Source organism: Chiloscyllium plagiosum, unplaced genomic scaffold (genome assembly GCF_037043375.1).
Source record: "Chiloscyllium plagiosum isolate Xiang-an unplaced genomic scaffold, Cpla_swu_hap1 HiC_scaffold_9, whole genome shotgun sequence".
Lineage (NCBI taxonomy): Eukaryota > Metazoa > Chordata > Chondrichthyes > Orectolobiformes > Hemiscylliidae > Chiloscyllium > Chiloscyllium plagiosum.
In genome coordinates, this window is record NW_028270147.1 from 60,026,100 (window position 1) to 60,314,457 (window position 288,358).

The 288,358-nt window shown below is 40.8% G+C and overlaps 2 protein-coding genes across 6 annotated transcripts in view; both read right to left on the minus strand.

Annotated features, from left to right (window-relative positions):
- The window catches only part of il12rb2 (interleukin 12 receptor, beta 2a), a 38,412-nt gene extending 19,461 nt beyond the window's left edge, over nt 1–18,951 (minus strand). For both annotated transcript variants that reach the window (XM_043699390.2, XM_043699387.2), the window contains exons 1-7: nt 18,753–18,951; nt 10,800–11,213; nt 8,876–9,160; nt 4,208–4,322; nt 2,881–3,107; nt 1,013–1,152; nt 1–125 (exon numbers count right to left, since the gene is read on the minus strand). The exon at nt 1–125 is cut by the window's left edge and continues 23 nt beyond it. In XM_043699390.2, coding sequence (XP_043555325.2) covers nt 1–125; nt 1,013–1,152; nt 2,881–3,107; nt 4,208–4,322; nt 8,876–9,160; nt 10,800–10,869 — 962 coding nt within the window. In that variant the 5' untranslated portion in view covers nt 10,870–11,213; nt 18,753–18,951. The remainder of the gene's footprint in view (nt 126–1,012; nt 1,153–2,880; nt 3,108–4,207; nt 4,323–8,875; nt 9,161–10,799; nt 11,214–18,752) is intronic.
- A 33,901-nt stretch (nt 18,952–52,852) lies between these two features.
- Nucleotides 52,853–193,375, minus strand: LOC122554410 (interleukin-12 receptor subunit beta-2-like). Of its 4 annotated transcripts, none has more exons than XM_087990670.1 (16): nt 193,232–193,375; nt 182,777–182,866; nt 179,610–179,897; nt 176,071–176,188; nt 152,023–152,192; nt 146,505–146,605; nt 142,086–142,245; nt 140,589–140,671; nt 126,420–126,627; nt 123,569–123,799; nt 122,948–123,049; nt 115,208–115,363; nt 85,254–85,385; nt 68,337–68,436; nt 57,709–57,799; nt 52,853–54,593 (listed from the first exon to the last, which is right to left on the minus strand). In XM_087990670.1, exons 2-16 carry the CDS (start codon nt 182,844–182,846, stop codon nt 53,958–53,960), a joined length of 2,646 nt encoding a protein of 881 aa, XP_087846796.1. In that variant the 5' UTR covers nt 182,847–182,866; nt 193,232–193,375; the 3' UTR covers nt 52,853–53,957. The 4 variants fall into 4 exon arrangements, with proteins under 4 accessions (XP_087846796.1, XP_087846795.1, XP_087846797.1 ...); XM_087990669.1 differs by having other exon boundaries at nt 146,505–146,656; XM_087990671.1 differs by lacking the exon at nt 85,254–85,385 and having other exon boundaries at nt 146,505–146,656.
- Between the last annotated feature and the right edge of the window lie 94,983 nt (nt 193,376–288,358).

The window sequence follows — 288,358 nt, forward strand, 5'->3', positions numbered from 1 at the left end:
AAGGTAGGACTCCACTCACTCCATTGTCCTTGGAACTGATCAAACTTTGAGCGAACCTGGAACTCATATTCTGTGTAATGCTCCAAATCAAACACATCACAGTGTGTAAAATTGATTAACAATTTCTGAAATCAAAACAGAAAGGAGTATGATCTGGCAATTAAAACTGGAACCTGGACGAAGGGTTGTTGAGTCTCAAACAGACCTGCACATTTTGGCTTAAGTGTAACATACTTTGGTAAATTCTTTGCAATGCTTAGCAGTTGCTTTCACCTGGTGGAATAAATGGCAGCAATGCAAGAGAGGACATAGTGGATTCTGTAGACTATGGCATGCTAGTGGTGGAATTAGTTCTGGTCCAGGAGTGGCCTTAATTACCAATCATGAAAAGGTCACCTATATTACTATGACCTGAATTGGCTTTTCAGCCTACAGAAAAGTATCCTCTTCGTGGGATTGGTCAGCCGATATAGGTAAAACACATCAAGCCTCAATTTCTGCTTCTAGCCTTTGTTGAAGGACGAATGGTGCGTAGTGCGACTCAATGGTAAAGCCTATACAGTGTGGCTACGTTCAGTTATTTCTATGATAATCCCAGTGCATCCTATTTGAAGGAAGGGAGTTGTGGAAATAGCATTCCACAAAGAGAAAGGCAAATTAAAACAAAAAAGTGTTATTGGCAGAAGAGCAATGTTAAAAACTGTTTTAGCAACAAAGACTACAGAAATCCTCAAAATGCATAACTTGCCAGGCAATCTAGAATGCCCTTTTTTTGTGGGAATAATGGAAAGAAGGACAATATATAACTAACTATCTCGTTGAATTAAAAGATAATGGAGAAGAGAGGTACAATGAAGTGGTGAGAATCTGGTACAGCTAATCTATAAGATGCACGTGCTCAAATAATTCTGGAAATTCAAAATGAATACTTTGTGGGAAATTCAAACTTTTCTAAGTTATCAATTAGAAATATCGCAAGGAAAATAACCACAAATAAGTTTTAAAAAGTTACCTTTTTCGATTGACTGTTGGCACTTTGATATCGGATTTCAAACAACTTTGTGTTTTGGTGGTCTTGCCAATATATTGTACTAATTAGCGGTGAGCTGCTGCTAAATTCTACCTTTCTGATACAGGGAGGACTGGGTGTCACTAAAAAAAAAAATTCTGTAGTTACTTTGCTGATGTCAATATATTTGTTTTATAGATAAGATCAGGTATGATTAACTGTAGAAATAAGAATATTCAGATGAACAGCATCATGTAAAAACCCAAACCATATTCTGTGGGATGTTGGAATACAAATGCACTGGTAATAGTTAATTGATTTTCAGGAAGCTAATAACCATCTTTATAGGAATAAGTCTATCACATTGGAGGTGTAGTTGTATTGATGCTGGATTCATAACCCAGAGACGAACATAATGTTCTGGAGGCCCAGGCTCAAATCACACCATAGTAGATGGTTAATAAAAACAAAGATCTAGAATTAAAGTCTAGTGATAATGGTGAAAAAATGCTGTCATAATAATCCACCTTGTCCACTAATGTCACTTGGGGAAGGAAATCAGCCATCCTCACCTGGTCGGGTCTGCGTGACTGTAGATCCACAGCTATGTGGCTGACTCTTAACCGCTCTTTGTAATGGCCTAGTAAGGCACCCAGTTCATGGGCAACAAATGCAATCCCCACATCTCAAACAATTAAAAAAAATTTAAAAATCACTGTCAGAAGGTGCAAGCTTTGTACTGCATTTCAGAGAAGATTTGGAATTCTGGGTTGCCATTTATCTGTGGGTTGAGAAACCACAAAATCATCATCTTTAAGAGAAAGAGCAGGAAAAAATGTTGTACTTGAGAGTCCACAGTATAAACTGAGCATTAACAATATTCAGTCTTACCTTAAATAGTAGAGGCAAACCACATAAAGTGACTATTTCCTGCATAAAATTCTGCGGTTATTTGAAAGTCATGTAATCACAAAGATCAATAATAATGAAAGTTAAAATCAGGAATCTTAGCCTAATCATCCAGTAAGACCCAGCATAGAATGGTCCTTGTGCACATTGGTATTGTCTCTAATATCCCAAGAGGCCCAGGTTCAAGACCCACTTGCTCTAGAAATGTGTAACATCACTTGACAGATTAATAAGAAAATATCTATGGACCACCACAGCATCCAGCTACTTCTCAGACTATTTCATTTCCTGATCCACCTGGAAACCTCATGTAATTGTTAATCATTCTTTATGCTAAAAAGTTGTCAACACAGATTCAAATCATTGAGAGAAAAACTGAGATACCTTTCTTTATGGATATTATTTTTAGATATCCTGCTGCTATCTATGCCTGCAATCTGGTTGAGGTGGAAGTGAGGGACAGCAGCAGTTTGTGTACAGGTAGGATGGGGAGAGCAGGCAGTGTGGTGGCTGGAATGGCAAGGTGAGCATAGCAGGTGAGGAAACTCACTTGGCAGACACCACAAGAATGGAAGCTTCGTCAGCTTTAGCCTTCACCTCCAAGTATTGGATCATAGGACAATTGGCACCAGAACGAATTTCCTCAGAACTTCCAGTAGTGTTATCTTTTGAAATTGGTTGCTGCTTTTAGTCATTTAAGAATGACAGAGGGGCCCTACATACATGTGCTCTTTTAAGCCAGCGACAGATGGTGTTTGCTACACATGTGGAGCCATCTACTCACCAAAAGGCAAAATGTGATGAAATATTAGCTTCAGGCCTATATTATGTAGCTATTTACATAAACATTATTGGCAGAATGCTAGGATTTAAGGAAGAAAGACATGCATCCTTTTTTTGCATCAGATTGATCTATGGGACAGTGCACATTTAATATAGATTTTAAAAAAACTTACACACACCTATCTCATCTAAGGTGAAGTTTATGACTGCTGAAGTTTGATTCCCCAGTTGGTTTGAAGCAGTTACCCAAGCTGAATAAACAGAGGATGGGTTGAAAACATGTCCAGATTCACTTGCAAAGTGCAGCCTTTGGTCCAGTAGAGTCTTCCTCTGCTTTGTGCAATTTCCAGTTGACAACGCGGCAGAGGTTTTTGATGCAAAAAAACTGTGTGACTCATTTCGGAACCTGAAAAATGTATTACATGATTTTTAAACCCATCTTTGCATTTGAAATGAAAGGTGCAATGTTTTATTCTGTGCACCAAGAGAACAGGAATAGCAATAACCAAGGTGCAATGTTAAGTTCAAAATACTCTACAAACTACATCTAAATTACTTAACATTCACAAGTGGTATCTGCTAGCTAATATTATTAGGCAGGTGAAGATTTTTTTTGCCAGATATCCTAAATTCTGTACAATAGCATTATACAAATGATCCATATTTATGTAACACACATGTTCTTAGCTGTAGAGACATGTCTACTCTTGACCAGGCAAATATATTTGTATGGCGAAAGTGAACATTGCAGATGCTGGAGATCAGAGTCTAGGTTAGAGTGGTGCTGGAAAAGCACAACAGATCAGGCAGCATCCGAGGAGCAGGAAAATCAACGTTTCAGGCAAAAGCCCTTCATCAGGAAATATATTTGTATGTTGAGTGAAGTCAATGTGATAAAGACATTGGTCTCTCAAGTGACTGATGGGTGCATTACCATATACATTTTTCCTAGCGTAAAGAGATCAACTATTTAAAAGCAGAGAGAAGAGGAGTGGATAGGTTTACAGGAGTTTGTTCAGAGAATTTGTCAAAGCAGAATGTTTTACCAATTGGCATGGTTAAGACAGAGCCATTGAAGGGGAAAAGATCTGCATATGTATTTGAAATAAATCAACACTTGGAGTTACAGAAAAGAAAGAAAAAACAATGAACAGGGGTATTATTGGAGTTGCTTTTGCAAAGTAGCTGCTTCCTTTTGTGCTATAAATACATTGTGTTCTACAGGAAGTGCTAGTTGCTGTATGAAGGGGATAAAGAGGTTGTTGAAGAATGGAAGACAAGGAGTTAATGATAGTCATAGATGCCCATGCAGGGGTTCAATCATAAAGTAGTCAGGGTTTGGAAATCAGAAAGCATTTATGAAATAGATGCAGGAATTTTCAGAGTCATATGTGTTTTTTGAAGGTACAAATTTCAAGGCAGAGTGGCCTTACATTCTGATGCATTTCCATCATTCAGTTCATGTTTAAAGGCAACATCAGTTTTCAAACTGGAAAACTATCTCACCGCAATATATGATTTGTTCTGATATGCGTGATGCGTCCTATAAACCAGCTGCAAGATACATCACCTTCTCTTCCATTTTGAATGCATTTCAAGTTTTGGGGCTGATCTGGAGGGTCTGAAACAGCAAAATGTGAAATTTTTGATATAGAATTATTTCCTAGACATTCTTAACATTTGTTACCATAAAGCATATAGTGCAACGAATGAGTGAATGGTACCAGAGATATTTTGCACCAGCAATGTTACATGCACTGCAAAGGTAACAATTAATCTTAAACAAAGATAGAAAATGCTACAAAAATACATCATATCAATTAGCATTTGTAAATAAAAAGGACAGTTTAAGGTTTTGGTGCAAGATCCTTCCTCAACTCAAATCTCTAAAGTAATTAAGCTCTTAAGTAAGATGGCACATTCTGTACTATTAGTTGAGGAAGTAATGTTGGTGAGAGAAAATATAAGAACTTCCAACTTTTCTCCAAGTTGTGAATGGAGTCCTTTGCAACCATCTTAATCACCATTATGACAGAGAGTCTTGGTTTAATGTCTTTGAACTTCCAACAATGCAGCAATCTATCAGAATCTGATAATAGGAGGTTAATTTGACAAATGCATTGTTCCAAGGAGTCAATGGAGAACCAATCCCACATTAAGTGCTGCCACCCCATTGCACAAGTGAGAGAGGCAATCTGTGTAACATGTGCCTCTATTGGCTGTTGGTTGGTGAGGGACGAGTAAGTTGCATGCTACCACAGATTTACAAGCTTGCAACAGTTTAAAAATGGGGTGCACTTTTGAATGACTTAACTGTAGAGCATGCAGTAGATATCAGAATTTCAGTAGAATTGAGGTTCTCAGAAAGAGTTATGAAGAGGAACGATGCTCATTTCTATGAAACTTTGGGGATGCCAGCATTAGTTGGTAATGGGGCTCAAGTACATGCAAACAGCATTAGTTTTAGAATGTGACTGCATTTCAGAAAGAAACTTAGTGAACTTACCAGGAATGCCAAAATTTTCATTAAACTATTTTATTACATTTTTGCAAAACCCTGTAAGATTCCACCTTTTCTTCAAGACCAGTAATCCTTCATTCACCACCTCCCATAACTGTTCATAAAACCAAGGTAAACTTTACTGCATCTTCTTTCTGTTTGTATTCAAAACCTTCAAAAATCTTCACAACTAACTTCATTGAATTTTTTTGAAGAAGCAACGAAGAGGATTGATACCAGAATTAGCCATTTGGATGCAGAACTGGCTTGAAGGTAGAAGACAGAGGTGGTGGTGGTGGAGGGCTGCTTTTCAGACTGGAAGCCAGTGACCAGAGTTGTGCCACAAGGATTGGTGCTGGGTCCACTACATTTCATAATTTATATAAATGATTTGGATGAGAACATAGGAGGTATAGTTAGTAAGTTTGCAGATGGCATCAAATTTGGAGGTGTAGTGTACAGCAAAGGTTATCTCAGAGTACAACGGGCTGAGGTGTGGCAGATGGAGTTTAATTTAAGGTAATTTGAGGTGCTGCATTTTGGAAAGACAAGTCAGGGCAGGATTTACACACTTAATAGTAAGATCCTGGGTAGTTTTGCTGAACAAAGAGACCTTGGAGTGCAGGTTCATAGCTCCTCGAAAGTGCAGTTGCCAGTAAATAGGATAGTGAAGAAGGCGTTTGGTTGCTTGCTTTTATTGAGTTCAGGAGCTGGGAGGTCATGTTGAGGCTGTACAGGACATTGGTTAGGCCACTTTTGGAATATTGTGTGCAATTCTGGTCTCCCTACTATAGGATGTGCTGAAACTTGAAAGGGTTCAGAAAAGCTGAAACTTTATTGCTGGAACAGCACAGCAGGTCAGGCAGCATCCAGGGAACAGAAGATTCGACGTTTCGGGCACATGCCCTTCTTCAGGAATGAGCAGAGAGTGTTCAGCAGGAGAAGATAAAAGGTAGGGAGGAGGGACTTGGAGGAGGGGCGTTGGAAATGTGATAGTTGGAAAGAGGTCAAGGTGAGGGTGATAGGTCGGAGTAGGGTGGAGGCGGAGAGGTCAAGAAGAAGACTGCAGGTCAGGAAGGCGGTGCCGGGCTGGAGGGATTCGGCTGAGACAAGGTGGGGGGAGGGGGGATGAAGAAACTGGTGAAGTCCAAGTTCATCCCCTGTGGTTGGAGGGTTCCCAGTCGGAAGATAAGACGCTCCTCCTCCGACCGTCGCGTTGTTGTGGTTTGGCGGTGGATGAGTCCAATGACCTGCATATCCTCGGTGGAGTGGGAGGGGGAGTTGAAATGCTGTGCTACAGGGTGATTGGGTTGGTTCGTCCGGGTGGCCCAGAGGTGCTCTCTGAATCGCTCCGCAAGTAGGCGGCCTGTCTCCCCAATATACTCTGAATCGATATGCAGGTCATTGGACTCATCCACCGCCAAACCACAACAACGCGACGGTCGGAGGAGGAGCGGCTTATCTTCCGACTGGGAACCCTCCAACCACAGGGGATGAACTTGGACTTCACCAGTTTCTTCATCCCCCCTCCCCCCACCTTGTCTCAGCCGAATCCCTCCAGCCCGGCACCGCCTTCCTGACCTGCAGTCTTCTTCTTGACCTCTCCGCCTCCACCCTACTCCGACCTATCACCCTCACCTTGACCTCTTTCCACCTATCACATTTCCAACGCCCCTCCTCCAAGTCCCTCCTCCCTACCTTTTATCTTCTCCTGCTGAACACTCTCTGCTCATTCCTGAAGAAGGGCATGTGCCCGAAACGTCGAATCTTCTGTTCCCTAGATGCTGCCTGACCTGCTGTGCTGTTCCAGCAATAAAGTTTCAGCTTTGATCTCCAGCGTCTGCAGACCTCACTTTCTCCTCGAAGGGTTCAGAAAAGACTTACAAAGGATGTTGCCAGGGTTGGAGCATTTGATCTCAAGGGAGAGGCTGAATAGGCTGGGACTACTTTCCCTGGAGCAGAGCCTGAGGGGTGACCTTATAGACACTTATAAACATGAGGGGCATAGACAGAGTAAACTAAATTAGTTTATTTTGTCCAGGGTAGGGGAGTCCAAAACTAGACTGCATATGTTTAAGGTGAGAGGGGAAACATTTAAAAGGGACTTAAGGGACAATGCTTTCATGTAGAGGGTGGTTCTTGTATGGAATGAGCTGCCACAGGAAGTGGTAGGGGCCGGTACAATTACAACATTTAAAGGAATATGAATAGGAAGAGTTGCGAGGGATATGGGCCAAATACCTGCAAATGGGACTATATTAATTTAGTCAGCATGGATAAGTTGGACTGAAGGGTCTGTTTCAATGCTGTATAGCTTTATGACTATATTTTTTCCCCTTGCTCAAACTTGCTTTGGTTTCTGTCATCATCATGCACACTACAATAAAGTTGGCTAACACATGAGAGTTGAAGCTCTTGCTTGGGACGGATATTTAAACATATCTAATTTTCTTGCAGGAATGACATAGGAGTGAGGGGATCAGGATCTGCTAGAGAAACTTCAAAATTTACTACCTGTGACATAATCTGAAGATGCAATTCATTCAATGATGATCAATGGTGGTTCTATGCATTTGCCACCATTACATAGCACAAGGAAAACCATGATCAAACAGGATACTGTGGGCTATACTGAAGGAAACCACAAGAGTGCTCTTGAAATCTGAACCATTGTTCAAGGATTCCAAAGATCTACTCAATGAAGTTTCTAGAGGACTTTTGGATCAACTGTAGCAGACTTCAATTGCTGTTATTGCCACCCTTTCATTTAGCCTCAAATCAGACAGGAGATATAATAATTAACTGACTTGAATCAGACAAGATAATTCTACATCTCTTTACACTCTACAAAAGTGAAAATTTTATTCAATTTGGATTCATTGGTTGCTATCAGAAAAGTTACGTAGGACTTTAGGAAGAGATACTTTTCTTGCACTATTATAATTAGTTTTTTTTTGTGTTATGAGCATATAATAGGTCTCTCATCCAATATTCTCAAAGTTGAAGGATGTGACAGGGTTTGGAGCCTGTGACTGATGGTGGAAATAGCAAGTTGGGATAGTCAGGCAGTGAGGCTACAAAATGGTAGTGACACCTTAACGGAAATTGTTTTAAAGGTTCCTGCCTGGTTCACATGTTCCCTGGAATTAACTTAATTTACGCCCCATTTCCTTTAAACCCAGGTGAGTAATAAAAAAAATTGAACTATAAAATTTGTGGGAGATAGTATTTCATTTCCATCTGGTATCATTCCATTTTTCATGGCAAATGGCGAGTTATAGAAAACAAAAATAATCCCTCTTAATTTCATAATCCATTATAACAATCAGCAAATGGTCCTTGGACTTTGAATCAAGGAGCAAAGGAAGGTGAGGTGAAGTGAGATCAGACAAATAAAAGGAGAGTAAAGCAGAAACTCCACTCGGCTTCAATACTGTGCCCTGTGATTTCCATGAGTACCATTCTGCAGTAAGGTCTATATTGGGAATTGAACTCTTCAGCCACTCAGGGTATTGAAGCATGACTAAGTGACTGAACTGTTTCGCCATTCACACCATCTCCTTTTAAGATGTTTAGCTGTTATACATGTAACAAACCAAAAATAAAATAGCTAACAAAACTTGTTAGCATACAGTATATTCATTTCAATCAATAAAATTAAAAATACCACTTACAGCCAGCTTTAATATCAATTCCACAAATCAAGTATTCCATGTTGCAGTGTAGCTTACAAGCAAAACTGGACTCATCGTTTGTAAACTTTGGAATGTGTGCAATGACTGCATTGGTGGGGATCTGTACCGTATGTAGCAGCATGGTGTTGTCTTGTATAATACGTAGCTGTTGAGCTGTACATTCATTGTAGAATGACCCCTTTAATATACACGATATGTTAATGCTTGATCCAAATCTTATTACGGATGCAGGGCTGACTTGCATTTCTCCATTAGTACAGGATTCTGGAAGAAGATGACAACATTTTCAAAATCATTTTAGAAGCTAGAAAAGCTTCAGCATTAAGACAGAGTACTTGGTTGCCAATGATAACCTGCTCATTTGAATTGTGTACACTGTATTAGTCTGCTAATATTTCTAACTGCAACTTTAATTTTTATGTTCTTACAATGTAGATCTTCTTTCTACATTAGTAGAGTTCAAAAACATCTCAGTGTTTTTGGAATGTTCTCACATTTTGAACAATGCTATCTCAAAAGCTGTGCATGTATGTAGCTGCTGAGAGGGTCCATGCATGCCAATCAGCATGCTGATGCCATTTTAGCATAGCCTTCCAGATCTAGACCTTGGATGTCCATACAGAACAGAAATAATTATTGGGACAGATGCACCATGAATTATTATTATTTTCATTTCTTCCTTCTGTGTGATGGAGGCCAATGTGTATTCAAATATTCATTCAGCAGTGCAGAACGTGAGTATTACTGAAAAGCCAATAGTTTGTTGAAACTTTTTGTCTTACATTCATCAGGACACACACACACACACACACACACACACACACACACACACACACACACACACACACACACACACACACACACACACACACACACACACACACACACACACACACACCACACACCTCTGAACATGCGGTTAAATCGAAACAAGACAGGTTGTCTCTTTATGGTCAAAGCGTTGTCCTGAAAAATAAACCTGAACATAACTGCTTTGTTGCTTTGAAATCAATGCAGCAAAAGTACATGTCCTTTCTGTGTGTGAAGAACAGGGCCCTGTGTATTAATATGTACCTTCCATTATGCACAAATATATCATACTGCAAACACAAGTGATAAATCTAAATTGGTAATCTGAAAGAATGACAATAAATTTGAAATTTAAAATTGCCATTTGAACTTATAGATGTGTTAACTATCCATTATATCTTAAAATTTCTCACTAAAAATATTGTTTTATAGCATTGCTAGATAACAAATTAAATTTAATAGTCTCTGTATAACTTGGGGCTAAAATGAACCATGGTGTTACCAGCACATACGGATTAGGAAGCCTTTATGTAAGTGCTGAACTGGTTGATGAAAGGAGAGGCTATGTGAGACCACATGAAATCAGCCAAAGAATCTTTCTGAAAGATAGTCAATCAGTCATCGGTAACTGCTGTATCGAAGTGGAATATGATTTGGCACTGCAGTGATGGGTCCTGAGAATAAGTATTGAATGGCTAGTCAATGTCAAGGCCAATAGCTAATGTCAAAAACCAAAACCAAAATTGAGAAACTCAGCAGCGCTGGTGGCTACTATAGAGAAACAAAGTTAATATTTTGAGTTCAGTAACCATTCATCAGAATACTGCATCTGAAACTTTTACTGTTTTTCTCTACCAATGCTGCCAGATTGGCTGAGCTTCTCCAGCAACTTCTGTTTCTCTTTCAGATCTCCAATGTCTGTAGTCTTTTGCTTTTATCCAACCTGAGATCGTCAAATATGGTTTAGCACTTAAAGACAGCAAATATAAACAAAAACAAAACTTAAATCCTTGAGCATTACTCTAAACTCAAACATGATTTAAACCACATATATATATATACGTATTAATTATAATTGTTTAATGCAACTTACCAGCTGCCTTGTTCTTGCACAATAAGATGGCAACTAGTTTGATTAACAAACATACTCCAACAAGCTCCATCAAACAAAAGAAGGGAAGCTTGGGAACCAGAAACCCCAGATTGTAGCTGTTCCTGTAAAGTGATTATTCAATAGTCTTACTTCCAGATTTCAGGTCTGCTGTACATTTGCCAGCTGCACACATTTCTACCTTGTTGTTAAATTCTTTCCTTTTGTTCCACCAACAGTCAATCTCAGTTCCTCGTGCCCACAGTATAAGTTGATCTTCAGCTGCCTCAGAGAAGATGCAAGGATGTAAACAGAAATAGCAGACTTGTATTGTGTTTTCCAATTGTTGGGCAAAGGAACGTTGCCATTCTTCCCTGTTCCTGGGTCCAAAATTCTGGAACAGTCTTCCTAACAGCACTGAAACCAAAATATTGATCTAATTAGGAAGTTGGTGGTGTGGTAGAAGATAGCAATTAAGTATAATATGCAAGGACACGATTCAGAAGAAAGTAGTTAATGATATTTGCATGGGCATCTGAACTTACACCTCAACTATTTATCATAAATAATTACTTAGTATTTAATTATAAATAGTTAATGGGTGGCATTACAAGCATAAAGGGACAGTAATTTTGATTTAGGGATTTGTAAAATTATGCAGAGGGATTTCTGCAAATAGTTAAGTGTGATGACATTCACTCTGGACCAATAAAGGATACAAAATACATTTTAAAAGAATATACATCTACGAACAATAGAAAACCAAAGAAACTGATGAGTCCATTTACGCACTCAAATGTCGTTGCCACATAAATATATATGCAGAAGATTAGCAAATGTTGTCCATTACAACTACGGGGTTAGAACATAGGAGGAAAAGGGGACATCGACCTTTAAAACAAGATCAGGCCATTTAGAAAACTTCAAGTAGTATTTTATTGGCTGTAAAGCACCAGAGACAACCACATTGCTGTGGGTCTGGAATCACATGTAGGCCAGATCAGATAAAGTTGGCAGTTTCCTTCTCTAAAAGGACATTAGTGAGCGAGATGGGTTTCCCTCAGTAATGACAATAGATTCATGGTCATAGAGTCATACAGTATGGAAACAGACCTTTCAATCCAACCAATCTATGCCAAACACAATCCCAAACACAACTAGTCCCACCTGCCTGCCCCTGGCCCACATCCTTTCAAGCTTTTCCTATTCATGTACTTACCTTAATGCCTTTTAAACATTGTAACTGTGCCCACATCCACTACTTCCTCAGGAAGTTCATTCCACATGCAAATCAGCCCCTCATGTCTTTCCAAAATCTCTCTCCTCTCACCTCAAAAATATGCCCTTTAATCTTGAAATTTTTAGCTCATCCAGAGTCTCTGTGACTGAGACAGTCACTGCAACCTTGGCAACATCATCCTTGAAAGAACAGATGTAAAGTCCACATTTAGTACATCAACCATACTACCACCACGTGCATATCTCTTCATAGAGCATAGAACAGTACAGTACAGTACAAGCCCTTCAGCTCTTAATGTTGTGCTGGCCTTTTCTGAGATCAGATTAACCTACATACCCTACATTGTTCTATCTTCCATGTGCCTATCCAAGAGTTACTTAAATGTCCCTAATGACTCTGCTACCACTGCAGGAATGCATTCTATGCACCCACCACTCTGTGTAAAGAACCTACCTCTAACATCTCCCCTAAACTTCCTCCAATCACTTTAAAATTATGCCCGCAGCTCTTAAACTCAACCCCTTGTGAATGAAAGCCAACGCACCATACTCCTTAACAAACCTATCAACTTGAGTGATGTATGGACGTGGACCTCAAGATCCCCATGTTCCTCCACATGGTCAAGAACCCTGCCTTTAACCCTTTATTGTGCATTCAAATTCAACCTTCCAAAGTGAATCACTTCACATTTTTCCAGGTTGAACTCCATTTGCCACTTCTCAGCCCAGTTTACATCTTATCAATGTCCTGTTGCAACCTACAACAGCCCTCAAAACTATCCACAACTCCACCAACCTTTGTGTCATCGGCAACTTATTAACCCATCCTTCCACTTCCTCATCCAAGTCATTTATAAAAATCACTAAGAGCAGAGGTCCCAGAATCGATCCCTGCAGAATACCGAACTCCAGCTGAGCTGAACTGACTTTTCTTGAACCTTTGTTACCATCTTTTTACTGGTTGTACATCTACAGAAGACTTTTGGATTTCCTTTCATGTTAGCTGCAAGTCTTTTCTCATACTCTCTTTTTGCTTCTCATTTGTGTTTTTGACCTCCCCTCTGAGTATTTAATATCCAGTTTGGTTCATATATATAGAGCAACACAACAAGCAAGCTCCCCTCCAAGTTGCACACCATCCTAATTTGGAATTGTAGCATCATTCCTTCACTCCAGTAGGTCAAAATTTTGGAACTCTAACACCACTGCAGGTTTATTTATACCACATGAGTGCAGTCATTCAAAATGATGACACAACATCACCTAGTCAAGGGCAGCTGTGTTATCAACTTGACATCTGTAATAAGAAGCCTTTTTCTGATTTCTTTGCTTTCTCTCTTTCGTCATTAGGATTAGATTTGTCCTACTTCTATACCATCCGAGAATGTACTTCAACTAAAAAAAATTGCCTTAAAGATCAATTATAGCTCTGCTTGATTCAAATCCATCTGGACCGCATCAGTTCTCAACACAGAAACTGGACTTCCTTAGTGTATTACTTATACTCAGGAATTTTCCCTGGAATTCTTTACATATCTTCTGATACTCATTTTGCTGGACCTTGCATGTTTTTCTGGATTAAAAAAAATTAACTTGCACCGATCCGCCATCTTCTGAAGCAGGTGGGACTTAAACCCAGGTCTCCTATTAACTCTTGATCCACTTGTTTCAGCTCATTCCCCAAAGACAGATTCAATGCCTCTTTAATGTACTAATGTAGACAATTAAACCTAAACATACTTCGGTTAATTAAAGGCTAATTAAAGACCCCCGTCTGAAGTCATCTAATCTGAACTCTTTTCTGCATCGGTCTGTCATTTCCTTGCAAATTTGTTGCACTGCCCTTCTCACTGGTTGGCGTCCTTTGAAATACACAAAAATGTAATGGTATCTCTATTAATTCTGTTTTCAGCAATGGAAATTTTGTCCTTGAACCTTCAAGGTCATCCTCACTCTGCAGCACTGTAATGTTATCCTAAATCAATATAGCCATCCCATCTCCTTCCTTTCCTAAACACATTGCATCCAATTATTTTTTGAGCCAAACATCCATTATTGCTGCATCATACTTTCACTTGGCTACCAGCATCAGCAACTCACCAACATTATTGTATACACAGAATGTTATTACATACGTGCATTGTGAACCCAAGTCAGGCTATTTTCCTCTTACTCTAAAACTCACCCATGTCTTTTCTTGTGCCAGCTGCTTCACCCAATTCTTTGTGAATCTTGTATTCCCTTTCAAATGATTCCCAAACCCTTCCAAATTAATTCATTCTTTCCACAGCTTTCTTGAAATAGCCAATGGTCACTAGTCCCAGTTCTATTCAGGTGCAACCCATCCAGCCTCTTAGAGGTCCCAGTACCCTGAGAACTAGCCCCAGGAATCTAAGTCCTTCCATCAAGAACTCTCCAGCCATGCATTTGCGAGATTTTGACTTCTTTATTCACTAATGCATGACACAGGGCAGAGTCTGGAAAACGCTATCTTTGAGGTCTTCCTTGCTAGCTACCTACACATTCCTCTTTTTACCTATGTTCTGGTAGAAATTGTGGCTGTTATTCATTCATGTTCCTCTTCAGGATACTCTACAACCACTTCATATTGACACTCGGACCAGGAAGGGACAAATTCAAAGTCTCATTATTGCAATGTAAATATTGCAACAATTGATTTAGAGCATTCAAGTTTACCTAAGGATTACTTGAAGTGCCAGTATTCTGTTCACAGGATTAACAAAACACAAGTTTCCTGTCGTGTGAGAAACTTGCAATTTTCCATTCAAATTGAGCTGTCCCAGAAACTAGGAAATTTTGGATAATTAAAATCAATGCATCAACTCTCACCAGTTACTTCTTTTAAAACTTAAAAATGAAGTCCCAGAACCTAGCGGCTTACCAAGCTTGCAACTCCCAACAATTTACTCAGTGCTATTTCCCTGTGATTGTAATTTTCTTGGAGTTCCACCCTTCCTTCCCTCTCCCGATTTAACGCTATTCCTAGATGTTATTTGCAGCATTTCTCGTGTTACAGGATACAAAAAGAACTGTTCATCTACCAATTCCTTACCTTCCCCCGACTCACTTTCTCTACTTCTAACACTTATCTTATTATTCTTGATGTGAATGAGCCAATATTGGACTGGGGTGGACATAGTTAAAAATCACACAACACCAGGTTATAGTTCAACAGGTTTATTTGGAAGCACTAGCTTCCAAATAAATCTGTTCGACTATAACTTGGTGATGTGTGATTTTTAACCTTATCCTTTTTAAGTATCTATAGAAACTCTTCTTACATTTCCAGCTAGCTTTCTCTCAAACCAACTTTCCCCTCCTTCTTTAAATCTTTTTGTAAATCTTTGCAAGTTTACTTACATATTATCATAACTGCAAATCACCTCTTTGCAATTATTAGCTTTGTTTAGTTTGATACTCTCAACTTTTTAGTTAAGTATGGACAGTGGGTCCTCCCAATGGATTTTTTATCTCATTGAAAATATCTATCCTGTATATTCTGAGATATCCTTTTAAAATATCTGCTACTGCATCTCTTTGGACCTATCAATCAATCTAATTTGCCACCTCATGTCAGCTAGCTCCACTCTGACACGACCATAACCTAAGGAAAGACATACTAGCATTGGAGATAGTCTAGAGAAGGTTTGCTTGATTCATTCAGAGTATGGAGTGAATCTGTTATGAGAAGACATTGTGTAGGTTGGGTCTGTTATTGGAGTGAATGGAGATCTTTTGATCATAAGATTATTAGGAAGCTTGACAGGGAGGATACAGAAGGTTCTTTCCCCCTAGTGGCAGAGTCGAGGACCAGAGGGTATCATCTGAGGAAGAGATTGCCCATTTAAGACAGATGAGGCGGATCTTTTTCTTTTAGAGGGTAGTCAATCCGTAGAACATTGAAAAGAAACAAAAGGGCCATCAGGACTGGGCCATTAATTATATTCAAGGCTGCTATGGACAAGTTTATTAAATGGAATCAAGGGTAATGGGGAAAATGGCAATTAGTTACAGTTCAGGATGATCAGATCAACCATGAACCCATCCAATGATGGAACAGACCCAATGTGCAGAATTTGCACTTTATGGTCTTATTTAATCAAGCTTTAATACTATTCCTGAATACACTACATACTCCCTTAAAATTATGATGTAGAGGGTCCTTTACTAGGTAATTAATCCTGTCTCATTGCACACTGTCAAGTCGAGTAAAACCTACTCTTAGGCTGGCCTCAGATCATGCTGTTCTAAGAAACAATTCTGAACATATTCTATGACCCCCTCATGTGACTACCATTTACCATCTGATTTTTTGCAGATCTAGATACCTAATCCATATGTAGATTAAATTCCACCATGATTACCACCATACATTTCTGGTAAACTCCCATATAGTTAATTAGGGGGCCTACGCAACATTCCTGAAAGTGACTTTATGCTTTTATTTCTCATTGTTAATCGAACTATTTCTACATCCTGGTTTTCTGAATTTAGGTAATCCCTCTTTATTTTGCTAATACCATCATGAAGTAAGAGACACCACTGCAATTTATCTAGTTTCTTAATGTTCCTAAGTGTCTTGCACCCTTCAATATTCATGTCCTAATCTGTGATATTCTGCAGCCTGTCTCTAATGATAACTACCATCTGGTTATTTATTTCTGTGTGCTCAGTTCATCTGTTTAGTTCAAACTGCTGCATGCATTCAGGTACAGCCTCCAGCTTTGGACTTACATTTTCACCTCAAATTGATTTACACTTACAAATGTACTCTGCACTTTTCTGTAATAAAACATTTCTCTTTGTCTTGTTGCTACTCAGATTGATCACACCTTCCCAAATTTTATCCGTTGGCGCCATCGTTTAGTTTGAAGTCCTCTCCACTTTTGAGTTAAATGTCTCATAAGAACACTGCCCCAAATAGTAATTGTATTATCCCCAGAAAACAGGCAATGCCGAAAAAAAACTGAACACAATTTGCCACACAATCAAGGGGATTGGGAAAAAGCAGTTAAGCAAAGCTAAGGATTATCAGATCAACCATGATCCCACTGAATAGCGAAACAGTCTTAAGTGTCATGCAATTATTCATCTAATCTTATTTGCCATATGCCAAATTTGTTTGAACTATACTTGGACTGTCAAGATACCATTCAATAATCCCAAACTTTGGTTTATTTTCTTTTCTATTTCTAATCTTATTCCCAACCAGATGTTCACCATATCAAAAGATATCGGAACCCACAAAGTTATACAGTTTAACTACTTAACAGCCAACACACTACATACCTGTTTCCATTCACTATCCCCAGTCTTGGGTCTGAGCTTGCAATGAATAACCTCCTCATTGCTGATGGTGCCTGTGCCATGTAGGATTAGTATGTCAACAAAGTTAAAGGTAGCCATTCCACCCCTACTCATCAGTCATGATATCATTGAATGATAATGTGACCTAACTCAATAATATCTGCTTTTGGCCCATATCCCTTAATATACTTGCTTTGAAAATTCTCTCTCTCAGATTTAGAACTGTACTGATCTAGCATGTACTGCTACTTGTGGGAGAGTTCCAAATATCTACCATTCTTTGTATGTAGAAGCACTTCCTAACATCTCTCTGGAATGGTTTGGCCCTAATTCTTTGACTATGGCCAGAGCTCTAGAATCCCCAACAAGTGGCAAAAGTTTATCATTCACCCTATCTTTCCTTGTTAATATCTGGAAGACTTCAATCAGATCATCCCTTAATCTTCCAAATTCTAGAGAAAACAGATCTAATTTGTGTAATCTCTCCAAATAACTTAACCACTAAAGTCCAGGCATCATTCTTGCAAACCTGTATTGTACTCGCTCTGAAGATGTGGTGACCAGACCTACTCTCAGTACTGCAAGTAGAGTCTAATCAGGGTTTTGTATAACTGCAGTACAAATTCTGAATTCTTATACTCCAGCCCTTTCGATTTAAAGACCAGCAATCCATTAGTCACCTTAATTATTTTTTCCATCTGTTCATGACACCTTAAAATATCTGTGCACTTGAATCCCCAAAACTCTTTGGCCACCTACTGTACTTAACTTCATGCCAACCAGAAAATACCCTGACCTATCGGTTTTTTCCCCAGTTGGCACAAATGACCAGACGAACATATTGATACTACACTGCCTTCTCCACTAGCTCATCTCGACAGCACATTTTGAAAATAATTGAGCCGGCAGCGAGGTCACAGCAGGGTCTCTACTCCCTGCAGGTTGTCCAGAAATCCTGTTTTATTATCACAGTGTACGTGAGTACATGAAAAACAAACAAACATGGTTTACCCACCCGTAGTTCAATTTCAACTAAGATTCGCCAACCCTCGCGCTTTTTCCATCCCTTTCGTTGTGAATACATCACTGGGGTATTTATTTGATTAAAAACTGACATCGCAACGTGTCGGCAATAAAATGACAAACTCTCGGAACTTTGGCTATCACCAATGTAAAAAGTCCTCCAAATCGAAATTTGGAAATCCTGGTGCTGTATCATCGAGCCTGTTTTCCGCTAATAAACACTCTCCAACTTTCTCCTGTGCTTTCCGCTAATGCACCTAAAGTATATTCTGACCACGTTGTTCCGAGACCCACCACCTTCACCCCGAAGAAACCATTACATTGACAAAACAAAACGAGAATGTCAGATAAAATAAGTTCGCTCACCGGTCACATCAATCCCGGATTGTAACGCATTCTCCACGTGTCCAGCAGTAAACTTTCCCGGGATTCACTGATGGGTACCAGCCAACCACAGGTACACCAAAAAGGCGGTGTTAACAAGACAAAGACCGTCGTTTAAATCATCTGTTTAAAGTCTGGGGAAATAAATCGTCCTGATAAAATTTAAACTATTACGTGGCCGACCTTTAAACCACAGCTAAGTGTTACTTGCCCAGAGTCGTGCTCCAGTGATTCTATTTAGAAGCCAAGATGTAACCACACGCTTTCGCACCTCTGAAATGTGTGATCCTTCTCACACGCAGTCATCAAAAAAAGTTTGAATGCAGTGGGCTGCATGCATTTTAATTTGTCTAGACGTTTTGTATTGTGTTTGAAATGGAAACTTGCTTTCCGAGAAACTTCTGAGCTTGGAAGAAGTGCCTTAGAGCACGTTAAAATTCACTGTAATGGATTTCATTCAATTGTAAAGGGTTGAGCACATTCGACCTCCCTGGTCATTTTTTTCTCTCCGTCTGTTGGCCAGTCCATTATGATCTGGGTCAATTTTTATGCTCCATTAAAAAATCCTTCCCACCCTCTACTCCATCTCGACCTTTCTACCTTTTGAGCTGACCCAGCCTTCCCCTAAATTCAGCGTATTTTAATATTTGCAGTACATTTTAAAAGAATTTTAAAACTTTAATGTAAGTGCATAGGAAGGAATCAAACCAAATATTTCAAGTGTTGCAGTTTTCAGGGACTTTGCAATCCAGCCCATTAATCTTTCCTTTAAATGTTCTTTGATCAACTATAGGTCCCAGATAGGTACAGATGATGATATGCGGTGGGATACTTAATTCAGATATTTGAGCTTGCTTCAATCCAAAGGAGAACCCGGACGTCAAGAAGTATCACACAGGAGGTGACTGCATAAGATAAAGGCCTATAGTGTTAGAGGCAAGGAGTTATCATGGGTAGAGGGTTGGCTGTTTGACAGAGAGCAGAACATGGGGACATAAGGGTCTTTCTCAGGATGGTGACTGGTGACAAGCAGTGTTCTGCAAAGCTCAGTATTGGGTCTACAATTTTTCACTTTATACATTAATGATCTAGATGAAGGAACTGAGGGCATTCTGGCAAAGTTTGCAGACAATACAAAGATAGATAAAGGGACAGGTAGTATTGAGGAGGCAGGGAGGCAGCAGAAGGATTTGGACAGGGTAAGAGAGTGGGCTAAGAAGTGGCAGATGGAGTACAATGTGTGAAAGTGCCTCTAACACCATGGACATTTATCTTATTCCGTCACCTGTGTGTACTTTGTCAAAGGCCTTCTTGAAGTCAGGGTTCTCCTTGGTCTAACCTGCTTGTTACTTCCTTAAAGAATTCTAGCAGATTTGTCAGGCATGACCTCTCTTAGATGAAACCATGCTGACTTTGTCCTACTTTACCACACATGTCCAAGTATTCAGAAATCTTATCCTTCACAATGGGCTCCAAAATCTTTGGTAGGAAGAATAGAAGCATGGACTATTTTCTAAATATGGAGCAAATTCAGAAGTCTGTAGTGCAAAGAGACTTGGGAGTTCTAGTCTAGGATTCTCTCAAGGGAAACTTGCAGGTTGAGTCAGTAGTTAGGAAGGCAAATGCAATTTTGGCATTTATTTTGAGAGGACTTGAAAATAAAAGCAGGGGTGCTTTACAATGTTCTAGTCAGACCACATTTAGAGTATTGTGCACAGGGTTGGGCCCCATATCTCAGGAAGGATGTACTGGCCCTGGAGCATGTCAGAGGAGATCCACAAGAATGGTTTCAGGAATAAAAAGCTGAACATATGAGGAACGTTTGAGGACTCTGGGTCTATACTCAATCGAGTTTAGAATGATGATGGGGGAATCTAATTCAAACTTACAGAATACTTAATGACCTGGACAGAGTGGATGTTGGGAAGATGTTTCCATTGGAAGGAGAGACTAGGACCTAAGGGCACTGCCTTAAGAGTAAAGGGAAGACATTTTAGAATGGAGATACGGAGAAACCTCTTCAGCCAGGGAATGGTGAGTCTAAGGAATTCACTCCACAGACGGCTTTGGAGGCCAGATCATTGAATATATTTAAGTTGGCAATAGATAAGTTCTTGATTATCAAGGGGGATCAAGGGTTACAGGAAGAAAGGGGGAGAATGGGGTTGCGAAACTTATCAGCATGATTGAATAGTGGAGCAGACTCGATGGGCTGAATGGCCTAATTTCTGCTCCTATGTCCTCTGGTCTTATGATAAAAATAGAAAAATGGGGAAACGTTATTTTCATTTGGATTAAGATTCCTTTGGTTTTGCACAAATTTGGAATATTGTAGGGAAAGTGAATGGAAATAGCTTGTTTTTACTGTAACCCCCTAGATGAGACATCAAGACCCTGGGTATAGACCTTCATGAAGGTTGGAAGAATGTGTAATAAAGTAGCATGAGATGAGATGACTTTACTTTGGATTTTAAAAGCTGGTAGGTTTAGAGGGAAGACCAGGGAAGGGAAGACGTTTTGTGCGTTTGAGGTTCTATGATGCTCTGAAATTTTGGGCCTGCAGAACACTACAATCTTTTTAAATTAAAAATACGAGAATAATGACTTGCTGTTCAGTAACAAATTAGTTATATACTTATCAGTGTGCATTTTATTCTTTACACAAAGGTATGATATTCTTAAAAAGTGTGATTGACAATTTAAAGTAAATCTTACTAAGACATTAAGAAAAGACATGAGGCCGAAATGTATTTAATCACGAGACAGGTAAAACTCGCATTATATCAAATCTGTTTAGAGATTTTCCATTTGAATATGAACAAGTCAACATTTCAGTTCTTACATAGTTAGCAATAGAACACCATGTGATATGCACATCCAGTTAAATGTAACTCTTAAAATTTCATTCTGCTTTCAATAACAACTTGTAATTTGCAAATGAGGTAGCTCCCCTTCAACCTACCCCTTTTTCTTTTATTTTCTTTATGTGGTTTATTCTTGATCTTTCTCATATTTTTACTTTTAGACAGCTGCTACTCATTGTTTTGATGTGGAGGAGCCGATGTTGGACTGGGGTGGACAAAGTTAAAAATCACACAACACCAGGTTATAGTCTAACAGGTTTATTTGGAAACACTAGCTTTTGGAACACCACTCCTTCATCAAGTTGCTGTGGAGTAGGACCATAAGACACAAAATTTATAGCAAAAGATTACAGTGTCATGCAACTGAAATGATTTATTGAACAAACCTAGATTGCTGTTAAGTCTTTCATCTTTTAGAATGGGTTGCAGGTTTTGAAGAAGGAGCAGCACTCTGAAAGCTAATGCTTCCAAATAAATCTGTTGGGGTTCAGAAAAGATTTACAAGGATGTTGCCAGGGTTGGAGGATTTGAGCTATAGGGAGAGGTAAAATAGGCTGGGGCTGTTTTCCCTGGAGCGTCGGAGGCTGAGGGGTGACCTTATAGAGGTTTATAAAATCATGAGGGGCATGGATCGGATAAATAGTCAAAGTCTTTTCCCTGGGGTGGGAGGTTTAGGTTGAGAGGGGAAAGATATAAAAGAGACCTAAGGGACAACTTTTTCACACAGAGGATAGTACAGGTATGGAATGAGCTGCCAGAGGAAGTGGTAGAGGCAAGTACAATTGCAACATTTAAAAGGCATCTGGACGGGTATATGAATAGGAAGGGTTTAGAGGGATATGGGCCGGATGCTGGTAGGTGGGACTTGATTGGCATGGGATATCTGGTCGGCATGGACTAGTTGGACTGAAGGGTCTATTTCTGTGCTGCACATCTCTATGACTCTGTGACTATAACCTGGTGTTGTGTGCTTTTTAACTCATTATTCTGTCAGACCTCCTGTCGAGATGTTTCTTTGCTTGTTCGATTATTTGCTCCCTTTGGCTTTTCCCAAACCAACTCATATATCATTCATGTCATCGGTCATTCCTATCTATTAAAGATCTTTTTGATATTTTTCCAACTTCTTGTATTTTACATGTATAAATTTGATTATTTTTCCCAGTTTTCTAACATTTCTGAAAGATGGTTATTCACCTGAAAAATTAACTCTGTTGCTCTCCCTGCAGTTGATGCCAACTCAACAGAGTATTTCTGCAATTTTCCATGTTAATTCCATCTTTTTGGCCTCTGCAGGATTTTTGTATTCTTGTAAAAATCTCTTTTGCTTGTTAAGATGATGATACATGCCACAACATTAAATTGAAACTCACAATAGATCCCAGTTTGACCCCTATTCAGTGACTCCAGCTAGAAAGTCTTTGTAAGGCCTTCAGACAAGGAGATGCCCAAGGTGCAGTTTCATATACCCCAAGCACTCTGACCCCAGATAAACAAATTGTCTAATTGGCTTTCTCTGTTTGTATTTGCAGCAGGAATCTATTTCTTCAGCAGCGAGCAGAAAGAAAATGAGAGACTTTCGCATCAGTCAGTCTGCTTCTTGTTACTTCTAATTAATGGTTCAGAATATTTTATATAAAGTTACCATTCTTCAGAGAATGAACAGTATTTAAGAACTAAAATGAGTAATGTCTGACAAATTTTTGCATCAGTAATTCTTATTCATTTCAATTAATGACTGGCATAGTATCTCCCATAATTTACAAAATACAATTTTTGTCAAAATATATAACAAACACGTATGAATGCGGCAAATGTATATTTCTTAATCCATTATGTTTGAATATATCCCAAAAGATTCAGAGCATGGTTAAACTGCGGGGAACCCAATCTTCTAATGAAAATTGATATTTATAATATGTTTGTATAAATTTTCATGTTAGTTTCACAGAGACATAGAGATGTACAACACGGAAATAGACCCTTCGGTCTATTACATTCATGCTGACCAGATATCCTAAATTAATCTAGTTCCATTTGCCAGTACTTGGCCCATATCATTCTAAACCCTTGCTATTCACAAAAATATCTGGATGCCTTTTAAATATTGTAATTGTACCAGCCTCTACCACTTCCTCTGGCAGTTCATTCCAGATATGCACCACTCTCTGAGTGAAAAAGTTGCCCCTTAGGTCCCTTCTAAATCTTTCCCCTCTCACCGTAAACCTATGCCCTCTAGTTCTGGACTCCCTACCCCAGGGGAAAAAAACTTGTCTATTTACCCTATTGATGCCTCTTATGATTTTATAAACATCTATTAGGTCACCCCTTAGCCTCCGATGTTCCAGGGAAAACAGCACCAGCCTATTCAACCTTTCCCTTCGGCTCAAACTCACTTCAACATCTTTGTAAATCTTTTCTGAACCCTTACAAGTTGCACAACATCCTTCATATAGGACGGAGACTAGAATTGCACACAATATTCCAAAACTGGTAATGTCTTAATTACCTTTTAACCTTCTTGAGCCTCTGTACATACCAACTTGCAGTCCTTGTTTCTGCCTGGTTTTCAACTATGTTCTGTAGCTGCAACTTACCATAGATTTCCTGTTTATTTTTATTCATTTTATTACGGCTATATGTTTTAAAAGCAAGACATCTGACATTCATGGCAAGTACTGTTTAAATAGTTGCTTGAACAATCAATAATTGAAGTTTTAGTTTTAGATGAACTGAAGCTGAGAGGTTATGTATTCACATGGAGCTTTGGTTGGTAATAAGTAGCAGATTGGGCTATGAATTAGTGACTAGTTATCAATGGTAAAAGCTTTTTGCCTTTGGTTCTCAGGTAACTGAAAAGCTTAAGCTGGGAACAAGATACAGGGAGAAGTATTCAGATCTCCACCAGATCAGGTGGTCTCTTTCCATTCTCTGTAGTAATCCACATTAAACCTGATAAAAAACAGTTTATCTTTCCTTCAGCCGTTGCTGTAAGCTGTGATTTTTATAGGTGAACCAGCCACCCTGTGCCTTTTGCAAACCATTGGAAGAATTTGGAAAAATAAATCTGAGAAGAAATTTTCTGATCAGCAAGAATGAATAGATTTTGTGAGCAAAGACTATGGAGTGGCAATCCCAGATTTTCCTCAATTGTATGATTTCTTCCCCTTTCTCTGTATGTGTGTCCGTGTGTGTATTTGTGTGTATGAGATAAATAATTTAGAACAGATTATAGTTTTAATTTGTAGTGTTATATGCAACAGTTTATAACTGTTTACCTTTAGCTAGTCTAACTACTTGTATTAATAATAGTTCTCGTTCAGAAACTGGTCTGTACTCTCTAACAACCTGTGTCTGAAAATCAAGTAAATTAGGGACATTTAAAGCCTCTTAAAAGCCTTAAACCTTTGTGATAACTGTGGGAACAGCAGCACTTGATTTCCAGCTTGCTGTCCCAATGAGCCATGATACTAGCATCAATTGCTAGAAAGTTCCAAACTTGCACCATGCTTTGAGTGATAGTTCCTTGTACCTCGCAGCAAACATCATCAGACAGACCAGACCCAGAAGACTACCTTGGATGAGACAACCCAAAGTCTAGAACTAGCCCTAGATAAGAGAGGGAAAGCCCAAATTGAGCTGAAAATGTGTTGCTGGAAAAGCGCAGCAGGTCAGGCAGCATCCAGGGAACAGGAGAATCGACGTTTCGGGCATAAGCCCTTCTTCAGGAATCTTATGCCCGAAACGTCGATTCTCCTGTCCCCTGGATGCTGCCTGACCTGCTGCGCTTTTCCAGCAACACATTTTCAGCTCTGATCTCCAGCATCTGCAGACCTCACTTTCTCCTCAAAGCCCAAATTGAGCACTGCAGATCCTAAAACATCAGCCCAACTCTCAGAGAGTGAGAAACAGCCTGACCCAGGCTTATTGAATGGGTATTAATACTCCTTTCAGACAACAGTTGAAATACAGTTGTAGAGACCTGTGGAAGGGTGTAGTGCGTGTCAGAAGTTTATAGCTAGTGTATATTTTAAACTACTGAAGACTCCTATGAAGATTTGATTGAAAAATAGAAATAGCTGAAGAAATTTAGCAGGTTTGGTATTATCTGTGGAGAGAAAGCACGGTTAACCTTTCAGACAAGTGACCCTTTTGTTTCAGATTTTGAACAGTTACAGTTTTTATTTGTTGAGAAATTGATAGAGCTTTGTAGGTTTAATTAAAGTACAATAGTAGAGTCTGATAAACATTGTTTCTCCTTGATGCAGTCTTCAATAAAATTGTATTGGACCTTCTCCTGATTCTTGTTCCCTGTATTTATCTTGCAACATAATGCACCTGAGTTAAAAAGGGTTACTGCAAACAGCTCAAGGTTAGTCAGGATACATTTACCCACCCTTCAGTTTGCAACAGTGGGGATATGGAACTCACTGCCTGTAAAGGTGGTTGAGGCAGAAACCCTCATCGTATTTATTTAGTGATATGAAGATCAGAAAGATGTTTGGCAACTTCTTCTTGCCACCTCTTCTAAATGACCTTCATCTTGGCCATGGCCAAATTGCACACTAGGGCACGATCAACGAGCACCAGCCATATGCACCCTTACCCCAGATGAACAATGGCACCCAACTTCCAGGGAGCCCTTTCAACCATCCAGGTACCCCTTCTAATGCATTGGCACTGTGCCCCGTAAGGTCAGATTGGTCTACAGGTTGGCAGATATGGGTTCACGCACAGACCTCAAGTGATGACCTGTGTAAAGCCTGGTAGGTTCACGGAATGGGCACCTAAAGAAGGATACAGTGGTGTCTTACGTCTTTCTTCTGCATTTCTTGCCATAGCCCACGTAGTTCAGGGCTTGGGAAGATTCTGCTCATTGATTATGAAAGGATCTTGCTCAAATCTAGCAAATAACTCAACCAGATACAACTCTCCAAGTGCTGCAGGAAGTAGTGATGAATGGATAACCTTTTTTCTATAAGAGAATATTGGACATACATTGATAAAATGATAACCCAAGATGAAATGTTGCACAAAGGAAATACAGTTATCTAAGAAAATGAGAAAAGAAATGTTACAGCACATTCATATAGCCATCAAGGAATCGAGCCTCATCTATGGAACATAACTGAAGTGCTCCATGAGCCAAACATGAGCAATAGAATTAAAGACTGCATCAGCACTGCAGTGCCTATAATGAAACCAAGCTAAGCAGTTAAAGAACTGCTTATGACCTCAGATATCTTGGGTATACCATGGGTAAAGCTTGGAGTAGAACTCACTCCCACAGAATTTAATTATCTTAACATTGTTGACGACTATTCTAACTACTAGAGTTACAGTAGCTGACACTAACAGTTACCAGTGAGATAGCAGAATGCCTAAAAGCACACTACAGTTGATACAGCATTCTAGACATCGTAATAAATGACAATGGCCCTCAATTAATGAGTGATAAAATTAGCTACATCCTAAAGGTTTGTGAAATTCACATTATACATAATCTCCACCGTACTTCCAATCAAATGGAAAAATTGAGGTTGAAGTAAAAATCACCAAACAGATCATAAATAAATTGCACATATATGTCACAGACTTGAAGAAGGCAATCCTTGAATGAAGAAGCAGACCTATTGAAGGCATAGAAAGTAGTCCAGTCCAAAGGCTAATGTGATGCTGTACATAATCCATTCTTCCAATAGTGAAAATCTACTGATGCAAGAAGTAGTAACCAGCATAAATAATAAAATCAAGGTAAAACATCAGCCAAATTTTACTTTGATAAAACTGGAAAGTCATTGCTAGAAACGAGCATTGGAGAGCTAGTCAGAGTACAAATATTCAACACCTCCAACAAACTTAGTCTACATAGCCACTTGGGACTTCTGTAAAGTAGTTGTCAACTTGATCGTATGCAGTGAATGATCAGGTATATAGCTGCAACACAGACATTTAAATACAACTAGTTTTCTGAGATATGCCCATGGCAGATACTAGATGAATGGCAATGGAGGGGGCACAGGATAAGAGCTGGCAAGAAAGGGACATGAATTCACTTAGAGAAAGTGTTGAGAGTGAATGAAGGTTTGAGAAGGAAGTGAGTGATGAGGTTCAGAGAGATTATAGCTTCTAAAACCTGAGCTTTGTTGTGCAAGGTTTGCCCAATTAGGAAGCATTCTGATCTGAGCTATGATAAAATAATGGTGAAATAGTAAAATATTAAGTCTCAATTCAGTGAACATCCCACATGAACTGAGGAGCAGCAAAAACATCGAGAAACACCGGTCACTAACAGGTTCAGATGACTTGATTTGATTTGATTTACTGTAGTCACATGTGTCTAAGTACAGTGAAAAGTTTTATTTTGTGAGCAGTACAGGCAGATCAAAGCATTTAAAGGACGCACAGAATATAAGGTGCTTAGACAGCGAGGCATCCAAAGTTACAGCTGCACAAGGGGTTCACAAAGCAAGATCAACATTATGTGAAGTTAGAGGTCCATTTGTTAGTCTAATAACAGCAGAGGAGAAGGTGTTTTTGAACCCATTAATGCATGTTTTCAAACTTCTGTATCTTCTGCCTTCAATGATCACCTAGTAATGATAGGGAGTAAGGAAAAGATTAATGAAAATCCCTTTGGGAGTCCAACATTTTTGATGCAAACTTTAAGCTATGGAAAGGAATTGTAAAACATTGAGGATGACTAAGGGTTCCATGTAGATTCTGACTTTAAGTGCTAGAAGCTGGCCTTCCAAAATTGTCTGCTGCAGATATTGTCTACAGCATCTGATTATCTAATACCCTACTAGACAACTTGTGAGGAAACATACTGAGCCAAATTTCTACAGTTGATAAATACGGTGGCACAGTGGTTAGCACTGCTGCCTCACAGCGCCAGAGACCCGGGTTCAATTCACTGCCTCAGGTGACTCTCTGTGTAGAGTTCACATTCTCCCCGTGTCTGCGTGGGTTTCCTCCAGGTGCTCTGGTTTCCTACCACGATCCAAAAATGTGCAGGTCAGGTGAATTGGCCACGCTAAATTGCCCATAGTGTTAGGTGAAGGGGTAAATGTAGGGGAATGGGTGAATGGGTCTGGGTGAGTTGCGCATCGGCAGGTCGGTGTGGACTTGTTGGGCCGAAGGGCCTGTTTCCACACTGTAAGTAATCTAATCTAAAATATATATGTACCAATGTTTATGACATTGAGTAATAAAGTTGCATAAAATTCTGAATAAAAGGGATTTGCTGGTATATGAACTAGCCATTGTTTCCACCTCCATGAAGAGGTTCAAATTTAGCTCAGATTGATGGGTGAAGGGGTTTCAGGTGCTGGTTAAAGAATGGTGTGGAAGATCTTTGGGCAGTCTCAGATCATACCTATGTGACCAGAATTGACACGAATGGACACTTTCACTCAGAAAGAACATCACAAATGGAGAAGGAAACTTTTCATACCAGTAAAGTGTGGGTATAAATCAAAGGGTGGGTTTCAAGCACACTTTAAACACAAGAATGTCATTCTTCTTTTCAAATTTCCTCATTACCTCACAGCTTGCTATGTATGTAATCTTAATTGGGGTCCTAAACTTCTTCAACATAGGATCAGAGTTTTCCAACATGGAAAAATACCCTTCGACCCAACCAGTCCATGCCGACCATAATCCCAAACAAACTGGTCCTACCTGCCTGCGCTTGGCCCATATCCCTCCTAACATTTCTTACTCATGTACTTATCCAGTCGTCTTTTAACTGTTGTAACTGTACTCGCATCCACCACTTCCTCTGAAAGATCATTCCATACACTGACCAGGCTCTGTTTGAAAAAGTTGCCCTCATGTATTTTTTTTAATCTTTCTCCTCTCACCTTAAAAACATGCCCCCAGTCTTGAAATCATCCACCCTAGGGAAAGGACACCTGCCATTCACCTTGTCAATACCCCTCATGGTTTTATAAGGTCAACTCTCAACCTCCTGTGCTTCAGTGAAAAATGTCCCAGCCTATCCCACCTCTCCACATAATTCAACATCCTGGTAAATTATTTCTAAACTCTCTCCAGCTTAATAACATCCTTCCTATGACAGGATGACCAGAAATTGAAACAGGGTTCAATAGGTTTGTATTTACCAAAATACAACACTTCATATTTACCCAAATTAAACTCTATCTGCCACTCCTCAGCTCATTGACCCAATTGATCAAGATCTCTTTGTAATCTTAGATAACCTTCTTCATTGTCCATTATACCAACAATATCAGTGTCACCCGTGAACTTACTATGTCTTTCTATATTCTTATCTAAATGATTTATATAAATAACAAACAAAAGTGATTGCATCATTGATCCCAGTCGAATACCATTGGTCATCAGTCTCCAGTCCAAATAACAGCCCTCAGCTACCATTCTCTAAATCCTGCTGTTAAGCCAATTTTGTATTCACTTGGCAAGCTCTCCCTGAATCCCATATGATCTAACATTACTAATTAGTCTACCATGCAGAACATTGTCAAAGGCTTTACTAAAGTCCAAATAAATAACATCTACCACTCTGCCTCATCAACCTTCTTTGTTACTGCCTCAAAACACACAATCAAGTTTCTGAGACACGTTTTCCCTTGCACAAAACCATGCTGACTATCCCTAATCATTCCTTGCTTCCCCAAATGCATATACATCCTACATTTCTGAACTACCTCCCAACAACTTGCCCACCACCAAAGTCAGACTTACAGATTTATACTTCCCAGGCTTTTCCTTACATCCCTTCTTAAAAATTACACAACATTAGCCATTGTCCAGTCATCTGGCACCTCACCTGTTGTTATAGATTATATCAATATTTCTGCAAATGACCCTGCAATTTCCTCCCTAACTTCCCATAATGTCCTGGGATAAACTAGTCATGGAGTCATAGAGGTGTACAGCGCAGAAACAGATCCTTCAGTCCAACTCGTCTATGCCGACCAGATATCCCAACCCAATCTAGCTCCACTTGGCAGCACCCAGCCCATATCTCTCCAACCCATTCCTATTCATATACCTATCCAGATGCCTTTTAATTGCTGCAATTGTACTAGCCTCTGCCACTTCCTCTGGCAGCCCATTCCACACATGCACCACCCTCTGTATGAAAACGTTGCCCCTTAGGTCTCTTTCATATCTTTCCCCTCTCATCCTAAACCTATGCTCTCTAGCTCTGGTCTCCCCCACCCCAGGCAAAAGGCCTTGTCTATTTACCCTGTCCATGCCCCTCATGATTTTATAAATCTCTATAAGGTCACCCCTCAGCCTCCAACTCTCCAGGGAAAACAGCCCCAGCCTATTCAACCTCTCCCAATAGCTCAAATCCTCCAACGCTGGCAACATCCTTGCAAATCATTTCTGAACCCTTTCAAGTTTCACAACATCCTTCTGATAGGAAGGAGACCAGAATTGCACGCAATATTCCGAAAGTGGCCTAACCTTGTCCTGTACAGCCGCAACATGACCTCCCAACTCATGTACTCAAAACTTTGACCAATAAAAGAAAACATACCGAACGCCTTCTTCACTATTGTATATTCCTGGAACTCTACTTTCAAGGAGTTATGAACCTGCACTCCAAGGTCTCTTTGTTCAGCAACACTCCCTAGGACATTACCATTAAGTGTATAAGTCCTGCTAAAATTTGCTTTCCCAAAATGCAGCACCTCGCATTTATCTGAATTAAACTCCATCTACCACTCCTCAGCCCATTAGCCCATCTGATCAAGATCCCGTTGTAATCTGAGATAACCTTCTTCGCTGACCACTACATCTCCAATTTTGGTGTCGTCTGCAAACTTACTAACTATACCTCTTATGCTCACATCCAAATCATTTATACAAATGATGAAAAGTAGTGGACCCAGCATCGATCCTATATCAGGTCCCAGAGATTTATCCACCTTTATATTTTCTAAGACCTCCAACATTTCCTCTTCTGAAATGTGAACTGTTTTCAAAACTTCAATATTTATTTCCTTGAGTTCTCTAGCGTCCATTTGTTTCTTCATAGGAGAAACTGACATGAAATATTCATTTAATATCTCTCCCATGTCCTGAAGTTCAACACAAAGATGACCTCTTTGTTTTTCAAGAGGCTCTATTCTCTCTCTCGTTGCTCTCTTGCTTTTAATGTCCTTGTAGAATCTTCTTGGATTATCATTAATTGTCAAGGTTATCTCATATCCCTACTTTATCTCCCTCTTAAAAATGCCCCTACACTCTTTATACTGGGAAAGAGATGCATTTGATCCCGGTTGCCTATATCTTTTTTTTATTATTGACTAGAACCTCAATATCTTTATTCCTTCACTGTTTCCTTATCCTATCAGGTTTACCTTTTACTCTAACAGGAACATAATGACACTGACCTCCTGTTATCACACTTTTGAAGGCCTCCCACTTTTCAGATGTCTCTTTAACTGCGTACAGTCTACTCCAATCAACATAGCAAAATACCTCAATGACTTGCCTCTAGAGAATCTCCAATTTGAATTACGTCACTAGATAGATGTGTACAGACACCAAAGACCTTGGACCTCCTTTGGAAGCTCTTTCCTGAATGATCTGCCTGTGTACATTTCTCTTCTCCTTTAAGACACTCCTAAAATAACCTATCTCTTTGATTGAACTTTTGTCCATTTGCCCTAATACCTCCTTTTTTCGGTTTCGTGTCAAATTTTACTTGATACTGCTTTGGTGAAACACCTTTGGAGATTTTACTATGTTAAAGATGCTATCAGAAATGCAGTTGATGATTTTGTATGGAAGAATATGCAGGTTGGGTAAAATGATGTACAGGGGGAAAAGGTTCATGTGGAGCATAACCACAAATCTACAAGTCTGTTGATGTATTGTGCATTTATGTCCCCAGCAGGGACTTGATGGTGTCACTAAAGTCAGATCTTCATATTTAAAATAGGACCACGCAAACTTCAAACAGATGCCCATGTATGCAGATCAAAACTACATCGTGTGGAAGGCAGCAAGGCAGAATGTGGTATGTTATTTCTTTGATTTGAATAATCCATTCACTTGATTTTCTGACAAGGAATGCTAACATTGCTCTATTAGTGTAAACGTTGGTTATAATATCCATCATATATTCATATTGATTAAACCGAGTGCCATATATGTTGATCAACTCAAACAGTCACATTTTTTGTCAAGCAGCCTAAGTCATGAGTAGAGATTGAAGAATGCATGTTTCGTGAACCTTGGTCATGAACAGTATGTTACTTAGGTGACAACCTTATCACATTGATTTTACTCCCTCCTCTGAATCAGAAGGTTTGGAGTGAAGTTCCAGTACAGAGAAGAGTACATAGTCCTGCCTGACACTCTAGTGTACAACTGAGGGGTAACTACAATGCCAAACATGTTGTCTTTTGGATTAGACATTAAACCAAATTATTAGGGAGTCACTTGGCTGGTTTGCAGTGCAGAATGATATCAACAGCATGGGTTCAATTCCCACACTGAGATTACTATGAAGGGTTCTCCTTGTAAACCTTTCCCCTCACCTGAGCATAGTGACCTTCGGATTAAACCACCACCAGTTGTTGTTCTCTAATGAAAGTGTAGCTCTATGGTCCAGTGGGACTATGGTGTCTTCACCTGTAAACCAAAGTCTTCTTGATTGTGAAAGACAACATGTACATTCAAATTATTTTCTGTTCTATCTATTGCCTTTGTTTCAAGACAGAATGGGAATCGTATACTGCAACTTGCTCACAATTACAGTATAGACACTATCTAGAACAGTGAGTTCCATTCAAAGCTAGCTGGAGTCCTTCAAAAATAGTCCTTTGTTTCACTCATCCTTCTGATTGACAGAACAGGGACTTAGTCTCATTTAATTACAAAGAATTGCTCATATCAAAAGCTGACTAACATCTAATTTCGGTGAGGATCTTTGTTATAATATTTCATGTCAGTTTACTTGAATAAATTTGGCTAGTTTGAGATTGTAGTAAGGAAGCATTGAGAATGTGGGGGTGAAATTCATCTTTAGCAAGAGGCCAAAACTGACAATAATCAATGGCTTATCAGCACTCTTGCTCCATATAGCACAAGGAAAAAGAAAGTTTTGAAAAAACAGTGATGCTTTGAAATGAACATATTGGTCACACTGGACTCCACTTTAGAGTATATGAAATGCATCAGACCCAGTATATTTTGTTTGCTACTTTTACTGATTTTTCCTTCTGGGACTCCATGCTCAGATCTACTAGGCAAAACCTATTTAGTATTTAGCAGAGCATTATTGTCTGTAGATCTTGGTACGTTCCCAACTGTATCTGACTAGATTATTGCTAGCCTGTATCCTCAGATATTCTGTGGAATGGATATCATTTGGAACAGGTACATTGTGATTTTTTGCTCCACTCACCCAAAACCAGGCAAGAAAATTGTCCCCATTACGTTGTATCTCTATAGAGCCTTAAATCAAATGAATGTTAAAAAGAACACTTCAGAGCCATTGGAGGAAAATAAGCACTGGGGTAGAAGAGTGTAGTGGAGATGGATACACATTTTTGGATCATTAGAATCTCTTGCAGGGTAGAAGTGACCTGTATAAGAAGGACAGATTGCACCTGAATCAGAAGGGAACGAACATATTGGGAGGGAAATTTGCTAGAGCTGCAGGGGAGGATTTAAAATAGTAACTGAGTGTGTGGGTGGGAGTGGCAAAGGGAGATAGTGAGAAAAGAGACTGGTACAGATGGGATAAACAGCAAGTCAAACAGTCAGAGCAATTTGATCTGATAAATTAAACTGCATTATTTTAATGTGAGTTTGGGACATGGGATTGGGTTATCATAGTGATTACAGAAATGTGGCTCAGGGAGGGGACTGACAACTTAATGTTCCAGAGTATAGATGCTATAGGAAGAATAGAAAGGGGGGGGGGCAAGAGAGAAAGGGGTAAGGGATAGCATTACTGCTCTACTTAGGAAGGGTATTCCTGGGAGTACACCCAGGGAAGTTATTGGGGTGGAACTGAGAAATAAGAAAGGGATGAACACCTTATTGGGATTGTACAATATACCACCCCGCCCCCCCCCCCCCCAATAGTCAATGGGAAATTGATAAGCAAATTTGTAAGGAGATCTCAATTATTTGCAAGAAATATAGGGTGATAATGGTAGGGGATTTTAACTTTCTAAACATAGAGTGGGATTGCCACAGATTTAAGGGCTTTGATGGAGAGAAATTTGTTAAGTGTGTACAAGAAAACTTTCTGATTCAGTATTTGGATGTACCTACTAGAAAAGGAGCAAAGCTTGCCTAACACTTGGGAAATAAGACAGGGCAGGTGACTGAGGTGTCAATGGGTGAACACTTTGGGGCCAGTGATCATAATTCTATTAGTTTCAAAATAGTGATGGAAAAGCAGAGACTGGATCTAAAAGTTGAAATTCTAAATTGGAGAAAGGCCAATGTTGATGGCATTAGGCAAGAACGTTCAAAGGTTGAGTGGGGGCGGATATTTGCAGGTAAAGGATTGGCTGGGAAGTGGGAAGCCTTCAAAAATGAGATGACGCGAAACCAGAGACAGTATGTTCCTGTTATGATGAAGAGCAAGGCTGATATCTGAGGGAATGTTGGATGACTAGAGAAATTGAAGTTAAGATAAAGAAGGAAGCATATGTCAGATATACACACCAGGGATTGAGTGAATCCTTCAAAGAATATAAAGGCTGGAGAAGTGTACTTAAGAGGGAAATCAAGAGGACAAAAAAAGGACACGAGATAGCTTTGGCAAATAGGGCTACGGAGAAATCCAAAGGGAGTCTACAAATACATTAAGTACAAAAGGGTACTGGGGAGAGAATAGGGCCCCTTAAAGATCAGCAAGGCTCCCTATGTGTGGAACCGCAGCAGATGGGGAAATATTAAATAAGTATTTTGCATCAGTGTTTACTGTGGAGGAGGATATTGAAGGGAGAGAACTCAGAAAATAAATAGCAACATCTTGATAAATATCCCCATTACAGAGGTGGTGCTGCTGGATGTCTTATAGAGTCACAGAGTCAGAGACATGCAGCATGGAAACAGACCCTTCGGCCGAACCTGTCCATGCCGACTAGATATCCCAACCCAATCTAGTCCCACCTGTCAGCACCCGGCCCATATCCCTCCAAACCCTTCCTATTCATATATCCATCCAAATGCCTCTTAAAAGTTGCAATTGTACCAGCCTGCACCACTTCCTCTGGCAGCTCATTCCATACACGTACCACCCTCTGTGTGAAAAAGTTGCCCCATAGGTCTCTTTTACATCTTTACCTCTCACCCTAAACCTATGCCCTCTAATTCTGGACTCCCCGATCCCAGGGAAAAGACTTTGTCTATTTACCCTATCCATGCCCCTCATAATTTTGTAAACCTCTATAATTTTGTAAACCTCAGCCTCTCCCGCTCGAGAGAAAACAGCCCCAACCTGTTCAGCCTCTCTCTATAACTCAAATCCTCCAACCCTGGCAACATCCTTGGAAATATTTTCGGAACCCTTTCAAGTTTCACAACATCTTTCCAATAGGAAGGAGACCAGAATTGCACGCAATATTCTAACAGTGGCCTAACCAATGTCCTGTACGGCCACAACATGAATTCCCAACTCCTGTACTCAATACTCTGACCAATAAAGAAAAACATACCAAACGCTTTCTTCAGTATCCTATCCACCTGCGGCTCCACTTGCAAGGAGCTATGAACCTGCACTCCAAGGTCTCTTTGTTCAGCAACACTTCCTTGGAGCTTACCATTAAGTGTATAAATCCTGCTAAGATTTGCTTTCCCAAAATGCAGCACCTCGCATTTATCTGAATTAAACTCCATCTGCCACTTCTCAGTCCATTGGCCCATCTGGTCAAGATCCTGTTGTAATCTGAGGTAACCTTCTTCGCTGTCCACTACACCTCCAATTTTGGTGTCATTTGCAAACTTACTAACTGTACCTCTTATGCTTGCATCTAAATAATTTATGTAAATGACAAAAAGTAGAGGACCCAGCACCGATCCTTGTGGCACTCCACTGGTCACAGGCCTCCAGTCTGAAAAACAACTCTCCACCACCACCCTCTGTCTTTTACCTTTGAGCCAGTTCTGTATCCAAATAGCCAGTTCTCCCTGTATTCCGTGAGATCTAACCTTGCTAATCAGATTTCCATGGGGAACCTTGTTAAACGCTTTACTGAAGTCCATATATATCACATCTACACCTCTGCCCTTATCAATCCTCTTTGTTATTCCTCAAAAAACTCAATCAAGTTTGTGAGACATGATTTCCCACGCACAAAGCCATGTTGACTATCCTTAATCAGTCCCTGCCTTTCCAAATACATGTACATCCTATCCCTCAGGATTCCCTCCAACAACTTGGTCTATAGTTCCCTGGCTTGTCCTTACCACCCTTCTTAAACCATTTCACCACGTTAGCCAACCTCCAGTCTTCCAGCACCTCACCTGTGACTATTGATTACACAAATATCTCAGCAAAGGGCCCAGCAATCACTTCTCTAGTTTCCCACAGAGTTCTACGGTACATCTGATCAGGTCCTGGGGATTTATCCACTTTTACGTGTTTAAGACATCTAGCACTTCCTCCTCTGTAATATGGACATTTTTCAAAATGTCACCATCTATTTCCCTACAGTTTATATCTTCCATATCCTTTTCCACAGTAATACTGATGCAAAATACTCATTTAGTATCTTCCCCATTTTCTGCGTCTCCATTCAAAGGCTGCCTTGCTGATCTTTGAGGGGCCCTATTCTCTCCCTTGTTACCCTTTTGTCCTTAATGTATTTGTAAAAACCCTTTGTATTCTCCTTAATTCTATTTGCCAAAGCTATCTCATGTCCCCTTTTTGCCCGCCTGATTCCCCCTTAAGTATACTCCTACTGCCTTTATACTCTAAGGATTCACTCAATCTATCCTGTCTATACCTGACATATGCTTCCTCCTTTTTCTTAACCAAACCCTCAATTTTTTTAGTCATCCAGCATTCCCTATACCTACCAGCCTTCCCTTTCACCCTGACAGGAATATACTTTCGCTGGATTCTTGTTATCTCATTTCTGAAGGCTTCCCATTTTCCAGCCGTCCCTTTACCTGCGAACATCTGCCTCCAATCAGCTTTCCAAAGTTTTGCTTAATACCGTCGAAATTGGCCTTTCTCCAATTTAGAACTTCAACTTTTAGATCTGGTCTATCCATTTCCATCATTATTTTAAATCTAATAAAATTATGGTCGCTGGCCCCAAAGTACTCCCCCACTGACATCTCAGTCACCTGCCCTGCCTTATTTCCCAAAAGTATGTCAAGTTTTGCACCTTCTCTAGTAAGTACATCCACATACTGAATCAGAAAATTGTCTTCACAAATTCCTCTCCATCTAAACCTTTAACACTATGGCAGTCCCAGTCTATGTTTGGAAAGTTAAAATCCCCTACCATAACCACCCTATTATTCTTACAGATAGCTGAGATCTCCTTTTACAAGTTTGTTTCTCAATTTCCCTCTGACTATTAGGGGGTCTATAATACAATCCCAACAAGGTGATCATCCCTTTCTTATTTCTCAGTTCCACCCAAATAACTGGGTGGGCGGCACGGTGGCACAGTGGTTAGCACTGCTGCCTCGCAGCGCCAGAGACCCAGGTTCAATTCCCGCCTCAGGCGATTGACTGTGTGGAGTTTGCACATTCTCCCCGTGTCTGTGTGGGTTTCCTCCGGGTGCTCCGGTTTCCTCCCACAGTCCAAAGATGTGCAGGTTAGGTGAATTGGCCATGTTAAATTGTCCGTAGTGTTAGGTAAGGGGTAAATGTAGGGGTATGGGTGGTTTGCGCTTCGGCGGGTCGGTGTGGACTTGTTGGGCCGAAGGGCCTGTTTCCACACTGTAAAGTAATCTAATCTAATCTAAACTTCCCTGGATATATTTCCGGGAATATCCTTCCTCAGCACAGCTGTAATGCTATCGATTATCAGAAATGCCACCCCCCTCCTCTTTTGCCTCCCTTTCTATCCTTCCTGTAGCATTTGTATCCTGGAACATTAAGCTGCCAGTCCTGCCCACCTCTGAGCCATGTTTCTGTAATTGCTATGATATCCCAGTCCCATGTTCCTAACCATGCCCTGAGTTCATCTGCCTTCCCTTTTAGGCCCCTTGCATTGAAATAAATGCAGTTTAATTTATCAATCCTACCTTGTCCCTGCTTGCCCTGAGTATTTGACTTGCCCCCACCACCCCCCACCTTACAAGTTTAAATCCTCCCGAGCAGCTCTCGCAGATTTCCCTGCCAGTATATCTGTCCCCTTCCAATTTAGGTGCAATCCGTCCTTCTTGTACAGGTCACGTCTACCCCAAAAGAGATTCCAAAAATCCAAAAATGTGAATCCTTCTCTCATACACCAGGTCCTCAGCCACACATTCATCTGCTCTATCATCCTACTCCTACCCTCACTAGCTCATAGCACCAGGAGTAATCCAGAAATTACTACTCTCGAGGAACTTCTTTTTAAATTTCTGCCTAACTCTCTGTAATCTCCTTTCAGAATCTCAACCTTTTCCCTTCCTATGTTGTTGGCTCCAATGAGGGCAATGACCTCTTGCTGGGCCCTCTCCCCCTTGAGAACATCCTGCACCCTCTCTGAGACCTCCTTGATCCTGGCATCAGGGAAGCAACACACCCTTCTACTTTTTTGTTGTTGGCCACACAAACGTCTGTCTGTACTTTGGACTAGAGAATCCCCTAACACAATTGATCTCTTGGAACCCGACGTACCCCTCATTGCATTAGAACCAGTCTCAATACTAGAAACTTGGCTGTTCGTGCTATGTTCCCCTGAGAATCCATCACTCCCTACATTTCCAAAACAGCATACCTGTTTGAAATGGGGATAGCCACAGCAGGCTCCTGCACTAGCTGCCTACCTCTCTTACCTTTCCTGGAGTTTACCCATCTATGTGACTGTATCTGAGACTTTCCCCCTCTTCCTATAACTGACATCCATCACATGCTGTTGCTGTTGCAAATTCCTCATTGCTTTTAACTATCTCTTCAACCGATCCATTCGATCTGATAAGATTCGCAGCCAACAGCATTTATGGCAGATATAATCCACAGTAACCCTTAAACTCTCTTTAAACTCCCACATCTGACAAGAAGTACATATCACTGCAAAGGCCATTTTTGCTCCTTCACAAACTACAGAGCCAGAAATTAACACCGTCTTATTCCTCTACAAACACTGCCCCAGGTTAAATTAATAGTTATAGTTTATATTTTAAGATTAGTCAAGAGACATATCTCCAAAAACATATAATCATGAAAAAACCCACTCTACTCACTACTGCAGATTCTCTGGAGGCCCCACTATAAACAACGACGAACTTGTCTGCTTCTGTGCTGTGAACTTCACCCACCAGTTCCTCCAAGATCAGTTGTGAATTTCACTGTTTATAAATTTTCACAGTTGCACTCCGATGTCCACTAAGCATAATGGTGGATAAATCCTGGGCTCTGATCAGGTATTCCCTAGAACTCTGTGGGAAGCTAGGAAAGTGATTGCTGGGTCCCTTGCTGAGATATTTGAATCGACAGCCACAGGTGAGGTGCCTGAAGACTGGAGGTTGGCTAAGGTGGTGCCACTATTTCAGAAAGGTTGCAAGGAAAAGCCAGGGAACTATGGACTTGTGAGCCTGACATCAGTGGTGGGTAACTTATTGGAGGGGATCCTGAGGACAGGATTTACATGTATTTGGAAAGGTAAAAACTGATTAGGGATAGTCAAATGGCTTTGTGCATGGGCAATCATGTCTTACTAACTTGATTGTGTGTTTTGAAGCAGTAATGAAGAGTTTGATGAAGGTAGAATGGTGAATGTGATCTTTATAGTCTTCAGTAAGATGTTCAACAAGTTTCTGCATGGTAGAGTGGTTCGCAAGGTTAGATCATGTGGAATACAGGGAGAACTAGCCATTTGGATAGAGAACTGGCTCAAACGTTGGAGAGAGAGAAGGTGGTGATGGAGAATTGCTTTTTAGACTTCAGGCCTGTGACCAGAGGTGTGCCACAAGGATTAGTGCGGGTTCCACAGCTTTTTGTCATTTACATAAATGATTTGGATGTGAGCATAGCTTAGTAAGCTTGCAGATGACACTAAAGTTGGTGGTGTCGTGAACAGACAACAAGGTTACCCCAAGAGTACAACAGAATCTTGATTGGATGGGCTGGTTGGCTGAGGAGTAGCAATGGAATTTAGTTTAGATAAATGTGAGATGCTGCATTTTGGAAAGGCAAATCAGTGTAGGACTTATACAATTAATGATAAGGTCCTGGACAACATTGTTGAACAGAGACCTTGGAGGGCAGTTTCATAGCTCCTTGAAAGTAGAGTCGCAGGTAGACAGGATAGTGAAGAAGGCATTTGGTATGTTTTCCTTTCTTGGATAATGTGTTGAGTACAGGAGTTGGGAAGTCATGTTGCAGCTGTACATGATGTTGGTTATGCCACTTTTGGAATATTGCATTTCAGTTCTGGTCTTTCTGCTATTGGAAAGATCTTGTGAAACTTGAAAGGGTTCAGAAAAAGATTTACAAGGATGTTGCAAGGGTTAGAGGGTTTGAGCTGTAGGGAGAGGCTGAATAGGCTGGGCTATTTTCCCTAGGGCATTGGAGGCTGAGGAATGACTCTAAAAAGTTTATAAAATCATGAGGGACATAGATAGTGTGAATAGCCATGGTCTTTTCCCATGGTAGCAGTGTCCAAAACTAGAGGACATAGATATGAGGTGAAGAGGTAAGATTTAAAAGAGACCTCATGGGCAACCTTTTCACGCAGACGGTGGTGCTTACATGGAATGAGCTGCTAGAGGAAGTGGTGAAGGCGGGTACAATTACAACATTTAAAAGTTATCTGGGTGGGTATACGAATAGGAAGGGTTCAGAGGAACATGGGTCAAATGCTGGCACATGGGACAAGCTTAATTTAGGATATTTGGTCAGCACAGATAAGTTGGACTGAAGGGTCTGTTTTCATGCTGTACTGCTCTATGACTCCATGACTCTATTATGAGGGGTGATCAAAAGATAGTCAAAGTTTTGAGTCTTACAAAAAACTTTGCTTTTAAATCACCCTTGCGTCTCCATCATGTGAAACCTTTGCTGAAGAGTAACAACCCGAGTATGTTAAATGAATGTCCTGCCCACTTGGAGAATCTTTGAGATGTAAACTGAATAGTTTAGTCCTGGAATTTTTTTGTGATAGTATCTCAATGACTTTTGTGGTTGTGATGCAATTCCTGCTTTGCACAGTAAATATCACGTGTGCTTTTATCTTACATTTTAATCTTTTCTACTGCAAAACATTAGCCTTATCAAGGGGAATAGAATTCATCAGAAAATGTTAATAAATGTTTTTTGGATTTTTTGTAAAATCGAGGAAACTGGAAAATTGTTCTCATGTTTAAAACAATAAAACATGATTAACCGACTTTTTGAAAGCATATGCAAGATACAATCAGCAGGTGTAATGATCAGTTTCGGGCCATGTTGTTTAAACTTTCCAACATTCGAAGTAAGTGTAAAAAATAACAATTAAATTCTTGACAAATCCCCAGGACTCTATGATTCTCGTACCTTTCTTTTAAATTCTATTCAGGAGATCCACGCGTTCCCCGCCCCAACAACCAAAGACTATCACCCACACAAATTCCTCACAGAAAGACGGGAAAGTTAGGAGCAGGAGTAGGCCATTCAGTCCTTCAAGCCTAGTCTGCCACTCAATATGAATCTTGGCTGATCAAATTCACTCCCTGTTCTTGCTTTCTCCCCATGTCCTTTGACCCCTTTAGCCCTAAACATTCAATATTCTGGCCTCAATCACTCTCTATGGCAGTGAACTCCAATCTCCGGGTGAAGAAATTTCTCCTCATCTTAACCTTGAACGGCCTACTCCGTATCCTTGAACTGGGCTCCCTAGTCATCAGGAGCATCCTTGCTGTGTTTACCCTGTCTAATGCTGTTAGAATTTTATAGGTTTCTATGAGATCCCACTTATTTTTCTAAACTCCAGTGAATATAATCCTAACCAACCTAGTCTCTCTTCGTCCTCCCACCCCAGGATTCAGTGCCATTAAATCCCTAGCTCTCTGTATCAGGACCTCCAGATTCAGCATCTTCACTCTCCAATTCTAACAGATTTCGGGGCCCTTCTCAATGTCACCAGATTATATGATGTTATTTTTCTAATGCAGTTGTAAATCAGCCATATCCTACCATAACAAAAATCTGGTTACTCCCTTGATCTGCTAAACCCAAATTTGGGGTCCCAAGTTTCAAAGCAGCAGGCATACCTTACCTACTGTTATTATCTAGATTCCAGATCAGACAGGCAGTGTATTTTTTAAGACAGTACATGACATTGTAACATACGATGTTCCAGTATAAAGGTACTCACCTCACCTTTAGCCATTCTCTCAGTGTAATGGAGTCAATGCAGTATCTTCAGTTAGTCAATTATGTGTATGTATCATTAGTAAGCATAAAACCCTAACTATGTATCAGTCTGATATTACAGCAAAGACCATAATTAGCATTGTTAATTAACTGAAAGACATCTGTCTCAAAAATAACTTGATTTTTGCTATGTGCTACATAAGCTTACTTTTAGGGCAGCATTCAGACATAGACTGGGTACTTGAGCCAAGAAACCATTCATTGTGGCACATAACATACTACCTTCCTTGACAACATCACTTCACAATGAGGCAACAAACAAAAATTTGTACACATTCAAAAGACCGTGGCAATTATACTCAAGTTCACTGAATGAGAGAACTCTGGTGTGGTATAATATTGCCTGCTTGATTCCTAATTGCAAATCAGAAGTAAAAATGCAGGCTTTAGATCTTCCAGAGTGTGGGTACAGTTCCAGCGGCCATGTGGAATTTAGATGAGTTGTTCATAAGATTGTGAGATATTGTCTTCCTTATCATTTCCTCAATCTCTGCCTGTGGAGGTTTGAAAAGGTGCATGTATTAAATACACAGAGGTTTGATAAATAAAAGATTTTCAAGTGCAGCACAGAATCTTGGTGGGAAAGGTCACTTAGCTGCTCATTTTGAACATGAGGGAGAAAGTTCAGAAGCCAGCAATCATCATGCCGATGGTTCAATTGGCATTCCTGATCTGCAAAAGACGTAGATGTGCCTGTCTGCCACTTTGGGGTGTAAAACTAGGGGATTGGGATGATTATTTCAAAAACATTCACTGTAAGTCATGCCTCTTGTAATTGTATGCAATAATACTTCTAAAGTAATAAAATGTGAATTATAAGACTAACATATGAATAAATTAATGATGACAAATAGGAAAGTCTGTTTAACACAAGCCTTGAGCATTACAATCATATATAGTCTGCACCCAAACTAAAATCATGTGATCTGCTGGGAGAGGCATAAAAACACATAGAAAGAGTTAATTTTAAGGAAAAAAATCTGGAAGTACCTTTCTAATGAAAGCCAGGCAAGCAAGTAATGTGGCCTTGATTTTTCTTTGAAGTACTTACTATTTTGAAAGAGGAAATCATTTGGCTTGTCAGAAATAGGTCAAACTCTTGTTTGGAGCAGTTCAGTGAATCCACATCCATCACAAAAAATAAGTAGCATGTTCCAAAGATGCACTATTCCTTTAAAAAAATCATCACCTCACCTTTAACATTGATCCAGCTGAATACAAATTTTAACTCCCACTGTATTTGGCATGATTTGTGTATTAGGAATAAGAACCTTATGTCAATGATCAATGTAGAGACATTCCATGACCCTCCTTGACAAAGTCCTCTATGTCCCTTTGTATGAAGGACTACACAACCATTTTGTCTTGTGAATGCTCACACCACAAAGGACTAGTTCTGTTTCTGATCTTCTCCAGATACGTTGATTAAAAACATGACCAATGGATGCAGCCACGACAAGGATGATTACCACTGTTGCTGTGATGAAATGAAGGCACCGAGAAATGGATGAGGAACAGATATACCAGCAAGCACAGCAGCAACCTCCAGCATCTGCCAAACAGCCACCACATGAAGAAGTCACAGCTCAAGGTCCCTTCATGGGGGAGAGGAGGTACAGGAAGCCCAGAATCTATTGTTTTCAATGCTATTCCCTCCTGATGAGCGAGGTGCAGTGCTACCACAGACTGGAGATGTCCTGGGACAATGTTATAGGACTTTGCCAAGGGCTGGAGTAGTACCTGTGACCTGAAGGGGTGATTAAACATCCTATCCCAGAGGCTATCAAGGTGACAGCTGGGCTAAACATTCATGGTGTGGAGATGCCAGTGTTGGACTGGGTTGGAAAAAGTCAGAATTCACATGATGCCAAGTTATAGTCCAACAAGTGGTTTGAAAATCACAATCTTTGATTGCAGCTCCTTCATCAGGTGAAGTGGACCTGATGAAGGAGCAGTGGTGTGAAAGCTTGTGATTTCAAATAAACCTGTTGGATTATAACCTTGGGTCTTATGACTTATGATTAAATTTTCATGCCTCTCATTGCTTCCAAGGATTCACAGAGGGTTCAGTGAGGGATCTCACTGCACTTGATTCACAGATGTATCAAGACAGTGCAGTTTGTGCTTGATCATATCATTTAATCTCACTTCCCCATGACAAGATTAGTGCCCCAGGCCAGCAGTAAGCTTTGCCAACATACCTTACTTTCCCAGGTACAGGGCACAATAGACTATATGCAAGTCATGTTGACAGCACCGTATGATAATGTAGCTGAATTCATCAATGGAAATGGCTTCTCTTCCATCATTGTACACATCTTCTGTTATCATTGGTACCTCGCCTCACAGGTCTGCACCAGTTACTCTGGGAGTTGCCATCGTGCATCTATCCTTGAGAATTCTCATGTTCCTGCTTTATTTCAAGGAATAGATGCTTTACAGAGATGGTTAGAAGAAACCATGGGAGATGAGGGCCAGCATCTGCAACCACGGCTGATGCCTCCGTTGTGTAAGCCCCTGAGTGAGGCTGAGTGGAGATACACTACAGCCCACTCTTCAATCTGTGCTAACATGAAGCAGGTTTGCTGACGTTGAGGTTCTGAAACCTGAACTGGTCTGGAAGGACCTTCAGACAGATTGTGGCATATAATCCTAACAAACCGTTCTCTGCACAACTGAGGGCAGCACGGTGGCTCAGTGGTTAGCACTGCAGCCTCACAGCGCCAGGGACCAAGGTTTGATTCCAGCCTTGGGCAACTGTCTGTGTGGAGTTTGCACATTCTCCCTGTGTCTGCGTGGGTTTCCTCCGGGTGCTCCGGTTTCCTCCCACAATCCAAACATGTGCAGATCAGGTGGATTGGCCATGCTAAATTGCCCATAGTGTTCGGTGCATTAGTCAGAGGGAAATGGGTTTGAGTGTGTTGCTCTTTGGAGGGTCGGTGTGGATTTGTTTGGCTGAAAGGCCTGTTTCCACACAGTAGAGAATCTAATCTCGAAACAGGCAAAGAAGGGAGGTCCCAGGAATGGACTCTGAAATCCCAGGAGCGTGGCATCTGAGAGGAAGATGAGGACATTGTGTAGGACGAACAGCATTTTCTGCATGATGCAATGCTGCAGTGCCTGAGGCAACAAGCTTGCCTGACAAATCTGCTATAATTCTTTGAGGAAATAATAAGCAGGTTAGGCCAAGGAGAGCCAATGGATGTTATCTACCTGGACTTCAAGAAGGCCTTTGACAAGGTGCTGCACAGGAGACTACTGAGTAAGATAAGACCATAAGACCATAAGATATAGGAGCGGAAGTAAGGCCATTTGGCCCATCGAGTCCACTCCGCCATTCAATCATGGCTGATGGGCATTTCAACTCCACTTACCCGCATTCTCCCCGTAGCCCTTAATTCCTTGTGATATCAAGAATTTCTGCCTTGAAGACATTTAGCGTCCCAGCCTCCACTGCACTCTGTGGCAATGAATTCCACAGGCCAACCACTCTCTGGCTGAAGAAATGTCTCCGCATTTCTGTTCTGAATTTACCCCCTCTAATTCTAAGGCTGTGTCCACGGGTCCTAGTCTCCTCGCCAAACGGAAACAATTTCCTAGCGTCCACCCTCTCCAAGGGCCCATTGTGTTCGAGGCAAGGTGCTAGCATGGATTGATGCTTGTCTGTCTGACAGAAAGCAGAGAGTGGGGATAAAAGGGTCCTTCTCAGGGTGGCAGCTAGTGATAAGTGATGTTCTGCAAGGCTCAATATTGGGACCACAACTTTTCACTTTATATGTTAATGATCGAGATGAAGGAACTGAGGGCATTCTGGCTATGTTTGCAGATGTTACAAAGATAGGTAGAGGGACAGGGAGCATTTAGGGGGTGGGGAAACTGCAGAAGGATTTAGGAGAGTGGGCAAATAGTTTAGGAGATGTGGCAGATGGAGTACAAATGGAAAAGTGTGATGTCATGCAATTTGGTAGGAAGAATAGAGGCATGGATTATTTTCTAAATGTGGAAAAAAATCAGAAGTTTGAACTGCAAAGAGACTTGTGAGTTCTAGTCCTAGGATTTTGTCAAAGTAAACTTGCAGGTTGAGTCAGTAGTCAGGAAGGCAAATGCAACGATGGCATTTATTTTGAGAGGATTTGAACATAAAGGCAGGGATGTACTCCAGAAGCTCTGTAATACTCTGGTCAGACCACATTTGGGGTATTGTGTACAGTCTTGGGCCCCATATCTCAGGAAGGCTGTACTGGCCCTGAAATGTGTTCAGAGGAGGTTCGCAAGAATGGTCCCACGAATGAAAAGTTTAACATATGAGGAACATTTGAGGACTCTGGGTCTACACTCGATGGAGTTTAGAAGGATGAGAGGGGATCTAATAGAAACATACAGAATACTGAATGGCCTGGACAGAGTAGATGTTCGGAAGATGTTTCCATTGGTAGGAGAGACTAAGACCTGAAGGTACAGCCTTAGAGTAAAGGGAAAACCTTTTAGAATGGCAATACGGAAAAACTTCTTCAGCCAGAGAATCGTGAATCTATGGAATTCATAGCCATTGAAGGTTGTGGAACCTAGGTTGTTGAGTATATTTAAAACTGAGATAGATAGGTTTTTGAGTATCAAGGGGGTCAAGGGTTCCAGAAAGCAGGAGAATGGGGTTGAGAAACTTATCAGCCATGATTGAATGGCGGAGCAGACTCAATGGGCTGAATGACCTAATTTCAGCTCATATGTCTTACGGTTTTGGACAGATGTAAAAGGTTTTGTGATACTATTTTAAAGATTTGGGAAGTTATCACTTGTCCTCTGGCCAATATTAATTCATCATGCAACATCAGAAAATACAGATTAAGTGGTCGATTACACTTGCAGGAAGTGCACCCATCTCCAGCTCCTCCAAGACCGTGTTAGGGAACTGGAGCTGGAGTTGGATGAACTTCAGATCATTCGGGAGGCAGAGGGGGTCATAGATCAGAGTTATAGGGAAGTAGTAACTCCAAAGATGGCAGATAGATGGGTTACAGTGAGGGGGACTGGGAGGAAGCAGCCAGTGCAGGGACCTCCTGCGGCCATTCCCCTCAAGAACAAGTATACCGTTTTGGATACTTGTGGGGGGGATGACTTACCAGGGGTAAGTAACGGGGCTCAGGTCTCTGGCACGGAGCCTGTCCCCGTTACTCAGAAGGGAAGGGTGAAGAAGAGCAGAGCAGTAGTAATTGGGGACTCGATAGTTCGTGGCACAGATAGGCGGTTTTGTGGGAACGAGAGAGACTCACGTTTGGTATGTTGCCTCCCAGGTGCAAGGGTACGTGATGTCTCTGATCGTGTTTTCCGGGTCCTGGAGGGGGAGGGGGAGCAACCCGAAGTCGTGGTCCACATTGGCACCAACGACATAGGTAGGAGGAGTGCTGAGGATGTTAGACAGGCTTTCAGGGAGCTAGGTTGGAAGCTTGGAGTTAGAACAAACAGAGTTGTTGTCTCTGGTTTGTTACCCGTGCCACGTGATAGAGATTCGAGGAATAGGGAGAGAGAACAATTAAATGCGTGGCTTCAGGGATGGTGCAGGAGGGAGGGGTTCCAGTTTTTGGATAACTGGGGTTCTTTCTGGGGACGGTGGGACCTCTATAAACAGGATGGTCTACACCTGAACCTGAGGGGAACCAGTATCCTTGGGGGGAGGTTTGCTAGTGCTCTTGGGGGGGGTTTAAACTAACTCGGCAGGGGCATGGGAACCCAGATTGTAGCTTCAGGGTGCAGGGCCTGGAGTGTAGGGAGGTGAGGAACATGGCATCAATTTCCAAGGAGGGTGCCTGTAAACAGGGAAGTGGCTTGAAGTGTGTATACTTCAATGCAAGAAGTATACGAAACAAGGTAGGTGAACTTGCAGCGTTGGTTGGTACCTGGGACTTCGATGTTGTGGCTATTACGGAGACATGGCTAGAACAGGGACAGGATTGGCTGTTGCAGGTTCCGGGATTTAAATGTTTTAGTAGGGTCAGAGGTGGGGGTAAAAGAGGGGGAGGTGTGGCATTGCTTGTCAAAGATAGTATTACAGCGGTGGAAAGGACGATGGATGAGGACTTGCCATCTGAGGTAGTTTGGGCTGAGGTTAGGAATAGGAAAGGTGAGGTCACCCTGTTAGGAGTCTTTTACAGGCCTCCTAATAGTCCTAGAATCATTGAAGAAAGGATTGGGAAGGTGATTCAGGAGATGAGTGACAGTAATAGGGTGGTTGTTATGGGCGACTTTAACTTTCCTGATATTGATTGGGAAAGCTATAGCTCAAGTTCGTTAGATGGGTCAGTGTTTGTTCAATGTGTGCAGGAGAGTTTCCTGACACAATATGTAGACAGGCCAACAAGAGGTGAGGCCATACTGGATTTGGTTCTGGGTAACGAACCAGGCCAGGTGTTAGAATTAGAGGTAGGTGAGCACTTTGGGGATAGTGACCATAATTCGGTGATTTTTACACTCGTGATGGAGAGGGATAAGTGTGTACTACAGGGCAAGAATTATAGCTGGGGTAAGGGAAATTATGATGCGGTGAGGCATGACTTAGGATGTGTGGCTTGGAAAAGTAGACTCCAAGGCAAGAGTGTAAATGATATGTGGAACTTGTTCAAGGGGCAACTATTGAGTGTCCTTGATAATTATGTACCTGTCAGGCAGGAAGGAAAGGGTCGTGCGAGGGAGCCGTGGTTTAATAAGGAATTGGAATCCCTTGTTAAATGGAAGAGGGCGGCCTATCTCAAGATGAGACGTGAAGGTTCAATTGGGGCGATTGAGAGTTATAGGGTAGCCAGGAAGGACCTGAAGAGAGAGCTAAAAGCAGCAAGGAGGGGACATGAAAGGTCCTTAGTAGATAGGATTAGGGAAAACCCTAAGGCTTTCTATAGGTATGTTAGGAATAAAAGAATGACTAGGGTAGGAATAGGTCCAGTCAAGGATAGTAGGGGGAAGTTGCGTGTGGAGGCGGAAGAGATTGGGGAGACACTGAATGAATACTTTTCTTCAGTATTCACTCAGGAACAGGGCATTGTTGTCGATGAGAATACTGAGGCACAAATAAGTAGAATGGATGGCTTTGAGGTATGTAGAGAAGAGGTGTTGGAAATCCTGGAAAAGGTGAAAATAGATAAGTCCCCTGGGCCTGATGGCATTTATCCTAGGATTCTCTGGGAAGCAAGGGAGGAGATTGCAGAGCCATTGGCCTTGATTTTTATGTCCTCTTTGTCTACAGGAGTAGTCCCAGAAGACTGGAGGATAGCAAATGTGGTTCCCTTGTTCAAAAAGGGGAGTAGGGATAGCCCTAGTAACTATAGGCCGGTGAGTCTCACTTCTGTTGTGGGCAAAGTCTTAGAGAGAATTGTAAGGGATAGGATTTATGCACATCTGGATAGGAATAATGTGATCAAGGATAGTCAGCATGGTTTTGTGAAGGGCAAGTCGTGCCTCACAAACCTTATTGAATTCTTTGAAAAGGTGACGAAGGAGGTTGATGAGGGGAAAGCGGTAGATGTGGTATATATGGATTTTAGTAAGGCGTTTGATAAGGTTCCCCATGGTAGGCTACTGCAGAAAATACGGAGATATGGCATTGAGGGTGAGTTGGAGGTTTGGATTAGAAATTGGCTGGATGGAAGAAGACAGAGGGTAGTAGTTGATGGCAAAGTTTCTTCATGGAGTGCCGTCACTAGCGGTGTTCCGCAAGGATCTGTTTTGGGACCATTGCTGTTTGTCATTTTTATAAATGACCTGGAAGAGGGGTTAGAAGGTTGGGTGAGCAAGTTTGCGGATGATACGAAAGTCGGAGGAGTTGTTGACAGTGAGGAAGGATGTGGCAGGTTACAGCAGGATATAGAGAAGCTGCAGAGCTGGGCAGAAAGGTGGCAGATGGAATTCAATGTAGCTAAGTGCGAGGTGATTCACTTTGGGAAGAATAACAAAAAGATGGGGTACTGGGCTAATGGTCGGATACTTGGTAGTGTGGATGAGCAGAGGGATCTTGGTGTCCATGTACACAGATCTCTGAAAGTTGCCACCCAGGTAAATAGTGCGGTGAGGAAGGCATATGGCGTACTGGCTTTTATTGGTAGAGGAATTGAGTTCCGGAGTCCTGAGGTCATGATGCAGTTGTATAAGACTCTGGTACGGCCGCATCTGGAATATTGTGTGCAGTTTTGGTCGCCATACTATAGGAAGGATGTGGAGGCATTGGAACGGGTGCAGAGGAGGTTTACCAGGATGTTGCCTGGTATGGAAGGAAAATCGTATGAGGAAAGACTGAGGCACTTGGGGCTGTTTTCACTAGAGAAAAGAAGGTTTAGGGGTGACTTGATTGAGGTGTACAAGATGATTAGGGGGTTAGATAGGGTCGACAGTATGAACCTTTTCCCGCGTATTGAGTCGGGTATTACAAGGGGGCATAGCTTTAAATTAAGGGGGGGTAGATATAGGACTGATGTTAGGGGTAGGTTCTTCACTCAGCGAGTCGTTAGTTCATGGAATGCCCTGCCAGTAACAGTGGTGGACTCTCCCTCTTTATGGGCATTTAAGAGGGCATTGGATAGGTATATGGAGGATAGTGGGTTAGTGTAGTTTAGGTGGGCTTGGATCGGTGCAACATCGAGGGCCCAAGGGCCTGTACTGCGCTGTATTCTTCTATGTTCTATGTTCTATGTTCTATGTTCTATTTTCACATCCATTTTTTGGGGAGTTTGCTGTGCCTAAACTGGTGTCATCAATCCTTTACTACTACAGTGACTACACTTCACATATACCTAATTGGATGTGAAGACTTGGAGATTTCCAGTGATCATTAAAGCTTGATATAAGTGGAAATCTTTTCACACTAGAATAGAATTACATAGGCCAGACCAACAAGGGTAGTAGATTATCTTCTCTGAAGGAGATTAATGAGTCAGTTAAATGGTCACAAGATGAAAGTAAGTTGTTCAGCCCATCAAGTCTATTCTGCCATTCAATGAGATCTTGGCTGATCTGATATTCCTCAACTTCTTTTTCCTGCCTTTTTTTCCAAAAATTTTGATTCTTTTACATTTTCTTAATGACAACCCAGTTGCTCTTGTGATAGACATTAAGAATCACCAAGTTTTTAAAAATAACCACAAATGACCAAATTTATTAACTACAGTAGCACCTCGACATACGAATGACCCCGTTCATGAACAAATCAGTTTATGAACAGGATTGTATGTAAAATTTTGCTTCAACGTACGTACGAAATTCAAGGTACGAACAAAGGTACGAACACAAAAAGCCCATGTGCGACCACGTGGTTTCATTGTTCTGCTTTGCTATGCGCTTGTTGAACGCAAAAGCTCTCGGGCCCCGCGTGATCTCATTCAGTTCGTCTTTGGCGCGTGCGCTGTGAATAGCGTTCATTGCTACGGTCCAAGCATTCTTACACTATCCGAACAATTGGAAAAATTGATTCAGTTCGCGAACTTTTCGGTTCACGAACCGGGTCCCGGTGCGGATTAAGTTCGTAAATCGAGGCGCTATTGTATAATGTTACAACTTACCTGAGCATGATCAGAATAGACTACCGTAACCATGAGGCTATCCTAACCTCTCAAAGAGACTTCCCTTTAAAAGCAGTCGGATAGTTTCCATTATGATCTTGTCCTTTAAGGCAGAAAGCCATAGTTAAATCAATTTAACAGATATTTATTAAACTGCTGGATAGAATTTGTCATAATCAAATAAACATCCCCATTAAAACTTGTATAATATTACACATCTTTAAATCTTAAAGATCCTAACTATGATTATATAGCATTGGTAGTTGAAACAGCAAAATGTGAAAAACATTCAATTATTGGCAGTCTGTATATAAACTATTACTTTAAAGTTTTCAAAACTTAACTTTTGATAAAGGAACAAGAATCAGACATATGTTTTTGAACTGTTACCGTAATGATATTTATCCTCCACTTGGCATCTCTAAAGATGGCAGATTGGGACTATAGATACAGTAGTTTGGTGTGAAAGAGCCCAATTTTCCTGAAACAACTATTTTCAGTTGTGAATAATGTATGATTTATGTCTAATTATTTGGAAGTGGGCATATTAATGAGTAATTCCATTGAAGCCCTATAAATTGTGGTTGTGAGGTGAGGACATTTATACTTGTCACATGAAACTCTAAATAAATATAAAGGTATGCGAAGATTAGCTTGAGTTCTATCTCATACCAAATAGCTTTCTAGACTCTACCAATTGTAGCATAAAATAACATTATTGGCTGACAATCTTCAGATTAACAATCTAGACTTTGGCATTGCTTTTTCAGATACAGAGGCATGATTGGATTTAAAGGCATACTTTGTTTGAGATTAATTATATTAATGTTAAATTTCAGGGATCTTAATCCAACTTTACAACCAACAATATTTAACTGGTTGCATTCACAGTCAGCTCAGTCATGGGTTCAGAAGCAAAGTATCACATTTTTGGGGATCCTGACCATCTATTTCTTTCCTTAAATCCTTAAATTCTGGTCTGTTCCAGACATTTTTTTCTTTTTAGGATTAAAGCTAGATATAAGTGGAAATTAATTGCTTTTGTTAGCAGCTCATTCCATATATTGATTCTGTAAGGAAAACATGAATTTCAGTTTGCAATTTATGATCTTTTGATGTTTTATACTCAAGTTCTTTACTTCTGTGAGCAGAGCCTGAGTGACTCTCACAAACACATGGAAAATACAACTTCTGAAGACTTGAAAACAAGAAATTAGTTTTGTGTCAGCTAATGTCATTGAATGGCCACGATCTGAGGGAAATAAGATTTGATATCTGTAGAATCATCTTCTTTGTGTAGTAAACAATCAACAAATTCATCTGGTAGTAGAGTTTGCTCTTGAAGTAGTCCCTCTGTTATGTATGTTCTGTGATGCTCATTGGCTGGGAACTGTTCCTCTTCCTCCTTAAGGATGTAATTTTGATCATCTTGAATCCCATTATGGTTGGATGTCAAATCTGTGTTCATATCTAGGATTCCATCAATACTAAAAATATCTGGAAACCTGTCAAAACCTGGAGTGTTGAGTTCTTTGTATACTTTAACTTGATTACTTCCAATGTTTGGAATTGATTCATCATCATTATGTGATAAAACTATTGGTTGGCATCTGCTGGATGTTTGAGGCTTGTAGCCCATGGTTTCTGTGTCTTCATTTGGTTGAGACAGATGAGAATTATGAGCTTCTGAAATATCTGAAATTGGGTTCTCAAAAGCTGCTTCTTCTATTTGTTGTTTAGAATTTCTATGTACAGTTTGGATTAAGCTTTTGTTGATTCTTGGTAGTAAAGTTTCTTCTACTTCTGTTATTGGTGGATCGTTATATACTAATAGTGCTGCAGTATGTAGAAAGGGAATTGCATCATTTTTCTATAATGGAATTCAATGAAACATTAGATTAATATCTTGAAAGTATCCTGGCCTTTCAGAAGACTTGATGATTGAGACATAGAAAAACACCATCTTATAGCTTAAAGGTGGATTTGCTTCATTTAGTGAATACTTGACAACAATTTTCCACTCATAAATTCGTTAGTTTCATTTTCATTTCACTTTAAACAAAATCAAAAGTTGTATAACAGGAAGCCTGCTCAAGGTTGCTACTCTCAGCATTTTTTATTTTTTTACTTTAATTCAATTGAAATCTGTAACATGCTAGCTAGGATCAAAATCTCCTGAGGTGAGATGGAATAACATTTGGAAAAGTTCAGCATATTTGGCAGGATCTGTGGAGACAAATCAGAGTTAACGTTTCGGGGTCCATCAACTCTTCCTCAGAACTCTGAGGAAGGATCACCGGACCCAAAATGTTAACTCTGATTTCTCTCCACAGGTGCTGCCAGACCTGCTGAGCTTTGCCAGCAATTTCTTTTTTTGTTTCAGATTTACAGCATCTGCAGTTCTTTCAGTTTTTATGGAATAATAATTCACTGGGTAGTGCAGTGGATTTGCAACTGCTGTTTTGATTTCTAGAATGTGGATTAAATCTAGTTAAGAACGATGGACTAAAATTTTCCCCTATTTTACCATTCCTGTACCAACATGCTACACCACAATTAAACTATAGTTTATCCTTACAGCATTTTATGTATTCCCATTATTAACTCAATCTACCTATGAAACATACTGAACATCTAAGCATCTAGGTTTCTGGAAATTGTCCTTAAGAACAAAACAGATTTCTTTTGAACTTTAAGCAGAAAGAATTATTGGGCAGATCAAATATCATAATGAATAGTCTGCTTGGATTTCAAAAGGAAACGTCTTACTTGATTGACTTCATTCTTCATTCATTTAATTATTTGAAGATGTAACAGAATAGACAAAAATAATATAGTAGATATAATATATCCAGATTTTTAAAAGGCCTTTGATAATGGAATATATAACAGATTAATGAATAAGGTCAGAGCAAATGCAGTCAGGGATGAATAGCAGAAAGGATAACCACTTCGACTGGGACAACACATCCATCCTAGAACAAGCCAAACAGAGAAACCCACGAGAATTCCTAGAAGCATGGCATTCTAACCGGAACTCTATCAACAAAGATATTGACTTGGATCCCATTTACCACCCCCAGAAAGAAAGAACCGGAAATTACATCACCATAGGAAATGGTGTCACCACAGGAAATGACATCACCAACCCAAGGAAACCCAAACATATAAATAGAAAGCAGGCTACACCACCAGTGCTTCATTCGGAGGCTCACTGAAGACGTTACCTAGTATGGTGACGAAATGTCTAAAAACGAATCTTCCAGCTCAGCGAGCAAACCTACATCCAAAACCTCGACCCGAGCTACAAATCTTCTCAAAACAGAATAACTTACTGACTGCAAGATAGACAAGATCAGGGTAAAAGGTTGCTATTCCCAGTGGAGTTTGGAAGGCAAGGCCCCAGAAGAATCAGTGGTGAAAGTATGGTAATGCACTATTTATATTAATGATTTAGATTTTGGAATCAAAAACATAACTTCTAAATTTCAGAAGACACCAAATTGAGTGGTTAGTGGAATAGTCATTAAAGAGAACTGCAACAAATTAAAAAAAGACATTTATGCATTTGTGAAATAGCATAAAACTGGCAAATTAATTTCAATATATATGTGAAAGATATTTTCATAATGCATAAATATCATCAAATATACTTGGAAACTAAGAGTTTAAAGTGGAGAAGAAAAAGGATCTGATACAGTTAAACAAATCATTAAAGGCTGAATTTTCTGTGAAACTAGAAGAAGTGTACTGCACTCCTTCGTCAAAAGGGTTTAAGACCACCAATTCCAGATGTCCCACCCTTAAACCTGCACCCAATCCCCTCCATTTTCATTGGTGCAATGGAGGGGGGGTTAAATAGGAAGGGTTAAATTGACAGCCCATCTAGATTTAAATGCATCAGTAAGTACAAAAGGGTCATTAGCTATTACTTAATTGATTATGTAACATGGTGCCTTTTAATACTCAATTGGAAAGACCATCAGCATATATACTGTGAAGTATCAAAAGTACAGGCTTGTCCAAAGTGAAAAAAATTATTTTGTATTATGTTTCTTTCCCTAATTTAGTTAGAAGATATAGTTTGATACAGTGCAAAACAAATTCTTGCAACTTGCAATTGCTGATTAAGAAACACCAAGTGTTCATTTGCTCCTAAATAAACATTGACAGCTCACTATTTCCTCATTTTGCTCACAAGGTTCTGTATTAAAGTGTCACACTGAGGCTTGACTGCAAAATCAAGGTCAATATTCCAGGCAGTATTGAATTTTGCAGCGTTGAAGGTGTTACATTTTCGGTGAAACATTAATAGACAACTCATGACACTATTTCAAAGATGGGCACTGGAATTCTGCCAAGTCTTCTGGTCAATATTTATCCCTCAATCAACATCACTAAAACAGGAAGTGGAGCAATTTTGATGAGGCAACTGAAGGGGTTTGTTATACAAGTTTGCAAAGCAATGTGGGTGACATTTCTTGTCCCCTAGACTGGATGACTCTCTTTTGCTGCTGTCTTTCAGTGATAACCAAGGTGTTACCTTTTTCATGTTACCTATATATGTCATGGAGGTCAGCCACCTGATGAATACACATCTATATTTACAGCTTCCCCAGTGGCTGCCTGGAATGCACTTCTTTCAGTTGATCCAGACAACAGCTTTACCTGTTCTCAATCTATTGTAAATGAGATCACAAGAGATGTGAAATGTTTCCTCATTACAATTTGTTTCAAATTGTGCCTCTTTTCATAAAACATGAAGAATGATTTTGCAGTGGAGCTTTCTCTGAAAATGTCTACCTTTATCCTGATTATATGCAGAAACTATCCTAGAAACAGCAAAGAAATTTGTATTTTGTAATATATTTCATTGCTGACAGTTTAACTTCTCTGGGAATGTACTGGTTATTTGCATAAAATTGGTCAGAAAGCTCCCATATTAAAATAATGAACAGGGGAAATTTAGCCCCTTGATATTTTACCTGTAGTCCTTTCACCACATTGCTGTTTTCCACATTGGGGAATTTTTCCTGAGCCCAGCCAGGTAAAAACACCTTGCACATTGATTTAATTCTAAAACGAAAAGTAAATAATTCACATAGAACAATTAATAAGAAGATAGATTTGTATCAGTGGTCATTAAGTGACCCAAACTGTGGTCTGTGATATGAACAATAAAAAACATCTATTTAACTTATCCTACTCACTTATAAATCAAATTTTCTATCTGAAAACTCAAATATCTTTTATAAATTTAGTTGGTGATCATCGATGTACAACAAGAAATTTTAAAAAGTTGAATTGTAGTTTCTTTGGCTCACCTATGTTTTACATTTCTATATAGTTATTGATGATAATTAAAGCTTGAATTACATCCCTTTTACATTCCTTTTCTTCAATGAAAATGTACTTGTCTTCCTTTGTCTACTTATGCTTTATCATGACCTTCACTTTGACAAACATTGCTCAACTAACCCGCATCAGAATGTCCTATGCAATAACTGGAGGATCTTTAACTATGTATTTCCACATTTTGTCTCCTAACTCACAATGTATTGATGCATGCTAGGATATGGTCATGGATCTGTTCTCTGTAGAATAGCTTCAACTTATACTGATGAATTGAAGAGCTTCTTGCCTGTTCTGTATAATCTTGCATCTTCTTTGAAGTGATAGCCAAAATAAATGCAAAATAAAACAGAATTGCTAAACACCTTAAACAAAATATTGGGTATGTCAATGTTCAGAGAGAAAGAAAGGTTAATGATGCAGAAGTTAACTGTCATCAGACATGTTCCCACATCTAATGGGCAATCTTGATCAGACATGTGTACAGAATTTGCCTGGCCATAACCAGAGGGCTTGGAGGTGGGAAAATAATGGAATCCATATTGAGATTTCTCCCTGATGCACTCTTGCAGTTGCGGAAATGCATGGGTGGGCTGGAATGAGAATTTAAATGCAACAAATGTCTTTAAGGCCAAAGCTAGAGGTGATTTAGAGGACTTGACATATACTAGTGGCAGACCCCATCCCGGTCATTTTCAGCAGTTGCCAGTTTAATGGAGGCTGCCTCTCAGTGACAGACTGTAGAGAAATGGAGCCAGCAAACAAATCCATCTCCAAAGAAACGTTTACTGGCATCAAATGTCACCTCAGCGTTCGCTCCCCATTTCTCTCTAGTGATTAAAGTGGAGGGTTTTCCACTCCATTTGTACAGCTTTGCTGCTTTCTTCTCTCTTTAACAGTGATTTATCTATCAGCTCTGACTGTAGTGGTTGGAATGATGTCAGCCAGGTTAATCTCATAGAATATGAGTTCCCTGATTGGGCTGTTAACCTGGTCCAATCAAGGACCCCTGGCTGACAGATATAAACAGGAGTGTCAGGGATTCTGTTCACTCTAGGAGCCAGCTCTGTGTTAGCTGGGCCAGTGTCATGTATTATGCACATGTAAATAATGGATGACTTGGTGATGGGATACTGGCCCTTATGGAGTTATTTCAGTGGCAGTGTCAGTAAAACATGCCCCTGAAGAGATTCACTCTCATCAATTGTCTTTGAGTCATGGTGAAAAAACACAGAGTAATTCTCCTGACAGCATCCGGACTGCAGCTATTTTTGGCTATTAGGAGTCTGACCTTCCCAGAGCACCAGATATTAAAACCTTTCAAGAGTTGATAGATGTAGCTAAGGAATATTACAACCCTAAGCCTCGTCTAACTTTGAGATGCTATCGGTTTTACTTGAAAGTTCAAGAACCAGGGGAATCCTTTTCGGGATTTTTGACAAGGTTAACATGAATGGCAGAGGCATGTAAGTTTGGTTTAACTTTAAGTGAGACGCTGAGACACCATTTGGTGTGTGAGATTAATGATGAGACCATGAAAAGGCGCTTACTGGCTGAAGCCCAACTGGACTTCAAACAGGAACTACAACTGGCTTTGCAGTTAGAAGATGCGGCTAATGGAGCTTGAATTACAGGGAATGCCAATGGAAATGGATACCCTCATCAGGATGACTGACCTTGGGGAACACCCCTTGAGTGAAGGCAATTGCACGGGCTCACTCAGCACATGTCCTGAATGGAGGGACTGTAGGTCAGCCCACACCAATACCCCAAGCCAAGCCTTGGCCAAACGGTTAACATTTTCTCCAGGATCTAGGCCGGCAGATCATTGTAGTTGCTACCGGTATGAAGATTTGAGACAACAAAAGAATTCCTCTAGGCATGAATTGAGTAAGAGAACTATTATAAGTAAGAGTAAGAGGCTAGTATCCAGGAGAGTACACATACTGGAAAGTTCACTTACAGCTGGTTTAGAACAGTTAAATTGATCAGCAACATCCAAATCAGAGCCAATCAAAATAAAAGTCCAGTTAAATGATCTCTCAGTCTAATGGAGGTCAATACTGGCACAGCTGTGTCAGTGATTGCAGAACCAGTCTTTACCAAAATTCCTGAAGAAGGGCTTAAGCCCGAAACGTCGATTCTCCTGCTCCTCGGTTGCTGCCTGGCCTGCTGCGCTTTTCCAGCACCACACTTTTCAACTTTACCTAAATTCACTCTGGACTCCAATCCTTAAGTTTGCGTAAGACCTCGGTCAGGTTGAGAACATGTACTGGGAAATCCCTACAGATTTCGAATACAACTTCGGTTCTGGGTTTTTATGAGAAGCAGCTGGTTCAGTTACCACTGATTGTAGTGAAAAACTTGGGCCCAAGCTTGATGTGGAGAAATTGATTGAGAAATGTTCAACTTGATTGACTCAATATTTTTCAATCAGAAAATGGCTGCCTGAGTGAAGTCCTAATTAAAAACCTGGAAGGTTTACAGAGGTCTATGGTCTATCAAAGGGGAAAAGGCCACCTTACATATAGTCCTTACAGTGCAGAAGCAGGCCATTCATCCCATCGAGTCCACACTGAACCTCTGAAGACCATCCCAGATCTACCCCCTCCCTAATCCCTGTAAATCTGCATTTCCCATAGCCAATCCACCTAGTCTGCATATCCAAGGATACCATGGGAAATTTAGCATGGCCAGTCTACCTAACCTGCATATCTTTGGACACTGAGAGGAAACAGGAGCTCCCAGAGGAAACCCACTGGGGATAATGTGTAAACTCCACCCAAAGCTGGAATTGACCCCAAGTCCCCGGCATTCTAATATGACATAAGTAGACAAGAAGCAATTCCACAATCCTACAAGTGCTATTTGCCTTATATGCAAAAGCAGAGGCAGAAATCAGGAGGCTGGAAAGCAAAGGAATCATCAAATCAGTCCAGTTTGCAGAATGGGCAGCACTAGTCATACCAATTGTGAAGCCTAATGGGCCAATTTGTCTTTGTAGGGATTTAGAACAAACGTTGAAATGCTTTTCACAGCTGGAGAAATATCCAGTTCCTTGCATGGACGACTTATAGGCTGTCCTTTACAAAACTGCACAAGCCACACGAATATGCAATTGCGATTAGATGAGGATTCCCATAGGTTTGCCACAATTAATACCCATAAGGGTTTTACAAGGTCTACCCCAAGTTGCCATTTATCTGGATAACATGCTAATAACCTGGAAGACAAATAAAGATCATTTAGAGAACTTGGACATAGTGTTTAAATGTTTCTCCAAGGCAGGGGTACACGTTAGGAGGGAAAAATGTGTTCCATTCACCCCAAGTGATCGACTTAGGCTGCAGAGTCAACAAGGCTGGGTTACACCTGTTGGAAGATAAAGTGAGGGTGATCAAAGATGCCCTGGCTCCCACCACCATACTAGAACTTTTCTTGGGTTGGTGAATTATTATGGAAATTTCATACGTAACTTGGCCTCCATCCTGGCACCCTTACATTTGCTCTTGAATAAGGGTCAATCTTGGAAATGGTCTCGTAGCCAAGATATAGCCCTTAGGGAAATGAAGAAGCAGCTATTATCATCTAAGGTGTTGGCACACTACAATCTCAAGTGAGATGTGGCACTGACATGCGATGCTTCCCTGTGTGGTATCAGGGTAGTGTTGACTCACTGGAGGCCTAGTATAGAGGAAGGGCCAATACCATACACTTCCCAGACTTTGGCTGACACCGAATGAAAATTGAGAAGGAAGATTTGGTGGTCATCTTTGATGTGAGAAAGTTTCACCAATACCTTAACGAATGTGAATTTGTAATTGTAACAGACCACAAATCCCTGCTAGGGCTATTTCTTGAGGACTGGCCATGCTGCCCATAGCTTCAGGTCAAAATCAGCAGCGGTATTCTGAGTGCATACAACACCATCCGGGGGGCCAAGTGGCAAATGCGGATGTCTTGAGCCATCTCCCACTGGCAGATACACTACTGATGGTGCTGTCACTGGAAGAGTCCATTCTGGTTTTAAACCTTCTGGATACCCTTCTAGTCACCACTGACAATATCAGACTGGGACATAAAAAGACCACATCCTGACAAAACTTAGAGAGCTAGTGGTGATGGGGGAAACAAAAGGGCCATCACAACCAGAACTGAAACCAGCAATACCAGATCACCATACAGGATGGTATATTATTATGAGGAGCAAGAGTGATTATCCCGAGCAAGGTTCACTGCGAGATACTGGCTGAACTCCACCAGTGTCTTCCAGGAGTGTCCAAAATGAAGATGTTGGCAAGACGTTATGTCTGGTGACCAGGATTGGATGCTGACATAACCACATTGATGGGGCAGATCCCAGAATGCCAACAAAGACAAAAATTACTGCCAGTAGCTCAGTACTGTCTTGTAAATAGCCAGGTAAAACCTAGACTTGGTTACATGTTGACTATACCAGTCCTTTCATGGGCTGAACATTCTTAGTCATTGCAAACTCCCATTTAAAGTGGTTGGACATGCATAGAGTTCATTCATTAAACATGGGGATGATGATTTAAAGGTTGCCTGCATCCTTTGTAATACACGGACTCCCAGAGGTGTTGTCACAACAGGCCATCATTTACCAACAGGAAATTCGAGTTTTTCCTAAAGTCGAATGGCATTTGGCATGTAAGGACAGCTCCATACCATCCATTATCCAATGGTCTGGCAAAAAGAACAGTCCACACTTTGAAGGCAGGCTGAAAGAAACAGCCTAAAGCTTCACTCAATACCAAATAGTCTTGGTCCCTGTTTGTTTGTAGGACCAGGAATGCCAATGCCAGACACAAGACTCCTTTAGGCGAGAGAGGCAGTTTACTTCTGGGGCCAAAGTTTGATGTCATAACCATGGGAATGGCCCTGCATGGGTAAAAGGCATGGTTGATGTGAGGTCAGGTCCAGTGACACTGTCCTGAACAAGCATGTGGACCACTTGAAAGCTCAACTTTGCAAACAGGGCCTCTCAATACAGCCGGCAAGGCTGTGAGAACCCGTGGGTTCTCTCCCTCCTCCTAACATCGAAGGAACTTCTGAGGATGGGATGGACATGGTAGATGTTGCAGCCCTTTGCCTGAAGAAGAGGAGTTTTGGCTGAGATGTTCCAGGTGCAAGTGTTGGGCTACAGTCTGATACGTGCAGCCAACATCCGAGGCAGAGTCAGAGCAATTGGACCTGGTGCAAAAATGCCCCATGAGGCGATACAGGGAAAAGAACCAGCCTATGTTCCAGGATTTAGAGGGGAAGGGATGTAATGATTGGAACAATGTCAGCCAGGTGGATCTCGTAGGATATGAATTCCCTGGTCCAATCAGGTTGCCCTATTTGACAGATAGAAACAGGAGTTTCAGGAGTTCTGTTCAGTCTCAGAGTCAGCTCTGTGCTAGCTGGGTCAGTGTCATGTACTGTGCACATGTAAATAAGGGGTGACTTGGTGACGGGATGGAGTTATTTCACAGACATTATCTTTAGGTTAAGGCATCTTTTATTTTCCTACCAGTTCCACCAATGCCAAACTCTGACAGTAAGGCTGCTGAGGATCTAGAATTTCCAGCCCTGTGAATTGGTAACAGGCCTTTTCTGGATTAGAATGGTGCTGGAAAAGCATAGCAGTTCAGGCAGCAGCCGAGGAGCAGGAAAATCGATCTTTCAGGCAAAAACCCTTCATCAGGAATACAGGCAGAGTGCCTGAAGGGTGGAGAGATAAATGAGAGGAGAGTGAGGGGGGGGCGGTGGGGAGAAAGTAGCATAGAGTACAATAGGTGAGTGGGGGTGGGGTGAAGGCGATAGGTCAGGGAGGAGGGTGGGGGAAGGTAGCAAAGAGTACAATGGGTGAATGGAGGTGGGATGAAGGTGATAGGTCAGAGAGGAGGGTGGAGTGGATAGGTGGAAAGGAAGATAGGGAGGTAGGACAAGTCATGGGGACAGTGCTGAGCTGGAAGTTTGGAACTGGGGTGAGGTGGGGGAAGGGGAAATGAGGAAACTGTTGAAGTCCACATTAATGCCCTGGAGTTGAAGTGTTCCGAGGCAGAAGATGAGGCGTTCTTCCTCCAGGCGTCGGGTGTGAGGGAGCGGCGGTGAAGGAGGGCCAGGACCTTCATATTCTCAGCTGAGTGGGAGGGGGAGTTGAAATGTTGGGCCACAGGGCGGTGTGGTTGATTGGTGCGGGTGTCCCAGAGATGTTCCCTAAAGCGCTCTGTTAGGAGGCGCCCAGTCTCCCCAATGTAGAGGAGACCGCATTGGGAGCAACGGATACAATAAATGATATTGGTGGATGTGCAGGTAAAACTAAAACGTATGTGGAAGGTTCCTTTGGGGCCTTGGATGGAGGTGAGGGAGGAGGTGTGGGCGCAGGTTTTGCAATTCCTGCGGTGGCAGGGGAAGGTGCCAGGACGGGAGGGTGGGTTGTTGGGGGGCGTGGACCTGACCAGGTGGTCACGGAGGGAACGGTCTTTGCGGAAGGCGGAAAGGGGTGGGGAGGGAAATATATCCCTGGTGGGGCGTCCGTTTGGAGGTGGTGGAAATGTTGGCGGATGATGCGGTTAATGCGAAGGTTGGTAGGGCGAAAGGTGAGTACCAGGGGGTTCTGTCCTTGTTACGGTTGGAGGTGTGGGGTCTGAGGGCGGAGGTGCGGGATGTGGACGAGATGCGTTGGAGGGCATCTTTAACCATGTTAAACAGGCCTTTTCTCTCTATGAGTGCTTGATGTAATCAGGGTGTGGCTGACGAAGGGCAAGTTTCCATTTCTATTAATATCTCTCACGTTTTTGAAAAAAAGATAAGTCTTCTTGGTGCTGTATCTCCTCTTTAATTTCCTGTTTCCAGAAAAGCTTTATGCTTACCAATAAGTGAAGCCACAATATGCAAATAAAAACATTTACAATGGCACATTTCATTGTTCTGAATTTTAACAATTTGTAATGGTTTTTGGAAAACTATAGCATTTATAGCCAGAGCTACATACAGGTACATGGAATCATCATCCACTGACTTACTTTGTTACTGTTGTAACCACAGGCAACAGTGCACATGCTGACTTTTTTGGAGGTAAACTTTCTTTCTATCTTATACAGTAAAGTTTATTTTTAAGTTATTTCAGTTACATATTAAAAGTGCATACTGTTCAATATGCTCCAATTACTAATAATTCATCTCTGAATTGTTTATAATATTATACATAACCCTACTGCCTTTGGAGCTTATCATAAGCAATTACAAACTTGCAAAAATAAATTCTTGTGAGACATTTTTGCTTAATTAAATAATACTTAATTCAAATTTTTTGTCTCCCCTAATTTCCATCCTCTTTTATCCTTGATGACTGTAGCTCTATAGGTGTGGACTGTACTCTGATCCCTTGGCAAACTTTGGTATTAAGTGTTAGCCATTTTACCAAGGACCATGAAGAGAAACCCATTATTCCTTTCGTCACTCATATCAAACTTAAAAGACTTACAAATAAAGTATATAGCATTTACTGTGGTTCTGTTCGCCGAGCTGGAAGATTTTGTTGCAAACATTTCGTCCCCTGTCTAGGTGACATCCTCAGTGCTTGGGAGCCTCCTGTGAAGCGCTTCTGTGGTGTTTCCTCCGGCATTTATAGTGGCCTGTCCCTGCCGCTTCCGGTTGTCAGTTTCAGCTGTCCGCTGTAGTGGCCGGTATATTGGGTCCAGGTCAATGTGTTTGTTGATGGAGTTTGTGGATGAGTGCCATGCTTCTAGGAATTCCCTGGCTGTTCTTTGTTTGGCTTGCCCTATAATGGTAGTGTTGTCCCAGTCAAATTCATGTTGCTTGTCTTCTGCGTGTGTGGCTACTAGGGATAGCTGGTCGTGTCGTTTCGTGGCTAGTTGATGTTCGTGGATGCGGATCGTTAGCTGTCTTCCTGTTTGTCCTATATAGTGTTTTGTGCAGTCCTTGCATGGGATTTTGTACACTACATTAGTTTTGCTCATGCTGGGTATCGGGTCCTTCGTTCTGGTGAGTTGTTGTCTGAGGGTGGCTGTTGGTTTGTGTGCTGTTATAAGTCCTAGTGGTCGCAGTAGTCTGGCTGTCATTTCAGAGATGTTCTTGATGTATGGTAGTGAGGCTAGTCCTTTGGGTTGCTGCATGTCCTCGTTCTGTTGTCTTTCCCTTAGGCATCTGTTGATGAAATTGCGAGGATATCCGTATTTGGCGAATACCTTGTATAGGTGTTCCTCTTCCTCTTTTTGCAGTTCTGGTGTGCTGCAGTGTGTTGTGGCCCTTTTGAATAGTGTCTTGATGCAACTTCGTTTGTGTGTATTGGGGTGGTTGCTTTCATAGTTCAGGACTTGGTCTGTGTGTGTGGCTTTCCTGTATACCTTTGTGGTGAATTCTCCATTTGGTGTTCTCTGTATCCTCACGTCTAGGAATGGGAGTTGGTTGTCCTTTTCTTCCTCTCTCGTGAATCGGATTCCTGTGAGTGTGGAGTTGATGATCCGGTGTGTTTTCTCTATTTCCGTGTTTTTAATGATTACAAAGGTGTCATCAACAGCCAGGGAATTCCTAGAAGCATGGCACTCATCCACAAACTCCATCAATAAACACATCGACCTGGACCCAATATACTGGCCACTACAGCGGACAGCTGAAACTGACAACCGGAAGCGGCAGGGACAGGCCACTATAAATGCCGGAGGAAACACCACAGAAGCACTTCACAGGAGGCTCCCAAGCACTGAGGATGTCACCTAGACAGGGGACGAAACGTTTGCAACAAAAACTTCCAGCTCGGCGAACAGAACCACAGCAACGAGCACCCGAGCTACAAATCTTCTCACAAACTTTATATGGCATTTAATTTTGTAGGCAAAGAGAGAAGGGGACCTTAAGTTTCTCCACTTAAATGGAAATACTTGGAATTGGATGACAGCCAATGAAAATTATAGTTCAAGCAGTGTATAAAAGACCCAGTAGAGCCCGGGTGTCCTTGGATAAGGAGCACGCAGTGTCCACCAACATCCTGGAGTTGTTCAGGGAGAGGTGGGCGCCGCAGGGAGTGGAGTGCATCATTTCTCCCTCCAACTCCATTTTGATTTAGTCCCTACCCTCTCCTTCACTGTTTTGATCATACAGCACTGCCCTTTGATGTGAAGGGCAGTGTTTGTCACTGGCCACCCGGGTGTTTTCCTATCTTCCTGGTGGTGGAATTTGAATAAAGATTCGTGCACTTTGTGTCTTTCACTGTGTCTCACACCTGCACACACACACACCATGGGTGCTGGGGAAAAAATAATCACTACCACACTTAGGGGGTTAATAAATTAAAAAAAAATAATAAAAAAAAATAAACAGAAGTTAAAAAAAAACAGAAGTGTTCAGCACTGCCCTTTGATGTGAAGGGCAGTGCTTGTCACTGGCCACCCGGGTGTTTTCCTATCTTCCTGGTGGTGGAACTTGAATAAAAATTCGTGCACTTTGTGTCTTTCACTGTGTCTCACACCTGCACACACACAAAAAAATAAAAGACCCAGTAGAGCCCGGGTGTCCTTGGAGAAGGAGCACGCAGTGTCCACCAACACCCTGGAGTTGTTCAGGGAGAGGTAGGCACCGCAAGGAGTGGAGTGCATTATTTCCCCCTCCAACTCTATTTTGATTTAATCCCTGCCCTCTCCTTCATTGTTTGATCACACAGCATTGCCCTTTTGTGAAGGGCACTGCTTGTCACTGGCCACTCGGGTGTTTTCCTATTTTCCTGGTGGTGGAAATCGAATAAAGATTCGTACACTTTGTGTCTCTCACTGTACCTCACACCTGCACACACACAAGATGGGTGCCGGGGAAAAAATAAACACAGTTAGGCGGTAGTGTGGGGGTTTAAAAGAGAAAAAAAAGAAAAAAAAAGAAAAAATATAAAAGACCCAGTCAATCCAATCCCATTAATTTCAGGTTGAAATCCCCCATTGTACCTCACATTTCAGTGGCAATAGGAACAGCTTATGGATGAAAGAAGGCAATTTTGCAGAGTGGGTGTATGATTTCGGGATTGTAGTTAGGATGTTGGATTTTTAGCTGAACGGAATACTCGTACCACCACCCCAGCTGAGTTCAACTAATTCAACCCTGACTAAGAATTGTGCCGTAAGACTTGGTACATATGGCTCAAAATTAATTGAATTAGAAGAAAATTTTTCTAACAGAAATAATTTTCTTTTAATACTTTGTGCAATTTAAATATTCTGTTAAATCAAAGCGAGTAACCTACCTTTGTCTGACTGATTTTGCAAATGCGAGAGTTAACAGAAAAGCCGCTGGAATGGTTATCGCCACACTTAGTTGCAGTGGAAGAGCAATGCTGTAATAGTCTAAAATTTCCAACAATGAAGAAATCAATTCAAAATAAATAATAATTATCATCTTTCATAAATATTAATTTAAAAAATGCAATATAGTAGAATAAAAACCAACGACTATTGCAAATTGGCAACTAAAAAGGCAATGAAGAAAACAGGGTGGTGCTGTAAATCTGAAACGACAGAAGGTCAATATTTTGGCTTGGAGTTGGGACCCCTGCTCTTTATTTTATACATAATGATTTGGACCTGAACATGGAGGGCACAACTGGGAAATTCACAAACAATACAAAAATACCAGTGTTGTGGATAATGCACAGGATTAAGCTCCAAAATGAACACAAGAACTAGGAGCAGGGGTAGGCCATCTGGCCCTTCGAGCCTGCTCCACCATTCAATAAGATAATGGCTGATCTTTTTGTGGACTCAGATCCACCTACCTGCGCTCTCACCTTATCCCTTAATTCCTTTTTTAAAAAAATAATCTATCTTATCTTTAAAAACATTTACTGAAGTAGCGTCAACTACTTCCACAAAAAGGCCCCTCAAATATCAGCAAGGCGGCCTGTGTGTGGTGTTGCAGGAGATGGGGGAGATACTAAATGAGTATGTTGCATCAGTGTTTACTGTGGAAAAGGACATGGAAGATGTAGAATGCAGAGAAATAGATAGTGACATCTTGAAACACGTCCATATTACAGAGGAGGAAGTGCTGGATGTCTTGAAACACATAAAAGTGGATAAATCCCCAGGACCTGGTCAGGTGTACCCTAGAATTCTGTGGGTGGCTAGGGAAGTGATTGCTGGGCCCTTTGCTGAGATATTTGTATCATCAATAGTCACAGGTGAGGTGCTGGAAGACTGGAGGTTGGCTAATGTGGTTCCACTATTTAAGAAGAGTGGTAAGGACAAGCCAGGGAACTATAGACCAGTGAACCTGATGTCAGTGTGGGCAAGTTATTGGAGGGAATCCTGAGGGACAGGGTTTACATGTATTTGGAAAGGCAAGGACTGATTAGGGATAGTCAACATGGCTTTTTGTGTAGGAAATCATGTCTCACAAACTTGATTGAGTTTTTTGAAGAAGTAACAAAGAGGATTGATGAGGGCAGAGCGGTGTACGTGATCTATATGGACTTCAGTAAGGCGTTTGACAAGGTTCCCTGTAGAAGACTGGTTAGCAAGGTTAGATCTCATGGAATACGGGGAGAGCTAGCCATTTGGATACAGAACTGGCTTAAAGGGAGAAGACAAAGGGTGGTAATTGAGGATTGTTTTTCAGATTAGAGGCCTGTGACCAGTGGAGTGCCACAAGGATCGGGACTGGGTCCACTACGTTTCATCATCTATATAAATGATTTGGATGTAAGCATAAGAGATATAGTTAGTAAGTTTGCAGATGACACCAAAATTGGAGGTTACCTCAGCGAAGAAGGTTATCTCAGATTACAATGGGATCTTGATCAGATGGGCCAATGGGCTGAGAAGTGGCAGATGGATTAGAGTAGTGCTGAAAAGGTCAGGCAGCATCTGAGGAGCAGGAAAATCAATGTTTTGAGCCAAAGCCCTTTATCAGGATCAGAAGGACCTCTCATTCCTGATGAAGGGCGTTGGCCGGAAACATAGATTTTCCAGCACTACTCTAATCTTGACTCTAATTTCCAGCAACTGCAGTATCTACTTTCACTAAGTGGAAGATGGAGTTTAATTTAGATAAATGCATTTTGGGAAAGCAAATCTTAGCAGGATTTCTACACTTAATGGTAAGTCCTAGGGACTGTTGCTGAACCAAGAGACCTTAGACTGCAAGTTCATAGCTCCTTGAAAGTGGAGTCGCAGGTAGATAGGATAGTGAAGAAGGCATTTGGTATGCTTTCCTTTATTGGTCAGAATATTGAGTACAGGAGTTGGGAGGTCATGTTGCGGCTGTACAGGATGTTGGTTAGGCCACTTTTGGAATATTACATGCAATTCTGGTCTCCTTCCTATCGGAAGGATGTTGTGAAACTTGAAAGGTTTCAGAACAAATTTACAAGGATGTTGCCAGGGTTGAAGGATTTGAGCTCTAGGGAGAGGTTGAATAGGCTAGGGCTGTTTTCCTTGGAGCGTCAGAGGCTGAGGGATAACCTTATACAGGTTTATAAAATCATGAGGGGCATGGATAGGATAAATAGACAAAGTTTCCTCCCTGGGGTGGGGGAGTCTAGAACTAGAGGGCATAGATTTAGAGTGAGGGGGGAAAGATATAAAAGAAACCTAACTTTTTCATGCAGAGGGTGTTACGTGTATGGAATGAGCTACCAAAGGAAGTGGCAAGGCTAGTACAATTCCAACATTTAAAAGACATCTGAATGGGTATATGAATTGGAAGGGTTTGGAGGGATATGGGCCAGTTGTGGAGATGGCAGGTGGGACTAGATTGGGTTGGGATATCTGGTCGGCATGGACAAGTTGGACCAAAGGGTCTGTTTCCATGCTCTACATCTCTATGACTCTATGACTCCCCTGGGCAAGTAATTCCATAGATTAACAACCCTCTGGGTGAAGAAGTTCCTTCTCAGTTCAGTCTTCAATCTGCTCCCTCTAATCTTGAGGCTATGCCCTCTTGTTCTAGCTTCACCTGTCAGTGGAAACATCTTTTCTACTTCTATATTATCCATTCCCTTCATAATTTTGTATATTCTATGAGATCCCCTCTCTTCTTCTGAATTCCAATTACTATAATCCCAATCTACTCAGTCTCTCCTCATTAGCCAACCCTCTCAAGTGCCAGTATATCCTTTCTCAAGGAAAGAGACCAAAACTGCACACAGTTTTCATCAGCACCTTGTACAGTTGCAACATTACCTCTCTACTTTTAAATTCAATCCCTTTAAGCAATGAAGGATAAAATTCCATTCGCCTTCCTCATCACTTGTTGCACCTGCAGACCAACCTTCTGTGATTCATGGGTTGGTGGAGTGGGCAGGAAAGTGGCAGACAGAGTTCACCTCTAATAAGTGAGAGGTAATGCATTTAAAGAGGTCAAACCATTAAAGGGAATGCACAATAAATGGGAATATAATGAGAAGTGTACATACAGTGACAGCTCTTGGTGTGCCAGTGCATAGTTCCCTAAAGGTAGCAGTACAGGTAGATAAGGATGTAAATAATACATATGGAATGTTCTCCTTCATTGATAGAGGTATAGAATACAAAAGTAGATATAAAGTGATGAAACTGCATGACACTGGTGAGGCCACAACTGGAGTATTATGTTCAGTTTGGTCATCACATTACAGGAGGACATAATTGCTCTGGAGAGAGTGCAGAGAATATTTGGTAGAATATTGCCAGGGATGGAGAATTGTAACTACAAGGAGAGATTGGCGAGGTTGGGTTGTTTTCCTTGGAACAGAGAAGGCTAAGGGGTGACTTGATTAAAGTATACAAAATTGTGAGGGATAGAGATTGAGTGGACAAGAGGAACCTGTTTCCCTTGACAGAGCGTTCAAAAACCATGGGTCTTAGATTCAAGTTGACTGGCAGAAGGACTAGAGGGGATGTGAAGAAGACCTTTTTTTATGCAGAGAGTGGTGGATCTCTGGAATTTGCTGCTTGAGTTGGTGGTAGAAGCAGAGACACTAGACTCTTAAGAAGTGATGTAAGCTGCAGGGCTGTAGACTGTGTGTGGAAAGATGGGATTAGAAAGCATACCTGGGTGTCTTTGGGTTGGCATTGACAAGATAGGCCAAATGACCTATTTCTGTGCTGTCTCATTTTGATGATCCTATGATTCTATAACAAAGTGGTCATATATAACCATTATAATATCTGTGCTGCATGACTGATTTCCCAAACTATCATTTTCACAATGTGGTACCTACTGACAGAGAGTTCCAATTGTTTCTTGAATGGCAATGTTTGTGACATAAGATTTTAATCATTTGAGTAAACTGTTTGTTGACAAAGGATTAATTTAAGTCATCCCAATGCATTGGGTGCTTTTTTTGTATCAACTAATGTATGTTTTTTTCAATAGTTACATCATCAAAAGACTGGTAAATTTCTTTCCTGTCACGATGTCTCCTCATTAACGCTCATAAAGATGAGTTGGTATCAAAAGGGAAGGAGGTCGGTAGGAGATATGAACAGCACCTGGCTTTAAAGAGCCATGACGTTGATTGGTAAGGGATCACGGGGACAAGCAGATTGGAATAGAAGGTCCTCAGGGTCATGGAAATTGGGTAGATTGGCATAGGGATATGAGAGGCCATTGTTGTGTATAGAAACATGTTGGCATGGATGGCACATGAAGAGTGAGGGGATGAAAGCAGAAGGAATGTTTTCTCTTTCAACATTTTACTTTCAAGGTGTGAATTCAGTGCCAGAATCTCCAGCAGGCTCACAGCCCAGCCCATCCTGGGAACTGGCCTTTTCTGGTCACTTGGCCCAACTTCCAATCCAGCAACACAACATAAACTCCCCACCCATGTAAAACTGAAGTTTGGTGGGGCTATTAACACAATGTAGATGTTTAAAAATTGTTTTTCAATAATAACATCTTGATTTAAAAAAAATTGCTGTTGCCATCTGCTATGCCAAAGGCCTCTCTGCTGTCTCCTGACTGGTTGACAGTTACCTCCTAACACCACTTGCTTTTCAGGTGGAGCATATTGGTAATTCCCTTCTTACTTCTGTTCTTGACAAAAGTGTAGGGGCAACAAAGACAGGCCAAGTTGTTAAGAATGTATTGCTGCTTCATTGGACCCATCTTGCAGGAACCCCCCACACAAATCTATCAGCAAACTATCATTTTCACAATGTTGTATTTATTGATGGACACTTCCAATTTTTTCTTGAATGGCAATGTTTGTAACACAACAGATTAATAACTTCAGTAAAGTCTTTGTTGACAAATGATTAATTTAAGCAATGCTAATGCATTGGATTTTTTTTGTATCAGTTAATGTGTGTTTTTTTCAATAGTCACACCATCAAAAGACTGGTAAGTCCTACCTGTACTCGAAAGAGAACCAATGCTTATATATGCTTTACTATTCAAATGAAATAGTTATTGGTACGTCAAAAGCCATTGGTAGACAATGGCCGCATGGAGAGCAAAAACATCAATTATATTTATCCAATAAACATAGAAACCTGTCAGTTATTTCTTACTCACAACAAGTTATAATCTTGATCATGTTACTTTCTTCAGGAACCATGATAAGTAATAAAAAAAAATCAATAATCAGCAATTTAGTTTGAACAAATGACAACTTATTTTGTTACTCCAGCTAAAGCACACACAGAAATTTAAAAAAAAAAGGCAAAATGAGAATGGAATACACCATGGCTAGTTTGTGATGGCTCAAGTGGCAATATTTTTAGGTCAGAACTATCTGGCAGTGGATACAGATATAAATATAAAAACTGAATATAAAAACTCAAGCATCACTAGTATATCAAGATTGAGTTTATGAATTGGCTGACTTTGGAGGACTTCGTCCCACATTGATATGACCACATGCCCAAAAATTAAATACAACTATGACAACACATATTCAGCAAAACAAATAAAGTGAGTTCTGGGAAATAGGTGCCATTGAGCATACAGTGATTTGAGCTGAAACATGCCAGGTCGAATCAAAAGCACTGCCACAATTTATCACAGCCTTTGCTTTTCTGAGCTGCAAAACACTAAGCTATACAAATCTTTTCAGAACACAGGCAGGTATCTTACTAAAATAAAATATGATACACACATATAGAGATATTTTCTATTTCCAGCACCTTAAAACAATATGTTTTTCATATATGGATATTTTTACAACTAGCCATGGACCTTAATTTTGCACAGTTAGTAAATTATGATTAATCAACATTTTTAAACCTATTTTTCACTGTACGTTTCATTTTACAACACACATTTTCTATCAAAGTGTACACAATACTATGCAGGCATTTATCATTAAAACACCAAAGTCTTTTTCCCAGGGTAGCAGAGTTCAAAACTAGAGAGCACAGGTTAAAGATTAGATTTTTAGATTACCTACAGTGTGGAAACAGGCCCTTCGGCCCAACAAGTCCACACCGACCCGCCGAAGTGTAACCCACCCATACCCCTATACTTACCCCTTCACCTAACACTACGGGCAATTTAGCATGGCCAATTCACCTGACCTGCACATCTTTGTGACTGTGGGAGGAAACTGGAGCACCCGGAGGAAACCCACGCAGACAGGGGGAGAATGTGCAAACTCCACACAGTCAGTCACCTGAGGCGGGACTTGAACCCTGGTCTCTGGCGCTGTGAGGCAGCAGTGCTAACCACTGTGCCACCGTGCTGAGAGGGGAAAGATTTAGAAGGGGCCTAACGAGCAACTTTTTCATGCAGAGGGTGGTGTGTGTTTTGCATGAGCTGCCAGAGAGAGTGGTGGAGGCTGGTACAATTACATCATTTAAAGGCACCTGGATGGGTATAGGAAAGGTTTTGAGGGATATTTGGCAAATGCTGGCAAATGGGACTAGATTAATTCAGGTTATTTGATCAGCATAGATGAGTCGGACCGAAGGGTCTGCTTCCATGCCATACAACTCAATAACTCTCTAATTGTATCTATTGCCCATTAACATCCTTGAGAAAAAGTGAGGGCTGCAGATGCTGGAGATCAGAGCTGAATATGTGTTGCTGGAAAAGCGCAGCAGGTCAGGCAGCATCCAAGGAACAGGAGAATCGACGTTTCGGGCATAAGCCCTTCTTCAGGAATGAGGAAAGTGCCCCCTGAAGAACACATTTTCAGCCCATTAACATCCTTGTCAATACTCAGTTCAATTTCTATTCAAACAATTTGCTGCGTGATCTGGTTGAAATCTTAGCTAGATATGATGTTAAGAGCTGAATGCCAGAAGCAAGGTAAAGCTTGCTGCTTTTAATAACCAAGAGCATTCCCTCAGGTAGATAAAATCCTTAGAATTTCAAAGAACATTCATTATTTACTCTTGAATAGTGTCTGTCTGCCTTATAGATCCCTACCTTATTAAGCTGATGAATGATGGATTTTGATTGTACTATCTACTATCCACGGGAAATACAACAATAGTTTATCGAGCCTACTTTATCACCTCTCATGCCCATCACTGAGAAGCACAAGAATAGTAATATTATGTTAAAAATCACACACCAGGTTATAGTCCAAAAGGTTTATTTGGAAGTACTAGCTTTCAGAGCGCTGCTCCTTCATCAGGTAGCTTTGGAGCAGGATCATAAGATACAGAATGTATAGCAAAAGATCACAGTGCCATGCAATTGAAACGATTTATTGAACAAACATTGCTGTTAGGTTGCTGTTAGGTCTTTCATCTTTTAGAATGGGTGGCAGGTTTCAGTTCATTAATATGTAAATCCCGGAACTTCTTTTAAGTCACATTCTCGAGATAATTTAAGGTTTTACAAAAATAAAGATGACATCTCAGCTCAGATAGTTAATAAAGGTGTGAGGTTAGAGTCTGTCTGTATCCCAATCTTATGTCAGATTGGTTCTATTTCCAAAGTAGGAATTTATAAAATGTTCAAAGTTTTTTTTTTGGACTTGGTCTGTGTGTGTGGCTTTCCTGTAGACCTTTGTGATGAATTCTCTGTTCGGTGTTCTTTGTACCATCACATCTAGGAATGGGAGTTGGTTGTCCTTTTCTTCCTCTCTAGTGAATTGGATCCTTGTGAGTGTGGTGTTGATGATCCGGTGTGTGTTTTCTATTTCTGTGTTTTTAATGATTACAAAGGTATCATCCACATATCTGACCCAGAGTTTGGGTTGAATTTGCGGTAAGACTGTTTGTTCTAACCTTTGCATTACCGCTTCTGCTATGAGTCCAGAGATGGGTGAGCCCATGGGTGTGCCGTTGATTTGTTCATATATTTGGTTATTGAATGTGAAGTGTGTTGTGAGGCACAGGTCCAGTAGTTTGAGTATGCAGTCTTTGTTGATAGGTTCACTGTCTTGTTGTCTGTTCTGTATGTCCAGCAGGTTGGCTATGGTTTCTCTGGCTAGGGTTTTGTCGATAGACGTGCCGTTACATCGAATGAGACCATGGTTTCTTCCTTGTCTAGGTGTATATTTCTGATGATGTCCAAGAATTCCTGTGTTGACTGTATAGAGTGTCTGGATCCGCTGATCAGGTGTTTCAGTTTCTGCTGTCGTTCTTTTGCCAGTTTGTGTGATGGTGTCCCTGGTAGTGATACGATGGGTCTGAGTGGGATGTCTGGTTTGTGCACTTTAGGTAGTCCACAGAATCTGGGGGTGTTGTTGCTTTCAGGTTTCATTCTCTGTGGGTCAAACCTGGTTATCTGTCCGTTTTTTTGTAGGTTCCTCAGTGTGTTGTTTATCCTATTGGTGAGCTGTGGGGTGGGGTCAAACTCCCTCTTTTGGTTGGTGTTTGTATCTGCAAGTAGTTGTTGTGCTTTTTGGATGTATTCTGCTTTGTCCAGGATGACCGTCATTCTGCCTTTGTCTGCTGGTAGTATGATTATGTTCTTATCGTTTCTTAGTGCTTCCCTCTCCTTGGTGTTGAGGTTATGTGTTTGTCTTTTCCTTGTTATCAGGGGTACGATACTTTGTCTCACTGTTTGTTGTGTCTCTTCTGTCAGTCCATTGTTCCTGAGTGTGCATTCTAGTGCTGCTAGGAAGTCTGCTGTCTTGGCATCCCTGTGGTTGTAGTTGAGTCCCTTGGCCAGTATTGTTCTTTCCGTGTCTGTGAGCTGTCTGTGGGAGAGATTTCTAATCCAGGAGTGTGTTGTGGTGTCCTCTCTGTTGTGTGTTAGTTTGGCCATTTTTTTCTTTTAGTGCCCTTTTTATGCAGTGTGTGGTCCTGTTCTGTACTACGGGCGAGAGATTTATAAAATGTCATATGGATTGACTGCCTGCAGGTTGTGTACTTTTTGAGCAAAAATAGAATGTATCTGCAAATACAAATTCACCCCATAGACGTGTGTGTGTGTGAGCTTGGTAGAATGTGTGCGTGAATATGACTGTGTGTAAGTCTGTGAGATGGTGTGAGTGTAGATGGTGTGTGCGTGGTTGTGAGGGTGGGGGTTCTTTGTGTGTGTGTCTGAGAGAGAGTGTGTATATGAGAGAGGGTCTACGAAGAGTGTGTGTGTGTGGGAGAGAGAGAGAGAGAGAATGTATAGTGTAGTGGGGCCACCTGTAGTGTGACATGAACACAAAGTCTTGGTTGAGGCCATCCCCATAAGTCAAACCTCACTCCTTTAATATATTGTCTGAGCTGAGATTCACCTTTCTTTTAATATAAAACCTAAAGTTATCTTGAGAACACGACTCAAAAGAAGTTCTGAGATTTACATATTAATGAACCAAAACCTGCAACCCATTCTAAAAGATGAAAGACTTAACAGCAATCTAAGTTTGTACAATATATCATTTCAATTGCATGACACTGTGATCTTTTGCTATAAATTCTGTGTCTTATGATCCTGCTCCACAGCTATCTGATGAAGGAGCAGAACTCTGAAAGCTAGTACTTCCAAATAAATTTGTTGGACAATAATCTGGTGTGTGATTTTTTAACTTTTCTCCCCCCTAGTCCAACACCGGCACCTCCAATTTTCCAGGAATATTATGGGAACACCATCACCTCCAATTTTCCCTGAAAATCACACACCATCCTGACTTGGATATACCACAAGGATCATAATGATTGTGATTAATAATGATTATGGAAGAAGAGTCTGCCTCTATATTAGAGAGACCAGAAATGGAAATAAATATAACCTGTCCAAGCTTGTTTAGAAGTAAATTTGAAAATTACTTCCCTGTATCATTTCATTAGCCCCATGGTCAGGGTAAACCCTTTTAAATCTCAGTCACTTCTAGAATTGCCATCTCTAATGTGTCCATTGCCGATCTCCTACACTCTATTCCAAATCATGCAAAGTTTCAATGCCCACATGCCGATGTGACTGTTATGCCAATCCTTACTGACCTTGTTCTACTGGAAAGGGATTCAGCATCTCCTATTGGCCAGTGAGTGAGCTTTTGTCAATGTTTCCAGTGTTGTTAGCCTGGACTGCCAGAGGTCTGAATCCCTTTCCCCTGTTTGACCACACCCTGGCTGATGTTTATTATGATTACGGACAGATTGATTTAACAAGATTTATTTAAAACAATTCCTTCCCCAAGGGCTACCTTTCTCCAAGATGCAAATGGACTTTTATTTTAAAAGAATCCAGCCTTTCTTGAATTAACAAAATGAGTGTCTTTGTTAACTATTAAATGAGAGAAGAATTAGTTACCCAGTGCACAGACACTCAGATTAAAAATAACATGTGAGTCCAAAAAGATACTGTTTTGATTGGAGACACCGGTGTTGGACTGGTGTGTACAAAGTTAAAAATCACACAATACCAGGTTTATTTGGAAGCACTAGCTTTTGGAGCACTGCTCCTTCATCAGGTGGTTATAGGAGCAGTGCTCCGAAAGCTACTACTTCCAAATAAACCTGTTGGACTATAACCTGGTGTTGTGTGATTTTTAATAATATTTTGAGATATATGGACAGTCTTTGAATTGTTTGTGAAGAACAGATAGTTGGATATTGTGGAGGTTATTGTTCATGTTGACATTGGTAGGTGAACAGTCAGCTGCATGATCCTTAGTTTTGCAGATTGTTTGAAAATCTGTAGTTCTGATGTCTGATAATATTAAATTCCAGCAATGAGGGTGAGAGTTATTTGTTGTTGTTGTGTTTTTATTGTAACTGGTTTGCAGCACTCAAAATTTGGAAGACTTTCGCCTGCACAGTAACTAGGAGATATTTCTTTAACTGTGATTGTCATAGCATGCTAACAATGAAACTTAGATTGGCACACACAAGAACACTCAGTGCCACTAGTCCAGTCCAGCAGAGTTTGATCAAATTAGATTCCCTACAGTGAGAAAACAGGCCCTTCGGCCCAACCAGTCCACACCGACCCTCCGAAGACTGACCCTCCAAAGACTAACCCACCCAGACCCATTTCCCTCTGAATGATGCACCTAACACTATGGCAATTTAGCATGGCCAATTCACCTGGCCTGCATATCTTTGTGACTGTGGGAGGAAACCAGAGCACCCGGAGGAAACCCACACAGACACAGGGAGTATGTGCAAACTCCACACAGACAGTCACCTGAGGCTGGAACTGAACCTGGGATCCTGATGCTGTGAGGCACCAGTGCTAACCTCTGAACCACCGTGCCATCCCTTACTTACTTTTCAATGTCTGCTCTTGTGTATTTTTCAAAAGGGAAAACACGATGTAGCTGCAGTTTGAGATATCATTCACAGGGGATGGTTTGCTTTGAATAGAGTGTCATCAGTCTCTTGTTATCTTTGTAGTCACAAGAGATCACAACTCAGTCTGTTTAAAGTTTCTTTGACAATTTTGGTGTTACATCCTATCAGTCTCTCTTTCTTTCTCTCTCTCTCTCTCCAGACAAACAATTAATTTATATTGACATATCAACCCCCTTGAAAACTACATTTTGAAACAACATATTAAAAATCACAGTACTTTGTGATTCTACGCTGTGGTTACAACACTTTACCTTTTCCAAGATACAAGGTCCATTCCCATTTCACTTTAAAGAGTGAAAAGAATTGAATATATATAGCAGGCACGCTCACAGTACATCCATTCTCTCAGATTTGGCAAATATTATTTTCAATTCTAACTGGGTCTTTAAATGTCCTGCAGGGGATTTACAATTACATTTGATTTCTAGGAAATGTGGGAGATTTTAATGTGTCATTGAAGAAGCAAGCTCTAACAGAATAATCCAATATTCTTGGTCTTTTACTTTTTCACAAACGTTAATGGGTGGTGGTCAGTATAGCCTGTGGTCCCTGTACCCATTCCAGTTATATATCTTAAAGTATTTGAGAGCCAATAATGAGCTGAGGGTTTCATTCTCTACTGTGCAATACAATTTCTGATGTTTGTTTAGTTTTTGGAGAAGTAGCTAATTGCTATCTCTGTTCTGGATTTATCTTTCTGAGGGAGAACAGGCCTTCCCTGGTGACACTTTGATGTTTGTTCAAAGTTTGAAGCTGATGCAGAGGCTCATTGTAAAACAAGCCTTCAAGCTTTTCAAAAGCAGTTTAATATTTCTCAGTCCAAAATAATTTTATTTTCAGTAGTAGGACCGTCAGCAATGCAGTAACAGTACTAAAGTATTAGATGAACATTTGGTAGGACTTATACTTTACCTAGAACTTCATAATTTCCTATTTTGTTATGGGAATGCAAAACTGTACTGCTACTACTACCTTAGCAACGCTCAGCAATCTTGACAGCCATTCCTTAAACTAATAGGTGTCCAAGATTCATCACTTGTGCCCAAGCGAACTACTGCTTGTAAGATTGACCACCAGGTCAGCCAACTGTATTTTCCAGAAAATGGTTTCTAGTTGCTTTAAATGTGTTTCCCATGTTTTACAGTTCACTAGGAGGTCATCTAGTTAAACTATGCAGATTCACCTGCCACTATCCAGTTCATCAGTCCTTGAAAGGTAATTGGGGCATGTCAGAGTCCAAATAGCATTCAATACTGTGTAACCCATTCAGAGTTATGCTGTTTTCAGACCTCTAGCAAGATTTGGAGGGTAGAGAGCACCCGTTTTTGTAAGATACATTAGCTTGCACTAGTGACTGATCCCTGATGAGAGGATCAGGATAAGAGGCCCTGATGTTAATGGGGATGGGTAGGAACAGACGTAGATCTTCTTTCAGGCCTGAAGATCGGAAATTCCACAGACATGAATTATTTTCTTAGTCCATTTCCTGCGAGGCAGCTGGTCAGATTAACAACGCCCAACTGCCAGGCAAGAAAGCAATAGCAGGAAGCTGCAGATCATTAGGAATGCTTCCGAGCAATTGGGAGAGAGTAGGATTTAGTCTGGGAGATGGCAACCCAGAGGTCAAGAGGTAAGATAAGGCTCAACAGGACAATCTGAAAAGAGTGAAGGTGAAGGTTGAGAGGGCTGTCAGACTTTGCAGGAGGCTTGAGAAAATCTCTTGATATATGGCCATTGTGATCGGTGTAAATAAAAAGCTTTACTGGACTACAAAGAGAGCTCTAAGGATTTATCTTTGGACCTCTTGCCTCTGTTCATTCCTGGATTTCCCAAGCACAGATACCTCCAAGATTGATTTCCAGGGGGACACAAGTAGTTCTCAGACAGGCCAGGAGAAAATTGAGGTGAGGACTCATTTAGCGGAAGAGCCACAGGGGAGTGTAGCAGAAGCTGAATATCCACTTGATGGCAGTAATATTCCAGGAAAAGTGGAATCGGTTGGCGAACAGCCATTCCTTAAACAAAAGGGAAAAGTAAAGGGAGCATACTGAATGGCAGCCACTATTAGTGGAAACAACTTGGGGCATATTAATGAGGTATAAATGGTGTTATCACTGGAAGATCAAAGGAACAACACCAAGTTTCAACTAATCCAATTAGATTGACGTAAAGTTCAATGAGCATGGGCTGTAGGATGTAAGTGCAGATATCCTATAGATTCATTGAGTCATAGAGATGTACAGCATGGAAACAGACCCTTTGGTCCAACTCATCTATGCCGACCAGATATCCTAACCTAATCTAGTCCCATTTGCCAGCATTTGGCCCATATCCCTCTAAACCCTTCCTGCTCATATACCCATCCAGATGCCTTTTAAATATTGTAATAGTACCAGTCTCCACCATTTCCTCTGGTAGCTCATTCCATACATGCGCCACCCTCTGCATAAAGAAGTTGCCACTTTGGTCCCTTTTAAAACTTTCCCCTCTCACCCTAAACCTATGCCCTCTAGTTCTGGACTCCCCGACACCAGGGAAAAGACTTTGTCTATTTATCCTATCCATGCCCCTCATGACTTTATAAACCTCTATAAGGTCACCCCTCAGCCTCCAACACTCCAGGGAAAACAGCCCCAGCCTAATAAGCCTCTCCCTATAGCTCAAATCCTCCAACCCTGGCAACATTCTTGTAAATCTTTTCTGAACCCTTTCAAGTTTCACAACATTCTTCTGATAGGAAGGAGACCAGAACTGCACACAGTCTTCCAAAAGTGGCCTAACCAATGTCCTGTACAGCTACAACATGGCTTCCCAACTCCCATACTCAGCAATAAAGAAAAGCATACCAAATGCCTTCTTCACTATCCTATCTACTTGCGACTCCACTTTCAAGGAAAAATGAACTTGCACTCCAAGGTCTCTTTGAGATATTCCATGGGAGGCAAATGTGAGACTGTCACCCACGGATCTTGCAGAATTCAACCTTGCAAAAATGTTCAAATTTGGTACATGTATTTTAGAACTGAAAAGTGAAAGGTTAAAACCCAGAACAGTTCCCAAAGCAGATTTTGGACTCAGTTTAAGATCAAGCGAGTGCTTAGAAATTGCATGTCTGATGTCATTCCTTTTTTTTATTGTTCGTTTATAGTGATTTTGCAATAGAGTGTTTATCAAAAACAAAATATTAATCTTGCTGTATTTGTTACCTCTGGTGGGGAGGAATGTGCTAGTCCGTTTTTACTTCTATTAATATTTGACTTTACTCATCTGATTTTAAAAAGCAGTGAACTTTCAGGCATTAATTTTTTTGAAAGGAAAAATACTACTTAAGATAGCTGTAGTGGTCACCTTAACAGTTTTAGCCAAACTCATGATACCATCAATGAACAAGAATCAGTTTGAACTGAAACTAACATTGTTAACAAAAGCATTAGAACTCAGATATGCATTTCCTATTTGAGTTGCACGTTTCTGGAAGTTTCACAAGTTTGGCTACAAGATGTCTGTAGGTTATCCAGCTTAAAAAAAAAACAAATGAGGTGGTAAGAAAAAGCCAGGGAACTATAGACCAGTGATCCTGATATGGTGGGGGGAGGAGAAGTTGTTGGAGGGAATCCTGAGGGACAGGGTTTACATTATTTGGAAAGGCAAGGACTGATTAGGGATAGTCAGTATGGCTTTGTGCATGGGAGATCATGTCTCATTAACTTAATTAGGTTTTTTAAAGAGGTAATGAAGAGGATTGATGAGGGCAGATCAGTGGACATGATCTATATGGACTTCAATAAGGCGTTTGACAAGGTTCCTCAGGGAAGACTGGTTAGCAAAGTTACTTCATGCAGATTAAAGGGAGAACTAGCCATTTGGATACAGAACTGGCTTGAATGTAGAAGACAGAGGGTGGTGGTGGACAGTCACTTTTCAGAGCGGAAGCCTGTGACCAGTGCTGTGTCACGAGAATAAGTGCTGGATCCACCGCTTTTTATCATTATATAAATGATTTAGATATGAACATAGAAACTTAGTTAGTACGTTTGCAGATGACAGCAAAATTGGAGGTGTCATGGACAGCGAAGAAAGTTACCCCAGACTACAGCAGGATTTTGATCAGATGGTCTAATGGGCTGAGGAGTGGCAGATGGAGTTTAATTTAGATGAATGTGAAGTGCTGCATTATGGAAAGGCAAATCAGGGCAAGACTTATATACTTAATGGTAAGGGTCTAGAGGGTGTTGCTGAACAAGAAGACCTCGGAGTGCAGGTTCATAGTTCCTTGAAAGTGGAGTCACAGGTAGGTAGGATAGTGAAGAAGGCATTTGGTTTGATTTCCTTTAATGGTCAAAGCATTGAGTATAGGAGTTGGGAGGTCATGTTGCGACTGTACAGGACATTGGTTAGGCCACTTTTCGAAAATTGTGTGCAATTCTGGTATATCTCCTCCAGGAAGGATGTTGTGAAACTTGCAAAGGTCCAGGAAAGATTTACAAGGATGTTGCCAGGGTTAGAGGGTTTGAGCTATATGGAGAGGGTGGATAGGCTGGGGCTGTTTTTTCCTGAAATGTAAGAGGCTGAGGGGTGTCCTTATAGAGGTTTACAAAATTATGAGGGGCATGGATAGGGTAAATAGACAAGGTCATTTCCCTGGGATGGGGGAGTCCAGAACTAGAGGGTATAGGTTTGGAATGAGAGGGGAAAGATTTGAAAGGGACCTAAGGGGCAACTTTTTTCACACAGAGGATGGTGCGTGTATGGAATGAGCTGCCAGAGGAAGTGGTGGAGGCTGTTACAATGACAGCACTTAAAAGGCATCTCAATGGGTATATGAATAGGAAGGGTTTAAAGGTATATTGTCTAAATGCTGGCAAAAGTGACTCGATTAAGTTAGGATACCTGGTCAGCATGGACGAGTTGGACCAAAGGGTCTGTTTCCATGCTGTACATCTCTATGACTCTAAGTGAATCGGTTCACAGGCAAACTGCTTTTGGGCAGAGCAGAGGGAAGAAAATGGATTTGTAACAGAACCTGAAGACAGTTTCTCTCAGTCTCTTGAAGCCAACACCTGGTAGAAAGTAAACCAGAGGAACATCCATTCATGGAGAACATGAAGACATCTACAAATTTTGTTAGTGCTGAGGATACATGACATCAATTAATCAACTGTGGAGTCAAGTTAAAACCTAATATCTCAAGATCTAATGACTTCAAATTGCCATTCTTGATCTTCCTTTTTGTATTGGATACTTCTCCCTTCTGGATACCCAAATGGTATCTTCAATATTTCAATGGCTTACTGAATGACACACCTGTCATCTTACGACACCCCTTGTAATGATCCAGTGACTCACGTAACATTTCCAACAAATTGAATTCCTCAAACTCGCCTCAGTTAAGAATGGGCATGTCAGAACTAGCTTTTGGTTATGATAAAAAAATTCTCCCCTATCACCCTCATGTATGTTCACTCTGACGTTAAAGGTTCGTGCAATGCATTACTTACCTTGCTTGATGGCCAACTCTGTTCCCTTTGCCCCTTCTCCTGCAGCTGTTGTCGCAGTCATATACACAATGTAAACATCATCAAAACCAAGTGTCAGCCAATAAGTCCTCACAGTTGGATTTATGATATTATCTAACAAAGTACAAAAAAAAACTTTTAATGAACAACATATATAAAAGCAAATTACTGCGGATGCTGGAATCTGAAACCAAAAGAGCTTTGACAAAGGGTCAGTTAGACTCGAAATGTCAGCTCTTTTCTCTCCTTACAGATGCTGCCAGACCTGCTGAGATTTTCCAGCATTTTCTCTTTTGGTTTTAATGAACAACATCATGCACTTTGATCATTGAAAGATTCCATATTTATTTATTTTCCAATGAATTTTAATCATGTCTATGCCATCAAAACTACCAAAACTTCTAATACTGGGGAAATACTAAATTCTGTAATCGTTCATTCTTCCTCCTTACTTTTTTGTTAAAAACCTGTTCTTGTCACATCACCTCCTTTTGCCTTGCACCATCACTCGTGTAATCACAATCCTGCCATCCACATTACTACAAACATCTCATTCATTCTTTTCCAATCCCTTTTTTCCAGGTTTTGCTTTTGTTTCCAGCTTTGTCACTTTGATCTGAAACATTAAGCCTAATTTTAACATCCAAAAATGGACAGGTAGAAGTTAAATTTTAAACATTTCAAACTTAATTTCACCAAGTTTGGAACATGTGACTTCTTGTTTTAACATAACATTTTTTTAAAAAGTGGCTGTGAGCCATTTTTGTGAGCTGTGCCATTCAATCTGGTCTTGGCAGATCTTCTGCCTCAATCCAACTTCTAATTCTCTCTCCTTATTTCCACTGATTTCCTAAGTACATACATGGTGTGCTGCAATAACTCACAACAGTTCCTTTGACAGTTCCTTCTGAATCCACAATCTTTACCACCTAGAAGGACAAGGACAGCAGATGCTTGGGAACACTGCCATCAAGTTCCCTTCCAAGTCAGGCACCATCCCAACTTGGGATAATAATCACTGTTTCTTCAATGTCATTGGGTCAAAATCCTGGAACTTCCTTTTCAAAAACATTATGGAATTACCTATACAAATAGTTATTTTTAAAGTCATGGGTTTTAAATTTTGATGTTGAGAAACTTGGATATACTCATACAAAGAAAGTTAGAGTGCAGATACAGAAGTGGCATGCTAGCTCAGTGGTTAGCCCTAGTGCCCCACAGCGCCAGGGGCCTGGGTTTGATTCCATCTTCTGGCAACTGTCTGTGTGGAATTTACACATTCTCCCTGTGTCTGCGTAGGCCAAGGGTAATGCAGGGTTATAGGGTAGGGGTGTGGGTCTGGGTGAGATACTCTTTGAAGGGTCAATGTGGACTTGATAGTGAGAATGGCCTGCTTCCATAGTGTAGGGGTTCTATGATTTTATAAAAAAGGGCTGCAATAGTTCAAGATCACCACCAACCTCTTAAGGGCAATCAGGAATGAACAATGACCCTTAAATATACTCAACAATAAAACATTACAAACCTTGTGAGATAGACAATTCCAAAGATTCACAACCTGTCCTTAGTTCTGAATGATCAACTTGCTATAATGTTGGCCAGTCAGTTAATTGTCTCACTTTACAGCATCTGTTCTCCTTACAGGTTACATGGCCGCCTAACTTTGTTTCATCAAAGTCAACATTAGCATGGTGCTGGAAAAGCACAGCAGGTCAGGCAGCATCCGAGGAGCAGGAAAAATCGACGTTTTGGGCAAAAGCCCTTCATCAGGATTCCTGATCTAATCTTAACTCCAATCTCCAGCATCTGCAGTACCTACTTCTGCCTTTGTTTCATCAAAGTCAGGCACATTATTCTGTCTTTTCAAAGTTAATAGATAGAATATAGCTAAGGTCACAGCATTGACCCTTGTGGCATTCCACTAGTTGTGGCCTGCCAAAACGTCCTATCTAGTCTTGTTCTTTCCTTCTGGTCCATTAGACAGTCTTCCATACACATACATATATTTCCTCCAACTTTATATCTGGAAAATTAGCCTGGAGTGGTTACCTTCCCCAAAGTAACCATTTGTAGGATCTGTTTCTGAGAGACAAGAGTCAGATCCTATGAATGGTATTTAGGTCCCACTGTTGAATCCAGGATGAAGTGGTGTTCCCGAATACTGAACATCTTTGCTGTCCTTCCCATCCCTTCCTCAAGTATCAATACCATTTCTGGCAGCACAGTAGGTCGCGCTGCTGCCTCACAGTGCCAGGGATCTGGGTTTAATTCCACCATCAGTCAACTGTCTGTGTGGAGTTTGCACTGTGTGGTGTCTGCATGGGTTTCCTCCAGGTGCTCCAGTTTCCTCCTGCAGTCCAAAGATGACTGAAGGATCTGTTTCCATGCTGTAAAACTCTATGACTCAATGTGCAGGTTAGATGGATCGGCCATTCTAAATTGCCTTTAGTGTCCAGGGACTGCAAGTTAAGTGGATTAGCCATGGAAATGCAGGGTTACAGGGATTGGGTAGAGGTGTGTGTCTGGATGGGATGGTCTTCAGAGGGTTGGTGCAGATTTGATGGGTCGAATGACCTACTTCCACACTATAGGGATTCTATGATATTCTATGGTTAATAGTTTCTGTCTCTACAGAGTGTCTGACTTCCATTTTGATTTCAGATTTCCAGTATCCATGATTAGGAAGAAATTTTATCCAACAGAATTTTCAAAGAAATATTGTTTGCACCTTTTCCAAAGCTGTATATAAGTCAATCAATTACAGTATTAGTAGAACAACAAACATTTTCCCATTATAGACAAGCTATGACAACTCTTAAGCCTGGCCTTCAGTGCATTATCAACTACTGGCAGCTGCATCTCAAATTTCTAAATTAGTTTAAAACATAGCACAGTAAGTCTCCCATACAAGCATTTCTCTATTAAAATGCTATGGCAAGTTCGTTGTTTAAAATAATTGTCAATTATAAGTTTGGATCAAGTGCAAAAATGAGAATCAGAAGTTAGGAATATCATGGATTCTAAACCCACTCCATAATTTGAGCAGGCAACTACATCAATGTTGTGCTAAGCGATGCTGTTTTGTCAGGCGTACTATCATTTTTGAAATAACTAATCCCTGACCATATCTGTCCATTTAGCTGATAACAAATTCCATTCTACCAGACAGCAGTTGATGGGGATCCAGCAACAAAAACTGCACATAAAATTAATCAGATTCTTGTACACCCAGATTTGCAAAAGCAATTCAGGAAAAAACTGCACCCAGAAAAAAATTGACAGCACTGTTTCCAAAGCTGAAGTTTTAATACTATTGCTGTCATATGGTCTTTATTTTGGAGCTAAAATAATTGACAATGCCAGTTTTGGGGACTAGGGGCTTTTCCTATGCATGACAGAAATGATGCAGGCAGCAAAACTTTGTACTGCTTTCTCATCATAATGATGTGGTGTGCAGTCCAGATAAATAAACTGTTAACAGGTTGCACGCTCAGCAGGGGATTCAGATGTGTATGTGGTGAGCACAACTTACAGCTAGCCTACACATCTTAAAGAGGTGATGCATTCAGGCAGTAACAGTTACTGGAACACAGAAAAAATTGAAATACCAACATTGCAACAGATTTGACAGAGCGTTTCCAGGATTGCTGATGTAGTATTGAAGATCATAGCTGAAAATGTGTTGCTGGAAAAGCGCAGCAGGTCAGGCAGCATCCAAGGAGCAGGAGAATCGACATTTCGGGCATGAACCCTTCTTCAGGAATGAGGAAAGTGTGTCCAGCAGGCTAAGATAAAAGGTAGGGAGGAGGGACTTGGGGGGAGGGAGTTGGAAATGCGATAGGTGGAAGGAGGTCAAGGTGAGGGTAATAGGCCGGAGCGGGGTGGGAGCGGAGAGGTCAGGAAGAAGATTGCAGGTTAGGAAGGCGGTGCTGAGTTTGAGGGATTTGACTGAGACAAGGTGGGGGAAGGGGAAATGAGGAAACTGGAGAAATCTGAGTTCATCCCTTGTGGTTGGAGGGTTCCTAGGTGAAAGATGAGGCGCTCTTCCTCCAACCGTCGTGTTGCTATGGTCTGGCGATGGAGGAGTCCAAGGACCTGCATGTCCTTGGTGGAGTGGGAGGGGGAGTTGAAGTGTTGAACCACGGGGTGGTTGGGTTGGTTTGGTCCGGGTGTCCCAGAGGTGTTCTCTGAAACGTTCCGCAAGTAGGCGGCCTGTCTCACCAATATAGAGGAGGCCACATCGGGTGCAGCGGATGCAGTAAATGATGTGTGTGGAGGTGCAGGTGAATTTGTGGCAGATATGGAAGGATCCCTTGGGGCTTTGGAGGGAAGTAAGGAGGGAGGTGTGGGCGCAAGTTTTGCATTTCTTGCGGTTGCAGGGGAAGGTGCCGGAGTGGAGGTTGGGTTGGTGGGGGGTATGGACCTGACGAGGGAGTCACGGAGGGAGTGGTCTTTTCGGAACGCTGATAGGTGAGGGGAGGGAAATATATCCCTGGTGGTGGGGTCCGTTTGGAGGTGGCGGAAATGATGACGGATGATACGATGTGTATGGAGGTTGGTGGGGTGGTAGGTGAGGACCAGTGGAGTTCTGTCCTGGTGGCGATTGGAGGGGCGGGGCTCAGGGGCGGAGGAGCGGGAAGTGGAGGAGATGCGGTGAAGGGCATCGTCGATCACGTCTGGGGGGGAAATTACGGTCTTTGAAGAAGGAAGCCATTTGGGTTGTACAGTATTGGAACTGGTCCTCCTGGGAGCAGATGCGGCGGAGACGAAGGAATTGGAAATATGGGATGGCGTTTGAAGACCAAAGGCCAGGAATTAGAAAACAGGAAGCAAGGTCGTAGGCTCTGAAATGAAAATTCTGCCCAAGTGTGGATGTGGATCTGAAAAGCAAGAGGAACATCTCCCCACAGGCAGGTCAGGTACTCATGCGATTCTGTTCTTTTCAACAATTACATCTTCCTGTGTGGTTACAGGCTAAATTTTAGTGGCAGCAGGAATTACTACCATTGCTGAAACCTGCCTCGCTCCACTTTTGGATGTCATCCAGACTGCACCCTAGGAGTATGGTGTCTTGGCTTTCAATGGCAGGGAGATTGGTTTTAAGAGCTGAGAGGTTATGCTGCAGCTCTACAGAGCCCTGGTTAGACCATACTTGAGGTGTAGTGTTCACTTCTGGTCACTTCATCAGAGGAAAGATGTGGAAGCTTTAGAGAGGGTGCAGAGGAGATTTACCAGGATGCTTCCTGGACTGGAGGGCATGTCTTATGAAGAAAGGTTGAGGGAGCTACGTTTTTTTCTCACTGGAGCAAAGAAGGATGAGAGGTGACTTGACAAACGTGTACAAGATGATGAGAGACATAAGTAGAGTGGATAGCCAGAGACTTTTTCCCAGGGTGCAAACAGCTATCACAAGGGGGCATAATTTTAAGGTGATTGGAGGAAGCTTTAGGGGAAATGTTTAGAGGTAGGTTCTTTACACAGAGAGTGGTGGGTGCATGGAATGCACTACCAGTGGTGGTAGTAGATTCAAATATATTAGGGACATTTAAGCAACTCTTGGACAGGCACATGGAAGATAGTACAATGAAGTGTACTATCTTAGATTAGGAGTAGGATAAAAGGTTGGCACAATATCTCGGCCCTGTACAGTGCTGTACTGTTCAATGTTCTATGTTCCATGGATCTCCCTTGCAACCAAGGACTTCTATGAACACTACATAGTGAACTCAACTGACCCTGGACATGTCCAGGACATGTCCAGGAGAAGGCAGAAGGCTGCCTCTTGCTTTCATAATGCCTCACTGGGTGTGATGCTGCAGGCCATCTGTGAGTGTAGAGATGTCCTCTTTCCTTGGAATAGCAACAAGAGACTATGCTGAGTTACCAAGTCTGTATGGATGAAGCTGCAGCTACCAGCACCTAAAGCCCTCAGCCATGAGACCAGTGCTGTAAATGGATGAATCTACTCCTGCCCATTGCAAGGTTAAGTACACTGTCTACTGAATGCTTTATACCTCATATCAATTTCATTTAGCGTAGTAAATTTCCCACTGTCAAGAATGTCACACACAAGTCTGGGCACCAGCCATCTCTTTCACATAAAAAAATCTCAGTTGCATTAGTGTACTGCTGTCCCTCACCCATCACCAGGGCTCATACTTCAAAAAGAAATGGAGCTGGAGGCTGACCAGCTCAGTCACTTCTCAATGCAACCAGCTTAATGTACACAATACAGCTTCTTGCTAAAGGACAAGGATAGCACAAAATGTGGCATGGACCATGAGAATCGATACAAATATCTAGCAGAGACTAATAAACCATGATTTTGTATGATGCTCCTTGAGCTGTACCTTGATTACATTAAACTATCTTTAATTTTGAGCAATTACAATTACATTTGATTGCTACGTACCACATTTTTTTCAATTAACACATATCGACAGTCACAGCTCCAAGGGGCCCTTGTGGCACAATGATAAAGTTCCCACCTCTGGACCAGGAAACCCAGGTTCAAGTCCCACTTGCTCTTGAATATGTCATAGTAACTTTGCAGATGTTGATTAGAATATGTCATAGTAACTATAGATGTTGATTAAAAAAAATCTATTGTGTATTTGCAGAGAAAGTACTAATGTACCAATGCAAATGTCTCTTAATTCACTGTGTTATGAAGTTGAAGGCATGCACTGTAACTTTGAGAGAGAGCGAAAGCTAAGAAGTTCCTGTCATGTGACTGACTACCAGGCACAGAGTATACTGGAAAATTGAACGATGCAACATTTGGCTGTAAACTAGATACATGAGTTGTTTTGACCACCACTTGAATTTAACTAATCGTTTAAATTATGCCCCAAGATATTAAAACTCAATTGAATTTGAATTTTACTATTTTAACAACATTGAACCAATGAGACGATCTGATGTTTGGGGTATAAGAAGACAACATTTTGGACAGTTAGCCAGAATAAGCACCAACTGCCATTGTCAGACAGACTGCCAAAACACTCTCTCTATCAAAGGTACCTTTTTCACATGAAAAATGTGTGCAGCAGTCGACTGAAGACAACCCAGGGAGATCTACAAATAGAGGAAGATCAACACCACAGACAAAATATGCTGTCTGGTTTTGAAAGTTGAGTTGCTGTAAACGTAATAGAGGCTTTATTGGATCAGTATATTGTTCTTGAGTGGGAGGTAGACAACAAAACTTTAAGAGAAAGGAGGCTGAGAGTTGTAAATAGTGGTTGTTTAATGTTCACTTTAGAGTTAAAGAATAAAATTGATATTTTTTTGTTAAATAGTGGAATTTGGGTAGTTCTCTGTCATTCATACTTTAACAGATTACGAGGCGAGGTAAGTGTTTGGTTTAATTAGCAGAAAGGTTTACTGCCGTGTCTTAACAGTTTGGGGGCTCAGGTCCATGATTTGGACAGCTTTAGACAGATCCAGTCTGAGATTTGGACAGATTTGAACAGATTTGGGCTACAAAAGTTCCCAGCATATTTAAACACTTGCCTATTAGTGTCCTAGGTCTTTAAATAAAATGTAGGTGAGACAATTTGTTTAATTTCAGTATTTGTGGGTGGTTAAATTAAAAGCGAGATAAATGGCTCTTAAAATTGCTAAAGAGGTTCTGGATTTGAAGATGATTCCCAAATTTGCTGAGAAAGTTCAGAAGGAAAAGAAAATACCATATTTTTAGAATTAACAAAGTGGTTAGATTTGGTTTTAACTAAGGACAAAAGTAAAGCTGAAATTGTAAGGGATTGTGTTGCCGGTAGCGTACAGACAGGAGGTGTTACGGGTAGCACATCAACTACCTGTAGGAAGTCACCTAGGGGTACAAAAGACTCAGGCTAAGGTACAAAAGCATTTCTATTGGCCTGGAATGCACAATGGTGTGGTTAACTCTTGCCATACATGTCATATATGCCTAATGATAGATAAGCCACAGGCAGTAATAAAACCAGCACCTTTGTTGCCAATTCCCGCATTTGAATAACCTTTCATGCAGGTTATGATTGATTGTGTAGATCCCCTCTTGAGAACTAAAAGTGGGAACCAGTATTTGTTAACCATAATGGATGTGTCGCCCAGATTTCCGGAGGCAATTCCATTATGGAATATCAAGGCAAAAAAAGGTGGTAGAGGAGTTAGTAACTTTCATCACACGGTATGGGCTACCCAGAGAGATTCAGTTGGACCAAGGGTCAAACTTTACTGCTAGGCTGTTTAAGGAAGTCTTGGATAGCATAGGTACAAAACATTTTAAAATCAGTGCGTATCATCCTGAATGCCAGGGAGGTTTAGAAAGGTGGCATCAGACCTTGAAGACCATGTTGAGAACACACTGTCAAGACTACCTGAACGATTGGGATAAAGGTATCCCATTCATATTGTTTGCCATTAGAGATGCCCCAAATGAATCTACTCAGTCCACTGCCTTTGCATTAATGTTTGGGCATGAAGTGAGAGGCCCTTTAAAATTAATTAAAGAAAAATTGACAGGACCAAAGTCGGGGACCAAGTCAGAGATCTCACACTTAGACTCTGTATTGGAGGTGAGGGAGAGATTAAATAGAGTAGGTGAGTTAGCTAAACAGCACCTAAAGAGGGCACAGCATAGAATGAACCAGGTAGCAGATAAAAGCTCTGAGACTCGGATCCTTTCCCGAGGGGGATAATGTATTTGTACTGTTACCAGTGATAGGAGAACCCTTCAAAGCCAGGTTTAGTGGTCCCTATCAAATTGAGAAAGATTTGAGTCAGGTGAACTATGTAGTAAAGATGCCAGATGGAAAAAAAAGGTATTGGGTATGCCATGTGAACATGTTGAAATCATATTATATTAGAGAGAAAGAACGGAGAAACAGGTGTTAGTTACTGCCCCACAGAGTGAGGAATCAAATCCAGATGATGTGGATTTTGATGTGCCTCAAAATAGATTACAAAGTCCTTGAGGAGCGGGATAGGTTAGTAAGCTATCTGTCTCAGAAGCATAGAACGCAGTTGAAAGATTTGTTATTGTGGTATAAGGACATGTGTAAGAATCAGATGGGGAGGACTAACGCTATTGTACATGAAGTAGATGTAGGGAATACTGTTCCGATAAAACAACATTCCTATCAGCTTAATCCTTTCAAAGCCAGACAGATCCAGATGGAGGTGGAGGCCATGCTTGACAAGGACATCATCGAGATGGAAATGTGTTGCTGGAAAAGCGCAGCAGGTCAGGCAGCATCTAGGGAACAGGAGAATCGACGTTTCGGGCATTAGCCCTTCTTCAGGAATGAGGAAAGTTGGTCCAGCAGGCTAAAATAAAAGATAGGGAGGAGGGACTTGGGGGAGGGGCGTCGGAAATGTGATAGGTGGAAAGAGGTCAAGGTGAGGGTGATAGGTCAGACTGGGGTGGGGGCGGAGAGGTCGGGAAGAAGATTGCAGGTTAGGAAGGCGGTGCTGAATTTGATGGATTTGACTGAGACAGGCTGGGGGGAGGGGAAATGAGGAAACTGGTGAAATCCGAGTTCATCCCTTGTGGTTGGAGGGTTCCTAGCCGGAAGATGAGGCGTTCTTCCTCCAACCTTCGTTTCGCAGTGGTCTGACGATGGAGGAGTCCAAAGACCTGCATATCCTTGGTGGAGTGGGAGGGGGAATTGAAATGTTGAGCTACAGGGTGGTTGGGTTGGTTGGTCCGGGTGTCCCAGAGGTGTTCTCTGAAACGCTCCGCAAGTAGGCGGCCTGTCTCCCCAATATAGAGGAGGCCACATCGGGTGCAAAGGATGCAATAGATGATGTGTGTGGAGGTACAGGTGAATCTGTGGCGGATATGGAAGTTTCCTTTGGGGCCTTGGAGGGAGGTGAGGGGGGAGGTGTGGGCGCAGGTCTTGCACCTCCTGCGGTTGCAGGGGAAGGTGCCGGGAGTGGAGGTTGGGTTGGTGGGGGGTGTGGATCTGACGAGGGAGTCACGGAGGGAGTGGTCTTTACGGAATGCTGATAGGGGAGGGGAGGGAAATATATCCTTGGTGGTGGGGTCCGTTTGGAGGTGGCGGAAATGGCGGCGGATGATGCGCTGTACATGGAGGTTAGTGGGGTGGTAGGTGAGGACCAGTGGGGTTCTGTCCTGGTGGCGGTTGGAGGGGCAGGGTTCAAGGGCGGAGGATCGGGAAGTGGAAGAGATGCGGTGGAGGGCATCGTCGACCACGTCGGGGGGGGGAAATTGCGGTCCTTGAAGAAGGAGGCCATCTGAGATGTGCGTTTTTGGAACTGTTCCTCCTGGGAGCAGATGCGGCGGAGTCGAAGGAATTGGGAGAATGGGATGGCGTTTTTACAGGGGGCAGGATGGGAGGAGGTGTAGTCCAGGTAGCTGTGGGAGTCGGTTGGTTTGTAGTAGATGTCCGTGTTGATTCGGTCGCCTGAGATAGAAATAGAAAGGTCGAGGAAGGGGAGGGAGGAATCTGAGACTGTCCAGGTGAATTTGAGGTCGGGGTGGAAGGTGTTGGTGAAGTGGATGAACTGTTCAACCTCCTCGTGGGAGCACGAGGCGGCGCCGATACAGTCATCGATGTAGCGGAGGAAAAGGTGGGGGGTGGGGCCAGTGTAGTTGCGGAAGATGGATTGTTCCACATATCCTACGAAGAGGCAGGCATAGCTGGGGCCCATGCAGGTGCCCATGGCTACTCCTTTCATTTGGAGGAAGTGGGAGGATTGGAAAGAGAAGTTGTTCAGGGTGAGGACATTTCAATTCCTCCTCCCATTCCACCAAGGATATGCAGGTCTTTGGATTCCTCCATCGTCAGACCACAGCGAAACGATGGTTGGAGGAAGAACGCCTCATCTTCCGTGACTCTCTCGTCAGATCCACACCCCCCACCAACCCAACCTCCACTCCCGGCACCTTCCCCTGCAACCGCAGGAGGTGCAAGACTTGCGCCCACACCTCCCCCCTCACCTCCCTCCAAGGCCCCAAAGGAAACTTCCATATCCGCCACAGATTCACCTGTACCTCCACACACATCATCTATTGCATCCTTTGCACCCGATGTGGCCTCCTCTATATTGGGGAGACAGGCCACCTACTTGCGGAGCGTATCAGAGAACACCTCTGGGACACCCGGACCAACCAACCCAACCACCCTGTAGCTCAACATTTCAATTCCCCCTCCCATTCCACCAAGGATATGCAGGTCTTTGGATTCCTCCATCGTCAGACCACAGCGAAACGAAGGTTGGAGGAAGAACGCCTCATCTTCCGGCTAGGAACCCTCCAACCACAAGGGATGAACTCGGATTTCACCAGTTTCCTCATTTCCCCTCCCCCCAGCCTGTCTCAGTCAAATCCATCAAATTCAGCACCGCCTTCCTAACCTGCAATCTTCTTCCCGACCTCTCCGCCCCCACCCCAGTCTGACCTATCACCCTCACCTTGACCTCTTTCCACCTATCACATTTCCGACGCCCCTCCCCCAAGTCCCTCCTCCCTATCTTTTATTTTAGCCTGCTGGACCAACTTTCCTCATTCCTGAAGAAGGGCTAATGCCCGAAACGTCGATTCTCCTGTTCCCTAGATGCTGCCTGACCTGCTGCGCTTTTCCAGCAACACATTTCCATCTCTGATCTCCAGCATCTGCAGACCTCACTTTCTCCTCAAGGACATCATCGAACCAAGCCACAGTGGAGTCCACTGATTGTCTTAGTTCCCAAATCGGATGGGACTCAACGATCCTGTGTGGATTATCGGAAGGTCGATGCCGTTATAAAATTGACTCATATCCAATTCCTAGATTGGAGGACTGTATCGAGAAAGCTGGACAACCCAGTTACATTACCAAGTTTGACTTAATGTGTGGTTACTGGCAGTTACCTTTATCGGAGTCAGTGCAAGAAATTTCTGTGTTTGTAACCCCAAATGGGCTATATCAGTTCAATGTGATGCCCTTTAGAATGAAGAACGCACTTGCCTCATCCCAAAGACTCATGAACAGAGTTGTGGCTGGGTTAACAGACTATGCAATCTGTTTGGACGATGTAGTGATAACATGGTACATTTGGCAGAGCTCTTTGAATGACTATGAGAAGCAAAGCTGGTGATAAACTTGAATAAAACAGAATTTATGAAAACAGAGATGACGTTCTTGGGACATAACATCGGTCATGGAGGTTCAACCCCACGGAATGCAAAGACAAAGGCCATCGAGGAATTTACATGCCTAACCTCAAAGAAAGAGGTGCTTTGATTCTTAGGACTCAGCATATTCTATCGGAAGTTTAGCAGTGTAGTGGCATTGTTAACCGATTTGCTGAAGAAGAACATAAAGTTTTGGTGTTGATGTATAGAACCATGCCAGGAGGCATTCAACCATTTGAAATCCATATTAACCACCAGACCAGTTTTAGCTCCACCAAACTTTTCAAAATCTTTTAAAGTTGGAATTGATGCGAGTGACATTGGAGTTGGAGCTGTACTCAGGAAGATAAGGAAGGAACTGAACTGCCAGTTGGTTACTTTTCGAAGAAGAACAACATCCACCAGAAGAAATACTCCACAGTCGAAAAGGAACTATTGAGTTTGGTACTGGCCTTACAACATTTTAATGTGTACGTCATGAACAATGTGACCTGTCCTATGTGTGACTCAATTGCCACAACAATATGGTTGACTTTTAACTGCCTCTGAGCAATAAATACTGGCCTAACGAGAGATGCCCACATCACATGAGTGAATTAAAATGTAACTAAGAGATCTCACCCTACCATATAACAGCATAGAGATTTCCACTTTGGGTGTAAATTTATTGAAAATCAAACAAGACCTATAGCAAGAGAAAGAGGTGGTCAAGGTCTCTGACATTTGGAGGATTGTTGTGGAACAGGTTCTTGATGACCCAGTATAGATGAGCCTCTTGACTTTGCCGTTAATAGAGGGAATCATTAGGCAATCAATAAGACTGGAGGGAAGGACAGAGGAAACTGTACATATTCTGTCTGATATTATAGTTCCAGCATGTGAGTGGATAGAGTCTTGGGCTGTGTATCAGCCATTGCAGGCAGCTCGATCCAGCCAAACAATCAGTATCTGTCAGATAGGCATTCAGATCTCCACTCCATGAGGGGAGCCATGGATGAAGTCATTAATTGGCTTGGCAAGAGGAGGCTGCAGGACCTTGATCGCTTTAAGTACCACAACCCTTCAAGGGATGCAGGAGGTGGCATTGTGCACAGCCAGGGAAGAGGAGTGACAGATTGACACTCCAGGACTGTCATCTCCAGATACCCCAGTGGTGTCCTGCTGCACTCCCTCCCCTCTGCCAGTGAGACCAATGCCTCCATCAGCTCAGGCTGAGGATGTTACAACTGCACAGGACTCCCCCATAGACTGGACCCTCTAGACGTTGGACTACCAGAGGACCTTAATCAAAATCACCTGAGGCAAGATGACAATCCAGTCAACAGGCTTCTAAAATCTCACCTGTAACTGCCGAGGTGGCACATGATCATAGTGTTAGGACAAGAGAAAGAAAATTTGGAATTATTTTGAAGTGTTTGTGAAAGGATTTGTGAAATTTAAGTACTACTGTTAATTGAAATCTCTCACTTTTTCACACATCTGTCCTCTTAATCTTTCAAAAGTTCTGGCTATTCATTGCAAATAATATGAAGAGGCCTTGAAGAATGTAAATACTTTGAGGATTATCAGATGCAGTTTTACAAGGAGATGTATGGCTCTCATTTACTGCTGTTATCTGGGAGGATGATGATCTATAAAAAGTGTAAATTTAAATTATGTGGCTGTGTTTCAGGAGAGACCCAGCCTAGTGTAGACATTCAACAGTTCATTCACACATGTTTAATTTTTGTCAAGTAAGTATTCATAATATGCTAATAAATGAGAATGTGATTCTTAAACATTAAGATCAGATAATCTGAAAACCATGAAAAATTCTGAGAACTTAACAGCAATATTTTAAGCCTCCATCAGGGTTTTGTCTCCTGCTCCAATATGTTCAATTATACACCATTCTGAAGGCTCCAGACAAGTCTGGAAGATTCTGAATGGAATGAGAACAGGTCACCATGACCCTGTGGAATTGATTACAATATTAGAAAGACTTCAAAGTTGTAACATGAATGATCAAGGTCAGTGAAAGCATCTTCAAATACCATATCCTCTTTTGCATAGTGGGTAGCATGCCTGCCTCTCAGCCAGAGGCACCAGGTACAAGTCCTACTCCAGAACTTGATAGACAAAGAAGGTGAACTTAATCCAACACATGCTAATATCTGCATAAGAGTGGGAGAGATTTCTGGTCAGCCATAAGATAGAAAAGTCAACATTTCTACCATCATTATCCATAGATCCAGACAATAACATGTGTAAACACGTGAGTGGCCAGAGCAACTTTGGCTCTGAATGAACTGACACTACTTACCCAACAACCAAACACCACTCAATGCACCACATCTCGAACACTCACTCATAAACAATCTTTAACAATCAGTACTTTTGTGCCTAACATTCAGATGCTCCACTTCACCCATCTATTGCTGCAAGTCTTCCACCCACATGTTAATTATCATATTCTTTCAGCTACAGACATCACTAAAATGCATTGCATCATCTTAAGACTCTTCCCTTTGTCTTTCAACACACTTCACATTAACAGAAGACAACAGCAGAGAACCAATGTAGGACAGGCAGGCTTATATTTCCTGCGAATCTTGGAGAAGATAGTGCTGTGAATGATGGAGACATTAGTATCGCAAGTAACACAATTGAGTAACACAACTGCAGTCAATGCCACTGTGAAAATACACTGTGAAAGTTATTAAAAGTTAATGTGCATTTGGAAAGGCAAATCCGGATTAGGGATAGTCAACATGTCTTTGTGCGTGGGAAACTGTGTCTCAATAACTTGATTGAGTTTTTTGAAGAGGTGATACAGAAGATTGATGAAGGCACAGCAGTGTCTATATGGACTTCAACAAAACATTTGACCATGTTAAGTACAGTTAGATCACATGAGATCCAGTGGGATCTAGCCAAATGGATACAAAATTGGCTTGAAGGTAAGAAACAGAGAGTGGCGGTGGAGGGTTGTTTTTGGATTAGAGGCCTGTGACCAGTGGTGTGCCACAAGGATCAGTGCTGAGTCCACTGCCTTTCATTACTTATGTAAATGATTTGGATGTGAATTTCGAAAGTATGGTTAGTAAGTTTGCAGATGAATCCAAAATAGGTGGTATTTTGGACAGTGAGGATGATTATCTCAGAGGACTTTGATCAGATGGGTCAAAGGGTTGAGGTGTGGTAGATGGAGTTTAATTTAGATAAATGTGAGGTGTTGCATTTTGGTAAAGCAAATCAGAGCAGGACTTATACAGTTAATGGTAGGGGCCTGGGGAGTATTGCCGAACAAAGAGACGTAAGGTGCAGGTGCATAGTTCCTTGAAAGTGGAGTTGCAGTAGGCAGGGTAGTGAAGAAGGCATTTGGCATGCTTGCCTTCACTGGTCATAACATTAAATAAATGAGTTGGGATATCATTTTGCGGCTGTACAGTACATTGGGTGAACCCAATTTTAGAATACTGCATATAATTCTGGTCACCATTCTGTAGGAAGAATATTATTAAACTTGAGAGGATGCAGAAAATATTTAGAAGGATGGTGCCAGGAATGAATAGTTTCAGCTATAAGGAGAGACTGAATAGGCTAGAGCTATTTTCCTTGGAGCATTGGAGGCTAAGGAATGGCCTTAAAGAGGTATATAAAATCATGAGGGGAATGGATAGGTGAACAGCCAAGGTCTTTTTCCCTGGGTAGGCGAGTTTAAAACAAGAGAATGTAGGTTTAAGGTGACAGGGAAAAGTATTAAAAAGGACCTGAGGGGTAACATTTTCACACAGAGCACGATGTACATATGGAATGAGCTGCCAGAGGAAGTGATGGAGAAGAGTACAATTACAACATTTAAGGGACATCTGGATGGGTATAGGAATAGGAAGGATTTAGACAGAAATGGGCCAAATGCTGGCAAATGGGACTAGGTCAGAATGGAATGTTTGGTCAGCGTGATGGGTTAGACCAAAGAGTCTGTTTCCATGCTGTATGACTCTGACTCTAAGTCCCCTTTCAATCTCTTGCAGGGTTTCTATTAACTTCCAGATGCAATAATATACATTGAACTGCAAGATGTTGGTAACATTCCTGGCTTTGCCTTCTGAGGGAACATGGTTCTCTTGAACATTGGCAGCAGGATCTCAACCTGCGGCACAGGTCGAGTTAGACAAATCATACAGTACAGTAACAATCTGCCTTGTGAACTGTAGCCATCTGAGAGACACCTATCTTGGTTCAGGTGGACGCAGGAGAATGCTCAGGAAATAGTACATTTGGCCTCTATTTAGAACTCTCATACCATGCACAGTCTGTGCTGCCTATTTATATTTCCTTGTCATGCCATAGCCCAAGCAGGCAATAACTACAGCCCTAAGTTTCTACAAAGTTTCCTGCTGACAGGTGCTCAAATTACATGCAACTGCTTGCAAAAGTTCAGCACCTTTCCCTTCTGACTCCAATAGCTTTCCAGAACTTCTCCAGCAACAGTACATCCATTAGCTTTGCAGCAATGAGAGAAAGTCAGAAACCCATTTTAGGGTTCCATGGTGATGCTATTATATAGCATTAGTGCAGGAAACATCATACTATTAAAAATATGTTTAATTGTGAGTAGAAGGAGGTGTTATTGTGTTTGCAAGTTTGCAAATAGCAGGCTAAGTATCAAAGCAACATTAGGAGCAATGTGTTATGACACTACACATTCTAGCTTCTTTCGAATACGGTGCTTCATGCAGGCGATGGCAGAAGTGGCTGAATAGAGAATGGTTGATATTCTCAAGACTGCAGGCACACCTGGCACTGATGATAGTGCCAAAGTTGTGCAGTCAAGTCTTTTTGAATATAAAGAAAGGTTTTGCTGCTTCAGTACTTATTATAAAATTCTGTTTGTTTACACTTACAGATGAAGGCTGTAAATGCTTGCTACTTCCTCCCTGCACCCCGACCTTGCAGATAGTTGATAAGAATCAACCACCAGCCCCTTGACATCTGCTGGAGCCCTTCACTCAGGCCTCTCCTGAGCAACTAATAACTGTTTTTCTACCGCAGAGCAGGAAACCCCTTCGTGATTATGCAACTGCTTCTTCATCCCTACCTGAATTGCAACAAGAAGGCTCACAATTAAACAATCCTGCTTTTATTTCAGTGCCAGAAGTCACTTATTATTTGACAGCGGAATATGCTATTCCAAAGGGGAGAAAAAAGTTGAAAACCTGTAAAACTTAGAAATAAACATACTGGTTGTACTGGACCCACATCTTCAAGTACATGAGATGTGCTAGGCCTGTATATGTGCATTTTTACTGCTTATTCAATGTCTAGAAACCTTGAATTAAGCTGCAATTGGAGCATTATGTTCAATTCTGGGCACTACAACTCAATTATGATATCAAGGCTGTCGAAGATTTGCAGGAAGACTTATTAGAATAGGACAAGAATTTAGAACTTCATTGTAGAGGGACCCTGGATTGTTCTGCCAAGGGCAAATCATGTAGGTTTTGATACACTAAATAAGGAGCTACTGTTTAAAGAACAACAATGCTTAGGCAGCTATCAAAATAAGGAAAATTTGCTTTATGTAGCAAGTTGTGACTTGGAATGCACTGCCTAATAGGATAAGTTACAGTGCTGAAAGAGACCATTCAGCCCGTGATATCTGCTGAATAAACTAGCTACGCATTCTAATTCCACTTACCAGCACTTCATTTGCAATCTTGCAGGTTACAGCACTTCAAGTACATATCCAGGTTCTCTTTTAAAAAGTTGAGGATTTCCACTTTAATCATCACAATGGACAGCAAATTCCAGAAGTATATCATTCTCGGTGAAAAAAAACTTTCTCTCAAGTCATTTTAAACCTTCTATCAAACACATTAAATCTGTGCCACCTGATAATTAACTGCTCTGCTAAAGAAAACAGGTCTTCTCTGTTCACTCCTTTGAAATCCCTTATTTTGTACACCTCGATAAGTTACCCCTCAGCCTCCCATGCCGAAAGAACCAATCATAGCCTATCCAAATCTTTCTTCAGCTACAACTTTCAAGCTCTGGCAACGTTCTCATAAATCTCCTCTCCATAATCAGTTATGTCCTTCTGTAATGTGATGACTGGACCTGTACACACTAGTGCCTTATACAGTTCCAGCATTACCTCTCTATTCTTGCATTCAATCCACCACCCAATGAAGGAAAGCATCCCATGTGCCTTCTTTATCACCTCATCTATCTATCCCACCAGTTTCAGGGACCTGAAATGTGTATCACTTTGTCTATTCCTCTCAATACTCTCCTATTTACAGTGTATTTCCTTGTTTTGTTTGGCTTCTCAAAATGCATAACCTCTAACTTCTCCAGATTGAATTCGATTTGCCAATTATTCATCCACTCAACCAAGCCATTGAAATCATTCTGAAGTCAACTGCCAACCTCAAAAAAAATGATCATTACCCTTTATTTCCTGTCACTGTGCTAATTTTGGAATTAACTTGCCACATTCACCCAGGACTTAATTGTTCTGACCCATCTGCCATGTGGGAGCTAGTCAAATGCCTTATAATAATCCACGGACACAGCATTCACTCTATTACCTTCAAACTTTCTCAAACAATTCCAGTAGGTTAGTAACTTTCCCTAACAAAATCATGATGACGATCCCTGATTAATCCTTGATTAATTTTCAAGTAATAGTCAGTCTGGCCAGCCAATAATTAATTGAGGAGAAAGTGAGGTCTGCAGATGCTGGAGATCAAAGTTGAAACTTTATTGCTGGAACAGCACAGCAGGTCAGGCAGCATCCAGGGAACAGGAGATTCGACGTTTCGGGCACAGGCCCTTCTTCAGGAATGAGCAGATGAGGAATGAGGAATGAGCAATAATTAATTGGCCCATTCTTAAATCTTTTGAATAATTGTACAATGTAGAATACCTACAGTATGTATACAGGCCATTTGGCCCAACAAGTCCACACCGACACTCTGAAGAGAAACCCACCAGATCCATTTCCCTACCTTATTACTCTGCATTTACCACTGACTAATATATCTAAACTACACATCCCTGAACACTATGGGCAATTTAGCATGGTCAATTCACCTAATCTGCACATCTTTGGATTGTGGAAGGAAACCAGAGCACCCGGAGGAAACCCATGCAGACTCCGGAAGAATGTGCAAACTCCACACAGACAGTCACCAGAGACTGGAATCAAACGGCAGCTCCCTGGTGCTGTGAGGCAGCAGTGCTACCCACTGAGCTACTGTGCAGATCTCCAAATCTTTGCTACCCCATCTGTTCATAGAAAGGATTGAAAAATTATCCTGAGAGTCACTATTCCTCCCTGGCATCCTTTAACAGCTGAGGATTCAATTTATAAGGTGTTGGTGATTTATTCACTTCAAGGAGATGGACCCACCTAGTACTTATTTCCCTTATCATCTTTATGTCATAAAATGTTTTACTCATCTTGAACTAGAAAGTCTGCACCAACCCTCTCCTTTTTGAAGGGATAGAGAAAATACTGTCAAGAATCTTTCCCACATCTTTTGTTTCAATGCACAAGTTACCATATGCACCTGAAAGACCCAACCCTTTACTTCGTCATCTGCTTGTTCTTAATGTATTGAGAACATCAATGGATGTGGAGATAGTGTGGGAAAGTGGCAATAAATAGTTGCCACTTGAATGAGCTGTGATCTAATTGAATGGTGGAGCAGGATTGGTGGGCTGGATAGCTTAATTCTCTTCCTAGTTTCCTGCAATATTTAATACTGCAGTTAGAGTAAGACTTTTTTTTGTATTCATTTTTGGGATTTGTGCATTGCTGGTAAAGCCAGCATTTATTGTCTTTCCCCAAGGGCATTTAGGAAGACAGTGATTAGCTAACGCATTGAATGACTGCAAGTTATTGCATTATGTGCAATCACTGTGTCATTGGTAAGTGAATTGCAGGATTTCAAAGGACAAAATATTTCCAAGTCAAGGATGGTGCGAAACACTTTAAGTGGTACTATTTCCTTAACCTGTTTACTTGTTTTCTCTGTGGTGGAGACTTTGTGTTTGGAAGGATTTTTAAAATTCATTCATGGAATGTGTGCACCACTGGCTAGGCCAACATTTATTCTCCATCGTGAATTGTCCAGAGAGCAGTTAAGAGTCAATTGCATTGCTTTGGGTCTGGAGTTATATGTAAGCCAGACCAGGTATGGATGGCAAAAACAGAAGTTACTGGAAATGCTCAGCAAGTCTGGCAGCAACAAGAAGAGAAATCAAGGTTAATGTTTTGGGTCCAGTGACCCTTCCTTAGAGCTGATGGTAGCTAGGAAACTGTCAGTTTATATGTCGGGGAAGGGGTTAAGGAGTAAACGATAGGTACGGATAGAGCTCAAAGAGACAGAAGAATAGTTGGACTGACAAAGGAGTCGATAACGATCTGGCTGGGAGGGCGAATAGCTGTTAATGAAGACTGGCAGTGGCTAACAATTGGTAATAGCAGACTATGTGATGACAAGGCCTAGTGTGGGTGGTAGGGGTCTAGGACATGGGGGAGTTCAGGCCCTAAAATTATTGAACTCGATATTGAGACCAGAGGGCTGTCGGGTTCCCAAACAGAAAATGAGGTGTTATTCTCCCAGCTTGCACTGACATTCCCTGCAGCAAGACTGAGACAGAGATGTTGGCCAGGAAACAGGATTGTGTGTTAAAGTGACAGGCAACTAGAAGCTCAAGATCTTTTTTGCAAGCAGGCCATAGATGTTCTGCAAAGTGGTCACCCAGTCTACGCTTCATTTCCCCAATGTAAAGAAGACCACATTGAGAGCAGAGAATGCAGTAGACGAGGTTGTGAGAAGTACAGGTGAAGTGCTACTTCACCTGGAAGGTATTTTTGAGCCCTTGGATACTGAGGAGACAGAAGATAAGTGTTACACCTTTGGCGGTTGCTGGGGAAGGTGCCATGGTGCGGTGGTGGGGTGTTGAGAGTGAAGGAAGAGTGTACCAATGTGTTCCAGAGGAATGGTCTCTGTGGAAGCCAGAAAAGTAGGGGAAGGGAATATGTGTCTGCTGGTGGCATCTCGTGGGAGGTAGTGAAAATGGCAGCTGATGATCTTATGTTTGTAGATGCTGATGGGATGGTAAGTAAATACAAGAGGAACCCTATCGCTGTTGCGGGAGAGAAGAGAGGGGATGAGGGCAGAACTGCGGGAGATGGGTCAGACCTGGTTGAGGGCTGTGTTGACAACAGTGCTGGGGAATCCTTGGGTTGAAGATGGTGGACATTTCAGAGGCTCTCTTGCTGAAGTTGGCCTGATTAGGATGGAAATGGAGGAATGGGAGAATGGAATGGAATCTTTATAGGGAACCGGGTGCGAGGATGTGAGTCCAGGTAGGTGTGGGAGTCGATGGGCTAATATTGGATATTAGTGGCCAGTCTAAACCCAGAAATGGAAACAGAGATGTCAAGAAAGGGAAGGGAGGAATCAGTGAAAATTGGAAACGAAATCGATTAACTTTTCTAATTCCGGACAAGAGAGGGAAGCAGCACCAATGATATTATCAGTATATCAGAGAGGAGCTGTGGATGAGGCCAGAATAGGACTGGTTGAAAGTGTGGACTGCTAGAGATTAGAATCAAGAGTATGGAGCTGGCAGGCAGCATCCGAGGAGCAGGAGAATCGACGTTTCGGGCAAAAGCCCTTCATCAGAATAGGACTGGAACAAGGAATGTACCCCACGCACCCCATGAAGAGATAGGCATAACTGGGGCTCATGTGAGTACCCATGGCCAACCCTCTGACCTGGAGAAAATGGGAGGAGTTAAAAGAGAAGTTGTTGATGGTGGTATGTGGGGATTGGTCAGGTATTTGCTCCAAGAAAAGGCTGAGAGATCTGAGACCATCCAAGTAGGAGATGGACGTGTAAAGGAATTGCACATCCATGGTAAAGAGGAGGCGACTGGAGCCTACAAACTGGAAATTCTGAAACTGCCATAAAGCGTCAGAGGAAGCATGGACATATACGGGCAGAGATTGGACTAGTGGAGAAAAGACTGAGTCAAGGTAGGAAGAGATGACTTCTGTGGGCCAGGAGCAGGCTATAACAATGGGTCTACCTGGGCACTTAAGGATGGCAGTTCCCTTCTCTGAGGGATATGAGTGAACCAGATGAGTTTTTCCAATAATCGACAATCGATTTGTGGCCATTATTGGACTCTTAATTCCAAATTTTCATTGAATTCAAATTCCACCATCCGGCAGATTCAAATTGGATCTCCAAAACATTACCTGAGTCTCTGAATTAACCATTCAGCGATAATGCTATTAGGTGGTCACATATGACTGCAAGGTGCTGTCAAAGAGTTGTGTCAAGTGATATTGTGCATGTTATAGGTAGTACACCCCACAGCAGTGGTGCGCAGTTTATGGTGGGAATAAATGTCTAAAGTGGTGGATTGGCGGGGGAAAGACAATCAAACAAGCTGCTTTGTTTTGGATGGTTGAGCTTCTAAACTTTAGTTGGAGCTGCACTCACCAGGCAATTGGAGAGTATTCCATTACACTCCTGACTTGTGCCTTGTAATAATGGATAGACTTTGAGGAATTAGCAGAAGATTTACTCACTACAGAATTCACAGCTTTTGATCTACTCTTATAACTGCAGTATTTACGGTCCAGTTGAATTTCTGGTCAATACTGATTCCCAGAATGTCAGTGATGGGCAATGAAGTGATGGATGTTGTTGGATATCAATGAGAGGTTGTTAAGATTCTCTCCTGTTGAAAATGATCATTTCTTGGCACAAACATTACTCATGGGATGAATGGATTGCAAACTACATAAAAAAGCAGAAATATACAATAACATAAAAAATTGTCTCAAAGAGTTATTTTAAAAAACAAGGGAAGAACAATAAACAAAACAAAAGAAAATGATGGCAATCATAAGTGCCTAAATGTGAATATGTGAAGAAAATAGTTTGATTGTAAATAAAAATACGGACAGATTAAATGGTAAATAACAGGTAAAATCTAAACAGTATAACAATACATACAACTGTCTGTCACCTTCAACCAGGTGAAAGATGTAACTTGCTGTATTTAATCAGTAATGTGGATGTGAGTTATTACATTTGGTTATGGCTCACAATTATACTTTACACTTGGCTTTTATCACCACTGTTTAATAGACCCTGGCTAAGGAACTACTGTTTGTTGAGGCATGAACAGAGGATTTGGTTTCTCATATAACCGCCACAAGCTCTTCATCACCCAGCAGAAACCTAGTCAGCCTCGATTTGTTTTCTCCTTTCATGCTGTTTGCATGCTTAACACCAAGTGCAAAGTACATAATTCAACAGCTACAAACAAACAGTGCAAAAATAGAACGGCACTGTGCATTGATTAAACTTGCTGCTGAAGTTTTCATAAGATAAAATTGCACATAAAGAATAAACCCTAAGTCATCCAAGCTTCTGTATAAAACTGAACAAAGCAAGTAAAAATCTGAACTTAGTGCTAAATGCACTTGTGTGGAAACGGAACATTTTACTGCTTCCTCCTGAGCACAGGTCTCAGCATATGTTTAAAAAAAACAGCCTTGCTAACAGCTTACAGAATTCAGCTGAAATAACTTTCCTTCCTTCCTGTTCTGCTCTGTTCTTTAAGAGAACAAGTTAATATTAGATCGTGGCTTGTATATCATCAACTGTGTAAACAAACTATTTAATTTTGCTAATTTTTTTCTCTTGTTTACTTGGAAGCATCAACTCCAGTTTAGCCATTCGTTAGAGTCCAGTATCTCATCCAAATGGTCTTTATATGAGAAGGTGAACAATAGGATAATTTTAATGTTGGCTAATTTTGTGAAGCATGTGGTATTGATCCAGCCACCCACCACGCATCTCTCCAATTCATCATTTCCACCACAGTAATGCTGTTCAGAAATATTGCCATCTGCTGCTGATTTAACTGCCTTTCATTCACTCACCATTGCAATTGTCTTTTCCTAACCTTAACCTATTACTTCCTACCTACTCTCATGAACTGCCTGTGAACACTGCTTCAAAGCTAGTCACATACCTGTAAAAATCAGCCACACAGGAATAAGTACAGGGGCCACAATTATTCCCTATATATTAATGACTTGGATGAGGCAAGTTAATATACCAAAGCCCAGTTTGTGGATGACACAAAACTGGGTGAGAAGACAAGTGTCTGACACAAAGAGGCTAAGTGAGAGGTCAAAAACTTGGCAGACGGAATAAAATGTGAGTTATGCATTTTGGCAGGAAGAATAGAGAAGCTAAATATTATTTAGATGGAGAAAGACTGCAGAAAACTATAGAACAGAGGGATGTGGGAGACATCGTCAATAAATCGCAAAAAGCTAGTATCCAAGTTCAGCAGGTGATAGGGAAGGCAAACAGGAGGTTGGACCGAAGGGTCTGTTTCCATGCTGTACATCTCTATGACTCTATGACTCTTTTATGTTGAAGGGAATAGAGTATCAAAGTAGGAAAAACTTGATAAAGTTATACAAGGCGAAAATGAGGACTGCAGATGCTGGAGACTAGAGTCGAGAGAGAGTGGTGCTGACAAAAGCCTTTCATCAGGAATGAGGCTTGGAGCCTCGGGGGTGGAGGATAAATGGGAGGGGGTGGAACTGGGGGAAAGGTAGCTGAGAGTGCGATAGGTGGATGAAGGTGGGGATAATGGTGATAGGTCAAAGGGGAGAGTGGAGCGGATAGGTGGGACGTTAGATGGACAGTTAGATTACATTACATTACAGTGTGGAAACAGGCCCTTCGGCCCAACAAGTCCACACCGACTCGCCACCCACCCATACCCCTACATTTACCTCTTACCTAACACTACGGGCAATTTAGCATGGCCAATTCACCTGACCTGCACAACTTTGGACTGTGGGAGGAAACCGGAGCACCAGGGGGAAACCCACACAGACATGGGGAGAACGTGCAAACTCCACACAGTCAGTCGCCTGAGGCGGGAATTGAACCCGGGTCTCTGGCGCTGTGAGGCAGCAGTGCTAACTGCTGTGCCACCGTTAGGACAGGTCATGGGGATGGCGCTGAGCTGGAAGGTTGAAACTGGGATAAGGTGGGGGGAGGGGAAATGATGAAACTGGTGAAATCCACATTGATGTCATGGGAGTTGGAGGGTCCCGATGCTGAAGATGAAGCGTTCTTCCTCCAGGCGTCGGGTAGTTAGGGAGTGGTGTTGGAGGAGGCCCAGGACCTGTATGTCCTTGGTGGAGTGGGAGGGGGAGTTGAAGTGTTCAGCCAGGGGCGGTGGGGTTGGTTGGTGCGGGTGTCCCGGAGATGTTGTCTGAAGTGCTGTGCAAGTAGGCGTCCTGTCTCTCCAATGTAGAGGAGATCACATCGGCAGCAATGGATACAGTAAATGACGTGTGGAAGTGCAGGTGAAACTTTGATGGATGTGGAAGGATCCTTTATGGTCTTGGACAGAGGTAATGGGGGAAGATTTGGGTGAAGGTTTTGCAATTCTTGCAGTGGCAGGGGAAGATCCCAGGAGGGGAGGGTGAGTTGGTGGGGGGGGGGTGTGGACCTGACGAGGCAGTCGCAGAGGGAACAGCCATTACAGAAAGTGGATATGGGTGGGGAGGGAAATCTATCTCTGGTGGTGGGATCCGTTTGTAGATGGCGGAAATGGCGGAGGATGATGTGACGTACATGGAGATTAGTCGGGTGGAAGGTGAGGACTGGGGGGGTTCTGTCCTTGTTGCGGTTGGATTTCACCAGTTTCCTCATTTCCGCTCCCCCCACCTTATCCCAGTTCCAACCTTCCAACTTGGCACCACCCTCATGACCTGTCCTACCTGTCCATCTTCCTTCCCACCTATCCGCTCCACCCTCCCCTCCGGCCTATCACCATTACCCCCACCTCAAACCACTTATCACACTCTCAGCTACCTTCCCCCAGCCCCACCCCCCTCCATTAACTCTCCACCCCTGAGACTCCCAGCCTCATTCCTAATGAAGGGCTTTTGCCCGAAATGTCAATTTTCCTGCTCCTTGGATACGGCTTGACCTGCTGTGCTTTTCCAGCACCACACTTTCGACTCTAAAGTTATACAAGACCCTGTCATACCACAGCTGGAATACTATGAATAGTTTTGAGTCACCTATCTAAGGAATGACATACTAGCAATTGAGACAGTCCAGAGAAGGTTGACTAGGTTTGATAACAAGTTTGGAGGGATTGTCTTATGAGGGGATGGTGAGTAAGTTGAGTCTTTACACATTGGTATTTAGGAAAATGAGATGTGATCTCATTAAAACGTATAAGACTCTTAGGCTACTTGGTAGATTGAATGATGGGATGAGGGAAAAGATTGATTACCCCATGTGGAGAATTTAGGACCTCAGGAGATATTCCCAGAATTAAGGGTCATACTTTTAAGACAGAGATCAGGAGGAATGTCTTCTCTCAAAGGGCAGTGAATCTGTGAATTCATTACTGCAGTGGGTTGTTGAATCTGTGTGGTTAAATATATTCAAGGCTGAGACAGACAGATTTTTAATCAGTAAGGGAATCAAGGGTTATGGCGAAAAGGCAGGAAAGTGAAGTTGAGGATTATCAGATCAACCATGATCTCATCGAATAGAAGAACAAAATCAATAGGCTGAATGATCTATGTCTCCTCTTATGTTCTGTCATCTTATGGTATTCAAAGTAATTTCAGTCTGCGAACCAGCACAATAGGCTGATGGCACTTTACCCAATATCTGAACGAAGTGTAAATGATCCTACTGACTGATAGTGTTACTTGAGAGTGGGAATCCTGCCAATCTTTTATTACTTTTCTATCTTTGGAATGCTGAGCCCAGTTACCTGCACTCTCATTTAGATCAGGTAATTTTCACATACAGAAGTAAAAGCTCTATTATCTTCACACTTTGAAGAGAATGTGCACATTTCATATTTTTCTATGTGCAAGGTCTTTCTGCAAATTCAATATCTCTCCAAATTAATCAATTAACTTGGATTATGACTGACAACTTTTGATAACCTAGCTATGTAAAAATGTCAATATTTGTTGCCAATGTGCAATTGTAAACTATAGATGTCTGCAACTACTATGTTGTATATTATAAATGTATGTTATAATTCTATACATTGTACCTTACAAATTTGAAAACAATTTATATCCTCTCCATCCCTCCATTCATATCTAAAAAATGGAACCAGAATCATTTGCAAAACTGAAGCATTTACTTAACACTGTATGCCAATTCCAAATTTGGGGAATTTGTAACTCAGAACACCACAATACATAAACATGGGCCTTATCAGTAGGTCAAAATTTGAGTGACCTGATATCACAGATTATGCCCCCAGACTTGCACTTTCAAACATTATTTTTGTCTTTGCCTGCATTCTCCAAATGCCTATCTCATCTATAGATAATGGTCATCACAAGTGGATCTGAGTAATCCACAGGTTGTTAAATGGATATGTAACTGCTCTCAAGTAAAGGACTGTTTTGGTTGTATTGCATGTGTTTTTTTGTTATTTAGACAACTGGGAAGTTGAGATGTCATATCTGGTCCAGCCTCTTGCTCCAAAAGCTTTGAAAGAGTTGATTTATTGGACAGTGTATTGCTGAAGGTGAACTTGGATTTGGATGTGATAAATATCTGATGCTAGTTTTTTCTCCCATTTGTTGAAGAGACAAAAGAAAAAACAAACTTATGTAGGAACAGGAATAGGTTATTCATCTGTTGACTATTCTCAAGCATTCTAACATATTATTGCTGATGTGTTCCTTAGTCTTATTTACCCATAATCAAAAAGAAGCTGAGATTCAATAATATTGGCTACAGAAGGTTTCCGGGATGGAATTAGAGATTAACATAATTCCAGGCACAATGGTACTTGTGTCACAGAGATATAGAAAGTAGAATGGGTCTAGATGGTGAATGCCCAACTTTATTATCAAGTAAAGTATCAAAGAGTCTAATTGCTTTCCAATTGCTGCACATGTTAAACACTTTGAGCTGATTCCTTCTGTTGTAACATCAAACAAAAAGAATGGGTCAGCATAATCTCTTCCTCAATGAACAACAGAGGATGAAAATAAAAGTTACTTGTGAAAAAAGAAAGTACAGGCAGCATCTGAGGAGCAGGAGAATCGACGTTTTGAGCATAAGCTCTTCAACAGGAATGAGGGGGGGCCCAAGGGGACTGAGAGATAAATGGGAGGGGGGTGGGGCTGGGGTAAGGTAGATGGGAATGCGATAGGTAGATGAAGGTAGGGGTGAAGGTGATAGGTCGGAGAGGACGGTGGAGCGGATAGGTGGGAAGTAAGATGGACAGGTAGGACAATTTAAGAGGGCAGTGCCAATTGGAAGGTTGGATCTGGAATAAGGTGTGGGAGGAGAAATGAGGAAACTGGTGAAATCCATTTTGATTCCGTGTGGTTGGAGGGTTCCAAGGCGGAAGATGAGGCGTTCTTCCTCCAGGCGTCAGGTGGCTAGAGTTTGGCTGCGGAGGAGGCCCAGGACTTGCATATCCTTGGTGGAGTGGGAGAGGGAGCGGCCACAGGGAAGTGGGGTTGTTTAGTGCATGTATCTCAGAAATGTTCTCTGAAATGTTCTGCAAGTTGATATCCTGTCTCCCCAATGTAGAGGAGACCATATTGAGAGCAATGGACACAGTAGATGACTGTGGAAGTACAGATAAATCTGTCGGATGTGGAAGGATCCTCCATGGCCTTGGATGAAGATGAGGGGGGGAGGTATGGGTGCAGGATTTGCACTTCTTGAGCTGGCAGAGGTACGTGGAACAGTCCATTTTCCGCAGATACACCGGCACCATTTTCTACCTTTTCCTCGACTACATCAATTACTACATCAATCAGCGCCACCTTGTGCTCCTGTGAGGAGGTTGAACAGTTCATCAACTTCACAAACACCTTCCACCCCGACCTCAAGTTCACCTGGACCATCTCGGACACCTCCATCCCCTTCCTGGACTTCTCCATCTTCATTTCCGGCGACCAACTCAACACGGACATCTACTACAAAGCCACCCACTCCCACAGCTACCTTTACTGCACCACCTCTCACCCTGCCTCCTGTAAAAACGCTATCCCATATTTCTAATTCCTCTGCCTCCACCGCATCTGCTCCCAGGTGGACCAGAAGAATGTGGTCTCCTCTTCACTGGGAAGACAGGACGTCAACTTGCGGAACATTTCAAAGAACATCTCTGGGACACATGCACTAAACAATCCTACCGCTCTGTGGCTGAGTACTTTAACACCCCCTCCCACTCTGCCAAGGATATGCAAGTCCTGGACCTCCTCCACCGCCAAACTCTAGTCACCCGACATCTGGAAGAAGAAAGCCTCATTTTCCACCTTGGGAGCCTCCAACCACATGGGATCAATGTGGATTTCACCAGTTTCCTCATTTCACCTCTCCCACCTTTTCCCAGAGCTAACCTTCCAACTTGGTATCACCCTCCTTAGCTGTCCTACCTGTCCATCTTTCTTCCTACCTATCCACTACACCCTCCTCTCCGATCTATCACCCTCATCCCTGCCTTCAACCATCTTTTGCATTCCCAACTACCGTACCCCAGCCCCACCCCCTCCCTTTATCTCTCAGTCCCCTTGGGCCACTCCTCATTCCTGATGAAGAGCTTATGCTTGAAACTTCGACTGTTCTGGTCCTCGGATGTTGCCTGACCAGCTGTGTTTTTCCAGCACCACACTCTTTGACTCAGATCTCCAGTATCTGCAGTGGTCACTTTCTCCTCATAAAAGAAAGTTTACACGGTTTTACTCACATGAAGCAAGATATGACCCATCAGCACCTCTCTTCAGGTATATGGTATAGTTGGTGATAAATCCTTGTTGTTCTTCAAGAGAAATTTCTCCCCATTTTAAAAGTACTTGCTGTCCAGCAAGTTTCAACACGGAAACATTTGGTCCTGTTGTAGGTTCTGAAAACAGAAATATCAAAATTTCTATGCAGTAAATGTAGGGAGATCTCAGCGTGGAGTGGAAATACATATCACTCATACCTAATAGCCCCAGAAGGCCACAGCTGATTGCATTGAGTAAGGGGGAAACATCATAGATGAGGGGCAAGAATTGTGCAAACAACCAGAAGATAGGGAAAACCAGACGAGATCATAAATGTCTGGATTAGTGGTGCTGGAAGAGCACAGCAATTCAGGCAGCATCCGAGGACAGGCAAAATCGACGTTTCGGGCAAAAGCCCTTCATCAGGAATAAAAAGGGCTTTTGCCCGAAACGTCGATTTTGCCTGTCCTCGGATGCTGCCTGAATTGCTGTGCTCTTCCAGCACCACTAATCCAGAATCTGGTTTCCAGCATCTGCAGTCATTGTTTTTACCTCGAGATCATAAATGTGGCCAGCAAGTTTAAGAGATGGACAATAAATAGAGAGAGGGATAGAGAGAGAGAGATCCTTGGTTTGAAGGAGAAATGAGATTGGCCAACAACTACAGAAGACTTATTTGAGACACCAGGATGGATATTCAAAGTTCTCCTTACCCATACGCAATGCTATAAACTGCATATAACTTCTGATTCTGCTGATTACAGCTCAATTAACATTTAGAACTTCTGAGGCATGGGAAACTTTGATTTTTAATTTATATTGCATCCAAATGACAGAAACAAAATGTCACCTGAGTCTTATAATCAAAGACCTACTTTTCCAGAGAGTCTGCATAGTTAAAACAGAAACAAGCATACAAACAGTAGGTTGGGATCTGGTTTCGCAGATCCGTTGATTTATTTCTTTACTGTCTATTGTTGCAAATGGTAGTTTGGTGTTAAGATTACCCATTCTATATCCCATCATTATTTATACTCAGTATGTTGTACCTGTTTAATATAATAGAGACAGAAGTAGATCATTTAGCTCTTTGGGCCTCTTTCACTACTGATCAGTACGATTACAGCTGATCTATGACTGAACTCCATATATCTGGCTTTGCCTCCTTTTTTTACTATCTATCAAAAAATCTATCAATCTCAAATTCAAAATTTATAATTGATCGAGAATAACTTGCCTTTTAGGTAAGAGTTCCAAAGCTTTACTAACCTTTGACTTTAGAAGTGCTTCTAACTTCTCTTCTGAAGGTCTGGCTCTAATTTGCAGTCTAAGGCCACAATCCTACTCCCTCTAACAGTGCAAGTAAGCTTTTTCTATCTACCCTGTCTGTCATCCTTAATTAAGTCTCATCATAACCTCCTAAATTCCAGGAAATACAACCCTCATTTAAATGATATCTTCTTGTAATTTAACATTATGAGTCCAGATAATATCTACATTGCACAGCCTCCTCAGTCAACACATCTATTCCACGTATGACCATTCATAGTCTACAAGTACGGTATAACTAAGGCTTTCAATAAAGGAGTCATGACTTCTACTAGTTTAATTTTGTTTGTCTGGATATAAAAGTCAACATTCCATTTGAATTGTTTTCTGCAATTATAGAGTCAGAGTCGTAGAGATGTACAGTGCGGAAACAGACCCTTCGGTCCAACTCTTCCATGCCAACTAGATACCCAAACCTAATCTACTCCCCTTTGCCAGCACTTGGCCCATATCCCTTTAAACCCTTCCTATTCATATACCCATCCAGATGCCTTTTAAATATTGCAATTGTGCCAGCCTCCACCACTTCCTCTGGCAGCTCATTCCATACACACACCACCCTCTGTGTGAAAATGTTGCCCCTTAGGTCCCTTTTATAGCTGTCCCCTCTCACTCTAAGCATGTGCTCTCTCATTGTGGTCTCCCCCATTCCAGGGAAAAGACTTTGTCTGTTTACCCTGTACATGCCCATCATGATTTTATAAACCTCAATAAGGCCACCCCTCTGTCTTCGACGCTCCAGGGATAACAGCCCCAGCCTATTCAGCCTCTCCCTATAGCTCAATTCCTCCAAGCCTGGCAACATCCTTGTAAATCTTTTCTGAACCCTTTCAAGTTTCACGCCATCCTCCCGATAGGAAGGAGACCAGAACTGCACGAAACTTTCCAAAAGTGGTCTAACCAACATTCTGTACAGCCACAATGTAACCTTCTATACTCAACACTCTGACCAATAAAAGAAAGCATACCAAACACCTTCTTCACTATCCTATCTACCTGTGACTCCACTTTCAAGGAGCTATGAACCTGCACTCCAAGGTCTCTTTGTTCACAACACTCCCTATGACCTTACCATTAAGTGTATAAATCCTGCTAAGATTTGCTTTCCCAAAATGCAGCATCTCCATCTGCCACTCCTTAGCCCATTGGCCCATCTGATCGAGATCCTGTTGTAATCTGAGGTAACCTTCTTCGCTGTCTAATACACCTCCAGATGTTCATACCATTTTAATAATCCATGCAGGTAAAGATATTCACCCCTTCCCTGCCCCCTACTAACCACTACCCACACCTCTTTGGATGTTACCATTTAGGAAGTATAGTGTTTTATCATTTTTACGTCCACAGTGGACAACATCACAATTGCCTGCACTGAAATTCATCTGCACAATTTTGCCCATTTACTTTAATACATAAAAATTCCTTTGCAATTCTTCTGCTTTCATTTACAACATTTACTGTGGCATCCTTGCGCTACCACCAAATTTCAGATCTGTGGCTTCCTATTTCATTCTCCAAGTAATTAAAACCACACCGAATAGTTAAGTCTTCAATATAGATTCTTGTGGAATACTACTAGTCACATCCTGCCAATCAAAATCCAGCATCACATCTCTGAAGGTTCTTGTGTAGAAACGGAATGTGAGTGGTAATTTATAAAAGGAAATTACCAATGAAGGTTTGATGTGTAACTGATATAATAAGATTAAGAGGTCACATGTGATGGCATAGTCAAGAAGGTGACCATGATATGGTTTGGGAAGTTACGTGGATGAATTAACTTAGGAAGTTTAAGAGAATTATGAATTCAGCGCAGGGAGAACATGGTGACTTGAGATGGAGGTTAATATTACCGAGGATGAAGTCATTCTACACGGAGGCTGAGAAAGGAAAGTGCTGAAGCTGACTTAGCACCAAATGCCCCAATAAGATACTTGGATGGTGCACATGATAGGCACAAAGGGAAATTGTAATCAAGTCTGAGAAAGCAGCAAGTGAGCAGTAAGTTCAAGCAACATGGAGAGTAAAGGCAAAAAAAGGTAGTGAAGTTGGAGGTCATCATTAAACATACATGTGGCAGAGGTTTGGACTTTGTGACAGGTGAGTGCGTTTCTCGTGAGGAACAGAACCTTCTCGAAATCCTTACAATATTCATTAACATTCCTCCAACCACTACTTTAGTCAACTCTCCAAAAAAAATGTAGGCTTATCAGGTATGACTCTACAGTTTTAAAATCCATGCTGTCTCTCTCCCGCTCTTTAATCAGCTAAATACTTTCAAGGTCTTCAGTCACTCAATCCTTAAAAAGGGTGATTGTGATTTTCACAGGTACACAGGGCCATTCTCTCCCTGCTTGGAAGTTCCAGGTCTCAGTGAACACAATTCTGTCACCATGTCTTGAGTGAGTTGAAGCCTCCTGCCTTATCCCAACACGAAAATCCTCACACGCTGAGGAATCTAAACAGAATCCTTCCTCTCCTACCTCCTAGCAGAACTCTCCTTTGGTCCTGTTCTCTGCCTGTCCTGCCTACTCGTCAGAATAAACAGCACCGCAACAAGTGCCCCCACACTTATCAAACATTTCTAATTCTCTTAAATTTTTAATGGTCAGCAGAAATATTTGCACTCCTTCAGTAACTTTCCACAATGTTTCCATCAACTTGGCCTGAACACATGTAAGTCAAAAGCAGTTCAGCTGCTAATTGCTGAATTGCCTTTAAATAGGCCCAGAAAAAAACACCTTTTTTTGCTTATTTTTGTTGCTTCAGGAGTCAAGCACATTCATTGGCCAGTTTTAGTAGTTACCAGCACATCATGATCTCACCCTTTCAACCAATGTGGGCTAATGCAGAGACACAACTATATGTCCCCTTTACTTGCCTGACCCAATGTGACCCACACAAGATCTAACCATTAGCACCTTTAGCGCTATAAACTTGAGGGTATGCTGATGCTACAGATTTGAATTTCATCATTTCTAAAAAGCACATTGGTATGTATAATTTTGCAATCTAAAGGGCTGATTCTCAAATTGAAAGAATTTCAGAAGATTGTAGTTAGGACATCAGCAATATTTACACCTAATTCCATTGTACAAGGACATGAAAAACCTTAAAGATTCTGCAAAATGGGAAAGGGGATATCTTGCAAAGATTGAAAGAAAATGAATTAACCAGCAGTAAAACAAACTCTTGTTTGCAAAAAAAAATTGATCTCTCAGAATTCAGGCAAGTCAAACTTTAAAATCTGGTCATATTTGATTGGTTTCTTTATAGGTTAAGTGTAAAAAGCAAATGCAATTTGAAACAAAAGCAGGAATTGCTGTTTCAGATCTGAAGAAAGGTCACTGGATTTGAAATGCTAACTGTTTCCTCTCCACTGATTCTACCAGACCTGTTGAGTTTCACCAAAAATATATGTTTTTGTTTCAGATTCTTTACAGCGTTCTTTATTTTGTAAAAATTTAGTGTGTAGTTGCAAAATTTGACAAGGGAAAACTACTACCCACAGTCTGGGATAAGTTCATTGTTCAAATGTTTAGAAAGTTAAAACGTGTTGTATTTTGAAAGTCTTATTTCAGCAAGTTTTTGTTTGTTTTGAGGAGGGATGGTGCATTGACCCTTTTGGCCTGGAAAATACTTGTATTTTGTTTTCATCTGATGCCACTTTAATTCCAAAGTGAAACTTAGAGGTATTCTGCAAAGAATATAATTGGACTTCCCAGCAAGCATTTTAATTCTAGGCAATGGACTTGGGTCCCAAATGTTGGGGTGGGGTAGGGGGTGGTTGAAATCTAAAAATCAAAGGATCAATTGGAAGCTATTTGGATATTATACCTGGCCTGAGTTGATACAGTTCAGAACAGATGCTGTTGAAGACACAGGAAGATTAAGTCTAAGAACAATGCAGGGACTTATTGTGTAAAATAGTTAAAAAAGACAGAACACTAAAAGCAGGAGGGCAGGGATTGTGGATTGTAAAGATCACTGCTGCTGTACTAGTTTTGCCACAGCCAAATAGATTATTTAACAGAGTTGAGAAATTAATCACTGGGGATTTGATTCCATCAAGACTGATATGAATCTTGTTAAGGAGGTTCTGCAGGGATGCCATATCCAGGAACCTCAGATTCCCTATGGTGACCAGTGAAAAAGATTCAAGAGCCAAATCCATTGAATGGAACATGAGCGATTCAATGAACAAGAGACTGAGTTGGTAAAACTGCAAACATTTGAACATAAGAATTAGGAATAGAAGTAAGCTATTCAGCCTTTCAGGCTTGCTCTGTCATTCAATAAGATCATGGCTGATTTGTTTGTGTTCTGAATTCCATTTATGCTTGGTAACATTTGAATTTATTGCCTAACAATAATCTATCTACTTTCAACTTTAAAATATTCAATAACCACACCTTCACACTTTCTGAGGTAAAGGTTTCTAAAGTTGTACAATACTCTAAGAGAAAAATCCCTTTCTTTACATCTTAAAAGGATGGCCCCTAATTTTAAAACAGTGTTCCCTAGTTCTGCACTCACCCAAAAGAGGAAGCCCCCTTTCCATAGTCACCTAAAAACCAAAGAAATCAAGTCCCGTCTGTCCAATTTTTTTCATAAGGCAATCTGTTCATTTCAGCCATTAATCTACTTAACTTCTTCTGAGCCACCTTCACCTCCTTCCTTAAATAAGGACAATCAGTGTTCGAGATGTAATCTCAGAAATGCCAAAATAACTTAAGTATAGCAATCTTTCTACTCTCACCTTAAAATTATGGCCCCTGGCTTTGAACTCTCCAGCCTGAGGGAAAAGACCTTTGTTATTCACCTTATCCATGCCCCTCATGATTTTATAAACCTCTATAAGGTCACCCCCAACTTCCTACACTTCGGTGAAAAAGGTCACAGCTTATCCAGCCTTTCCATATAACTTAACCCCTCCACTACTGGTAACATTGTTGTAAATCTTTTCAGCAACCTCTCCAATTTAATAATATCCTTTCTACAGAAGAGTCTACACAGTACTCCCAAAGTGACCTAATCAATGTCTTGTACAAATGTAACATGATATTTCAACTCCTATACTCAAAGCTCTGAACAAGGAAAGCAAGCAATCTAAGTGGCTTCTTTACTACTCTGTCTACTTATGATGCAAATTTCATGAGATATGTACCTGAACCCTTAGGTCTGTCTGTTCGACAACATTCCCCAGGGCCCTACATTAACTGTGTAAGTCCTGCCCTTACTTTTCTTACTAAAATGCAACACCTCACATTTATCTCAATTAAACTCCATCTATCCCTCTTCGGCCTGTGGCCCAATTAATCAAGGTCCCTTTGTAATCTCAGATAACCTTCCTTACTGGCTGCTATACCACCAATTCTGGTGTAATCCACAAACTTACTAACCATGTTTCCTACATTCTCATCCAAATAATTATATAAATGACAAACAACAGTGGACCCAGCACCAATTCCTGAGGAACAGCACTGGTCACAGGCCTCCAGTCCAAAAAAACAAACTTCCAACACCCCTCACCCACCTCTGTCTCTTACTGTCAAGCTAATTTTGTATCCAATTGGCAAGCTGTCTCTGAATCCCATGTAATATAACTTTACTAACCAGTCTCCCATACGGAATTTGTCAAAGGCCTCACTAAAGTCCATGTAACAACGTGTACTGCTTGGCCCTCATTTTTCCGCTTGGTCACATCCACAAAAAATTCAATTGAGGGTATGAGACATAGCCGTGCTGACTATCCTTAATCAGTCCTTGAATCTCCAAATGCATGTAAGTGTTATCTCTCAGAATCATCTCCAACAAATTACTCACCAGTGACATCAGACTCACTGATCTACAGTTCCTAGGCTTCTCCTTTCAGCTTTTCTTAAATAAAGGCACAACATTCACCATCCTCCAGTCTTCTGGCATCTCACCTGTGGCTGTAGATGACACAAATATCTCTGCTAAGGGCCCTGAAATTTCTTCCCTAGCTTCCCACAATGTCCTTGGATAAACTTGATCAGGTCCTGAAGATATATCTTGTGCTGATATAGCTGAACCCATTCCTATCTGGACACCTGGGGTATTGTGGAGAGCTTTAGTAATCATGAACTTGGAAAGAAAAGAAGAACTACAGGGATTACTGCTACTGATGCTGATCACTTTTCAGTGACTTTAGCAGGCAAGTGAGGGTGTAGAAGCCATTGTTTGACATTAAGATCAGACTCACTGTGATATTCACTGATATTCAAACAGATAGAATTACCTCCTGGACAAGCTAATGGAGTCTGACCAATATTTATCGAACATCATCAATCATCATTTTTCGGAAAAGAAAGAGAAGATATTTGGAAGCATGATGGTGTAGGATTTGATTAAAGAATCAGATTACTTACTTCCTTCTATAGAATATCCTTGAGCTGAACAAGACTTTCCTCTTCCTTTCAGGTACATTGCAGTGACAGAAATATTATAACGTTTTCTTGGTTTAATGCTTCCTAAGTGAAAGGGTAGAAGTCATTTATCAAATTAAGAAACATTATGACAACCATAAAACATAAGACAGCATAAATGAACCCTTATTTATAAATGCATTCCAACAACAAAATATGTATGATCTATCCATCCAGGACCTCCACTTCATTTGGTTAATGCAGCATAAAACCTTCCTTTGACCCACAACATTGTTGAAGAATTCGCACGTATACCTCCATTATTCAAAATCTGACTGTGCATTTGACATTTCTATGATTTCAATAGCACATTACCAAATTATCTTCCATTGAAGATTTTATTTGCCCATTTTAATTTTGATTATTATCATACTTATACAAATAAACTTTCATGGAGTTAATTAAAATTTCATTCACACTTTCATACTGTGGTGAGAAATAGAATTTCCCCCAATTTTGTTTGTAAGGTAGTATACTGAAGCAGATGGCTATGGTTTGTAGAGTTTAAAGATTTCACTCTGTAATGGAGCAAGCAATTACAATAGTGACTTATTGCACACATACTTCCTTCTGCTAGATATTCTTGCAGTGGAGAAAATTGTCCTAGTAACAAGGAGTGATTGTCCTTGGGAAGCCTTTTCCAATCAAGTAGCTGCTTGTTGTTGTCAGCTGCTTCTCTCCAGTCAACCACATAGCCCTGCACAGGCTCGCTGACTTCATCCGGTGGTTCCCATTCAACATAAATTCTAGAGCCTCCATATTGTCTCACACTAAGGTTTCTGGGAGCCATCAAATCTGTATGGGTGAGAGATAAAGTAGAACAAATTTCAAAATGAAACTAAGCTACAGCCAAAGTTCTGTCATCTAATGATTTTGGATTAGACTTCAGAATATTTTAAAAAGAATTGTTTCATTGTTGGCTCACTCCATCCTGGGGAGGATAATCAAGCACGAACTGAATATTCTCAGGCCACATAAAACATAGGCAGAGAAAAGTTCCTTCTATTCTGATAAAAAAAACATACCATTTGTTTTAATGTGAGGAGTATGACAAGTGAGGCAGATGAACTTAGAGGTTGGACTGACATGTGTAATAATGACATTGGAGGTATTACAAAGACTTGGTTGAGAGAGGGGTTTAATGTTCCAGGATTTAGATGCTTCAGGTGCGATAGGGAGGGGTGTAAAAGATGTCTAGGAGTTGGCATTACTATTTGGGGAGATTATCACAGCTGTACTGAAGGAGGACATCTTGGAGAACTCATCCAGAATGGCCATATAGGTGGATCTCAAGAACAAGAACTATGTAATTTTATGGTATCATACTATAGGCCTCTCAACAGCCAGCAGATGATAGCAGAACAGATGTGTGGACAGATTATGCCAAAATGTGAAAAAAAAGTTGTTTGATGGAAGATTTTAACTTCCTCTATATTTACTGGATGGGGGAATTTGTTAGAGAGTCCAGGACAGTTTTTTAAAACCATATATAAATTGTCCAATTAGGGAAGGAATCATACTACACCTAATATTGAGGAATGAGCCAGGCTAGATGATCAAAGTTTCAGTTTGGAAGCATTTCAGGAAAAGTGGTCATAATTCTGGAAATTTTAAGGATAACAGTAGTCCTCAGGTGAATGTACTAAATTGAGGGAAGACTAACTAAGACAATATTAGACATTAACTGGGGAACGTGGATAGGGAGCAGTTTTTTGAGGGTAAATCTGGTATGTGGGAATTTTTTAAAGAACAGTTAATTCAAGTTCAGGATAAAGGATAAAGATGGCAAGATTTGGGAATTTTGGATGACAAGAGAAATTAAGAGCTTAATCAAAAATAAAAAAAGAGACATGTAAGTTTTGGAAACTAAAGTTTATTGATGACACAAAGATTGGGGGAGCTGTGGCTATTAAGGGGGATTGCCAGACGATACAGGAGAATATAGATAGGGAACTTGAGCAAAGAAATGTCAGGTGGAGTTTAATGGGACAATTGCAAGTTGATGCACTTTAAAAAATCTAATGAAGGAGAGTAGTATACAGTAAATGGCTAAACCATTAGTAGCATCAACATACAGAGGATCGAGGCGGACAGGTCCACAGTTTCCTGAAAGTGGCAACACAAATGGATAACGTGGTCAAGAAGGCATATAGCATGTTTGCTTTCATTGCTGATGCATAGAGTACAAAAATTGTCAAGTCGTGTTGTATTGAACCTTAGTTTGGCCACATTTATATATTGTTTACAGTTCTTGTCGCCACACAACCAGAAGGATGTGGAGGCTTTGGAGAGGGAATAAAAATGGTTCACTCAGATGTTGCCAGGTTTATAGCATATTAGCTATGAGGAGAGATTGGACAAACTTAGTTTGTTTTCACTTGAATGGCAAAGGTTGAGGGGTAACCTGATAGAAATTTACACAATTACGAGAAGCACAGATCGAATGATAGTCAGAGTCTTTTTTCCCAGGGTAGAAATGTCAATTCTTCAGTGACATAGGTTTATGGTAAAAGGGAGTAAGTTTAAAGGAGATGTGAAAAGCAAGTTTTTACACAGAGGGTGGAATGTGCTATCAGAGGAGGTGGTGCAGGCAGATACAATAGCAATGTTTAAGAAGTATCTTGACAGACGTATGAATAAACAAGGAATAGAAGGATATAGACCATGTAGAGGCCAAAGGCTTTTTGTTTAGCAAGTCATCATATATCGCTGCAGTCTTGGTGGGCAGAAGGGCTTGTTCCTATGCTGTACTGTTCTCATTCTTTGTTCTTACTCCTGGCCCCAAAGAATCAACATGACAAGTTAGTTGCAGTTAGTTTCTGGTCGCTCTGCTGGGTTTCACAGTGCTGTAGGAAGTGCCCTCCCACACAGCTAGTACTTGTGTTATTTGTTTTTGTCTATTCAAAAAGGCAAGAAAACAGTTTGGTTATCATTGATCTACAGAACTATGTCAAATGTAAGAGAAGGCCGAAAACTTTTGCAACTGAGGTGTGAAGCAAATCTCCTACTACTTTGCTACAATAATCACACTCTCATACTGACAGTTATCAAACTTGTGAGACAGTAAGGAACATTGGCCATTTCTATATTATTATTTCTGAACCTGGCATTCAGGGTGTGAGTGAGGTTCTTGACTTTATTTGATGACTCCTATAACAGTTTGCTCGTATATATTACAGAATGTCCAACTGAGATTCTTGCCCTTTGTTTCTATTTCCCCTGATGTGAGATGGCACAATCTCTAGTCAACAGTTTTGGGTTTAAAGTGGGCCATGCTGAGAATTGAATGCAAGTAAAATTTATATCTGCCTCCATCCCATCACAAGAAGTATCAGTTCTTGTCTTCTTGTTAACTTTTAATCTTTTACATGAAGACTCAAAAATTGAAAGATTTCCTGTAATTAATGGGAATTACTTGATTCTCCTATGTGGAGCATTGCAGGTGTAGAATCTCCCTTGGAGTTAAACGCTGTTACAAAGATGTTGTCTGGTGTCCAAGGAGTTTGCCAACTGTATTGAGTCTCTGATGCACTGCACACTCGGATGGTCATTTCACGTCCATTTTGTTGATAAAATATGCGATAACCAAGAATAATGCCCCTAGTTTCCTGAGGATGAAGAGGCTGTAAATGGAAAAGAATCAGTCACACTGTAGAATAATATCAGGATTTTAGCTTTGTTAGCCAAGGATTACCTTTCTATACCACCTGTGATGCTTCAAGAATTTTCTACTGAATAGAACTATTACATAATTTGATGGATTACCTCAGTGAGGCAATTGATTTGTTCCCAATTTCCAGTCTTGGCATAAGTTGGAAAATTAATTTATTGTTGTTGATAAATCACCAAATTTAAAATGGTATCTTAACCTCAGCATTTTAAAGATTGTATTGCATGTATGTATGAGGAGAGAGGCACATTAAGAAAATATGCAGCTTTTAAAAATGAACCATCCTCAATGGGATGGATTTTTGTGTGACCATTTCATTGCATTAAAGGTAAGAGGAGCAATTTCAATGGAATTAGCCCAAGCCCAAGTCAGTTTTCATTCTTGAGTTTCACTGCCATTCCACCTACCATCAACAAGAAGACATAAAACATAGTAGTTGCAACATTGAACTCAATTTATCCAATTAAGTTTAAGACTGGTGTGTCACAATCCTGAGGGAGGTCAGTATAGGATTGAGCTATACAAACATCCTTGTGAGGTTCAGCTGAATGCTAACCAGATTTGATGAAAATCTTTTACAAAACTGCACTTTAACTTTTCAGATCATCTGTGGATCTTGAAAGCTTACTCAGTGGGCCACTCAATCATAACTATCAATGGGTACAGCCCTTATCTATCCATTGTCTACTAAATTCTGCAGTGATTGAGTGACCATTAGTGGATTTGGTTATGTAAGTGTAGTCTTGTAGTGACTACAAGATCCTTGATTGGGGTTGTTAACTCGAGGAGAAAGTGAGGTCTGCAGATGCTGGAGATCAAAGTTGAAACTTTATTGCTGGAACAGTACAGCAGGTCAGGCAGCATCCAGGGAACAGGAGATTCGACGTTTCGGGCACAGGCCCTTCTTCAGGAACCTGAAGAAGGGCCTGTGCCCGAAACGTCGAATCTCCTGTTCCCTGGATGCTGCCTGACCTGCTGTGCTGTTCCAGCAATAAAGTTGTTAACTCGGCCAATCAAGAAAGCCCTAGCTGACCAATATAAACAGGAGAGGAGAGGTGGGCGCTGCAGGGAGTGGAGTGCATTATTTCTCCCTCCAACTCTATTTTGATTTAGTCCCTACCCTCCCCTTCACTGTTTTGATCACACAGCACTGCCCTTTGATGTGAAGGGCAGTGTTTGTCACTGGCCACCCGGGTGTTTTCCTATCTTCCTGGTGGTGGAAATTGAATAAAGATTGGTGCACTTTGTGTCTTCCACTGTGTCTCACACCTGCACACACACACCATGGGTGCTGGGGATAAAATAAGCACTACCGCATTTAGGTGGTAGTGTGGGGGTTAAAGGTAAAAAAAAAAAGTATAAACAGGAGAGGAGAGGTGGGCGCCGCAGGGAGTGGAGTGCATTATTTCTCCCTCCAACTCTATTTTGATTTTGTCCCTACCCTCCCCTTCACTGTTTTGATCACACAGCACTGTCCTTTGATGTGAAGGGCAGTGTTTGTCACTGGCCACCCGGGTGTCTTCCTATCTTCCTGGTGGTAGAAATTGAATAAAGATTCGTGCACTTTGTCTTCCACTGTGTCTCACACCTGCACACACACACCATGGGTGCTGGGGATAAAATAAAAAAAAAAATAATAAAATAAACAGGAGTGTCCCCTACCCTCCCCCTCACTGTTTTTGATAAAAAGAAGTATAAACAGGAGAGGAGAGGTGGGCGCCGCAGGGAGTGGAGTGCATTATTTCTCCCTCCAACTCTATTTTGATTTTGTCCCTACCCTCCCCTTCACTGTTTTGATCACACAGCACTGCCCTCTGATGTGAAGGGCAGTGTTTGTCACTGGCCACCCGGGTGTTATCCTATCTTCCTGGTGGTGGAAATTGAATAAAGATTGGTGCACTTTGTGTCTTTCACTGTGTCTCACACCTGCACACACACACCATGGGTGCTGGGGATAAAATAAGCACTACTGCACTTAGGTGGTAGTGTGGGGGAAAAAAAAGGAGAAAAAAAAACAAAAAAAAAATATAAACAGGAATGTCACTTTGTGTCTTTCACTGTGTCTCACCCTTGCACACACACACCATGGGTGCTGGGGATAAAATAAGCACTACCGCACTTAGGTGGTAGTGTGGGGGTTAAAAAAGAAAAAAAAAGGGAAAAAAAGAAGAAAATAAAAAAAATATAAACAGAAATGTCACTTTCAGTCTTTCACTGTGTCTCACTCCTGCACACAGAAAAAAATTAAAAAATATATATATATATAAACAGGAGAGGAGAGGTGGGCGCCGCAGGGAGTGGAGTGCATTATTTCTCCCTCCAACTCTATTTTGATTTTGTCCCTACCCTCCCCTTCACTGTTTTGATCACACAGCACTGCCCTCTGATGTGAAGGGCAGTGTTTGTCACTGGCCACCCGGGTGTTTTCCTATCTTCCTGGTGGTGGAAATTGAATAAAGATTCGTGCACTTTGTGTCTTTCACTGTGTCTCACACCTGCACACACACACCATGGGTGCTGGGGATAAAATAAGCACTACCGCACTTAGGTGGTAGTGTGGGGGTTAAAATAATAAAAAAAGAAAAAAAAAGAAAAGAAAAAAAGAAAAAAAGGAAAGAAAAAAAAATATAAACAGGAGAGGAGAGGTGGGCGCCGCAGGGAGTGGAGTGCATTATTTCTCCCTCCAACTCTATTTTGATTTTGTCCCTACCCTCCCCTTCACTGTTTTGATCACACAGCACTGTCCTTTGATGTGAATGGCAGTGTTTGTCACTGGCCACCCGGGTGTTTTCCTATCTTCCTGGTGGTGGAAATTGAATACAGATTTGTGCACTTTGTGTCTTTCACTGTGTCTCACACCTGCACACACACACCTTGGGTGCTGGGGATAAAATAAGCTCTACCGCACTTAGGTGGTAGTGTGGGGGTTAATAATAAAAGAGAAAAATAAATAAATAACTAAATAAATAAATAGGATTTGTAAAAAAAAATATAAACAGGAGAGGAGAGGTGGGCACCGCAGGGAGTGGAGTGCATTATTTCTCCCTCCAACTCTATTTTGATTTTGTCCCTACCCTCCCCTTCACTGTTGTGATCACACAGCACTGCCCTTTGATGTGAAGGGTAGTGTTTGTCACTGGCCACCCGGGTGTTTTCCTATCTTCCTGGTGGTGGAATTTGAATAAAGATTCGTGCACTTTGTGTCTTTCACTGTGTCTCACACCTGCACACACACACCATGGGTACTAAAAAAAAATTAAAAAAAAATAAACAGGGGACTCATTCCCCTTCACTAAAAAAAAATATAAACAGGAGAGGAGAGGTGGGCGCTGAAGGGAGTGTAGTGCATTATTTCTCCCTCCAACTCTATTTTGATTTTGTCCCTACCCTACCCCTCACTGTTTTGATCACACAGCACTGCCCTTTGATGTGAAGGGCAGTGTTTGTCACTGGCCACCCGGGTGTTTTCCTATCTTCCTGGTGGTGGAAATTGAATAAAGATTCGTGCACTTTGTGTCTTTCACTGTGTCTCACACCTGCACACACACACCATGGGTGCTGGGGATAAAATAAGCACTATCGCACTTAGGTGGTAGTGTGGGGGTTAAATTAAAAAAAAAGTAAAATAAACAGGGGTTGTAAGCACTAAAGAAAAAAAGAAAAAAAAGAAGAAAAAATATAAACAGGAGAGGAGAGGTGTGCGCCGCAGGGAGTGGAGTGCATTATTTCTCCCTCCAACTCTATTTTGATTTTGTCCCTACCCTCCCCCTCACTGTTTTGATCACACAGCACTGCCCTTTATTGTGAAGGGCAGTGTTTGTCACTGGCCACCCGGGTGTTTTCCTATCTTCCTGGTGGTGGAAATTGAATAAAGATTCGTGCACTTTGTGTCTTTCACTGTGTCTCACACCTGCACACACACACCATGGGTGCTGGGGATAAAATAAGCACTATCGCACTTAGGTGGTAGTGTGGGGGTTAAATTAAAAAAAAATAAAATAAACAGCGGTTGTAAGCACTAAAGAAAAAAAGAAAAAAAAAGATAAAAAAGAGAAAAAAAATATAAACAGGAGAGGAGAGGTGGGCGCCGCAGGGAGTGGAGTGCATTATTTCTCCCTCCAACTCTATTTTGATTTAGTCCCTACCCTCCCCCTCACTGTTTTGATCACACAGCACTGCCCTTTATTGTGAAGGGCAGTGTTTGTCACTGGCCACCCGGGTGTTTTCCTATCTTCCTGGTGGTGGAAATTGAATAAAGATTCGTGCACTTTGTGTCTTTCACTGTGTCTCACACCTGCACACACACACCATGGGTGCTGGGGATAAAATAAGCACTATCGCACTTAGGTGGTAGTGTGGGGGTTAAATTAAAAAAAAATAAAATAAACAGCGGTTGTAAGCACTAAAGAAAAAAAGAAAAAAAAAGATAAAAAAGAGAAAAAAAATATAAACAGGAGAGGAGAGGTGGGCGCCGCAGGGAGTGGAGTGCATTATTTCTCCCTCCAACTCTATTTTGATTTAGTCCCTACCCTCCCCCTCACTGTTTTGATCACACTGCACTGCCCCTTGATGTGAAGGGCAGTGTTTGTCACTGGCCACCCTGGTGTTTTCCTGTCTTCCTGGTGGTGGAAATTGAATAAAGATTCGTGCACTTTGTGTCTTTCACCGTGTCTCACACCTGCACACACACACCATGGGTGCTGGGGAAAAAAAAATAATAATAAGCACTACCGCACTTAGGTGGTAGTAAAAAAAAAATAGACTGCTAAAAAAAAAGAACCAGAAAAAAAAATATAAACAGGAGAGGAGAGGTGGGCGCCGCAGGGAGTGGAGTGCATTATTTCTCCCTCCAACTCTATTTTGATTTAGTCCCTACCCTCCCCCCCACTGTTTTGATCACACTGCACTGCCCCTTGATGTGAAGGGCAGTGTTTGTCACTGGCCACCCGAGTGTTTTCCTACCTTCCTGGTGGTGGAATTTGAATAAAGATTCGTGCACTTTGTGTCTTTCACTGTGTCTCACACCTGCACACACACACACCATGTGTGCTGGGGGAAAAAAATAAGCACTATTGCACTTTGTTAAAAAAAAAGAAGAAAAAAAAAATTATAAACAGGAGATTTAGAATCCCTTAGTTTAAGGGATTGACTCTGTTTTGGCTGAGCTTCAGTCAGTTTACTACTTGCTGCTCTCTGCAGGAGGGGAAGAGTTTTTTTTCTTCTGTCTAAAGTAGCCACTTAACTTTTGGGTTTGTTTCTTGATTTTTGTGTTTTTTTCCTGTTTAAAAAAATATAAACAGGAGATTTGGATTCTCCTCAGTTTAAGTAACTGACTTTGAGCTGGCTTGGAGGAGAAAGTGAGGTCTGCAGATGCTGGAGATCAAAGTTGAAACTTTATTGCTGGAACAGCACAGCAGGTCAGGCAGCATCCAGGGAACAGGAGATTGGCCTGTTGCTGCATGATAAATGGTCCTATAATCAAACAGGAACTGGGACACTTTGCTATCAAGTGACACTACAGGCTTCCTCCAAGTCTGTCTTCAACCTTTGGACCACTCAAACCACTAGATTGTTGGATAATGGATGGTATTGAGCTGTCCTCATGTGCTGCATGCCATTCACCTTTACCCCAAAATACTTAAACTCCCTGCTGGTAAATGGTGTCCCATTGTCCATGACCAATATTTGAGAGTCCATGTATTAGAACAATGCACACAGCTTCTCCACCATCATCCCTCAGTTGAGAACTAAAACTATCATGCTGAAGAAGGGCCTGTGCCCGAAATGTCGAATCTCCTGTTCCCTGGATGCTGCCTGACCTGCTGTGCTGTTCCAGCAATAAAGTTTCAACTTTGAGCTGGCTTGCCATAACCAGTGTATTCTGCATGGCTAAATAGTGACAAGGTACCAGGCTCTGCTGATATTTCAGTGATGACAGGAGAAAACAGTACCTGCCTGAAGAATATTTGCTGACTAGTCAGCTTGGAGTGGAGTAAGCATTTTGGCATCATACCTTTTTACTTGTTTGCTCCTGCTGTTGAAGGCTGGGCTCAGTATGTGGAAGAATGTGATAACTTTCTCTGGGTAAATGGCATTAGAGCAGCTGAAAAGCAATGAATAATTCTTACTGGCTGTGAGCTGTCAGCCTTTGGTTATAAGGGACTTAACTTTGCCAGAGGCACCAGGGACTAACTGCTTCCAAGAGTTGAACTTGGTTAAGCCTTTAATTTCTGAGATGCTATCAGTTTTAGTTCTCAACTGAGGGATGATGGTGGAGAAGCTGTGTGCATTGTTCTAATACATGGACTCTCAAATATTGGTCATGGACAATGGGACACCATTTACCAGCAGGGAGTTTAAGTATTTTGGGGTAAAGGTGAATGGCATGCAGCACATGAGGACAGCTCAATACCATCCATTATCCAACAATCTAGTGGTTTGAGTGGTCCAAAGGTTGAAGACAGACTTGGAGGAAGCCTATAGTGTCACTTGATAGCAAAGTGTCCCAGTTCCTGTTTGATTATAGGACCACTTATCATGCAGCAACAGGGATAGCTACAGCAGAGGTGCTGATGGAAGAGGACTATTAGATTAAACATGGTACTCTCGGACCTGGGCAGGGTGGGTAAAACCGAAACAGGAACTCATGTTGGCTACATTTTTCCTTTGAGCAAGAGAAACACTTTAAGCAGGGAACAAAGTTTGGTGCTAGGATCATGGGAATGAAGTTGCATGGATATGAGGTGAGGTCAGGTCCTATGACTTCAAGTTTGTATAGGTGAGTGTTTTCCACAAATGTGGATCACCTGAAAGCTCCTACCTTGCAAACTAGGCAGGAACAAAACATACCTGGCCCCTCAATATCCAGAGCCTATATGAAACTGTAGGCTCTCCTAGTGTTGAGGAAACTCCAGTCCAAGATAAATAGAGCCGCAATACTGTTACTGCCGGAAGAGGGGAACCTCCAGAGATGCTATGGTCTGGTACATCCTGCCTGTCTGAGCCTGAGTTAGAGGAACTAGACCTGGGGTGAAATTACCATAGGAAAAGCTACAAGAAAAAGACCAGGCTTGCATCTCTGTACTTGGTGGGGAGAGGGATGTAATTGGAACCAGCTGGATCTTGCTGACTGATCCTTGATTGGCCAAGGTTGATAACCCCAATCAAGCCCTTGCTGGCCAATAAGAACAGGGATTTAGAATCTTGGTTGGGGATGTGACTGAGCTGGCTGGCTACAGCCAGTGGACTGTGCACAAGTAAAGGCTGACGTGGTGATGGGATTCTGGCTTCTGTGTGCAATTATTTTAATGTTGTGAATGAGTAGTACTGTGCTATATTTTGAAAGTGAAAGCATTGGCATCTGTTAGTTTTGTATATCTGTAAATCTCTGCATCTGAATTGGCATAGGCAGAAAGTGCCAACATCTCAAGACAATGAGTCAAAAATTGCATTAGGAACCTAGTGATATTACACCCATCTGCATATTCAATGCACTTCCTGCATCTTTCTAGAAGATTCTTGCATTGGTCAAATTCAAGGCCAAGCCAAAATGTCTCCGATCCAAACATAGTTGGAAAGATGTCATTCACTGCACTACTATTCCTCCCTGATCAACCAAGGAGTATAAGATTGGTCCTGTGTGTACATATCACATACTAAATCTTACCCTCCATTCTATACCTATTTGATTTTGAACTTGGCAAAATAGGGCAGGTCTATCGCCATCAGAAATGAGAATGGGAGCTCGGAAATGAAAACTGAAAAAGAAATTGAATCATATTCATGTAACCACTTGGCTTGTCAAGAGGGGGTGCTATTGGAAAACTAGTCATAATTTGGTTAAGCATCACTGAGTTCATGAACTTGTTCCACAGGAAGTCAGTACAATTGTACAGTGAACCAGAAGGTCCACGTGCTCCAGAGGTGTGATAACATCACTGAAGAGGTTGATTAGAAGAAAATTCTAATGACTTCTGAGTTAGTGTCCCCCCCAACTCTGGGCCATGGGACTGGGTTCAAATCCCAGCTACTGCCTAGGTGTGATAATTATCTATGAAAAGGTTGATTAGAAATCTAATCTTTGACTCATTGTTTCTACTGAAATGCTACCCCTTTCTCCTCGTGCCAATTCAGATGCAGAGACTTTACTGATGTACAAAACTAAACAGATGCCAATATTTTATACACAAAAATAGCAGTTATCTTAGTTACAGTAAACATAAACAAGCCATTGCAATAAAGAAAACACTGCAGAATTTGGTCCAGAAATTGTGGGGTCTGAATTTACTTGGGATTTGAATTGTAAAATGTTAACAGTATTGTTACAGCTTGTGAATGAAATTTCTTTTTGAAACTTGTTTTTGGATGGTGAATATTAATTAAATGGCATCAAGAGCTGCTTGATTTAGGTATAGCTCCAACTAGCAGTAAAGGAACATCTTATGTCACCAAAGACAAGTTTTATCCAAAGGATATTGGGGCTATCAGAAGCAAAGGCAGAGTTGCCCTATCAGCAACCACTCCCCACCAACCCAGTGCTCCATTTGTCCAGTTATCCTCAGATTGGGGCAAATGGAGATCCCACTACCCCAGCAGGCAAATTGTCTTGGTTTCCCTGCTGGGATAGCAGCCAATTATCCTGCCTAGCCAGAAGGCAAGTAATTGGGCTGGTGTCAGATTGAGGCTCTTGGTGATTGTTAACTGAGCACTTAAAGGCCTTAACTGGTGATAGGATGGGAAGGGTGAGGGAGCAGTTTAGGCTCCCTCAACAATTGGGCAAATACTCTGCGGTGTCAATCTGCATTAGTGCCCTTCATGCCAACTGCCCTACTTGTTAAAAATAACAAATTTCCTAATCTAGGAAAAGGATTAATTAAATTCACAAACTAAAAGACTTGTAGCTAAATGGTGCCAGTGAGGACGTTGCCACAGGCTTACTGAATTCTTAAAATGTAGAAGGAAGCTGTTGATTGTCTGCACCTACTTTTGGAATATGCATTATGACAATGCCACCCTCCTTTTCCCTATAACCATGGATAATTTTTCTAATTAATCAACTAATGCCCTCTTAGATGCATCAATTGAACACATCTCCTCCACACTACCAGACAGTGCATTTGAATCACTTGCTATGTGAAAATATTATCTTTTTCATCACATTTAGTTTTTCTAAATCTGCCATCTTGTTTTGATCCTTCTATGATAGAGAGAAATTGAACTACTACTTTTCCCAACTCCCTCATGATTTTAAAAACTACTTTCAAATATTCTCAGTCTTCTCTCCAAGAACAAAGTCTCCATTTCATCAGTGATAGAGGTGTAGAGCACAAAGACCCCTCAGTCTAACTCATCCATGCCAACCAGATATCCTAAATTAATCTAGTCCCATTTGCCAGCATTTGGCCCATAGCCCTCTAAACCCTTCCTATTATATACTCACCCAGAAGCCTTTTAAATGTTGTAATTGTACCAGTCTCCACCACTTCCTCTGGCAGCTCATTCCATACATGCACCACCCTCTGGAAGAAGTTGCCCTTTAGATCCTTTTTTATATATATTCCCTTCTCACCTTAAAGCTATGCCCTCTAGTTTTGAACACCTCCAACCTAGGGAAAAGACTTTGCCTATTTACTCTATCCATGCCCCTCATGACCTTAAACCTCTCAGGTCACCCTTCAGCCTCTGATGATCCAGGGAAAACATCCACAGCCTATTCACCCTTCCCTTATAGCTCAACCCTTCAAACTTGGAAATGTCCTTGTAAATCTTTTCTGAACCAGTTTAAGTTTCACAACATCATTCCTATAGGAGGTAGACAAGCATTGCATGCAATACTTTCTCCCATCTAATTTTATAATTAATGTTTCTCATCCCAGAAGTTACATTTGTACCTCTTCTCTATTCTCTTCAATGCATTCACATCCTTTCTGAAATAGAGGCTCTTATCCCATCACCAAGTCAGCCTGATTTACCTGTGCATTGAACTTGACACAAGTCATTCTTAGTGAACAGAACCTGACACCTCAGCTTAGCAATGCCAATCAGAGAGCTCCTTTTTGACCATGATGCAGAAATGTCTAAGGACTATGCTCATGTTCTCTTAAGTGCTCTTATTGGTCTTCCCTGTTATTAGCACTTCATCCAGATAAATGACAACCTGGGGTAAACATTGTAAAGTGTTCTCCATCTTCTGCTGGAGAAGGATACAGGCTGATACCCAAATGGCAGTCTCGTACTTTGGTACAAATCCTTGAATATTATAGCATAGCTGGGAATCTTCATAAGGGCAATTGCAGATATGCATGGTGCTTGTCCAGTTTTGTGAAGGTCAGCACCCCTTAACAGCTTTGTGTATGATTCGTCTATGCAAGGATTGGGAATTTATCCAGCTTTGAGAAGCAATTTACCATTTGCTTAAAATCCCCACAAAGGCAAACTGACCCATCTGCTTTACAATTGGAATGGCAAACCTGAGCAGGACTTGGACACCTTTTAATGGTAACATCCTGGGTGTGTTGCTGAACAGAGACCTTGGAGTGCAGGTTCATAGTTCCTTGAAAGTGGAGTTGCAGGTAGATAGAATAGTGAAGATGACGTTTGGTATACTTTATTGGTCAGAGCATTAAGTATAGGAGTTGGGAGGTCATGTTGCGACTGTACAGGACATTGGTTATCCCACTTGCATGCAATTCTGGTCTCCTTCCTTTCGGAAGGCTGTTGTGAAACTTGAAAGGGTTCAGAAAAGACTTACGGATGTTGCCAGAGTTGGAGGATTTGAGCTATAGAGAGGCTGAATAGACTGGGGCTATTTTCCCTGGAGCCTCGGAGGTTGAGGGGTGACCTTAAAGCTTATAAAATCATGAGGAGCATGGATAGAATAAATAGACAATGTCTTTTCCTTGAGGTGGAGTCCAGAATTAGAGGACATAGGTTCCTTTTAAATTTTCCCCTCTCTCCCTAAACCTAAGGGACAACGTTTTCAGAGGGTTGTGCAAGTATGGAATAAGCTGCCAGAGGAAGTGATGGAGGCTATTTAAACGACAGTATTTAAAAGGCATTTGGATGGGTTTGGAGGGAGGGCTCATGCCCGAAACGTCGATTCTCCTGCTCCTTGGATGCTGCCTGACCTGCTGCGCTTTTCCAGCAACACATTTTCAGCTTTGGAGGGATATGGCCAAGTACTGGCAAATGGGGACAAGATTAGGTTAGGATATCTGGTAATGGACAAGTTGGACTGAAGGGTCTGTTTCTGTGCTGTACATCTGACTCTATCATGGTGCTCATTCTTCCTGGTCAACATGAAAGGTGGTTTTGCTTCCTTTGGTCCCTTACATCTTCCTGAAAAACATTAGGTGTTTAATTATGACTTCACGCAGGCAGATATCTTCTAATAAAAATGTCAAACCAATCAAGGTGAATCTTTCTCAATCGATTTCACCCCATCAGGCTTGGGCCCAACCTTTTACAACAATCAGGATTGAACTAGCTGCTTCTGGTACCAGGCTACAATAGACTGTGTATCCCTAATCTGTAAAGGTTCCCTGGTATAGATAATCAGTCTAGCCAAGATCTTGGGAAAGCATAAGGGTTGGAGTCCAGAGCAAATCTTGAAGACTGGGTTTTGCATCACTAATACAACCATGCCTGTATCAACTTCTATTAGAACCAGGTGACCACTTATTGAGTTTTGATTGGTTCTAGTTTGGATGTTGCTAAGGAATTTAATTGTTCAAAGCTAGGTATTGGTGGACTTTCTAAAGGGTGCGCTCATCTGCATAACAGCCTATGAGCTCTTACTCAATTCAGGCCTACTGGCTCTTTTCCTGTCTGAGTCTGCATAACAGCAGCAACTACAATGGTTAACCAGCCCAGATCCTGACAAATGTTAATCAGTTGGCAGAGGCTTGGCTTTGTTATGGGGTTTTGCTGTGGGCTGACAGTCCTTCTGCTCAGGATATGTCTTGAGTGAGGCTATGCAATTGTCTTCACTCAAATGGTATCCCCGAGCTGTCTGAGGGTATCCACTTCCATCAGTATATGATGGAACTTGTATGCTCTTTTTGCCATGTCAAATGCCAAAGGCAGTTGTGCTTCAGCATGTAGGCATTTTTTGCATGGTTACATTAATCCTACATACCAAACTCTCAGCATCAAGGTTAAACCAAAATTGCATGCCTCTGCCAGTTGTAACCTCCTCAAATCCCAACACTGATTCCCCAAATTCTTGAACTTCCACGTAAAATTAATGTCTCAGAACTAGAGGATGCTTAAGGTTGTAATATTAACTAAATTGATTAACCCTTGAAAGGGTTTAGTATCTGCCCAGGAAACATTGGCTCCTAAGAACTGAAAAATCTGCACATCCACAAGCTGTCAGGGGAATTATTCACTTCTTTTCGTTTGCTCCTGTATAATTTGCCAGGAAAAAATAACATTCTTTCCACATACTGGGCCCAGTCTTTGATGGAAGGATCAAAACAGTCCAGCTTGCCAAATAATGGCATGATGTCAAATACTTACTCCAACTCCAAGATGACTGTTGCAAGTGAATTTCTTCAGGAGCCTATCTTTTTTTCTTGTCACCACTGAAATAACTCCAGAGGCCAGTATCCTGTCATGTCACCATTTATTTACCTGTGCACACTAAACAGGTCTGGTGTCCTCACTCACCGGAGTACTCTGACACTCTTAACAGTTGTCAGCCAGGGTTCCCTGATTGGACCTGTTAATATGCCCTAAATTGGGAGCTTGTAGTCTGAGGATCACCTTGTTACAATCACTACACTTGTTTGTACAACAATCTTCCAGCTGAGGTATAACTTGTGCCTTATACGTGTTCAACATAACCTTCTCATTACCCCTCTTAATAAAGCCTTAAAAATGGTGGCAGGACTCCTTTTTAATAATGACTCATGCACATTTTCATACCCTATACACCCTTGAATATAGCACCTTTTACTTTACACTGTATCTCCATTTTCTTTCTAGCAAAATATATCACCTTATGCTTCTGTGTTGAACTTCACTTCATAGAATCCCTACAGTGTAGAAAGGGACCCTTCAGACCAACAGTGTCTGTGTCAATCCTCTAAGAGTATCCCACTAAGACTTAGACCCCATCCTAACTGTGTAACCTTGCATTTACCATGGCTAACCCACCCATCTTGCATATCCCTGTACAATATTGGGCAATTTAACATGGGCAATCCACCGACCTGCACATTTTTGGACTGGGGGGAAATTGGAGCACAAGTAGGAAATTGGAGCACCTGGAGGAAACTCCCACAGACATGAGAAAACATGCAACTCCATACAGACAGTCACCCAAGGCTAGAACTGAACCTGGTGCTATGGAGCAGCAGTGTTAACCACTGAGCTACCATGCTGCCCTTCTGCCACCTATCAGCCCACTCTACCAACTTATTGATATCCTTTCAGTTTTACTGTCCTCCTAGTAATACTTACTATAAACTTATTTATTGTTCTCAGTTATTTTAAGTTTGTTTTTAGATTTATTTAGATAAAACAAGACTGTTGTGATACATTAACTTTCCTTTTTGTATTCCTTAAATGGCTAAAAAGATTTTAATGTTGAACTTTGCAGTTAAAATAAGAAACACTTGAGGCAGTTTGTTAATGACTGGTAGTTGAGACACTTAATATAATAACTTGTTACATAATTTTGGTGGCAGGTAATTTGGCTTTTCTGAAAAAAATTAAATGATCCTTTTTCAGTAGCTGTCCAGCAGTATTATCCATTGATCTTTTCATCCTAACTGCTCACATTAGTAAGGCCATATCACCTTACAGCTAATTGCTTCCATGAGCTCTACCATTATAATGTGAAAAACATTGTTGTGCCCCAAACACTCTAGTTGAGTAACAAAATGGCAGCCATCCATGTGTTCAACATACCTTCCAATAGATGATTATTCTTTTATGTTTGTTTGATTTAATTGGCTCACATGAACTCCACACATCTAAGACTCCGGCAGGCTCTACAAATTTTCATTAGGGAAGAAAAGTTATTCTCACTATTAAGCTATTGGTTGTCAGTAATATCATTTATTGATAACTATGTAGCATGTATGACCCAATTATGAAGTGCACACTATTCTCAAGTTCTTAATCATTTATAATTTAATGGCTAACTGAGCAACAAATCTGTGTGAACATTCATTAGGCTAACCAAAACTAATAAGTGTTTGAGAAAGAATCTTTCCTAAATGTTTTTAGATTAGATTACTTACAGCGTGGAAACAGGCTCTTCGGCCCAACAACTCCACACCAACCCTCCGAAGAGGAGCCCACCCAGACCCATTCCCCTACATTTATCTCTTCACCTAACACTATGGGCAATTTAGCATAGCCAATTCACCTGACCTGCACATTTTTTTGACTGTGGAAGGAAACCAGAGCACCCGGAGGAAACCCACGCAGACACGGGGAGAATGTGCAAACTCCACACAGACAGTTGCCTGAGGTGGGAATTGAACCCAGGTCTCTGGTGCTGTGAGGCAGCAGTGCTAACCACTGTGCCACCGTGCTGCCCATTTAGGATGAAATGTACCCATTGGCTAGAATGTTGGGGTCCCTGACAGTAGGTTCAAAAGTTAGGTGGCATTGCCATCTTGATTATTTGTAAGACCCAGGCCATGTTTTAGGTCCATCATGCAGCTGATTAATAGCTGTTGGGACTTCTGCTCCTTTAAAAGATGAGACTATCTCCAAGAGAACTGCTGGTCAATAGTTGGAGAACATGCAGTAATGGATACTTTCCTTGTGGCAAGCTAAGTGATATCAAGGTTTGATGAGATGAATCAGGCAAGCCCTAGCAATATATTGGAGAAGTTGGTAAGGGAGTATTGTTGTTGGGAAGACATTTTGACTAGCAGCCCCCCATGTTGCCTCAAACATGTGCCACAGTTCTCCAGGTAGCTTTCCAAATAGGAAATGGCCTATATATTGCTGGTAGAATGCCAGGCTGGTGGTAGAAGAACTTTAACTGGTGACTTAGTCATAGAGTTACTAAGGTGTACAGCACAGAAACAGATTCTTTGGTCCAACTCATCCATGCCAACCAGATATCCTAAATGAACCTAGTTCCATTTGCCAGCATTTGGCCCATATCCCTCCAAGCCTTTCCTATTCATATAGCCATCAGATGTCTTTTAAGTGTTGTTATTGTACCAGCCTCCACCATTTCCTCTGGCAGTTCATTGCATACACGCACCATCCTCTAATGAAATGGTTGCCCCTTAAATCTCCTCTTCTCCCCCAACACACATACCCAATTCATCTAGCAGAGCTTTGTTCAAGAAACAATACACATCCAATATATTTGATGTCACTGAACACAGAACAGTTTATTTCCAGTATTCTGCTGTTTAAATATGTCAGACTTGCACTCACCTGCTTCAGGTGTTTTGTTTATAAAAGAGTTGCTCCAGTCACTCCAATAGTTGTTGCTTTTTATGAGGTTGCAGCGGATCTGAAACTCATATTCCTTGAAAGGTACCCAGTTGTAAAAATGACCTGAATTTCCATTGATGCTAAAAGCGTTCTTAGCAACCTAAATTTGTTGATAGAAATATTTCTCTCATATAGACTCTTGCTTTCCTTTTCATTGCAAATTTTCTTAAAAACTGTTCTTTCAATCAAACTACAGTATTTGTAACACAAGCAACATGACAGCAAAATAGAACACAAAAGTATTTATCTTTTCAGGTGTAAATAGCCTTTAATGGTGGTCAAAATAACCTCGGGCACTGAAAACTTACTCAGTGAGAATTGGACTCCCGTTGCTTCTGCTTTTAAATATTGATGGAGATTTTAAAATATCAAAATATTGAAACTTTTTTACATTACATGATGTCTCATTTATCCCTGTCTCTTAATCACATAATTTTCCTTCTCTTTACTTTCTGTACATTGCTTGGCATTGACTAGTCCAGTTTCTATTTCCTGGTTCAGATTCCATCTGTTTCGGTAGTCTATAATCTGATTGGATTAGTAATTGCTAATTGCTTCTCCTGTTTTTAACAATCCTAGAACCCTTTTGCAAACAATGCACTATTTTGTTTTTCCCCAAATTGGAAATTCTAGTACAAAGCCTGCAAAATGCAAGCATGAAATAGATAATAGCTGCCTAATCTAGGCCACTAGCTTTTTCTAAATTGATGTGCTCCTAAAAATATAGAGATCTACTCATGCAATTTTTGTACATCTAAAAGCCCTACCTGAAAGCTCAATCAACATCATGAACAGAAGAGACTTAATTCCTTGCATGTGCAAACAGTGTTTGATACTAACCACACTGAAGAATATCAGAACGTAACCAGAATTTGTTTATTCTCAGAAAATCCATCATTTCTTCAATGCTTAGGCACAGAGTTGGACAGGATAGCTAATAGGAGACAGAGATAATTGATAGAGCTGTCATTGGTGAAACATTTTGAAATGTGAGGGTAGAAGCCTAAAGTAGATTCATGATGACTCTGGCACTATCAAAATCACTATGGAGCAGTGCATTGGCATTCTCAAGTCCCACTTGTGGTGCTTGAACAGATCGAAGCGAGTATTGCAGTATTGTCTAGAAAAGATTTCCTGAATTGCTCTGGTTAACATTAATTCTGTTTCTCTCTCCACAGATGTTGCCAGAATTTTGTCAGCATTTTCTGTTTTTGTTTTCAGAATTGTAGTATTTTACTCTATATTCTTTAATTTGATCATTTGGCCTTCTGAACACAAAAAAAAACAGAGGAAGAAGCTATCTACATTTCATGTACTCAAGATCCTTGTTTTTGAAACATAGTTAATCAAAAAATTGAACCTAGTCAGTACTTGGATTCTGGGATTCTGTAGCTCCTAATAACTGTTTATGCTGTGGCAGAGAGATTTTTCCTAGATCCACTTGTGCATTAGTGCTGTATGATTCATCAAGTGTTTGATGTGTGGGCTGCACGGTGGCTCAATTGTCAACACTGCTGCCTCACAAGCCAGTTTGAACGGGTTTTCTTCGGGTGCTCTGGTTTCCTATCACAGTCCAAAGATGTGCAGGCTAGATGGATTATCCATGGGAAATGCAGGGTTACAGACATAGGGTTGGGGAGTGGATTTGTGGGATGGTCTTCAGCAGGTTGGTATGGCCTGCTTCTGAACTGTAGGGATTCTATGATTCTATATGCTTCTCTTTCCTAATATTATCCATGACCCAAGTAACTGTGACTTCAATAAACAAAGAACTAGGACAGAATATGACTCTATGACTGCTTTGGGTAGAGAATGCCAGGTTGCTGGTCAGTTAGCTTTTTTTTTGTATGATGAACATAACTAAAGGAAAGAATGGAAACTTATCATAAGAAGGAGAACTAGTATAACAGAAGTATGATGAAGCAAATAACAGGACACCTTAAAAGTCATCAGAATGTCTAGACATTTTAATAAATACTCTATAACATTACCAATTTAAACCTGGCACCTCTCTGCCAATCTTCCAGTGTGTAGCAGAACCTGCTCTTTATGTCCATGTGAGGCCTCAGCTCTTTATTTCTAATTATGTATACTTTTGTAAAGTTCACAAATAGTTAGATGTGGAACATTTTAATTCCTAGCACTTTATCACTCGTGTCTGCTGAAATTGCCTCATGAAGCTATATTGAGATGCAGACAGTGACAACGCTTTAAGAGGTTATTTTGGCCTATTTTTTGTTTGAAGAGAGGTTTTAAGGCAGAGGTCCTGAGCAATCAACAAGAACCACAAGAGTAAATAGCTTATGAGACCTGGGATTTTGTTTAAAGTTGGATCAATAGAAGCAGGCTGTAGGGGTGGGGTCAAACTTCCACAGATCCAGGTTCTTTAGCTTCTAGCAGAAGCTGCTGGGGCTGTGAAAAAAAGCCACCATTTCTCTTTGCTACAGCTTATAACTGGAGTTCTCTCTCTCTCAGAACTGTCTTTTGATCTTTCCTCCTGGGTTAGAGAATTGTATGTCAATCTGTTTTCTGAATTTGCATTTTTCCAAGGGTGTTTTTATGGGATATTGCTATATTGGAACAGTTAATTAGTAATAGTTACTGTATCTATTGTTCTGTTAAGTTTTTCAATTGAGTTAAGTTATTCAAATTCCTTCTTTCTTTCATTGTATTTTAACTGTAATGGATGAATAAAGTGTGTTTTGATTTAAATCTGACCATTCGAATTGCATCTGGAATACAACACCTTACATTTACCTTTAAAATTAGAAAAACAAACTAGGGTCTAGGCTATCTTCTGAATAGTTTGAGGGAGTTTGGTTGTGCGCATAACAAGACGATACAGCAGGTTGTTCATTTTCCAGTCAAATATTGCAAGGAATGTGATATGTAGCAGAATCGTAGAAGATAAAGTATATGTGTGAGAGGGGCAGTGAGGGATTTTGCACTGATTCAAGGTCTCATAAATTTCTTTTATTTAATGCTGCCTGAATATTGCTGAGATACAGTTCCAGCAGTATCTCAGCATCTGCAATGGAACACACTATCAGGTGATAAGGTTAATTTCTATAGGTAAATGGGGTGATAGAGTTGGTAAATATGATGCAGAAGTGGTGTGTCTACCTCCTGGATTGGAAGTTCTGGGTTCAAGTCTCACCTGACCTGGAGGTGTGCCTTAACATGTCTAAATGGTTGATGAAAAATAACCTGGAGTTGGCACTGATTGCCAGTTTGCCCTTTCCCCAGACTGCATGCAAAACCATTTTTGGGCACATAATTCCCTAGACAGCAATCAACATTTGAATTCTGTCCTTTAGTTCTACCAATATCAACAGCATTGCAAGTTCTGAAACTTGGTGTCTTGGTTACTGCAAAATCATTAGCTGATGAGTGACCTTCTGTTATCACTTTTTCACTGTAAAATATAGCTTCAACTCTTAAGCTTTTTCTCTTCAAAGCCAGCTGCACTCAACCATTACATTACTGCAGCCTCCCTGGTTTCTATCACTATCAAAATTAAAAATCAAAAGTCCAACATATTAATCAATCGAAACCTGCATCCTTATTCTAAGTGATTCAAGACTTAACAGCCATCTAGGTTGTCTAATACATCACATCAGTAGTATGACACTTTGATCTTTTACTTATAAATTCTGTGTCCAATGTATCCTGCCCCATTAGCTACCTAATGAAGGAGCAGCGTTCCAAAAGCTTGTACTTTCAAATAAGCTTGTTGGATTATAACCTGGTGTTGTGTGATTTTTTAACTTTGCCCATCTCAGTCCAACACAGGCACCTCCACACCATGTCTATCAATAGAGGAGCTGCTTTCGCTGACATCCTGTCCTGTTGACCTCCTATGCAAAGAAAATATTATCAGATATCAACAGAATCACTTTGGTGAAATTCTTGCTGCCATTCACTAAAGATTCAAGGAAAATCCAAATGTATCACCAAGTTTTCAGGAGCAAAGTATGATGGAAATAAGAACCTCTTGCTACCTTTTTGTAGTTGAAGTGATAATCTTGCAATAATTCACCAAAGTACATTTTTTTAATATGAGATGAAGATAAAGTAGGAATGTTTAAAAGCATCAGCTTAAAAAGCACAGCAGCTGCTTGTAGGAAAGAAGTTAGTTACAGGCATCTTATATACACTAATGTAGCCACATTTTGCATTCTATTTATGAATTTTAGGAATAAATGTTCAGAGTCAGACTCAAGGGGTGGCTCTCAATATAAATGGAGTATGAGTTTGCATCAGAAAGGCAAGTTGAAACTCAATGAGTGTTAATTATGTCTTCATTAAAAACAATGCACACTTTATTAAACAACGCTTTGCAACAAATCTGGAACTTACCAGAGTCCAGGTAATATTAGGATCCGATATTATTCTGCATCTTATTTCAAACTGACATTCTGCATTTGTTGAGCTTCTCCAGTGAATAATGGTCTTGGGAACTGAATTATTTATAAATTCAACTTTAGTGATCATTGGAGCATCAGGCTTAACTATTTAAACAAAAAAAAAGTTTCAAATTGGCATGAGAATTAGAATAATATTTCTCAACATTTTTGCCTCATCCCTTAAAGATGGTGATGGGGAATTTCTAATAAGACTTTATTAAATGGTTATCATAATTTCAGAGGCAAATCAGAAACACATCTATTCAATATGCCAGGCCTGCTTCTCAGCCTACTGCTGAAGTTATAGTAGGCAATTGGAAAAAGCTCAGAGAAAGTGACAGTGAGTGACTTATACTGAATTCAGGCCAAAAATGGCCAAGACATTCTTCAGCTGAATCCTCCCTGCTCCCTCTGTTCTCTACTCCCAGGTAGGGGAGAATTATTAGCCCTGAATATTGAAAATTAATTGGAAGAAGCACTGAAGTGAGGGCAAGGGTACTAAAATTACATTTATGTATTGTAGATGCATCTGTCTATGACAGTATTGGTAGGAGTCGTCATCATACTACCATGAAGGCAAAGTTGCATCTTCGTATTCAAGATAACTTTCGTTGTGATATGGCATGACTACCATGCTAAATTGGATAGGTTTTGAACAAATTTATCAGCTCAAAACTGACCAGCCATGAGGTGCTGTGGCAATCTCAGTAGCAGAACTGTATTCAATCACTATGTGTGACCTCATGGTCCAGCATTTTTCCCACTCTACCATTTCCATCAAGCTGATTAACGGTTGAATTAATAGTGCAGGGGGACATGCCCAGAGCAGCATTAAGCATATCTTAAAATTGAGGTGTCAACCTGGTGAAGCTACTATACAAGATTACTTACATGCCAAACATCAGAATCAGTAGCAATAGACAGATTTAAGCAATCACACACAAATAAATAAGATCAAAATACTGTAATACTACGATATCCAGCAGAGACTAGTATTGGACAACAAACAGAAAGGGGAGTTTTCACAAACATCCCATTTTCATTGAAGACAGTACCCAGCTAAATGCAAACTGTAAGCATTTGCAAGCACCTTTAGCTTGAATGATCCACTTTGGCTTCTTTCTGAAGTCCCGAGCATCATAGATATCAGTCTTCAGCTAATATGATGCACGTGATATCAAGAAAAAGCCAATATCTACTGCAAAGATTACTATAAATGTTATGTGCTTTGAAAACATTTTGACACCAATAAAGAAGAATTCTGCTCCATAAATTCCAACAAGGAAAATCATCCAGGTAAGTCCTCCACAAAAAAAGCAGGACAAAACCAACCTGGCCAATTACTGCTTCATCAGTCAACATTCAAAAATCAATAAAATGGTGGAAAGGGTCATCAACAATACTATCAAGCAGAAGTCACTTTGCAAAAACCTGATCAGTGGAACTTAGTTTGGCTCTGCCAGGGCCACTCAATGTTTAAAATTCATTTATAGGACTTGGATGTTGCTGGCTGGCCAGCATTGAGATGCCATCCCTATTTGCCCTTGAGAAAGTGGTGGTGAGCTGCCTTCTGGAATCATTGCAGTTCATTGCTGTGGGTTGACCCACAATGCCAGTAGGGATTTTGACTCAACGACTGTGGAGGAACGGCAATATCTTTCAAGTCAGGATGGTGAGTGGCTTGGAGGGGAACTTGTAGATAATGGTGTTCCGAAGTTCATGACCTCATTACAGTGTGAGAAAATGATCTGCCACCTCCAATTTTGGTGTCATCTGCAAACTTACTGACTGTACCTCTTATGCCCGCATCCAAATCATTTATGTTGCAGGACATCTCTGCAGGAAATCCTCCAAGATTGTATCTTAGGCCCAACCATCTTTAGTTGTTTCTTCAATGATCTTCCTCTATCATCCTCATTGTCTATCAGAAGTGAGGATGTTCCTTGATGACTCCATAATGTTCAGCTCCATTCATGACTCCTCAGATATTGAAGCAGTCCACATCCATCCAAATGCAAGAAGACCCAGTCAATATCCAGATATGGGCTGACAAGTGCCAAGAGGTTCATTTCACACAAGTGCTATACAATGACCACTTCCAACAAGAGATATTCTAACCATTGTCCCTTGACATTCAATGGTGTTGTCATCACTGAAGCCCCCACTATCAACATCATGGGGGGTTATCATTGACCAGAAATTTAATGGACATAAAGATACCATGGGTGGGACAGCAGGTCAGGGGATAGAAATCCTACAATGGCTAATTTATTGCCTGACCAATGTTCCATTTGACTTTCTTTGCTACTGCGTGGACCTCTGAGATCTGAAGGGGAAGCCATTCTGATGGTCGAAGCATGCTGTTTGATAAGCACCCAGCTTAGAGGGGATGTTGTTTTTGACTCTTCAAAGCCTGTCCACTACCTACTAGGCTCAAGTCAGGAATGTAATGGTACTCCATACTAACCTGAATGAGTGCAACTCAATCAATACTCAAGAAGCTTGACACGCTCAGGATAAAACATCTCACTTGATTGACACCACATTCGTTCCCTTGACCACTGATGCAATATAAACCATCCACAAGATGTATTGCGGAAATTCAATCTTTAGATAGTACTTTCCAAACCCATGACCATCTAGAAGGGCAGCACATACATAGCAATACTACCACCACCTGAAAGTTTCCCTTCAAGTCACTCAACATCTTGGCATAGAAATATATCAATGTTTCTTCAGTGTCACTGGGTCAAAATTATAGAACTCCCTTCCTGACATTTTGGGGCTCACTACAGCAAAAGGATCAGTGGTTCAAGAAAGCCGTCACCTTCCCAAGGGCAATGACTGCTGGCCCAGCGAACAACACCGTTGTCCTATGAATAATTAGAAAGAAAGGCCCTAATCAAGCTGTTCCAATATAGCTACAGTGCTGGCATATGCCTGATGAAGTAGAAATAGAAAATTGACCTATTTTGTCCTATCCAAAAGAAGCAAGATAAATCCAACCCATTCATTTATTATTCTATTGAAATACATACTATCAATCTATGTTAGATCATCAGCAATGTTAATGGAAGGTGCTGCTAATATTGCTGTCACGCAGCACTTACTCGGTAATACTCTGCTCACTGGTCAGTTTGGGTCCTGTCAGGGCAAATAGTTCCTGATCTCTTTTCTGCCTTGATCAAGCCTTGTTAGGGATAAAAGAGGTGAATTCCAGAAATGGAGCAAGAGTGACTATTCTTGACATCAATGAAGCACTTGACTGACGAATGAAGAGACACTAACAAAGCTGGAGTCAATAGAAAGCAATGGGGAAACTTTCCACAGGTTGGAATCATATCTAGCACAAAGTTTGTGGTTGTTGGAGGTCAGTCATCTCAGTTCTAGAACATATAGAACATAGAACATAGAATATTACAGCGCAGTACAGGCCCTTCACCCCTTGATGTTGTGCCACCCTGTCATACTAATCTGAAGCCCATCCCACCTACACTATTCCATGTACATCCATATGCCTGTCCAATGATGACTTAAATGCACTTAAAGTTAGCGAATCTACTACCGTTGCAGGCAAAGCATTCCATACCCTTACTGCTCTTTGAGTAAAGAAATTACCTCTGCCATCTGTCTTATACCTATCTCCCCTCACTTTAAAGTTGTGTCACCTCGTGTTTGCCATCCCCATACTTGGAAAAAGGCTCTCCCTGCCCACCCTATCTAACCCTCTGATTATCTTGTATGTCTCTATTAAGTCACCTCTCAACCTTCTTCTCTCTAACGAGAACAGCCTCAAGGCCCTCAGCCTTTCCTCGTAAGACATTCCTTCCATACCAGGCAACATTCTAGTAAATCTCCTCTGCACCCTTTCCAAAGCTTCCACATCCTTCAAATAATGCGGTGACCAGAACTGTACACAATACTCCAAGTGTGGCTGTACCAGAGCTTTGTACACCTGCAGCATAACTTCCTGGTTCCGGAACTCAATCCCTCTATTAATAAAGGCCAAAACACTGTATGCCTTCTTAACAACCCTGTCAATCTGAATGGCAGCTTTCAGGGATATATCTCTGTGGGATTTCTTCCGGGTGGTATCCTCAGCCCAATCATCATCATCGGCTTCATCAATTAATTTTTCCTTCATCATAAGGTCACAAATAGGGATGTTTTCTGATGATTGCACAATGTCAACACCACTCTCAATTCATTCATTCTGAAACTGTCCAAGTCCATATGAATAAGACCTGGACAATATCCTGGGCTGATAAATAGCATAGCACCACACGAGTGACAAAAGTGACTATCTCCAACATTGACAGAATACAACCACTTGCCCTTGACGTTCAATGGCATTGCCATTGCCATTGTGAATCTCTTCTCAATGAATATCCTGGGGATTACCATTGACCAGAACTGAAATGGCCTGGCAGTAAAAATCTTGCAGTTAGAAAGTCTGATCAGAGGCTAGGAATTCTGAGGTAAATAACTCACTTTCTGACCCCCCAAACCATCTGTAAGCCAATGATCAGGAATGTGATATCCAGTTGTCTGGATGAGTGCAATCTCAACACTATCCAGGACAAAGTAGACAGCTTGATTCTTACCCCAATCCACAAATTTAAACATTCTGTTTCTCTACCACTGAATCACAGTGGCAACAGTGCCTCCATGGACAAATTGGCAGCTTCATGGAGATTCAGGTCCAGCATTGCATACCATCTACTAGAGGCACAATAGCAATTCACCAAGCCCGCTTTGACAATACTTTCTAAACCTGCAATCTCTACCACCCCAGAAGGACAAGGGCAGTTCATACATGGGGACACGATCCCATGAAAGATATTTTCTAAGCCACATGCCATTGCGACTTGAAGCTATATTTTAATTCCTTCATTGTTGCTGGGTCAAAGTCCTGGCATTCCAACAATACTCCCTTCATGGATTTCAGCTATTCATGAAGATGTTTTGCCACCACCTTCCATTGTCCAATTGGAGTTACCAATAAGTGCTGGCCTTGCCAGCGATGTCCCAGCATTTTCTAAAAACCCAACTTTCCTCTTGTTCTATGCTAGATACTAATTCCACATCCCCAGGTGGAATCAAAGACTGCTGCTGTGTTGGCAATTATGTCTGGTTTCATGATATGTTATTATGCCAAGTACAGATATGCAGAAACATTACCTGACCTATCCCATCCTAATATCAAAATTGTAGCAGGAGTACACCAGGCCTTTGAAGACTTCCATCCCCATTGTCTGTAAAATGTTGGAATTAAACACAAACTTGTCTGCCCTTCAACATGAACAAAAATATGTTTTCCCAGAAGAATTATGGATTTGTGATCAACTGTTGGGATTTCCTAATCTATATAAACTAGAATAAATGGTTGTTTCCTGAGCCATCAGAAGACTCCAGTCTAGAACCAAAAAGATCATGCACAATTGTAACTGGTAGAAATTGCAAAACTGTACCTATATCATGGAGTGAAAAAGTTAGACGCTTGGATGTTGCATTTCCTAGTGCATTCGTAGCTTGTATCCAAACTCTGTATATGGAAGCTTTCTGAAGATGATTTCCAGGGACTGTGACACTGTTTGAACTGAAGTTTGTTGGAAATATCTGTTCTTTACCTGTCCCTTCACTGTAAGGATAAAATAAATAAATCAAATCTCATAATACAGCACTGTGAGAATCAAAAACATTTTTATTATAAATATAATTAGAAGGAAACCTCTTTCCTTCTAATGAATGTAAAAAATCTACAACAGTCCTATAATATAAAACTAATAATCCTTACAATTCTGCAACTTGGGATCCATTGTATGAAGGACAATTTGTGATGATAGCTGCCTTTATGGAAAACTTGACAATTGCAAAGGACAGCCAGGTCCAGCAGTCTAAAAGTCTGATGGCTATGTCGATAGACCTGGACTCCATCACTTTAGGTGACGAGGGATTACTCACTGCAGATGTTCTTCCCTCACTAGGTAACAGAGTGGTGCCACTATACACCTAGTCATTTGAGGATCAGCACACAGACCCCCAGACATTTTCTCTCAAAGTGCTGCAGATATGGCTGGGTCCCCCATCCTACCTGCCATCTTCAGCCCTGTGCAAATTCAAGCTGAGGACAGTTCAGTTGTCTGTGGGCAGGACACACTCAGCATATCTCACCCATCTAGACACGAATGCCACCAAGCTCACCCAATCAAATCTCTAAGGCCAATGGGGAGACTTTAGGGCAGTTTCCTCCACCCCAGCTGTAATTCAGCTAATTGATGTTCGGTTGTTCTCTATATGTTTGCTTTCTTCATCAGCAATGCATGCAACCAACATTGTTGGTGCAGAGCCCAGTCATCCTTGGTGCTACATAATGTTTATTTATGCCAATTTATGAAGTGAGCATCTCTTGCACCACATGCAGGTTATGGATATATGTTAGATTGCTAATTTGAGAACTAGGATCAACATGTTTATGCTAGTGTATCACAGGCATTAGTGTGATTGATTCCTGATGCTGCATGTGGTGAGGAGTGTTTGGGACCAGGAATTGGACTTCAGACAGTGGGTTAAAGCCTAACGTTCACATTGTACTGCTCGCAGGTGTCTTTCTGCTCCAGTATATGGGTGTCTATGTCATGCTGTTGCCTTTTGAAGGGATTCACAATACTGGAAACTGAAGCCCTTCCCTCACAGAATGAAACAATTACCCCAATTACTCTAGGTGGAATCACAGCCATTTTCATCTTCAATGCACACTTGTTATTTACAGCATGATGGAAGACATTAGCAGTTGCTTCTCAAGCAGTGAGTTTCAGGCTCAGCTTCTTAATATCAATGAACACCCAAAATAAACATACCTTTTTTGGTAGACCTGCAAATCAATCCCAAAGGCTTTGAACTTCTCCAAGTTCCCATGCAACCAATGTGTTTAAACCTTTCTTTGCCCACTTTACTACCTGCCCCCCCCCCCGGAGGAGTAAGCAGCATATGTCTGACTTTCAGATCGAGAATGCATTAATTTTCTATCCGGGGGTGGGGAAATAGGAAACTGCATATTTAGGATGCAAGATGAAGTAGTACTAATGTTAATGCATGCCAATAAGGGTCTTGCTGCTCATTTGCAAGAATCTCATTTCACGATCCAACACATAGTTGGAAAATGTGACCTTTTGATCTTGACATAGAAAGGTCCTCTCTGGTAAAATACGTAGACTATAAGGAGGAGGAGCACTTTTTAAAGAGGACACAGAAATGAACACAATGGAAGAAGAGTGCAACATCATGTTGAGCTCAAAATTTATTGAGCTGGGGTAATAAGGGGATGAAACTAAAGCATTTGCCAAAGACAGATTGTTCATAATCAGAGAGGGGGATGATCAGAGGGTACAGGAGAAAGTGAGGACTACAGATGCTGGAGATCAGAGCTGAAAATGTGTTGCTGGAAAAGCGCAGCAGGTTAGGCAGCATCCAAGGAACTTGGAGAAGTTCCTGAAGAAGGGCTTATGCCCGAAACGTCGATTCTTGGATGCTGCCTGACCTGCTTTGCTTTTCCAGCAACACATTTTCAGATCAGAGGGTACAGTTAATATTCAGCATGAAGTGAGATTAGAGAGAGTTAGAGATCAAAGGGCATGGAAAGCAAGAAGGTTCTGAACGGTGTTGATAACCATGAGCTGTAGAAGCCTGTGATTTTTCACACTTGCTGTGGTGGAAAATAACTTTTGTTAAAGTATTAGATAATGAAGTGCAACTGCAGAACAGTACAACCATTAAACAGAGAAGTTTAAAAATCACACAACACCAGGTTTTAGTCTAACAGATTTATTTGGAAGTACTAGTCTTCAGAGCACTGCTCCTTCATCAGGTAACTAGTGGGGCAGGATCATAAGATGCAGAATTTATTGCAAAAGATCACAATGTCATGCAATTAAAACAATATATTGAACCAACCTAGATTGCTGTTAAGTCTTTCATCTTTTAGAATGGGTTGCTGGTTTTGGTTCATTAATATGTAAATCCCAGAACTTCTTTTGAGTCACAATCTTGAGATAACTTAAGGTTTTATTAAAAAAAGATGACATCTCAGTTCAGACAATGCATTAAAGGTGTGAGGTTAGAGTCTGTCTGTATCCCAATCTTGAGTCAGACGAAGGTGAGGACTGCAGGTGCTGGAGATTGGAGTCGAGGGTGTGGTGCTGGAAAAGCACAGCAGGTCAAGCAGCATTCAAGGAGCAGGAGTTGACGTTTCGGGCAAAACCTCTGATCAAGTTTCCTGATGTAGAGCTTTTGCCTGAAACGTCGAATCTCCTGCTCTTTGGAGGCTGCCTAATCTGCTGTGCTTCTCCAGCACCACAGTCCTGGTTCTATTTCCAAAGTAGGAATTTATAAAATGTTATATGGATTGACTATGTACATTGATTGCTTGCAGGTTGTGAGGTTTTTGAGCAAAAATTGAATGTATCTGCAAATATAATTCTGCAAGTGCAAATTAACTCCATAGACTTATACGTGTGCATGTGACGGGGGGTGTTGGGAGGGAGAGAGAGAAAGAGAGTGCGTGTGAGTGAGTGAATGCGCATAAGAGACTGTGTGCGTGCTTCGTAGAGTGTGTGCATGAGTGTGACGGAGTATAAGCCCGTGAGCAGGTGTTTACATGGGTGTGAATGTGGGGGGTGTATATATGCATGTCGGAGAGAGAACGTGTTTATGAGAGAGGGTCTGTGTGAGTAAGGTAAGAATATGTGTGCGTGTGTGTGAGAGTGTATAATGTACACAAGCACACATACACACACACACTCTTACATATTCACACAGTCACACAGGCCCTCTCTCATACATAAGCTCTCTCAGACACATACACATGCTCTCTCTCAAATATGTGTATGAGAGAGGGTCTGTGTGAGTGTGTGAGTTGTAAGACTGTGTGTGTGTGTGTGTGTATAGTGTACATAAGAACGTGTGTACACACACGCACACATACTTTTACATACTCTCACACTCACGCAGACCCTCTCTCATACACATTCTCTCTCTCAGACACACACACATACATCTCCTATGCACACTCTCTCACAGGCTTATACTCCGTCACACTCATGTACACACATACACAAAAACACACACTGTCATGCGCACTCACACACATACACTCACTCTGTGTCCCTCACATGTACACAAACACACACATTTAAGTGTATGGGGTGAACTTGTATTTGCAGACAATTCTATTTTGCTCAAAAGGTGCACAACATGCAGGCAGTCAAAGCAGGCAGTCAATCCATGTGACATTTTATAAATTCCTATTTTGGAAATAGAACCAGTCTGACTCAAGATTGGAATACAGACAGACTCTAACCTCACACCTTTAATATATTGTCTGAGCTGAGATATCACATTTTTTATATAAAACCTTAAGTTATCTCAAAAATGTGACTTAAAAGAAGTTCTGGGTTTACATATTAATGAACTGAAACCTGCAACCCATTCTAAAAGACTTAACAGCAATCTAGGTTCTTTCAATATATTCTTTTAATTACATGATGCTGTGATCTTTTGCAATACATTCTGTGTCTTATGATCCTGACCCACTAGTTACCTGATGAAGGAGCAGTGCTCTGAAAGCTAGTACTTCCAAATAAAACTGTTTGGTGTTGTGTGATTTTTAATTTTGTCCACCCCCAGTCCAACATCGGCACTTCCACATCATAAGTAGAGTAAGTTGGCGCTACTGAAAGGAGAGACTGAGAATGTATACATTGTGCGTGGATCTCAGGATGCAGCATGAACAGCAATCTGAGAAATGCTGAATGTAAATCTCACCATCTGTAATGGTGAGCATATTTGAGACATTCTGGATGGAATTTCAATTGAAATCCAAATTGAACATGCACAAAACAAAGATACCAGCAGAGAAAGAAGATGTAACAGTGACAGCAAATTTTGGTAGGATTTAACACAAAAAAGGAATAGAAAACAATAAAGGAGAACAAAGTAGAAATTACAAATAGAAACTTTGTCGAAGAGAAGAGCAGAATTTCTTCAAGGTCATATTCCATATAGAGAAATGGCAGTGAATTGAATACTAATACAGAAGAAATACATGGTGGATGATGGAAATCTGAAATAAAAACAAAAACTGTTTGAATACTTAAGAGGTCTAGCAGCATCTATGGATAGAAACAGAATTAGCAGGTTGAATCAGTGTATTTCTTTTGTCTGAACATGTGGGCTTTACTTGTGCATGACATGAGGTACCTCAAGAGACAACTACATTAATCAGCCAGGTTTATAATACAGATTGAAATTATCTGTTGTTATAATAACTTGTGTGTGAAATACAACTCTGTGGAATACTAATCCTAATCATGTCATTAGTCATTATAGATTAAAAATGGCCTTTTGTGAAGAAAAAAACTAATCACAGATGATCTTAAGAGTCTCACCTTTGCGCTACAATTCACAAGTACAATCCAAGATCTTATAGGTTTCACAGTGCTGATTCCCTCTCACTTTGAACTGTAATTATTCGCCAACATGTAAGTATATGCAATGCTCCCTTTCTTGGGCGATGTAGGGGTTTTGGAGACAAGGTATCAATAATCATGCAACACTTACAATCTCCTACTGTATTTGCACAACATATCTTGTGCTGCATGAATTGGAATAAGGTCCCTATATCAAGGTTCAGGTAGAGATGTTCCATGAGCCTCCTTGTTGGAATCCTCCATGTCCCACTGTATGGAGGAGTATACTAAACTATCAGGGCTGGTGCCTTCCCAGATTAGTTACTGGGATTCAAGAGTTATCTTTGCATCCATAGCTGATGCCTTTATTTCATTACTCCTGACTGAGGGTGAGCACTCTGGGAGAGTCTTGTGCACAGTTGATACAGTGTGCCCCACAATCCTATCATGCACAACTGCAGCAGGCAAAGAAGGGATGAAATGGATGCTGAAGACCTGTGACAGAAGCAGCAATCTTCCAAGGAGGAAGATGAGGATACCAAGCAGGAAGAAAATCACCCTCAACATGATAGAGCACTTCACCATCAGGCACAACAAGCCAGATAGGACTTAATTTATAGCCAGTTCCTGTAGATGTAGATCACCTATTGATTGTAGATGTATTACTGTTTGAAAGGCAAGGAGTACCTGTCTGATCCCAAGAAGCAAAAGCACCATGGGAGGCTTACTTGTACAGGAAGGCAGGAATAAGAGAGGAGTAATTCTGAGATAGAATTTGTTAGCTAGAGGAATGAACATGTCTTTCTGTGGCCATAGATGTGACTCCAGAATGGCATGTTGTCTCCCTGGTACCAGGGTCAATGATATTGGAGTGGCTGCAGGAATGCGCGCAGGCAGAGGATTAGATTAGATTACTTACAGTGTGGAAACAGGCCCTTCGGCCCAACAAGTCCACACTAACCCGCTGAAGCGTAACCCACCCAGACCCATTCTCCTACATTTACCCCTTCACCTAACACTACGGGCAATTTAGCATAGCCAATTCACCTGACCTGCACATTTTTTTGACTGTGGAAGGAAACCAGAGCACCCGGAGGAAACCCACGCAGACACGGGGAGAATGTGCAAACTTCACACAGAGAGTCACCTGAGGTGGGAATTGAACCCGGGTCTCTGGCGCTGCGAGGCAGCAGTGCTAACCACTGTGCCACCGTGCCACCCATACGGTGCGCCATGCTGGTACCAATGACTTGGGTAGGAAGGGGGGGGGTTGCGTGGGGCGAGGTCCTGAAAGCTGATTTCAGGGAGCTAGGAAGGAGATTAAAAGCAGGACCTCCAAAGCAGTGGTACCAGAATTATTTGCAGTCCCCCATCCTAGTGAGTGTAAAAATAAGAGAACTGGGTGATTGAACATGTGGCTGGAAGGGAGGACATCAAATTTCTGGCGCAGGTAGAACCTGTAGAATGGCTGCAATTCTATCAAGACTGGAACTAACATTCTTATAAGGAGATGGCACTGCTGGGGAGGGTTTGAGGAAACAACTGGTAAAAGAATATTGAAAGTTGGAAGCAAAAGTAAACAGGTGAAGTTTAAGCAAACATCAGATAGGATCAGCATAATGTATAAAAAAGCTAAATTCAAAGCACTCCATCTGAATGAACATAAGATTTACAAAAACAAATGAATGTACAAATTGAGATAAATGGATATGAGTTAGTTGCCTTTATGGAGTATAAAAGCAAAAAAAAGCTGAAAATCTGAAGCAACACACAAAATACTGGCGAAACTCAGTAGGTTTGGTAGAAGCTGTGGAGAGGGAAACAGAATTAACATTTCAAGTTCAGTCAGAAAAAATGCAAGCAACTGGAAGGTAAGGATCATTCCTAAGGATAGAGCGGAGGAGTCTCAGAGTGAATACTCAGTCTGCGTTTGGTATCACCAACATAAAGGAGAACGCATTTTGAGCAGAAAATAATTTAGAACCCGATTACATCCTTTGATCATTTTTACACACCCTCACCCCTGGTCCTGTCAAGACATGGGTTCCTTTTAGCCCAGCCTACCCATTGTCTCCTGCACTTAGCTCTCAATATCACTTATTCAGCTTCTTTTCTGACCTGGCTTACAATCACCTATCTCCTGTCTGCCCGCCCTTTCAAATATATCTCTCTCTCAGCTTTGCCTCTTCAAACCCCTCCCCTCATACCAATCTTCAACATAACTATGACATTTTCTTAACTGCTATCAGTTCTGATGAAGAGTGACTGGATTCAAAACATTAACTTTGTTTTCTCTCCGCAGATGCTGTGTTTCTCCAGCAACTTCTACTTTCATTTCACATCTCCAGCACCTGCAGTTCTTTGTTTTATTGTTGAAAGTTTGAGGTGCCACCTAGATTGACAGGCTGAGCTGGCAATTTACTTGGCAAACGGTTAACTGTGTTGCCTTCTGCCCTCACCTAAATAAAAAATTTCTGCCACCATACTGAATGGGCTGAGTTAGTGGGTTTTTGACTGAAGGTGCAGGCTGTACTTGTAAATGATGTGAGGCCCTTCAAAGGGCAACTGCATCAGTCAAACACTTGCACCAATCAGGCATTTACACGGTACAGAGTGCAAACCTAGGATTATAATCATAGAACTCTGCATGTGAACCCCCTGCAGTGTATAATTATAGTGAAGACACATCCTGGCCCCAAGCAATCTTCACCACATCATTGGTTAATAAAAGTTGATCATTGTCATCTGTGAAGTTGAAGTAATCAAAGGTGATCCACGGCCACAATTCACAAAGACAATTAATTGTCTCAGAGGGTACACAAGGGAGTCCAGCTGATTTCCTTTGATTTTGAATTAAATACTTGGCAACCAACATTTCCTCTAAGTTGCAGCCACTCTGAGGTTCTGTATATACCAATTGTTATGCTTTCACAATTCTAAGCATTGACGTCTGGTTTTGGAAGTCACTGCCACATATGCTACATATGAACCTTGAAGGCCTACATACTGGAAAAAATAATTAGAGGGAATGTTGTTCAGAACATGGTTTTATATGAAACGTTGCCTTTCATGTGTGATGTGAGTGTGAGGAGAACAAGGATTCAGAAACTCTACCAAACCAACAATCTCCTATTACATGGCTCATGCTGCATACTTCAGAATACATTCTGCTATGTCAAAGGGCAATGTAGAGGCATTCCAAGGTCATCTTCATCTGAGTCCTCCATATCCCACTGTTTCATGGACTATATTGAACTATTATTTGTAAGTACTATGAATGTTCACTGATCACATGATGAAGAACCTGTTCTGTTTTTAGTATTCTCCACGCACATTTATTGGAACTATTATCAATAGATGCAGCCATATGTATTCATCACTCTGGCCATGTAAATGAGGGGCAGAGAAACTGAGGAGAAGGAGATGAGCCAAACAGTCCAGGATCAATAGCAACCTCCATGGACAAGGATGCCAAGGAGTTACAGGAGGTCCGGTGTCCACTGTTCTCTATGCCACATTCTCTAGATGAGTGAAGTGTACTGTGGCTGTGGTCTGAGGACACCATCACAGAAAAATAACATCTGCTGGAAAAGGAATGGTCACCTGAAGGGGTATGTCACCATCAAAGTGACAATATGCTTTTTGTTGCAATTGGCACTTCCAAGGATCCTCTGGAGATCTGTGTGTGAACTCTCAATCATTAGCCTACAAATGCATCAAGACTGTATATGATACATTCATCCTCCTTCCTTGTGACAAAGTCAGTGCAGTGCCAAGGCAAGTAAACTTTGCCAATAAGGCTGGCTTTCCCCAGTACAGACTTCTAAAGACTACATGCACATATTAGGTTGTGAATACCATAAAATAAATTTACTCACATCACTGATAGATGGTCAACATATAGGTCATCTGCGATTATCGGTATTGTAAGACCATAGGAGCAGAAATTAGGCCATTCAGCCCATCAAGTCTGTTCTGCCATTTGATCATGACTGATAGGCTTTTTCAACTCCATTTTCCTGCTTTCTCATTGTAACCTTTGATCTCCTTGGCAATCAAGAACTTATCTATCTCTGTCTTAAATATATTAATTGAATTGGCCTCCACAGCCCTCTGTGGCAATGAATTCCACAGGTTCACCACTCTGGCTAAAAATGTTTCTCTGTATCTTCATTCCAAAGCATCTTCCTTTTACTCGAATGCTGTGTCTTCGGATCCTTGTCTCTTCCCACCAATGGAAACTCTCCTTTAAGTTCACTTTGTCCAGGCTATTCAGTATTCTGCATGTTTCAATCAGATCCCCCCTCATCCTTCTAAACTCCATTAAGTATAGTCCCAGAGTCCTCAAATATTGCTCATATTGTCAAGCCTTTCATTTCTGCAATCATTCTTGTGAACCTCCTCTGGACCTGCTCTAGGGCCAATACATTTTTCCTGAGGTATGGGGCCCAAAATTGCTCACAAAACTCCAAATGCGGTCCAACCAGAGCCTTATAAAACCTCAGAAATACATCCTTGCTTTTATGTTCTAATCCTCTCGAGATGAATGACAATATTATAATGGCCTTCCTAATTACTGACTCAGCCTGCATGTTTACCTTAAGAGAATCCTGAAGTACGACTCTCAAGTCTCTTCGTACTCCAGATTTCTGAATTTTCTCTCAATTTAGAAAATTGTCTATTCTTCTTACAAAAATGCATGACCTCACGCTTTCCTACATTGTATTTCATCTGCTACTTCTTGGCTCACTCTCCTAACCTGTCCAAATCTTTCTGCAGCCTCCCTGCCTCCTCAAAACTACCTGCCTCTCCACCTATCTTATATCATCTGCAAACTTAGCCAGAATGCCCTCAGTTCCTTCATCCAGATCATTAACATATAAAGTGAAAGGTTAGGTCTTTGCCAGACACACTGGGAGTTGTCATGATGCCTATATACTTTAACTGCCAGGTTCCTGCTTAACTTTGAAGAACTAGATGCCTTATCAGGCTGGCTGCTGGGATATGATGGCTGTCCCCTGCAAACATTGTTACTTCTTTTTTTGTAATCCCCTCACTGAGGCCAAGCACAAATACAATACAGCAATTCTTCCATCCAGGTCATCGTGGAGTAAATTATAGTCCTCCTGAAGCTGAGGTTGTGAAGCCTGGATCAAGCTGGGGGCCATTCAGCATACTGTACTGCATTATCTTTGCATGCTGTGTTCTGCACAACTAGAACGTGAAAAGAGAGGATGTGTTGAATGCAGAAGAGCTGGGAAAGCAGCAGCAGTTTTCAGAGGAGGAAGAAGAGAACAGTGAGCAAGAGGAACATCGCCTTGACCATTATTGAGTGGTGTGGAACATCAGGCGACAAGCCAGATAGGATTTCATTAACTTGCACTTTGAATAAATGTGAGCTGGGTGAAGTCATCATTCATTGACCTTAAACTCGTTGTTGCTCATATGGAAAGCAATCCCTGTTTATTCCCATAAGCAAATACAGCTTTTTGTTTTGTTGTTCTTAAGATTTTGCTTCTCCTATTTATTGAATGAAATGTTTAAATTGTCTTGAAGGCTTTCTAGTATGTGAAGCTCACATTGTCATTGCCCATTGTTATCACTTGGTGTGGGGTAAAGAGTAACAGCCCTTCAAAAAGAGTTTTGAGATGGTTTAGTGCTCAGGACAGTATTCTCTGTTGTGGCAATTACAAAGTCAGTCAATCAGACAAGTCATGATGTTAAGTGATACATTTACAAATGTGATACTGTATTTGCAATGAAGTGTCACTTCTGCCACAATGTATCCTCAGAAGCTTTTTTCTCATTGTCCTCCCATTATGTGTGCTGTACTGCGAACAGCAATTCCTGCCTCTCAGCATTTGACCTGATGCACAGCTGGGCTTTAAATATGGAATTGGTGTGGCAAATTCTAGATCAGGAGTGGGCAATCATTTTACATTGAAAGGCCACATGTTATTTAACCAAGATCCTATTCGGCCGCATGCTGAAAATTTAATATATACAACAAAATGGCATATTCTTGTTGACATATTTACTAATTTTAATTGAAGCCTGCTATTATATGAGGACTTTAAACAAAATAAAAATTCAGCAAAGACACATTTATTTGTTTGGCAAAGTTGACAATAGAACTAAAAATGAGTGGAAAAATTTAGACAACAAATCATTTAATGACTATAAGACCATAAGATATAGGAGCGGAAGTAAGGCCATTCGGACCATCGAGTCCACTCCGCCATTCAATCATGGCTGATGGGCATTTCAACTCCACTTACCCGCATTCTCCCCATAGCCCTTAATTCCTTGTGACTTCAAGAATTTATCAATTTCTGCCTTGAAGACATTTAGCGTCCCAGCCTCCACTGCACTCTGTGGCAATGAATTCCACAGGCCCACCACTCTCTGGCTGAAGAAATGTCTCCGCATTTCTGTTCTGAATTTACCCCCTCTAATTCTAAGGCTGTGTCCACGGGTCCTAGTCTCCTCACCTAACGGAAACAATTTCCTAGCGTCCACCCTCTCCAAGCCATGTATTATCTTGTAAGTTTCTATTAGATCTCCCCTTAATCTTCTAAACTCCAATGAATACAATGCCAGGGTCCTCAGCCGTTCCTCATATGTTAGACCTACCATTCCAGGGATCATCCATGTGAATCTCCGCTGGACATGCTCCAGTGCCAGTATGTCCTTCCTGAGGTGTGGGGACCAAAACTGGGCACAGTACTCCAAATGGGGACTAACCAGAGCTTTATAAAGTCTCAGTAGCACAACAGTGCTTTTATATTCCAACCCTCTTGAGATAATTGACAACATTGCATTTGCTTTCTTAATCACGGACTCAACCTGCATGTTTACCTTTAGAGAATCCTCAACTAGCACTCCCAGATCCCTTTGTACTTTGGCTTTACGAATTTTCTCACCGTTTAGAAAGTAGTCCATGCTTCTATTCTTTTTTCCAAAGTGCAAGACCTCACATTTGCTCACATTGAATTCCATCAGCCATTTCCTGGACCACTCCTCCAAACTGTCTAGTTCCTTCTGCAGCCTCCCCACTTCCTTTGTACTACCTGCCTGTCCACCTAACTTTGTATCATCAGCAAACTTCGCTAGAATTCCCCCAGACCCTTCGTCCAGATCATTAATATATAATGTGAACAGCTGTGGCCCCAACAGTGAACCCTGCAGGACACCGCTTGACTCTTTTGTGATTGCTTATTGTGAGACAAGAATTGGATATTTGGTTCCAGTATTGTTAACCGCAGCTTTAATTGGTCCTCCAGGTGAATATCTGCCATCTGAGATCTCTGGCACGTGTTAATTTGCGTCACAAATGAAAATGTTGATTCACAACTGTAGATTGTGCTAAAACAGGACAGCACTCAATGAGCATGTTGATATAGATGTGGGTATTCAATGGCATTTTCCATATTACTTAACATCAAATAGAGACTTCAGAATATTATCTCCTGAGAGCTCAATCAATTCCATTTGTAAGTCATCAGGTGATGTGGAGGCATCAACTAGGTGTGGTTAAAAAGCTAGTTTCAATGTGCGATCATGTTTCTCAAAATCTGAAAACCTTTCATTGTATTCTTCAATCAGGGAGTCCAGAACTGCTGTGTATTATTTCACTTCACATTTCCTTAATGATTTGCTTGTACCCTGTTCATTAATTATCTTTGCCAGTTCAGGAAAGTGTTCAGCTGGAAGTTCCAATTGGGGAAGGAGAGTTTTGAAAAAGGTCAGCTTTTTCCAAAATGCCCAGATAACCACATCTCATATATAGATTTAGTTTTACCTTGCAAACAAAAGAATCACAACATTTTGCTTTGGTGTTATATCACACAAAAATGCAGCATTTCTGCAGAAATCCTTTTTTGACAATTTACATGGTTCATTCAGTTCCTCAAAAAAAATCTTGATTTGTTTTTGCAAAAATAAAAGCTTTACAAGTATTTGTCGTTGTGAGAACCAGCACATTTTAGAATGATATGGCAGATTCACACTGAACATTTCATCGTAGAACTGAAGCATTTTGTGAAAATGATGATGCCGTGATGCATTTGTGTGAATGTAGTTTACAATACCTATTACTTTCTTTAATGTGTCACTTAAAACAGTAGATTTGGCACAGAGATTCTGTTGATTGAAAAGACAATGAAAGGAAATCAAAGTATCTGGAACTGACAATTATTTTTATAGTAACGCAACAAATCCTTCATGTTTTCCTCTCATGGAAGGTGCACTGTCTGTGCATTATTATGAAGATGTGGGTGTACTGTACCTTTAAGAGACTTAAAAACTAGCAAAAAATACCTGACAGCAATAGGTGTTCTTAATAAGGTAACAATGTAACATTTGGTCAAAAGCTAGATTAGCTGGATTGCCTGGAGACAAAAACAGATTCGAATTAGGCCAATCAATTTAAATTGTACCCCCAAAAATACCAAACTCCAATCCAGCTTGAATTTAGTATACTAACAATCTTAAAAGCCAATGACATAATCAGATGCTTTGAGGGTACACACCCAGGCAAAATTGAACAGTTGAGAGGAAAACTGCCACGCCACCAGCATGTAGAGATTGTCCCCTCAAAAATAGCTCTCTTAAAGGTACCTTTATTGATCTGTGAATGATGAAACATAACCCCTCAGAAGAAAAGAAGATACAGGAAGATCCAAATAGAAGATCTGACAGCTGGCTGGTTTTGAAAACTTGAAGTTTTGGTAAATTAGGGGAGGTTTTATCAGACTAGTATTATAGAAGGGGAGATAAAAGATAGGTTAGAGGAAGGAGTTGTAAATAGTCATTAGTTAATTATTCTCTGTTAAACTTTTAAGAAATAAAGTGGTTAATTTTGACTTTAAATAGTTCTTGGCCTCTTGAATTTTCACAGATTACTGTATGAGATAAATCTTTTCTGTGTTGCTGGTGTAAATTAAGCAGGAGGGTTTACCCCATGTTGTAACAGCATACACTTACTAAATTACATATATTCAGTTTTGCTTCACGGAAGTTTTCTTTGAAGATAGTGAAGATGTCAATTCCATGTGTCTTCGCCATAAGAGTACCCAAAGCCAGTAAATTCTTGCGGCGATGAAAATCCACAGTTATAACAGGAATAAAAAATAACAGCTGCGCTGAGTCAGTCATGTCAGTGGATTCATCCAAGGCAATTGAATAATGAACGTATTCGATTTGCCTTATTGGATGAAATTGTTATGCTACATTGAGGGCTAATTCCTGTTGATGATCAATTATGGTCCTTCTTGAAAAAAGTAGTTGTTTGTACTTATTGACCTTATCTGAATCTACACAACCTACAGTTTCAACAATGCATTCTTTTGTGATTTCCACATCGCTAAATGGCTTACCTCTTCTTCCAAGTATATATGTATTTTATAACCTACTTCAGTGATGTCAGTCCTTTGTCCTGACATTGTTTTAAATACTTACTGTTGCTGCTGCTTTTGATCTTTCATTTTCTTAAGTGCAGACATTTAGGGTTCTCCTTCTAGTTTAGCATATTTGTGATCCTAATGAGTTGCACAATGCTGATATGCACTGCATTTCTTCAATGTTGCAATGATGGTGTTGCAGAACAAACACGTCATTTTATCTTTTACAGCAACCATGTAATACTACAATTCCCATTATTCATTAAAAACTCTATTCTTTTCCTTTAATGTTCTTTTCCTAGTTTTTAACATGACTGGGTTAACAGCAAAAATGTTAAAATGGCACACAGATTTAAAATAGTGGATTTGGGGATCCAAGATGGCAGTGATCGAGGAAGATCACTTTGCAGAGCTCCGCACTGCATTGTAGGTGGGGCAAAGCCCTAACCCACTATCCAGGTCATCGCGATATTCTAGTACTCTGAAAAAGTCAGAGTCCTAGAAAATTCTAAGAAGTGACTTACCTACATTCTCGCCATCCAGTGATGCCTAAGAAGGGAGCAGGCTCACCCAGGGTTGGGGCCGTGGCCCTACCTACAGGATCCTCAGACTTGACTTCTTACCAGGCCCTGGTATCGGAGCTTGTGAGTTCTCGTGAGATGCTGGGTAAGCAAATTGAAGAGAAGCTGGCCCTGATCTATATTATGCTGCAGAAACATGAGCTGCAGCTGGGAGACCTTGGGAAAAGGCTAGACAAGGTTGAACACAGGGTCACTGTGGTAGAAGCTGAGACTGATTCCTCTAAGGATAGATTCCAGGACCTGATAATGCAATTTGCCTGTATATGTCAATGATCTCGAGAAAAGAGGCAGGAGAAAAATATTCAGATCGTTGGTCTGCCAGAGGGGAAGGAAGGTCAGCAACCAATGGAATTTATTGAGGATTGGCTGCGGAAATTTCTTAATCTGGAGGCTGGAATGGGAAGTCTGAAGATTGAGAGGGCTCACCAGGTCACGACATGGAAGTCAGGTCCGGACTAGCGTCCTCACCCTATCCTGGTGCAGTTCCATAATTATAGAGACAAGCAGAGAATCATGGAAGCTTCCAGAGTCCAGGGGAAGGATCTGAAGGCCTTACTTTATGAGGGCTCGAGGATCATGGTTTTTCAGGACTTCTCAGCGGCGGTGACCTGGAAAAGGAAATCCTATGATGGCATCAAGAAGAGACTGAGGGAGCTCGAGATCCAGTACTCTCTAAAATACCCGGTTGTGCTGCGGATAACATTTAATGGATCTAAACACGTCTTTGACTCGTCAGAGAAGGCAAGAGACTTTGTGGACAAATTAACTTTGTTCAAACGATTCAATATGTACAGATTGTTTGGATATGTCCTTTTTTTTAAAAAAAGGAAGTCGTGTTGGGGTTTTCTTTTCCTCTTACTTTTTAGCAATAATCTGGGTTAAATTATGCTTGGGGACTGGTGGGGTATTTACTTTTAACTTCTAAATTAAGCTATACCAGAGAATGAGTGGGGTATTTACTTACTTACTATTCACTTTTAACTTCTTTGTTCACATTGTTATTCTTTTTTGTATTTCCCTTTTTTGTTGCTTGTGTTTGTGGTGTGGCACTAGCTGGGAGAAGAGAAATGGTTGGGATGGCTAGATGCCTATTTATGGGCAGTATAAGCCCAGTTCAGGTATTTAAATGCCATGATTGCTATGTTGGCAGGGGCGTAGGAAATTGGGTTTTCGGGTGTGGATATGTCCCCTTTGGGCGGGGGGGGGGGGGGGTTGGGTGGGGTGAATGCCCCTATCCATTGTCATTTGTGCTTTATATGTTATTTTGTTTTTTGCTTTTTGTTTTATAAAGTTGTGCAGGTTTGTTAACTGTAGTGGTTTTATTTTGTGTAGTTTTTATGTGGATTTTCTTTTATTAAGGCTCAGTGATTTATAATTCGAGTTCTTCCTCTCTGAAGACCAAATGTTACTGCAGAAGGTTATCGCTAATGACTCTTTTAAATGGTGTACCTGGAAAATCAAAGAGGAAGAAGGTACTCTCAAGTCTTAGAAAGGGAAAGGTGGATATTGCTTTATTGCAGGAGATGCACTTGGATGATAGGGAAATTGAATTAGCAGCAGAATGCTTTGATCGGGTTTACTTTTCATCTTTTAATACTAGGAGTAGGGGAGTGACCATATTGGTTCAGAGGAATCTCCTATTTAAGTTACTAGAGTGTGTTAAAGACACATTCGGGAGGTTTGTAATCCTTAAAGCTTTGATAAATGGGGAAGAATATGGTATTTTAAATGTCTACTGTCCCCTGGTCCAGCTCTCAAATTTCTGTTTGATGCATTCTCTAAATTGATGAGTCATGAATCTTGGCATAAAATCGTAGGGGGAGATTTTAATTGTCTTATGGATCCTGCAGTAGGCAGGTTGCCCAATGTCCTCATCGTTTTGTCAAACCCAGCAGTTTTGGTGCCTTGTTTGATACAATGTATTAATTTGTTTGGCACCTTTTTGGGTTACAAGATCAATTTTGCAAAATCAGAGGCTATGCCTATGGGTGGTCTTACGAAAATACTTGGTTTGCAGGGAGAACCTCGATTCCCTTTTAAGTGGTTACGGGGGGGGGGGGGCGGTTTTCTTTATTTGGATATATTCATTACTGCAGGTTTCGATCAGCTATTTAAAGCTAAGTTTGCGCATTTATCCATGTGTATCCCCCGAATAAGAGTCTTATGTCAATGCCCCTTTGTCAGAGCAAGAGGTGCAAGAGGCTGTGAAGCAGCTTCAGAGTGGAAAGGCACTTGGTCCTGATGGATTTCTCAGTGAATTTTATAAGGAATTTATAAGCATATTGTCATGCCCGATGTACAACATGTTTAATGACTCATACAGTCTTGATTGCCTCCCTCCATCTCTAACAGAGGCCAATATCTCTCTTATTCATAAATAAGGAAAGCACTGGAGGACTGTGCTTCTTATAGGCCCATTTCACTTTTAAATGTTGGTTTAAAATCCTTTCCAAGACTCTTGCGTTAAGGTTGGAAATTGTGTTGCCATCTATTATTAAAGAGGACCAGATGCGCTTTATAAAGGGCCACGGATCTTCCAATAATATTAGGAGGTTGCTTAATGTAATTCAAACGTGTCAACAACAATCCGTACAGGGATTGGTGATCTCTCTGGATGCAAAGCAGGCATTTGACCGGGTCAAGTGGCTATACACTTTTTTATACTCTAGAGCAGTTTGGCTTAGGTGAAGCCTTCATAAGATGGGTAAAGGTTTTCTATAGTGACTCTCTCACTGCAGTTCTCACCAATGGTGTGTGATCAAGCAATTTTAATATCTTTAGGGGCAGCCAACAGGGCTGTCACCTTTCACCATTGCTTTTTACATTGGTGATCAAGCCATTGGTGGGATCCTAATATATCGGCTTCAGATGTTGGATCAAAATCACATAAGATTTTGTTTTATGCGGACAATGTCCTCATCGTTTTGTCAAACCCAGCAGTTTTGGTGCTTTGTTTGATACAATGTATTAATTTGTTTGGCACCTTTTTGGGTTACAAGATCAATTTTGCAAAATCAGAGGCTATGCCTATGGGTGGTCTTACGAAAATACTTGGTTTGCAGGGAGAACCTCGATTCCCTTTTAAGTGGTTACGGGGGGGGTTTCTTTATTTGGATATATTCATTACTGCAGGTTTCGATCGGCTATTTAAAGCTAATTTTGTGCATTTATCCATCAAAATCAAACAAAACCTCTGAAGATGGGAAGGGCTTCCAGTTTCTTGGTTAGGTCAGATAGCCCTCATTAAAATGAACATTCTCCCCCATCTATTGCACCCTATGTGAATGCTCCCTTTGATTTTCACGAGACAAACATTCAGGAGACTGAATGGCTGGTTCAGCTCTTTTATTTGGCATCGTAAGCAGCCCCTTATTAAGTTAGCTAAATTGCAATTGCCTCATGGACTGGGGGGAGTGGATCTCCTGGATATTAAAAACTATCAACTAAGCTTGCTTTTATCTTATGTGAGTGACTGGACTTGTGCAGACCCTCGTTCAATATGGTTAGATGCTGAAACTTCTCATGCAAGGTCCCCCTTACTAGCTTGCTGTTCCTGGACAAATTGAGGACAGTTAAGGAATATTGCCACAACCCAACAGTTATTGTTACTGTTAAAGCATGGAGGACAAGGCGGCAGAGTGAAGGCAATATTGTCAAAACATCTTTTTTACACTTATACTTGGTATGCCGGGTTTTCAATCGGTCATGGTGGACTCAGGGTTTAAACATTGGGCAGCAAGGGGCATGTCTTGTATGGGTGATTTATTTGAGGGGGACACAATGATGTCATTTGACCAGTTAGCTTGGAAATACTAGCTATCTGGCAGGGATCTCTTTCGTTTTTTTTTCAAATTAGGGATTTCATTCAAAAAAGGGCTACACTTTTAACTGATCCCTACAAATCCGAGATAGAGAAGAGGGTGCTCAGTTCTCTAAGAACACGCTTTCTGTCAGCACTCTTTATCACCTGTTTTTTTTGGGGGGGAGGTGGCCCTTCACATGAAATCAAAAGGCTTTGCAGGGTGTGGGAGAGAAAGTTGGGCATCAAGATCTCCTGAGACACAGCAAGATATTTCAGAAAACATGAGAAAGATCTTGATTGCAATAGGACCCATGCTTCACAGTTGAAGATTCTCCACAGGGTCCACTTGACTCTAGATCATTTATCAAAATTTAAACCAGGAGTATCTTCAACATGTTCCAAAAGCAAAATGAGTACAGGCACAATTACTCATTGCCTCTGGTCCTGCTGCAGGCTCCGAACATACTGAAGTGCTGTGCTACGTGCAATAGAGAGGTTCTTGGGGACAAGGGTGGAGATAGACCCGCTTTTTCTCCTTCTTGGTCTGCCCAGTGTATTCACTATTCAGTACATAAGAAAAAACTTTTCAACATCCTTACTTTTTGTGCAAGAAAGAATATTCTATGAGGTTGGGTGTCTGAAAATCCTCTGAATTTGTCGGGTTGGGGTAAGATAGTTATTTAGATTTAGATTAGAATACAGTGTGGAAACAGGCCCTTCGGCCCAACAAGTCCACACCGACCCGCCGAAGTGCAACCCACCCATACCCCTACATTTACCCCTTATCTAACATTACGGGCAATTTAGCATGGCCAATTCACCTGACCTGCAGGTCTTTGGACTGTGGGAGGAAACCGGAGCACCCGGAGGAAACCCACGCAGACACGGGGAGAACGTGCAAACTCCACACAGTCAGTCGCCTGAGTCGGGAATTGAACCCGGGTCTCATGCGCTGTGAGGCAGCAGTGCTAACCACTGTGCCACCATGCCGCCATGGAGCATATCTCTTTGGATTTTCTTAAAAGTATGGTGCATCATAAAACTGAGAATTTTTATAAGATATGGTGGCCCTTTTTGGACTACTTGGACACAGATCTGTCTGCCACACTGATAAGGGCTTTTATATAGCTGTAACAATTGGGTTTTACGAGTCTAATACCCAGAGAGGGGGAACTGCGAACGTATGAATATGTGTAAATTAATGCTGTCGATGACAGAGAGCCTGTGTTTTGTCTTGCTGAGCCATATTATTATTATTATTTATTAATTAGTTGTTATTAGTTATTATTTATTTATGTATTTGGTTGGTTTTCTTATATATAGATTTATACATTTGTATATGTTTGCAGCTTGGTTTTATTTTTTCTTGTTCTTTCTTTTTATTGTTTTGAATTATATTGTTTTATATTTGTTGTAATACCAAAAAATCTATTTTTCAATAAAAATATATTTTTAAGAAAAGGTGTATTTAGAATTTTTGGACAAATAAGCAGAAGGCCGCAACTAGTACCCCAAAAGGCTATATTGTCGGCCTTCAGGCCGTAGGTTCCCCCCACCCCACCGTCCTAGTTGCTCCTGACAGCAGTGAGCACTTTTGTTGCTGCTAGGCATGCAATAGTGAGTGTGGTGCTATATAGGCATTGAGTACACATCAGAGAATTGCAAGAACTCTCTGGAATTAGAATCACGAATCACACAGTGCAGAAGAAACCCTACAGCCTATCAAGTCTGCACTGACAAAAACTACTGTAAATCCATGCGAATCACACATTTTAGCACTTGTCCCATAGCCTTGAATGTTCTGAGATTTCAAATGCTCATCCCAAGTAGTTTTAAAAGGTTGTGAGGTTTCCCTCTTCAACTATCTTCCCAGGCCCTGCATTCCAGATTCTCTCCACAAAATTACTGAAATTCACTCTCAGTTGATTTTGTTTTGGGATAAAAATTTCAGCCCATTGTTTTATGGAAATTAACATAACTACATTGTACCTATGTTCTATGCCTCTTGAGAGCCAGGGATTCTGTAATGCTTTATAAACAGCCCCCTTCGCATATCCTTCCATTACTAATGTTAATGGACACACTCAGTCAGTTCCCTCTACTATTGCAATGCCTTTAACTTCTTCTGCTCTCTCTTATCTCCTTTCTACCAAAATTAATCATCAGATGTCTGGAGAGAGTTGCAGATTTTTGCAACTTTTTCCACCCTAAACTTTCCTTATCCACTTCTGCATCACAATTTCTCATTGACATACACCATGATGGATGCCATTGTTTTGGTTTTTGATGTAAAATTCAGGGAATGTGGGAATCACATTTGTAGCCCTTCCTGATTGCCCTTGAAAGTGGTGGTGAGCTGCCTTCTTCTACCACTGCAGTCTAATTTATGTAGATAGACCCATAGGGTCATTAGGGAGAGAGTTCCAAGATTTTGACCAAGCAACACTGAAGGAACAATGATATATTTCAAAATCTGTATGGAGAGTGGCTTAAAGGGGAATTTTCAGTGGTGATTCAGAGGGTCTTGGGACATAGTAGTAATGTCCCTATGTCTGGGAAACAAGCTCCACCAATCCCAGATATGTGGTGCAGCATGTCTGAACAGGTTGGTTAAAAATAATTTACACCATGCTTTCACTTGAGGAATGTAGATAGCAAGTAGTACCTGAAGCCGTAATGTTCCTGTCTCTGAGCCAGGAGGCATTGGTTCATGTGCCACCTGCTCCAAAGGTGTTTAATAACATCTCTGATCAGGTTAGTAAGGAAGTACTTCGACAATAGTTGCTCCAGCTTGTGGCAGCCGGCTCTATTTAGTTACGTTGGGACATCATGTTGTGATGTGCAGGATGTTGGTGAGGCCACTTTTGGAGTTCTGCATAGACTTCTGGTTGCCCCTCTATAGGAAAGATATTATTAAATTGGAGTTCAAAAAAGATGTGCAAGGATGTTGCTGGGACTGAAGGGTTTGAGTTATAAGGAGAGGCTGGATAGATTTTGTTCATTGGAGCATTGGAGGTTGAGGGGTGACCTTATAGAAGTTTATAAAATCATGAGAGGCATAGATAAGGTGAATAGCAAAGTTTTTTTCCTTCAAGTAGGGGAGATCAAAAGTAGAGGGCATACTTTTAAAATGAGAGGAGAAAGATTTAAAAGGAAACTGACGGGCAAATTTTCACAGAGTGGTTCGTACGTGGAATGAACAGCCAGAGAAAGTGGTTGACACAGGTACAGTTATAACACTTAAAAGACTTTTGGATTGTACATGAATAGGAAAGATTTAGAGGGATGTGCACCAAATGCAGGTAAACAGGACGAGTTTAATTTGGGAAACTTAATCGGCATGAACAAATCAGACTCAAGGATCTATTTCTGTGCTGTATGGCACTATAACTCTACTGCATGGAAAAAAAACTAATATATTCTGTCTTGATTAGAAAGTTCCATCAAATACGATGACGCCATCACTTAGTAATATTGTAAAACAAATCAAAGTTACCCTTTTAAATCTGATGTTTCAGCTTGGTGAGCCAGCAATTGAGGTTGATTACCAGAGGAACTCCTTGTTTAACACTTCATTGGGTCTTAATGTAATTAGTAATGCAATTGACATGCAATTACAGTTTGGTTTTGTGGCTAAACTTGTCCTGGCCTCAAAATGTTAAAAAAGAAACATGTAAGTACTGGCGATAGATTCATAAATGAATCAATTGCAATGACACACTTGCTGTTCAGTGACCAAATTACCACCTGTGAATGCAAATATTATTTGGGTTTTGTGGTAGAATCTGTGACCACAAGCAACATTTCTGCAGAACAGTGCTTCAAGTGCCAGTAACAAAGAAAGTTTCCATTTTTAATACAAAGACATATGCAAAATGCAAAAAAAAAACTACAGCAGTTAATTCTTCCCCATGTGAAGTATGTACATATTGATCAACTATAGGAAAATATGATTAAATTTCTGGGTTGTCGGAGACAGTTCAAAAAATTGAAAACTAATTCATTCGTGGGTGTAACTCATTCAAAGTGAATCTCAATTATAGTTAAGGATAAATGAATTTTAGGAAATGAAACACATTTCCTCTAGTCATTTTGCTTTAAGCTTATATGTCTTTGATCACTAGTTTTGACTTTTACACCTTGGCTGAGCCAGTACAGAAGCCTTCAATAAACAGTTTGATAGAAGAAAACACATCTTGGAATTACACCCCCCCCCCCCCCCCCCCCACCTACTTTACCGTAGCACTATTCTCTGCTACTGCAAAAGCCACATGTCAAGTAAGGTCAAGAATAGATTCAACTCAGGGATTCCTTCTCTGGTCAAGAAGCCTGATGCAATTCATCATTCAGGTTCAGCAGATGGGTATTTAAAATAATTTAAATAATAATAATTTAGTTATATGCTGCTAATGGTATTGACAGAAAGTGAGTAAGATTTTCCATGAAGTCAGTGTTGAAGTTCCACTGCCTGAATATTGCTGCTTGAACCACAGATGGCCAATGAATTGTACCTATCTGGAGCACTGAATCGATTCATTATTATCCATTTATCGTTCATTGACATAAGGCTTGAGGAGGTGGGAATGATCTGCTTGAAAAGTCAGTTCTAAGATTTCCTCAGCAGTAGGGGAAACAATAAATAGAAGGATTATGCCTGTCTCACTGAATTGACGGTCAGCTAGCTTTATTGGCTCATAGTTTCTTCTGTGCTAATTCAGAAGAATGTCCAACGTAGTGCACCTTACAGAGGCAGAGAAGGAGGAGGCAAGAGAAGTATAACATAAGGGAGGCAATTGGGGGATCCCTATTCAATGAGTGTTAACTACAATTCATTCTCCATCTCCAACCTCAAATAGTCATCAATATGTAAACAGCAGGGTTTCCCAAACCCAGAGATTCTTGATAATCCTGCCTAGGAAATAGGAAGGGAACTGGCAAGTGTGGTTACCCAGACAATTCCCAACAAAGATTGCAAAAAATATTTAGAGTAACCTCCTTGGCAAATAGCCCTAAAAGCTTAGCAAGGGTGCTTCTGGGTGATTTTCGGCAGATGAGGTGATCCCAGACAGCTACCATCTCTATCTAACTTAACTCTATACTAGGCAGACAAATCATGGTTGATTTGGAATAGGTTGCTGGCCAATCACTATCTACCTGACTACCAGCATCATATCTTCTATCATTATGAACAGTTTGGTACCCAACACGTAGTCCCTGAGGATTGTTAACCCAAAATTTTCAGATATAGAATTTTAAAATTCTCACTCACCTTTGGATATGGAGGGCATAATATGTTTCCAGAAATGTCTGTTTCCCTGCTATCCATGTACACATCATTTTATTATGTTGCCATATGCAGATCAGATCCTTTGGCTGGTCTGGTGGATCTAATAATAACAATCACAGCAAAATTGAAATCTAAACATAATTTGAGATAATAATTATTTGTCTTATTCTTAAATGGCTTTTTAAAAATCAGATTCAAAGGTTTTTGGTAATAGGAAGTTGTGAGAAAACATTAATTTACGTAATAATTAACCACATAAGTGAGACACTATAAAGATGGCACAGTAAATGATATTTTGCAGAATGTAGGATTTTAATCAACATCTGCACTGGAAAAACAAGATGTGTAAGTTTAGATGATGAGTTTGTGGATGATGAGTAGAACAAAACTTTCTGGAGACAACCACGGATCTGGTTATATTAGAACTGATAATTCTTTTTTAAAAAGCCAATAATGAGGAAAAAAATTAGTTAAGAAAATTTAGAGTAAAAAAGAAAGCTAGGTAGTGCCATGCATTAAATGGGAAGAATGTGCCAACACTCATACAACTCTAAACCACAAGCTATTATAAAATGTATGAAGGTGTAAAATCCTAGCATGAAGACCAAAATGACAAATTGGCCTGACTAATTAATTGCTGCTCAGGATAAAAACATTACAGTTGACAATGTGTTGCTGGAAGAGCACAGCAGGTCAGAAAATATTCCTCACTCCTGATGAAGGGCTCCAGCCGAAATGTCGATTTTCCTGCTCCTCAGATGCTGCCTGACCTGCTGTGCTTTTCCAGCAACACACTCTCAACTCTGATCTCCAGCATCTGCAGACCTCACTGTCTCCTATTTGATAAAAACATTACACACTGACTTTCATAAATAATAGAGAAGTTATTTTTCTATTTGTTGCAATATACCTAACTTTAATAAGATCAGTGAAAAGCAAGGATTTCTAATTTATCACTAAACAATTAAACTATATCCCTTCAGAAGTCCCAGACACACACACACACACACGCACTCAAGCACACACACACATTATCATGATTAAAACAGATAAAAGACAAATGGTTTAATATAAATACTATGAGTGGAAACAGAACTTACATAAAGTAAGCAAAATTACAAAGATCAAAAATTCAGAAAACTGTTTTATCACAATTCTTTTGATTTACACAATGATGACAGGCTATTTGTAGAGTAATGGTTATTCTTTGCTTTGGTGATTGATTACATGTACTTAGATTTTTTTCTTGCGATCATTTTTTTCTTTTAATCTTTCTTGGATCTTGGATCAATTCCCTCCACCTCCACACACACACACACCCTCCCCCCCACCTCCCCCGCCAAACACACACACCTGACTCTGGACATTTCTTCTCTTCTGCTACCGACACTGACAACTTTTTAAAACTGCAGCCAAGACAATCCAAGGGAAATTTTTAGGCAGAATCCTTAACTTGAAAGAGTGCCAAACAGTCTTGAATTCTCCTTTTTACTGCTTCAAAAAGGAATATTGTATTGCACAGCTCAACAATATATGCAGCACTTGATTTTTAAAAAAGCAATATGTTCCTGATATTCAGTTAAAACAGTTCAATTTCAAGAGTGTCAAATACATTTTTTAAATGCATTTCAGTACCAGGTGAATGTAAAACATGGATGAAGCAACTGAAAACATTACACTCTCTCATCCTCATTTCATTCATAATACAAGATTAAGTCATTTTCTTTCTATTTATTTCCAAATTTCTTAAACTATTGTAGTGCAATCACATTCCTGATAATGTGACAGTTATTAGATTATCTTTTTCAGTAATGGTTGAATTAAACAGTTGAATCAATAGGCTCTATTGGATCCATCTTACATCTTGAGTTTTAAATTTCTCTAGAAAAGCTAGCAGGTTACAGTCAATATACATTTGTGTTTCATTGCAACCATGATAGACATAGACTTCAAAATGCTGCATGGCTAGCAGTAATTCCAAAGTCTTCTTTTAAAGAATATGTTTTTCTAATATTAGTTTAATTTCTTAGAAAAGTATCCACCATCTTAGACATTCCCAATTCATCATCTTGCAAAAGATCTACACTTAATTCCAAGTCACTAACATCGACTGATGTATTAAAATGTTTCATAAAGTCAGCATTCCACAATGCTGACACATTTATCCAGTTTGCCTTCAGCTTCTCAAAGTGTGCTTGGCACTCTATAGCGCTGAAACTAAGTAAAGATCTTTGATAAAATCCACACAATCCTAAAAATCTCACAATTTTCCATTAAATTTTAGGGACATAAATTCTGTCTTCATGTTTGATGTCCTTGGCAATGCTTGTCCTTGCACTATGATATACCCTACTTAAGTTACCTTTGTTTTCGTGAATCCACTCTTGGCAAGACTTATTACTAAACCAGCAAATGGCAGTCACTTAAAACAGGCCTTCAAGTTGTTTTACATGTTGTGAAACTTGACAGGGTTCAGAAAAGATTTACAAGGATGTTGCCAGGATTGGAGGATTTGAGCTATAGGGAGAGGCTGAATAGGCTGGGGCTGTTTTCCCTGGAGCATCGGAGCCCGGGGGGTGATCTTTTAAAGGTTTATAAAATCATGAATGGCATGGATAGTATAAACAGACAAGGTCTTTTGCCTGGGGTGAGGGAGTTCAGAATTAGAGGGCATAGGTTTAGGGTAAGAGGGAAAAATATAAAAGTGACCTAAAGAGCAACCTTTTCACACAGAGCATGGTGCAAGTATGGAATGAGCTGCCAGAGAAAGTGGTGGAGGCTGGTACAATTACAGCATCTAGATGGGTATATGAATAAGAAGGGTTTAGAGAGATATGGGCCAAGTGCTGGCAAATGGGACTAGATTAGGTTAGCATTTCTGGTTGGCGTGGACGAGTTGGACTGAAGGGTCTGTTTCCATCCTGTACATCTCTATTACTCGAAGTTATTTCTCGGTAATACTGTATATTACAACATTTTCTAAATTACAAAGTTGTCTACAACTTGATCCATGAGTCTTTGAAATGTAGTGTGGCATTTTTAAATCCAAACTGCATCACTCATCATTGATATAACCAATTTGTTGTAACCTTAGCTATTAATGTTAATGGTTCCTTCCATTAGCCCTCCAATCTTAGAAAGAAATAAAGCATGGCCAATCCTATGAATTCAATTTTCTAACCAAGGAATTGACTACAAATCTGGTTTTGTTATTGTATTTACAGTTTTGTAATCTATGCAGAATTTAATAACTCATCTGGTTTAAAGACTAAGATCACTGGTGAACTTGAACTGCTTTGGCAGAGTTCAACCATGTGATTTTTCTCACATGTATTGAATCCCCATTTCCTCCTTAGCTTCTATAAGACAGTACATTATTATATTCTAGGCAGGGTCCTAAGACTTAAATTTCATCAATCTATGTAGTGCTACTGAAGACATCACTTTAGACAGAAGAGTTGTCTTGTGTATCATGATGGAATCATATGAGGTCATGGTATTTTTTTGGGATAAATACTTACAGCCAGGTTGAAGACTTGCTACACAGACCAACTCTTTCGCCCCATCTACACAATCAATGTAGCAGTAAATTGTGGAGTCTTGGGTTGTGACATTGATCATCCAATGGTGCGCAGCAGTTTTATTAAAGCGCTCCATTTGTATTTGCTTTTCGTTTCTATATAATTCAAATTCATTGATGTCGCAGTTCTGTTCTATAGATACACAGGTGACTGAAATGTTTGATCCCACCAGGAAAACTAGAGCTGGTTTTACCAGGACTTTACCAGGACACTGTATAACAGAAAGACCTGAAAGTAAAAGACATTACAATTGAAAACATATAGATTTTCACGTTTCTGAATTAACTTTTTAGATAGGTTAAGATCAATGCAGGTATGAAACATGGAAGAAGGCCATTTGACCTACTGACTCCACACCAACCTTTCAGACAGCATCCCACCACCCAGAAGCACCCAATCCCTATAATCCTATTCATGTGCAATTTAGAATGGCCAATCTACTCAGACTGTGGGTGGAAACCCAAGTATGAACTCTACACTTGCCCAAGGCTGGAATTGAACCCGTGTCCCTTGCGCTGTTAGGCGGTGGCACAGTGGCTAGCACTGCTGCCTCACAGTGCCAGGGACCCGGGTTCAATTTCAGCCTCGGGTTACTGTCTGTGTGGAGTTTGCATATTGCCCCTGCGTCTGCGTGGGTTTCCTCTGGATGCTCTGGCTTCCTCCCACAATCCAATGATGTGCAGGTTAGGTGAATTGGCCATGCTAAATTGCCCATAGTGTAGGTGTAGGTTAGGTGCATTAGTCAGGTGTAAATGCAAGTAATAGGGTCAGGTAATGGGACTGGTGGGTTACTCTTCAGAGAGTTGGTGTAGAATTGTTGGGCCTGTTTCCACATTGTAGGGATTCTATGATTGCAGATTTTTTCAACTTATCAAAGCACCATAATGGAGGATAATGAAATCAGAGATTCTTCTGGACAACAATCAAATGATTAGGATATATATGTTAAAAAGAGCATCGCTCTGCCCTTCCATAAAAAAACACTTATTTGAATGTTGAAACAAATGCTTTTTACTGAACCAGTGCAAGTTTTAAATTTCTAATCTCAAAGAGAAAAACTACTGACCAACATATTCAAATATATTTGTAGTATATATCTCATCATTTGTCAGGCTAGTTTCACACGTAGGTAGTTATCATTGTGGAGTGATTTAATCTTATTTGCCCACATGCTATTGATTAAAGAAAAAATGTTGCTCCTGAACTAGATGTGGTTTATTAACCAACCTGTAAATAAATACTTTCATCAACTGCAGGCAATACACTAATAAATATGTGTAACATAAACAAGTGCAAACAGTCCAACGTCAAATCTCTGTCCAATAGATTAAACTGATCAATCCTCTTACCAATGGCATTGCTTTACTTTAAAAACTCTATACTTAACATCAGCTTGGTTTTTCTTATATTTTTTACCATCTATTGCACAACTACCCACCTCCTGGCAGTCATTTGCAGTTCCATGCAATGCTACTGAGAGGTTTGTTGTGATTCTAATCTTATCTCTATTGTTCTGTGAGCTGGGTTAGGAACTTGATATATCACAGCAAGAGATTTTACCAGGCCAAGGCCCTTACAAGATGCCACTTCAGTGAGTGAACAGTGAAGGACATACATATGTTCAGCTTCCCTTTTTTTGTCTTAAGTTGCTGAGGCTGCAGTTTTCCACTGTTGTGCTGGCACTTTGTATCAATAGCCTTTGCTGTCCAACTTGACATACAGTCCAACATATGCTGGATGAAGGGATAGGATTTCTTTCTCTCAAATATTTCACATCACCGATCAATAAGCAACTATAGGTGTCAGTTTTGACTCAGTGGCAGCACATCTTACTTTGTGTCAGGAAGTTGAGGGTTCAAGCCCCACTTACAATGATTTGAACATGTAATCCAGTTTAGTTACAAATGTGCAACAGTTTCTGGTTTCTGGAATTACACTCACTGGAACCACAGTTTCTGGTATTACCTTTCAGATGAATTGCTAAACTGTTGGATGCAATAGATTTCCTTGTGGGATATGGGCTTTGCTGGCTTGGCCAGCATTTTTTGCTTGTCCCTGGTTGTCCTTGAGCAGTTGGTGGTGAGTTCTTGAATTGCTGGATAACTCAACAACACTGAAGGAAAAGCGATATATTTTTAAGACAGAAAAGTGAGGGCAACCTTCAGGTGATGATGTTCCCATGTATCTGTTGCCTTGTTCTTTTAGATGGTAGTGCTTGAGAATTTGGAAAGTACTGTCTAAGGAGATTTGGCGAATTTTTACAGTGCAATTTGGTGGAGGGAGTGGATGCTTGTGGATGTGGTGCTAATTAGGTGGACTGCTTTATTCTAAATGGTGTCAGACTTCTTGAGTACTACTGGAGCTGTACTCATCCAGGCCAATGGGGAGTATTCCATTAGGTTGCTGACTTGTGCCTTTTTGATGGTGGAGATGCTTTGGGGAGTCAGGAGTGACTTAGTTGCTGCAGCATTTCTAGCTTGTAACCTGTATTTATATGGCTCGTCAAGTTCAGTTTCTGGTAATCCCAAAATGGTTGATAGCGGGGTAATTAGTGATGGTTAACACTATTGAATGTTGAGAGGTGGTTAGATTGACCGTTATTGGAAATGCTCATTGTCTGACAATTGTATAGTGTAAATGTTATTTGTTTCTTTTCACCTCAAGCCTGGATAATGTCCAGGTTTTGCTGCATTTGGACATGGAGTCCTTCAGAATTTGAGGAGTCATAAATGATGCTGAACATTGTGTAATCATCAATTAATATTCCCATTTTTGACCTTCTGCATTTGGGAAGGTCATTGATGAAGCTGTTGGAAGATGGTTGGGCCTAAGACACTACACTGAGGAACTCCTGCAGAAATACATTAGAGATGAGATGACTGTGCAAAGTATTTTGGCTAATGTTACTGAAATAGGCAATTTGGCTACTTGTTCTAATTATTTGTGGAATCTTTGTATGCCAAATTTGTATTATTCTTTCCCTATATTAAGCAGCAACGAAACCTACAAGTACTCATTAGTTGTAATGTTTTCTGTAAATTCATTATTTCTTAATAACCTTTTTAAAAATATTCTTTAAATGAATGTACAATGCATGGTAAACTCACCATTAGATCTGACACATAACATCATGGCAGTTATACTAGCTACTGTCCATATGATATTGGTTAGGCCCATTGTGAATTCAGGAACTTTTCCTGTGAAGAGATTTTTTTTAAAACAACAGACTTCAGTAATAGAGTAATACAAGAAAAGTTTCAACTGAGCATATATCACAAACTGGGATATTTGCTCGTGCTATTTTGATTGTAATTATTAAGGCAGCAGTTATTTACTATGACTTACCTAGTTATTGTGAGCTGACAGTACAGATGTCAACAAATCCACGTTATTTTTCTGAAGTACACTTGAACAACTGAATCAAATAGCTACCTGGGACCTTGAACAGTTATGTGCCGGGAGACAATGGATTGGTATTGCACCTCCTATGATTGCTAGCAAAAGTATCAGAGAAAACCAGCTGGACACTATAAGAGTAAACAAAGATATCAAAAAGGAACCATTCCTTCTGGAAAAGAGAAAGGAAAGGAAAATGTGTTTTTCCATGGGATCATATTGTGAGTGATGGATTAAAAGCAAAATAACCCAGATTTTGTAAGAATAGGGGAATGAGACAACAGCAAAGACTTGATAAATGGAACAGGAACAGTTCTGTTGACAACTGTGGAGAGGAAACTTTGACGGAAGAGAAAGGAAGACAGTACAGAACCTCTGGTGTCGGAAGTTGAGTTATTAGAGATGGAAAACTCAGGAGGAAGGGACAGGGTTCTTATGAGAAGCAGGATGAGAAGAAATATGTGACATGCCATTCCTGATAATGAGACAGGAAGTTGGTACCCCTGTTGATTTCTTGCTTACTATTCTGATTCCCAGACAATTCTAATTCAAATGTAAACATCTGGTGACATATTTAGGAGCGTCATGCAATCACATGACAGAAGCTTTTCAGTAGTGAAACCACCATCAGCTGACACCATCACTGAAGTACCTCCTGGTCAAACAGCAAGACTCTTCACCAAAACCTCCTGCTCAATGACAATTCAATTAGCATAAAAACGATTGAGTGTAGAGAGGTTGCATGGGGTGTTTTTCAAATTTAAATTTCACTTTCAAATATTTCACATTACATTGATGCACACATGAATAAAGTTATTTGCTGAGACTGGCTTAGAAATAGAACTAAGTGTACTGGCAAACTTCATGGTTGGCATGCATTTATGACTACAGTAGAGTTAACAGTATTTTGTTATTATGGATGAAATGATGTTAGGTTTTTGTGTTCACTGTTTATGTTCATGTTAATGTCCAGCGTTGTACCTGCCATTCTGGGATATGGTTGAAACTGTAGGCTTATCAGTATTATAAAGAACATTGTTTGACATCACTCTCAGCAGGGTTAATTAAAATGTAGGCAAATTCAAAGCATTGCATGAACTTTGACCTTGAGATGGACCCACCTGTGGCATCTTTTCCTTTTGCCATGATTGATTCATTATTCCCAACACACCCAGAATGGCAAACCCTTACCTCTTCCACTCCTCCTTAATCCTTCCAACCCCACCCATAGACTCCCCCGTCCACTATTACCCTCCTCGACTCCACTCCACAATGTCTTTGATTGCAGACTCACCTTTGGCAGTACAGAGTATCTATGCAAGAGTCCATTCTATATCTCTTCCACTCCTCCTCAATCCTTCAGCCCCACCCTTTGTTCCAAACCCACCCATAGACTCCCTCGTCCACTATTACCCTCGTCGACTCCACTCTATAATGTCCTTCAGTACAGACTCACCTTTAGCAGTACGGGGTATCCATGCAAGAGTCCACTCCCTTGTGCCACAGAGTTCAATCAGGAAAACAGCTGAACTCAGATACAACCATGCAAAACAATTTATTGCACACCATTTTTAAAAAAAATGTCAGAACCAGGTACCATAAGATTGTCTACACCACTGATTCAATGTTGAAGGTAGGAGGTAATTAAAAATATTTTACACGAATGGGCATTCATGGGATGCACATACAGGAACCTTGTGAGTGAGGCCTGATACACAGTTAAAATTCAGCTAACCTTATCTCAGGGCATCTCAATTCACTTCTGGAAACCAAAATTTCACATATAGCCTACTTCATTCACCCACAGGCCACATTTTCTGCTCTTTTTGACTTTATAAAAATGAACCTTTAATATAACTTTGTAAGTTATTTTGTTTGTAGGTTATTTTGAGGTAATTACAAATAACCGAGAAATAGAGGATCTGTTTACTGCCAGGTCAGCTCAGTGGCTAAACCATACAAAATCCAGAATGGGCAGGATGTTGGAAGTCTCCACCAAAATTTAAAATCTGCCCCACTGTGCATTTATCATTTCAGTATCATCCCCTGCATGCTTCTTTGTTATAATATTATGTAATTTTACAAATATTTCAAGAATGTTTCTGCTGATGTGAAATGTCAAAGTATTATAATGTTTGCTCTGAACTTCAAAGGAATTAATGGTGTATTAAGTACAGATATGTGTATCTTCTTTACTAGAACAACTATGGAAGTTGCAGAATGTTGGGATCAGTTAATGCTTGAAGAAGGAGACATGAAAGTTTGCAAGGATGGCATTCAAAAAAATCATTTAAGGTCATGAATGCACAGAATTCAGCCCTGGAGGTGACAATCTAGTAGAGATATTGAGTAATATTGGAGAGTTCAAAGTATGCTATCCAAGCATTAAATGAGATATCAAGTTGGAAATTCATTGCATTTTTGAAAATTATTCAGGTTTACGGTTTGTATTATAATTAACTTGCTGTGAATCTATTCATAATGAAGATTAAGTATTATTCAATAAACAAACATTTGCAAATGCAAATGTTGATCAGTACTTTTGTATTTGAACAGACTGCTGCAGACTGTACTTTTCCTGGAATTAGAAAAGACCAATCAGATGATTACATCTGTTTTTACAAATCACATTAGTTTTCTGTTTGATTTATGATCAATTGGTGAAGTTGCTGGAATTCATTGTTTTGGGAAAAAAAGTAGCTTATTGCTATTGGTAGTAATGAAAATCACAACATTCTCATAACTGTTAATCATTAACCTTCCTCAATTCTCAAAACATTAGTATGCTTCTAGTACAAATAACCCACTTGGCTCATCGTGTCTTTGTCAGTCCTCTGTAAGAGTATCTTATTTTGTGCCACTCTCCCGTCTTAATCCAAAAGCTCTGCAGTTTTTGTCTTTAGATTCTCTTTTGAAAGCCATGATTGAATCAGCCTTCACACACTCTCAGACAGTGCAATCCAGATCTTAAAGATTTGCTGCACGAAAATATTTTTCACTCTGCCATTGCTTCTTTTACCAATCACTTTAAATCTGTGCTCTCCATTTTTTGATCAATAGGAGCAGTTTCCCTCTGCCTGTGCTGTCCAGACCCCTCACAATTTTGAATATTCTTATCAAATCTCTTAATCTTTGCTTCTCCAAAAATAACTATCACAGTTACTCCAATCTGTCAACATAATCATTGTTCTTCATTCCTGAAACCATTCTGATGAATCAATTCTGTACCCTTTCTAATGTCTTCATATCCTTCCTATAGTGTGGTGCTAAGAACCAATATTTTACAATAAAAATTGAATAATAATGCACTTAAGTTTATTTTTGATAATTCCTCAACAATTGAGACAAATCTCACTTTTTTTGCTCAGAACTCAATTTGCCATTGCATCTCTTATTTTATATTCCATTCCCCTTGTGATAAATGATAACATTTCATTGCCTTCTTAATCACCTGTTAAATAGAGGTGAAATAAGAGGAGATCACAATTTCAAAAATGTGTAAAAGAGATAGTAGGAACAGGTTTGTAACTGTGAAAAGCCAATGTGCAAGCAATTTGGAAGGCCTTAACAGAGACTTGAAAAAATTCGAATGACTTTGAAGATAGTTATGAGTTATAGTTATACATTATTAGTTATTAGTATGGAGTGAATACAATTATAAGCAGCAAGACGTGATATACATGGACATGAAGGAACAGTTTATAAAGATAATGCAGGATAGAGAAATGTTCATAGGGATTTAACAAATGAATTCATAGAAGATGATGGAAAACATAAATATTCAGGGAAGAATTTTCATGTATTAAATAACCTTAGCTCAACCCTACCTATTTTTAAATTTTAAAGGCAAAACTTTTGCACGGTTGGAGAGCAGAATGTGAAATTCGTGCTGAAGTCAATGATGCACAGAGGTTGTGACACTATTATTTAGACTACATTTTAGGAGGGAAGTGAAGGCAATGGAGAAAGTACAGAATAGATTCATGAGAACATGTAAAACAGTTATTTATTTATATTATAAGATAATTTGAATGGCTTTGGTGCAGCTTGATTTGAAACCAATTATTTGTACAAGTTACATCAAATTATCCACAAGTATAAATAGTGTTGTGAAAATGCATAAATTGGTTTCTTACGTACTCATAATGTTCCTTGCAATGTGTTCTCTTCACAGTGCAAATGGGACCCAAATAGCCAATTAAATAGCATGACCCCAGAAAGATATGAGTGCAAGCTCTAAAGATAAGGTGTTCCGCACTAGGGATGAAAAGATTGTAGGAGCTGCTAATTGTAAACAGCTATTAGATGGTAAAGGTCCAGTCTGTTGTGGTCCCTCTTAGTTATGTGGAGATAATTGGATTTTAATTGGATTGGATTTTGAATGAGGGATACTATAGGTCATGATCCTCCGACACCAGTGGAGTGCTGCAAGGATTGGTGCTGGGTCCACTTCTTTTTGTCATTTATATAAATGACTTGAGCATAAGAGGTATAGTAAGTAAGTTTGCAGATGACACTAAAATTGGAGGTGTAGTGGACAGCGAAGAAGGTTACCTCGGATTACAATGGGATCTTGATCAGATGGGCCACTTGACTGAAAAGTGGAAGATGGAGCTTAATTCAGATAAATGCGAGGTGCTGCATTTTGGAAAAGCAAATCTTAGCAGGACTTATACACTTAATGGTAAGGTCCTCAGGAATGTTGCTGAACAGAGAGACCTTGGAGTGCAGGTTCATAGCTCCTTGAAAGTGGAGTCACAGGTGGATGTGGTAGTGAAGAAGGCGTTTGGTATACTTTCCTTTATTGGTCAGAGTATTGAGTACAGGAGTTGGGAGGTCACATTGCGTCTGTACAGGACATTGGTTAGGCCACTGTTGGAATATTGCGTGCAATTCTGGTCCCCTTCCTATTGGAAAGATGTTGTGAAACTTGAAAGGGTTCAGAAAAGATTTACAAGGATGTTGCCAGGGTTGGAGGATTTGAGCTACAGGGAGAGGCTGAACAGGTTGGGGCTATTTTCCCTGGAGCGTCGGAGGCTGAGGGGTGATCTTATAGAGGTTTACAAAATCATGAGGGGTATGGATAGGATAAATAGACAATGTAATTTCATTGGGGTGGGGGAGTCCAGAACTAGAGGGCATAGGTTTAGGGTGAGAGGGGAAAGATATAAAAGAGACCTAAGGGGCAACGTTTTCATGCAGAGGGTGGTTTGTGTATGGAATGAGCTGCCAGAGGAAGTGGTGGAAGTTGTTACAATTGCAACATTTAAAATATACTTGGATGGGTATATGAATAGGAATATGGGCTGGGTGCTGGCAGATGGGACTAGATTGGGTTGGAATATCTGGTCGGCATGGACAAGTTGGAGCGAAGGGTCTGTTTCCATGCTGTACATGCCTAAGACTTTATAACAGTTGCTAAACTCTTGAGATTTGCTAGTCTCTTGTTTTACTATGATTACCTACCTATAATTGCAATAGCCAAAAACATGGAAAAGTTGCACTTGTGCCTTCAAAATCTAGATTTTCATCAAACTCATTGGGTCCATTAATTGATTGCTCTAAGTTAGTAAAATCATGTACAGCCATTTCTCCATACTTTTCTGGGTCATTCTGTAAATGCTTATGTGCATTCAAACATATGGATTAGGAATAGGAGTAGATTATTTGGCCACTCTAACCTGTTTCCCTATTCGGTGAGATCATGGTTGATCTGGTTGGTACCTTAACTCTATATTCCTGTCTACCACAATCATTTTTTCATTCCTTGTTAGTCAAGAATTTGTCCATGTCTGCCTTAAAAATAGTCGATGATTCTACTTCTGTTCTTTGGAAAGACAGTTGCAAAGACTGACGTTGCTTTGAAGGAAAGAAATTTTCCACACCTCCATCTTAAATAGAAGACCCTTTATTTTAAAAGGTGGTCCTCATTCTAGTCTCTCCCATAAAGGGAAACATCTTCTCAACATCTATACTGTCAAGTCCTCTCAGGATCTTAAGTATCAAAAATATCACCTCTAATTTTTCTAAACTCCAATGGATAGAAGTCCAACCTGAACAACCTTTATTCACAAGATGACCTCTCATTCTAGGTATCAACTATTTTTCTCTAAACTGCTTCCATTGCATTTATACTATTGCTTAAATAAGAAAACCAAAACTGTAGTCTTACCAAAACCCTGAATAACTTAGCAAAATACCCTGACTTTTACATTCCTTTCCGTTGGTGATAAACAACAACATTTTATTTGCTTTACAAATCACCTGCTGCACCTGGATATTAACTTCACATGATTCATGCACCAGGACACCCAGATTCCTCTGTAGGTCAGAGTTCTGCACTCTCTTCATTTAACTAATTTGCAGTGTCATGACTCACTAGGGATATTGTATTGTAAATCAAAATATATATTTCCCTGAGCCATCACAAGTGTGAAAATTTGAGTAAACCACCAAATTGCCCAATTATACTTAACTATCTAATTCAGGTTAAAAGAATGTGCTCACCAGTCTTTTTTTTCCATTAATGGAAACATAACTATTTATTGTTATCAACCTGTTTTTAACCAATGGCACAATGTATTTCAGATGAATTACTAATCTATAACTGTAAAACTTAAACAAGAACAGGGCAAGGACAGGATTTTTAATTTAGGTAACTTAAACATCACTCAAAACACACACAAAAGAAAACATAAATACCGTGAGTAGAGGGGGAAAATAACAATTCTCAGAGGAACACACAGTCTTGTGTCATCAGCCCAAAAATCGCAAATGGATTTGTTTCACAGTCCTTTTCCTTTGTTTATTGATACCTTGCTGTTATCTGCACAGCGATGATCAGTCTTTAGTTCACTAATTACTTCAATTACATTGAAGCCAATGCTCTTTCTTTTTATGTGGGCTTTATTATTCAACCTTTAGAAACTCTAAATGTAATTTTTCTCTGCTCTTTTGAAGGAAAGTTTAAGATGATAATTATTTTCAGAGGAAATGAACAGAGTCCACTGCTTTTTGCAATTTATATAAATGATTTAGATGTGAACATAGGAGATACAGTTAGTTAATTTGCAGAAGACACCAAAAGTGGAGGTGTAGTAGATAGCTAAGATGGTTCCCTTAGAGTACAACCTGATCTTATCAGATAGGCCAAGGGGTCAAGGAGTGTTAGATGCAGTTTAATTTAGATAAGTGTGAGGTGCTCATTTTGCAAAGACAAATCGGGGCAGGACTTATATACTTAATGGTAAGGTCCTAGGGAGTGTTGCTGAACAAAGAGACCTTGGAGGGTAGGCTCATAGTCCCTTAAAAATGGATTTACAGGTAGATAGGCTGGTGAAGGCGTTTGGCATGCTTGCCTCTATTGGACAATGCATTGCATATAGGAGTCGGGAAGTCACATTGTGGCTGTACAGGTCATTGGTTAGACTACTTTTGGAATATTGCAAGCAATTCTGGTCTCCCTCCTATTGAAAGGATGTTGTGGAACTTGAAAGGGTTCAGAAAATATTTATAAGGGTGTTGACAGGGTTAGAGGGTTTGAGTTATTAGGATGGGCTGAATAAGCTTGGGGTGTTTTCCCTGGAGTATTGGAAGCTGAGGGGTGATCATATAGAGGTTTATAAAATCATAAGGGGCATGGATGGGGTAAATAGACAAGGTCTTTTCCCTGGGATGGGGGAGTCCAGAACTTGAGGGCATAGGTTCAGGGTGAGAGGGGAAAAATTTAAAAGGGACCTAAGGGGCAACTTTTTCACGCAGAGGGTGGTGCATGTATAGAATGAGCTGCCAGAGGAAGTGGTGGAGGCTGGTACAATTACAACATTTAAAAGGCATCTGGATGGTATATGAACAGGAAAGGCTTAGAGGGATATGGGCCAAGTGCTGGCAATTGGGACTAGATTAATTTAGGATATCTGGTCAGCATCGATGAGTTGGACTGAAGGGTCTGTTTACATCTCTATAACTTTCTGACTCTATAACAAAGAGTGAGATGTTGATGCTGCAATTTTCTGATGTTATTGGTATGGAAGTTGGCAAGTCATGTTGCAACTGCATAAGACTTTGGCCAAGCCACATTTGAAGTGTTACGTGCAGTCCCAGCTACCACAATAAAAGAAGGTTGTGGAAGCTTTGGGGAGGGTGTAAAATGGGTTTACCAGAAGGTTACCTGGATTGGAGAGTATTAGCTACAAGAAGAGGTTATTCATATTTTGATTGTTTTCACTAGTGTCAGAGGCTGAGGCGTGAACTGACAGACATATATAAAATTATGAGTAGCACGGATAGGTTAGATATTAGGAGTATGTTCTCAAAGTGGAAATATCTAATACTAGAGGGCATAGGTTTAAGGTGAGAGGGGGGATGTGCCAAAGGTAGATTTTTACGCAGAGGGAGATAGGTGCCTGAAACGTGTGTAGGGGAGTTAGTGAAAGCACATATGACAGCAACATTTAAGAGGCAATTAGACAGACACATGAACAATCAGGGAATAGAGTGATTTGTTTAGAATGGCATCTTTGTTGGTGCAGACATGGTAGGCTGAAGAGCTTTTTTCCTGTGCTAAACTGTTCTATACTCCATGAAAGTAGTTGGTGTTTGAAGTTTACTGAGAGAATGTGGTGGAGGCGTTCAATCAAGGCATTTAAAAGACATTTAGACTATTATTTGGAAAGGACCAATGTGCAGGGTTGCAGGGAGAAGACAAAAGACAGGAAGGCATGAAGTAAAATGCTCATTCATAAAGCCAATGCAGACACAGTTGACTGAATGGTCTCCGGAGGCATTGTAACAATCTGGTTGGATTGGATCTGGCTGATGTGCACATATAGAGACTTGTTACACAGACTCAACAGGCCAAATGGCTTCCTTCTGTTTAGCAACCATTCTATGTTTCTAGGATTTTAATGTATTACACCATCCTTGAGAACAGAACTTTCAAAAATATCTCAACACACTTTCAACAACACAAATGCAAGTGGTTAGAAGTCATTGCTCAGCTATACAAAGCCCTGCTCAGACCAAATCTGGAGTATTATAAGCAACTCTGGGCCTTACACCTTAGGAAATAAATATTGGCTTTGAGGAGATGCAGCATAACTTTACTAGGATGATCCCTGGACTTCAAGGAATAAATTATAATCAGCCAGTGCATTAATGAGGATTGTATTTCCTAATTGTGAGACAGAATAAGGATTGTATTTCCCAATTGTAAGACAGAATAGACAGTGAGAAACTACTTCTCGTGCTAGCTAGGGAGGTTAGAACTAGGAGGCATAATCTAAATTTTGGAACTCAGACTTATCAAGAGTGAAATTGGAAAATCTTCTTCACGCAACAGGATATTGGAAATCTGGGATCTCTTGTAATGACAGCATATTACAACACTGAATCTAAGCAAAATTGGGTCATACTGTTCCTCTGACTGCAGACTGTAAAAGCTCTATACTGTACAAATCAATTATAAATCGCTATAAATTGTTATAAATGCACTGGTGACTGGTCACACTTTGCCATTATACTTAGACTGAATTTCCAATCTCACCCAGATAGAACATGAGGCTAGCTGATATTTAGATTGGAGTTACACGAGTGCTGCCCTGATGTTGGAGTATCTAACTGAGCAGGGTAATTGCTCAAATGCACAGAATTTGGTTGTGATACACCTGACAATCAGGTAACCAACACTGTTCCAGATATCTGAGCCATCTGACATTAGTCTCATTTTCACTCCTTCATCCACACCTTTTACCCTTTTCTTCCAGTTTGAAATACTTGTCCACTTCTCTTAAAAGTTGCTTGAGGTTCTGCTTCCACCATTGTTTCTGGTGGGAAATTATATGCTCCAAATCTTAAGTGTGAACAAAGATATTCTCCCATCCTTGCCCTTTGTTGATAATCTTAAAGTTATGCTGAACAGTTACAAATCACCGTTCATTGGAAATAGGTTTTCTTGTTTTACTTTATGCCAAGTGAAGCATTTATAATATAGTAATGGATTTTTCACCAAGCGTGAGTAGCTTCTTCTGAAGAATTTTTTAATATAAAGTTAAAACTAGACATTTTACTCGTTTCATCTTCTTTAGTTTTAGTGATAATATAGTTATCCTAAATTCTGTGACAAAAAATGCAATAATGTTGAAAAGAAAATAGTCCATTTGTATTACCTTGTTCTACATTAAGGAGCCTTTTCGTCCCTGATTGTATTATATTCCTTCCTGAGCTGTATTTCTCTGGTGAATCTTCCTATTTGCTTGTTTTCTCAACAAAGAACTCCAATTCCACACAGATTTTGGCATGAGAAGGTGCTGCATGAGCACCTAAACTGATACTAAGCAGAGTCCTGTTTTTTCCATTTTAGTATGAAATAAATCACATGACTCATTGGGAAACCCCCATTAGGGGTTGAATATTGTGGCCCTTTGGCTCCTGCTGACATTTGACAATATACTTCCTTCACATGCAAACGACCTAACGCTGTGCTTTTTTTCAAAAGCAAAAAATAATGATTGGCAATCGGTGCTTACATTGCTACGAGTATATTCTTGCTGTTTAAAAGATACAAATAGTATGTCAGATATATTTTAAACTATTTTCATAAAAGTTCTTCAACAGGGGTAATTATTTCAAAATGTGAAAAATATAAATATGAAAAAACTCTTACAAGAAAACAGTGTTGAAAAAGTCACGGAAACTTTTGATGTTTCATCTATTTCCTGTTTAAATGGATTATGATCTTGCAAAATAAAAAAACATTTTGTGCAAGAAATAATTATCAAAGAAGGTATGAGCTTGAATCAAGTTACTTTCCTTTGAATAAAATATTGTAATTTTGAAACCAATAAAAAGTTCACAAGAAAACTATTTTGGTATGTTGATATCATTTATCTCGTGAGAACTTGACCCATTTTGTACACCCACACCTCAGTTCTGAATAACTTGTAATAAAAAACCTTAGCTTTAATTTAATAGAAATGAAGGTCACATGTATACATACATACTACAGCTATTACCTTTTGTGGTCATTAGTTTGATATATTTAAGAATTTCCATTCAGCATAAAGGCAGATATTAATTTCATTTAAAAAAAACTCAGTAGTTTTTGTCATTTAACTGGCAATGATGAAGTACTAGAATGTGCCACATTCTGAGCATACAGTATAAAAAGGTCTCTACATTGATCTTGTTTGCTAATGTTAGCTACTGTGTTTGACCATCTTCTGCGACTGTGCATAAAGGAGGACTGTGCAGCTGAAATTATCCCATTTAATTGCTCTCTGATAGTTGACCCAACTTATGTACACATAATCTAGTACCACCTATGAACAAATGGCCTGCTGATATTCACTGGCTGAGCTCATACCAACTAAACAACTTATATTTATGTCACATCGCACATCTCATAATTTCAGAATATCCCAAACTGGGTAAGTAATTTTGCAGTGAACCTTCAATTCTTCATAACAAGAGGAATTGAGTATAGAAGCAAAGAGGTCCTTCTGCAACTGTACAGGGCACTGGTGAGACCGCACTTGGAATATTGTGTGCAGTTTTGGTCTCCAAATTTGCGGAAAGACATTCTGGCTATTGAGGGAGTGCAGCGTGTGTTCACAAGGTCAATTCCCAGAATGGCGGGCCTATCTTACGCTGAAAGATTGGAGCGACTGGGCTTGTATATGCTTGAGTTTAGAAGGCTGAGAGGTGATCTGATTGAGACGTATAAGATTATTAAAGGATTGGACACTCTGGAGGCAGGAAGCATGTTTCCGCTGATGGGTGAGACCCGAACCAGAGGACACACTTTAAAAATAAGGGGTAGGCCACTTAGAGTTGAGGAGAAACTTCTTCACCCAGAGAGTGGTGGGTGTATGGAATGCTCTGCCCCAGAAGGCTGTGGAGGCCAAGTGTCTGGATACTTTCAAGAAAGAGTTAGATAGAGCTCTTAAGGATAGTGGAATCTAGGGTTATGGGGATAAGGCAGGAACAGGATACTGATTGAGGATGATCAGCCATGATTATAATGAATGGTGGTGCTGGCTCGAAGGGCAGAATGGCCTACTCCTGCACCTATTGTCTATTGTAATGTTGGGAACAGTACAAACATTTGTGAAATAAATATTTTAGAGATGATCTAACAGTTGATGTTGTTCAGAGAACTATTTGGTGATTTGGAGAAAGGCACAGATTCTTTTATACCCATTCAAGAGGTTGGACCTGGCCATTGATAAACATGTGAGCAAAATCTACACCTCTCCTCTCTCTTTTTTGCTTTTGTCCATGTTACTTGGTGTTGTTAGAAAACAAGTCACTCACATTTCCTCATTTTCATTCATCTCAAAAATTGGATTTGGTAGGTGGTTTTACAGCCAAATGCTCTTCCAGTCACTAACCTCTCCAATTATCTGGGATTGGAACTAGCATCAATATCTGTTACGTTACAATCCAGACCTACCCTGCAAAGAAAAACCTGGGAACTATAGATCAGTAAACCTAACATTTGTGATTGGTATGTTACTTGAGAAAATTCTGAGAGATAAGATACATTTGGAAAGACAAGGTTTGATTAGGAATAGTCAGCATGGTTTTGTGCATGGGAGATCTTGCCTCAAATTTGTTAGTTCTTTGATGAAGTGACCAGGAAGGTTAATGAGGGCAGAGCAGTAGACGTAGTGTATTTGGATTTCAGTAAGGCCTTTGGTAAGGTTCCATGTGGTAGGCAGCTCTGGAAGGTTAGATCGCTTGGAATTCAGGGGAACTGGCAAAATGGATATCCAGTTGGCTTGATAGTAGGAAGCAGAGGGTAATAGAGGAAAGATGCTTGTCAGACTGGAGGCCTCAGGGGTCAGTGCTAGGCCCATTGCTATTTGTTATCTATATCAATGATTTGGATGAGAATATACAAGGCATGATTAGTAAGTTTGCAGATGACACTAAAATAGGAGGTATTGTGGACAGTGAGGAAGGTTATCAGAAATTGCAGCAGGATCTTGATTAGCTGGGAGACTGAGAAATGGCAAATGGAGTAATATAGATAAGTGAGAGGTCTTGCATTTTGGAAAGTCAAATCAAGGTAGGAGTTTCATGTTGAATGGTAGGGTCTTAAGGAGTGTAGTGGAATAGAGGGACTTTGGACTTCAGGAGCACGGTTCTCTGAAAGTAGAGTCACAGGTAGACAGAGCAATGAAAAAGGTTTTTGGCACACTGGCTTTCATCAGTCAGGGCATTGCATAAAGAAGTTGGAAAGTTATGCTGCAATTGTGAGGTTGCACTTGGAGTACTGTGTTCAGTTTTGGTCACTTTATTATTGGAAAGATGTTATTAAACTGGAAAAGGTGCAGAAGAAATTTACAGGGATGTTGCCAGGACTCAATGATCTGAGTTATAGGAGTTGGACAAGCTAGGACTTTTCTTTAGCGCTTAGGAGACTGAGGGGGGAAAATCTTACAGATGTGTATAAGATTATCAGAGATATAGATAGGGTGAAAGCAGTCAATGTTTTTCCCAGGGCTGGAGAATAAAGGACATCAGGTTAAGGTTAGAGGGTAAAGAATAAAAGGGAACCTGAGGGGCAATGTTTTTACACAGAGGGTGATACTCATATGGAATGAGTTGCCAGTGGAAGTGGGTTGAGGTGAGTACATTAACAACATTTAAAAGACATTTGGACTAATACATGGATAGGAAAGGTTTAGAAGGATATGGGCCAAGTGCAGGAAATGAGATTAGTGTAGATGAACATTTTGGTCAGCATGGACCAGTTTGAGCCAAAGGGCCTGTCACCATGCTGTAGACTCTATGACTCCATGACTCTGAGACAATGAGTCCTATTGCTGATCATTGCACTCAAGCCATGGTTTTGACTGAAGTAACTCTTTCTTGGTTCAGCACTCATCTTTCTTCAATGTGCCTGTGAAAGGTGTCTTGAAACGATTCTTGGCACCAAAAGCTTTATATAAATGAAAGTTGCTGAGATCGTAAATTACATTTGGAAACATTCTCCTTTGCCTTGTTTATTTGCAAGACTGCTTATTTATTTGCTGTGTATGTTTCTTCATTTGAACATTCATCCATTTGCAGCTCTTCCTGTTGGCTTATAAGTACGAGCTTCTGGATTAGTGGTGCTGGAAGAGCACAGCAGTTCAGGCAGAATGCAAGGAGCTTCGAAATAGACGTTTCGGGCAAAAGCCCTTCATCAGGAATAAAGGCAGTGAGCCTGGAGCGTGGAGAGATAAGCTAGAGGAGGGTGGGGGTGGGGAGAAAGTAGCATAGCGAGTTTGTTTCACGACATGGTTGAAGAGCTTCAAGGCAGAGGAAATGACCTGGGAGTTGCAGTGGGAGAGGGACTCCCTGACGAAGAAGCATGGTATAAGGTTTGATGCTGACAGCACCACCTTGTTCTTACAGACTGTATGTGTTGCCTTACTTAAATGGTGGCTCAAAAACTGGGATAGTTGCTGGTTACACAGCACTGAATACTGCACCAGACAACTTTTCTGGAAATAGTTTCATTAACTCACTAGAAGGACATGGTAAACAACTGGCAATCAATGTTCATCATCACAATACAGGTCTTTGAAATATAAACATTTGCATGAATATTCAATATAGTTAATATTCTCGACTAATGAGGAGAGAGAAACTAGAGTTAGGTTCAGGCTTGTTGTGGGTCTATTTAAAATACTTGAAGGAAATGATAAGTTCTTCTGAAAATGCATTTCGTGTTACTGGAATTCAGATTAGAATCATTCTGACTTTGGTTATCACAAAAAAATAAGAAAATGTTTCCTGAAACATTGGATGACGTGTAGTTATGATTAGAACTTTGGATGAGCTATGCTCTTTTATGAGTAATACAGATCATGAAAACTTGTTGCTGGTACCTACTTTTCATTTGCCTAAAGTGCTTGTCAAAATTATGGTGACCCATCCCCATTGTAATGCACTGATTAATACCTACCTGTGCTGAGAATTAAGATTGAGGTTAATTGGTTTTTCTGCATCACCAACCCAATGATGACCCAACTAATTAGTACCCTCTCCTCGTGTTGTATAAAATGGTGTTTCTTTTTCAAATCTGCTTTCTGAATCCTAGTTCTGAAGACTGCAAGACAAACATCTTGTTTCCTTCTAGCAATGTTTAACCTCTGTACCACCAAGCATTTATTTGAGATAGGGTTAATAAATGATTTTCTAGTGAAAGGGTCTCTGGGTAGCAGTGACCATAATACCATTGAATTTGGCATTCAGCTTGAGGTAGACAGAAGCGGACCTGAGACTATCCGTTTAAATTTAAATAAGGCGAATTATTGGGGGCTTAAAAGCAAAGCTGGCAAAAATGAAGTGACAAATTAGATTAAAGGATAGGTCAATAAAAATGAAGTGGCAGACTTTTAAAGGGACATTTCAGAGTAAACAGAATATATATATATATTGCAAGGTGTAAGTAAAATCCCAAAGCACAGACTCGCCATCTGTAATTAACTAGAAATGTTAATGGTGGAGGGAATTCTGAGGAACAGGATTTACATGCTTTGGAAAGGCAAGAACTGTTTAGGAATGGTCAATATGGCTGCGTGTGTGGGAAAACATGTCTCACTAACCTGATTGAGATTTTTGAAGAGATGATAAAGTGGATTGATGAAGGCAGAGCAATAGACATTGTCTACATGGACTGCAGCAAGGCATTCAACAAGGTTTTGCATGGTAGACTGGTTAGCAAGGTTAGATCAAATGGAATACAGGGGGAGCTTGCCAGTTGGTTACAAAATTGGCTTGAATGTCGGAGACAGAGAGTGGTGGTAGAGGGTTGTATTTCGGACTGGAGGCCTCTGTCTAGCGGTGTACCGCAAGGATCGGTGCTGGGTGCACTACTTTTTGTCCTTTATATAAATGATTTGGAAGTGAACATATGAGTTATGATTAGTAAGATTGCAGGTGACACCACAATTGGTGGCGTAGTGGATACTGAAGAAGGTTATCTCAGAGTACAATGCGATTTTGGTCAGATGGACCAATAGGCCAAGGAGTGGCAGATGGAATTTAATTTAGATAAATGTGAAGTGGTGTATTTGGTAAGGCAAACCAGAGCAGGACTTATACACTTAATGGTAGGGTCCTGCGGAGTATTGCTGAACAAAGAGACCTAGGGCTGCAGGTGCATAGTTCCTTAAAAGTGGAGTCACAGGTAGAGAGGGTGCTGAAGAATGCATTTAGCATGTTTACCTTCATTGGTCAATGCACTGAGTGTAGGAGTTGGGATGTCATGTTGCAGCTGTACAGAATATTGGTGAGGCCACTTTTGAAATACTGCATTAAATTCTGGTCTGCCTGCTATAGGAAAGCTATCATTAAACTTGAATGGGTTCAGAAGAGTTACAAAGATGTTGCCAGGATTGAAGGGGTGAGCTATAGGGAGGGGCTGCCTAAGATGGGGCCTTTTCCCATGGAACGCAGGAGGCTGAGGAGTGACTTTATCAAGGTTTATAAAATCATGAGGGGCATGGACAGGATGAACAGCCAAGGTCTTTTCCCAGGGTATGAGGAAAAACTAGAGGGTAGAGGTTTAATGTGAAGGAGAACAATTTCAAAGGTACCTGAGGGGCAACTTTTTTACACAGAGGAAGGTACGTGTATGGAGCAAGCTGCAAGAAAAGGGTGGAGGCAGGTACAAGTACAATATTTAAAAGGCATCTGGATAGGTACATGAGGGATATCAGCCAAATGCTGGCAAATGGGACTAGATCAGTTTAGGATGTTTGGTCAGCAGTTGGACCGAAGGGTCTGTTTCCATGCTGTATAACTCTATGACTCTATGGTATCAAACTAAAAGTAAAAGCATATAATTGTACAAAGAAAGGTGGCAGGTCAGAAGATTGGACAAAATAAGAAATAGCAAAGAATGACCAAAATATATGAAGAGAAATATTAGTGTACGAGAGAAAGCTAGCCAGAAATGTAAAAGCAAAAGTAAGAGTTTCTGTAACTATTTTCTTCTTGAAATATTTAACAAAGTGAGAATTGGTCCTATAGAAAGTGAGACCAGAGAATTTATAATGGAAAATAAGAAAATGGCAGATCATTTGAAAAGGTACCTTGTATCAGTCTTCACTATAGATGATACAAGAAACATTCTAGAAATGGTGAAAAAATCAGGAAATCAAAGGATAGAAGAACACAGGCAAATCACAACAATTGGAGAAGTGGTAAATTGCTTGAGCTGTAGGCTGACAAGCATTGGGACCTGATGGACTTCAACCTACAGACTTAAAATAAGTGGTTAGTGAGAGTTGATGCATTGGTTTTAATTTTACAAAACTCTCTTGATTTGGGGGATGGTCCCATTAGGTGGGAGGACAAAAAATGTAACTTATTTTATCAAAAATGAAGGAAAACAGAAAGCAGGAAACAATAGGACAGCTAGCTTAACATCTGTCATTGGGAAAATGTTAGAATCTATTAGTAAATAAGTTATAACAGGGCACTTGGATAAGTTCAAGGTAATCAGGCAGAGTCAACATGGTTTTGTGAATGGGAAATCATGTTTGATAAATCTGTTGAGTACTTTGAGGAGCAAGTACATGTTGTGGATAAAGGGGCACCAGAAGATGTACAATACATAGATTTCTAGAATGCAGTTGATAAATTGATTTCTCAAGATCATTGTGCAAAGTAAAGGTGAAATAAAAGCGTAAGAGATACATATTGACATGGTTAGATGATTGTCTGGAAAATACAGAAACACAGGGGAAGCATAACTGGGTATTTTATGTGTTTGCAAGATGTAGTAGTGGTGTGCCAGCTTTTTACATTTTATATAAATGATTTAGATGAAGGGACTGAAGATATTGTTGCCAAGTTTGCCAATGAATAAAATGAGGTAGGAAAGTATGTTGTGAAACAGACATAAGGAGGTTACAAAAAAAAAGATAGGTTAAATAAGTGGACAAGATGTGGCAAATCACTTACAATGTGGGAAATTGTGCAATTGTCAGTTTTGGCCAGAAGAAAATGTATATAATATATGCATAAAAAACATTTCATCTAAGTGATGAGAAATTGCAAAGCTCTGAGATGCAGAGGGAATGAGTTATTCTTGTGCATGCCTTGCAGGTGCAGCAAATAATTAGAAAAGATGACATAATTTTTATGATTTATTTCAAGAGGTTGCTGTTTAAAAATCAGGGGTCGCCCATTGAAAGGAGAGATGATGCAGAAGTCTCTTCTGTCAGAGAGTTGTGAGTCTTTGGAACTCTCTTCCTGAAATGGTGGTAGAATCAGAGCCCTTGAATATTTTTATTTCAGAGGTGGATAGATTCTTGTTAAGCCAGGGGTTGACGCACTATTGGAGGAAGTGGGAATGTGGATTTAAGATTACAGTTAGATCAGTCATGATTTTACTGAATTGGAATTACAGGTCTGACACCTGAATGGCCTGCTTCTGCCCTTAACTTGTATGTTTGTGTCTAAAAGCTGTAGTCCAATTAGTACTACTCTGCCATTAACTTCACTGTATACTTCATTGAAATCCATTGAATGACTTGAAACTTCTCATCTTATATGGTGGATGTAAATTAAACTTGCCATAGCAAGTTCAATCATGTTCATACCAGCATATATATTATTTTAAGTACATGAAAAAAATGTTGATCAATCTTAGTTATTATTAAAATAAAATCTCTTTCTTTCAGGTTTTAATTTTATTAGATGTTCTAAAGAGTAAAACATAAAAGAAAAAATAACTTTCTGCTTGTTTATTTCTCCATTTCTTAATCTAATCTTTATTTTGTTATCTTTGTTTCTCTTTCTGTGCTAGATTTCTCATACAATTCGCACAATTTTGTTGTCACTGTCTTCTCTGTACTTGTATTGCTAATTTCACAATCTTTCACTCTGACTGGTTAAGGAGGTACAGAGTAATTTGTCTTATTCACTCAGCTCCCTGATGCTCTGTTTCCTTCACTGCACCACTTGTCATTTGGCACATTCAGCAACTTTTCATAAAAAGTGATTGCAAACCTAAACATGCAAAAGTACGCCTAATTACAGCAGGTTTTATTAATGGCTTGCTGCAGCAAATTTTAGGTCATTATTGTTTTCTTTCTTTCCAGCTGGCGAACAGATCAACGTGACAAAAGCATTCTGTAACCAGCTAGAAGTCCAAGTGAGGAAAACTGAAGGATAGGTTTTAAGGACAATATATTGCAAAAGTTTGACAGATTGGACAATACCAAATCTGATCAATCATCACATTTGACAGTCAGCAAAAATGACGGTGGAGGAAGGTCTTTTCTGCCTTCTCTTTGTGAAGTCCCATTAATTTCCTTCTTCCTTTCTTGTCCAGATATACAATTTAAAACAAAATAAATAAAGTTTAATCATGTAGAATTACATTTCAAATACAGGGTAAAATATTTCTTTTAATTTTGGGTCAAGGGTTTATTGGCAATACCAGTTAAACTAAGTGAATTCAAGAAATACTATTAGTCTATTAATGGAAAATCCATTTTGATTATTTGAACATTTTACAAATTTACCTTGTCGCTGCATTTTTGCATAATCAATACAATTGTAGAGCTGTATTTGCATTCCAAATGACAAATAATTTCAGTGATGAAGAGCTTTTGCCTGAAACGTTGATTCTCCTGCTCCTTGGATGCTGCCTGACCTGCTGTACTTTTCCAGCACCACACTCTCGACTCTAATCTCTAGCATCTGCAGTTCTCACTTTAACCTAACTAATTTCAGTTGAAGTAGTATGCACATGTTAGTAAGATGATTTTCACTGTGCTACTCTCATTCTGGATTATAACATGGACAAAGACAGTGACTTCATGTTGGCTTATTGTTTGGAGATTCACACTCTCATCACAATCCCACAACCTCAGATTCCTTGTTAACAGAACCCTATTCCTACTTTAGTACATCCAAAAACACTAGTGTTCATATCATCTGCTTCAAAGTAGATTCAGCCAATCTTCAGAAGATAATAAAGTCTGAAATACCTGTACATGTGTAACCAAGAGCATCACAGTACTAGACTTCGAAATCACAGGAATATTTCAAGCTTTTGGGGGAGACATCCAACAAATAATACCATTTCAGTTCACTCCTCCAAGTAACTGGCATCATGTTTTCTAGTGGGGGAGCTTTATCAGTTTTTCATTGGAAAGGCGAAAATGGAAAAGACACAGAGCCTTTTACTTTCTCAGTAAATTGTAGCCTATTCGGTACATAGCTTGGGACTCACAATGTGCTGATCTGTAATGTTATTGTGTTTTGAATTATTTGCTAAACAGGAAACAGTAGGCACATAATCAATTGTGAGGAATATACAGAGGTGGGGAAGAACGGCCTACATGGCCTAATGGTATTATCGCTAGACTGCTAATCTAGAGACCCAGGAAATGTTCTGGACACCCGGGTACAAATCCCACCATGGTACATGGTAGGATGTGAATTCAATTGTTAAAAATCTGGAATACAGGTCTAATAATGACCATAAACTCATCTGATTCATTAATGCCCTTTAGTGAAGGAAACTACCATCCTTACCTAGTCTGGCCTACATGTGACTCCAAACCCAAAGTGATGTGATTAACTTTTAACTGTCCTCTGAATGATTAGGTATCAGCAATAAATGCTGGCCCATCCAGTGATACCCAGATCACATGAATTAAAAAAAAGCTCCCACATGTTTGCTGGGGATATACTGCTTTGTCACCTTAATTAATTCCTGTACTGCTTCTGTGTAATCAGATTGCTCCATCTCAGATGAAAGGGGTTGTATAGAAAGCTACAGACTGGCAGCTTGAGATGAATAGTGGAAAAACTGATGGAGGACATAATACATGATACACGATAAGGTAAATATACACTTAAAGAAAAATAGTCACAAATTAAATTGAGTTATTTGATGAGGTTACACAGGCATTTGATGAGGATAGTGTATATCTGGACTTGCAGATAGCATTTGGTGTTTGATTAGCATGGAAATAGATTAGCAAATTAGCAATGTTTGGGATTGATGGGTCCATAGCAGCATGGATTAGAAATTGGCTAAAAAGTAGGAAACAGGATACAGGTGTAGATGGGCATTTCTCAGATTGGAGACGAGTTAAAAGTGGGGTTTCCCCAGAGATCGATGTTGGGACCTTTACTTTTTCTGATCTATATAAATGATTTGGAGATCGGTGTTTAGGGAAAAATCTCTAAATTTGCAGAAGATACTATGGGAGGGAGTATAGAAGGTTGTGGATGATGCTGAGAAACTTCAGAAGGACATTGGCAAACAGACAGCTGGCAGGTAAATTTCAATGCAGAGAAATGTGAGGCAATGCATCTTTGTAGAAGAAACATGGAGAAAAAGTACAGGCTCAATGGTACAACTTTTAGGGGTGTACAGGAGCAAAAGGACCCCAGGGTTCACATGCATTATTCTCTGAAAGTGGCCAGGCAAGTTGAAATTGTTGTTAAGAATACTTAAAGGATCTTTGGATTTATACATAGAGGCATTGAATAGAAAAGTTAGGGTTTTATCTGACACCTCTGCAAATCATAGGTCAGATCACAGTTGGGAGTTTTGTGTTCAGTTCCACTTAAGGAAGAATGTTAAAGTCCTGGAAAGACTTCAAAGGAGATTGACTTGAATGATACTAAGAATGAAGGATTTTAGATACAAGGAAAGGTTAGAGAGATTGGACTTATTTTTCTTGGAGCAGAGAAGATTAAGAGGTGATCTTATTGAGGTGTTCAAAATTATGAACAATTTTGACAGGGTAAAGAAGGATATTTTGTTTCCATTAGTTGGTATGTCACGAACAAGGCATCACAATTTCCAGACAGCCAGCAAGAGAGCTAGGAGTAAGATGAGAAGAAACTTCTTTATGAAAGTTGTTAGTGCTCCCTGGGAGAGTGGTGAAGGCATGTTACAAAGGAAGTTTCAAAAGAGACCTGGAGTTATATTTGAAAGTGATGAAGTCAGAGGGCCATAGAAAGAGGGCTGAAGAATGGAATGAGCTGGGTAGCTCTTTGGAGGCCGGGTACAGACACGATGGGTCAAATGGTGTCCTTCTGTACTTCTTTGATTCTAGGAAACATTAATTCCTCCAGCTAAACACTGGGAGAACCAAGGTCATGATGTGGAGCCACTGGCATGATTTCCACACTTTCGTCACATACCTGACACACACCCATCTCTCCCTCCCAATCTGAGGTGCATTTACAACCTTAAAGATGAACTTTCCCTACATAAGCAGGAAACAAAAAAAAATTTCTGTTTCTGTGTCAAAAATGCTGGAAAACTGAATAAGTTCAAATTTTCCTTGGGATGATTGGTTTCCTGTCCTGAGGGAGAGTTTGTGTCTTTCACTTCACAGGTGGGTGTTTCAACAAAGCCAGAGGTCTAGTACCTAGGTCTAGATGGACTATCACTTCAATATTGCTGACATTGATCTAATTCTGGAAGCTAGGTAGCAGAGGAGGGGGATCCACTTCCAAGAGGAGCACACCTCATTGTGCAGAAAGGACACTTCTTTATCTAGTGTTTTCTCCCATTACCTTCAATCTCTCTTTTTCTACTACCCTCTGTTTCTGCTACTTTCCAGAGGAGTTCTCACCTTCCATGGCTTTACCATCCTCAGGCTCCATACTTGTTTGGAGGACCGTGTTATGGAGACATTGTAGACTATCACAACAACTGCAAATCCTGATGGAAGATATTGGAGAAAAATAAACAGTCTGACCAGACATCAGATGCAGTGCCTCCTAAGCTAGCAAAACCCATTAATTATGAACCTAGTCCACTTGAGTAGTTTGTAATCTGGTAATGCAGGAATGAGATGCTGCAGTAATCTGCAGTTGATCTTGGAAGGATCAAGTTGCAAAACAGTTCAAAACCACAGTTTCCTTTGCTAGTACAGGTAGAGTGTGACACTTCCTGGAATAAGGTGTGTTTTTTTAAATTCATTTACAGGATGTGAACATCACTGTCTATGCCAAAGATTAATTTCCCATCCCTAATTGCCCCCTCATGTGTGAAATCATAGGATCCCTACTGTGTGAAAACAGGCCATTTTGGCCTAACAGGTCCACATTGATTCTCCGGAGTATCCCACTCAGACCCATTCCCCTACTCCATTACTCTACAATTCCCCTGACTAATGCACCTAGCCTACACATCTCTGAATTCTATGGGAAATTTATCATGGCTAATTCAGCTGAGTTACACCTCTTTAGACTGTGGGAGGAAACCTGAGCACCTGGACAAAACCCATGCAGACACGGGGAGAATGTGCAAACTCCACACAGACAGTCGCCTGAGGCTGGAATCGAACCTGCGCCCCTGGCACTGTGAGACAGCAGTGCTAACCACTGTACACCATGCCATGTCCAGATGTCTGAGGCTGCAAAAAGAGTGAAATTAAGTTTAATACATATCTAAATATGAATTTTGTGAATGTTTGAAAATACATTAAACAAACAAAGATGGCTACTATAATTATGTCTGAAAATGTGTTGCTGGAAAAGCGCAGCAGGTCAGGGAGCATCCAAGGAGTAGGAGAATCGATGTTTCGGGCATGAGCCCTTCTTCAGGAATGAGGAAAGTGTGTCCAGCAGGCTAAGATAAAAGGTAGGGAGGAGGGACTTGGGGGAGGGGCGTTGGAAATGCAATAGGTAGAAGGAGGTCAGGGTGAGGGTGATAGGCCAGAGTGGGGGTGGGGGCGGAGAGGTCAGGAAGAAGATTGCAGGTTAGGAAGGCGGTGCTGAGTTCGAGGGTTGGGACTGAGACAAGTTGGGGGGAGGGGAAATGAGGAAACTGGAGAAATCTGAGTTCATCCCTTGTGGTTGGATGGTTCCTAGGCGGAAGATGAGGCGCTCTTCCTCCAACCGTCGTGTTGCTATGGTCTGGCGATGTAGGAGTCCAAGGACCTGGATGTCCTTGGTGGAGTGGGAGGGGGAGTTGAAGTGTTGAGCCACAGGGTGGTTGGGTTGGTTGGTCTGGGTGTCGCAGAGGTGTTCTCTGAAATGTTCCGCAAGTAGGAGGCCTGTCTCCCCCATATAGAGGAGGCCACATCGGGTGCAGCAGATGCAATAAATGATGTGTGTGGAGGTGCAGGTGAATTTGTGGCGGATAGACATATCCGCCACAAATTCACCTGCACCTCCACACACATCATTTACTGCATCCGCTGCACCCGATATGGCCTCCTCTATATTGGGGAGACAGGCCGCCTACTTGCGGAACATTTCAGAGAACACCTCTGCGACACCCAGACCAACCAACCCAACCACCCCGTGGCTCAACACTTCAAATCCCCCTCCCACTCCACCAAGGACATGCAGGTCCTTGGACTCCTCCCACTCCAGACCATAGCAACATGACGGCTGGAGGAAGAGCGCCTCATCTTTCGCCTAGGAACCATCCAACCACAAGGGATGAACTCAGATTTCTCCAGTTTCCTCATTTCCCCTCACCCCACCTTGTCTCAGTCCCAATCCTTGAACTCAGCACCGCCTTCCTAACCAGTAATCTTCTTCCTGACCTCTCCGCCCCCACCCCCACTCCGGCCTATCACCCTCACCTTGACCTCCTTCCACCTATCGCATTTCCAACGCCCCTCCCCCAAGTCCCTCCTCCCTACCTTTTATCTTAGCCTGCTGGACACACTTTCCTCATTCCTGAAGAAGGGCTCATGCCCGAAACGTCGATTCTCCTGCTCCTTGGATGCTGCCTGACCTGCTGCGCTTTTCCAGCAACACATTTTCAGCTCTGATCTCCAGCATCTGCAGTCCTCACTTTCTCCTACTATAATTATGTCACTGGGCTTAGAAATAATCTTCCAGAGACTTTACAGAAGTCAATGTCAGCAAGACAATCAACAGTCTGTATCTCCTCTTGGGTCTGGAATGCTTCCTATTTGAACTATTATATCTCCTAAAAGTTTGCACTGAGAGTAGCACATCATTAAGCTCTTGACCTTCAACACCCAAATCTACCGTGTGAGAAAAAAGTGGATGATCACTCTCCAAGAATATAAATCCGAGAAGTTTCACCAACTCTTATCAGAAGATGTGTTAACAACTTTCCACTTAACCTCAGGAGCAGGTCATGAACAGTTAACTATCTGTATTGCAAGCTTTGTTTCAATGGTAGCTGCTTCTCCCCCTCCAGGAGGCTTGGTAGTATGACTCCTATAGTATTGAGACCAACTGCATTTTTTCAATCATTATAATTCTGAAATACAGATAGAAAGTGAGGACTGTAGATGTTGGAGATCAGAGTTGAGAGTGTGGTGCTGGAAAAACACAGCAGGTCAGGCAGCATCTGAGGAGCAGGAGAATCGATGTTTCGGGCATAAGCCCTTCATTAGCACCACACTCTCGATGAAGTCTGGTAGGTAAAGGGAATGCTAGATGACTAAAGAAATTGAGGGTTTGGTTAAGAAAAAGGAAGCATATGTCAGGCATAGACAGGAGAGATTGAGTGAAGCCTTATAAGGAGTATACTTAAGAGAGAAATCAGGAGGGCAAAAAAGGGACATGAGCTAGCTTCGGCAAATAGAGTTAAGGAGAATCCAAGAGTTTTTACAAATACATTAAGGACAAAAGCATAACGAGGGAGAAAATAGGGCCTCTCAAAGATCAGCAAGGCAATTTTTGTGTGGAGCCTAAGGAGATGGGGGAGACACTAAATAAGGATTTTGCATTAGTATTTACTGTTGAAAAGGACATGGAAGATATGGACTGTAGGGAAATAGATGGTGACATCTTGTAAAATGTCCAGATTACAGAGGAGAAAGTGCTGGATGTCTTGAATCGCATAAAAGTGGATAAATCCCCAGTACCTGATCAGGTATACCCGAGAACTCTGAGGGAAGCTAGACAAGTGGTTGCTAAGCCTCTTGCTGAGATATTTGTATCAACGATAGTCACAGGTGAGGTGCTGGCTAATGTGGTGCCACTGTTTAAGAAGGGTGGTAAGGACAAGCCAGGGAACTATAGACCAGTGAGCCTGACGTCAGTGGTGGGCAAGTTGTTGGAGGGAATCCTGAGGGACAGGATGTACATGTACTTGGAAAGGCAAGGACTGATTAGGGATAGTCAACAGGGCTTTGTGCATGGGAAATCACGTCTCACAAACTTGATTGAGTTTTTTTGAGAAGTAACATAGAGGATTGATGAGGGCAGAGTGGCAGATGTGATCTATATGGACTTCAGTAAGGCATTCAACAAGGTTGCCCATGGGTGATTGGTTAGCAAGGTTATATCTCATGGAATACAGGGAGAACTTGCCATTTGGAAAAAGAACTGGCTCAAAGGTAGAGGACAGAGGGTGGTGGTGGAGTGTTGTTTTTCAGACTGGAAGCCTATGACCAGTGGAGTGCCACAAGGATCGGTGCTGGGTCCACTACTTTTCATTATTTATATAAATGATTTGGATGTGAGCATAAGAGGTATAGTTTGCAGATGACACCAAAATTGTTGATGTACAGTTCAAGGTAATGCCTTATTCTCCTTCATCCCCGTTGTCCTATTCCTCTGGTTTCCAGCACCATTCTTACCTAATCTGGCCTTGTGTGACTCCTGAACCATAGCAATACAATTTAGTCTTAAACAGGTGCTTTGAAATGGCATTGTAAGCTATTCAATTCAAAGGTATTTTGGGATGGGCCACTTCCTGACAAGGCGACATCTTGTGAAAGGAGAAACAAAAAAAAAAGACTCTGCCATTCTTGTGCAGGCTGCTGCTGCTTATCTCCAGAGTCCTTGATCTCCAAAGAAGTGTCACCCATTTCTAGCTGCAGCCTTTCTGGTGCTGAGGTGAAGTTTAAATTGCCTTCCCACTGCTCTGACACCCAAGCAGTGCCAGTAGACTTACAACCCTCTGAATATTCTAATGCTGACTCCTCCCTCACCTTTGCTTGACTGCTACCATTTTAAACTTTAAAGGGTTAAACTATCATCTTTGATCAGCCATTATACTTACCTATAGAATTGTTTCTGACCTTCATGGCCATCCTTGACTTGGTCTGCACCTGCCTTCAGCATGTCAGATAGACAGCTCCTGAACACTGGCTGCTTCCACGAAAGCTAAAAACTGTAGTTAGGCTTTTAAAACACCCCTTAGCTACCTTAACTGGTCTCACAAGGATTTCAGGTGAATTTGCCGATCAATGTACCCTGACATGCCCAGTCCTCATGAAGATTCTTGAAGAATAGAGATTGGGATGCCAGCAACATAACATGGTAACATAGCTGCTATTTTTCTCTGGCTGCCCACCTCTGCTTCAGTTGAATTTTGTCATTAAAAGTCTGACCCTTAATAAACTACTTAACCAAGCAGTCATCTGACTCCAATACCCACTGCTGTGATGTTGCATGAATTTATGCAAGCATGTACATTTGAGAGAAGTAAGTATAACAGCAACGTTACACCATGCCACGTGATATTTTTGTAAAAACATATCAATTCCAATTTGTACAGCAGTATATTGTGTGTTACAAACTTTATAAGGAGCGCATGTTGATCGATTGCACCATTGGAGCCGGCTTGACACAAGCCTACTCTCTGAGCTGACTCTACGACACAAACTTTATATTTATGCTGACATCAGCAAATTTAGTCAGTGAACCAGTCTAGACTATTCCAATATCTGTGATAATGTTGGGAAAATATATTTAGTCTCATATGTAAATAAATCTTTTGATACTTGTTTACAGTAAAAGAAAGTCTCAATGCTCATGTTATGAGTGAAAGCATAGTAGCTTTTTAAAAAAATCCTTGTTTTTGATTTATTGCTACATAGGATATCTGACGTTGCTGTCAAGGCTGAGATTTGTTGGCCATTCCTAACTGCCCTTGAACTGATTGGCTCTCTAGGTCATTGCAGTGAGCATCAAAATATCAATGACATTTCTGTTGGTGTAGAATCACAGCAAGTCAGACTAAGCAACGTTAGAAATTTTCTTTGCCTAAAAGACATGAGTGAACCAAATAACTTTTTATGACAATGCTTGCATGGCCCAGAATTTTAATTCCAGATTTCTTCTCAAATCCAAATTTCACCATCTATCATCATAGGATTCAAGCCCATGCCCCTACAGCATTGAACCAGGACTTTAGATGACCATTTGGTGACATTACAACTATGCCACTGGTTCCTTTGCTTGCACCTTTGACACCATTACATTTATCTGATGAATAAACAAAAATTATTGTTGCTGAAGAAGCCTCTTCAGATGCATTACTCTTTAGAGATTATGACATCTTCTACTAAAATGCCCCTTCATTCAGAATATTCTGACAAAACTAAAACATAAAAAGTGATGAAAATACTCAGCATGTTTGACAATATCTGTGGAAAGAGAATATTTCAGATCTACAACATGTCATCAGATCTGGAGTTAAAAACTAAATATGTTAAATACATTTGCTGATGACATCTGGCTCTATGTCATTGTCAACTCTTCCATTTTACCTAACTTTTCAGACTGTCCTTACTGCACAATGGAAATTTCTTCTAATTAAACATTGGGAAGACCAAAGACATTGTCTTTGGTACCTATCAACACATGGTCTCATACATTTGTAGATGCATACATCACCTTTTAAAATTATGGACCCTTCAATATTTATTGACTGGTTACACACATGATTTATTAACATAGCCTTCGTAGAAACTCTTTGGCCATGTGGCTTTTGTGGGAAATTATGCCCTTTTTTTTTCTACTAACCTCCTGTCCTCGAATGCATTAGTGGTGCCAAGTTGATCCAGCACACAGTTAAGGGAAAGTGCAGTGGTGGACTGATGTGACGCCCAGCGTGGATTTGAACGGAGGCCCAACACAGATTCAAGGGACTCCCAGCCTCGAGGTAAAGCCCAGCGCAGACCACCGGCATCGGGGAGAAGCCGAGCACGGACTCCTGGCCTCAAGGTTAAGACCAGCGTGGACTCCCGTCCACAAGGTGAAACCCAGCGAGGACTTCTGACCTCGAGGTTAAGCCCATTGTGGACTCCCAGCCTTGAGGTGAAGCCCGATTAGAGACAAAAAATACTGCAGATGCTGGAATCCAAAACAGACAGGCAGGAGGCTGGAAGAACAGAAGGCCAGGCAGTTCCAGGAGGTAGAGAAGTTGCGTTTCGGGTATAACCCTTCAGGACTGGGGGTGGGGGGAGCTACGGGCCCAGCTGTGACGCTTGGCAAACCGTTCAGTCACCACCCGTTTCAATTTCCCTCACTACTCCCTTTCCGACATGACCATCCTTGGCTTCCTCCATTGCCACAACGAACCACATTGCAAATTGAAGAAACAACACCTCATCTTCTGCCTGGGTAGCCTACACCCCAGAGGACACAACATTGACTTCTCCACCCTCTGATGATGCCGGGCTTGCTGTGTTCTTCCAGCCTCCTGCCTGTCTATTTTGAGGTGAAGCCCAGCGTGGACTTGAGGACTCCCAGCCTCAAGGTGAAATCTAGCCCAGACCCAAGTTGAAGTCTGAGTGAACTTGTCTGCTCTGTCTGTTTTTATTTTATTTTTTCTCTCTTTCTCTGCTTTAATAGGACTGTAATGCTGAACTTTTAGCTTTATTTCCTTACTTTTCTAATTTATATGTAAGAGATCTAAAAGTTGAACTTCTAAATTGGAGAAAGGCCAATTTTGACGGTATTAGGCAAGAACTTTCGAAAGCTGATTGGCGACAGATGTTCACAGGGAAAGGGACGGCTGGAAAATGGGAAGCCTTCAGAAATGAGATAACAAGAATCCAGAGAAAGTATACTCCTGTCAGGGTGAAAGGGAAGGCTGATATGTATAGGGAATGCTGGATGACTAAAGAAACTGAGGGTTTGGTTAAGAAAAAGAAGGAAGCATATGTCAGGAATAGACAGGATAGATCAAGTGAATCCTTAAAAGAGTATAAAGGAAGTAGGAGTATACTTAAGAGGGAAATCAGGAGGGCAAAAAGGGGACATGAGATAGCGTTGGCAAATAGAATTAAGGAGAATCCAAAGGGTTTTTACAAATATATTAAGGACAAAAGAGTAACTAGGGGGAGAAAAGGGCCCCTCAAAAATCAGCAAGGCGGCCTTTGTGTGGAGACACAGAAAATGGGGGAAATAGAAAATGAATATTTTGCATCAGTATTTATTGTGGAAAAGGATATGGAAGATATTGACTGAAGGGAAATAGATGGTGACATCTTGCAAAATGTACAGATTACAGAGGAGGAAGTGCTGGATGTCTTGAAACGGTTAAAGGTGGATAAATCCACAGGACCTGATCAGGTATACCCGAGAACTTTGTGGGAAGCTAGGGAAGTGATTGTTGAGCCTCTTGCTGAGATATTTGTATCAACAATAGTCACAGGTGAGGTGCCGGAAGACTGGAGGTTGGCAAACGTGGTGCCACTGTTTAAGAAGGGTGGTAAGGACAAGCCAGGGAACTATAGACCGGTGAGCCTGACCTCAGTGGTGGGCAAGTTGTTGGAGGGAATCCTGAGGGACAGGATGTACATGTATTTGGAAAGGCAAGGACTGATTCGGGATAGTCAACATGGCTTTGTGCGTGGGAAATCGTGTCTCACAAACTTGATTGAGTTTTTTGAAGAAGTAACAAAGAAGATTGATGAGGGCAGAGCAGTAGATGTGATCTATATGGACTTCAGTAAGGCGTTCGACAAGGTTCCCCATGGGAGACTGATTCGCAAGGTTAGATCTCATGGAATACAGGGAGAACTTGCCATTTGAACATCATTCAAAACTCTGCCACCCTGTCCAACTTTCACACACCACCCCTGTACTCACTGATCTATATTAGCTCCCAAATAAGCAGTTTCAAGTTACTCCAATTTTTTTCCTCCATTTCAATGCAATGTTCTCTCAGCTCCCAACTGCATTAATGTTGCTTCATCTCCCTAGTTCTGACCTCTTGAGTATCCCCAATTTAAAATGCTCCATGATTGGTGGTCATGCTTCATTTGCCTGAGCAACTAAACTCTAAAGTATCATCCCTAAACTTCTCCATGTCTTCATTTTACTTTCCTTCATTCACATGCTCTTCAAAATGTTTTTCTTTGATAAAGATTTTGGTCACCTGCCCGAATGTTCCTTTATGTGGGTCAGTGACATATTTCTTTTCCTATGTTCCATTAAAGCACCGAAGATTCATAGTTCGTATAATGCAGAAAAACCCTTCAGCTCATCAAATCTGCACCAATATAATTACCAGTAAAAGTGCATTAATTCCAATTTTCTGACTTGTCCCATAGCTTTTAACGTAATCACATTTCAAGTGTTTATCCAAATATTTTTAAAGATGATAACATTTTTGGCCGTCACTATCTTCCCAAGCAGTGCATTGCAGATTCCCAACACCCGCTGAGTGGAAAAGTTTTTTCCAATCTCCTGCTCCTTACCCTAAAACTTTGTTCCCTCCTGATTGGCCCCTCAACCAAGGGGAACAGTTGCTCTCTATTCACTCTGTCCATACCATCATCTTATCCACTTTAATCATTTCCCTCCAAGCTGATCTAGTCTTTCCTTAGTGCTCAACTTCTCCATCCCAGGCAACATCCTGGTGAACCTCTTCTGTGCACTCTCTAGTGCTATCACATCCTTTTTGTAGTGAGGTGACCAGAATTGCACACAGTACTCTGGTTGTGGCCTAACCAACACTCTGTACAACTCCAACATTACCTCCTTGCTGTTATATTCTCTGCCACAACTGATGAAAGCAGATGTCCCATATGCTTTAACTATCCTATTCATGTGCTCTACCAATTTCAGGGATCAGTGAATAAATACCAAGGATCCGTCTGTTCCTCTAAGCTTCCCAGTGTCCTGCCATTCATTAGCTACTTCCCCATCATCTTCTTCCATAATACATCACCTTGCGTTTATCAAGTTTAAATACCATCTGCCACTGGTCTGTCGATCTGACTGACCCATCTAAACCTTCCTGCAACCTTCAACCATCTTCTTTTTTGCATTAACCACTCTATCAATCTTGGTGTCATCTGCAAATTTGCTTAACATTACCCCCACATTTTCATCTATATCATTTATGTATGTAACAAACAATAAGGGTCTCAGTGCTGAACCTTGTGGTACACCATTGGACCTAGGCCTCCAGTCATTCGAACAGTCTTCTACACTACCCTTTGAGCCCTATTACTAAACCAATTTCTGATCCATCTCACCAGATTTTCCTCAAATCCGTGTGCTTTAACCTTCTCAATCAGTCTCTCGTGTGGGACCTTGTCAAAAGCTTTGCTAAAATCCATATAAACTACATCAACTGAACTTTCTTCATCCACACATTTGATCACATTTTCAAAACATTCTAACAAATTTGTTAGGCATGATCTCCCTCTGAGAAAACCATGCTGACTAACTCTAATTAAGGAATGCCTTTCCAAATGGTTATTAGTTTGCTCTTGCAGAATTTTCTCCAATAGTTTTGCTACTACTGACATTATACTCACCAGTTTGTAATTTTCTGGTTGATCCCTACTACCCATCTTGAAAAATGGAACTACATTAGCCATTTTCCAGTCCTCTGGCATGTCCCCCATTGTCAGAGAGGAATTAAGTATTTGTGGCCGAGCTCCTGCAACTTTCTGCCTTGTCTCCCACAACAGCCTGGGATGTAATTCTTTTAGGCCAGGAGAAGAATCTGTTTTTAAGCCTGAGAGAGCCTCCAATACCTCCCCATTTCCTTTGGTATTGAGTGAAGCCGTTTCCTTAAGCCTGCCTCCAGCTCTGGACTGCTCTTCATGCCAGACCATTGGATGATGAATGGAGCTGTCCAAACATGCTGAATGTTATTTGGCTTTCAGAAATACTTAAACTCCCTGATGGTAAATGATGTCTCATTGCCCCTGACCAATACTTCCAGACGTCTGTGTTTTGCAAACAATTATGGCAGCTTTCAATTGTCATCCCTGAATTTGATGAATGGACTATATGTATTAGTATCCACAAGGACATTGTGCCCATGAAACAACCAGCATAGATGACATGTAATCAAGTCCAGGGTTTACCCTGCCAATCCCATGATTTGTGTCCTTGTTGGCACTCTGGGCACTGTCCCACCATCACGGCTATGTTGGCAGCCAATCCTGACCACCAGATATAATGTCTTCCCAACATTTTCATTTTGGAAATCCCTGGATGATCCTGGTGGCGTTAAGACAGTATCTGGGGCAACCTTTACTCAGGACAATCACTCTCGCTCTGCATAATAATATGCCGGTCTCTCTGGTGATCTGGTATTGCCGGGTCTAGAAAGGTTTTAATCATGGTTGTGATGGCCCTTTTTGCTTCCCCATCACCACCAACTATTTTAGTTTGGTCAGGACCGATCTTTTTATGTCCACAGTCATGTGTTACCAGCGGTGTCCGGAAGTGTGTCCACAAAGTTTAAAACCAGAATGGATTCTTCTGGGGTGGCACCACCGGTGTTATATCTGCCAGTGGGAGATGGCTCAAGGCATCCATATTTGCCACTTGGCCTCCTGGACAGTGTTCCAGCTTGACATTGTATGCACTGAGAACAAGGACCCACTTTTGAATTCAACCAGAAGCTATGGGCAGCACAACCTTGTCTTCTTAAGTATGCCTTGCAGGTGTTTGTGGTTTGTACTTTTACAAATTTACACCTGTAAAGGTATTGGTGGAACTTTCTCACACAAACCTTCCTTCTCTACCTGTGCATATTTGCTTTCTGCAGCTAAAATCCAGGACACATATTCAAGGGGCGTTCTTCTCCACTGGGCCATTGGCAAACTACCCCCGATACCGTACAGGGAGGATTTGCATGTCAGCACCACATCTCGTTTAGGATCGTAGAGGGCCAAAACCTTAGACGATAACAGCTATTTTTTCATTTTCTTAAAGGCTACTTCTTGGCTGCGAGACCAAGGCTGACCCTTTTTCAATAGCAGGTGTAAGGTATAAAGATGGATGCCAGGTTACATATGAATTTCCTGTAATAATTCACAAACTCAAAGAAAGACCTAGGCTCTGGTAGAGATGTGGGAGCTGGGTCACTTTTGATTGCCCTCACTTTATCTTCCAACTGGTGTAATGTGGTTATGTCAATCTGTAGCTGCACCCTAGGTCACTTGGGGTGCCTGGAACACATACTCTTCCCTTCTAAGGCATATGCTTGCCTGGGAGAAACATTTAAGCACTATGTCCAAGTTTTCCAATTGCTCTTTATTGATTTTCCCAGTTATTAGCTCACTATCCAGATAAATGGCAAGTTGGGGTAGACCTTGTAAAATGTTCTCCATTGACGGTGGAAAAGGATTCAGGCTGGTGATATCCCAAATGGTATTCTTATATATTGGTACCAACCTTTATGGGTATTAACTGTGACATACTTCTGGGACTCCTCAACTAGCCGCCATTGCAGGTACTCATGGCTCATGTCCAGCTTCAGGAAGGAGAGGTCCTCCCTTCAGCTGCGAGAAGTGGTTTATTGTTTACTTAAAATCCCCACAAAGGCAAACCGACCCATCAGGCTTCATAAACAGTACAACCAGTACTGCCAATTCTGAAAACAGTACAGGTTTGATGATTCCTCCACTTTTTAGCCTCTACTTTGGCACATAAGGTAAATGGCACTGGGCAGGCCATCCAGAATCACAGAATTGCTTCCTGGTCAACATTGATGTTATCAATTTATACTTTATTGTCACGTGTACTCAAGTACAAAAGTACAGAAATACAGTGAAAAATTTTCAATGTCACCATACATGGCATCATGTTAGGTACAAGTACCAAGGAATAAAAATTTAAGAACAAAGTTAAAAGTTAAACATGACGATCTTTCTTGGTATCAAGTCTTTCTTAAGTGCTTCGCTATGCTGGGACTGAACTTTCTACAAGAGCTTGATCTCCTCCACTTAGACACGCTTTCCCCGCGCTGACTTGATCTACCTTGCTCTCGTTGTCCCTGCAGACATTGGGGAAAACCTCATTGCTGCGTTGGGTTTGCTCCTGGAATCTCAGACTGCCAAAGTCCCAATCTATGTGCTGTCTGCTCCCGGCTATGGCCCCACCTTAGTCCACACACTGATCACCAGCCTCACCTTTGGTCCGTGCACCATGTGCTGGAACACACTAATTACTGCTTGTACAGCATGCAAAACAACACTTTCCACTATCTCAGTAGATATTACAACAATAAAATCAGTCAAATTAATGCAGAAGGAAATGTAGCAACTTGTCTTTCAAAGGAACAACTAAGTGCAAAAGGTAATGCAGTACCATGCAGCTGTAAGGCACCGTGAAATATTTATGTGAAAGGGTAGGTTTGTGTAACTGAAGGGCATGGAACTTTGTTAATAGAGTTGGTGCATGTGACTGGACTGTACACAGCAAATACACTGCATGTCAATGAACAGCATGCTGATGTGTCAGCAGGAAAGGGAAGGCTTGGGTTATGGGTAATTCTAGATTTCTCTCAGTTAGGGTAAATTGCCACATTCAGTCCAGAGGCTTGTTGTTGGAGGGGGAGAGGAATGGTGGTGATAGTGTTGCTCAAATGCAAATACACACATCAACACTACTTCAGGGCAAAAGTGAGGACTTCAGATGCTGGAAACCAGAGTTTAGATCAGAGTGGTGCTGGAAAAGCACAGCAGGTCAGGCAGCATCCAAGGCGCAGGAAAATCAATGTTTCGGGCAAAAGCCCTTTATCAGGATTCCTGAGACAGATTCTTAAAAAATCTAGCAACACAAAACTGGGCATCCATGAGGCACTGTAGGCAACCAGTAGCAGTACAACTGTGTACAACTGCTATCTGTAACTTCATGTCCTGGCATGTTCCCTACTCCACCATTAGCCCCAAGGCTGGGAAATCAAACTTGGTTCAATGTAGAGTGCAGGAGGCATGTGAGGACTGGTATCAGATATGATCTAAGATAAGATGGCAGTATGATGAATTAATAACACAGGTTTACTCCGAAACACAGAAAATAGGAACAGAAGTAGGCTATTTGGCCCTTCAAGCCTGCTCCACCTGTTAATATGATTATGGCTGATCATCCAACTCAGTACCCTGTTTCTGCTTTCACCCATTCCATTTCATCCATTTAGAACTATATCAAATTCCTTCTTAAAAACATTGAATATTTTGTCCTCAACCATTTTCTGTGGCAGAGATTTCCACAGACTCACCACTCACTGTATGACAAATTAGATTAGATTACATTACAGTGTGGAAACAGGCCCTTCGGCCCAACAAGTCCACACCGACCCGCCGAAGCGCAACCCACCCATACCCCTACATTTACCCCTTACCTAACACTATGGGCAATTTAGCATGGCCAATTCACCTGACCTGCACATCTTTGGACTGTGGGAGGAAACCGGAGCACCCAGAGGAAACCCACGCAGACACGGGGAGAACGTGCAAACTCCACACAGTCAGTCGCCTGAGGCGGGAATTGAACCCGGGTCTCCGGCGCTGTGAGGCAGCAGTGCTAACCACTGTGCCACCGTGCCGCCCACAAAGTTTCTCAACATCTCAGTCCTAATGCACCATCTCACCCCATGTGCTTAAACTATGACTCCCTGGTTCTGGACCCCCGGTTATCAGGAATGTCCTTCCTAAATTTACTCTGTCTAGTCCTGTTACAATTTTTTGCATTTCTATGAGACTCACCCTACCCTCCCCACCATTCTTCTAAATTCCAGTGAATGTAATACTAACCTATCCAGTCTCACTACATATATTAGTCTTGCCTTTCCAGGAATTAGTCTGGTAAACTTTTGTTCATTCTTCCATAGTCAAACATCCTTCCTTAGATAAGGAGACCAAAACTGCACAGAAAATTCCAGGTGTGATCTCATCAACACCCTGTGTAACTGCAATAAGCCATCATTGCTCCTGTACTTAAATCCTCTCATTATCGAAACAAACAGACCATTTTCCTTCTTCGCTGCTTGCTGCACCTACACGCTTATTTTTAGTGACTTGTGCACAATGACACCCAGGTTAGGATGTATTCCTGGGCCATCACAGGTCTCAGCACATTCCTGTTCCTAATTGGTGGCATTCAGATAATCTCCCTTCCTGTTTTTGCTATCGAAGCCAATAACTTCAGATTTATCTACATTACACTTCATCTGCCATACATTTGCCACTCATCAACTTGTCCATAATTGCATAGTAAACAGATGAAGTAGCATACCAGGCTAAACCAAACCAACAACCAATACATCAGATCTAAGCTCTGCAGTCTTGCATATCCAGTTGTGAATTGTGGACAACAATTAAACAACTGGAGTCGGATGCTCCACAAATATCCTCATCCTCAATGACGGGAGAGCCCAGAACATCATTGCATATCAACCCAAAGTGTCAACTTGATGATCCATCATGGGCTCTTCTGGAAGTTCCCATTACATTAAGATGCAAGTAAACAGTGAAGGATCAATGTATTCTGCATCACTGCAGGGACATTAAGTATGTAAGGTACATAAGGAGCAGTCTCAGGATGGAAACAATTCTGTAACATTCACTTGGATGTGGACCTCCTGATGTGCCTCATATAACTTTGCTGTAACGGCCATTTTAACACAACCATTAAGGATTGAGAGTTCACAGAAGTGCTCAATGGATTACAGCTGCTTTATATCTAATGTTCTTCTCGAGCAAGGTTTGCACAAAGGCTTTCATTTTTATAGAGATGAGGAGATCAGAAGCAAACCTAAAATGAAAAGTCACCCTTTTATTGAATAGATGAAGCAAATGAAGAGCCATTTCAGCCTATGAGGAATGTTGAATAGATTAAGCAGAAGGTTGACAGTTAATTGTGAAAATTAAAAATTTATTGTACAGCAATGTCTCCTCAGGAGCTTAGCCATGCTGGAAGTAAGTCTCTATAACATTGTCTCTGGCTTATTTGGCCCAGTAGATTTTGTCAGATCATTTTTGTCTGTTTCACAGTTATCACGGCCTATCTCATATTCCTCATTCTTTTCTTCCTCGTCAGAGGTTTCCTCTTGCTCTTCCATCTCATTCTCTGGCAATATGTCCCTTCTTCGGTGACTAAGATTGTGCAGGGTACTGGACGCCATAATATGATGTAGGATACCTATGTGCTGGGTATGACTGAAACCAGCAAAGAGATACCATTTCCCATTGACTCCAATTTTCTCAGTACTCCATTATGCTCTACTTGGTTGAATGGTGCCTTGGTCTCAAGGAATGTCACTCCCACCTTCTCAATTTGTCAAGGCTATAATGAGGTCAGAAGCCTGGTAGCTGATACAAAATTGAGCAACAGCGAGCAGGTTAGACAGATCACAAAGGATGATGATTGTTGCAGATTGAAAGCAGCTCGAGAGTGACCATGTTGATGCTTTTTAGATTGTGCTAGTTTTACCACTTCCTGCTTGTTTTAAAGTAATCTACAATCATCAGCTTAGCCTTTTGTTTTTTTCTCTTATGTGCGGTAATAGTTGTGTGCAAAGTGTTAACCTCAATTAATGACACAGCAGCCACAGTGAGTACATTAACTGACTCTTCATGAACAATGTAGTATGGTTGGTATTACTTACTACAGAAAAAAAATTATTCCAGCTGTAAATTTGCTACTGTCAAAGTCCTGTGTGGGATCATGAAATGCCACAGAAGGGCATGAATAGGATAAATAGACAAAGTATTTTCCCTGGAGTGGGGAGTCAGGAACTAGAGGCCATACGTTTAGGATGAGAGGGAAAGATATAAAAGACACCTAAGGGGCAATTCATTCATGCAGAGGGTGGTCCGTATATGGAATAAGCTGCCAGAGGAAGTGGTGGAGACTGGTACAATTGCAACATTTAAAAGGCATCTGGATTGATACATGAATAGGAAGGGTTTGGAGGGATATGGTAAGTGGGACTAGATTAGATTGGGATATCTGGTCGGCATGGATGAGTTGGAGTGAAGATCTGTTTCCGTGATGTACATCTCTATGACTCTATGACCTGTAGAATGTCAGGGAAAGCCATCTCTTGAAGTCATTTTCTGTGTTTTCCTCTTCCCAAAATGTACAAAAAACAACTACAACCCTAGTCTGTGAGCTCTAGTGGAAGATGATGTGCTAATAAACAGAGATCCCCATTTATACTAGCCTAGGTTTGAATGATAGTGTATTGTAAAGGTCTTAGTAAACTAACTATTCACCACTCACCCTTGCATTGTATCTAAAAGCACTCCACTCTCTGAATGTTCGAAACTAAATAGCCAGCAAGCCAGTCAAAAGGAAACAAGAGAAAAAAGGCGCTTTCACTCGTATATTGCCAATCAACATCGTTAAGAATAAACAGGACAAAAAGGATTTTAAATAACCTGAAAAACAACAAATCCTGAAATGTTCTATTATCTAGTCTTCACAATCGACCCAGAAAGACTGATCTATAAATCTTTAGTTAGAAATCACACAAAACCAGCTTATAGTTCAACAGGTTTATTTGGAAATATTGGAGTGCTGCTTTTTGGTCAGGTAGCTAGTGGGGCAGGATCATAGGATACAGAATTTAAAGTAAAAGAAAAACCTTTCATACAACTTATGCAATGTATTGAACAAACCTAGATTGCTATTAAGTCCTTAATCACTTAAAATGTGTTTGCAGGGTTCGATTCATTAATATGTAAATCTCAGAACTTCTTTCAAATCATAGTCCTGAGATAACTTAAGGTTTCATAAAAAAAAGATGACATCTCAGCTCAGACAATGCATTAAAGGTGTGAGGTTAGAGTCTGTCTGTAATCCAACCTTGAGTCAGACTGGTTTCATTTCCAAAGTAGGAATTGATAAAATGTCACATGGACTGACTGCCTACAGATTGTGTAGCTTTTTAGATTGTCGGCAAATTCGCATCTGAAAATGTAAATTCACCCCATAGACTTATATATGTGAGTGCATGTGAGGGAGAGAGAGAACAAGAGAGAACGTGAGTGAGACAGTGGGAGGGAGTGTGTGTGTGTGTGTGTGTGTATGAGAAAGGGTCTGTGTGAGTATGTGTGTGTGTAACTGTGTAAGAGTGTGTGTGTATGTGCGCTTGTGTGTCAGAGTGTATAGTGTAGTGGGGTCACCTGTAGTGTGGTATGAACCCAAGATCCCAGTTGAGGCCATCTTCATCGGTACCAAACTTGGCTATTAGTCTCTGCTCGGTGACTCTGCGTTGTTGCGTATCCCAAAGTCCGCCTTGGGGAGGATGGTCACCCAAAGAACCGAGGCAGTGTCCTTGACCAGTGAAGAATTCCCCAACTGCGAGGGAACATCCCAGTCTGGCTATTTTTGCACGGTGTCCATTTATCTGTTTTCGTAGTGTCTGCTTGGTCTCACCAATATACCATGCCTCGGGACATCCTTGCCTGCAATGTATGAGATAGACAATGTTGGCTGAGTCACATGAGTACCTGCCTTGCACATGGTGGGTGGTGTCCCCACTTCTAATGTTGACACTCTGACAGGTATTGTAGTGGTTGCTATGATAGGGTTGTATGTTGTGGTCGATGTTGTTCTGAAAGCTGGGCAGTTTGCTGTGAACAATGGTCTGTCTTATGTTTTGCCAGTTGTTTAAAGGCAAGAAGTGGAGGCGTAGGGATCTTTTTGGTGAGGTGCTCATCCTCATTGATAATGTGTTGCAGGCTGGGAAAAACATGGTACAGTTTCTCCACTCCTGGGAAGTACTGGACAACGAAGCATACCCAATCGGTTGTATCCCATGTCTGTCTCCTGAGGAGGTCATTACAGTTTCTCATTGTGGCACATTGGAACTGGCAATGGATGAGTTCAGCATTGTATCCTGTTCTTATGAGGGTGTCCTTCAGCACCTTTAGGTGTCCATTGCAGTCCTCCTCATCTGAACAGATCCTGTATTAGTGTAGGGCTTGTTCATTGGGGGTGGCTGTTTTAATATGTCTAAGGTGGAAGCTAGAAAAGTGCAGCATTGTGAAGTTACCTGTGGGCTTACGGTAAAATGAGGTACTGAGGTGCCCGCCCTTGATGGAGATGTGTGTGTCCAAGAAAGAGACTGATTCTGAAGAGTAGTCCATGGTGAGTCTGATGGTGGAATGAAACTTGTTGACATCATTGTGTAGTTGTTTCAGTGACTCCTCAGCATGGGTCCAAAGGAAGAAAATGTTGTCAATGTATCTGGTGTATAGTATTAGTCAGAGGTCCTGTGCAGCAAAGAAATCTTGTTCAAACTTGTGCATGAAAATATTGGCATATTGGAGTGCAAATTTGGACCCCATGGCTGTGCGATGTGTCTGGATGAAGAACTGGTTGTCAAAGGTAAACCTGTTGTGGTGAAGGGTGAAATGGATGAGTTGTAAGATGGTCCTGGAGATTGACAGTTGTTGGTATTAAGTGGTGAGGCTGTTCTAGCGATGTCGACATTGTGGGAGATGCTTGTGTAGAGTGCTAAAACTTCATTGTGGCAAGGAACGTTCCTGGCTTAACGGTCCGTGGGTACTGAGTTTGTGCAAATGCGACACTACAGATTTCTTATAGATGTGCCACTGTGAGAAACCATAATGATTTCCTCAGGAGACAGACATGGGATACAACTGATAGGATACCCTTCGTTGTCCGGTATTTCCTAGGAGTAGAGAAACTATGCCATGTTCTTTGCAGCCTCCAACACATTACCAATGAGGATGAGCACCTCCCCAAGATCTTCCCTACATCTCTTCTTGCCTCTAACCAACTGCCAAACCTTACACAGACTATTGTTCACAGCAAACTGCCCAGCCTACAGCCAACATTGACCACAACACCATACAACCCTGTCATGGCAACCACTGCAAGATGTTTGAGTGTCAACATGGATACTAACATTACACGTGCGGACACCACCCACCATGCGCACAGCAGATACTTATGTGACTTGGTCAATGTTGTCTATCCCATATGCTGCATGCAAGGATGCCCTGAGGCATGGTATATTGGTGAGACCAAGCAGATGCTACAGCAATGGATGAATGGACACTATGCAAAAATTGCCAGATAGGGATGTCCCCTCTCAGTTGGGGAGCACTTCACTGGTCAAGGACATTTGGCATCGGATCTTCGGGTGACCGTCCTCCAATTTAGAGTGGCTGAGCAGAGGTTGATAGCTAAGTTCAGTACCCATGAGGACAGTCTCAACCAGGATCTTGGGTTCATGTTACACTACAGGTGACTCCACTGCACTATACTCTCTTACACACACACACACACTCTTACACATGATCATACTCACACAGACTCTCTCTCATACACACGCTCGCTCTCAGACATACATACACACACCCACATTCAGACTCTCACACATCCTTTACAGGCATATACTCTGTCACACTTAAGTGCACACACTCAATCAAGCACTCCCTCCCTCTCCCTCTCTCTCTCCCTCACACACAACTATGCATGCACACACACATATAAGTCTATTGGGTGAATTTGCATTTGCAGATAGTGCAAGAAACTATAAAAACTTGGAGAACCTGATGTGGATCTGGTTCCAACAATGCATTTGCAGATGTAGAATCAGGAGAATGTAAAGACTGTTATGATCAGACAAACATTTAAGGAGTCTGTTGAAGAGTGATGCTTAAGCAATGGTTTCCAGTGTATCCTGAAATTTGTGTTTGACTTCTCATGTTCTCAATGTCTTATTTGTCCTCCTAAACTTGATAAATGTTCTTGATACTGAAAAATTGTATTGGGATTGAGGGTGTTTGCCAAAGGTACAATTTTTCATCAGTGTTCCTTTGCTCCACTGGACTGCAACTATTGTTCACTTTGACCTGCTTACTGTTTAAAAAGGCTATCTATCCTTGTCATTGTCTATTTTTGTGAGAACCTCTAGATCGCTATCATGGAACCAAGGTCGCTTATGCTCAGAATGTAGCCTTTTCTACCTTATTACCTCCTGTGTGCAGCCTAGCAGTTCAAACTATTATTGCATTTTAAATCCCACAGAATGCTTCAACACTTTCCAACTCTTTTCACCCTCAGTCTCCTCTCGACACCTGCACTCAGCAGCAAGATTTAGATGCTAACACAGTCAAAAGTATCTTAATCAGCTGGATCAGTAGCAAAATAATCAAAAATCATATCTGATAACACTGTCAGATTGAAGATAAAATGAAAGTAAGAGGCCATCTGGCACTTTTATTCCCATAAAGAATTTCCTGTCCGGCTACTCAAATTCAAAATTATTAAAGTATTTGAAATACCACCCAATATAACAACCATCAAGCCTTACAAATCTGGATATTCTGTAACACCACAGTTGACTTTTAAACTAATATAGAATCTATCTAGACAAAAATTCAAGTACATACAAAAGCCTGTAAGGTTCACTAAGCAGAAATTTTAAAAGTTCATGATGGCTGCTTTGAACAAATTTAGGTCAGTATTCAAAATATGTAATTTGTCCTAGATGTTATTTGAAGAAGGTACTAACATTTTCAATTATTTAAAAGCTTTTTGAATTATATGTGACTTGTTGAATAACATGTTATTGATAAATGTTTGGAACAGTTGCATTTAATAATTAAAATATTAATTAGTTGTTTTCTATACCCTAATCTTTGTGTGGAATATTTTCATTTCAACATGTTATTTGTCATTTCCTGAGTATGCGGTTAAAACAGTTAAACTTGCAGAGAAAAAGAAACTACACACCTACACAATCATTTTGAGATTTAAAATAGGCCATTGAGGCATTTTTCTCCTCAGTGGTTATGCTAAAGGAACCATAAATTGACATGAAAAAGTAACAAGATATATGCCAAGTTGTTACCATAATCCTGTATACATTTTTCAGTAATTATGTAAAATACTGATGATATTTTTCAAATTTATTGTTAGTCTGCCAATAACTGCATGCAACGGGAATTAGTGTCACAACAATTATGGAAATTACAAGATTGCACCAAGCCCTTAATCCAAATGGTTTGTAAATGTCCAAACTGAAGGCACCTTGAACACTATTCCCAATTTTGCACTGCTCATGATCACATGTTTGAAACTGACAGGATAATTGGTGCCAAAGGAAATCATGTAGCATATGTAACTGCAATTATGCTTGGAAACAATGGTGATGTTTGTGATGCAAATATTGTTCAGTTTGGGGTTGTTTATGGAAGTTGACAGTACATTCAGTTCCTCCATTTCTGTGCAATGCAAAACTAAAGTATCAGTTATCATAGCACAGTTGAACTATCATTAAATGATACACTATTGTGAGATTACTCAAGTTGAGGGTGCATATGTCTTATAGGTGTAAAATCAGCAAACTTTAAGTACTGTCTTTATGACCAAAAGTTGCTTCAACGCACTTAAAGCCAACAAAATAACTATAAGTAGTGTTGCAGTTGTAATGCATTGAGACACATATTCTTTATCTTTTTAGAAGATACAGAATGAGGTAACAGCCACTATCTGAACTAAAACCCACTTCACAGAACATGTATCAGAGTCATTGCAATGCACTTCCAAGCAGCATTATGCTTAGACACGTAAGTTCCTATAAGACACTCTGACCTTGTTTTTTTCACATAAGAGCACTAACCTTTGGGAGCAGTGCCAAATAGGGTCAGTTTGTAATTGAAATTATAAGAATGCAGTATTTTTACATTCAAAATATACATAATGCCAAAGGTTTTGGTCAAACAAAATTCTTCCAGTTTTATAAGAATTGTTGGCTGGACTGAATTTAGCATATAGTGTCCACTTCATCCTAACAGCTGTGGAACCAGAGTCATAGAGTCATAGAGATGTACAGCATGGAAACAGACCCTTCGGTCCAACCTATCCATGCCGACCAGATATCCCAACACAATCTAGTCCCACCTGCCAGCACCCGGCCCATATCCCTCCAAACCCTTCCTATTCATATACCCATCCAAATGCCTCTTAAATGTTGCAGTTGTACCAGCCTCCACCACTTCCTCTAGCAGCTCAGCACTCTGAACCAGTTTGCAAACCCAGATCTAAGTCACCATCTTGAGAGACAGAACTGAGTGATAATAAAAAAGAAAGTAAAATTGCAAAAAAAAATTAATTTTTCTTCACATTTCAAACACTATTTTTTGTAAGTGACTGCTAAGTGAATAATATTTTATTACTGCACACCATGAACATAACTAAGGAAAGGAAGGTGAGTCCGAGTGAAGTCCCAGCACAAATGAGCAAAGAATTGGGTTGATGTTTTCTACTCCATTGAGCAGCATGGACAGTGCTGAGAAATTTAGGAGATTACAGAAAATGATAAATCAGAAATTCAAAATTGAGAAAGGATTTTTCCCTTAAGTGTTAAATTGTCAGTTCAGAATCTTGCAATTGATGGTGGCTACCTTATTTCAATGAATTTGCATCTCATTAATAACCCAACTCATCTGTATTCTATGCCACTGTCAATTCTCCTCTCCCTACCCAGAAACTAGACAGTGCTGACTCTCAAAATGAAAGCCTGAGAGTTACTTGGCAGCAGCAGTTTGCCACTTTGTTTTTGGGCCTTCATCCAACTTTTCCTACATCACAATATTACTGCATGCTCTATAAATACTGTCCTTCTCAACCCTTCATCCAGGCAAGTCAGTATTGGCAAACTATTAGCCTCACCACATCATCATGTCTGCTCTTGGACCAACTCTCACATTTCTTCACTTTATGAACTTGGACATTTATGACTTGTATGCTCCTACCAGATCACTTTACATGTAGGAAGACACATGAAATTTAGTGCATGTTAATACAGAATGCTTCTTATAGCTCTTAGTTTACTTCCTCAGTGCTCACTCAATTTGCAATTATTTGGAGGGCTGCCAACCTCTCTAGCTTGCATTGCTTTTTAGCAAGAAAGAACAAGCACACAGGTTTGGAATACTGTTCAGTCAAGCGTGTGGACATGTTGCTTTATGGCACTGTGTTACATCAATGTCACACCTACTGCATGTTTATGTTGCAAACACACTGCATGTGATTTAATCGAATGGCCATATCTGAAAGTCATCACTCCAAGAGCTGGACTATGTTCAGGTAGGGCTCTCCTCACAAGTCAGTTTAGGCCGCTGGGCTATGGTCAGTCCTAAGAGTTTGAATATTAATGGTCAGAGGCTTATCAGGACACAATTGTAGAATCCAGGGAAAGTGGAAAACTCAAGTTTGGGATGAGGTTCATGGAACTAGGTAGCTGAAGAAATGATTATAGTGAAAGGGGGAAATCTGAGATAGACAAGTAGGATTCCATAAAATATTGGAGGAGATGGGGAGCTTTGGGGTTTTTTCACAATTCATCATCACTTTGGTCTCTATATGAGGAAGTTATGGCCAACAAGGACATGCCAATAGCAAAGCCACGGCTCTGGGTAAAATTGTTAGTGGTTATATAGAAGGACAGAATGGAAGTGAGGGGATGGTTGAAAGATCATTGGGAATACAGAGATAACAACACAAAAGATGCCATAAAAAAAGTACAATTATCTCAGATGGAGTCTGTAAGTCACATTTATCCACATTCACTGCATTTGCCATGCTTTTGCGCACTCATTCAGCCTGTCCAAATCATACTGCAATATCTCTGCATCTACTCAAAGCTCACCCTTCCACACAGCGTTGTGGTGTCTGAAACATTTGAGATATTAATTTAGTTCCCTCATCTAAATTATTAACATATACTAGGAATAGCTGGGGTCCTAGTACTGATCCTTACAGTACCCCATTAGTCACTGCCTGCTGTTCAGAAAGATGCATTTATTCCTACTCTTTGTTTTATGTCTGCTATCTTCAATCCATCTCAATACACTACCCCAATCCCATGCACTTTGATACATTAATCTTTTCTGTGGAATGTTGATGAAAGCTTCCTGCTAGTCCAAATAAACCACATCCACTGGCTCCCCCAATCAACTCTACTAGTTACATCCTCAAAAAAACACTAGTTGATTTTTACAGCATGATTTCCCTTTTGTAAATCCGTGCTGACTGTGTCTGATTCTACTACTGCTTTATAAGTGCTCTTCTATTAAGTCCTTGATAATGGACTCTAGCATCCTCCCGCTACTGACATCAGATCATTGGTCTATAATTCCCTGTTCTCTTTTACCTCCCTTTTTAAATAATGGTGTTACAATAGCTTTCCTCCAATCTGTAGGAACTGTTCCAGTGTCTAAAAAATCTTGGAAGATGAGCACAATATATCCACTAATGCTAGGGCCACCCTTAAGTACTCTGGCATATGGATCATCATGCCCTGGAGATTTATCAGCCTTCCATCACCAGATAGCTTTAGTACTTGTGCAGACCACTAAATTGCTCTGAAATGCTTAAGCATACTGGAAGACAGCTTTTAACCTGACAAAAGCAGCACACTACCTCAGCAGGTCACTGTGATTTGAGGGAGAGTGGACTGTGAAATTTCCATTGTCCATCTCTTATTGAATGGAGACCGCATAAATAGAAGAGGACACAGAATAGACACGAGAGAGAGTACATGAGGAAGAGAGACAATGGACAGATGGAGACAGGACGGACAGAGGGAGACAGAGAAGGATAAGGCAGACCGACAGAGAATGGACATGGGAGAGAAAAATAAAGAGAGAGACTGAAAACAGGGTGACATTGAAAGGAATCAGATGGCGCTGGGAGGTAGAGATCGGATGGAGCTGTTAGGGGTGGGGTCAGATGGGGCTGGGGCTGGAAGAGATCATACAGGACTGAGGGAGAGATCAGACTAAGCTGAATGGTAATGCATTCCCTTGGAAAGTTGGTAGCTGGAACATACCGCTGCCTCCAAAGAATGTGGAATCATCACTGATTTCCTATAATGACTCATAAAATGGAATTAATTATGGATGATTTGTGCAATTCAAACCCTACAACAATTCCTGTTCTTTGCATTTAGTCTCAGTGTTGTCCACATTGCATTTTGTCATTAACATCATGGATCAAGAATCCCTGACATCTGATGTGAGTTTGCTTGTGAGTTGAGAGATGAAAAATGAGTTATAGAGATCGACAGCAGAGAAGAAGGCCCTTTAACCCATCATGTCAAAAATAACTCCCTAACTATTCAAACACCATTTTCCAGCATATTGCTTTGCATACTGTGGCAATGCATATGCAAATCCAAATGTGGGTGGCACGGTGGCACAGTGGTTAGCACTGCTGCCTCACAGCGCCAGAGACCTGGGTCAATTCCCACCTCAGGCGACTGACTGTGTGGAGTTTGCACATTCTCCCCTTGTCTGCATGGGTTTCCTCTGGGTGCTCTGGTTTCCTCCCACAGTCCAAAAATGTGCAGATTAGGTGAATTGGCCATGCTAAATTGCCCGTAGTGTAGGTGCAGGGGTAAATGTTGGGGGGGTGGGTGTGCTTCAGTGTGGACTTGTTGGGCCGAAGGGCCTGTTTCCATACTGTAAGTAAGTAAAGTACTTCTTAAATATTGAGATTTTCTGCCTCTACCACCCTTACAGACAGTGAATTTCAGATTATCACCAGCCTCTGGGTGAAAATTGTTATCCTCAATTCCCCTCTAAACCTTCTGCCCGTGGCCATTGATCCTTCCACCAAGAAGAAAAGTTCTTTCCCATCTACATCATCTATGCCCCTGATAATTTTATACACTTCAATCATGTCCACCCTAAATCTCCTTTGCTCGAAGGAAAACAGCCCCAGTCGATTAAAACTCTCTTCGTAACTAAAACTCTCCAGGCCAGACAACATCCTGGTAAATCTCCTTTCCAAATCAATCACATCCCTGCTATACACTGAATTCCAAAACTAGGCAAAAGAGATGCTGGAAACCAGAGTCTAGATTAGAGTGGTGCTTGAAAAGCACAGCAGGTCAGGCTGCCTGACCTGCTGTGTTTTTCCAGCACCATTCTAATGTAGACTCTGAATTCCAAAACTGCATACAATAATTTAGCTGTGGCCAAAGCAACTTTTTGTATAAATCCAGCATCACTTCCCGGCTCTTAATTTCTATGTCTTGGCCAATAAAGGCAAGTAACCCATATGCCTTCTTAAACACTATATCTACCTGTCTGGCTACTTTGAACACTCATCATCAATAACATGAATTGTGTCTGTTCCAAGTTTTCCCTCATCACTTGTCAACGCAGGGTACACCACTATAAAGCTGAACCACAGCCAGATGTTCTAGGGACGGGTTATCATTGTTGAGCTAAACACCAAGTGAGGGATTGAGAGTCTGTTTAAAGACCAACAGGCTGCTAAGAGTGTCCTACCCAGACGCAGAGTCATTCTTCTCAACTTGGACTTCTGTAGGCATTGGTATCACAGGCAAGTGGGGATGGAATGGCTGTATACACCTGGAAATACCCAAGAGGAAGCTTCTGAGGTCTTGTGTTTAGCATCTCCTTCATGCGAGTACCTACTCTCATCTTACTGCCTCCCTGAGAAAAAGGGGCACCTCGAGTGAGGTTGAGATCCTTCAACCACTTTGCTATTGATGCTGATGCTTATGACTAGAGAGATAGAGTGTAAATCCAAGTGCAGGCAGACAGAGTGTGCCTAATCTGGCGTCAGCCTGAATCATGCATACCAGAGCCAGCAAGGTACTAATAATGTTGCAGGACTCCATTTTTCAATCCAGTTTACCATGTCTGACAAACCTGTGTTATGACACGAGGTAAACTGTCCTGCTTACTATAAACCAGCAACACAGAAAAGATTTATCCTGTGCAGTATCAGAGCAGTATTTCCTACATCTACTTCATGTACAAAAGCATTAGTCCTCCCCATCTGACTCTTACATATGTCCTTATACTGCAGTGACAAATCTTTCAACTGCGGTCTATGCTCCTGAGACAGATAGCTTACTAACCCATCCCACTCCTCAAGGACTTTTTCATTTTTTAATCTATTCTGAGGCACATCAAAATCCATATCATCTGGATTTGATTCCTCACTCTGCTGGGCAGTAACTAACATCTGTTTCTCCAGTTATTTCTCTCTAGTAGAATACGGTTTCAACATGTTCACATGACATACCCGATATATTTTTTTTCTATGAGGCATCTTTACTGGATAGTTCACCTGAGTTCTGGACAGGACCTTCAACAAGATCATTACACCGAGCATACCAGAAGAGAGAAGGGAGATGACGATGAGGAAGGAAGAGATGATTCAAGTACAACAAACCCCAGGGGAAGTACCTCTCATGAATAGGTTGAATCTCTTGGAAACTGTCGAGACAGACAACACTGCCAGTCCACGAGGCGGACAGGTCTGCCAATTGAAAATTGATATGGAGGCAGAGCCAAGGAGTCAGATATCATGCAGAGCCGTGATAATAGGGGACTCCATAGTGAAATGGACTGAAAGGGGCAATAGGTAGGATTTGAGGCTGGTGTGTTGCTTATGTGGTGCCAGGGTCCAGGACGTCACTGACAGAGTGCAGAGAATCCTCAAGGGTGAAGGTGAAGAGCCAGAGGTGGTGGTGCATGTCGACAGAAATGATGTCGGGAAGAAGAGGAGGGACATTCTACAGCTGGACTTCAGAGAACTTGGAAAAAGGCTGAAAAGCAGGACTTCCAGGGTGGTTATCTCTGGTTTGCTTCCAGTTCCTCGGGCTGGAGAGGGCAGGAACAGGGAGATAATGGATTTGAATGTGTGGCTGAGGAACTGGTGCAGGAAGCAAGGATTTAAATTCTTGAATCACTGGGGTATGTTTTGCGGTAAATATAAATTATACAAGGGGGATGGGTTGCACCTTAATAGATGGGGGACCAGCATTCTGGCAGGCAGGTTTGCCACTGCAACACAGGTGTGTTTAAACTAAGTAGTAGGGAGAGGGGAGGGGACAAACTGGAAATTTAAGAAGGAAGTTAAAAGGGAAGTGAGAATCAGAGAAGTTAAGAAAGACAACAGATTCAATGGAGCAGAAAACTCAAGAAAGGATCATACAATATGGTCAAGTGAAATAGGGATTGAAAGGAAGGGTGAGGGGATAACAAATTAGGAATATTATATATGAATGCACGAAGGATAAGGAATAAGATGGATGAGCTTGAGGCTCAGTTGGAAATTAAAGGTACAATGTTGTGGGGATAACTGAGATGTGGCTTCAAGTGGACAGGGCCTGGGAAATGAATATTCAAGGCTACACATGCTATCGAAAAGACAGACTGACTGGCAGAGGGGGTGGGGTGGCCCTGTTGGTGAGGAATGATATTCAGTCCCTCGCGAGGGGGGACATAGAATCAGGAGGTATAGAGTCAGTATGGATAGAACTGAGAAATTCTAAGGGTAGAAAGACCCTAATGGGAGTTATCTACATGCCCCCAAACAGTAGTCTGGATGTAGGGTGTAAGTTGAATAAGGAGTTGAAATTGGCCTGTCGCAAAGGTATTATTACAGTTGTTATAGGGGATTTCAACATGCAGGTAGACTGGGAGAATCAGGATGGTACTGGACCCCAAGAAAAGGAGTTTGTGGAGTGCCTCCGAGATGGATTCTTAGAACAGCTTGTGCTGGGCCTACCAGGGAGAAGGTAATTCTGGATCTGGTGTTGTGCAACAAACCAGATTTCGTCAGGGACCTCAAAGTAAAGGAGCCATTAATAGGGAGTGACCATAATATGATAAGTTTTAAACTGCAATTTGAGAGGGAGAAGGGAGAATCAGGAGTGTCAGTATTGCAGTTCAACAAAGGGAACTGTGGAGCTATGAGGGAGGAGCTGGTCAAAGTTCAATGGTTCAATACCCTAGCAGGGATGGCAGTGGAAGAATAATGGCAGGTATTTCTGGATACAATGCAAAAGGTGCAGGATCAGTTCATTCCAAAGAGGAAGGAAGATCCTAAGGGGAGGCAGGGGCGGCCGTGGCTGACGAGGGAAGTTAAGGACTGTATAAAGATAAAAGCGAAAAGTATAACATAGCAAAGATGAGCGGGAAGCCGGAGGACTGGGAAACTTTTAAAGAGCAACAGAGGATAACTAAAAAGGCAATACATGGAGAAAGAAAATGAGGTAAGAAGGCAAACTGGCCAAAAATATAAAGAAGGATAGTTAAAGCTTCTTTAGGTATATAAGAAGAAAAGAAATGGTTAAGACTGGAATTGGGCCCTTGAAGACAGAAATGGGTGAATTTATTATGGGGAACAAGGAAATGGCAGAAGAGTTGAATAGGTACTTTGGATCTGTCTTCACTGGGGAAGACAAAAGCAACCTCCAGTTGTGGCTGAAGGACTTAGGGTAATGGATGAACTGAAGGGAATTTATATGAGGTAGAAAGTGGTATTGGAGAGACTGTTAGGTCTGAAGACTGACAAGTCCCCCGGGACCTGATGGTTTGCATCCCAGGGTACTTGAGGAGGTGGTTCTAGAAATCGTGGACACATTGGTAATCATTTTCCAATGTTCTGTAGATTCAGGATCAGTGCCTGCAGATTGGAGGGTGGCTAATGTTGTCCCACTTTTCAACAAAGGAGAGAGAGAGAAAACAGGGAATTATAGACCGGTTAGCCTGATGTCAGTGGTGGGAAAGATGCTCAAATCAATTATAAAAGATGAAATTACGACTCATTTGGATAGCAGTAACAGGATAGGTCAGAGTCAGCATGGATTTATGAAGGGGAAATTGTGCTTGATTAGTCTTCTGGAATTTTTGAGGATGTAACTATGAAGGTAGACAAGGGAGAGCTAGTGGATGTAGTGTATCTGGACTTCCAGAAAGCCTTTGATAAGGTATGACATAGGAGATTAGTGAGCAAAATTAGGGCACATGGTATTGGGGACAAAGTACTGACATGGATTGAAAATCGGCTGACTGACATAAGCAAAGAGTAGTGATAAATGGGTCCCTTTCAGAATGGCAGGTAGTGACCAGTGGGGTACCACAAGGTTCGGTGCTGGGCCCGCAGCTGTTTACAATATACATTAATGTTACAGGTGAAGGTATTAGAAGTAATATTAGCAAATTTACTGATGACACAAAGCTGGATGGCAGGGTCAAATGTGAGGAGAATGTTATGAGAATATAGGGTGACTTGGACTGGCTAGGTGAGTGGACGGATGCATGGCAGATGTGGTTTAATGTGGATAAATGTGTGGTTATCCACTTTGGCAGCAAGAACAGGAAGGCAGATTACTATCTAAATGGAGTCAAGTTAGGTCGAGGGGAAGCACAATGAGATCTAGGTGTTCTTGCACATCAGTCAATGAAAGCAAGCATGCAGGTACAGCAGGCAATGAAGAAAACTAATGGGCATGCTGGCCTTTATAACAAGAGGATTTGAGTATAGGAGCAAAGAGGTCCTTCTGTAGCTGTACAGGGCCTTGGTGAGACCGCACCTGGAGTATTGTGTGCAGTTTTGGTCTCCATATTTGAGGAAGGACATTCTGACTATTGAGGGAGTGCAGTGTAGGTTCACAAGGTCAATTCCCGGAATGGCGGGACTATCATGTGTTGAAAGATTGGAGCGACTGGGCTTGTATACACTTGAGTTTAGAAGGATGAGAGGGGACCTGATTGAGACATATAAAATTATTAATGGATTGAACACTCTGGAGGCAGGAAGCATGTTTCCGCTGATGGGTGAGACCAGAACCAGAGGACACAGTTTAAAAATAAGGGGTAGGCCATTTAGAACAGAGTTGAGGAGAAACTTCTTCACCCAGAGAGTGGTGGATATATGGAATGCTCTGCCCTAGAAGGCAGTGGAGGCCAAGTCTCTGGATACTTTCAAGAAGGAGATGGATAGAGCTCTTAGAGATAGTGGAATCAAGGGTTATGGGGATAAGGCAGGAACAGGATACTGATTGTGGATTATCAGCCATGATCATAATGACTGGTGGTGCTGGCTTGAAGGGTCGAATGGCCTACTCCTGTACCTATTGTCTATTGTCAAATTATTCTCCACTTGATATGGCTTTGAAGGGATAAACCTGGCTTTGAAGGGATTTCTTATCACTGGTAACAGTACTAACACGTTTGCCTCTCAGAAAAATGTCCAAATTTCAGAGCTTTTATCTGCCACCTGCTTCATTCTACACTGTGCCCTATTTAGATGCTGCTTAGCTAACTCACCTACTGTATTTAAACTCTCCCTCATCTCAGACACGTGATCTAAGTGTGGTCCTGTCAAGTTTTCTTTAATTAATTTCAAAGGGCCTCTCACTTCATGACCGAATATTAACTCGAAAGGAGCAAACTGAATAGATTCATTTAGAGCATCTCTAATGGCAAACAATATGAATGGGATTCCTTTATCTCAATCATTTGGGTAGTACTGACAGTATACTCTCAACATGGTCTTCAAGATCTGATGTCACCTTTCCAAAGCTCCATGGGATTCAGGTTGACACACACTGGATTTAAAGTATATTAGATTACATTACAGTGTGGAAACAGGCCCTTCGGTCCAACAAGTCCACACCAACCCGCCGAAGTGTAACCCACCCATACCCCTACATTTACCCCTTCCCTAACACTACAGGCAATTTAGCATGGCCAATTCACCTAACCTGCACATCTTTGGACTGTGGGAGGAAACCCACGCAGACACGGGGAGAACGTGCAAACTCCACACAGTCAGTCGCCTGAGGCGAGAATTGAACCCGGGTCTCTGGCGCTGGGAGGCAGCAGTACTAACCACTGTGCCACCGTGCTGTATACCAAAGCTATCCCTAACCTCGTTAAACAGCCTAGCAGTAAAATTTGACCCTTGGTCCAACTGAATCTCTCTGGGTAGCCCATACTGTGTGAAGAAAGCTACTAACTCCTCTACTATCTTTCTTGCCTTGATACTCCATAATGGAATTGCCTTCAGAAATCTGGTAGACACATCCATTATGGTTAACAAGTACTGATTCCCACTATTAGTTCTTGGGAGGGGACCTACACAATTAATTATAACCCGCGTGAAAGGTTCTTCAAATGCGGGAATTGGCAACAAAGGTGTTGGTTTTATTACCGCCTGTAGCTTACCTATCATTTGACATATATGGCACGTACAGCAAAAGTTAACCACATCCTTGTGCATTCCAGGCCAATAAAAATGTTTTTGTACCTTAGCCTGAGTCTTTCGTGCCCCTAGGTGACTTCCTACAGGTAGTTCATGTGCTACCCGTAACACCACCTGTCTGTATGCTACCAGCAACACAAGGTGGTGCACTTCTGCCCATTTCTCTACACAAACCTGCCGTGGTCTCCATTTCCGTCTTAGGATTCTATCTTTCACATAATAACCCTCCCGAATATTCTCTGCCTCCTTTTCAGAGTACGCATCCACATATATCTCTTTTATTGTCTTGTCTTGATGTTGCAAGTCCCTTAGAACTAAACACTTCTGTCTGACCCTCTGCCTGTTCAGGTTTTTCCTGCACCATTATCTGCTAAGTGATAGTTGGATCTGATTACCACACAGTCTGGGAAAATACCAGGATAGTTCTATTTTAACTCCTAAGTCTCTTGGTCTTCCTTGGGCTTCTCACAACAATGCATGTCACTCCCACCTTAGATTCTGCTAAATCATTCCCAAGAACAAACTGAATTCCTGGAACTGACACTCCATCAATCACTCCCACTGTAACTTCACCAGTCTTGAGTTGGCACTCCAACCTGATCTTACATCGGGGAATGGTAAATTTCTGTCCACCTATCCCACAGAATACCACACTCTCGGGTAACAGATCAGAAAGAGTGCATATTCGCTCATCTCTTACTATCAGCGACTGGTTAGATCCTGTACCTCTCAAAATTATAACTTCTTGTCCTTCACCCCTGTTCTTTCTGAGTAATCTTTACCCACAGAGGCAGATTCTTTGTAGTGATCAGATACTAACTCCATACCCAGCCCCTGCCTAGGCTGTGCACTCTCCTGCAGGTCCTCAACTCTTCTTGGGGTTTCCTTTACTATCTTCACTATTACCACATCTTTTCACAAAGCGCCTTTCTTTCACAAACAGAACTGTGTCTTTACATGTCCTACCTTCTGGAAATGAAAACACCTTCTCCCAGTGCCCTTCTGAAAACACTGACACTGTAATTTTCTGTGTCCCACTCCATTACAGTGAAAACACCTGAGGCCTTTCACCTCCTTTCCACCCTCTTGGTCTTCGATTTTATTCTGTGGTAAATTCTTACCAGTCCTCTCTACTCTTGGTTTCATAATGTAGGATTTCCCCTTCTCCCAAGTTCTATCCCTCACAGGACGAAATTCTGGCTGGAAACTTGTCTTATGCTCCAACATGTACTCATCTGCTAATTCTGTTACCATTCCCTCTTCCTAAACTTTCTGTTCCTCCATCTCTGGAAGTGAGTTTTTAAACTCCTCTCGCATAATAATCTTTTAGAGCCTCCAAGTTTTTGTCTATTTTCAAAGCACGCATCCATCGATCAAAATGATTATGTTTAATTCATCCTAACTTAACATAAGTCTGACCTATTCTTTCTGTGTGTTTCTGAACTGCTGTCTATATGCTTCTGGTGCCAAGTCATAAGCACTTAAAATAGCCTGTTTAACCTCTACATAATCTCTTGACCTCTCATCTGACAGTGCAGCAAATACTTGACTAGTTCTACCTACCAGTTTAGTCTGAACTAGCATAACCCATAAATCCTCGGACCACTCTATCTGCCAAGCCAATTTTCCAAATGAAATAAAGAAGGCTTCAACATGTTTCTCATCAAAATGTGGTAGAGCTATGAAATATTTATATATATCACTACCTCCTCTTTTAATTTCACTTGACTTTGCTGACTAAGTCGCAACTTCTCAAGTTCAAATTCTCTCTCTTTTTGCTCAGCCAAGAACTTTCTCTCTCTTTTTCTTTTCTCTCTCTCTTCTTTCTCTCTTTCTCTCTCCCTCTCTTTGCTCAGCCAAGAACCTTCCCTCTCTTTTTCCTCTCTCTCTCCCCTTCTCTTTCTCTCTCCCTCTCTCTTTTCTCTCTCTCTTTGTTTATCTTCTAATTCCATTTTCCTCAATTGTATTTATGTTTTTCTACCTCTACTGCACTTATCTGTTTCTCTGATGCCCCAATTGTTTGAGTTTTTTCCTTATAATTTCAGCTTTACTTTTGTCCTTGCGTAAACCCAAATCTAACTTATTTGCTAATTCTAAAATGGCCTTTTTCCTTTCTTCTAAACTTCCTTGGCAAATTTTAGAATCATCTTCAAGATTTATCCCGTGCAGTAATCTGTGAAAATTTGCGAGATCAATAACTATTTAAAGTTAAAAATTAACAACTTTATTTCTTAAAGTATAACAGAGAATAATTAACTATCAATTATTTACAACTCCTCTCTCACCTATCTTCACTCTATAATACAAGTCTAATAAAACTCCTGATTACCTTCCCTTCTATAATACTAGTCTGATAAAACTCCTGATTATGATTAACAAAACAAAACTTCTTATATCAAAACTTGGCAGCTTTCAGTTTTCTCTGTATTCCTGTCATCTTTTCTCCTTCTTGGGGATTCTGCTTCTCAAGTTACTGATCAATAAAGGTACCTTTTAAGAGAGCTATTTTTTCAGATAGTCTTTATATGCTGGTAGCTTGGCAGTTCTCCTCTCAACTGTTCAATTGTTCCCTGAGCTTATATACCCAAAGCAATAGATTGTGTCATTGGCTTTTAAGATTGTCATTTTTCTAAATTCGAACTGGATTGGAGTTCGGTATTTTTTCGGGGTATAATTTAAACTGGTTGGCCTAATTCAAATCTGTTTTGTCATTTCCAGGCAACCAGCTACCCTAGTTACCCCAGTAGCTGGAGCACATGTTACTCTGTATCTCTTTTCAAAACACTTGGTGCTGTCAGCTGTCAGGTACTTTTACCTCTCTTAAAAGGTACAGTACACTCATATCTTCATAACACCTGTTGGCTGATTGTGTCTGAATTTTTACCAAATCATTAATGGCCAGACTATGGGATTGTTTTCTGCCTGGTCTTAACTTGATACCTGGTCTTTGACAATTCAGAGACCTAGAATATTTCCTCCTTGATTGCTGCAGTGACACAGTTTGCTCCCTAGTTTAATCTAAAAAGAGAACCAATGTGAAAGTCTCTGAGCTGGTAGAAGGTGAACATTGTATCTGCTGAGAAGGAGTGGCCTCCTCCTTGGAGGTGGAGCTGGCATTGAGGGCCTTTGATGCTGGCTTAGTGAAGGCAGAGGATCGCCAGCTGCTACTAATTGCCGCGTAGAGGGATAAAAGCCTGAGAAGATTAACAATATGTTTGTATTGGTGGTAATGGGAGGGCAGCACAGCACAGCATAAGGAAGCTTACTGTGATGGTTGACTACTAAGGCTTCCATATCCTCATATGAAGGTGTACCTGCTCTTCTCCAGCCAAGTGCAAGCTGTGAATCAGACTTCGGTTGTGGCTAAATTGTTGGAGGTGATTTGAAAAAATAGAAACAATGGATATTTAGTGAGGTAAGATCATTTAAGGATAGTCAGCATGGTTTTGTGTGAGGAAAATCATTTCTCACAAACTTGACTGAGTTTTTTGAGGGAGTTACCAAAAAGATTGATGAGGATAGAGCAACAAACACTGTTTACTTAGACTTTAGTCAAGCCTTCGACAAGGTTCTGCATGGTCGTCTAATTAGTAAAATTGGTCACATGAAATTCAGGGTGAGCTTGCCAATTGGATACATAATTGGCTTAACGGCAAGAGATAGAGTGTGTGGTGGAGGGCTGTTTTCTAGCTGGAGGTCTGTCACTAGCAGTGTTCCATAGGGATCAGTTCCGGGTCCCCTTTTGTTTGTCATTTATATAAATGATTTCGATGAAAATATAAAACGCATGGTTAGTAAGTTTGTGAATGACATAAAAATTGGTGGCATAATGGACAGTGAAGAGGGTTTTCCAAGGTTGCAAAGGGATCTTGATCAAATGGGTCAATGGGCTGAAAAATGGCAGATGGAGTGCAGTCTGGATAAATGAGAGGTATTGCATTTTAGTACAACAAACAAGATTTGGCTTATATAATGAATGGCAAGGACTTGGGTAGTGTTATAGAACAGAAAGACCTAATGGTTCAGGTACACAATTCTTTGAAGTTTGTGTCACATAAAGACAGGGTGGTTAAAAAGGCATTTAGCGTGCTTGCCTTCATTGCTCAGTCCTTCGAGTATAGGAGTTGGGAAATCATGTTGCAGTTGTACAGGACATTGGTGAGGTCTCTTCTTGAATACTATGTCCAGTTCTGGTTGTCCAGTTACAGAAAGGATATTACTAAGCTGGAGAGGGTTCAGAAGAGATTTACCAGAATGTTGCCAGGTATAGAAGGTTTGAGTTATCAAGAAAGGTTGGATAGGCTTTTTGCACTGGAGCATAAGAGGTTAAACTTATACAAGTTTATAAAATACTGAGAAGTATAGTTAGAGGATGCCAAATTTCAAGGATAAGGAGCACATTTTTTAAGGTAAGGAGAGAGATTTTAAAAAGATATGGGGGTAAATCTTTTACGCAGAGGGTGGTTTGCGTGTGGCATGAACTTCCTGAGAGGAAGTGGTGGGTGTGGATACAATTACAACATTTAAAAGACATTTGGATAAGTACATGAATAGGAAAGCTTTGGAGGGATATGGGCCAGAAGCAGGCAGGTGGGACTAGTTTAGTTTGGGATTACACTTGGCATGGACTGGTTGGACCAAAGGGTGGTTTATGACTCTATGGCCTGAAGAGTTGTATACAATACCATACACCCTCACCACCAAACTACGCCACCACTTCACTTCCTCACACACTCACATTCACCCCTCCAAGCTGGTCTTTACACTCTTGGCCCAGTCCTGAAATATTTTCCTACCATTAGATAAAGGGAGGGATTGAATACCATGGAAGTGGATGTGAAAGCCATTCGTGTCAATAAATGTCTTCAGTGAGTCCCCAGTAGGAAGAAGGTAGGATGGGCTTACAATTGGGACAATGGGATGGGTGAGAGCCATAAAGTGGATGTGGTAGCAGATCAGGGCATTTGTCCTTATGGGGTACAAAAGATTCTTAATGTTCTTCAACCTGTTTCACCAAGCACATTGGATTAACCCAGGCCACTGTCACTGGATGTGGTGACATGGTTGCCTTTGCCAGAAAAGGAAAAAAAACCCACTATCCACCTTTCCATCTTTGTTTGTGGGGGAAATCCTTTATTAATTAATAGCAAGGTTTTGTTTCTATCGTGACAAGTGTGAGGAAGGGGAGGGTGTGAGAAGCTGAAGTGAAACCAAGTCGTCAGCACACAGCAAATAAGAAACTAACAATGAACTAACGTATTAAAAATACCTTCAAGTGGTTATCTTTTAAATCATGTTGGAAAGATCAGTGAGCATGAGGTGTTTCATTTCTTAAAGAAAACTAATTTTAAGTCAAAATCCGGGTTTTTATTTATGAGTGGGGAGTTTCTTTCTTTAGGACCAACATGCTATCGTGTCAACTGCTGAGATCAAGATTTCTCTTGTGGAAAGAGCGGACAATGATTGCCGGGAAAAGTTACTGTTTCATGAAGTCACCATTTCTAAGTGCAAAAACGCAATCACAAGATGAAAATGTAAACTGCACAATAATCTTAGTATTGTTAAACTTGGCAGGTATTTCACTTCGGTCAGGTGGATATATATGCTGTAATCATTTCTTACCCAATGGTGTCATAGTCATTGACATATTTGGACAATATAAATACAGCTGGCAAGACTGTTGCTTCCCGCTATAGTTGCGTGGCATTTAAGCAGGTACTGGATGTAATTTTCTAGATGTCATTAAAAATGTCATTTTCTAGAAGATCTTATCAATTCGATTCCAGTGTTGGGGATTTTAAAATTCACAATGTACAGCCCAAACAAGTAATTGGATTGTGCAATTGTCAGACGTCAATTGCTACGTATCCCTTTTTGGTTCGTGAATAGGTGGTGACAAGTCACGCAATAACTTACTTGTGTACGTGAAAACTACCCTACAACTATGAAATATAAAAATATACAGCTCATAATAAGTCAAGCATGAAAAGAGGAATCTTAGGAATAGAAAACTTTGGTCTCAGATTTAATTAGTGATAATTACGATGTAAGTTATTTATACTTTTGTTTGTGTGGAAAACTAAAGCATGTAGCAGGTTTTTCTGTTAATGTCAGAACAGAATTTAGAATTTCTCAAATAAGATTTGTTCTCATTATCTTAAGGTAGCACTATCGTGTTTCAGTATTGCCCTTATTGGTAAACCACGATGTTTGGTCAAGGCAACTTCACTTCTTTAAAACGTTTACTGAAGGACTGGAACTCTTCCTGAAGCATTCCACTTTTCTTTCCGTCTTAAAAACTCACATTAAAACCTACCCTTTTCACCAAGGTTTCAATTGCTATTTCGAATGTTTCCTACTTTGGATTGGTGTCAATTTTAAGGCATCTTTAGATGTTTCCCAAAGCGAAGTACAAATCTTATTAGAACAATGAATACAAAATATATTTGTATTGGTCACATTAGTCATTTATTGCACATTGCATTATGGTTTGAAATAATATTAGTAATATCTTCCAGTAATTTGCTCCAGATGAAATTTTGCTAACCATGGGAATCACAAATCAAATATTTAGTGAAGGGATAACTATCCATCAATTAAAAGGGCTCTGATCCATTAATGTGCAAGTAATATGAGACCATTGGTACCACTTCATTCATTGGAACAACTGCACATCCTACACCTATCACAGCTTAAGCATCAAGCCACAACTTAGATATCATTAGTCAACATCTTATTTATTTTGTTTTAGCCAACACCTAACTTGTCTAAATCCCTGCTACTCTTTCTTCAATACCCAAGATAACTCAGCATCACATCATATTCAATGTGGAGTTATCATATACAGAAAAACCTTTAAACCCCAGTCACATTTATTCACCAACAGCAAAAGTGAATCAAACAAAACAAGTTGCATTTGCCTTTTTGAACAGAAATGGATTGTTTTCCTTTCAAGCACGAGCAATTTTGCAATTAATGAATGATTACTATATCCAGCTCTCACCTTGTAAGGCATCTGCCCCTCAGACATAGCAGGAACATGGGAGTTAAGTATATAAACATCATTGCAACTCCCAGGGAACTTGGCACAGATCTTTAAGTGGTACTAATCGTTTCATATCACTTGCAATTGATGGACTGGAGCCCTTTTCTGTTGATTGAATCACTCAGAAATGACAATTTAACATAAACCTCCACTTAGTGGGACATGGAGCATTCGGACAAAAAGAACTGTTGAATGCTTCTGCCATTAGACTTTTCCAATGAATGCAGCACCAGTTTTGTCACTAAGAGACAGTAGAAGGTTGTAAATACTGCACGAGTACTAAGATATTATGCTCCCAACTCTGTATCACCGAAGGAAAGCATAATTACATGTAAGAGGAAGATGCAAACTACTTATAGTTCCATGCTTCTGTGCAGCTTTTGAGATCTTACATTTGCTTTGTGTTTTATGGCCTGCAGGTACCATTTTGTAAGATCGCTTATGATTGCTTCTGTTTCACACAGTCCAGTCCAAAATGACAAATGACATGGTCAAGATTGTTTATGACAAACATTTGCACCTCACACAGCTGGACACATTTCATGTGCATTATGCAGTAATTACAGATGGCTTCAATCTGTGTTCTGCAGGAGCACGAATGATGCAATTGTCCCTTGAAGCACCTCTGTCATTTAGAATTGGTGCTCCCGCGTTGGGATAGAAAACAAAAACGCTGACTCCACCCATCTCATTTTGGTGACAGCCATTTCTATTCATTGTTCATATTCAGGAGTCAAATGAATATGGAAGGCAAAACAGATCATGCTTCGCATAGTGAGGGGAAGGCAATCTTTCTGGCAATTAAGGCCCTCCCTGAACCTGCATGACTGTTTCTATCTGGCACTCCTACCCCAAGCAGACATCTGGCTGCATCCAAGCCCTTGGACTTATAGTAGATGATGCCACTGGCTGACTATTCCATACCCCTGAATATAGCAGCCCTGAACTTGACTTCATTGATAACATGGCTATTTGTCTGAGGTATATGTAGGCTGTTTGCCATGTAGGCTGCTGGCGCATGTCATAGGTGTGTGATGCACCATGTGCCATACAGCAATATATCCACCCTATTGACTGATGACTGCTGACAGTCAAGACAAGCTACCTAAACAGCATGCCAAGATAGAAGTATGTGAGGGAGGCTGATGGAGAAAAGTGCCAACAGACGAGGCAAGGTAGGGATGCTGTGAGCATTGAAGTAGTCACAAAGTGAGCGTTAAGAGAGCAAGTGAGCACTCCTGAGATGTACTCTAGTCCAAAATATGGCTGTCTTTGCTTGAAGTTCCATACAGTATTATTACAATGAAAGGTGCTTGTGCACGCTATTGTGCAACATTGAAATGCACATGGATAGTACATGTGCATTGAAGGTGTGCCACAATCCACATCTGAGATGTTGGTGTCAGGTGTCCAAAATGGAGATCCAAAGAAGCCAATGGTCAGCTGGAGTCACTAGGTTACAGTTCGGACTTTTGGTAATTCACAGCATCTAGTTTTTATCTGGCAGGTGGGAGAATGAGAAACTACATAATAATGAGGTAAGATTGAGAAATAATGAGATGTTAATGCATGCTAATAGGCCTCTTGTGGCTCACTAGTGAGAACGTAGCCATAAAACATTTGGTTAGAAAATGGGATTTTGTTCTCATGGTCAAGAGGCTCCTCGCTGGATACCTCACCCGATTTTTCTCAACTTCGTTGCCGTGAAGGGTTTGGGGAGATTTCACCTCAGAGTCATAGCTCATATTTAGAATCATGGAAGCATAGAACACCCACAGTTCAGAAAGAGGCCATTTGGCCCATTGAGTTCACACCGACCCTCCGAAGAGTAGTTCACCCAGACCCCGTCCATATCTTGTAACCCTACATTTACAATGGCTAGTCAAACCAGCCTGCACATCCCTGAATACTTTCAATATGGTTAATCTACCCAACTTGGGCATCTTTGGACTTTGGGAAGAAATGGTAGCACCCGTAGGAAGCTTGCATAGATGTGGGGAGAACATGCAAATTTCACACTGACAGTCACCGGAGGCTGGAAGTGAACCTGGGTCTCTGGAGTTGTGAGGAAGCAGTGCTAGCCACTGTGCTGCTTATATTTACTTCATACTCATGTGGACTAAATCCAAAACTAATAAAAATTAAAAATAAATTGGCAAAATTACCTGCTTACATTGAAACAAGTGCCGTAAATAGCATAAAACATGCAACAAGTAAAATGTTACCCTGTTGCTTATGTATGAATTTATACTGAGGAAAAAGGTATCCAGCCATCAGGATGATAATATAATGTTGTTACAGAATAATGCTGTTCAAAAGTTTTCTTACTCCAATATGAAAAGGTAGAGTCTCCATTGTCTTAGTGGATCATAGGCTGTTCTCTGATTAGAGACGGACATCTGATGGTCGTTTTAACATGAGGGTTATCGCATCTCAGGCAAGGGGTGAGATTGAGAAGGTGAGACCTTCATGTGGTAACCTTAGGTGGTGTGAAAATTGAACCCATGCTGTTGGCGTCATTACAACACAAACCAGCCATCCGAGAGAATCAATAAAATCGGAGATATTGTGCTGTGCACCATATGTTGCATGACATTTCCCTACGCTTACAACATGTTTTTCATGCAGAAAGAATAATAACAAAGTCTGTAAGTGTTTTAGGATACTAATAATATCTGACATGTTTTCTTTCTAGACCATGGTGAAGCAAATGATTTGTGTATTCATCTAAACATCTCAAAGCTCAAAAGAAAGCATTGTCACCTGCACTGGTGGTAAGTACTAGCCAAGAATTATATATATCTCATCCATTATTTAGTGATGATTAAGAGGTAAAACAGCGTGAGGCATATATTACAGGGTAGTGAAGATATGGTTGAGGGAGCCAGTACATCCACATAATATTCCATTCATTCTTTGGACAAAAATAAAGATATGCATATACATGGCGCACAGGCAAAATTATATCCTTGTGACAGGTTACTTCGTGAAATTTACTCATTATTCAATGATTTAGCAACACATTGAGCGCAAACATTAGTGAAACAATGACCACCATTATCAACCTATTTGGTATACTAGAGAGGACAGTATCTGACAATGGAGTGTAATTCACTGATAAACCATTCAAAGACATATGTATTCAGTTGGGAGTAATGCATATTACATCTTCACCCCAATATCCTTACCTAGCAGAACGTACAGATGAATACAATCAACTCCATGTTCATTGAGTTCAAACATTAAACACTATCACATCGGATTGCTGCATTTTTGTGTGACACCAATGGAGAAGGGACTACCACCCCAGCACAACTTATGCTTGGATAGCAAATGTGAACAAATTTGTCCATTGATCAATTGTCCAACCATATGAGACACAAGACATTCTTCTTTAACAGCAAAGGAGAGTGAAAGAGACACATCCAATGAGCAAATAAAAATCTACCTTAACTGTGCAACAAACAGTGAGTGAGTCAGAAATCCAGTCACAAATAATTGGATCCCAACTAAAGTTCCTAAGATACACAACCAGTCTGCATGAAGTCAGTAGAGATCATGGTGCTTCATTGTGAAGGAACAGATGTCAGTTCAGACCAATGTATAATACACTAATCATGCATGCAGAGAGTGAGGCAGAAAGCTTTGATTACAAAAATAGTATGATGTTACTGAGTGATGGCAACTAGCAATCAGAGAACATAGAACATAGAACATTACAGCGCAGTACAGGCCCTTCGGCCCACGATGTTCCGCCGCCTGAACTGAGTAGTCAACCAAGAGCACGTGAGATTAACTCAGATTTCTCCAGATTAGATATGAGATCACAAGATCAAAATGAGTTGTCAAACTTCAAGCATTATATCAAGGTCTGAAATATTAATTTTGTTAACTCTATATATGTTTGTATAGTTGTTGAATTGACAGATATTGCTTCTATACAATCACATATTCCTGGTTCGGATTTCTTTTCTTTGGTTAAAAGGGGAATGTTTGTTATATCTTGCAGCAGATAGGTCTTATACCTTAAGGGACATGCTCATGATATCACCACCATATCAGGACATATGACCTAATGGTATAAGGTTTCTAGTTTCCATCTTGCTAAACTCTATTCTCTTGCAGCGTGACACACTGAGGGAAGCAATCTATAGTATATTCAAATTGCTTTAGCCTAGACACTCGTGTGCCTGTAAATAAAGATTTGAGTTCTGTTGTAAAAGTTAATTGAATTCTTCAGTACTATGTGGCTCCGGTCCTGTCCTTATGTTACAGGAGCAAACATAGTGTTACAGCAAAATACTGGCAGATTTTCAGTATGTCATGTGACGGTGCTGCTCCTTTAACAAAGTTAGGTTGGTCCTTGGGTGTTTTTCCAGAGGGGTCATAAACGCATCGATTCTGATGTGTCTGGTTTGTATGGGTTTTAGGGCCAATTTGATTATAGCTCACAGATGTTGCTCAAGCAAAAGGCTTTCAAGTTTAAAGAAACTTATACAATGAAAGGGGAGTGGCAAGTTCTCCCAGCTCAGCTTTTCTCTGGCTTGTTTTGGTTTTATCAGTCTGGCTATTCAGAGCTGCTGGTCAATTTAAGCTGGGGAATCCAAGGAAACAGCTATATGGAAGAAGATGTTCCATGCTAAATCTCTCCACCATCTCTCTTTTCTGTAAGAACCTGTGTCAGATTTTATCTTTTTGAAAAGGGGTGTTTATGGGGACTGTTGGAGGCATTTAGAACCACGTCATTAAGTTGGGATAGTCTGTTGGGTTAAGTTATTCTGTATTCTGTTCTCGTTTGGTTGTGTTTCATTCAGTTCTCTGTAAATAAATTCTGTTTTGTTTAAGACTGAGGGGTTTTGACCAGTGCATCACTCCTGGAATAACCACTCTCTTCACCTGCTTAAAACAATTAGAAAAGTTAGGGTCTGGGTTTCCTTCTTGAAATGTCTTGAGGGGGCTTAGCCCAGTCCATAACATATAGGGGGCTCTTTGTGAGATTTATTTGGTGGTTCCAATTTGGGATTAGGGTTGTTGGACTCAAAGGCAGCGAGTGGTAAGTGTTAATGTCTTTTGTTCTGGGTGTTGATTTTGGTTAGTTTAAACATGCTTGGTATAGAATGGATCATTCAGTCACCAAGAGATTTCTGGGGGTGGAAGAAATGACTTTGGGGATTTTACAAAAGGTGAACAAGACAAAGTTACTGGAATTGGCAACCAGGCTGGACTGAAATTGCCGGTGTCTCTGAAAAATGATGATGTGGTTATTACTGAAATAGCTCAACACTGAAATGTGCTGGAAAGATCATTAGAATCTTTGGAAATGGCTCTGAACATTGCTCAAGCAGTTCTGGGGTCTGAAGATGCTTCCCAAATTTGCCAAGAAAGTTTAGTAAGACAGAAGAAGGATACACTTTTAGAATTAGCAAACAGGTTTGAATTGGGTTTTTCCAGCGACAAAAGGAAAGCTGAAATTATAATGGAATTGGTCAAATGCTTGAGTATATCAGAGGAACAGAGAAGCACAATTGAATTAGAAAAATTTGAATTGCAAGTGAGGCAACAGAAATTGGAAGATAAAGAAAGGGAAAGAAGAGTAATGCAGGAAGATAAAGACGGAAAGAAAATCCATATTCGAAGATAAAGAAAGGGAGAGAAGATTTTTAGCTCAATAAAAGAAAAGGAGAAGAAGGCTCTAGCGGAAGAAAGGGAAAAAAAAGAGAAAATGAGAGAGCGAGAGCGGAAAGGATGAAAGCGAGAGAATTTGAACTTCAGAAATTGGCACTTAGATAGGAAAGTCAGCTTAAAAAGGATGGAGATGAAGGCAGTATTATGCAACAGGCCAGACCCTGCACCCACCCAACCCCCCCAAAACATTTCAAGAAAGTAGCCCAGACCTTAACTTTGCTAGTTGTTTTAAGCAGGTATAACGCGGATATTCCAGGAGGGCTGCAGCTGGCCCAACCATTTATTTTTAAACAAAACAGAATTTATTTGCAAGATTAACGAATGAAACGCAAACAAAAAAGAATAGAATATAGAATAACTTAACCTATCTGAAAACCCAACACATTATCCCAACTTAATGATCCTGTTCCAAATACTTGCAACAGTCCCCATAAATACCCTTTGGCAGAAAGTAAAATCAAACACAGGGTCTTACAGAAGGGAGAGATTGCAGACAGATTCAGCATGGAACATCTTCTTCCATGTAGCCGTTTCTTTGACCAACAGCCTCAAACAAACCAAACCAGAGAAAAGCTGAACTGGGAGAACTGGCGAATCCCCTTTCATTGTATGAAGTGTTTTTGTTTTAACTTGAAAGCCCTTTTCTTGAGGCAGTATCTATTAGCTATAATCAAATTGGCCCTAAACCCATTCAAACTAGACCTCCTCGGAAACTCTGCCTTGTACAACACTTTAAAAAAAACAAGGACAACACAAGTTTATTAAAGGAACAGCATTGTCACACCTCCCACCCTTAAAGAAAAAGAACCATCAATATCGAAAGATGGCTTCATTTTAAAACTCCGTTAATGTTATACTGTTAGTAAACCACAATATATATGCATTACATTGACAATAATCATGCAAACATGCACATGAATTCTATTACAGTCTGATTTACTCCTGCCACCAAATGCCTCAATTTCTCATCCAAGTGTGTTGATGCTGTTCCTTTAACAAGGTTATGTAGTTCTTGGCTTTTTTTAAGGAAGTTGTAAAAGAACAGGTTCCGAAAAGTCTGGGTTGAAGGGTTTTAGGGCCAATTTGATTATGGCTATCAGATACTGCCTCAGGCAAAAGGTTTAGGTTTTAATAAAACACTTGCACAATGAAAGGGGAGTGGTCAGTTCTCGCAGTTCAGCTTTTCTCTGGGTTGGTTTGGTCTGGCTATTTACTGAAAACAGTCAGGCAGTAGTAAAAGCTGCTGGACACAAAGAAACAGGTGCAGGCTAATGCTCCTCTCTCTCTGACATCTATCCTGTGAGATCCTGTGTTTGATTTTACCTTTTGTGCTATGGGGTGTTTATGGGGACTGTTTCAAGTATTTGGAACAATATCGTTAAGTTGGTATGATCTGTTTGATTTTCGGATAGGTTAAGTTATTCAGTATTCTGTTCTCTTTTGTTTATGTTTCATTTGGTAGTCTTGTAAATAAATTCAGTTTTGTTTAAAACAAAGCAGTTTGACTGCATCCTCTTGGAGTAACCATGTTACACCTGCTCAAAAGAAGGAGCTAAGTTAGGGCCTGGGCTACTTTCTTGAAATGTTTTGAGGAGGTCTGGCCTGGTCCATAACACAAGTCTCAACAATGTGTCGACAATCATGTTGTCTCATCCTGCCACATGCACAATTTTCAAATTGAATGACTGTAGCAACAACCTCTATCTAAGCTGCCTGGAATTTTTGTCTTTAAATTTCTCCACAAACTTCAATGGGTTATGAGCAGTGTATATGATTGTCTCAGATACCTTACTGGTAACATAAACATTCACATACTCCAATGCCAACATCAAACTCAAAAGTCTCCTTCTCAATACCCGAAATACCTGATAGGCCTTTCTATCTTCTTGTTGCCTTCCTGTAAGAGCACAGCACCGACACCCACATCACTTGCAATGACAATCATTTTGAATGGATTTGCTAATACTGGGCAGTGGCTTTCAGGCTGTCAAATGCCTTCTGACAGTCCGCTGTCCACTGAAAGCTCTTGACTTTCTTTCGTAATTCAATGAGTGGAGCAACCACACTGCTAAAATTTGGTATGAATTTTCAATAAAATCCACTCAGAATATAAGTTTGCTTGCTGTTTATGTGTTTTATGTGTTTAGGTTTCCTTGGGTTGGTGATGTCACTTCCTGTGTTGATGATGTTATTTCCTGTTCTTTTTCTTAGAGGGTGATAGATGGGATCCAAATTGATGTGTTTGTTGATAGAGTTCAAAATTTACAAAATATCTTGCAAGAACTGTAACAAATACTACATTGGACAAACAGACAGAAAACTAGCCATCATGATACATGAACATCAACTAGCCACAAAAAGACATGACCCACTACACCCACAATCACTAGTATCCTTACATACAGATGAGGAAGGACATCACTTCAATTGGGACAACACATCCATTCTAAGACAAGCGAAACAGAGATGTGCATGAGAATTCCTAGAAGTATGGCATCACAACTGGAACTCTATCAACAAGCACATCAATTTGGATCCCATCTATCACCCTCTGAGAAAAAGAACAGGAAATTACATCACCAACCCAAGGAAACCTAAAAACATAAATAGAAAGCAGGCCATAACACCGGTGCTTCACTGGAGACTCACTAATGATGTTACCTAGCATGGTTGCAAAACATCTGAAAACGAACCTTCCAGCTCAGCGAGCAAACTTACATCCAGAACCACAACATGAGCTACAAATCTTCTTCAAACTTGCTAAAATCTGCTCAATCCCAGGAATCATAGTACTGCTCTTTTTGTCAATGGTATGAGAAACCCCACAATTACTGTTGTTTTTGCATTCCTTGGGGTCACTTGTTCATGTCCAATAACATGGACCAGGAAGCTGACTTTGGCTTTGACAAATTCACTTTTAGCCAGCGTTATCAGCAAGCCTGCCTCCTGAAGTCAATCAAATTCTGTTAAATGTTGCAAATGTTCTTTCCACGTGTGACTAAAAATCACCAGGTCACCTTTGGCGATGGCCAAAATTCAATTGAAAATGAAACAGCTTGAGTTAGAAGCAAAAGACAAAGAAAGGGCAACAGAATAAAATAGTTTGAATTATGATTAAAAGCAGAGGAAAGAGAGAGATAACAGATAGAAAAGGACAGAGAGGAAAGGAAGAAAGAGGGGAAGTTTGGACCTTCTGAAATTGGTACTTAGACAGGAAAGTCAACTTAAAAGGATGGAGATGAAGACTGAAGGTAAGCTTACTGAAGAAGGGAGTGAAGATGAGCGAACCCTTGGCAGCCAATGGCCTGGTGAGAATCTGTTTAAATATATTCAAGCATTGCCTAAATTTGATGAGAAGGATGTAGAAGCCTTTTTCATCTCATTTGAAAAGGTGGCTAAAAAAATGCAGTGGCCAGTGACTATGTGGATTTTGTTGATCCAATCAAAACTTGTAGGTCGAGCTAGTGATGTATTTGCATCACTATCAGAGAAAGTATCTGAGGTGTATGAGGTGAAGAAAGCCATTTTAAGTGCATATGAGCTTGTGCCAGAAATCTGTGGACAGGGTTTCAAGAATCTAAGGAGGGACCTTGCCAAGCTTACATTGAGTTTGAAAGGATCAAACAAAGTAATTTTGAAAGGTGGATAAGGGCATTACAAATAGAGCAAACCTATGACACTCTTAGAGAGACAATTATTTTGGAGGAGTTGAAAAATTCACTTCTTGAGGTAGTGAGAACTCGTGTGGAAGAATAGGAGTTAAAAAGCCAAGATTAGTAGCTGAAATGGCTGATGATTATGAGTTGGTTGATAAGTCAAAGTTTGGTTTCCAACATCAATTTTATTCTGTGAGGGATAGAATTTGGGGAAAAGGGAAATCCTCATGTGGTAAGGGAAAGGTAGATCTCAGTGAAGATCATAAGGATAACATACCACAGAGTAAAAAGGAAACCCTTGAAGGGGAAAGGGAAGTGACTAAGCTCCAGTATTTTCACTGTAATAAAGTAGGCTACATGAAATCAGTGTTGTTGGATTAGGAAAAGTGGTGGGAAGACAGATGTAAGAAAACAGGATAAGCCAGTGAATTTTGTAGGAGTGGTAGCGGAAAGCACAGTGGAGATGAAAAAGCTGTACAACCTAGTTGGAGGTTGGTTAAGGAGGAAGGGCCAGATCTTCTTAAACCATATACCTGCGAAAGTAAAGTTTACTCGCATAGGTCAGGAGCAGCAGATAAAGAGGTTACAATATCTCTAAAGGACTATTGCCAGAAAAAAGTGTGAGTCACAGGAATTCATGGTGAGACAAGAAGTGTTCAAGTATGTAGAGTGAGGTTAGAGTGTCCAGTGAGGAGTGGAGAAATCGTGGGAGGAGGACTGGACAGACTCTCAGCTCCAGGAATACAACTTATCCTTGCTAATGAGAGCTGGTTCTCAGGTAGGAGTGCTGCCTACTGTGGTTGAAAAGCCAGTGGAAATTCAGGCAACTGAACTATTAAAAGATGCATACCCTGGGATTTCTTCTGATTGCATGGTTACAAGGTCACAAATTCACCAGTTGCAACTGGAGCGATCAAGGAATACAGATAAGAAAGTTGAAGTAGAATTAACAGAGACCGCATTTGATCAGATGGCTGAGACAAACCAGGAACAAATAGATGACAAAGCTGACTTATTTAGTGCAGAGAAATTAATTGAGTTACAGCAGAAAGATGAAAATTTAAAGCAATTATATACAGAGGAAGAATCCAAATGTATCCCTGAATGCTACTATCTTCAAAATGATGTCTTAATGAGGAAATGGAGACCATCATATCTTCGAGCAGATGACAAATGGGCAGAAGTTCATCAAGTGGGTTATAGAATGAAGATGTCATGGGTAGCACATGAACTACCAGTAGGGGGTCAGTTAGGGGCAAGAAAAGCCCAAGCTAAAATATAAAAACATTTTTACTGGCCTGGACTGCACAAGGATAAAGTTGAAGTTTGCCAGACATGTCATACATGTCAGGTAATTGGAAAACCCCAGGCAGTAATAAAACCTGCACCTTTAAAACCTATTCCTGCATTTGAGGAATCTTTTACAAGAGTCTTAATTGATTGCATAGGAGTTCTCCCTAAAATAAAAAAGTGGGAATGAGTATTTGTTAATAATAATGGATGTGTCCACTTGATTTCTAGAGGCCGTTCTATTACACAATATCCCAGCTAAAAGGATGGTAGAGCAGTTACTCAAATTTTTCACTAGATACAGACTACCCAGAGAGATACAATCAGATCAAGGGTCAAACTTCATATCAAAATTATTCAAGGAAGGTATGGGCAGCTTATGACGAAAACAATTCAAATCTATTGCATGCCACCCAGAATCGCAGGGAGTGCTAGAAAGGTGGCATCAAACATTAAAGACCATGTTGAGGGCTTATAATCAAGACTATCCAGATGATTGGGATAAAGTAATTCCATTTGTAATTTTTGTGATCAGAGATGTACTAAATTAATCAGTCAAATTCAGTCCACATGAATTAGTTTTTGGGTATGACATGAGAAGATCGCTAAAATTGATTAAGGAGAAATTAGTCAGTCAGAATTCAGAGACCACATATTTAGACTACGTGTCAAATTTTGAGGGACAATTAAAAAAAGCTGGGGGAATTGGCTAGGTAGCATTTAAAAGTATCACAGCATACAATGAAATGGGAAGCAGACAAGAAATCAAACACATAATTCTGCTATCGGAGATAAGGTGTTAGTGTTACTTGCAGTGATAAGTGAACCTTTAAAAGGTATAGTGGATCTTTTTAAGTCAAAAGGAAATTGAGTGAGGTAAACTATTTGATAAGGACTCCAGACAAAAAGAAATCTCACAGACTATTTCATGTGAATATGCTCAAAAGTATTTTGACAGGAAAGGAAAGCCAAGCCAAAGGAGACTGTGTTATTGATTACAATAGAGGGAAGAACCAAGTTCAGAGGATTCTGAAACGGACACTCCTCAAATTAAATTAGACAATGAGGAAGTTGCCAAAAATTGGGATAAATTATTGAGTTACCTTCCAGAGGAAAATTGAAATGACCTAAAAGAGTTATTGCTATCGCATGGGGAGAGATATGTGGAAAAAAGCTGTGAAGTACTAACCTAATTATGTATAATATAAATATAGGAGATGCTGTTGTAATTAAGCAAAATCCTTATAGGCATAACCCTCTAAAGTTGGTACAGGTTCAAAAGGAGATTGAACACATGCTCCAAGATGACATAATCGAAGTGAGTTACAGTGACTGGAGCTCACCAATACTAATAGTGCCAAAACCAGATGGTCCCAACAGTTATGTGTCAACTATTGCAAAGTCAATGAAGTTACAAAGACTGATGCATATCCAATTCCATGTTTGGAAGACTGTGTGGAAAAGATGGGACAAGCAATTTATATTCCTGAGTTGGACTTGCTCAGAGGATACTGGCAGAAAGAGCAAAGACAATTTCAGCTTTCGTAATGCCAAATGGATTGTATCAATTTAAAATCATGCCATTTGGTATGAAAAAGGTACCAGTCTCATTTCAGAGACTAACCAATAAGGTCATTGCTGGATTACCCAATTGTGTCATATATATAGATGACCTGGTGAATTTTAGACATACATGGAGGGAATATTTGCAATATTTATCAGAATTGCTCAACTGACTTCAGGAGGCAGGCTTGGTGATAAACCTAGCTAAAAAAAGTGAATTTGCCGAAGCCCAAGTCACTTTCCTGGGCCATGCTATTGGACATGGACAAATGGCCCACATGGAATGCAAAAACAAAGGTAACAGGGAAGTTTCCCATACCATCGACAAAAAGAGCAGTATTACAATTCCTGGGATTGAGTGGATTTTATTGAAAATTTGTACCAAGTGTTAGCAGTGTGGCTGCTCCACTCACTGAACTGCTAAAGAAAGTCAAGAAGTTTCAGCAGACAGCGGACTATTAGAAGGCATTCTACAGCCCGAAAGCTCTGTTAACCTCTGTCCCAGTATTAGCTACACCTAATCTGAAAGCCATTCAAGGTGGCTATTGATGTGAGTGATGTGGGTGTTGGTGCTGTGCTCTTACAGGAAGACAACGAGAGGATAGAAAGACCTACCGGATATTTTCAGGAAATTGAACATTCATCAACAGAAATATTTGACTGTTGAGAAGGAGACTTTGAGCTTGGTGTTGGCGTTACAGCATTTGAATGTTTATGCTACCAATAATTTATCTGAGACAATCATATACACTGATCATAACCCATTGAAGTTTTTGGAGAAATTTAAAGACAAAAATTCCAGACTGTACAGATGAAGTTTGTTGTTACAGCCATTCAATTTGAAAATTGTGCATGTGGCAGGGCAGAAAACATGATTGTCAATACATTGTCGAAACTTGGATGACAAACTGAGGTGTTCGTAAGCAGGGGTAAATAAATTTTGTAGTGCATGTTTGTGTTTTTATAGTCAATGTAATATATATAGGTGTTGTAATGTACTAACAATGTAAGATTAAGGGGTTTTTAAAATAAAGCCATCTGTGAATATTGATGATTCTTTTTTAAGGGGGAGGTGTGATGATGCTGTTCCTTTAACAAGGTCAGGTTATCCTTGGCGTTTCTTTTCCAGAGTGGTCATTAGCTGCTGTTTTAGTGCGTTGGTGGGTTTTGAATACACAGTATAGATGATTTTCTTTTAATACACCCATACCATATATTCAAAAAGAATGGGTATCCAATGAACACAGACCGCCGATTTCTCAGCAACAAACCTAAACAAGCAGACAAAACTCGTCTAGAAACCCGAGCCACTCTCCCCTACATCAAAGGCATCTCAGAAATGAATGCTAGACTACTCAGACCCCTTGGCATCATGGTAGCCCACAAACCCACTAACACAGTAAAACAGCAACTAATGAACTTGAAAGACCCTATACAGACAATGAGCAAAACTAATGTCATTTACAAAATACTGTGCAAGGACTGTAAGAAACACTACATTGGACAAACAGGCAGAAAACTAGCCACCAGGATACATGAATACCAACTAGCCACAAAAAGACATGATCCTCTCTCACTAGTATCCTCACATACGGATGTGGAAGGACACCACTTCGACTGGGACAACACATGTATCCTAAGACAAGCCAAACAAAGACATGCATAAGAATTCCTAGAAGCATGGCATTCCAACTGGAACTCTATCAACAAGCACATCAAGTTAGAGTCCATCTACCACTCCCTGAGAAAAGGAACAGAAAGTGACTTCACCACAGGAAATTACATCACCAGAGGAAATGACATAACCAACCTAAAGAAACCCAAACATATAAATAGAAAGCAGGAATTTTCAGCATTGCTTCGCCTGAGGCCCACTGAAGATGTTACCTAGTAGGGTAATGAAACATCTGGAAATGAACCTTGCAGCTCAGCGAGCAAACCTACATTCAGAACCTCAACTTGAGCTACAAATGTTCTCAAAACTCGCTAATAGCATACTGTAAAATTTGATTTTGTTTACTTGCTATTTTGACAATGTTTGGGTCTTTTGAGTAAATTAGTTATATTGTTCAATGCAATTTATGTTGTCATTTCATTCAAATCTAATTCAACAGAAATGTCAGGGACTGGTAACTGCATTAGAGATTTTGGATTAATCCAGAAGATATTAGCTAAATGTTCCAGTAAGATAAACAACTGATACCAGCTGAAGTTAAAATGGTAAGACTAACAATTGGAATTTGAATAACACTCACTATGTAGGCTTGTGTTAAATGTTGTACAATCTAATGGAAGTCCTCAGGTGATGCATACACATACATAATTTTCAGCAGGATTTATTATATAATCGTAAGGGTGGCACCTGATTGATTTCTTTTAAAAAAAATTAAATTAATTGAGCTCATAGTTTAATGTTCCAAAACTTGGAACAAACAAATTAAAGTATCCAGTCACCACTTTAATTAATAGCAACAAATTTCGCATAGATCATTGATAGAATATGGCAGGTACCTGGTGTAAAACTACCCAACCATAGGGATAGTGAACACAACGAAAATTTGCTTGGTAAAATGTGTTGTGGCTTACATCTATTAAAGTAGCGCTTTTTGTGTACTACTGTTGCATTCGCTCACAAGGCGAAAGGAAAGAGGAAATAATGAAACTGAGGCAAAGATGATAACAGGAGGAAAAGTAATCCCTTTACTTTGAGGATAGTTTATGATAGCTCTGTGTATTCTCCTTTATAGAAACAGACACTGGGCGATATACTAAAGGCACATTCAACCAATGATCCATCAAAAGATTTAAGTATACAAGAGAGATTTGCATTTGAACTGGATTTAGACTTAATCAGCAGAAGAGTTGTAGTACTACCTAAGCTACAGGATCAGAATTCCAAGAAAAACAAACTTTATGACACAGAATGCAGGTGATTTTTGATCTACTTTTGAAACAATTGGTCAAGTTGTTTATCAATTTAGATATTTGGAATTGAATTGCCAAAGAATCCCAGGCTTAATAAAACAGATATACAAAATTAATTTGGCAGGTAAGGCCATACATGGTGGAGAGATGATGACAGGAGGAACAGAAAGTGAGCTAATCACATTCATATCTGGCTGTATTTGACATTTTGTTAGTCTAACAAATGGTGCCTTAGTAATATAGAATTAAGCCATGCCATCCTCTCAAAGATAACAACAGGTAGGTGAAGAGTTACAATATATTAAGGATAAAAAAATTAACTAAACCTTCAAAAAAAAAGTTTAAAAGCAAGGATTAAATGTTATATTCATAAATAAACAAAATACTTCATATTTTCAGAATGATTTCAGGCTATGTTAAGCATGATTCTAACAAAAGAATACAGTAATCCTGGATTATGTTTTTCTACTGTAAATAGTTACTGAATTTGGCAATAAATCTGTGCATTTTTCCATTTTTAGTCTGTTTGGTTGAGTATATTAGGTAACAAGCTACCTCCATCACCAAGATAACACAATTAGTTGCATGCCAATCAACTCATTTGGAGCTAACAGCATAGCAAAGGTGAGATCCTTGACCTATCATAAGCATTGACACTGACAATCCAAATCATCAGAAGCTACTTATGAGTCAAAATCTGGCAGTTTGAAGACAATCAGTCAAGACTACTACCTGGGGTTGCAGTGGTATGAAGTTATACTGTTTATCTTGCAGGATGGAAGTTGTGGAATCAGGTTGGTTGCAAACAAGGGTCAGAGATGGCTTCCATAGGAAACACCCTTGTTCACCGTCTGTACCTCTGACTGCCCTCAGATTCAGATTATTGGAAGCCTCCCCATTAATCTGGCATTTCCCAGTCAGGAAAGCAGCCATCTTTCTTGACTACCTAAGAAGGTGGATAATCAGGAAATGGTGAGTTGAGAACCTTAAGTGACCATTAGTTGACCACTTAAGGACCTTAATTGGTGGCAGATTGAGGAATTCCTCAATGGATCTTTCTGCTGAGAATGTAATTGGTGAGGTGTCAAGGGGATTGAGTAGGTCTCCAGGGCCAGCTCACCTTGCTATTTCACCACCATGGCAACTTTTTCATGACCTCCAGGCATGAAAAAAATTCCAACCTCCATTTCTGAAGTATAATGATCTTTGGTATTCTTTCAAATTCATTGGAAACAGAACAAACAACACTAATTGAACAAATTAATTTTGTTCTGACTTTGCCTACATGAGTTGCAAAGTAAGTACAAAATCTGATCTGGTTCCCAATTTTGTTCCCCATTATGTATCATAGCTGTGATGCTGTATGACTTGAAAAGACTCTTGTCACATTATAGGGTGATTGTGCGGGTAAGGCTACAATTCCTATGGCACTATTATAAGATTGGACATCTGACGGGGTAGACCTTCTGCTCATGGCTTTAACCAATTTAACTCACTTTCTCAAGTATGGGTTTGGGATAGTTTAAATATGGAGGGCAGTAGCAGTGCCTACAGTAGAACAACTAGATGCCCAACCCACAGTACTCAAGGGATTTGGCCTACTACATCTATACTGGATATGTGAAGTAGACAGTTTCCAATGATTCCTTCATTGCATATTTTGCTGTTTTTTTCTAAGTATTTACAAAGAACCAATTAAGTTAATCATTTGCTTTACATTTTCCATTGCGTACAGTAAAACATTAAAATTAGAAACTTACATTCATATTGTCCTAACATTATCTCAAGACATTCTAAAGTATTTTACATAAAACGGATGTAAATTTCAGTTTTGAAATACAATCTCTAATGTAGGAAATATGGCAGTTAATTAGGGTAAAACTAGGTTTTGCAAACCAGTGTGACAATGACCAGATGGTCCTTTTCTTGATGTGGGAAAAATATTGGTTAGGACACAGAAGCACTCTGCTGTTCTTTGAAGTAGTACCATGGATTATTTTACATGTACATTGAATGTTTCATCCCAGAGATGGCACCTTTGACATTTTGTACTTCTTCACTACAGCACTGATTTAGATTTCATGCTACCATTTCAAGGTGGACGTCATGGCTTTCTGACCCTGTAGCAATAGTGTTAATGATGAGAGTTATTTCTAAAGCACTTCTGTGACCTAGTTTGGTTTATAAATCAATGTCTGACTGATATAGAAGATACCATCACAGGTAATAGGGGAAAAAAGCATAAAATGAAAAGATGACTTCCATCACAACATACAGGACTGCACCCTCATAGGTTATGGCTTGTGAGTGCAATTACACAGCACGTGTTACATAAAATTGGATTAGAAGCATTGAATATTGCTGGCTACAAGTGCACATATACTCTTGGCCAGAAGTGCACCATGTTGATGTTGGCCTCAAAAGAGGTGTGCAGAGCCAAACTTGAAACAGCGTTAGTTAGACCTCTTGCATTTAAGGCCAAAACACCAGACTGACTTTTCATTTACCAATTGCTTTGCCCCAAACCAACAGCAGGCGACCAAATTGAGTTTATCATGTTCAAAGACAATGTTATAGATGCACTATTTCTCAGTAGGTGTAATTGGATTGTGACTAAGAGTCGGAATTGGGGTTATTTTCTGACATCCAGGTCAATACTTAAGGCAATATTATAGAAAAAATTTGACTGCCATCCTGAATGCAGTTGACAAAAAGTCAACTTTGATCAGGCACAAAATTACATCCACAATGAGCTATATATGAATCAAAATTAGTCATGAATTGCTTACTCTCATCTCTTCCTTTCAATCTATATGTATTCTTCATGCCATCTCTATTGGTCAGCATTTACCGAATGCACTAATATTGAAACTGTGCTCCCATGGAATGAGTTTGTTTATTACATTGACAAACTTACTGGGAAAAGCTTTCAAATTTTGACCACAACAGAATAACAGGATCAGCTTTAAACATATACATCCTGCTTCCTATCAGTCAAGAACACAAGCCATGCAGAACAGATTCTTTAATTGATCATGAAAAGAATGCACAAACAATCATGGGTTTTGTAAAGTTGTATAATTTTGAATAAAACCATTCTTGCATAAATAACCAAACTAATTTTGCTGGATATGAACAATTCTTACTCCATGTGGAGTATCTGGTATTCACACTGACAATTTGAGGTAAGATTAGTAGTGGGCAGTAATGCAAATTGGCATCAGTTTTAACCAATACCAGTTTTTCTATTGCCCAAGATCTATTTCAGCTTTTTGCTTTTTTGCTCGTGGAAAAATATGACAGCCAATCTATAATATGTATCAACACTTAAGGATAATTAAGACAATTTTAATGCTTTTGTACAAATCATGTTACAGTCTCAAATTTCTCACATTTGTTATAGCAGAGAAGAAGGCCACTCAGCCTGATAAATCTGCATTGGTTCTCTAAGTGAGCAATTCATCTTGGTCAATTCCTCTTTTTGTAGTACCTTTTGCAAATGGACCATGAGGGTACATATCAATGTTTACGATAAGAGTTTGGGAGAAAATCTATTTTCTGCTGGGCTTCCATGCTTTTTGTATCTATTGACATTTCCACTTTGGGTGGTAGGAGAGAATGATTACTTTACCTAACGTTTCATAATGACCCACATGCAAATCATGAGGGAAATAACAGGATTACTTAAACTGTGATGAAGATTTACAATATATCATTAATATTTGGGAAAGTTGATTCTAAAATAGAGGTAAATGGGTTTTTCTTTCCTGTGAAGATAACATTTTTCTTTTAGAAAAATCAAAATAAGTTTGAACTAAATTCAAAACAGCATTCCTAATAAAGCAAACTAAGTTACTCAATAATGGTAGTTAGTGAGACAGATACTGAAATGATTACAAGATTGAAATTTCACAACCTGCAGAAGAAGAGACTAGAGCCCACAAGAAGATTCAGTTCAGAAAGAAAAGATTAACACTAACAGAAGGGCAGTTTACTTTTGCAATCTCCAGGCATCAATTAGTTTTAAGCTATTTTAACAGGTCAAGTAGAGAGGGCTAGAAAAAAGGATATTAACTTTTCTTAGACTTCAGAGACAAGTCAGTGAGTTAGTTTGTGTCTGAGTGTTTTGAAAGTTGAGAGAACCATGTCCGGTGGATGTACAGTAAATCACTGAAAGGAAATGCTTGCAATCTCAACAGTTGAGTAAGAAATTCTAAAGAGAATATAAGATGAATATTTCACTGGGGCTGAGTCTTTGTCAAGGATAATGATGGAGAAAAATGACTGAATCTTTCATTTTTCTGTTTATGACAAGATGTTTCCAAGTTATCTAGCTTTGTTTTTCTCCTTGTATGATCAACTTGTGTTCTTTTGTTAAAAGTACATTGGCAACCATGTGCAAATTTGTTCAGTGACTAATAGCTACGGTAACCAATTTGCAAAAATAAAAAATTATGGTCAATCAGACCAAGTTTCACCTTGAAATTTGACTTACTATCTAGCTGAGATCATAATTGAACATAGAATCAGGAGGAGGCTGTATCAACTCACTGAGCTTTGTTCACTATTGATCATGGCTAAGCATTGATACCAATGCCCCTTTCCTGCATCATCTCTGTATCCCTTGATGTCATTAGTCTCCAGGATTCTTCAAGATTAGAAGATCCCACTGGGAGTACCACAATAACACTTGCCCATAAATTTGGCTGACTCTGCAATTCAAGATTTTTTTGTTGGTGAGCTACTGATGTAGACTTTAAACTGACCATATAAGGGACCTGGCCGTGCAAAGATTTATGTCCCCCATTCACACAGGAGATAAAAAAGAACTGTGTGAACTTGGTAAAGATTCTTCTGAATGAAACTTTAACTAAGGAGTAGCTAAAATGGGAGGGAACAAAAGAAAGAGTGTAGCAGAGTTAGAGAAATTTATTTCTCCCAAATACATTTATTTGAATTTATTTTTCCCAAAAGTCCTTAGGTTTCAGGGAGAACATAAGAAGAGTGAAGAACATTCACTTCACAGACTTTGATTCACCATGAAAGTTTTGGAAAACATTGGGCAACTTCTAACTGGTTGCTCAGATCAAATGCCCCTGACAGTTGTAATATAGATGTGAAAGTCAGGATTGTTCTTAACTCTATGCTGCTGCATCTTTCTAACCTGCAGTTTCTCAACATAATTTAGTGCTGAATACAGAAGCTACCCTTTGTGTCTTGAAAAATGCAGAATTTAGTTCCAACTCTCTTCAGCTATTTGTGATTATTTAATTCTATTCAGTACATCGCCAGGGTATTGGTGCAAGTATTGCTTAGGGTAGTGCCCTAGGTTGAACCATCTTTGGCTGCTTCATAAATTATTTTCTTCCATCATAAAATAATACCTTTGCTGTTGGGTGCACTTATTCAGCGGCATTTAGCCTGTGGCTCATTAGTCTAGGGATGTGGTTCTTGCTTAGGATTGTATGCATTGTTGACATCTGAGATGAACTGGTTTCAAATCTCTGACGGGCACTCGTTTAAGGGGTGGCATGTGGCTCAGTGGTTAGCACTGCTGCCTCACTGCACCAGGGATCTCAGTTCGATTCCAGCCTTGGGCGACTGTCTGTGTGGAGTTTGCACATTCTCCCTGTGTCTGCATGGGTTTCCTCCCACAATCCAAAGATGTGCAGGTTAGGTGAATTGGCCTTGCCAAATTGCCCATTGCGTTCTTGGATGTGTAAGTTAGTCAGGGTAAATGTAGAGTAGAGTAGAGTAATAGGGTAGGGGAATAGGTCTGGGTGGATTACTTTTCAAAGGGTTGGTGTGGACTTGTTGGGCTGAATGGCCTGTTTCCACACTGTAGGGATTCTATGAGTCTTTTCTATGATTTTATGATTCCAACTCCTCCAACACTAAAGCAATCCATGCCCACCTGAAGCAAGACCTGGACAATATTTAGACTGATAGGCAGCAAGTGACACTCGTGATTAATTTCCAGAATGACAATCTCCCTTTGACATTCTACACATCATTGAATTACCCACCATCCACATCTTGGCAATTACCTAAAACTGAACTGGACCGGCCATGTAAATACTGTGGGTATAACAGGAGGTCAGAGACTGCAAATACAAAGTAAATTAGCTTCTGACTCCCCAAAACCTATCCACCACCCACAAGGCACAAGTCAATGTGATGGAATATTTTTGACTTGCATGGATGAGAGCAGCTCCAATAAAACTCCAGCTTAACTCAACTCATGACAGAACAGATTGCTTGATTGGCCTCCTACACATTGCCCTGAACACCTACTCGCTCAACCAATGGTATTACTTTGTAATGTTCTCTACCAATATACATGATTTATTGCAGAAATTTGGTAAACCTCCAATAACATCTTCCAAACCTACCACTGAAAAGTTCAAGGGCAGCTGACACATGGAAACACAATCCCTGCAAATTCCCCAGCAAGCCATGCACATCCTGATTTGGAACTATTTGTCGTTCCTTCACAGTGGCTGTGCCAAAAAACCTGAAAAACTTTTAACATTGCTGTGAGTCTATTACACTAGATGGTCTGAAACAGCTCAAATAGGTGACTCATCACCACCATCTCAAGGGTAATTAGGCATAGGCAACAAATACTGGCCTTGCCAGCACCACTTACATCCCATGAGAGAATAAACAAAATCTCTTCAGTGCAAGTGCATATGCAAATACAATGAGGAATTGCAGGCCCAATATACTTAGACACTGCACTAGATTGAACACTGTCTGTTGTAAAACCTTTCTGAGGAAATTTTAGGAAGACCTTTTTGCTGCAGTTTAAATAATTCTGTTGTAACTGACATAGAGGCCAGTATCCCATCACCAAGTCACCCTTTATTTACTTGTGCACAGTACACTGGCTGTGGCCTGCCAAATTGGAGTCAGTTGCCTGAATAGAGGAGATTCTCATCTCCTGGTCATGTCAGCTAGTCAGGGCTTTGCTGATTGGGGTTGTTTACCTGTGCCAATGAACACATAATCAACTTGGTTTCAAATCACTAAATCCCTTACCCCAAAGTCTAAGGATGTAGGCCTGGTCTTTCTCTTGTAGCTTTTCCCGTGATGTTTTCACCCCAAGTCCAGTTCCTCTGACTCGGACTCTGACATAGGTGATGTGTACCAGACTGTAGTCAGTCTTTTGCATCCAGAGCATCTTGGAAGAGTTTCCTCCTCTTTGGCGGTAATGGTATTGAGGCTGCACCCATCTTGGAGTCTGAGGTTTGCTTGACAGTAGACAAAGGTGGAGAGCCTACAGTTTCACACAGGTCACCTGGATATTCTCGGGGACCAGGTATGTTTTGCTCCTGCCCCATTTGCGAGGTAACAGCTTTTAGATGATGATCCCCTTCCTATCGGAAAGATGTTGTGAAACTTGAAAGGGTTCAGAAAACTCTGTTACCAGGGTTGGAGGATTTGAGCTATAGGGAGAGGCTGAACAGCCTCGGGCTGTTTTCCCTGGAGCATCGGAGGCTGATGGGTGACCTTATAGAGGTTTACAAAGTTATGAGGGGCATGGATAGGATAAATAGGCAAAGTCTTTTCCCTGGGGTGGGGGAGTCCAGAACTAGAGGGCATAGGTTTAGGGTGAGAGGGGAAAGACATAAAAGAGACCTAAGGGGTAACGTTTTCACGCAGAGGGTGGTACATGTATGGAATGAGCTGCCAGAGGATGTGATGGAGGCTGGTACAATTGCAATGTTTAAGAGGCATTTGGATGGGTATATGAATAGGAAGGGTTTGGAAGGATATGGGCCGGGTGCTGGCAGGTGGGACTAAATTGGGTTGGGATATCTGATCGGCATGGACAGGTTGGACCGAAGGGTCTGTTTCCATGCTGTACATCTCTATGACTCCATGACACATGTTTGTTCAGGACTGCATCACCTATCTGAACTTTAAGTCATGGGATCTGACTTTGCGTCAACCTCACCTCGTACCCATGGTTCCCGCATCAAACTTTGTCCCTGAATTAAAGTGTCTGTCTCACTTTGAGGAATCATGTGGCCAGCATTGGTATTCCTGCTGCTGTTTCACCCTCCCCCATGTCTGGAAATATCAGGTCTAACCTGGTGCAGAGTCTTCTCCCCATCAGCAACTCTGCTGGAGCTATCCCTGTTGTTGCATGTGGGGGTGTCCAACAAATTGAACAGGAACCAGGACAGTTTGATAGCAAGTATTGCTGTAGGCTGCTTTGTTAAGCCTGCCTTCAAAGTTTGGATCGCTCTTTCCACTAGACCATTGGATAATGGATGGTATGGATCTGTCCATATGTGCCAAGTGCCGTTTGATGTTAGGAAATATTCAAATTCCCTGCTGATAAATTATGTCCCATTGTTTGTGACCAATACTTTTTGAAGTCCATATATCACGAATGATGCTCACAGCTTCTCAATCACCATCCCTAAGTTTGCTGAATGAACAATATGCATGTCCAACCACTTTGAATGGGCTTCCATAATGATCAGGAACATTGAGCCCATGAAAGGATCGGCATAGTCAACATGAAACCGAGTACAGGGTTTTCACCGGTATGCCCATGAATGTGGGGGTGCTACTGGTCCCAATGTTTGTCCTTGTCACTCTGGGCACTGCCCCATCAACGCAACTATGTCAGCATCCAACTCCAGCCACCAGACATCGCTTCTTGCTAGCATTTTCAACTTGGAAATCCCTGGAAGACCATGGAGGAGTTCAGCAAGTATCTTGCAACAAACTTTACTTGGGACAATCACCCTTGTTCCTCATAGAAATATGCCGTCCTCTATGGTGATCTGGTGTCACCAGGTCCAAAAAGGTTTCAATCCAGATTGCGATGGCCTTTCTGTTTTCCCCAATTACCATCAGATGTTTTAGTTTTAGGACCAGATTTTTGTGTCCACTGTTGCATGTTGTTGACTGGAAGAGTATCCATTAAGTTCAAAACCAAAACGGACTCTTCCAGGGGAGACACCACCAGTGGAGAATCTGTTAGTGGGAGGCAGCTCAAGGCATTCCTGGATGGTGTTCTAACTTATATGTGCTGAGAATAAGGGCTAAATGCTAAATTCTCCTGGAAGCTATGAGCAGCACCACCTTGTCTTCCTTCAGTAGCCCTAGCAGGGGTTTGCGATCTGTTACTATGACAAATTCCTGTCTGTAAAGGTACTGGTGGATCTTCCTCGCACCAAAGATGGCTGCCAAACCTTCCTTCTCTTTCTGGGCGTATTTGTATTTGGCATCAACCAAAGTCCGAAAATCATACACTATCGGGCATTCTTCTCCATAGGATCACCAGTGAGCCAACACTACCCTGATACTCTACAAGGAGGCATTGCATGTCAGCACTACCTCTTGCTTTGGATCATAGTGGACCAACACCCTAGATGATAGCTGCTTTTTCACTTCTCTAAATGTTACTTTTTGGCCATGTGACCATTTCCAAGGCTGATCCTTTGAGTGCCAAGCTGGAGACCAAGTTATGTATGAATTTTCCATAATAATTCACTAATCCAAGGAAACAGATGTGGGAGCTGGGACTCCTTCGATTGCCCTCACTTTATCTTCCAATTGTGTACCCTTTTTTTGTCAATTCTGTAACCAAGTAGGTCACTTGGGGTGCCTGGAACACACGTTTTTCTTTTCTAAGGTGTATACCTGCCTAGGAGAAACATTTAAGCACTATGTCCAAGTTGTCCATCCACTCTTTATTGGTCTGCCCTGTTATTAGTACATCATCGAGATAAATAGTGAAAACCTGGGGTAGCCCTTGTAAAATGTTCTGCATGGTCCGCTGGCAAAGGTGCAGGCTAACGATACCCCAAATGGCAGTCTTGTATATTGATGAACCTTTATGGGTATTAATTGTAGCATACCTCTGGGACTCCTCATCCAGTCACAATTGCAAGTAGGCATGACTCATGTCCAGCTTCGTAAAGGATAGTCACTTTGCATACAAGTCCTCTGTGTGAGGGATCGGACATTTATTCGGCTGTGAGAAGTGGTTTACAGTTTACTTAAAATCCCCACAAAGGCAAACTGAGCCATCAGGCTTCACAATCAATACAACCAATGCTGCCCATTCTGGTTTGATGATTCCTTCACTCTCCAGCCTCCTGATTACTGCCTCTCCTTTTGCCCACAAGACAAATGGCACTGGCAAGGCATTGCAAAATCTCAGAATTGCTTCCTGGTCAATATGCAAAGTGGCTTTGGCCCGTTTAATAGTCCCAAGCCCTTCCTGAAACATTCCTGGGTATTTCACTAAGACTTCACTAAGGCACCCATTTTCTAATCAATAGTGATTAGTAAAGAAAAAAGGAGGCTTGGATTTGTTAATGTTTAGTGTTCGCTGTTAGAGTAAGGAAAATAAATTGTTAGTTTTTCTTTAAACAGTAGAATCAGGCATTTTCTTTCAGTCACTCTCACTTTTAGCAGATGGCAAGGTGAGTTTTTCTGGGGCATTAGCTTTAAATAGCAGAGGGGTTTGACTTCTGGGTTGTAATATTAAGCAATTTAAATGTTTCAACCCACATGCAGGGGGACTTTACAGGGTGTGAACTCTGCTGAGTACTGGCCTATGAGCTTTCTTACTCAAGTCAGGATGTTGTAGGACTTCTTTACTGTCTTGAGTCCATATACTGACAGCAACTACAATGGCTTGCCAGCTCAAATCCTGAAAAATGTTTTAACTACTTGGTTGAGTCTTGGCTTTGTTGTGGGGCTCTGCTGTGAGTTGACCTAGGGTTCCTCTGCTCAGCATATGCCCTGCGAGGCTCTGTGATTGCCTGCACTCTGATGGTGTTCCCCAAACTCTTTGGACAGGTGAAGGAGTCCACTTCTATTGGGATGCCCTTAGCTCCCATGCTCCATGTGCTGCACTTTCTAATGATAGAGCCAGTTGTAGTGACTGTTTGAAGTCCAGTTGGCCTTCAGCTAGTGGTGGTTCTGCATGGTTGCAGTATTAATCCCACATACCAAATGGTCTCTCAGCATCTCACTCAGTGTTAACCCAAAATCATGCGCCTCTGCCAATCACCTCAACTTCATAAAAAATCCCAATACAGATTCCCTAGTTCTCCAGCAATCAAAAAACCTAAAATGTCTCAGAGTTAGAGATTTGGAGTTGTAATAGTCCTTAATTAGCTTTGTCAACTCTTGGATGATATTAGTGTCTGGTGCCTCTGGGAAGGTTAAGCCTCTTATAATCAAGAATGCTGTGGGTCTGCAAGCAGTCTGAAGGATTATTCATTGCTTTTCATCTACTCCAATGTCATTTACCTGGAAAAAAACTATCACATTCTTTCTACTTACTGGGTCCAGTCTTGGATAGCAGGATCAAATGAGTCAAGCTTCTCAAATAGTGGCATGATGCCAGAAATATTTACAACTCCAAGATGACTGTAGCAAGCGGCTGTTCTTCAGGCATGTCCTCATTTCTCTTATTGTCATTGAAATAACTGCAAAGAGGCCAGTACCCTGTCACCAAGTCGTTTTTTAATTTATTTATGCACAGTACATCGGCTATGGCCAGCCAACTCAGTCAGTTCCCTGAACTGAGGAGATTCTAAAACTCCTGATTTTTTTTTTCATCCTTTTTTTAATTTCTTTGTGAAAAACAAAAAGTGCATAAATCATTATTCATTTTCCATCACCAGGAAGGAAGGAAGCACCCGAGTGGCCAGTGACAAGCAATGCCCTTCTCATCAAAAGGTGATCAAAAAGTGAAAGAAGAGGGCAAGGGCTAAATTAAAATAGAGTCAGAAGGGGAAATAAAACACTCTCCGCGGTGCCCAAATCACCCTGAGAACCTCAAGGGTATTGGTAGACACTGTGTGCACCTTCCCCAAGGACACCAGGGCACAGACGTAATGATGGAAGAGGGGCAGGCATTGGCCGTAATGGCCCCCTCCATAGCTCGCTACATGGACCTATTTATGGCCAGTTTGGCCAAGCCAAGGAGCAGGCCCACGAGGAAGTCCAAAAACCCTAGCCACTTTCCCCTACATCAAAGACATCTCAGAAATGACTGCCTGCCTACTCAGACCCCTTGGCATCATGGTCGTTCACAAACCCATCAACACACTAAAACAACAGCTAATGAACCTGAAAGATCCTATACAGACAATGAGCAAAATTAATGTCATTTACAATATACCGTGCAAGGACTGTCAGAAACACTACATTGGACAAACAGGCAGAAAACTAGCCACCAGGATACATGAACATCAACTAGCCACAAAACGACATGACCCTCTCTCACTAGTATCCTTACATACAGATAAGGAAGGACACCACTTCAACTGGGACAACACATCCATCCTAAGTCAAGCCAAACACAAACACGCACAAGACGCATAGCATTCCAATCAGAACTCTATCAACAAACACATTGAGTTAGACCCCCATCTACCACTCCCTGAGAAAAAGAACAGGAAATGACATCACCAGAGGAAATGACATCACCAATACAAGGAAACCCAAACATATAAATTGAAAGCAGGAATTATCAGCAGTACTTCGCCCGGAGGCCCACTGAAGATGTTACCTAGCAGGGTGATGGAACATCTGGAAATAAACCTTCCAGCTCAGAGACTAAACCTACATCCAGAACCTCAACCTGAGCTACAAATCTTCTCAAAACTCACTATATATATATTTTCTAAATCTCCTGCTTACATTTTTTTTGTTTTTTATCCTTTTTTCCCCACACTACTGCCTAACAAAGGCAGTGCTTATATTTTCCCCAGCATCCATGTTGTGTGTGTGTAGGTGTGAGGCAAATGTACAAATCTTTATTCATTTTCCACCACCAGGAAGAACGGAAATACCAAAGTGGCCAATGATAAGCAATGCCCTTCTCATCAAAGGGCAATGCTACATGGTCAAAAATGTGAAGGGGAGGGCAGGGATTAAATCAAAATAGAATTGGAGAGGTAAATAAAACAGTTCACTCCTTGCAGTGCCCATCTGAACAGCTCAAGGGTGTTGGTGGGCACCGCCTGCTCCTTCTCCAGGGAACACCTGGGCTCACCTCCTGGTTGTATTAGTCAGCTAAGGCTTTCCTGATTGATTAGGGTTGTTAATCTGGGTGAATGACCTCGTAGTCAATGAGGTCAACTTGCTTCCAATCACTACACTCATTTAACTTTGTCACGGTAACAATTTTCAGTTATACCTTCAGACAATAACTCATTGTTGTATATTTAGCCCACTGAATTTGTTCTGCTTTTTAGGTTGTTGAATATAATATTGCCAATCAATTAGAAAACAATTGGTTCAGACATTATTAGCTGCAACCAACAACTTGGAATAATCATTACTACTATTGACCAATGATAAAGCTAAAAAAATCCAGAGCACTTGTGGAAGGGTCCAAAGATGATAGCTTCAGTCATCCCTATTTTTAATCAATATCCAGTTTCAGATATCAAACTGCTTATTGACTATTTAAAGATTAAAGCTGTCAAGTGAGGTGAGATTGAGGTAGAATTCTGAATTTGAAGGGTCATAAGGTTATTAGCAGCTTTAAATGCAATTTAACCATTGGGAACTGCTAATCTGAAACTGCAACTAATCTGAGGCTTCTAATAATCAAAAATGCTGTGGGTCCACAAGCAGTTAGGAGAATTACTCATTACTTTTTGTCTGCCCCAATGTCATTTGTCTGTAAAAAACAATGTATTGGGGCCCAGTCTTCAGCAGGTTCAAATAAGTTTAGATTCTCAAAAAGCAGCATGATACCAGAAATGCTTATGTCAACTCAAAGATAACTATTGTGAGCGAATCTCTACAGGAGCATTTTTATTTCTCTCATTGCCACTGAAATAACTCCATGAAGGCTGGTATCCTATCACCCTTTATTTACATGAGACTCACCCAGCTAGCTGAGAGCCAGTTCCTAGAGTGAACAGAACACCTAACACTTCTGTTTAACTGTCAGCCAGGAAACCCTTATTGGGCCTGTTAACCTGGTCTCATCAGAGAATTCATATACAATGAGATCCACCTAGCTGACCTTGTTCCAATCACTACAGAAGTCTCTAGTTTCCTGTATGTTCCAAATACCCTTTGACTCCCTTATCAGATTCAAAATTTGATCTTCAATCTGAGTGGAGTATATGTCAGTAGACAAAAGTGGAGAAACATTGGTCAAACAGTATAAAAATGATCAGATTATTTATGATTTGCTCTGAAGATATATACTTAAATATGTGGATGTCATCTATTTGTAAGATTGAATTTTGCTGTCACATTTAACCTGCTGATACATGCAGTCTTTAAATTTAGAGAAGAAGAACAACCTACCCAGTTTACAGTTTCTTGTAAATGTTTAAGACCTGAGAGAAGAATGTTTTTTTAAAAAATTATTATTTCCCTATTTTCAGGACTGCAGAAACAGAACTAGCAGAATCGTCTTTAGAAGCATCTTGTAGTCGTACCAATAATACTTTAACACTTTTTGCTGACATTGAAGATAAGAAAAGTAATTTGTCACATCAGATGAGTATTGCTCAAAGCAACAGAATAAGAACTATGAAACTTGTTTGTGTTTAATAGTATCATCTAGCTGGTGCCATTCAAGTGTATTCTAAGTTAGACTATTACCTACAATGGCTACTCTTTTCACTGTCATTCTGTTACCTTTGGTGCCCTCCAAGAAACTATTCTTGATCTCATCCTCATATATTCAGTCTTGTACAATCACTTAATGACATTGTTCAAAAAGAGCAATAGTTTCCTATGTATGTTAATGATGCCCAGCTCACCATTTCTTCCCTCATCAGCTCTATTGTCTGTGTTTTATCAAACTGCTTGTCTAATATCTGTACTGAACTCTAGTTAAATAGTTGGAAGACTGAAACTGTCATCTTTATTCCCGAACCAAACTCTGTTCCTTAGGTTAGAGAAAAGAAAACTGCCGATTTTGGAAACCAAAGTTTACAAACAAGTGGCTGGAAAAATACAGCAAACCAAGCAGTATCAGGAGGTGGAGAAATCGTTTTGGGTATAACCCTTCTTCAGATCTGAAGAAGGGCTGTACCCGAAATGTTGACTTCTCCACATTCTAATGCTGCCTGGCTTGCTGTGTTCTTCCAGCTTCTTGTTTGTAAAGTCTGTTCCTTAGCTGATGATCCTGTCTTTCTTCCAGGCAACTATCTGAGGCTAAATCAATTTGTTCCTACCTCTGTGTTATATTTGACTCTGCAATAAGCTTCAAACCCCATATGACTGCCATCACTAAGACTGCCTATTTCTATCTCTATAACATTATTGGCTTTCAGCCCTACTTCAAATCATTTGCTGCTGAATCCTTATTCACAAATTTGTTATCTCTAGTCTTGACTATTTTAATACACCTACATCCCACATTTTACTTTCTGGTTTTGGTCATTTATCTCCTTTTGTGATTCAAGTCCAATTTAGTTTTATAGTGCTCCTGTAAAGCACCTTGACAAGCTTTATTACCTGAAGGGTGGTGTAATAAATACTTGTGGTTGTAGTGGAGAAGTAAAAATAGGCATTTAGAGAGGAAGTGTATTTTACTCAATTATCAGATTGATTATAATGGAGCCTTTACAGCCACAGGTAGCTTAAGTTAATACCTGGTGCATACAAATCTCCGATTATACAATTGAAAAGTCAACTTTGGGTGGCCCTTGAAAAAGAATTAAGGTATCAAAGAAGTGCAAATGTTTACACTAAACCACACAAGGCTGGAAAATATTAATGTTCATTTTAAGACTTGCTATACTAGTCTGTTTATAGTAAGATATTGGTATTGAAACCAGTTAGGAGAACACTACAATTAACCTTCCATCATTTTCTCGTAACACTTCCTGGAAATGGGTGTACTGGATAATGATAGAATTAGATTTGTGATGATACTCATCTTGACTCATTCATTATCCTGGTAATCAACAATATCTGAAACTCATAGCATGTGGGATGACTATTTGGATCAATACATGTTTTTGATAAAACCGTACTCACAAATCATCACCTTCAAGAAGGGAGAAGTTTAAGGGAAATATGTCATTTTTGAAAAACAATTCCAGATGAATGGAACAGATGACCACTGTTTTCTGTGAGCAGCAAAGACAGAAGACATCTGACATGGAATTCTGAAAAAGAGATCAGAAAACAAGAATAAAAAACACAATTTAAGCAGCGCTGAGTGATGCTAGGTTCATTGGGTATGTAGTATGACAGTATAGCAACAATGGAGGAGTTGAACATATATGTGAAAGCTGACCCCAAGTATGCAGGTCATGTCTTCAAAGAATTTTTTATAGTTGAGGGAGGGAGAAGGAAGAATCTTGAGGAGCTCCAGAGAAAATGGTTAGGACCAAGTAGAGAAGTCTGGTTAGGAAAGAGTGAAGCAAAGCAAACGTAATCCCATTGAATGGGGAGGATTGTATAATCAATTATGTAAAAAGCAGGTAAGGTATTGAGAACAAGAAAAGATAATAATACAACTTGGTAGTAGTCATTCAGGATGTCAGAATTGGTTTTGAATAGGGCTAATTTTATATTGTGGTAGGTGCAGAAATGATTGGAGACATACAAACATACGGAATTGCAGAAGAGATGTGAATACACTTGGGAGGCAACAAGATACTAAAGTAGTTTAAAGATGAAAAGAATTTAGAGATGGGTCAGTAGATTTTTGAAGACAAATGAACCAAAACAGTTTTTTTTTTAATACAAGGCTGTGACTACAGCAGTTTTACAAAGTACAATAGCTGAGGAGAGAGAACCATTTACCATAAAAATGGAATATGTTGGAACGCTGAGGTGGTTAAGCAGCATCAATGTAGAGAGAAACAGATGTTTCAGGTCAAAGACTTTTTGTCAGAGCTGCAGTTCTGGAACAGGAATTGTTGGAAATGTAGCTCAGGTCAGTCAACATAAGGAAAGGAGATGAATATTTCTCAGTAATGATGAAGTGTCACACCCAAAGATTATCTTTCTACCTTAGATCCTGACAAACACATGATAAGTTGTTTTAACATTAAACCAATGGAAAATAAAGAAAAACTATTATTTAAAGGGTGGCTGATCAATTCTGTCAATTTCCCATTGGATGGGTAGGTTAAACTGATTCCTAATGCATTTTTGTTTCGTTCTCAATTCTAGCACTCATTGTGCTACTCTACTTTGATCTTGAATAATTGTTTTTATTGGTATTTGGCTTGCAATGTAAAACTGACTCCTTTTTTTGTAATGAAAGACAAGATATGTTGTAATGACCTAATCTTTAAGTGACCTGGAGCATTTGATGCTGACAGGGCTAGATTTGCAAAGCAGAGTAAAGTGTCTGACATCCAGGTGAATTGTGCAGGTCAGGCAGCATCCGAGGGGCAGGAGAATCAACATTTCGAGCATTACGCCTTCATCATATGCCCGAGTCATCGATTCTCTTGCTCCTCAGATGCTGACTGACCTGCTGTTCTTTTCCAGCAGCACAGTTTTCAACTCTGATCTCCAGCATCTGCAGTCCTCATTTTCTCCTATCCAGATGAATTCTGCATTCCAGTATCACACCTCAACTGCATCATCACATGACACTTATTTTTAAATAGTAATGCCTTATTTAGACAGGAGGAAAGGTTGTTACCAAATTAATGACACTGAAAATCTTTAGCAGGTGTGAGCCATATGCCTGATACCAGCAGCGAAGGCAAATGGCAGCCATGATAGGATGTGCCATTGTCTTACCGAAATGAAAGTTGTAGTTGTTGGACATCAATCACTGCACTCCTACAGCATCATTTTAAGAATTCCTCAGGCTAGTGTTCTTCCTTCCATCATAAAGTCAGAAGTGGGGATGTTCTCTTATCATTGCACAATTTTCAGCACCATTTGCATCTCTTCACACACTGAAGGAGTCTGTGTCCAAATGCAGCAAGACTCCAACAACATTCAGATTTGGATTGATAACTGACAAGTAGTATTCATATCACACAAGTACCAGACAATGATTACCTCCAACAAGAGAAAATCCAACTATTAACCCTTAACATTCAATGACATTGCCATTGCCGGATCCCCCACTATCAACATTCTGGGAATTGCCAATGACCACAAACTGAACTGAATGATCCTTATAACTGCTATGGCTATAAGAACAGGTCAGCTAGGATTTTCTGTGGTGGGTAACTCATCTCCTAATTCCCAAACCTTATCCACTATTTACAAGGCACAGTGCAGGAGTGTGATAAGATACTCCCCACTTGCATGAAGTCCCCACAAATAGACAGCATTCAGGACAAAAAAAAGCCCACTTGATTGGATCTCCTTTTAACACCTGTGCATTCATTCCCTGCACCACTGATGCACATTGGTAGCAATGTGTACCATCTACAAACCGCACTGCTACAACACAACAAAGCTCCTTTGGCTGCACCTTCCAATACCTTCGAGGAGAAAGTGAGGTCTGCAGATGCTGGAGATCAAAGTTGAAACTTTATTGCTGGAACAGCACAGCAGGTCAGGCAGCATCCAGGGAACCTGTTCCCTGGATGCTGCCTGACCTGCTGTGCTGTTCCAGCAATAAAGTTTCAACCTTCCAATACCTTTACCAGTTAGAAAGGCAAGGGCAGCAGATAAATGGGAACACCACCATGTACAAGTTCCTTTCTAAATGCCAAAACATCCTAATTTGACTGATTCTCCACTGTCATTGGGCCAAAATCCTGGAACTTGACTCCCTAATAGCGCTCTGAGTCTATCTAGCTACCCTTCATACGTGGAATGTAGCAGTTAAAGAAGGCAACTCACCGCTAACATCTTGATGGCAATTAGAGATAGGTAATAAATGATGACTTCATCAGTGATGCCCACATACCCTAAAGAAGAACACTTTGAGTCCTATGCTAAACTGCATAATAATGCACAATTGTGCTCCAGACAGTACGGGCTCACTGAAATCAGTATTAAAAACTGCATACCAACGGCCTAGAATTTTTAACAAACTTCAATGGGGCTGTTAATTGAATGCAGACTTTTAATTCCTTCACCCTACCAGTACTTAGAAAGTTTCTGACCTTGATTTAATGTCCATCCAAAAAAACTTACTTTTGTTATTCTTAAATATTGTATCAGGTGGAAATTTTAAGTTGTTTTGTTTGGTTTTTATGTAAATTCTTATCTCTGCTACAGAAAGGATCCAGAATATGGCTTCTGGCTTCATGAAACATGGATGTAAAGCAAGGATACAATCTGCAACTTCATTAGCAGCATCATTCAAATTACCTAAATGGAGCATGGAGGTGAATGAGAACATGGCATTAGCCTATTCTTGCTGACAAATTGTTTGTCCTTCTAATTGTTCAAAGCTGTTGCAGACATTTCAGAGTGATAATGCTCAGAGACTATCTAGTACTAGCTCTTAAATTGTTTCTATGGTAGGTGTAAGATTTACATCTGAACACTGCATACTTTTTAAATCACCACACGAAAACATCGAATTACAGAGGAACATACAAATTTTCAAATTTGAAGCATGAGCAGGTAACTCGGTCCCTCAAGTTTGCACTGCCTTTCAGTAAGATCATGACTGATCTAATTACTCCACATTTTCACTTACCCCTGATAACCTTTCACTTCATTGCTTATCTGCCTTAAAAATATTCAAGGACTCTGCTTCCATTACCTTTTGAGAGAGACCATTTCAAAGACTCATGATCCTCTGTGAGGAAATAAAATCTCTTTATCTCTGTCTTACATGGCAACCACTTATTTGTGAACAGTGCCGATTAGTTTAGATTCTCCCACAAAGGAAATATTTGTTCCACATATGCCCTGTCAAGATCTCTCAGAATGTTTCAATTAAGTCAACTCTTACTCATCTGAACTCCAGCTGATACAAGTTTAGCCTGCCTAATCCTTCTTCATAAGACAACCATCCTATTCAAGGCATTCATCTGTTAAATCCTTTCAACTGCTCCCAATACATTAACATTCTTCCTTAAATAAGGAACTTTACACAGTTTTTCAGACATGGTTTCACCAATGCCTTGGAGGAGTGAAGCTTAACCTATCCCTCACAATAAACAATAACATTTTATTGGCTTTTCTAATTACTTGTTGAACCTGTAGTCTTTTGTGTTTTGTTTGGAGTAGCATTGTTCAGTTGTGTGTAAGAGCATTTCTGGACATAAAAAGGCAATGCAAAGTAGTTACTAAACTATCCTATTTCTGGGCCAAGAGGCCTGGGTTCAAGTCTCACTTGCTCCAGAGGTGTGTTATAACGTCAGATCTTAGCCTCACTTTAGATCTTATTTCCTCACAAGGAGCTGGGTGGTGCCAGTAGACACCCAACCAGAGGAGAAACCATATGCAGGCTTGCTAAAAGTTTCGTCCCAGGACACTTCAGAGGTGCCCCACCAATCCACCGGTCCACCTTCACCCTGCCTCTGACTTTAACCCTGTTCAAGCTGAGGAGGATGATCCTGCCTTTTGCCAGAACACTCTCAACGTGTCCGAGTTATCTAGCCACACACATCCTTGGGGTTGTCTGTCTAAAGCTCCTAGCCCAACAGGCACCACTATATAGCAGTTTCCCTCCAACTCAAATATAGATCCTGGGATTGAATCATCATAGTTGGAGGGAAAGGGCAAAAGAAAACCTTATGAAAGCTCATAAATGGCATGAGTGAAACTTCATTCCAAGTAGAGTATCACATTTACAAATATATGTTCACTTTACATCGTCACTTTTGACTATAAATTTAGCTGCGGCAACAATACCAAAGGTAGAGACAGCACATATGATGTTCTATCCCGTGTGAAGAGGAGCTATACTTTCTGTAGCACCACTACTAGGCATAAAACATAGTAATTTTTGAATTATGGAACAATAGATATTGTGTTAACATTAACTTTGCTGTTCCTGTTGTTTAATCAAACAATGATCAATTCAATAACCTGCACTTGCAGCAGTTATTGAATGGGGATGTTGGCCTCTCTAGCATTTGCAGTCAATGAATGATGACTTTACCAGACTCTGTTCTGTTGAAAATGGTTGCCGGAAAGGTCCTGTATGGGCTGTTGTGGCCAATCCTTCTGTGCAGTATGATGGTGAAGGTAATGTTTCTTCTGCTGAATATCCTCATTTTCTTATTAAATATAATGTTGAAAATCTTATAGGTTCTCATCATCTATCACATATCCTTGTTACATCTTCCAATTGTTCAGAGTGCAGCTTGCAAGGTTTATTTGGTGCCCTCTGTCTGCCCTACACTTCAATTCATCAATAAACCTGTACAAGCATTCGAACCTCATTTTGAGGAGATATCAAAGCAATCTTGATGGTCCCAATGGAAGAAAATATTTGTTTTGTGTATATGCTGAGCCTCATGACAAGGCACTCTCACAATTACCTGTGTGCAATCCTGGGCTTCCAGATGTATGTGTTCCTCATCAATTTCTGTGGATGCTTGTAATATAGTGTCCAGGGATGACAACAGATTCTGTGCCTAGATCCATTGTTGATGGTTCCTAAGAGTCTCTGGTGAATATCAGAAATAAATGATGTGAACATGAAGCAGTTGCAGCGTATAGAAATAATATTTAAAGTGTTCTCAAAATGGAAGCCCCCATCAAGGAGAGCAATGGGATGCTTCATGGACCTTTTGCATTGTAGACTTCATTCCGATGTATCCTTCACAAACTATCTAGAACACACACCTTAGAAAATTGTAAGTATGGTAGGAAAAATGCTCCAAAAAAGGAGCATTGTATATAAGATACTGGTATGGACATTTTGTAGTCCAATGTTTGAAACAAGGAATTCCTGAACCTTGTGCAAGGTATAAGACCTTGGAATATGTTCTGAATTGTGGGACGTAGGGAAATTTTATAACTCATCTGACATTACTTCCACTTCAGATCAATTACTAGAATTTGTAATGATCAATGACATCATCAACATTGCTTGTAGCCAATATAGTTAGTCAATATGCAGAATTCTGTGGTTACAGATGTCATTAACTTGCAGTATGTAACTGCATGATTAATACCTTAAAAGGTCTCATTTCACTCACACATAGAGCCCATTACCTCAGAAATTAAAAGAAACACATATTCTATCCATTCTTGGTGTGTTGGCAGCCATTTGTCATTTCTATTATGCATTTGTGATTTAGTTGAGGATGGATGGTAACACTAGCACTTCACAGAGTGAGTTGCAAGTTCAGCCTGTCAGTCTGGTGACCCTTAAACCTTCATGTTCCTTATTGCTTTGCCTTTCCTATCAATCTCACCATGTTGCCAGCCAAAGCTTTTATAAAAGTCTTGAACTCACCACTTTCCCAAAAAGTCCCAGACCTACAGTTTTTAGTTATGCTAAGCATCAATACTCATTGACCCCGTGTTAAAGCCTAGGTGTTGGTGACCATTGATGATCTGTTCCCCATCTCCACCCTTCCCCAAGCCAGAAGTACCCTGTGATTTGCCATGCTTTGATGTCTCTACTATTATATATTGAACTGAGTGCGTGGGCTCAGAGGTTAGCACTGCTGCCTCGCAGCGCCAGACACCAGGGTTGGATTCTATCCTCAAGCGACTGTGTGGAATTTGCACATTCTCCCTGTGTCTGTGTGAGTTTCCTCTGGGTGCTTTGGTTTCCCCCCCACAGTTCAAGGATGTACAGTTAGATCGATTGGCCATACCAAAATGCCCATGGTGTCTAAGGATGTGCAGGCTAGGTGGATTAATCATGGAAAATGCAGTGTTACAGGGATAGGGTAGGGGGTGGATCTGGATGGGATACTTTTCGGAGGGTCAGTGTGGACTCAATGGCCAGGTTCCACGCTGTAGGGATTCTATGAACTCCTCATTTCACAATTATCATCCTGTCTATATTTTCTCCCCTTCCCAACATACTGTCTCCAATCTGCAAAACTGACTTCCTCAACTTACACACCACAGCTATGGCCCCTGATAACCCCCCTTTACTTGCAGTGAACAGGACTCCAGAATTGGCCATAGTCTATCCTGCTGATTGACTTGAACTGACAGTCTCAACTGATGACTGACCAGGCCTTCTACTGATCTCTGTTCAGCTCCCAACTGAATGACCACTAATTGTGGTCACTATCACCAAAGTGCTCGCCTACCTTCAAATGTAACACCTGACCGGTTTCACTACCGAGTACCAAATCCAATGTGGCCTCCCCTCTTGTTGACCTGTCTACATACTGTGTCAGGAAACCCTCCTGCACATTGGACAAACATTGACCCATCTAAAGTATTTGAATTATAGTATTTCCAGTCAAAATTTGGAAAATTAAAGCCCCCATAGCAACTACCCTGTTACTCTCGCTCCTATCCAGAATCATCTTTCCTATCCTTTTCTCTACATCTCTGGAGCTATTTGAAAGCCTATAGAAAATTCCCAACAGGGTGACCTCTCCTTTCCTGTTTCTAACCTCAGCCCATACCTCCTCAGGAGACGAGTCCTCAAACATTTTTTCAGCCACCGTAATACTGTTCTTCACTAACAATGCCACACCTCTCCCTCTTTTGTCACCTTCTCTGTTCTTACTGAAACATCTAAGTCCCACAACCTGCAACAATCATTCCTGTCCCTGCTCTATCCATGTCTCTGAAATGGGTTGTTCGAGGGTAAGGAAAATACCACCCAAACATTCAGATAGATTCGAAAGTGTTGCCTTATGACTTCCCACTGATGTTTTGACAAAGATGAATCTCACATCTTAACCAATAAAAGAAGCAAATTATGGCCTTGGCACTGTCGCTGCCTCTGCCAAGTAAGGTTAGGTGTAAAGAATTCTCAAAGCTAGAGACTCAACAATTGAACACTGGAGTTTAGAAATGTATTAAAATGAATGGACAAAATGAATATGAAAGATTATATTAATTGCATATGAAGCATGGTTAGACTCTGATAAACTTACAAAATATTCCACAGAAGAATATAAAGACAATTTTCTGATTCAGTATGTGAATGTACCTACTAGAGAAGGTGCAAAACTTGACCTACTCTTGGGAAATAAGGCAGGGCAGGTGACTGAGGTGTCAGTGGGGCAGCACTTTGGGGCCAGCGACCATAATTCTATTCGTTTTAAAATAGTGATGGAAAAGGATAGGCCAGATGTAAAAGTTGAAGTTCTAAATTGGAGAAAGGCCAAGTTTGACGGTATTAGGCAAGAACTTTCAAAAGCTGATTGGGGGCAGATGTTCGCAGGTAAAGGAATGGCTGGAAAATGGAAAGCCTTCAGAAATGAGGTAACAAGAATGCAGAGAAAGTATATTCCTGTCAGGGTGAAAGGGAAGGCTGGTATAGGGAATGCTGGATGATTAAAGAAATTGAGGGTTTGGTTAAGAAAAAGAAGGAAGTATATGTCAGGTATAGACAGGATAGATCGAGTGAATCCTTAGAAGAGTATAAAGAAAGTAGGAGTATACTTAAGAGGGAAATCAGGAGGGCAAAACGGGGACATGAGATAGCTTTAGCAAATAGAATTAAAGAGAATCCAAAAGGTTTTTACAAATATATTAAGGACAAAAGGGTAACGAGGGAGAGAGTAGGGCCCCTCAAAGATCAGCAAGGCGGTCTTTGTGTGGAGCCACAGAAAATGGGGGAGATACTAAATGAATATTTTGCATCAGTATTTACTGTGGAAAAGGATATGGAAGATATAGACTGTAGGAAAATAGATGGTGACATCTTGCAAAATGTACAGATTACAGAGGAGGAAGTGCTGGATGTCTTGAAATGATTAAAGGTGGATAAATCCCCAGGACCTGATCAGGTGTACCTGAGAACTCTGAGGGAAGCTAGAGAAGTGATTGCTGGGCCTCTTGCTGAGATATTTGTATCATCGATAGTCACAGGTGAGTTGCCAGAAGACTGGAGGTTGGCAAATGTGGTACCACTGTTTAAGAAGGGCGGTAAAGACAAGCCAGGGAACTATAGACCGGTGAGCCCGATGTCAGTGGTGGGCAAGTTGTTGGAGGGAATCCTGAAGGACAGGATGTACATGTATTTGGAAAGGCAAGGACTGATTCGGGATAGTCAACACAGCTTTGTACGTGGGAAATCGTGTCTCATAAACTTGATTGAGTTTTTTTGAAGAAGTAACAAAGCAAATTGATGAGGGCAGAGCAGTAGATGTGATCTATATGGACTTCAGTCAGGCGTTCGACAAGGTTCCCCATGGGAGACTAATTAGCAAGGTTAGATCTCATGGAATACAGGGAGAACTAGCCATTTGGATACAGAACTGACTCAAAGGTAGAAGACAGAGGGTGGTGATGGAGAATTGTTTTTCAGACTGGAGGCCTGTGACCAGTGGAGTGCCACAAGAATCGGTGCTGGGTCCTCTGCTTTTTGTCATTTACATAAATGATTTGGATGCGAGCATAAGAGGTACAGTTAGTAAGTTTGCAGATGTAAGATGCAAAATGGAGGTGTAGTAGACAGCGAAGAGGGTTACCTCAGATTACAACAGGATCTGGACCAGATGGGCCAATGGGCTGAGAAGTGGCAGATGGAGTTTAATTCAGATAAATGCGAGGGGCTGCATTTTGGGAAAGCAAAGCTTAGCAGGACTTATACACTTAATGATAAGGTCCTAGGGAGTGTTGCTGAACAAAGAGACCTTAGAATGCAGGTTCATAGCTCCTTGAAAGTGGAGTCGCAGGTAGATAGGATAGTGAAGAAGGCATTTGGTATGCTTTCCTTTATTGGTCAGAGTATTGAGTACAGGAGTTGGGAGGTCATGTTGCAGCTGTACAGGACATTGGTTAGGCCACTGTTGGAATATTGCGTGCAATTCTGGTCTCCTTCCTATCAGAAAGATGTTGTGAAACTTGAAAGGGTTCAGAAAAGATTTACAAGGATGTTACCAGGGTTGGAGGATGTGAACTACAGGGAGAGGCTGAACAGGCTGGGGCTGTTTTCCCTGGAGCGTCAGAGGCTGAGGGGTGACCTTATAGAGGTTTACAAAATTATGAGGGGCATGGATAGGGTAAATAGGCAAAGTCTTTTCCCTGGGGTCAGGGAGTCTAGAACTAGAGGGCATAGGTTTAGGGTGAGAGGGGAAAGATATAAAAGAGATCTAAGGGGCAACGTTTTCACGCAGAAGGTGGTACGTGTATGGAATGAGCTGCCAGAGGATGTGGTGGAGGCTGGTACAATTGCAACATTTAAGAGGCATTTGGATGGGTATATGAATAGGAAGGGTTTGGAGGGATATGGGCTGGGTGCTGGCAGGTGGGACTAGATTGGGTTGGGATATCTGGTCGGCATGGACGGGTTGGACCGAAGGGTCTGGTTCCAGGCTGTACATCTTTATGACTCTATGACTCTATAATAGAAAGGTCACTGGCTCCAAAACTCTGCTTTCTCTCACCAGATGCTGCCAGATCTTCTGGGATTTTCCAACAATATTTTTGTCTCTGATTTTCAGCATTATATAATGGAATTTAAGAGACTATATAAAACATTGCAAAAACTCTTAATTCTTAATTCACTGCTTATTGGAGTATGCTAAAATATCAAACAAGGACAGTATGTTTACTCTCATCCCAATACAGCGTATTAACGGGAAATAGATTTTCAGAAAGAAATGCTCAATTATGACAGATATCAGAAGCCTTAAAAATATTCCTGGGAAAACATTCATTCCCTGCAATGTTCCTTGCTAAGATGGGATCACAAGTAACACAAAGAATAGAGTATTTAATAGTAGCAGTTCAACATATAATAGTAGCAGATTGAAAGCATCAATATGAAGCAGAAATCATAACTAAAAAAGTGAGACTAAAGATACCACTAGCTGTTGTATGAGGTGAAAGATAACGTTTTCAAAATTATGTATGACACAGAGGAATCAGAAAGAGCACATAGTGATACTGATCAGGAAAAAGGAATTGTACTAGTTATAACAAGATTCAGCTCAGTCATGAAAGTTTAGCTGTAGACTCATTCAATTGTGCTGATTTGGACCGTGAACGCATGTCTAAAATCTGTGGAGTGGATTGATTAAAATTCTTTAAATAATAATATTCTTTAAGTAATAAGGACTGAAGGAAGATTGAGGAATTTCAGGTTTTGGGGATGATAATGTTCTGAAATCACGAAAAAGAGTGGTCATTCTCTGTAACATAGCTGAAGTAAATTGTTTCATTAGCAAAGATATAATGTCAGGTGAAATATCTTCACTGTTGAGCAGGCTGTCCATTAAAAACATCCAGTTCATAAAAACTGGATAATACTATCTGACTTTAATGAGATCAAACTTCCTAATCAAAACATTAAGGTGCTATTAGGACTGGGGATAGAAACTCAAAGAAAGGTTGATCATCTTAAAATCAGACTGAAGGTTTGTTTATCTGATAGATTCAAAATTCTGCAAAGGATGCAGAAGTAAGGGATGATGAGTGTATTAAACTTATGGAAGAGATCAATGATAAATGTGATATATTTAATAAATATTTCAGGGACATCATCATGGCCATTGTGAGTCACTTAATAGCAGGAGGCTTGTACGTAAGAACATAAGAACTCGGAGCAGGCCCTTCGAGCCTGCTCCACCATTCAATAAGATCATGGCTGATCATCTCGTGGCCTCAGCTTCAGTTACCCGCCCTCTCACCATAACCGTTAATTCCTTTACTGTTCAAAAAATTATCTATCTTAGCTTTAAAAACATGAGGAAGGCTTAACCACTGGGCAGGGAATTCCTTAGATTCACAACCTTCTGGGTGAAGAAGTTCCTTCTCAATTCAATCCTAAATCTGCTCCCCCTAATTTTGAGGCAATGCGCTCTTGTCCTAGTTTCATCCGCTAGTGGAAACATCCTCTCTACTTCTATCATATCTATTCCCTTCATAATTCTATGTGTTTCTAAGATTCCCCCCTCATTCTTCTAAATTCAAAGAACAAAGAACAAAGAAAATTTACAGCCTAGGAACAGGCCCTTCGGCACTGCAAGCCTGAGCTGATCCAAATCTACTGTTTAAACCTGTCGCCCGATTCCTAAACATCCGAATCCCTCTGCTCCCCACCTACTCATGCATCTGTCCAGGTGCATCTTAAATGAATCTACCCTGCCTGCCTCCACCACCTCTGCTGGCAACGCGTTCCAGACGCCCACCAC

Bases quoted from the DNA above. Each gene is read 5' to 3' on its own strand.
- LOC122554410 (XM_087990669.1), bottom strand. From the start codon at position 182,846: ATGGGCCTAACCAATATCATATGGACAGTAGCTAGTATAACTGCCATG. The intron at 152,193-176,070 runs GTGAGTGAGAAT...TTATCCTTACAG, and splicing joins TATGCCCTCCATATCCAAAG to TGAAGGGACAGGTAAAGAAC. The intron at 68,437-85,253 runs GTAAGTAATGCA...TGGAAATTTTAG, and splicing joins AGAGTTGGCCATCAAGCAAG to ACTATTACAGCATTGCTCTT.